The sequence below is a fragment of the Pseudorca crassidens genome, chromosome 6 (assembly GCF_039906515.1).
Source record: "Pseudorca crassidens isolate mPseCra1 chromosome 6, mPseCra1.hap1, whole genome shotgun sequence".
Taxonomy (NCBI): Eukaryota; Metazoa; Chordata; class Mammalia; order Artiodactyla; family Delphinidae; genus Pseudorca; species Pseudorca crassidens.
In genome coordinates this window covers 33,050,443-33,311,980 of record NC_090301.1, presented here as the reverse complement: position 1 = coordinate 33,311,980, position 261,538 = coordinate 33,050,443, and the positions used below count along the sequence as shown (strand labels likewise).

At 38.0% G+C, this 261,538-nt stretch overlaps 1 protein-coding gene across 1 annotated transcript; it reads left to right on the top strand.

The window, feature by feature from the left end:
- The first annotated feature begins 46,553 nt into the window (after window positions 1–46,553).
- BMPR2 (bone morphogenetic protein receptor type 2) lies at window positions 46,554–247,974 on the top strand. Its single transcript, XM_067740963.1, has 13 exons — window positions 46,554–47,834; window positions 144,839–145,009; window positions 146,053–146,223; window positions 202,687–202,797; window positions 203,562–203,653; window positions 206,157–206,387; window positions 207,180–207,294; window positions 212,349–212,509; window positions 213,518–213,665; window positions 218,038–218,174; window positions 234,225–234,397; window positions 237,844–239,123; window positions 240,426–247,974. Exons 1-13 carry the CDS (start codon window positions 47,759–47,761, stop codon window positions 240,674–240,676), a joined length of 3,117 nt encoding a protein of 1,038 aa, XP_067597064.1. The 5' UTR covers window positions 46,554–47,758; the 3' UTR covers window positions 240,677–247,974.
- The last annotated feature ends 13,564 nt before the right edge of the window (window positions 247,975–261,538 follow it).

Sequence of the window (261,538 nt, the reverse complement as noted above, 5' to 3'; positions counted from 1 at the left end):
TTTATATCTGAAAAAAGATAGACCTTGAGAATACTAATTAACAAGCTTCTACTCGTTGAGTGGTCTCCTGTAGGCCTGGAGGAAACCTAGATGAATCACAGACCTATCCACTTTCTTAAGTGCTAAAGTCCTAACTATTTAAAACACTAACCAAGGGAATTCCCTGGCAGTCCAGTGGTTGGGACTCAGCGCTTTCACTGCCCAGGCTGCGTTCAGTCCCTGGTCGGGGAATGAAGATCCTGCAAGCCTCTCCGTGCGTCCAAAAGAAAAAGAAAAAAACACTAAGCGAAAGGTAGGTTGTGGTTCTTTGTGCTAAAACAAAACACTTGTCCTATTGAAAAGCCTTGGGAACTTAGGCTGAAATGGGAAGCTCAAGTGAATTGTATGTAGCTAATTTTGATTAGCAAATTTGAAGAATTTCTGTGACAAGGCCACATAAAATAATCCGTGCTTAAAAAGTTACTGATTGTCCTCCATCCCCTTCCCTTCAGAAATGCAAATTTATATTTTCTGGTTTAAACTACTGTATCTCTCCAGGGTCTGCTGGGTCCTCAGTATGCTTACTTATCAAGACCTTGGCTGAGCTCTGTCCTCTCTCCAGAACTCCAGCCTCAGAACACTTTCTCCAGTTCTCTGTCCTTGAATTCTCTTCAACCCATTTGTTGCCTTTCTAAGGCAACAAATTAAAACTTGGCTCTGGGGACTTCCCTGGTGGTCCAGTGGTTAAGAATCCACCTTCTAATGCTAGGGGACTTGGGTTCGATCCCTGGTTGGGTAACTAAGCTCCCACATGCCATGAGGCAACTAAGCCTGCATACCACAACTAGAGAGAAGCCCGTGCACTGCAACGAAGACCCAGTGCAGCCAAATGGCTGCCTATTTCTCAGTCTTAGCTTTGGTTGACTATCAATTTAACATGCTAAATCAGTGTTCATACCAGCCTCACCATTTTTTCATATCAAAGTGTTTACTATTTAGTACTTTTCTTTCGAGTATTAGGAGTTTTTGTTTTTGCTGGTTTCTTTTGCTGTTTTGCTGCAAAGCTGCAGTGAATGTTTTTGTACATTTATCTTCATGTACTTGTGTTCCTGTAGGATAAATTTCTATATGTAAAATTTCTGCATCAAAGGGATCAAGTGTAAAATAGTGTCAGTTTGCCTCCAAAATATTGTAATTTATATGCCAACTAATAGTGGTAAGAGAAAGCTCCTGTTTCAGGAACTGTCATACTTGTCTTTTTATTAGCATCTACCCCAGCCTCTTACTTGTTAACACAGTTTTGCACATGGTAGTTAAGTTTTTTAAAATACTAACTTGAATTAATTGGTTTTAAATTCGATAATTTTCCCTTTCTATTTTTTAAAATTCTGTAGTCAAGATGTACAAGAGGATTCCAGTTTATCAGTACAGAACTGAATCATATTCAAGATTATACACTCCCACCCAACCCTGTGCTACTTCTCCAAAGAGGGAATTTGAGTAGAAAAAGATAACTTTTCTTCAACACACTATACCACTAGGTGCCGGAAAATACAGATCAATGACTCCTACCCCAGGTTTGTGCACAGAACAACTTGCACGGTTGTAAGCATGGCGCTGCACCTCTGTGTTTCTTAATTATGGTCTACTATCATTTATTGGAAAATATGAAGTAGTAAGCCTAAAATGATAATTAACATTTATTGAGCACTTATTATGTGTCAGGTGCTGTTAACTTTTAGTCAAACAGCCCTTTCTAACAAATACTATTATGCCCACTTTATATGTGAAATGCACGGAGAGGTTAAAGAACTTAGTGCCATTCCAATCATTAGGAATGCCTCTAATGCTAATGCTCTATGATTCTGAAAAGTGCAAGCTACTCTATGTTGAAATATTTTCTTAATAGCGAAACATTTTCTTAATAGCCTGAAGATAATTCAAATCTTATTGAAATATGTGGTGGTGGATATATGGATGTTCATTGTATTTTTTTCTGTATGCTTGAAAATAATCGTAATTAAAAGGTTTATTTTTTTTAAAGCAATAGCATGTATTTATTTTGCTTTAATTGTGTTCTTTATCTCTGAAAACTTCTAAGATCGTTACAACATTGTTGATCAACAAGTATTTGGGGAAACCCACTATGGGCACTTGTTAGATGACCAGGAGAACTCAAGGGAACAGAAGATTCAGCAGCAGCTGCCCTCAGGAAGGTTACAAAGTGAACTTCAAACCTCACACCCTCCTGGGATGAAGGTCTTTTTTAAATCTGTTTTGAGGAAGGGGAAATTCAGGGAAGCGCTAGTAGAGATCCAATAGAAGATGAGAATATGGAAATGATGAAGACAAAAGCTGCAAAGTGGAATTTGAATTATGGAAGAGAAATCATCCCCCTCCCTTCTTCTGAAGGAAGCAGAGAACAGCAGAAATAACAGCAGCAGAGACCTACCCCTTGGCAGGTAATAGAGTTGTTAGTACATCTGCATCCCGTTGTACCCTGTATCCTCATCCTAAAACTGCTCTCCAACAGCTTTTGAAGCTTGGCAATTTTTTTTTCTTTTTAATAGCAGTTATTACCATCTGTTGATCACAGCAGCATTTAGATTTTTTGTTTGTTTTTGTTTTGGCTGCGTTAGGTCTTTGTTGCTGCGCATGGGCTTTCTCTAGTTGTGGCGATCGGGGGCTACTCTTCATTGCAGTTCGCGGGCTTCTCATTGCAGTGGCTTCTCTTGTTGCGGAGCACGGGCTCTAGGCGCACAGGCTTCAGTAGTTGTGGCTCACGGGCTCTAGAGCACAGGCTCAGTAGTTGTGGCACATGGGCTTAGTTGCTCCGCGGCATGTGGGATCTTCCTGGACCAGGGATTGAACCCATGTCCCCTGCATTGGCAGCCGGATTCTCGGCCACTGGGGAAGCCCTGAGCCTTGGCAATTTGATACTCACTTGGAGCCATGCTGTGTAATAGAAGTGTGGGGAAGCCATCTTGTGAGTTCTTGGGGCCTCAAACCTCCTGCCTTCTTAACCTGAGCCGAGAAGCAGAGAAGGCCTTGGTTTCATAGCAAGAGTGAATGTTAAATGTGCCCGACTCCAGGGAAAAAAAAAATTGGTCAGACAACAAATGCATCTATTTATATCCTATAATCTGCTGGGCCAGCAACATGCTAATAACCAGCTGGGCATGACGGAGAGGCCACAAGCCGACTGTCAGAATGGGAAGATCCCTACACTAGTGGTCAATGAAAATAATCCACATGAAAGTGCTGCATAAGCCAAAACTGTATAAAGTATCCTTCCTGTTAGTATGAGCTGGTTTCACCACTTACTAGTTCATGTCCCTGGAGAAGTAAACCTGTGCCCTCTTAGAGCCTCAGTTTCTGCCTATAAAATGGAAATAATAGTTCTCTGTTTATCTTAGGGCTCTTGGAAACTTAGGTGAGATCATTTATGCAAAAATTCCTTGTAAACTGGACAAATCTAAGGTATTATTACTCAAGATCTGTTCTAGTTAAAAACAGTAAGACTCGAGAATTATGTATGCCAGGGGAGAAGTCAGTGGGAGGGATTGGGGAACCTTGTGTGGCAGCCGCTAGCAAGCCATTTACCATCTATCCCTTTCTGGGCACACGGCTTGACCATATTCCTCAGCTTTGCTTGCAGTTAGATGTGACCATGTAACTGAGTTCTAGCCAATGGAATGGTAGTGATATACACCACTTGGAGGCCTGGTCCATAAAATCCCCCACTGCACTCCTCAGTGCCCCATCACCCTGCTGTTGGCTTGATGCAGACAAACACAGTAACCTTAGAAGCCAGTGTTAAGGTAGAAAAGCTACAAGGTAAAAGACACCTGGGGCTCTGAATCACCACCAGTGGCTTGGAGAAGAGCTACCCACTGATCTAGAACTTCCATTTTGGATTTTATAGAGGAAGAAATAAACTTTTGCTACACTTGGGCCATTATATTAGCTTGAACCATATGAAACTGCCAATATTTGACTTTTCTACCTATATAAATGATCATTTCATATGATTCAACCTATTAGATATTCTTGTTTGTTTCAGCAACTAGTGCACCCTTAATAACACCATCTTAGATAAGGTCAGTCTTTTTATTTTATTTTAAGTAATTATTATTTTAAAAAATATTTATTTATTTGGCTGCACCAGGTCTTAGTTGCGGCATGCGGGATCTTTGTTGTGGAGTGTGGGATCTTCGTTGCAGCATTCGAACTCTTAGTTGTGGCACGTGGGATCTAGTTCCCTGACCAGGGATCGGACCTGGGCCCTCTGCATTGGGAGCACGGATTTTTAGCCACTGGACCACCAGAGAATCCTTTAACCTTTTTTAAAAATTGAACTATAGTCAATTACAATGTTGTGTTAGTTTCAGGTGTACAGTAAAGTGATACATTTATATATGTATTCTTTATGTTCTTTTTCAGGTTCTTTTCCTTTTTTTTTTTTTTTTTTTTTGCGGTACGCGGGCCTCTCACTGCTGTGGCCTCTCCCGTTGCGGAGCACAGGCTCAGCGGCCATGGCTCACGGCCCCAGCCGCTCCGCGGCATGTGGGATCTTCCCGGAACAGGGCACAAACCTGTGTCCCCTGCATCAGCAGGCGGACTCTCAACCACTGCGCCACCAGGGAAGCCCTCTTTTCCATTTTAAGTTATTACAAGAGACTGAATGTAGTTTCCTGTGCTCTAAAGTTGGTCCTTTTGTTTGAGGGTCTTTTAAAAACCATGTTCTCAGAGGTGGGACGGAAATTGGGATTGTTGAGCCCGTGGACAGTAAACTGCCTGCTTTTGGTTCAGATTCTGATGTAAAGATATTTGATTTGCTCCACAGAATGCTGGCCCACATAGTTTTAATTCACTGTCAAATCGAAAAAGTTGAATTCATTGCCGAATCAAAAATAACTGATTGTCATGCAGTCAAAATATTTTTTTTCATTTGTTTTTTTACCTTTTAAGAATCAACATAGCAAAGAAAAAACCCTAAAACCAAACTAAACAAGGCCAAAAGAACAGAACCTCTTTAATAGATAAATAATTAAGCTGTTTAGGTCTTAAAAGAGACAGAGAAATTTATAATTATGCAGGGAGGAGTTCTTTCTAAAATATAGGAAATTCAGAAAATGGGAAAAGGTTGATAAAATTGACCACATAAAAACTTGTATGGCAAAAATAGTGTAAAATAGTCAAACTATGACAAGGAAATGGTTTAATATGTAAAGAGGTTAAATTAATAATAAAAAGATAAATACAAATAACAGGTAATCCTAGAAAGAGTATACAAATGATCGATAAACGTAAGAGGAGTTATACCCTATCAAATTACCCTTATATAATAATAATACCCAGTGTTGACCAGATTGTCGGAAAACAGACATACATTATAGGTAAGAGTATAAACTGGTAGAAGCTTTTTGGAGGGCATTTGCTAACATCTATTAAAAGGGCTAATCAAGCAATGATATTGCTAGTTTAATGTACAAATATAGTCATAAACATCACTAAGATGTAGGTACTAGGATATATATTATAGCATTGTTCATATAGTAAAACAAACCAGAAACAACCCCAATAACCTATAAATAAGGGCCAGTAAATAATCATATGTCCAAAAACTGCAACCATTAAAATGCAGAAAAATCTCCAGGTACCTATTTAGTGGAAAAAGCAAAGTGCAGAACAGTGTGAAACCATTTGTGTAAAATCTTTGAAAGGATATATATGTAACTCTTTTCTTTTTTTCCACTGGACCCATCTACAAGAAAACTATTAACAGTTGCCACCTTTGGAGAGAGCAGTTGGAGATTTGGGGATCAGAGAATAGGGAGACAGATTTTTGCTTTCCATTCCTTTCTGTATCATTTCATTTTATGAAAACCATGTGCTTATGTTATTTTTCACATGTATTATTTTTATTTTTTTAATATAAAATAAACAAAGCCATAGTCCAAAGCTACCACAATGTACGTTTTATCTAAAGCTATGATACCGGCTATTTGTTTTGTTGTTTATTGGTTTAATTTTTTCCTGCAGAGGGCAGGAGGGCTATATATTTTCTGTTAGCTTTGTGATCTCACCAGTGTAATCACCAAGGCTTTGCAAATAAAGAACAAAGTGGGGAGTGTAAAGTAGGAATGAACAAATTATTTGAGATTCATCAGTTCTCCACATATTCCCTCCCTTAGTCCCCAGTTACTAGTCTTTATACTTTAGGCTGAGAAATCGCCCTATGGTTTTTAAGGTATTAAGGTCTCATCCCCATTTTATTATTGTTATTTTTTTATTTACTTATATTTTGGCCACACTGTGGGGCACGCGAGGGATTGAACCCACACCCCCTGCAATGGAAGCAGAGCCTTCATCACTGGACTGCCAGGGAAGTCCCTCACCCCCATTTTATAGCAGAAGAACTAGAATCACAGAACAGAAGAGTTATGGTCACAGAATTTTAACTCCAGCTTCCACCTGTTTAATATAATGGGAGAAACCTAATGTTTATGAAATGCTAGACTGGGGACCTAAGGGTTGTAGTTAAGTGTAAATTAAGGAAGATGATCTGATTTGATCTTAAATGATCTGTAATAATTTGAAAGAAAGCATAAATAGATATTAAGATTTTGTTATTCATTCTTGTTCTAGATGTGCTTTTCTTTCTCATGGTCTTACTTAGAGCTTTCCTCCATCTCTCGTCAATTCTTAGAATTGGGTTTTCGGGCTTCCCTGGTGGGGCAGTGGTTGAGAGTCCACCTGCCGATGCAGGGGACACGGGTTCGTGCCCCGGTCCGGGAAGATCCCACATGCCACGGAGCGGCTGGGCCCGTGAGCCATGGCCGCTGGAACCTGTGCTCCGCAACGGGAGAGGCCACAACAGTGAGAGCCCCGCGTACAGAACAAAAAAAAAAAAAAAAAAGAATTGCGTTTTCTTTCCTCTTCCCAAATCACAGATGTTTTCCCACCCTGTGAAATGTAGTGACTAGCTGGCCAGAGCTTACCATAATTGTGTTCTTCTGAAGGAAACCCTTTTTTTAACTGCCGGGAATTTCAGGCTCCAAACTGGGAGGTGAAAGGAGCATGCGGGGCGGGGGGGGGGGGTGGATTTTTGGCATACTGCCAGGTAATTGCCTTCTTTTCCCTTCAGCCATCTGGAGGTGTCTGGCTGGAGGCCAAGGATAAAACCACAGCCTCCCAGGGCTGGAAGGGACAGACTCAGGAATCCTGGGAGGTTGAGACCAGTCATTTCCCTCCCTACAGACAGGACCTCTTTAAACCACGGCCTAGCCTAACTTTAATGCTTTCCAAAAGGAGAAATCATATAAACTCCATTGATCACATATCCCAGTGTTAAAAGCAGTATCATAAAACCTTTTCTTTCGTCTAAACCAGAGTTTGGCAAACTTTTTCTGCAAAGGATCAGTAAATATTTTAGGCTTCACAGACCATGTGATCTCTTGCAACCATTTAACTCTGCCCGTATTATGCAAAACCAGCTATAGATAATATCTAAACAAATGAGCTTGGCTGTGTTCTAATAAAACTTTATGGACATTGAAATTTGAATTTCATCTAATTTTACACGGCACATAAAATAATCCGTTTTTTCCCCAGCCATTTAAGACTGGAAAAACCATTCCTAGCTCATGGTCCATTCAAAAACAGGCAGCCGGGTAAAGTTTGTTGACTCCTGACCTAAACCACTGGTTTTCAGACTGCTTTGGCAAGTCCTCTGAGGGGTGAAAGAGCTGTTTGTACTAAGCTGTCCCCACTCAGGCTTCCATTATCCATTCCCCTTTTCTCTGTTTTATATATTGAACTCCCAGGTTCCGTTTTATTTAAAGAAGGTGTTCCATTGCCAAAAGTTTAAAAGTTACTGATCTAACCGGCATCTCCCTTTTGCAACTTAAGCATATTTTCTTTTGCTCTTCCTCAGTGGAGATGAATAGTTTGTTATGTAACTCATTTTAAGGGCCTCTCAAGAAATAATTAACCATTCAATCTTAAATAAGCCTTGTCTTTTCATCTACTTCATAGGTATGTCATATTTTGCCAATCCTTTATTTTGCATTTTTGATCTTTCTCCCCAAGTTCTCAAAGTCCTACAGAATTCTACAAAGTGAAATAATACTTCACAAGGAAGAGTACCTTGCTGCATATTCCAGCATCTTTTCTCTATTATTCAGGATGGCCAGCAGCACCATGGCCTGAGGGAGAGTCCAAATTGTGCTAGAAGAAAGAAACAAGTGGCAAGGCCAAGGAGACAGTGCTTGGAGTCCAGTCTGAGGACAGAGAGAGTCCCTACATGGGGAAAAAAGAAGTCCTGAAGGTCAGAATCTAGGAAAATCTTGAATGGACAAGAAACAAAGTGGTAAGTAGGTAGGAGAAAGCAATTCAGGATAGGTGCCACGGGGAACAAGGGATGCCTCAAGATCATCTCCTACGCCTCCCTGATACACAAATAATACATCATACATAATACATCATAGCATGTATATACTAAAAAGAATTAAAATCACCCATAATCCTACCACTCAGAAATAATAACTTAAAACTTTGGTGTGTGTCCTTCCAGAACTTTTTCTATGAACATGCATATGTATACATTTTATACATTCAGTACTGCTACTTAGATGTCTCATGGGCAACTCAGATTCACCATGTGCCAAAAAAAATTTCTTCATCTCCTCTAAACCTGCTTTACTCCTATCCACTGCCCATTTCAAAACCTAGGAAGGAGTTCCTGACCTTGCATCTCCCTCACCACCATACCATGTCTCACCAACTCTCCTTGTTAGCTTTTCTCTTCCAGAAGTCAGAATAGTCACACTCTGACCCATTCTTCCTAAAACCTACATCTGATTCTTAAGCAAATATAAAACACATTTATTTCAAAGAGAGTTATTTACATTTGAATAACTAAAAACCAGGCTTCCCAGTGTAGATTGGGCAGTGTCACTGCCAGGTAATATTCTGCTACCTGCTGGACATCTGAAAGTTGTCCTTATCAGGGAAACAGATAAAGGCTGGTGCAAAGCCTTTTTCGAACTAAGACCTCAAACAGACAGACATCCACAATAGAATGAGCCAGTCTGGGCTGTTAAAGAGACTCTGGGTGGGGAGTTAGCTGCCCTGGACGTTAAGGCCAGAAATCTGCCAGGTATCCAATTTCCTGTGTCCACTGCTGTGCAAATTCATCACGTGCTGCTCATCTCCTAATTTAACAACCCATATGCAGAGTTACCAGAAACCTTTGGGATTCCAAAAACACTGTCCTCCCAAATAGCACTCACTTCAATAATACATAGCCCTTGCAAGCCACCAAAATGCCTGAAGATCAGTTACGCATTCATTCAGCAACTATGTACCGAGTACTGTGTTTCAGGCACTGTGTCAGATGCTGAGTACATAGTGAACAGGAAAACTAAAATCTCTGTTTTCTTGGAGCATAGGAGAGAAAACAGTTGATAAGGGGTAAATTACAACAAGGTGTGAGGAATGATGTGATGGGAAAGTACACGACTCTAGGAAAACACAGAAAAGAGACTTTCCAACTTGGAGGTCAGTGGAAGTCTCCTTGAGGAAGTAACTTTTAAGTTGAGCTCTGAAGAAATAGACCTTAGCCACATGGAAGAGGAGGTAATAGGGGTCTTCCCTGGTGGTCCAGCGGTTAAGACTCCACGCTTCCAATGCAGGGGATGTGGGTTCGATCCCTGGTCAGGGAACTAAGATCCCACATGCCATACGGTGTGGCCAAATAATAATAATAAAGAAGAAAGAGGAGGTAATAGAAGGCGAGCGATCTAGGTGGAGGAAGGGTAGCCTGGTGGCAAGGATGTGGAGAAGTTGCCAGAGGAGAAAGAGAGTGAGGTCAGCAGTTGGAAGGGAAAGGGAGGTCCAGGGAAAGGTTTTTGTTTTTATTTTTAATTTTATTTATTTATTTTTTGGATGCATTACGTCTTTGTTGCTGTGCACGGGCTTTCTCTAGTTGCGGCGAGCAGGGGCTACTCTTCGTTGCGGTGCACAGGCTTCTCATTGCGGTGGCTTCTCGTTGCAGAGCACGGGCTCTAGGCGCGCGGGCTTCAGTAGTTGCAGTGTGCCGGCTCAGTAGTTGTGGCTCGCGGGCTCTAGAGCGCAGGCTCAGTAGTTGTGGTGCACAGGCTTAGTTGCTCCATGGCATGTGGGATCTTCCCAGACCAGGGCTCAAACACGTGTCCCCTGCCCTGGCAGGTGGATTCTTAACCACTGCGCCACCAGGGAAGCCCTGTAAGAATTTTTTAAATAAAAGTTTTAATTTGGGAATCATTTTAGATTTACAGAAAAGTTGCAACAATAATAACAGTGCCCATAGACCCCTTATCCAGTTTCTCCTGTTGTTAACATCTTATGTTACTATAGGATGTTTGTCACAACTAAGGAACCAACGTTGGTCCACTACTATTAAGTAAACTCCACACTTTATTTAGATTTCACTGGTTTTTCCCTAATGTCCTTTTTCTATTCCAGATTTCATCCAGGGCACCACACTACATTTAATCATCTTGTCTCTTTAGGCTCCCCTGGGCTGTGACAGTTTCTCAGATATTCCTTGTTTTTTGATGACCTCGACAGTTTTGAGGAGTATATTTTGTAGAATGTCTCTCAAGGTAGGATTTTTTTTTTTAAATCACAAATATGGGAGTTATGGGTTTTTGAAAAAAACACCTCAGAGTTGAGGTGCCCTTCTTATTATCGGGGTAGATGACATTACATGACATCACTGGTGAAGTTAGCCTTCATCACTAGGTTAAGGCAGAATTTGCCAGGTTTCTCCATTATAAAGATATTTTGGGGAACTACCCTGAAGGTTCAGTGGTTAAGACTCCACGCTTCCACTGCAGAGGGCGTGCGTTCGATCCCTGGTTAGGGAACTAAGATCCCCCATGCCACGCGGTGCAGCCAAAAAAAAAAACAACAGTTACTTTTTTCTCCCTTTCTGTAATCTATTCTTTGGAAGCAAATCACTAAATCTAGCCTACTCTCATGAAGGTGGAAGCGGAATGGAATGGGGGAGGGTAGAGATTAAGTTAAGGGCCAATCTACATATATTAAATGGAATTCTGTCAGTAAGATTTGTTTCTTCTCCATTTATTTGTTTATTCATTAATTCATTCATATCTGTGTGGACTCATATATGCCAAATTTTACTCTGAGTTATAATCCAACACTATGTTATTAATTTTGTTACTAAAATTGTTCCAGCTTTGCCTATCTGGAGTTCTTTCAGTTGGTCCCTTGTGTCCCTTTGACATGCTCCATTTCTGGGTGTTGCAGAGCTGGTGCTGGCCCACTAGTGAGTGGGGCTAGATCCCGGGTCTCTGGCTGCAGGGCCCTGTGGGTCCTGGAGCTAGTGCTGGTGTACTGGTGTGGGGGGCAGGGTCCTAGGCCATCTGGTAGACAGGGTCGTGCCCCATGGTGGGGTGTGGGCCTAGAGGGACTTAAGGCCTACTGGTGGGTGGGGCTGTGTCTCCATCAGACTAGTAGCTTGGTCGAAGGTCCTGGTACAGGTGCAGCAAGGCTGGTGAGCAGGGCCAGGTCTTGGTGCTAATAAGCTAGAGGGAGGAGTCCAAAATGGAACTTGCCATCACCAGCTTCCACGTGGTAGAACGAGCTCCCAGAAATGACTGCCACCAGTGTCATGTCCCCAGGGTGAGCTCCAGTTGCCTCCTGCCTCTCCAAGAGGCTCTCCAAGATCAGCAGGTGGGTCTGATCCAGGCTTCTTTCAAATTACTGCTTCTGCCCTGGGCTCTGGAGCCTGTGAGATTTTGTGAGCTCCCTTTAAGAGTGGAGTCTCCATTTCCCACAGCCCTCTGGCTCTCCCGAAAGTAAGTCTTGCTGGCCTTCAAAGCCAAACATTCTGGGGGTTTATCTTCCTGGTGTGGAATCTTAAAAAAAAACAGAACAAATGAACAAACATAACAAAACAGAAACAGAGTTATAGATACAGAGAACAAACAGGTGGTTGTCAGAGGGGGGAGGTTTGTGGGGAGGAAAGAAATAGGTGAGTGAGGGAGATGAAGAGGTACAAACTTCCAGTTGCAAAATAAATGAGTCACAGGTAAAAAATATACAGTGTAGGGAATATAGTCAATAACTATGTAATATCTTTACAAGGTGACATATCATAACTAAACTGATCATGGTGATCATTTTGAAATGTGCATAAACACCAAATGACTATGTTGTATAACGGGAACTAATATAGTGTTGTAAGTCAATTATACTTCAAAAAGAAACAAACTCATAGAAACAGAGATCAGATTTTTGGTTATCAGAGGTGGGGGAAAGGGGAGGGGGAATTGAATGAAGGCAGTCAAAAGGTACAAACTTCTAGTTATAAATAAGTACTAGGGATGTGATGTACAACATGATAAATATAATTAACACTGCTGTGTGTTATCTATGAAAGAGATGAAGAGATGTCGAGAGTAAATTCTGAGCTCTTGTCACATGAAAAAAATTTTCTCTATTTCTTTAATTTTGTATCTGTATGAGATGATGGGTGTTCACTAAATTTATTCTGATAATTGCATAATGTATGTAAGTCAAATCATTGTGCTGTACACCTTCAACTAATGTAGTGCTGTATCTCAATTTTTTTAAAAAATTTGTTTTTGGCTGCATTGGGTCTTTGTTGCTGTGCACGGGCTTTCTCTAGTTGCAGCGAGCAGGGGCTACTCTTCATTGCGGTGTGCAGGCTTCTTGTTGTGGTGGCTTCTATTGTTGCTGAGCATGGGCTCTAGGCACGTGGCTTCAGTAGTTGTGGCGTGCAGGCTCAGTAGTTGTGGCTCATGGGCTCTAGAGCACAGGCTCAGTAGTTGTAATGCATGGGTTTAGTTGCTCCGCGGTATATGGGATCTTCCCGGACCAGGGCTTGAACCCGTATCCCCTGTATGTTGATTATATCTCAATAAAACCGGAAGAAAAAATGTATATATTATATATAGTTTAATCATTAATTTGTACCATAGCAACTAAACCAGTTATTTTTGATTTGCAAATTCTAGCTTCTTAGATCTTTACTGAAATCATTCAGCATGAGTTTTAAATTTATTTATGCTGTCTGTTGTATGGCTTGCACTATAAATATCAAAGCGCTTGAAGCAGGACCCCTGCTTATGATATAAAAATGGAGGCAGGAGACATAACTCTAAGGAAATATATAATTAAATGTTACAACAAAACATGATATAGTGGATATATAAATGCTGAAGGAATTCCAAAGAAAGAAAAATAATTTCTGACTTAGCTAATGTTGGTGTCACATGGTTGCTTACATGTGGCAGAGGCTTGGTGCTCACCCATAATTGTGTTCTTTTCTTCCTGGCCCACAGCTAGAATCCATTCCGGCTTGCACTACACTTAGGTGTGGCCATGTGACTGTGTTCTGGCCAATGGAACGTGAGCAGACATGGCAGAAACCACTTCTGGGTCCATAAAAACCTCCCAAGCACAATCCTCACTCTTTCACCACCCATTCTCTTGCTGAATGGAGACGACTTTAAGGACAAAGAAATAGGTGGAGCCATAAGATGGAAAAAACCCTGTCCAAAATGTGGAAGTGCCAGAGATAACTCTGCTTTCCTCCAACAAGATCTGGCTTAAAGCTCAGAAAATGTCTGGTACTTGATCATGTACTTGGTACATGATAAGATGTTGATACTAATCTGAAGAGCAAATAAAGGGTGCTAAGTAATCAAGACTGGTTTAACAACCGTGATTTCAAATCAAAAGAATAACAATAGTATTTTACCTTTACAAGAGTATCTGAGAATGTTCAAAGCATCTGTGCGTCCATTAATTTATTCAAACCTGACTGAGGTAGTGAGGAATAAGGACACTGAGCTTCAGAAAGAGTGTTTCTGTCACTAGCTCAAGGACCACTCTCCTAACTGGCAGAGCTGGAGTAGACTCCAGGCATCTTTACTAGGGCTAGTGTTTTTTCATTTCACTTCTGGAACAAATCTGATCCTCAGAGTGACATGATGAGAGACTTTCAAAAGAATCCACAGGAAGAAAGTTATAACAGAATAACTGAAACAGAAAGTTCTGTTATTCCAATAACAGAAAGTTCAGAAAGTTCAAAACAGAAAGTTCAAAGCAAAGATTGTGAAAAATTATAGTGTTCTGAAAAACAGAGCCCCAAACCATGTAATGTTGGATGATTGTTTTTGAATTCCCTTGATTCCCCATCAAGTTAGGTCCTGCATAGACATTCAGGTTCACTCTTTGTTTATTACTTGGCTTGAGTCACTAAAGTCAGTTGATCACACAGTTACAGTGTGCAACCCAAACACATGAGGGCTGATTTCTTCCCTCCTCTAATTCGTGATGAAAATTTCTCAAGTGAGTAGGTGTTATTTGCCAAGAGGAAACTTCACTGAAAAATGCTTAACAGGGGCTTCCCTGGTGGCGCAGTGGTTGAGAGTCCGCCTGCCGATGCAGGGGACACGGGTTCGTGCCCCGGTCCGGGAAGATCCCACATGCCGCGGAGCGGCTAGGCCCGTGAGCCATGGCCGCTGAGCCTGCGCATCCGGAGCCTATGCTCCGCAACAGGAGAGGCCACAACAGTGAGGGGCCCGCGTACCGCAAAAAAAAAAAAAAAATGCTTAACAGAAGTGATGAGTCCTAGTTTCTTTTTCTCAGGAAACTTTTGAATAAATAAGTAGGGCAATTTAGTTGAGATTTTTAAAAATTACAACTCATGGGGGTTAAACTCTATTATTTGATAAGCTTACTTCCTTTTATAATGGCTTTTCTTATTCAGGAGAGTTCTTTAAGTTAAATCATTTGGAGGTCACTTAGAGTAGTACTTCTCTGAGTAATACCGTTCTACAAAATGTACATGGATGGTGTATTTTCTGGGTCCTTGAAAGAATGAAGAATGTGTGAGAATGCTTTCTGTTGTACAGCATATGAAGAACAACTTAGCTGGATATAGGAGTGTTGGATCACAATCATTTTCCCTCAGATTTTGTGGGTATTACTTCACTGTATTCTGCTACTTGGTGTTAAAGAGGAGGAACGTGATTATATTTGATTCATTTTCTTTGAGGTAGCTTTTTTTAATTAATTAATTTAGTTTTGGCTGTGTTGGGTCTTCATTGCTGCACGTGGGCTTTCTCTAGTTGCGGCGAGTGGGGACTACTCTTCATTGTGGTGCGCGGGCTTCTCATTGCAGTGGCTTCTCTTCTTGTGGAGCACGGGTTCTAGGCGTGTGGGCTTCAGTAGTTGTGGCACGGGCTCAATAGTTATGGCTCGAGGGATCTAGAGCACAGGCTCAGTAGTTGCGGCGCATGGGCTTAGTTGCTCCCCGGCATGTGGGATCTTCCTGGACCAGGGCTCAAACCTGTGTCCCCTGCATTGGCAGGCGGATTCTTAACCACTGCGCCACCAGGGAAGTCCCGAGGTAGCTTTTTAAATAAAATATCTCAATATTTGTCAGATTTCTTTTTTCTATTCTTAAATTTAAAAAAAATTCTGATTATGAAAGTGACATTGGAGATTACAGAAAATTTGGAAAGTACAGAAAATTTAAAGAAGAAAATTAAAAATAACCAATGAACCTAGTACCTCAAGATAACTATTGTTAATATTTTTGTGTGTGTTCCCTTCTAGTCTTTATTTTTAGTGTATTTTTTGTCTTTTTTTTTTTTTTCGGTACGCGGGCCTCTCACTGTTGTGGCCTCTCCCATCGCAGAGCACAGGCTCCAGACGCGCAGGCTCAGCAGCCATGGCTCACGGGCCCAGCCGCTCTGCGGCATGTGGGATCTTCCCGGACTGAGGCACGAACCCATGTCCCCTGCATCGGCAGGCGGACTCTCAACCACTGCACCACCAGGGAAGCCCTAATATGGTTCCCGGACTCGGGCACGAACCCGTGTCGCCTGCATTGGCAGGCGGACTCTCAACTACTGCGCCACCAGGGAAGCCCTAATGTGGTTAACTCTTGAACACAGGTTTGAACTGATGGGTCCACTTATATGCAAATTTTTTTCAATAAATATATTGGAAAAATTTTTGGAGATTTGCGACAATTTGAAAAAACACAGAAAAACTGCACACTCCAGAAAAAATTAGAAAAAGTTAGCTAAGTCATGAATGCATAAAATATATGCAGATACTGGTATATCCTTACATATGCATAAGGTGAGAAATATTTAATATAAAATTAGTAATGTGTTAGCTTTCTTACTGTTTTATAATTTTGCTTTCCAAGAATTTCATTACCATACAGTATGCCTCTCTCTCTCTCTCTCTCTCTCTCTCTCTCTCTCTCTTTCTCTCCAGTAATTGGGGAACTGTGTATTGGCCTATCATCACAGGTAAGTGTTTTTTTAAAAAAGTAATAATGGGGCTTCCCTGGTGGCACAGTGGTTGAGAGTCCGCCTGCTGATGCAGGGGATACGGGTTTGTGCCCCGGTCTGGGAAGATCCCACATGCCGCGGAGTGGCTGAGCCCGTGAGCCATGGCCGCTGAGCCTGCGCATCCAGAGCCTGTGCTCTGCAACGGGAGAGGCCACAACAGTGAGAGGCCCGCGTACGGCAAAAAAATAAAATAAAAAAGTAATGTTTCCAGTACTGTATTATGAATATGACTGTAATACTGTATGCCATAAAAATTTTATAACAACTCATTCATTATTGTATAGGCTGGCTACCATGAAGCAATTGTATTGATTACACTAGGCTACCATAAAGCAATCATATTGCTACTTCTTCATTATCGATGTATGAATTGTTATACCTATATATAAATATGAATTTATTTTTCACATTATATTTTCATTTTTGATGCTTAGTGTTAGTAATTTGTATAACATCCACAATGTTTTGTATCATATAAGGCAATATTGATGTAGGTACTGACGATTCATCTTATAAATAGACAACATAAATTTACAGTACTGATAAACACAGTACAGCACTGTAAGTGTATTTTCTCTTCCTTCTGATTTTCTTATTTGTTGTTGTTGTCAGCTTTTGTTTTTTTTTTTAATTTAACTTTTTTTGGCCACACCACACAGCATGTGGGATCTTAGTTGCCCAATCAGGGATGGAACCTGTGCTCCCTGCAGTGGAAGTGCAGAATCCTAACCACTGCACCACCAGGGAAATCCCTAGAGCCTACAGTCTTAATCTTTAATCTATGTTGCCTCAACTGAGTTTTTGTGAAGGTGCAGTTGAAACAACTTTTAACCTCAGTTGAGAAAGTTCCACATCATGTTGCTACATGTAGGCTGACCAAGAAACCAGCTATAATAGTGACCACCACAGTTCGGAGATCATTCTTCTGAACTGTACCATTAATAGAGGGGTAAAAAAAATAGCTTCAAGTCTGCTGGGTACATAGAGAAACCAAATGTTGGTGATTATAAAACAGCACCCAACTTTTTGGAAACTCCTCCCATTCATTGGTGAAGTCTGTGTCTTTCTCGCCTTGAAACCGGAGCAATGGACTTAAAGGACAGAACATGAGAATGGAAGGCAATTAACTTTAAGCACTGGATCATTGTACTGCTTGGTTGGTAAGTCTCTGTCTTATTCATTCACTCTCATTACAGCCTTATGCCCAATTCTGTCAAGTTACTGTTAGATCTATTTCTAAATTTGTTTTTTTTTTTTTTTTTTTTGCGGTATGCAGGCCTCTCACTGCTGTGGCCTCTCCCGCTGCGGAGCACAGGCTCTGGACGCGCAGGCTGAGTGGCCATGGCTCACGGGCCCAGCCGCTCTGCGGCATGTGAGATCTTCCCAGACCGGGGCATGAACCCGTGTCCCCTGCATCGGCAGGCAGACTCTCAACCACTGTGCCACCAGGGAAGCTCTGTTTCTAAAGTTTGGAAATGTTCATTCATGTTGATTTTCTGGCTGGTGAAAAGGTTTTTGACTTGGAAGACAAAGTCCAATGAAAAACTTTTTTTTTTGTTTGTTTTGTTTTGTTTTGTTTTGTTGTTTTGTGACAGTGTCACACAGCTTGTGGGATCCTAGTTCTCCGACCAGGGATTGAACCCAGGCCTTCGGCAGTGAAATCACTGGACCGTCAGGGAATTCCCGATTGACTTCTATTTTTAACTTACTGGTTAGAAAGATACATCACTAATGGTAACTGGGAAGACTTGTACTAATGAAGCCAATAAATATACACAGTAGAGCAGTTTGCAAAGAAAGAAAAATGCTTGCCACAAGAAGGTGCTGTCAGCTAACCCCATCAAAGGAGAATCCAAATGTTAATTTTGACTAGGACCCAAAGGTAATACTTATATAACATGTCACATGGTGTTTAACCCAAGTATCCTAAAATGAATGCTACATGCATGATCTGCATTTGGAATTAGATGATATAATAGGGAGTAACTCTCAGAATTAAAATTTTGGCCAGGGCAGTTAAAGTCAAATCAATCATAAATTCATTTTTATATTACATTAAGAACTGTTTTATAAAATAAGATATAGAATTTTCTTATTAACTAAAATGTCTTGCTTTGTGACTTTACCATACTACCAGGCATGAATGAGCAGGAATGAGCAGGGTACTGATAGACATGAATTAAGGTCTCAGTCATTTGGCACATGGACATAAAATGGGAGGAAACTTTTCAAGGTAGCAATAGAAAACCAAGTAGTGCAATATATGATTCATAATCTTGTTTCTGGATATGGACACAGCACTAAGATACATTTATATTTGAAATTAATGTTATTCTATAGATAGTAATCAAATATTATGGTGTTTGGGGTCTCTTATGCCTAATTGGACGGAGAAGGCAAGTATTCAGAGAGCCTGAAAATTCTGTATGTTTTCACAGCCTGCTTCTAGATTGCAAGACTGAAGTCAGTAAAGTGGATTTGAGAGGGATTTGTTGATAATATTGGCATAGAAAAAGTCCTAAAAGAAATCGTGAGTAAATCTATTAATAAAATTTGAATGAGAGCAATTCAAGCTGCTTCGTTTATGCAGAAATTGACAAGCTGATTCTAAATTTCATATGGAAATGGAAGGGGCCCAGTAAAGCCAAAACAATCCTGAAGAAGAACAAAGTGGTAAGATTCACACTTCTTGATCTCAAAACTTACTACAAAGTGACAGTGAATCAAGACTGTGTGGTACTGACATAAGCAGAAACATTAACATTAATGGAATAAAATTGAGAATTCAGAAATAAACCCATACATGTAGGATCAATTAATTTTTTAAGAATTATTTATTTGGCTGCTCCGCTTGTGGGATCTCAGTTCCCCACCCAGGGATGAACCCGCATCCCCTACAGTGGAAGTGAGGAGTCTTTTGTTTTTGGAATTTTTCTTGCTTTTATTGGTTTTTTTAAATATCTTTATTGGAGTATAATTGCTTTACAATGTTGTGTTAGTTTCTGTTGTACAACAAAGTGAATCAGCTATATGTAAACGTAGATCCCCATGTCCCCTCCCTGTTGAGCCTGCCTCCCACCCTCCCTATCCCACCCCTTTAGGTGGTCACAGAGCATCGAGCTGATCTCCCTGTGCTATGCGGCTGCTTCCCATGAGCTATCTGTTTTACATTTGGTAGTGTATATATGTCAATGCTACTCTCTCACTTCGTCCCAGCTTCCCCATCCCCCTCTCCGTGTCCTCAAGTCCGTTCTCTACATCTGCGTCTTTATTCCTGCCCTGCCGCTAGGTTCATCAGTACTGTTTTTTTACATTCCATATATGTGCATTAGCATACAGTATTTGCTTTACTCTTTCTGACTTACTTCACTGTGTATGACAGACTCTAGGTCCATCCACCTCATTAAAAATAACTCAACTGGGACTTCCCTGGTGGTGCAGTGGTTAAGAATCCACCTGCCAATGCAAGGGACACAGTTTCAAGCCCTAGTCCGGGAAGATTCCCACATGCCACAGAGCAACTAAGCCTGTGTGCCACAGTTAGAGAGCCTGCACTCTAGAACCCACAAGCCACAACTACTGAGCCTGCATGCCACAGCTACTGAAGCCCACACACCTAGAGCCTGTGCTCCGCAACAAGAGAAGCCATGCAATGAGAAGCCCACACACCACAGCAAAGAGTAGCCCCCCACTCACTGCAAGTGGAGAAAGCATTGGTGCGGCAGCAAAGACCCAACACAGTCATAAATAAATAAATTTATAAAATAAAAAAGAAAACTTAATTTTGTTCCTTTTTATGGCTGAATAATATTCCATTGTATATATGTGCCACGTCTTCTTTATCCATTCATCTGTTGATGGACCTTTAAGTTGGGAAGTGAGGAGTCTTAACCACTGGACTGCCAGGGACTTTCTAGGATCAACTAATTTTTTTATAATGATGCCAAAACAGCTCAAAGGGAAAAGAATTGTCTTTTCTGGGGACTTCCCTGGCGGTCCAGTGGTTAAGACTCCGTACTTCCACTGCAGAGGGCATGGGTTCCATCCCCGGTCGGGGAACTAAGATCCTGCATGCTTCGTGGTCAAAAAATTTTAAAAAAGAATCATCTTTTCAACCAGTGGTGCTGGGACCAATGGGTACTCACATGCAAAAGAATGAAGTTGGACCTCTACCTCACACAATACACAAAAATTAACGCAAAACGGGCCAAAGACTTAAAACTAAGAGCTAAAACTGTACAACTCGTAGGAGAAAACATAGGAATAAATATTTATGATCTTGGATGAGATAATAGTTTCATAGATATGACACCAAAAGCACAAGCAAAAAAAAAACATAGATAAATTGGATTTTATCAAAATTCAAAAACATTATACTTCAAACAACACTACCAAGAAAGAGAAAGACAGCCCACATAATGGGAAAAAAAAACTTGCAAAATTATGTATCTAATTAGGCTCTGGTATCCAGGATATATAAAGAACGCAATCCAGCAACAACTCCAATTAACAAATGAACAAAGGATCTCACTAGACATTTCTCCAAAGAAACTAAACAAATGAGCACATGAAAAGATACTCAACATTATTATCCTTGCGGAAATGTAAATCATAACCACAATGAGAGACGACTTCACACCTACTAGAATGACTAAAATACAAATAGCAGATAATAACAAGTATTGACGGGAGTTCCCTGGCAGTCCAGTGCTTAGGACTCAGTGCTCTCACTGCTGTGGCCCAGGTTCACTCTCTGGTCGGGGAACTAAGATTCCCCAAGCCGCGCAACCAAAAAAGGAAAAAAAAAAGTATTGACAAGAGTGTAGAGAAATTGGAAACATTACTGGTGGGATCGTTAAATGCTACAGTTGCTTAGGAAGACTGAAAGTTCCTCAAAACCTCAAACATAGAGTTACCAGATAACCCAGCAATTCTACTTCCAGGTATCTACTCAAAATCACTGAAAACAGGTGTTCAAACAAAAAATGTGTACACTAATGTTTGGGGGTTTTTTTGGCTGCTTTGGGTCTTCGTTGCTGCGCATGGGCTTTTTCTAGTTGCAGCGAGCTGGGGCTACTCTTTCTTGCAGTGCGTGGGCTTCTCACTGCGGTGGCTTCTCTTGTTGCGGAGCACGGGCTCTAGGCACGCAGACTTCAGTAGATGTGGCGCGCGGACTCAGTAGTTGTGGCTCTGGGGCTCTAGAGTGCAGGCTCAGTAGTTCTGGCCCATACGGGCTTAGGTGCTCCGTGGCATGTGGGATCTTCCCTGACCAGGGATTGAACCCGTGTCCCCTGCATTGGCAGGCAGATTCTTAACCACTGCACCACCAGGTAAGTCCCTACACTAATGTTTATAGCAGATTTTTGGTTTTAGCCATGGAGCTTATGGGATCTCAGTTCCCTGACCAGAGATCAAACCTGGGCCCTCCTTAGGGGACTTCACTGTTGATGCAGTGGTTAAGAATCAGCCTGCTAATGCAGGGAACATGGGTTCAAGCCCTGGTTTGGGAAGATCCTACATGCCACGGAACAACTAAGCCTGTGCACCACAACTACTGATCTGGAGTGCTGCAACTACTGAAGCTTGTGTGCCTAGAGCCTGTGCTCTGCAATAAGAGAAGCCACTGCAATAAGCCCAGCGCACCGCAATAGAGTAGCCCCCACTCACTGCAACTAGAGAAAGCCCTCGTAGAGCAACAAAGACCCAATGCAGCCAAAAATAAATAAAAAACCAAAACAAACCTGGGCCCTCCGCAGTGAGAGTGTGGAGTCCTAACCACTGGACTGCCAGGGAATTCTCACAGCATTATTCATAATAGCCAAAAAGTGGAAACAACTCAAATGTTCATCAATTGTATATCTGTAAACAATATTATTCAGCCACGTAAAGGAATTAAAAACAGATACATGCCACAATGTGAATGAAACTTGAAAACGTTATGCTAAGTGAAGTAAGCCAAGCACAGAAGGCCACGTATTGTATGATTCTGTTTATTTGAAATGTCCAGAAAAGGGCAAACTATAGAAGCAGAACTAGGTTAGTCATTGTTAGAGAATGGAAGGAGTGGGCAATGGAGAGTGATTGCTAAGGGGTATGGGTTTCTTTTTGCAGTAATGAAATGTTCTAAATTAGATAGTGGGAATGGTTGCACAACTCAGGATTATACTAAAAACCACTGAACTGTGTACTTTAACAGCATGAATTTTATGGTATATGAATTATATCTCAAGCTGTTACAAAAATTGTTTTGAATGAGAAAGGGCTCTCTGAACATGTAATGCAACCCAGAAGCCATAAAAGAAAAGACTAATGTGTGGACTCCATAAAAATAATAGAACTCCAAAAAAATAAGACAAAACAAACCAAAACAAAAAATGAAATAAAAAAAATAAAGACAATGATTGAGGGCTTCCCTGGTGGCACAGTGGTTAAGAATCCACCTGCCAATGCAGGGGACATGTGTTCAAGCCCTGGTCCGGGAAGATCCCACGTGCCGCAGAGCAACTAAGCCTGTGCGCCACAACTACTGAAGCCTGCATGCCTAGAGGGTGCTCTGCGACAAGAGAAGCCACCGCAATGAGAAGCCCGCGCACCGCAACTAGAGAAAGCCTGCACTCAGCAACAAAGACCAAACACAGCCAAAAATAAATAAAATAAATAAATTAAGAAAAAAATAAAAACAATGAACAACATCAAAAGACAAAAATGACACAAGACAATCTGTGGAAAAGTATTTTCAAAATATATTTAGAAAAAAGCCTAAGATCCCTAATATACAAAGATGTCATAAAATTTCGGGAAAAAACAATTTGGGAAAATGCCAAAGAGCAAGAAGAGGCAATTCTCCAAAGAAGTCATACAGAGGGGTGGGATAGGGAGGATGGGAGGGAGACGCAAGAGGGAGGAGATATGGGGATATATGTATATGTATAGCTGATTCACTTTGTTATAAGCAGAAACTAACACACCATTGTAACGCAATTATACTCCAATAAAGATATTAAATAATAATAATAATAAAATAAAATAAAACCAAAAAAAGAAGAAATCATACAAATGGTTAATAAAGAGGAAGAAATGCCCAACATCATTTAAAGAAATACAAGCTGAAATCAAAACAAAGTATTACTTTTATCTATCCAACAGCCAAAGCTTTAAAAAATTCATAGTGTCCAGTGTTAGTTAGGGAACAGGCATATTTGATAAGAGTGTAAATTAGAAACAAATGTCCTTCAAAATGTGATTGGATAAATGAGTTACAATCTATTTATAAACGTAAGATTATTCAACCACTGAAAGGACTTTTTTTTTTTAGTATTTATTTATTTGGTTGCACCAGGTCTTACTTGCAGCTCGCCAGCTCCTTAGTTGTGGCTCACCAGCTCCTTAGTTGTGGCATGAGAACTCTTAGTTGTGGCATGCAGGCTCTAGTTCCCTGACCGAGTCCCTGAAAGGAGTTCTAAGAAAGAAAGATATTCAAGATAACATAAGAAAGGAGTTCTAAGAAAGAAAGATATTCAAGATACCATAAGCGTGAAAAATAAAAAGCAAGATGGAGGAGGGACTGCGACTAGTTGAGGCAAGACCTAGGCCTGGGCACAATACCTAAGGAGGCACTCACTGTTAGCACAACAGGAGTGCAGGGTTGGTCCCTGAGTCATGCCTCCTTGAATTCTACATTTAAGTCTCTCTCGCTCGCTCTCTCTCTCTCTCTCTCTCTCTCTCTCTCTCTCGCCTCATTTCAGCCTCAGCCCTGCAGTATAGTACACATAATATAATCCTGTATCGTTAAATAATAATGATATATACATATGTATATGTCTGTGTAAATTGGTACAAGCTTTTCCTAGGATATACATACACACACACACACACGCACACAGTTGACTATCGAACAACTGGGAAGGGGTGGTTAGTGGCGCCAACTCCCTGTGCAGTTGAAAAATCCAAGTACTGTTATCTTTCCTCAAAAACAAAGGAATTGGTAAATGACTCACTCAAGGGCAGGAAGTTGAAACAGTTTGGATAGAATCAGGACTCAAACCCTAGTTGTTTTCATTCCACGTATTGTGATCTCTAATCAAACACAGACTTTTCCCCCACACTTAGTTAATTTAAAGATCTGTAAAACAAAAACACAGGTACCATATTTATTGAAAAAAAAATCCACATGTAAGTGGACTTGTGCAGTTCAAACACGTGTTGTTCAAGGGTTAACTGTATATGCAATATATACACATATACCCATTAGTTATATAATGTATATTAGTTATTATGTTTGTGGTTTGTGTGTGTGTGTTAGTTAAAGGAAAAAAAAAAGGAGGAATATATACCAAACTACTAGCAGTGGCTTTCTGGGGCATGGGATTATGAGGGATTTTATCAGTCATATACTTCTTTTTTTTATTAATTTATTTATTTTATTGAAGTATAGTCGATTTACAAAGTTGTGTTAATTTCTACTGTACAGCAAAGTGATTCAGTTATACATATATATACATGTTCTTTTTTCATATTCTTTTCCACTGTGGTTTATCACAGGATATTGAATATAATTCCCTGTGCTATACAGTAGGACCTCTTGTTTATCCATTATATATACGTAATAGCTTGCATCTACCAATCCCAAACTCCCAATCCATCCCTCCCCTCCCCTCCCCTAGGCAACCACAAGTTTGTTCTCTCTCTCTCTCCTTTTTTTTTTGGACGTGCTGTGTGGCATGCAGGATCTTAGTTCCCAGACCAGGGATCGAACCCGTGTCCCCTGCAATGGAAGCGCAGTGTCTTAACCACTGGACTGCCAGGAAAGTCCCCAGAGGTCTGTTTCTGTGTCTGTCGGTCTGCTTCTTTTTTGTAGATAGGTTCATTTGTGGCATACTTTAGATTCCACATATAAGTGATATCATATGGTATTTGTCTTTCTCTTTCTGACTTACTTCACTTAGTATGATAATCTCTAGGTCCATCCATGTTGCTGCAAATGACATTATTTCATTCTTTTTATGGTTGAGTAGTATTCCATTGTGTATATGTACCACACCTTCTTTATCCAGTCATCTGTCGATGGATATGTAGATTGTTTTCATGTCTTGGCTATTGTAAATAGTGCTGCAATGGACATTGGGGTGCATGTATCTTTTCAAATTATAGTTTTCTCTGGATATATGCCCAAGAGTGGGATTGCTGGATCACATGGCAACTCTATTTTTAGTTTTTTGAGGAACCTCCAAACTGTTTTCCATAGTGGCTGCACCAATTTTCATTCCCACCAACCGTGTAGGTGGGTTCCCTTTTCTCCACACCCTCTCCAGCATTTGTTGTTTGTAGAGTTTTTAATGATGGCCATTCTGACTAGTATGAGGTGATACCTTATTGTAGTTTTGATTTGCATTTCTCTAATAATTAGTGATGTTGAGCATCTTTTCATGTGCCTGTTGGCCATCTGCATGTCTTCTTTGGAGAAATGTCTGTTTAGTTCTTCTGCCCATTTTTTGATTGGGTTGTTTGTTTTTTAGATATTGAGTTGTATGAGCTATCTGTATTGAATATATTTTGGAAAGTAAGCCCTTGTCTCACTTGCTTAGTCATATGTTTCTGAAATCTGTGTTAGAAAACAACAGTTGCATATTTTTGGTTATAGAAAAGGCAAGAAAGATTTTTAAAAATAATAGTATAACCACACAAAAGAGTTCTATGTGCTATATATGTCTGAATTGTGAATTGAGCATTTTGTGTATCTGTGGTTGATTATCATATAGCTACTATGTGAATAATGAAAAAATGAATGAGTATTATATACTTTTGAGACAGGCATTAAAAAAGTTATATGACAGGGCTTCCCTGGTGTCGCAGTGGTTGAGAGTCCGCCTGCCGATGCAGGGGACACGGGTTCGTGCCCCGGTCCAGGAAGATCCCACATGCCGCGGAGCAGCTAGGCCCGTGAGCCATGGCCGCTGAGCCTGCGCGTCCGGAGTCTGTGCTCCGCAACGGGAGAGGCCACAACAGTGAGAGGCCCGCGTACCAGAGAAAAAAATATATATATATGACAGCATCCCTCTGCTAAACTACATTATTTTTTTTTAATTTATTAATTAATTTATTTATTTTTGGCTGCGTTGGATCTTCATTGCTGCGCGCGGGCTTTCTTTAATTGTGGTGAGTGGGGACTACTCTTTGTTGTGGTGCACAGGCTTCTCATTGTGGTGGCTTCTCTTGTTGCAGAGCATGGGCTCTAGGCGCACAGGCTTCAGTAATTGTGGCTCGTGGGCTCTAGAGTGCAGGCTCAGTAGTTGTGGCACACAGGCTTAGTCACTCCGTGGCATGTGGGATATTCCTGGACCAGGGCTTGAACCTGTGTCCCCTGCATTGGGATTCTTAACCACTGTGCCACCAGGGAAGCCCTAAATTACATTCTTGCCAAGTAGAAATTCAAGTTATACAAGTAAGAGCCAATTTTATCTTCTACATGAATAGTGTCTTCCCATATAGGTCTTATACATCTCTCTTAGATAAAGATCAGATTAGATGTGTTTCATATGGAAATTTCAAAGCAGTTTAAAGACATTAATTAGTTCTCACGACAACTCTGAAGTGGGTGTATTTTATCCTGTCTATTTTCCATATGAGAAGACTGACAGGCTGAATGATTTCCTAGTATTCCATACCTCACTACTGTTAGTGAAAATAAGAATGCCATTACTTCATTGGCCAATTATTTTTTCTTGAAAAGAGACAAAGCAATTTGGGGTGGATAAGGCAAACTAAAATAAATATTTATGCATCATTTTTTAAAAAACACAGGTATTTTTATTATTTTGTACTTTCCTAACAATCTGGAGTGTTGGTGTAGTTTACTCTACACCCCAGTGGTTGGTTGGGAAAGTGTTTTCAAAATTAAAATTTCTGTTTTAAGATCTATATAGATAGATAGAGGTAAAGCTCTGTCGTAGCTTCATCAGAGATCTGCTTTGGGTATTTTGTCAAGTACAAGAAATGTACTTACAGATGAAGTAATGTAGTTTAGTAACAAGGAGTCCTATTTTTACAGATCCTGGCCTGGCACACTGAAAGGATACAATAAATTCTTAGAAAAGGCAGGGTTAAAATACCCTTTCTTGTGCCACTACTATACTAACCATTTTATATGCATTATTTCATTTAATCCATAACATGATGAGGTAGTTCCTATCATTGTGCTTCATATTTTACAGATAAAGCGATAGTGAGACTTATTTAACATTGCATAGTCATGTTACAGAAGGTAAGAAGGCAAGGCAGTGTTCTAAAAGCCAATAATGCCGAATTTGATCTTGCCACTTTCTCCTCCTTGTTTTTTTTATCCCTGCCACTTGAATCAGGTGCATGATTTTAATCCGCCATTTTGAACCCTGTTTTTATGAATATATCCATTTAAACTATAATTATAACCAATTTAATTCTTGATCAGATTCCTGTGCAGTAACAGTGAAACTATTTCCAACTTCTTTCTATTCTCATTTTTATTATACCGAAATGATTATGCTCAGGATCAACTTCTTCCATGTATATTTTACAGTGAGATTTGTTTCCGTCATCTGGTTTTTATCCTTGTCAAACTCTGTTAATTTTAACTACTTCAATGGTAAACTTTCTTTTGTAGCTATTATTCTATTACTTCCTTGAAATTTTATTTTTCCCTATGACCCAGTCAAAACATTCATTGGGTTAACGTGGTGGGGTCAAAATATCCCATTTGCCCATGTTAGAAGAACTCAATATAGGTCATTTCTTACGCTAGTGGATGATGAGACAAGTAATACCTGCTCTAGCTACCTCTCCGGAGAGAGGCTCAAATGCAGAAATAGATGTGAAAGTGCTTTGTAATCTGTAAAAGTTAAGTAAATGTCACTTTACTAATCATTAAAACAAATCATATAAATCCATCCTCCTGGAACCATTCTAGAAGGCAAGCACCCTCCTCCTCCTGTTGTGATGTTATTTGCAAAAATGATTACAGACTTCATCTGATTCTAAGTATTTCTTAGAGAGCTAGTGACTTCACTCGCTGTTCTCTTGTCATTTGTTTTCCATTCTGACCTCACTAACTTTTTTTTCCTCTGGTGCTAGTAGTGAAATCCTCTGTGATGTAGGGACCAGCATTGGCACTATAATGGATTCATACTATTGGTTATCAGTTTCATCATCTTGGTTGCTGTAATTGTTGCATGGGATTGAATGAGAGTATTACTGGTTGGCTGTTCTTTGAGAAAACTTAAAACAAATCTCACCAAATAGATAATATCTCATCAGGGGTGCAGGTGCACTGTTATTATAAGAAATTCTCCTCTTATCACAGCTCTGTTTCTTAATATAACATTTACTTATATAAGAGTTTTGAAGGAAGTAGAAAGGCCACTAGTAACTTAAACAAAGCTTACAAATTCTGATGTTTACTCTAAGGACTAAAGTTTACAGGTTAAGGATTTCTCTCCCCTTTGTATATCCAAAAACAGCTTTAAGATTTCAGGTATTGTTTTCAACAAATCAAATTGTTTATAAATATGCTGATAATATCAGGTAAAGGCCCATGGGGAAGAAGTGATCCAATTTCGTCACCCTGATTTTATCCTGCTCCTAAGGTTTGTATAAAGAATAAGAGATTTTTCCTTTAAGAATCTGCTGCATTTCTCAAGTATCTTTGTGTTATTTAAAAATACCCTGCAAAAGAAATGAAAGTTTGAGGATTAGCAATGTAATTGTTACTGGCAAAATGCCTTTCAGTTCCCTTTTTCTTTTAAACAGCTTTATTGAGATACAATTCACATAGAATACAATCACCCATTTAAAGTGGACAATTCAATAGTTTTTATTGTATTCATAAAGCTGTGCAACCGTCACCGCAATCAATTTTAGAACATTTCATCATCCTAAAAAGAAACTCCTTACCCAGTACCAGTCACTCCCCATTTATTCCCAACTCCCCTCTCCTTCTAACCCTGGGCAAGCATTAATCTACTTTCTGTTTCTAGATTTGCCTATTCTGGACATTTCATATAATTGGAATCATATACTTTGTGGTCATTTGTGACTGGCTTCTTCAACATATTGTTGAAGAATGTATCTGTACTTCATTCCTTTTTATAGTTAAATAGCATTCCATTGAATGAATATAACACATGGACATTTGAGTTATTATATTTCTTCTTTATGGTTACTATGAATAGTGCTGCTATGAACATTTGTGTAGACATGTTCTCATTGAGTATATACCTAGGAATGAAATTGCTGTGTTGTATGGTATCTCTGCTTAGTTTTTGAAGAATTGTCAAACTGCTTTCCAAAGCAGCTATACCATTTTACATTCCCACCCATAATGTGTCAGGATACCATTTTCTCCACATCCTTGCTAACACTTTTATCTGTCTTTTTAATTTTAGCCACCTTAGTGAGTGTGAAGTGGTGTCTCTGGTGTTGATTTGCATTTCCCTAATGCTAATGATGTTGACATCTTTTCATGGTTTTTTTTTTTTTTTTTTTTTTTTTTGGCGTGGAATCTTAGTTCCTGGACCAGGGATCAAACCCAGGCCCCCAGCAGTGGGAGTGTGGAGTCCTAACCACTGGACTGCCAGGGAATTCCTGATCTTTTCATGTTTTTAATGGTCATTTGTATATCTTCTTTGGAGAAATGTCTATATAGATCCTTTGCCCATTTTAAAATTGGCTCACTTTTAGTTCAGGAAATTCATTTTATATCTTAAACTAATTTGAAAATTTCTCCTGATGCTTCTCTGCTTCTTAAAATGTATGCTTTATGTTTGTTCATTTATTTATTCAAAATAAGTGTTGCATTTTTGAGGACCTAATAGTGTCAGATTTATGCTAAATCCTGAGGCTAAAATCCCATTCCTTAAGGAATTCATAACTCCTGGCTTCCTAAGGAGATAATTTGCAATACAATACTGTAGATGCTATTGTGGACCTCATGGTGGGAAATTAAAATGGCTCTACAGTAAAATCCTTGCAGGGGTGTCGACATGGATGTTTGAAATAATGTTACAAAAAAATATAATGGAGCCAACATTTTTGCTCAAGGTGGAAAAAGTCAAAATATACAAATCATACCTCTCCTCAGTCAATACAGTTACAGAAAACACTGGTCACATCAAGCATGGAAACAGCTGAGTGAGACCCTGGCATAAAGCAGAGTTTTCTGGGCAGAGCACTGGCCTAGCCTCCTGGCCAATACAATTCATAGAGTCCCTATGGTCGGGGAACTAAGATCCTGCATGCCGCATAGCATGGCCAAAAAAAAGAGAGTCTGGAGAGAGTCTCTGAAGTGATCATTCAGCAATTACAGGTTAATTGCAAATAATAAAGTCATTGATCTCAGAAGCCATCTTGCATCCCAGCCAGACCTGCATGGTGCAAAAACAGAACGCATAGAAGAAAATCAGCATTGGACTACACAAGAAAACAAATTCAAACAGAAAACACGACTCAGCCATTTGCAATGAAGGGTTTTTACCGGTTCTATAATGAAGAGGAGATGGAAATAACCATCAGAATCATCTACATATCATTTATGGCTTGTTGCATATAGACATGCTTATGTTGACTGTGTACGGGAGCACTTTTTTTAAAAAATAAATTTATTTATTTTTATTTATTTATTTTTGGCTGTGTTGGGTCTTCGTTCCTGCGTGCGGGCTTTCTCTAGTTGTGGAGAGCGGAGGCTACTCTTCGCTGCGGTGTGCAGGCTTCTCATCGTGGTGGCTCCTCTTGTTGGGGAGCACGGGCTCTAGGCACTTGGGCTTCAGCAGTTGTGGCATTCGGGCTCCATATTTGTGGCTCGTGGGCTCTAGAGCTCAGCCTCTGTAGTTGTGGCGCTCAGGCTTAGTTGCTCCGTGGCATGTGGGATCTTCCCAGACCAGGGATTGAACCCATGTCCCCTGCTTTGGCAGGCAGATTCCCAACCACTGCACCACCAGGGAAGCCTGGGAGCCCTTTTAAACTATGGATTTTAGCCACGTGTTTAGCTGTTTTGCTGTCTTCATGATGCCTTGTTCTGCAGAAGCATTCCCATTCCACCTAAATATGTGGATCTGGTGGAACCTGCCAGCAACAGTTAAAATTCTAGGTCCCGAATGACTTATTTACACCCTTTCTATTCCACCACGGACTTGAGGAATGACACAATATAATACATGAACGGTATAATACAATAAAATAGAAAAAATTTAAAAAGTCACACCTGTAACAGGTAATAAACCAGAGTACTAAACAGAATGTTAACATATCCAGAAGATTTAAATATATATTAGGACATGGTACCGATGATAAAAGTGTCATCTGTGAGGTAATTTGTTTTTTGATAAAATGCAGAGAGTTTGCTTAACTTTTTTGCATTTCCTTACCTTGAGTATAATTTTTGTTCTGGATACCAAAAGTTACTTGCTTTTTATTTTCTTTGTCCTGAACTACTATTTTGAGATAATATTTATATTTTTCTAATTAAAAAATATAATATATTGTAGGAAGTCAAAAAAGTATAGAAAAGTATAAAGAAGAAAATAAAATTACCCATAGTCCCCTCCCTTCCCAAATCAAAATCAGGAGCAATAAAAATAGAATAGGAATGTTACACTGCTCCAGAGGGTGGACAAAGCTTTTTGGGAACACAGAAGACAAGGCAGGTAATGCTGACCTGGGAGGTAACAATTAGGGCTGGGTTTTAAAAGAGAATAGAAGATTGCCTGGAGAAGGGGCAGCAAACAGCTTTGCAGGTGAAAGAAATAATCTTTAGAAAATTATAGAACTCCCCCGGCCTTTTTAAATTAAAAAAATTTTTTTTGTAAGTTATAAAGAAAGTAAAATTTGGGAAAGGGCCTGGATTGTTTAGCAAACTGTAAGAGGTTCTGTGTGTCTAGACTTCTGGACTCTAGGGGATAAAAAAGGGGGATAAAAGTGGAAATATTGTGAGGACCTTTGTTCATAAAGCTACAGAATTGTCCTTAGTTATACTGAGATAAGTGTGGTAATGGACACCCGGAAATGTGATGTTCATCATTAGTCTTTTAACTAGAAAATTGTTACTTAGCTTAATCACCCCATCAGATTTCCCCCTCCTTTCCCATTTTTCTATTACTGAAGCTTTGTGACCAAGAGAAAAAAAAGTCCTTATAGGGAGATGTAGGAAGGCAAGACAATGGCAAATAAGATTTCTTACAGATGTTCTACATAAAAACTTGGCAAACAGAATGCATATGAGTAATCCTTAGCTTTGAAACCATTCTAGTAATAGTTTGTGTTTAGTGAATTTTCCTAAAGTCGTTTATTTTTGGTATATGGGAAGACAATTCTGTAATATTTAGAAGAGAAAAATAATCCCCAAGTCTGGTGGTTCCATTTTTTAATTCTGTGCTTTAAGAAGAATAAACGTTTAGAGCCCATTTCTGTATGGTAGCAGATATATTCTGAAAAAATTGATTAATTTGAGAACTATACATGGGCAAACAATCACCCCAAGAGCAGAGTTAGCCAGTAGAAGGCAATGATGGTTTTGAAGCAAAAGTATATTAAAGATGCCAGAGATACTGTAAGCCTCATGCTGAGTGAAATGGGGTTGTGCCTTGAGAGCAGCCCATGATCAGCCTGCTTTTAAATTGCTATTTTTATAACTGAAAATTGGATTTCTCTCCATAAAAAAGAGTAGGTAGTCACCTTGCTTTTTGAACATTTTTGAGACCAAATTTAAACAAAGATTTTATCCTAAATTTGTTGTAGGACTTGATTTCCTACTGCAAAGGAGGTTTTAAAAATGGTCTTTTACATATCTGTAACATATAATGTAGTACATCAGCTATACATTAATAAAATAATAAACTCCACTGAATTGTACAGTTAAAAAAAATAGTCTTTTAGTTGAAGGGAAAAGGAACACATTCAAGTGGAAGAGGTTCAAATTTTAAAGTGTGATTTGTTTTATGTTTGGAAAATAAAAACATCACATTTTAGCTCTAAATATCTAATCAATTTTAACTAGGGAAATTCAAGATTAAGAAAGGAAAAAGTAAGTTTTGATGTAGATATTTCTGTGTTTCAGGGGCATCTAAAAAGGATGAATATGTACTTGTTTGGCACAGGGTGAAGGTCGTGAAGATGAGTATTACAGTAGCTTCAGCTGCTCTTGAAATTATTTGCGTAATTTCTGCAAGCAGATAATCCAGTGCAGTTTTTTGGAGGTCATTATGAAAGGCCAGATAAATATTTATCAAAAGCCAGAAAAACTAGAGTGTAAGGCCATAAAACAGTCTTGTTTTCTAACTTCAGTGCATTTCAAAAGCTTATGCAACAGCCTCAGCATCTAAGTGAGAAACTGTTGACATGCTTACTAACTGGAAAAAGTATAGAAAAAGTATTAAACATTGGAAAATGTGCATTAAGAAATAAATGTTAATTATGATTTTTTTCTAATCCTCAAGATACAAATAAGCCTATTCAGGATCAAATATTTTTGCCTTGTTTTGTGTCCTCAATTGGCTTTTCACTTCAGTTACTATTTATTGAACATTTTCTGGGTATGTAGTGGCATATGATTTAGCCACTACTCTCCAATATTATGTCTTTCTGGGGAAATAAGATTTTCACACATCAAATAATTGTACATGAAATAATTAGAAATATGCTTTTAATGCTTCTTTGACAACATTAACTGTGTTATGCTCATCATACTGAAATAGAGAGCTTTTAAAATTTAGTTGTACTAAAAATAAATAAATAAATAAATAAAATAAAATAAAATTTAGTTATAGCATTTGTGTAAAGTTATACACCCAAAAGGGATTCAACAAATGCTTACTGATAAATTTATTTATTTATTTATTTTGGCCATGCCGTTTGCGGGGTCTTAGTTCCCCGACCAGGGATTGAACCTGTGCCCACTGCAATGGTAGTGCAGAGCCCTAACCATTGGACTGCCAGGGAATTCCCTAGTCATAGTATTTCTGAATAAGTTGTAAGGTATGATTCAGACCTTTCTGGGCATCATGAAGGGCAAATTATATACTCTGATCACATATTAGTATGTAAGTGGGCAAATCTCTTGCTTCTAAATTTTGGCTATGAACAGCAGGAATCACGATTTCTTAAGAAGAAAAATGTGAAAACAATGATTTCTTTTCTGTAAAATCATATAACTCAGGACTCAACATTATACAAATAGGTCTAACTAGTTCATGAAATAATTTTTAAAAAAGAATCACTACATTTTTCACTAATATAAAGTAATTACTGTAGAAAAGCTTTTGCTCAAATATTTCTGTTTTCAGCTTAGGGTAAAAATGTAACCTGTCATGTATAATTTTTTTAATATAGGAAAGTCAGTGATGTAAATAAATAATAAGTTTAAAGTTGAAGGGAAACAGGGATAGATACTCCAAACTTATTTTACAGCTGAGGAATTGAAGCCTAGAGAAGTGAAATGATTTGCTCAAGGTCACAGAATCAATAGAGCTGTTCCTAAAGCTTTGGTTTAATGTTTTTTCCCCACTACATCTAATTGTTTCCTTTAATTACAAATGGGAGAGATTTAGATAGTTTCCTGACGTAAGGAGGTACTCTATGGATGCTGAATTTTGCCATTCTGCTTGGTAAAAAAAAAAAAAAAAAAGGTACTGCTTGAATTGATCCAGTAACTTGATAACTTGATATGGTTCTTTTTTTTTTTTTTTTTTTTTTTGCGTTACGCGGGCCTGTCGCTGTTGTGTCCTCTCCCGTTGCGGAGCACAGGCCCCGGACGCGCAGGCTCAGCGGCCATGGCTCACGGGCCTAGCCGCTCCGCGGCATGTGGGATCTTCCCGGACCGGGGCACGAACCCGCATCCCCTGCATCGGCAGGCGGACTCTCAACCACTGCGCCACCAGGGAAGCCCTATTATTTTTTTTTTAATCTTTGTATTTTTTAATGAGATATCCAGTAGTTTGTTTCAGTAATTTTAAAAGATATTAGCTATTCTCCTTCATAATTCTCATTTGTGAATCACAGCCCAGTTTTGTAAAAATGTGCTGACTTAATAATAGTCTTACACTGATGTTACCTCTCATTTGGTTACTTTATCTGTCGAAGGTAACACATGTTATACTAGAATATGCTCAATAACTATTCTGTAATCTCTGTACCTTAATATAAAAGTATATTTTTCACTCAAGATAAGTGTCCAGTGTAGGTTAATGTGGGGTTCCACTCAGTTATCAGGGACCCAAGCTAATGGAGTCTGCACCATCTTGTAGTTGTACTAGCTGGAGTACTTGGCCTTCTTGACTGTTGTGAGAAGGAAATAGCTGGAGTGTAACACCAGCTCTTCTGTGCTTTGGTCAGAAATGACACACATTACTTCTACTACAGTTTCATGAAGGAGCTGGAAAAATTTGGGAGCAGATGATATGTTTATGGAGCACCAGTGTCTCTGCCACTCATGCCAAAGTAGCCACACTTCCTGTAGGACAGCTGCCTGTTGCCCAGACTCTGCATCGTTCTCCCCACAGTTTACCTGAATTCCAGCTACAAGCCTCATCTCACCTTTTCCCGTGATCACAGACGGGAAGAGATTCTGCAATGATAGTTCTGGGGCTTAGGATTTTAAACTTTGGGTTAAAACTCACCCCGGTTTTAAGTTTCTGTCTCTTTCTGAAAGTATAGCAGCCCACCTTGTGCCCTGTTTCATCCCTATTTTATTCCTTGTACCTGAGTTCCTATTTTTTTTTTAAAGGAAGTAATTTTTTTTAATTGAAGTATAGATGATTTACAATGTTGTGTTAGCTTCTGTTGTACAGCAAAGTGATTCAGTTATACATATATATATATTCCTGGGGCTTCCCTGGTGGCGCAGTGGTTGAGAGTCCGCCTGCCAATGCAGGGGATGCGGGTTCGTGCCCCGGTCTGGGAAGATCCCACATGCCGCGGAGCGGCTGGGCCCGTGAGCCATGGCCGCTGAGCCTGCGCGTCCAGAGCCTGTGCTCCGCAACAGGAGAGGCCACAACGGTGAGAGGCCCGCGTACTGCAAAAAAATTAAAAAAAAAACAAGAAAACACATATATATATTCCTTTTCATATTCTTTTTCATTATATGTTATTACAAGATATTGAATATAGTTCCCTGTGCTATACAGTAGTACTTTGTCATTTATTTATTTTATTTTATTATTTATTTATTTATTCATTTATTTTGGCTGTGCCGGGTCTTAGTTGCGGCACATGAGATCTTTAGTTGCAGCATGCATGTGGGGTCTAGTTCCCTGACCAGGGATTGAACCTAGGTCCCCTGCATTGGGAGCGTGGAGTCTTACCCACTGGACCACCAGGGAATTCCCCTGAGTTCCTATTTTAACTGGTAATTTTGAGATTTGGTAACTTTGAGATTGAACTAGTCTAAAGTAGAGTTGAAGTATCTCTGAAAATGTGGCTGGTTTTTAATAATTAGCTACAACAATGAACTATTAGTTCTATTATTAACTTCGGGTTACATAGCCCTTTTGGTATAAAGGATTCTTAACATAAAGGTCTTCTCTCCTGCTGAGCTAGGTAGCCTTCTAAATGAACTCTTGATTCGCTCATTCTAAACCAGTCTCGATCTAGCAGTCTGAATGATTTGTGCAAGATGCATATTTGATCATGCCACTCCTCTGTTTAACACTTCAATGGTTGCCCAGCACTGGTAGGATAAAGACCAAATGCTTAACACAGTCCATCACCTATCTCTTTTGCCAGTGTCCTCTAAGCTTTCAAGAACTGGTCACACAGGTTGTTTAGATCTTCCAAAAAAGCCAGTGTCTTCCCATCTTTGCTCAAATTTTACTTTCTCAACAAATCTTACCCTATCATATTTTATACTATTACCTGATTGACCTCCCTACTCCAAATTCAATCACTCTTAACTTGTCTTCATTTTCTTTTTCCACAGTACTTGGCACCTTCTACATACTAGATACTTTACTTATTTTTCATGTCTTTTATTTACTGCCTGCCTCCCTCTGCTAGAATGAAGTGTCAAGAAGACAGAGATCTTTGTGTTTTATTCACTGATGGGCACATAATAGGTGCTTAATACATATTAGTTGAATGAATGAGTAGATAACACTTTTAGTACAGATTTGCAAGTAACAGACCTGTAATTTTGACAATCAGGAGTTGATTAATATGGGACTTCCCTGGTGGTCCAGTGGTTAAGACTCTGTGCTTCCAATGCAGGGGGCATGGGTTAGATCCCTGGTCCGGGAACAAAGATCCCACATGCCTCGCACTGCAGCCAAAAAAAAAAAAAAAAAAGTTGATTAATAATAAAGTTGAATAAAAGGAGATAACAAGATTGAGGGTATGGGGACTTCCATGGTGGTCCTGTGGTTGGGACTCCTCGCTCCCAAGGCAGGGCACCCGGGGTCCATCCCTGGTCAGGGAACTGGATCCTGCATGCCTGCTGCAACTAAAGATCCCTCATACCGCAACAAAGATCCTACGTGCCACCACTAAGACACAGCTCAGCCAAATAAATAAATAATTTTTTAAAACTAAAGAAAAAAAAACAAGATTAAGGGTATGAACCCTGGACTGAGTTGGGAGATATGAGTTCAGTGTTTGCTCCTCTTTTGTATATACATTTGAGTAATTGCTTTTTTGGAAGTGTGTGTGAAAATAAAATAAGGATCATGTATAATACCTTCCATAGACATGGCCAACCCAGACAAATTTACGTAGTAATCGTGTCTCTAAGCTTCCTTCCTCTTTCTTTTCAATATCTGGTTTCCTTTTGGACAACTCGCAAACCCAAACGATCAATATCCTCATATTCTTTTTCCTCCGAAAGATGTTTTCTAGATTAACTGTTAGAAGGAAATTATGTTATCAACTAACTCATACCAAAGGTATACATGATTATGAGATTAATATGGGGTAGGTGGAGGTACCTAAAATTTAATAAAGGAAAATGCCTCTATTGAAAAAACAAAAATTTTGGAATTCAGGCACCGTATAGACATCGTTCATAACTGTATTTTTTAATTTTTATTTATTTATTTGGCTGCACCAGGTCTTAGTTTCTTAGTTTCTGCACGTGGGTCTTCATTGCAGAGTGCAGGATCTTCACTGTGGTATGTGGACTCTTAGTGCAGCATGCATGTGGAATCTAGTTCCCTGACCAGGGATTGAACTTGGGCCTGCTGCATTGGGAGCGTGGAGTCTTAACCACTGGACCACCAGCAAAGTCCCCAAAACAGTTGTTTTAAATATAGCAAACCATTTTTCTGATTTTAAAGGCCTTGCATGTTTATTATTTTTTAATATTTATTTTTATTTATTTATTTGGCTGTGCCCGGTCTTAGTTGCAGCACTCGGGATATTTGTTGTGGCATGCATGTGGGATCTAGTTCCCTGACCAGGGATCAAACCTGGGACCCCTGCATTGGGAGCGCAGAGTCTTAACCACTGGACCACAAGGGAAGTCCGTTGCATGTTTATTATTGAAAATATTTAAAGTTATAAAAAAGGAAAAAAATTATTCATACAGAGACAACAATTTTGTTTTGATGTCTATTCTTCAATAGATAATATGTATTTTTTTAAATAGCTCTTCTGTGTGTGTGTATTATTTTTTAAATTAATTAAGTTTTGGCTGTGCTGGGTCTTCGTTGCTGCGCGCGGGGCTTTCTCTAGTTGCGGGGAACAGGGGCTACTCTTCCTTGCGGTGTGCGGGCTTCTCATTGCAGTGGCTTCTCTTACTGCGGAGCACGGGCTCTAGGAGCGCGGGCTTCAGTAGTTGTGGCACGCAGGCTCAGTAGTTGTGGCTCGTGGGCTTTAGAGCACAGGCTCAGTAGTTGTGGTACATGGGCTTAGTTGCTCTGTGGCATGTGGGATCTTCCCGGACCAGGGCTCGAACCCGTGTCCCCTGAATTGACAGGCAGATTCTTAACCACTGCGCCACCAGGGAAGTCCCAATAGTATGTATTTATACAGAGAATTATACAGAGAATCTTATATACATACAGTTGAGATAATATATTATTTACATTTAACATTCTGATTTCCCAATTTAACACTGTATCATGGTCATGTCCTCATGCCATTAATTATTTTTTGTAAGTACCATTTTAATAGCTCTATAGTATTCCATTCTTTTTATGTCATAATTTACCCAACTGTTCCTTTATTGTTGGATATTTGAATTATTTTCCACTTGTTACTACTATAAATAACATGACAGGGAGTTCCCTGGCCGTCCAGTGGTTAGGACTCCGTGCTCACACTGCCGAGGACCAGTGTTCCATCCCTGGTCAGGGAACTAAAATCCCACAAGCCATGTAGTATAGCCAAAAAAAAAAAAAAAAATGTGATAGATGTCTTTGTTTGCCTTTCTGACTATATCCTTAGGGAAGAATCCTAGAATTTCATAGCTGTTCTTTTTTTTCCAACGATCTTCTTTTTTCTTTTTGTTTGTTTTTTTCAACAATCTTTATTGAGAACCTATTCTGTGCTAGTTACTGTACTTGTTGCTGGGGATAGAGTGATAAATAAGAGATCATCCCTCTTTTTATGCTGCTTACAATCTAGTAGGGGAGAAAATGAAAGCAAGTAATCAGAACGCAGCCTGACAAGTGCAACATTAGAAGCTTATAAAAGATATAGAGGTAACACAAAGAGGGAATAATTATTTCTGTTTGGGATTTGGGGTCAGGGGAATCCTCTTAGAGGTAGTACTGTCTGACCTGGATGTTGTATGGTGGGCAAAAATTAATTAGACAATCGGGGGGAAAGGGCATTCTTGGCAGATATAAGTTCAAGTGTAAAGGCATAAAGGTGTGTTTGAGGAACTGTAAATTCTTTGGTAGCATAGAGCTCCTGAGAGCAGAGGCTTTGACCGCTTTGCTTAATGTATCCAAAGTAGCACAGTACAGAGCCTGGAGCACAGTAGACAATAAATACTTGCTGAACAAAGGAATGAATGAGAGGAGCTTGGACTTAGTTTTGTACTTCCCATTGGCTGAACCTAACTGGAAGCCAGTAGGCAAGGGAGTCTTGGAAATTTCGTTTGTAGGAGTCAGTCTCTGAACAAAGAAGAGAAGGGAAGGGAGTGGAACTGAGAACAAATAGGCAAATTATCTACACCTTTACTATGGCCTATTAACCTTGTATGATGTGGGGCATGCCTACCTCTCTAACTATGTCTCCTATGCTCCAATAAACAGTCCCCCTTTTCATTCATCAGACATACCAAGATTGTCTTAACTAGTTCAGGGCTTTTGCTTGTTTCCTAAGCCAAAAAGGCTCTTCTACCAGATCTCTGCCTAGCAGAGATCATTCTGATAGAATCCTTTTCATCATTCAAATCCCAGGTCAAGTGATACTTCCTCAAACAAGCCTTCCCTGGTAAGTTCTTTTAAGGTAGAATAGCTCTCCCTCTCATATTGTCTCTCCTTGCTAAAAGGTAATGTGGTAAACGTAATCTAAGGTGACCCCCCAATCATTCACATCCTTGTAAAATCCCTTCCCTTGGAGAATGATGGAAACTATGACTTGCTTCTAATCAAGAGAATAAGGCAAAGGTGATGGGATGCCACCCCCCATGATTATGTTATGTTATATACAACTCAGTCTTAGCCGATTGGAGCAAGAGAGACTCTCCCTGTTGGCTCAAATGAATACGCCACTATGTTGTGAGAACAGTTATGGAGAAGGCCACGTGGCGAGAAACTGTAGAGGCCTCTAGGAGCTGAGAGCAACCCTTGGCAGACAGTCAACATCTGAATGAGCCTAAAAGGAGATTCTTCCCCAGAGAAGCCTTTGGATGAGAACACAGCTTGGCTGACACCTTGATTGCAACCTCGAGAGATTCTGAGCAGAGGACCCAGCTAAGTCGTGCCTGGACTCTTGATCCATGGAAACTGTGAGATAACAAATATGTGTGATTTTGAATTGCTAGGTTTGTGTTAACTTTTTAAACAGCAATAGAAAACAAACACAGGTAAGTGCCATGAGAGCATGAGAGGAAGGAACTTGGCTCCCTTGTTCCTTTCTATATCATTATATCTAGACTAGTGAATGGCACATAGTTCAATAAACAATAAACATTTATTGATTATATAAATGAAAGAATGAAAGGATGGATGGGGGGATGAGTGGATGAACTTCAGCTGGATGCAGGGAGAGGACAGGACTGGATCCTAGAAACATGGCTAGTGGCTATAGGCTAAGGAATACTCCTTTCAAAGGGAGAAGTGAATCCACTGGGCAGGTATTGATGTGGTTCAAGGACTACAGGGAGCCAGGAGATCTGATATCCTGTTTTAAGATTTCTTTTATTATGTGAAACTTATTTTTTAAAGAAATTCTAAGCCTTAGCAAAAATTTTAACCATATTTTAGTGTAGCTTAGAGAATAAAGGAGGGGTCCTGTTGCTACTCTTTGGAGGAAAGCAGAGCTCAGCGTCTTGCATTTGCAAGGAAAAGCTCTTACAAGGTGTCAGTAGAGAAGTCCAGACCAAATCAGGTAAATCTGTGGAAAATGTAAGTCCTCCTCCTCTAGGATTGGGATCTTTCACATGCTTAGGGAAAGGCTGTGTTCTCCTGCTGTGAGTCATTCAGGATGGGAGGTTCAGATGATTCTATTTTGTTCTTAAAGGGAAGGGTTACCCCAGAAGCTAGGCTAACTAAAATTTCAAAAGTTATATAAAAAGAGAAGGAAGGAGATGGGACAAAGATCTAGGTTCCAAAAGCAAAGGTTTTTGTTTGTTTATTTTGTTTTGTTTTAGAAACTTTGCTTATTTCAGAAAGAGAGAGACTTAAGTTTGCTTTTAGGTCCAGAGGATGAGGGGGGTGGTGTCAGTCTCCAATTTAACTTTCCTTATACTTCACATCAGGGTTTTCCCCTCTCCCTACAACTACAACTTAATCTTACAAAAGGAGGTAATGCCATGTCCCATAACTCAGTTAAATCCTAAAGGTTAAATCCTAAAGTTTCTAAGCAGATTTTTTTTTTTTTTTTTTTTTGCGGTACGCGGGCCTCTCACTGTTGTGGCCTCTCCCGTTGCAGAGCACAGGCTCCAGACGCGCAGGCTCAGCGGCCATGGCTCACGGGCCCAGCCGCTCCATGGCATGTGAGATCTTCCTGGACCGGGGCACGAACCTGTGTCCCCTGCATCGGCAGGCGGACTCTCAACCACGGTGCCACCAGTGAAGCCCCTAAGCAGCTTTAAGTTGCCTTCTGTTACTGGACCCTGAAGGGTGTTCCAGTGCTAACTTCTGGGCATCTGTATTGTTTTTATTCTAGAGTTAAGAATTTTTCTTCGACACCACCGCTTTATGATGATAGGCTTTGTTCTTAAATGTATTCATTATCTCTGAGCCCAGGCAACTCCTATTAGTCCTCAGAGGACATAATAGGGTTTTTGACTTGGTCCTTATTCCAATCCTCGTTCTAATAATCTACTGCCAGTTCCCTCCTAAAATCAGGGCCTTACTTTGCTTTTGCAAGTCTTCCACCTCAGAGGAAAGATATAATCCATGAGGAGCCATACCACCTAGTGAAGATCCATCAGTCTTCGAGATGCTCTTGGTCTGTTCACCTGGATTTCTGTGTTGCTCCCCCCATTTCCCAGTTTCTTACACCAAAGTTTTTCTCGTATGTTAGAAAACCCTCCTATACTACTTGTTGGGCTTTTGGTGATTAGAGTACTGGGGATTGACTTTCCTTTGGGCACCATGTAGTTATTAAAGTTGTTCACAAATTTTCATGTCCTCCTACTTCTAGTCACGTGGGATAGAATTACATTTCCCTTTTCTCTTGAGGTCAGGTTTAGCCATGTCACTTCTTTGGCCAATAAAGTGTGGGTGGAAGCATTTTAATGGCTAGAGCAAGACACTGTAGACTAGCAATTAAAATTTATGATCCCTATTGTGGCAATCTTGAAAGCATGTATCTCAGTGAAGCCTCCAACAGTCTGGGGACTTCAGTGACTACAATGAGCAGAGTCCATGTAGTGGATGTTGTACTGAGTTCCAAGATCCACTCTTTAGGACTGAAACACCACGTCTCCCAACTGCTGGAAATATTGGTGGCTGACAGCTCTCAACTGGGTCCCTTTCTGGAGGGGTTGCTCTTGGCTAAAGAGAGCCCTCTCACCCAAGGAGCACCTCCCTTCCCTGGATGCAGCCCTCGTCCAATGATGGGTTGACGTAAGGGTATAAAGACCTAGCCCCTGACTCAATTTAAGACAATGTTGAATGGCCATCCTAATGCCAGAGCTCCCTGCAGAACTGGCTGAAGCCTCAATTTTGTAACTGTGCTGCAGTTCAACTTCTCCCTCTGCTCAATCTTGTGACCCACAGTCTCCAGAGATTGTTCTTGAGAACACTACCCCAAAACCTCCTAGATGCAAATCTGTTTCAGGGTCTGTTTTCCAGTGAACCCCATTTGTGATGGGCTTCCTAATGACTTGTATCAAACATACAACGTGAGAACTAAACCTTTGTTGCAATAAGCTGCTGAGAAGTTTGTTACAACCCAGTTTATCCTAACTAGTACAGATAACAAACTTGCCTGCCCTGCCAATCCTTTGTTCTCACCAGAGTTTGACTTTTATTGTCTGTCTTGTCTTATTGGACAGATTGATTGCCAAGTTCTAGTTTTTCTCTGATGTTCTTTCTCATAGTGAGTGAACAGCCATGTCCCAGATGAGCTATTACAAGTGTCAACTACAAACTGGCACTCGCCATTGGCACTTGCCATCTACCGCTACAAGGATTAAATCAGGTGCTTCTGCAGCTGCTGATTTTCAACACCCCCTGAAAGGAGTTCAGGGTGGAGAGCAGAAATGAGGTTCTCTGTGCTCTGGGAAAAACTGGCAGAATGGGTCTTCAGATTGTTATTTTCAGGAGACGATTTTATGAGCCCAATTCTTATATCTAGTCATATCTAGAAAAACACTAAAATCCTTCATGGTGACGACTGCTCCTTGTGAATAGCAGAAACCTTCTGTAAAAAAAATATGGGCTTAAAAAAAAAAATTATGGGCTTGATTACATGTATGCCCCCTTCACCAAAATCACATATATACTGACCTTTCTCCCTGCCTCTTTGGAGCAGTTTCTCAGAGCTATCTGGGATGCTATCTCCCGGGCTGCAGTTCTCATTTTGCCCCAAATAAAACTTAACTGGCAACTCTCACGTTGTGCATTTTTTTAAGTTGACACAAGGAACAACAGAAGAGGGAAGAGGGTTGTATATCTAGTTGTCTACTAATTATTCATACTAAGTTGGTGGCATAATTTTTTTCATATGAATTTCCTAGGACCCTTTCTTCTTTTCTATATAACTTATACATTTATATGTATAAGGGTACTTCTTAGGAAAATTTTTATGCAAATAAAAAATGAGTAATCAAGTACTTAATCCCAATTTGAGAAAGAAAAACAGTATACTACCAATTAATAAACTTTCTACACCTCTAACATACTTAAATCCTATTGCTCTGAGTGCTAGCTCTTATTTCTTGAAAGTCAAATGGTAAAACAATACCAGTTCCTTATTTTGGGCCTTTTGGGCAAAAAAATAAAAATAAAATAAAATTAAAAAATATATATACATATAGTAATAAAGCTAGTGAATCAAAGTATATGCTTTTTTTTTTTCTTTTTAAGGGATTTTACTACAAAGAAAAACTTCTCTCTGCCTGAAGGGTAAACACTATAAAAATATTTCCACTAAAAAGAGTCTGAGAATTCTGAGCTGGTATTACCACAACCCCTATAAGATATTTAGTATGATAACAGCAACTAGTGTAAGGAATGTGAAGATTTATTTACATCAAGTTCAGATAAAGAGATAAAAGGGGACTTGAATAAGCAAGCAAAGAGTATGACTTCAGGACTGTATATTTGAAGGTATCTTTGAACTGCCCTTAGCCACAATGAAAGACCAGCGAAACCAGTCTTCAGAATAACCCTTCTGCTTAGAAGGAGAAGGGAAGGCTAGACTTCACCTCTAAGATCGCCCTCCCACGCAGATTTTCCACCTCGCAGCTAAGAATTAAACCCAGACTTCCAATGATCATGGCGCCAAGCACGTCACCTTCTCCCTCTTCCCCCAGCAAAATCCCACCCAAGTCGACCAGATCCCTCAGGAGTGTGTAAGAGCTTCAGGGCGGGGGTGGGGGAGGTGGGAAGGATTCCCTTCCCCAATCGTGGTTGCTTGGGGTTTTGCAATTCAAAAAAACCCCTACTAAACAGATCCTCTCCAGATTCAAAGGAAGCTTCTGTACCAGCAAGACCTGCTCTTTTCCTCGGATGCGTAGACCCAACCCCACTCTTTACCTTGACGCGGCGACTCCTCACCGCAAATTTCCTTTCAAATGCCCTAAAAAGCCCCTAAGGCCCCCAGCCTTTGTGAATAAAGGCCCACCCTCGAAGTGGAAACAGCGCTGCTTAGACAGATATGCACAGACAGCGGGACAGCGAATACAATTGTAAAAGAATGAGTTCTTTCTGGCTTTGCATCCTTTCAAATGTTCAGTACTCCTTTAGCTAAGGAGGGTTACGGTAATGGGTGCTTGAGGGAAGCAGGACACCGATTAGAGCAAAAATATCAATATAGGGGGGTGGTCTTTCCAAATTCCGGCTTTTGTTTGAGTCAGTGAGGGTAGCCCAAGGAGGCCAAGGTCTCCGGTTCTGCGAAAGGTGGGTCCTTCCCAATTCTTTGGGCTACGGACAGGCAGGCGCGGGCCCCAAGAAACAAAGGGGGTTGTTCTGTCCTTCGAGGCTTTACTCGAGTCCCAGAGGAGTCAGAGGCTAAATCACCGAGCTCGGAAGAGTTTGCCAAAGGCTGGACAATACATGCGGCCGCCCTCTCTCAAGCACGCAAATCCCAAGCGTGGACGTCTGGTAGGTGTGTGTGAGTGTGAAGAAGAAAGGCCAGTGCTGTCCATTGCGGGCTGCCGGCCCCGCCGTGCTCTGCCCTCAGCGGCTGCGCTAGGGCCGCGGAGTCCGCCTCAGTTAGCCCTGGAGTGAGGGGCGGGGCCGGGCGGGGCCGCGAGCGCGCAGGCGCAGTGCGGCTTCGTCGCGCCGCTGCAGCCGCCGCCGCCGCCGCTGCGGCCGACGCCCGCGCTGCACCACGGGCCCGAGACAGACTGGGCCGGGAAGAGCCGGAGACTGAGGAGGAGGCGGGGGCGGCGGCGGAGGCGGGGCGACTCCGGTGACCGGGAGCGCCGCAGACTGGCAGCTGCGGCGACTCCCCCCTTTGTGTCTGGTCTGCCCGGAGCCGCTGGAAGTGCTTCCCGGAGGGGCGCGGGGTGTCTGCCGCCTTGCTGCCCACCCCCTCCCCAGCCACCTACATCCGCCCTCCCGCCGCCCCCCACCCTCGGCCCGCGACGCCCGAGCTCCGCCCGGAGCCTAGAGCTGCGGGAAAGCTAGGAGGCGGCGGCGGCGGCGGCTTCCTCGGGAGGGGGGGGTTGTGATTCGCTCAGAGGAGGCTTTGAAGGGAGAAGACAAGGCTTTCACAGTGGAATTTACCTCAGGCAAGATGGAGCGGCAGCAATAAAAAAGAGAGAGAGGAGCGCACCCGGGAGGGCTAGAAAGGGCAGCCTCCCGGCACCTCCCCTCCGCCCGCTGTCTCGGGGAGCTCGGGGCCCAGCCTGAGGACCCCTCCCCTCCCCCGCTTCCCACCGCCCCTCAGCCCTCCCGCCGGGACCTGCCGGACCCTCGTAGGATTGTTCCGCGAAGGCGTGAAGGCCGTGGGTTTGTCCATGGAGGCCAGCACCTTTTTCGATCCAGTTGAGGAAGAGGATTTGCTTTGCTCGAAATCGGAGTAAGGGAAGCACCGAAGCGAAACTTAAAAGGAATCTTGCCCTGCCGGAGCACAGGCGATGCGCCTCGGGCCGCCGGGCGCCGCCGCCCCCCGCCCGGTTTCGCCCTTCCCGGCAGTCGGGAACTTGTGCTGATCCTCGGCGCCCCTCGAATCCCCGCTCCCCACCCCTCGGCACCCTGGATATGTTTTCTCCCAGACCTGGATATTTTTTTGATATCGTGAAACTACGAGGGAAATAACTGCGGGGCTTTCTTCTTGTCTCCCTGCTTCTCCCCACAGACATGCCTTCACTTTGGGGGGCCGAGGCACCCTGTCCTGGGCGAATGAACACCCGCTGCCGCAAGGGAGAGAAATGAAGGAAATTTCGGCAGCGGAATGAAAGCTCTGCAGCTCGGTCCTCTCATCTGCCATTTGTCCTTTCAAACTGCATTGTAATACGGGCCGGATAAGACCGACGAGAGCGAGGACTAGCCTCCCGGCCGCGTTTCTCCGCCCTCGTTCACTTTCCGTATTTCTTTTCTCTGCTCCCCTGCTTCTTGGCTGGCCCAGGGATGACTTCGTCGCTGCGGCGGCCCCGGCGGGTGCCCTCGCTGCTGTGGACCGTCCTGCTGGTCAGCGCTGCGGCCGGTGAGTAGCCCCGGGTGGCGCGTCCGGGCCACTTCTCCTGTGGTTGGCGGGGGAGGGAGCCTGCAGAGGCCGAGGCCTGCGCTCGCCTGTCGCAACGCGGCCGCCGATCGCCCGGTACCTGCGCGCCTTTCCCAGTCCTTCCAGGGAACTAACCTTTCACGTTGACGTGTAGTTTCGAATCCCCGCACCTCGTATTCCCCACCACTTCATCCCACCGGCGCCGGGGGGGGGGGGGGGGAAGACACATTGGGTGTGGTATCTTAACATTTTTAGCTGTGAGGTAATGCAAGGATTAAAAATAACATTTTAATCACCAGTGAACACTGTCTATTATGAGATCTTTGGAAACAGACCTGTAGATTTTTTTTCTAATATAAAGAAGCGGATTTGGCTTACAGTAAAAAGAACATCAACTGTAGAACGTATACTTGAACCTTATTTTTAGATGTAGATCACTCTTTGAGAATCCATATTACTTTCATTATTCCAAAATGTTCCCGAATGAATTGAATAAATAAATGTTGAGGAAGGCAGAACTGTGAGATGCTTAGTATGCTGTACAATATTGTTAATTGTTATTATCGTTAGTATTATTTTGTTCCGAAGTATGTTAGTAATAATATTTTAATCTTTTCAATCTGGACAGTCGTATTTTATATGCTTTTGGAATTACTGCTGGGCTTAGAAGTATTTTTGGTAGCTTTTCACTTAGTCATCTGGCATCTATTGACTTTCCTGTCATTGAGACAACTTTGACCTCACATCAGACTTCTAGGAGATTTGAGTCCTGAAAGTTCTTTTGACATTTTACTGAAGCTTAAAGGGAAATGGTAGTCATCCTTTGCTTAGAATATTTTGATTTTAGTTCTCAGACACCTTAGGAAAAACCTCGTTTCATTTGCAGTTGCTTTTCAAGCAGTCTTTTGGTGATTTGCTTTTAGAAATTTTGGGGAGTGAATCATACATATAATTCTTAAATTTGGTTTAGGATGGCCAAATAGATTATACATCGAAAAATGAATAAAGGGCAACATAACACCTTTCCAGTTATTTTTTCTTCATAAGTGTAATATTCACTTTCAGTAAATTTTTCATTGCAATGTTAGACACGCACAGTGTTTATTTCCATTTAAAAAGTCTGCATTGGGAAGATACTGAAACAGTTTTTGAACTTTCTTTTGTGCTTTAGATATTGTTGATTAATGTCTATTATGTTTGTGATAGTTGTGTTAACATAATTTGAACTTCTGAATTGAATGTATTTTGACACTTATATTTTAATATTCTTAATCATCACAATTCATTTTGGGGTAAAAGTGAATGATTTTTCTCTGGAGTTCTTTATATTCTGTTAGCTATCTAAGTTCTCTAGTAGTAAGCCATGTGGTCCCTGTAAAATATGAAGAGAGTAAAAGGCGTTAAGTTCAAGCAGTCATTCTAAGAGGAGAAATCTCAGAGTTAGACTTGTTAGTGTTCTTTGTTATTCTTGACCTTTTTAGAACATAGATTCTCATTTATTGTTGACAGGCTTATCATTTTGTGATCAGAACTGATAAAATAAGAGAAAGAACAATTGACTTAAAAATAAACTTGATATCTATTTGGTAAATAAAATATTAGAATAATGGCCCTTAAAAGGGATGGATTAAAGTAATCACTGTTTAAAAGTGATTTTAGCCATCTTTTTCTTTACTGTTACATAGCACCAGATGCCAAAATTTGTGAAATTGGATTTCAGAGCTGTAACAATAATAATAATAGTATTTATTGAGTATTTGCTCTGCACCAGCAACTGTCCTAATAGCTTTACATGTATTTTCTCATTTGATTCTCATGACAGTTCTTTACTCCAGGTTCAGTTATGCTCCTTTTATAGAGTGAGTGAAGTATAGAGAGTTTAGATAACTCACCACACAGTCAGTAAATTGTGGAGCTAGAATTACAGTCTGTTCCCTTACCTATCACATTAATGATGACAGCAACTTCTCACTCTAATTGGGAACATGAGAGAGTTAGTGTCTTCACCAGATTAGCCTTCGAAAAGAAGCAAGGACCCTTGACAGGATCTTGGTACAGCACTGGTCGCGCAAATGTCATGGTTCTAAATGTGTAAGACTTTGCCTAATATTGGAGTGGCTAGAGCAGTTTCATTAAGTGCAAGGTGGCTAGAGAGGGCTTGTGTGAATTTGGGTTATATAGATGCAGTGATATAACTAGACATGTGCAAATGGTACAGCTGAACGGGAAAATAATACTGGAAGACTGATATCACATCTCTCTATGGGGTCGTGGATAATCCTCTATATCTTTTGAGTCCCTCTTTCCCACTTACTCTATTTAGTTCTTGGATTCCTTAATTCTAAGAACAGTATGCAAAAATTAGAATTTATAAAAAATATGTGCTTGTTTGGTTTATAAATGATTTCTTTTTTTTTTATGGTCTGGAACAGGGGCATGAAGCTGAACTTGTTCTTTTTTTTTTTTTAAATATTTATTTATTTATTTAGGCTGCGCTGGGTCTTAGTTGCAGCACGTGAGATCTTCATTGTGGCATGCGGGATCTAGTTCCCAGACCAGGCATCGAACCTGGGCCCCCTGCATTGGGAGCAGGGAGTCTTACCCACTGGACCACCAGGGAAGTCCCATGAATTCTTAATTTTAATAAAAGGATACAATATAATGTAATACTTAATTTAAAGGTCAGCTTCTGTTTAAAAAAATTTTTTTTTGAAAAAAAAAGGTTGCCAAGCTTTTTATTTAGGTTGTAGTGGTTACAGATAACATATCTAATCCTATATCCTGCCCCACCATGTGCTGCCCAATGAGCAGACTTAGCTACTCTTTTCCCTCCAGTCTTAGTTCTTGTGTTCATCCTTCTTGTCCTTCTTGGCATCCTTCTTGGCCTGGGAGGCCAGGGAGCCCATGGTATTTCGAATGGTCTCATTGGGATCCCTACCTGGAAGCTTCTCCAGGACACTGCAGGAATTCAGCGTCCTGCATCATGTCATAAACGTTTTTCTCCTTGGCTGGCTCACATGTGTCCATGGCTCAGTTGTCACCCATGTCAGCTGATTCTACCTAGTCAATGTCAGTTGATTCTTCCTGCATTTGAAATAATTCACTTGACTGGATTTCAGTTTTACATACATCTCTTCAGGAACACACACATTGTCTACAAAAGCTATCGTGACGTGGGTTGCTGTAGTGGTGGTATTGGTATTAGTGTGTGTGTGAAATGTGGGGAGAGATGTTTATTCTAGCTTTCCTTCATTAAAGGCCAACTTTCTTTAACAGTGAAGGAGAAGAAGTTGAATATTGGTCTCTGGTCGGTAAATTCTAACTATAAAAGGTACAGAGTGAAGTCAGTATAAATCAGTTAATTTTATAACTGGCCATATCACTTTTTTTTTAACTGAAGTATAGTTAATTTACAATGTTGTGTTAGTTTTTGTTGTACAGCAAAGTGATTCAGTTATACATATATGCATTCTTTTTCATATTCTTTTCCATTATGGTTTATTACAGAATATTGAATATAGTTCCTGTGCTATACAGTAGGACCTTGTTGTTTATCTATTTTATATATAGTAATTTGTGTCTGCTAATCCCAAACTCCTAATTTATCCCTCCCCCACTGCCTTTCCTCTTGGTAACCATAAGTTTTCTATGAGTCTGTTTCTGTTTTGTAACAAAGTTCATTTGCATCCTATTTCATATTCCACGTGTAAGTGTTATCATATATTTGTCTTTCTCTTTCTGACTTACTTCAGTTAGTATGATAACCTCTAGGTCTATCCAAGTTGCTGCAAGTGGTGTTATTTCATTCTTTTTTTAAAAAATAAATTTATTTATTTATTTTTGGCTGCGTTGGGTCTTTGTTGCTGCATGTGGGTTTTCTCTCTAGCTGCGGCGAGCGGGGGGGGGGGGCTACTCTTCGTTGCAGTGTGCGGGCTTCTCATTGCGGTGGCTTTTCTTTGTTGCGAAGCACAGGCTCTAGATGCATGGGCTTCAGTAGTTGTGGCACGTGGGCTCAGTAGTTGTGGCTCGCAGGTTCTAGAGCACAGGCTCAGTAGTTGTGGTGCACGGGCTTAGTTGCTCCACGGCATGTGGGATCTTCCTGGACCAGGGTTCAAACCCATGTCCTCTGCATTGGCAGGCGGATCTTAACCACTGCGCCACCAGGGAAGTCCCCTCAAATAGATTCTCTTTAAAGAAATTCTTTGTAAGGAACTGGTAGATGTAAGGTACAAGTTTTCTACTATGGCGTGCCTTTAAGAGTCTGTATGATATGTCAAGTTACATAGCAATAAGATGTTAGGGGAATTATTACCAGAAGAGCTAATATAAAAGTTTACATACATACCTAGAGTCCCAGTGTCCAACACTGTCCATCAACCTTGCCTTGAGCTTATTAAGTAACACTTAAACTTCATTACACATATTATCAAGCTATAGTACAAAATTAGTGTAATCATTCTCACCTTAAAAGTGTTGACTGTGAAAAAAAAAAGTGTTGACTGTGGACTTGATGGAAGAATTATGGAACATGATAAAGTATTGTGCCAGAGGTATTGGCCATAATAGTTTTAGATGGAGCTGGATGTTTGGGGGAATAGAAGGATCGTATGCACACATATCTCTTTCTGGCAATTCCTCATCTGTATCTGGAAGGCTAGATGCAGATGGCAATGAGAAATTTCAATTTGTTAACGCCAGAAGGTCTTCTCGTTTATCTTTCAAGACAGTTTTCCCTTTAAAATTTCAGTGTCAAAAATATACTTAATAATATACTTTCATTCTGTCCCAGCAATTTAAGTGCAAAATAGCGTGATTTAGAGCAAAACATGACTGAACAAAGGACACAGTGTGTCATTTGCATATATGTATATATGTGTATGTATCCAATAATCCAAACCCCTAGTTCTTTCATTTAAATGAGGAAATAGTTGACTTTTCCCAACATTATTGATCTTTCTTCAGTCTTTGCCTTTGTAGACAAGAACAGTCTATGAACCAAGCTATATAATTGTAATAGACACTCTAGGCCAACCTTTTAGGGAAAGCTTTGTTTTTGTATTTTTGTTTTTCTTTGAAAAGTAAAGAGAAAATACTGTTAATCCCATAACTCCAACACTGTATTTTATTTTGGTGTATTTACTTTTAACTTTTAAATAAAGTTGTGTATATTTTTGTGTTGGTGTGATTGTATAATTTATTAATTATATTTCAGACTGTTTTTTGGACCATGCCATGTGGCATGTGGGGTCTTAGTTCCCCAACCAGGGATCGAATCCGTGCCCCCTGCATTGGGAGTATGGAGTCTTAACCATTGGACCACCAGGGAAGTCTCTACATTTCAAACTTTTAAACATGGAATAATATGTCACAAACAGTAACTGTGTAATATTCCATTGAGTGTATTTGTTAGTATTTACTTGATTCCTGTTAGGAGATGTTTAGCTTGTCTTGGTTTTCTTCTCTTGATAAAGAGTACCATATTGAATATTTTGTGCATATGTCCTTCTTGTGTTTTGGTTTATTTCTGTATTCTCATCTTGATCTATCAGCAGCATGACTCAGTTTGATCATTTTTTTTTCCTCCTTGAAACACTTGCTTCATTTGTGTTCTAAGATACCACACTCTTGGTTTTCCTTCTGCCTCTCTATCTCCTTTGATAGTTCTTCCTTATGTCCCTCACCTCTAAATGGTTTGTTGTGCCAGGACTCAGTCCTTGGTCCTTTTCTCTGTCTACACTTACTCCTTTGGTGATCTCATCCAGTTTCATGGCTTTAAAAATAACATCTAGAGGCTGAAAAGTTTCAAATTTATTTCCATCCTAAACTTCTTTCCTTGAAATAAAGTTGCGTGTAGCCAGCTGAGTGAGTATTCTGCATCTCTACTTAGATGTCTGATAGTCATCTCAAACTTAGCGTATCCAAAACTGAACTCCTGAGCTTCTTCTGTAGGCCTGTTCCTCCTGTAGTCTTACCGAACTCAGCAAATGGCAGTTCTGTCATTCTAGTTGTTGAGGCCCAAAATTGAATATATCCTGTCTCTTCATTTTTTTTTTTTTACACACTCACATCCAGTCTGATAGAAAAAATTCTTGACTCTACCTTCAAAATATATCTAGTCTGACTACTTACCACCTCCACTGCTACCATGTTAATCTAAAAGCCATCTTCTCTCACTTGTAGCTTTTCAGTAACTTTTGTTTTCTCTAACACTTTTGCTTTATTACATTAACTTTTCAGTATAGTATCCTTAGTCACCCTTCTCAGACTTAAGTCAGATCATCACTTTTTTCTGTTTAAAACTCTCTGATGCCTCTCCATGTCACTCAGAATCACAATCAGAATCTCAGAAACTCACTCAGTCACAAATCATTTAAAATATCCTACACAATCTGGCCCCTACTACTTATGGCTGTATCTGCTGACCTCTGTCTTGTTCAACTTATATTTGCTTTTAACTTTACAAAGAAGTAAAAATTCAGAAAATCAAATATTTTAAAAGAGGTTAGATTTAAGATACTTTATATAATTTGATAGTGGCTACAGTTAGTGAGTAAATCTGTATTGGGGGAGTAAGGGAGGAGACATGAATATTTCTTAAGCCTTTACTATATCCACTAAATGCCTTACGTATTTACTGTGTTATCTCATTATCCTCTAAATAGACTGATCACTACTATTATTTTTTCCTTATTTTACAGATGAGTAAATGAAGTCTATTATACCTTCAAAGCAAAGCATTAATGTAATATATATAGTGTTAGCCTGCACGTATAAAATACTTGGAATACTTCAAGCATCTGAAAATCTGGCATTTTAATCATTCAGGAATAATTGCCTAGACTGAACTACTTCTTAGTTATGATTTCTTATTTTGCTATAAATGACAACAGATTATTTTCAGTTTTGGTTTCGAGTATAGCATTCAAATGTTGGTGGATAGTAAAAATTTTCATAGAAGATTCAAAGCTTAAGTTTTGGAAAGGAACACCAGTTAGATCAGAAGAGAGATGATGACATACTTAGTGGAGGATAAATTTTGTGTTTCCATCTGTTGTTAGTGATTAGAACCCCTAGGGGCCAGTCTAGTGTGAAGAGTAACTTTTTATATTTAGTTACTACCCAAAGGGCCATATCATGGTGACAAGAAAGGCAAGATTAAGAACAGTCAAATAATGTCAGAAAATGAATTTATTCATGTTACTTATGGAAACAGAGTTTTTTTTGTGGGAGATAACTTTTCTGGGATATTTAATTATTTTTTCCTTTTGCTAAACCAGTGTGTTAGCTTGATGAAATGTTATCAAGAATGTTAAACTAAATTCACTTTAGCCTTTATCACCAACTTTTTCCATTTATCCAGCACTTCTCTAGGAATCATTATTTTGTCCATTTACTTAGGTTTATGAGAAATTGTTTTGTTTTGTTTTGTTTTGCTTTTGCGGTTCACAGGACTCTCACTGCTGTGTGTGGCCTCTCCCGTTGTGGAGCACAGGCTCCAGACCCGCAGGCTCAGCGGCCATGGCTCACGGGCCTAGCCGCTCCACGGCATGTGGGATCTTCCCGGACTGGGGCACGAACCCATGTCCCCTGCATCGGCAGGCAGACTCTCAACCACTGCGCCACCAGGGAAGCCCGAGAAATTCAGTTTTACTGATTCTTGCTAAGTCCTTTTAAGAGCAAGACAGTACTCTTGGATTTGTACTAAGTCAGATTTGTACACTAAGCGGCTAATAGGCTGCTTCTACTTCTACTTATACTACTAATAAGTAGTATAAGTAGAAGACTCACTATTTAGTCTCATGGTCTCTCCCAACCTCTAGGAAATGTGATCTTTCCAAGTATCTGCAAAAGGAATTTGGGAAACAGCACCAATAGTGACTGTAGGAAGTAGTAAGATAAACTTGTATTGACTTTGCTTTGTATTTTAAGACTTGTTTTTGCTTCTAGACTTTATTTCTTTACAAGAATCTTTGTTTTTTAGAATCCTAAAGTTGTAACACAGAATCATTAAAAAAAATTTTAGGTGATAATGAAGTATAGAAAATAAAAAGACCCATTCCCTCTTTACTTTTTCTATAATCCCATTCCCTAGATGTAACCATTGTTAGTAGTTTGGTGTTTAATCTTTCATACTTTCTTTTTGTATGTACGATAAATAAACATCTGGGTATAACTAGAGTTTGTTTTTTTAGACAAGGTAGAATCATTACGTACTATGTAATACACAGATTTTTGTGATTATTCATGCAGGATAGTTCTGGAAGTAAAATCATTTGTTGAAAGTTTGCACATTTTAAAATTTTGATATGAATTTTCAAATTTCCCCACAAAAGATGGTACTAGTTTTCATTTCCACCAGTAGTATATCAGAATTTCCATTTTCTTATACCTTTTCCAAATATTGTATAATATCAATGTTTTCAATTTTTGCCAAAGCAAAAGCATTGTATTTTGTTTCAGTTTGCAGTGCTTTAATTATTAGTGAAGCCAAGCTTCTTTTTGTATGCTTACTGGCCACTTGCATTTCTCTCAATTACCTGTTCAGGTATCAGATTAATTTTCCTAATGATTTGTTTCTTCTTTTTTTTTTTTTTGCGGTACGCGGGCCTCTCACTGTTGTGGTCTCTCCCGTTGCGGAGCACAGGCTCCGGACGCGCAGGCTCAGCGGCCATGGCTCACGGGCCTAGCCGCTCCGCGGTATGTGGGATCTTCCCGGACCGGGGCACGAACCTGTGTCCCCTGCATCGGCACGCGGACTCTCAACCACTGAACCACTAGGGAAGCCCTGTGATTTGTTTCTTTTTCTTATTGGTTTGAAGGTGATATTAATATAAAAAAATGATTTTATGCAATTAGAATTGTTTATCTTTTCCTTTTTGACGTCTGGGTTTTGTGTTACCTTAGAAAAGCCTTTATTCTGTCTTACAGTAGATGAGTCTATAGGTTTTTTTTTTTTTAACGTATAGATAATTTAAACCACCTGGAACTATTCTTTGTGTTGTACATATATTAACTCAATAATAATAAGAAGGTAGATTCTCTTATGTATTATCCCCATTTACAGATGAGGAGTTTTAGGCACAGAAAAATTAAGAAACTTGCCCATGGCAACATAGCTAATAAGTGATAGAGGGGGAATATAGACACAGGCAGCTCATGCTCTAAACTGCTGCACTCTACTGCTTCTTATATAGGCAAATTGTCTTTTAATCACTAAATTCCAAGTAGAGAAAGTGTCCTGTTTGGGTAGTGAAAAGCATCATTTAGGGGCAGTTAATTTGGAATATATAAAATGTACTTCTGCTAACTTGTCATAATAGATTTTTTGCTTGTTATGGTAAATAGGTGACTAATATCAATTGCTTAAAATGCCTGAGCATTGGGACCCAGACATTTTAGCTCTCATTTAGAGTCTTACCTATTATTTTAATTTAAAAGTTTCTAAGAACCCTGGTTGTTTGGGTTTCTAACTTATAAAAGTTGAGGGAGCATCAAATAAGTAAATAATATGACTAATATCAATGGCTTAAAATGCCTGAGCATTTATATTCATTTAATGTATTCAGAACAAGTTTGAGTTAGAACCTGTTCTTTTCTTTGCAGCTGGTGTGTGGAAATACATAGCACTAAGTGAAATACTTTTGTCATCCTAGTTTTCCATTCTAGTGGTCATATTTCATAGGAGTAGTACAGATGTAGGAAAGAATAGTGGTAGCAAAAGGTAAAGGGACAGAGTTGGGGGTAGTCTGAGGGAGAAGGGAGAAAAAGTAATTTACTTAATTTCCTCTTTTATTGTCTGTGTTCTCTACCCAAACCGCTGCAGCTTGGTCTGGCCTTATTGCCCTTGCCTTTTATCTCTGTATTGGTGTATGCTAGAAAGCAGCATACTATTCTTTGTGTAAGCTCTTCTAGGTTTGTGAATTCAGACATTTTTAAACAGTAGCTTTGATACTGGAAAGTTTGGGAGCTATTACTTAAAGCAAAGAATTATATGTGAAAAGAAAACTCTGAACAATTAAATGACAATATCAGAAGGAAGTTAATACAGTCAGAAGTACTAAAATTACTGTGGGTTGCATTTATCATCCTGTCACTTAAGTGAACTGAGTCCTGAAATCTTTTCAGCCCATTTTACTTATTTAGGTCACTTATTATAGAATTTGTTGTTTAAAAGATAACATCTAGTTAAGGTGTTTGGAGAGAGATTCCTGTGAGATTCAACTGAGTCACGTCCTCAGTAATTATCTTGAGAATTGTGTTGGAGAAGAAGTGAACTTCTGTAGCTAATGAATATTTCATTATTGTTTAAAAGAACCTGTTGTATAAAAGATTTACCAAAAAAAATGTGACATTAATAAAGTAATACTTGGGACCTCCCTGGTGGTCCAGTGGTTGGGACTCTGTGCACCCACTGCAGGGGGCGCTGGTTCAAACCCTGTTTGGGGAACTAACATGCCACGAGGCACGGCCAAAAAGGAAAAAAAAAGTAATACTTAGATACAAAGAATTATAGTAGATGCTACTGAGAGTAACAACGTAAAATAGCTATTGTTTAATAACCATATTGTCCCTCTTTATGAGTGCCAATTGTGTGTCAAGTACAATGCAGAGTGTTTTTAACATGTTTTTCTCTATCAAAATAGGTAGATATTTTTCCTACTTTAGGATTAAGGAAGCAGATAAACAGAGATTAAGTGCTTTGTTTGATGGTATATACTCCTAATAATAACTTATTACTTTTTTTAAAATAAATTTATTTATTTATTTATTTATGGCTGTGTTGGGTCTTTGTTGCTGTGTACGGTCTTTCTCTAGTTGTGGCGAGCGGGGGCTACTCTTCATTGCGGTGCACGAGCTTCTCATTGCGGTGGCTTCTCCCGTTGCAGAGCACGGGCTCTAGGTGCGCAGGCTTCAGTAGTTGTGGCTCGCGGGGTCTAGAGCAAAGTCTCAGTAGTTGCTCCGCGGCATATGGGATCTTCCTGGACCAGAGCCCGAACCCGTGTCCCCTGCATTGGCAGGCGGATTCCCAACTGCTGCGCCACCAGGGAAGCCCACTTATTACTTATTGAGTTATTTACTGAATACCTCTATATGACAGGCATGCTAAGTTTTTAACTTTATTTCACAGAATCCTTATCCTTTATTTCATAGAATCCTTGTATCAGCTTTGCTGAAATAGATATTTTTTTCATAGATAAGGAAACAGTTGCACAGAGGTTAAATATATCACCCAAAGCCTTCCACTTAGAAAATGGCAGAACTGGAATTCAAGCCAAGGTTTTCATGATTTCTGAAAGTCTCTGCTCTTAACCATATTTCCTCTCAAGACTTTTTCATTTTTAAGAGAGAATTGATCACACTGAGCTGCCTTTCAACTTTGAAATTCTGTGGATTGTTCTCCGTAAAATAATAAAATTAGGATAGATTATCTTCACACTAGTTGTGTAATAAAAGGTATTCATTGATTATGAATACGCCAACTGTGTTAGGGTATGGAAGAAGTATGGATCACTGTCCCAGTATTGACAGACTTACCCTATTATAGGAGAAGAGCATAAATACAATGGTGTATGCTCAACTACTGGCTGGGTTAAAAAAATCCATATTTGAAGTAAGGTATACAGAATGCATGTAGGCAGTAACAAGAAGGATAGTAATAATTTGGGCAGTGGATAAGTCATTGTGGCTGGAAAGGCATGGCATAGAGCTCACAGTTCCTTTGTGGTTGGGCTAAGGGAATTCGTCTTATAATGGTGGTACTCTTTAGAAGAGCAGCCAGGTGGCCAAGGCACAGTGACCAAATGTGTGGTAAACATAGGTGTGAGCCAACTGTAAGGAGCAGGGACAGAGGCTGAGAGGCCCAGTCAAGTGGGCTACACTGTACAAAAAAGAGGAGGGGAAGATTCAGCAGCCTGAGTAGTCCTCTCTCATTCCTGTGGCCACTGAATTTTATATTTGGTTGATGGTCATCCTACTGAGCCCATGGTGGTGGGGTGGAGATGAAGGCTGAGGTTATTTGGGGCATATATATTCTGTCTTATTTAAGATTGGCTTAAGTGCTGTACTGAGCTCTGAAGACTTGAGATCTGGCTAATAATGGTTTATAATCCTTTGTGGGGAAAGTGTTGTGAGGGGAGTATAGATGATTAAGGAGGTAGCGATCAAAGTAGCAATCCAGAAGAGAGAGACACATGTAAGAGCTCACTGATACTGTTTAGGGTTGCATTTCCCAGCCACATTACTCCTACTACTTTCATTCTTTTAAAAAATTAATTAATTAATTAATTTTTGGCTGTGTTGGGTCTTTGTTGCTGCATGCAGGCTTCCTCTAGTTGCGGCGAGTGGGGGCTACCCTTCATTGTGGTGCGTGGGCTTCTCATTGCAGTGGCTCCTCTTGTTGCGGAGCACAGGCTCTAGGTGTGCGGGCTTCAGTAGTTGCAGCGCACAGGCTTAGTTGCTCCGTGGCATGTGGGATCTTCCCGGGCCAGGGCTCGAACCCATGTCCCCTGCATTGGCAGGCAGATTCTTAACCGCTGTGTCACCAGGGAAGCCCTACTTTCATTCTTGACAGTTGGAGTTTTTGGGGTGTCTAGCTACGTTTGCTTTGTTTGACGACGAAATTTAAATCAGGTAGGAGGAAACATTTAAAATGAAAAGCAAGTAGTAAAAGAAAGCAGAGGCTGTCATAAAGAGATATAGGGGGCTTCCCTGGTGGCACAGTGCTTGAGGGTCCACCTCCCAGTGCAGGGGACACGGGTTTGAGCCCTGGTCTGGGAAGATCCCACATGCCACGGAGTAACTAAACTCGTGTGCCACAATTACTGAGCCTGCGCTCTAGAGCCCACGAGCCAGAACTACTGAAGCCCGTGCGCCTAGAGCCTGTGCTCCGCAACAAGAGAAGCCACCGCAATGAGAAGCCCGCGCACTGCAACGAAGAGTAGCCTACGCTCACTGCAACTAGAGAAAGCCCGTGCGCAGCAACTAAGACCCAGTGCAGCCAAAAATAAATAAAATAAATAAATTTATTAAAAAAAAAGATATAGGAAAAGAAGCCCCATTTTAACCCTTAGGTAATGTATTATATGATATATATTCAATGATTCATCAGAGGTATTGTATGCTTGATTTTGTTTTGCTTTTTAATAGATTCAATATATTTCCTTGATAGGAGTGCCTTATAGTTTTCTTGAGCAAGAAAGTTTTATTGATACTTTAAATCTTTAGTATACTAAGGGTGGGAGTGTTAATGAGTAACATGTCCCCTAAAAAATACCATGTTTCACTAAACCTAAGAACATTTGATCTATAATTTTGTTTAAGCAGATTACAGTAGTAAAGAGAAAATGATTCTCTGGTTTTAATGTTTTATGATGACATTTCTAGAGAGAAAAGTATCGATAATTTAAATTCAAAATTCATATTGCATCTTTAGAGATTTTCTTTACATTGTTTTGGGGGAAATGATTCATTCAGCTCTTTTCTAATTACGTGTGAAAAAAACCTGGCTACTAAAATAAAAGGGCTATATGTGAAGCAAATTATATGCTGTAATGCCTCTTATGTTGCCAAGTACACTTAATGAATGAGGCAGGGAGGCCATTTAGCCATCCAGGGAGGCAACCCAGCCTAGTGCTTTTCTATAGGGCAACTGTTAAAATAAGTTTAAAGACATCATAAGTTTAAGGAGAAGGCACGTTTGTAACACTCCTGAAATGAGCCAAGATAAAATATTCACCTGCTGATTTTGGAATATTCTTATGGTTTTCTCATGTCTTCTGGCATTTGAACACTGTTTAGTAGTGTTGAAAGGAGATGTTGAGCAAAATATGCAGGAGACCTTGCATTCTGTAATCTAGCTTATACATGTTGTATTTATGAAGATTAGGTTAGGTTAAGAGAATATAGTATCTTGTAACCATGAACAAGGCATCTGGATTTCTGCCTCTAATGGCACTTACTTGTTGAGAAGACAGATCATAAATAAGAAGTAAATACATAAATGCACAAGATAGAGATTATGATAAATGTCACGGGGTTAAGGTGTTAGAGGGTTAAGGTGGTCAGTGGAGCCTTCCTTACAAGGTGACATCTGAAGAATTAAAATGAGGCAGATTTGTGAATAATTGCAGGAAGAGGAACAGAAAGCACAAAGGCTGGAGGGTGGGAAAGAGCTTGGTATTTTACAGGATCAAAAAGGAGACTGGTGTGGCCTATAGTAACTTAGGGAGAGAGATGCATGATGGGGTTAGATAGGCAAGCAGGAGCCAAATCTTGTGGGGCCTTTTAGGCCATGGTAGAAAGATGAAGAGTTTAAATTTTAGTTTAGGAAAATGGGGAATGCTGTTGAAAGATTTTAAACAGAGTAAATTCATTATCTAATTTTCATTTTTCAGTGGTGACTTTGGCTTGTATGTGGAGAAGGATTAGAGAGGAGCCAAGGAGAAATAGGAAGCCTGGTTAGGCAGCTGTGGTAGTCAAGATGGACAAGGGAGGTGGCAGGTTGGATTTTTCTCCCTGGTAATGTCAAATAACATTTTGGTATCATTACACACCTCCTTCTGTGATATACTGTTTTTTAAATAGCAAGGACTATTTCTTGGGTTTAGAATGTACAGTTGAATTAGTTTTAAAAATCTGTTTCCTTCAAATGTTTATTTTAGAGATCTGTTACTTAATATTTTCAGTAAGCGCTACAAATATGTATTAGTATTATCTGTATTTTTCATTTATTGGAAAAAAATGTAAACATGGGAAGTATTTTGCCTCAAAATAATTCAAAGAATAGGGCTAGAGTCCATCTCCCTGGACTCCCTTCATGATGCAGAGAATACAGACTATAAGAATAATTCCTGGTCATACGGCCCTTGTAGATCAGAACTTTCCTGTTTGTCCTGTTCTTAAAAAGGTTATTGCAATGTTTGAAGACTTGGGTCATATCTCATTTGTATTCTCATTTAAAGTACATGTAATCTTTCTTTTCCCACATAGGCACATATTCAGTATTTCACTTTGAGATTTTTGTTGTTTTTTGTTGATATTCTTCTTTCCCCCCCATTATCACAAGGAAGTGCTTATTCATATATCCCGAATAGTTTTTGGCCAGGGTAACTGTTTTTCATTCTTGGTTACTTTCAAATAATATTAGAGGCTGCTAGTTTTCATACTTGGACTCCAGAATAAAGTTGGCATGACTGCAGTCTCTAATGTCTCATCAGTTTTTTCCTAAACTGACCTTAAATTATGAGCAATAACAGAGTTTGACCAATGATTTTTTTTTTTTTTTGTAGTAGAGTGAAAACTCCATAAGGCAACATAATAATGGGGGGCAGAATTAGGGTAGAATTTAAATGGGGTAAAGATTTTACAGCTAACTGCCAGAAGACCTGATATAACTGGCAGAGTCTATTTTCCTAATCTGATACTTCAGCAGCAGAAGTTTTACAGTTAACTATTTTAATTTGTAGATATTAAAATACAATATCTGGGAAGTATTTCATTGTATATATGTACTATATCTTCTTTATCCATTTATCTGTTGATGGACACTTAGGTTGCTTCTGTGTCTTGGCAATTGTAAATAATGCTATGATATTGGGGTTCATGTGTCTTTTTGAATTAGTGTTTTTGTTTTTTTCAGATATATACTGAGGAATGGAATTGCTGGATCATGTGACAGTTCTATTTTTAGTGTTTTGAGAAACCTCCATACTGTTTTCCACAGCGGCTGTACCAATTTACATTCCCAACAGCAGTGTACGAGGGTTCCCTTTTCTCCACATCCTCCCTAACATTTGTTGTTTGTGTTCATTCTGACAGGTGTGAGGTGATACCTCATTGTAGTCTTGATTTGCATTTCCCCGATGATTAGCGATTTTGAGCATCTTTTCATGTACCTTTTGGCCATCTCTGTTTCCTTCTGGGAAACATGTCTGTTCACATTTTCTGCCCTTTTTCTTTTTCTTTTTTGGCTGTGTTGGGTCTTTGTTGTTGTGCGTGGGCTTTCTCTAGTTGCGGCGAGCGGGGGCTACTCTTTGTTGCGGTGCGTGGGCTTTTCATTGTGGTGGCTTCTCTTGTTGTGGAGCACGGGCTCTAGGCATGCGGGCTTCAGTAGTTGTTGCTTGCGGTCTCTAGAGCACAAGCTCAGTAGTTGTGGCGCACGGGCTTAGTTACTCCGCGGCATGTGGGATCTTCCTGGGCCAGGGCTCGAACCCGTGTCCCCTGCATTGGCAGGAGGATTCTCAACCACTGCACCACCAGGGAAGCCCTCTGCCCATTTTTTAATGACAGAGGGTCTTTTTTTTTTTTTGGTACTGAGTTGTATGAGCTGTTTATATATTTTGGATATTAACCTCATATTGGTCATATTATTTGCAAATATTTTCTCCCATTCAGTAGGTTCTTTTTGTTTTGTCAGTGGTTTCCTTTGCTGTGAAAAAGCTTTTAAGTTTAATTAGGTACGATTTGTTGAATTTTGCTTTTATTTTCTTTGCTTTAGGAGACAGATCTAAAACAGTATTGTTATGATTTACATCAAACAGTGTTTTGCCAATTTTTTTCCTCAGAGTTTTATGGTTTCCTGTCTTACATTTAGGTCTTTAATCCATTTTGAGTTTATTTTTGTAAATGGTGTTAAAGACTGTTCTAATTTCATTCTTTTACATGTAGATGTCCATTTTTCCCAGCACCATTTATTGAAGAGACTGTCTTTTTCCCATTGTGTATATATATATATATTTTTTAGCGGTACGCGGGCCTCTCACCGTTGTGGCCTCTCCCGTTGTGGAGCACATGCTCCGGACGTGCAGGCTTAGCGGCCATGGCTCACAGGCCCAGCTGCTTCGCGGCATGTGGGATCTTCCCGGACCGGGGCACGAACCTGTGTGCCCTGCATCGGCAGGCGGACTCTCAACCACTGCGCCACCAGGGAAGCCCCCCATTGTACATTTTTACCTCCTTTGTTGTAGATTAATTGGCCATAAGTGCATGGGTTTATTTCTGGACTCTCTATCCTGTTCCATTGATCTCTGTGTCTGTTTGTGTCAGTATCATACTGTTTTGATTATTGTAGCTTTGTAGTATAGTCTGAAATCAGGGATCATGATTCCCTCAGCTCTGTTCTTCTTTCTCAAGATGGTTTTGGCTTGTCCAGTCTCTATGAACTTTTCTCTTTTGAACCTATTTGTATTACAATAATAGTATTTATGTTAAAGATGGGATTTTTATTTTTTATTTATTTTTTTGGCTGTGTTGTGTCTTTGTTGCTGCATGTGGGCTTTCTCTAGTTGCGTTGAGTGGGGGCTACTCTTCGTTGCAGTGTGCGGGTTTCTCACTGTGGTGGCTTCTCTTGTTGAGGAACACAGGCTCTAGGCACGCAGGCTTCAGTAGTTGTGGCGCGCAGGCTCAGTACTTGTGGCTCGCTGGCTCTAGAGTGCAGGCTCAGTAGTTGTGGTGCACAGGCTCAGTTGCTCCACGGCAGTTTTTTTTTTTTTTGGCTGTGTTAGATCTTTATTGGTGTGTGCGGGATTTCTCTAGTTGTGATGAGTAGGGGCTACTCTTCGTTGTGATGTGCAGGCGTCTCATTGCGGTGGCTTCTCTTATTGTGGAGCAGAGGCTCTAGGCGCACAGGCTTCAGTAGTTGTGGCGTGCGGGCTCAGTAGTTGTGGCTCACGGGCTCTGGAGCGCAGGCTCAGTAGTTGTGGTGCATGGGCTTAGCTGCTCTGTGTCATGTGGGATTTTCCCAGACTGGGGATCGAACCCATGTCCCCTGCATTGGCAGGTGGATTCTTAACCACTGCGCCACTGGGGAAGCCCTGGGCAGGCAGATTCTTAACCATTGAGCCACCAGGGAAGTCCTAAAAGATAGGATTTAATTTCAGTTATCTGCAAAAGTATATTCTTATACATAACCTTAATATATAATATTTACAACTAAGATGGGGAAGACAGTTAAAGTGATATAAAGTTAATCTTTATCAGGGTTGATCTTGAATATTTAAAATTTATTTTCACCAGAGTAATATTAGAGGAAATAGCCATCACTTAAAACACTTAAAATTAAAAGATTTTTGATGAGTAGTAGGTGTGTATCATTTAAAATAACACGAACCTATGTATTTTGGAATTTTTTTTTTTTTTTTGGCTCCACCATGCGGCATGTGGGATCTTAGTTCCCTGACCAGGGATCGAACCTGCACCCCCTGCTTTGGAAGCATGGAGTCTTAACCACTGGACCACTAGGGAAGTCCTATGTATCTTTGAATTTTAAGTTATTTATTTATTTTTAACATCTTTATTGGGGTATAATTGCTTTACAATGGTATGTTAGTTTCTGCTTTATAACAAGTGAATCAGTTATACATATACATATGTTCCCATATCTCTTCCCTCTTGCGTCTCCCTCCCTCCCACCTTCCCTATCCCACCCCTCCAGGCAGTCACAAAGCACCGAGCTGATCTCCCTGTGCTATGCGGCTGCTTCTCACTAGCTATCTACCTTACGTTTGGTAGTGTATATATGTCCATGCCTCTCTCTCGTTTTGTCACAGCTCACCCTTCCCCCTCCCCATATCCGCAAGTCCGTTCTCTAGTAGGCCTGTGTCTTTATTCCTGTCTTACCCCTAGGTTCTTCATGACATTTTTTTTCCCTTAAATTCCATATATATGTGTTAGCATACGGTATTTGTCTTTCTCTTTCTGACTTACTTCACTCTGTATGACAGACTCTAGGTCTATCCATCTCATTACAAATAGCTCAATTTTGTTTCTTTTTATGGCTGAGTAATATTCCATTGTATATATGTGCCACATCTTCTTTATCCATTCATCCGATGATGGGCACTTAGGTTGTTTCCATCTCCAGGCTATTGTAAATAGAGCTGCAATGAACATTTTGGTACATGACTCTTTGAATTATGGTTTTCTCAGGGTATATGCCCAGTAGTGGGATTGCTGGGTCATATGGTAGTTCTATTAGTAGTTTTTTAAGGAACTTCCATACTGTTCTCCATAGTGGCTGTACCAGTTCACGTTCCCACCAGCAGTGAAGTTATTTTTGTAATAGATGTGGATTTTAAATTCAGTAACCAACTGAATTTGATAAACCATCTTTGCCGGATTAGTGTAAGAAGTTTGCAGTACTGTGCCATGCCATCAGTTTTCACTTTCTCCTTTTCTTCTCTAGATTTTTCTACTCGCTTTAATTAAAATTAACCATCCAAAAGGGAAAAAGCTTTTTTCTGCTACATATGTTATAAATTAGAATTAAATATTAGATTCTAGAAAATAACATATTAGCTATCATTTTTTGAGTACTTAATGTGTGTGAGGCATTGTGCCAATTTTATGTTTTTAAATCTTTTCAACCCCTATGAAGTACAGAGTTTGTTGACCTGTTTGTTTGTTTATTTATTTATTTATACATACATACATACATACCACAGGCTTAGAAAAGTTAAGTAAATCTCCATGGTAATTTAGCTAGTGGTAGTACTGGGATTTGAATTCAGGTAGTCTGTAATTCCTGAGCTCATCCTGTCATTGACAGCATGTAACTCTTCTTGTTTCTTTGGTTGCTCTTATCAAAGGTCTAAGAACCTTAAGTTGAAGGAACCAGTACTTGGTTCTGATGGCTCAATAGTACTGTCTTATGCTCAAGACCTGGCAATAATAATTTTGCCTTTCTTGCAGGAAAATACCTGTCAAAGAAAGGAAATAAATGAATTGGGTCTGTTTTCTGGAGAATAGCAGGGTCACATACAGATTTTTTTAAAAATGCATTTATAATGCCCAGGATAATTTAAAAATGAAAAGTTGGTATCCAAACTGCCAAGAATTAATAAAGTATATGAAATAACTCAGAGAAACACATCCTTGCTTCTTTGAAAGGAAATGTAACTAATTTTTTTTTTTAATTTATTTTATTTTTGGCTGCATTGGGTCTTCATTGCTGCGGGCGGGCTTTCTCTAGTTGTTGCGGTGTGCGGGCTTCTCACTGTGATGGCTTCTCTTGTTGTGGAGCACAGGCTCTAGGTGTGTGGGCTGCAGTAGTTGTGGCTCGCAGGCTCTAGAGCACAGGCTCAGTAGTTGTGGCACACAGGCTTAGTTGCTCCGTGGCATGTGGGATCTTCCCGGACCAGGGTTCAAACCCTGGTCCGCTGCATTTGCAGGCGGATTCTTAACCACTGTGCCACCAGGGAAGCCTGTAACTAATTTTTTTACTGAAACATTCACTTCATAAATGAGACTCAGGCTTGGATTGTAGTGGTTTTAATTTTTAAAGTTTCTTTTTTGAAAAGGGTGTAAAGATTGTTTCATTTTCAGATATTAAAATTGCCTAAATATGGACTTATAAGAAATACTTCAAGGCGCTTTCTCTAAAGTGACTCTACTTCTGTATGTTTTCAAAATTATATAGTTAAAAATTTAGGGGGCTTCCCTGGTGGCGCAGTGGTTGAGAGTCCGCCTGCTGATGCAGGGGACACGGGTTCATGTCCCGGTCCGGGAATATCCCACATGCCGCGGAGCAGCTGGGCCCGTGAGCCATGGCCGCTGAGCCTGTGCGTCCGGAACCTGTGCTCTGCAGCGGGAGAGGCCACAACAGTGAGAGGCCCGTGTACTGCAAAAAAAAAAAAAAAAAAAATTCAGCAATTTAAAAATTACTGAGGATGATTTATGGGATATGCTTAATTTACATATTTTTTTCTCATAGTGTTTTTCTCTCTGTTGGTTGATTGTTCCAGTTCTTTGGTTAAAAAGGAAATAAGTGATTTAGAATGCCTAGGTTTTCCTACAATATCTTTGAAAGTCTATAATGATATTGCTTATCATAGAAAAAATGGAATAGTTGAGTAAAAAACATTTATCCCAGCTTGTAAAATTTTTAGATTTTCTAGGCCACAGGCCATATTTTTGTTAGTACACAATATTTTAGCTGCTGAATATGTAGTAAGACTCAGATTTGAGGAGTTTATCTTAATTATTGTCTTCTATAATAGCAAAAACTGAAAGTCATTACTAGATTTGATATACTCATTTTTAGGATTAGTTGATATTAAGCATTGATATATTAAGAAAGATTGATATTTGAAGGAAAATTACTCACACAATGATAATACAAAAGATGTGTTTCGCAGATTTCATGATTTTCTTTGGCATGTCAGATAAATTGGGTATCTAATTTGTTTGCTTCCGCAGTAGTGCATCTGAAACTTAAAAGGTATTTTAGTTCAAGTATTATTTTATTTGTTTGATACAAAGTGAGTCTTATGTAAGAGTTAGTTAACTGTTTCAGAGATAATAAATAGAAAGAATGATTTGTTTATTCTCTTTAGTTTTTATGTTAATTTCCTACAAAATTAGTACTATGTCAGATCTTTTTCTTTTTAAAATTATTATTAATTTATTTATTTATGGCTGCATTGGTTCTTCGTTGCTGTGCGTGGGCTTTCTCTAGTTGCGGCGAGCGGGGGCTCCTCTTCCCTGCGGTGCGTGGGCTTCTCACTGCAATGGCTTCTCTTGTTGTGGAGCATGGGCTCTAGGCACGCAGGCTCAGTAGTTGTGGCTCACAGGCTCTAGAGCACAGGCTCAGTAGTTGTGGCGCATGGGCTTAGCTGCTCCGCGGCATGTGGGATCTTCCCAGACCAGGGCTCGAACCTGTGTCCCCTGCATTGGCAGGCGGATTCTTAACCAGTGCACCACCAGGGAAGTCCCTATGTCAGATCTTTAGTAAGCATTAACTTTCTTCTTTTCTTTTGATACTTTCTAAATGAAACAGTAATCTTTCCTGGAGTTAGGCTATTAGCATTACAGTATTTAAAAAGAAAATGTTCAGAAAAAAGTACTTGGAAAAAGAAAAATCTCTTTCTTAGTTTATTTCTGACAGATATGGATACCCGAATAGACAGCTTCTACAATTAACATGAGGTATTGTTAGGACAGTTTGATTAGACATAAGCTAATTGGTCTCTGAGATAATTTCTTTTTTTTAAATATTGTTTTGCATATTTAAAAAATATTTATTTATTTGGCTGTGTCGGGTCTTTGTTGCGGCATGTGGGCTTTTCGTTGCGGCACGCGGGCTTCTCTGTAGTTGTGGTGTGCCGGTTTTCTCTTCTGTAGTTGTGGCGCGGGTTCCAGAGCGCGTAGGCTCTGTAGTTTGCACGTGCAGGCTCTCTAGTTGAGGCGCCCGAGGTCAGTAGTTGGGGTGCGCCGGCTTAGTTGCCCCACGACGTGTGGGATCTTAGTTCCCCGACCAGGTATCAGACTCGCGTCTCCTGCATTGGAAGATGGATTCTTTATCGCTGGATCACCAGAGAAGTCCCTCTGAGATAATTTCTATCCTTTAGATTTGAAATGGTCTCTCAAAAAAAAAAAAAAAAAAAGCCACACAAACACACACATTTTATTATTATTATTTTAAACACACATTTTAAAGTCAAAATCAAATTTAAGAGGACCAAAATGAATTGTTTATTTATTTATATTTTTGGCCATGCTGCGCAGCTTGTGGGAATCCCAATTCCCCAATCAGGGATCGAACCCATGTTCCTTGCATTGGCAGGCGGATTCTTAACCACTGCATCACCAGGGAAGCCCACCAATTCTTTTTATTGTGGTAAAATACACATAACATAAAATTTACCATCTTAACCATTTTAAAGTGTACAGTTCAGGTGTATTAAATATATTCAGAATGTTGTGCAGCTATCACCACCATTCATCTCCATAACTCCTTTCATCCAGTAAAACTGAAACCAGCTGTACTCTATGCCCATTAAACAGTAACTCCCCTCTCCCTAGTCTCTGGCAACCACCATTTCACTCTCTCTCTATGATTTTGACTACTCTAAGTCCCGTATACAAGTGGAATCATACAGTATGTGTCTTTTTGTGACTGGTTTATTTCACTTAGCCTAATATTCTCAAGGATCATCCATGTTGTAGCATATATTAGAATTTTCTTCCTTTTTAAGGTGTTTAGTAATTTTTTTGATACTGAAAGTAATATATAAACCTCAGAATTCTTAGTCTTATTTGCCATCTGCCTTCCACATATTCCAGAAGAGTAGTAGATTATTTGTGTCTTCCTTCAGTGGGGCACAGACGCTCCATTTAGGGACTTGGCCTGATGCCTATTTGGTTCAGTAATTACTAGTGGTGAGATGTTCCCACGGTTTGATAAGTTTGACTTTTTTTTTTGTGGTACGCGGGCCTCTCACTGTTGTGGCCTCTCCCGTTAAGGAGCACAGGCTGCTGCACAGGCTCAGTGGCCATGGCTCACGGGCCCAGCCGCTCCGCGGCATGTGGGATCTTCCTGGAACGGGGCACGAACCCGTGTCCCCTGCATCGGCAGGCGGACTCTCAACCACTGCGCCGTCAGGGAAGCCTGATAAGTTTGACTTTTGACTTGACTTCAAGTTTGAAGACAATATCATACACCATGCTCACTGTATGCTCAGTACCTAGATGAAGAGAGCTGCAGAGTTCAATAGCAGATAGCAGACTCCTTCGAAGTTCTAAACAAAAAGGATTTCAGCTATAATCATTTGCCATATCATTGCTATTTTGAACTGTCTTTTGCAACTTGCTGTTTGTCCAGCTAAACTTCTGTGTTCAGTGAAAGCTATTGCATTTTCAGTTGCCATCAAGCCAGTCCTTTTTATTTTGCTCATAGTTCCCAGAATCAGTTAACTACTGCAGTTTGAAGTGTTGCTTGAAAGTATCCATAGGTATCCTGGTCTCGTAATAGTAATACTCTCTGATATGCATTTTTTCTTTACCCTACCGTGCACTGATTCCTTGGATATTCTGCTGACATGAAGCGTTTCGGGACTAATGAGCCTCACTGCACTAGTGGAGGGAACTGCTCTTTTAGGTCTAGCTATTAGTGACGTTGGCAATAACTTTTTTTTTTTTTTTGCGGTACGCGAGCCTCTCACTGCTGTGGCCTCTCCCGCCGCGGAGCACAGGCTCCGGACGCACAGGCCCAGTGGCCACAGCTCATGGGCCCAGCCGCTCCGCGGCACGCGGGATCCTCCCAGACCGGGGTACGAACCCGTGCCCCCTGCATTGACAGGCGAACTCCCAACCACTGCGCCACCAGGGAAGCCCAATAACAATTTTTTTAAGCTTTTTATTTTGAAATTATTTAAGACTTATAAAAAGTTGTAGGAATGGTACAAAGAATTCCTGTATGTATGGGGAAGAATTCCTAGCTTCCCCAAATGTTAATATTTTACTACATTTGCTTTATTGTTTTCTCTATATGTTCGTATTGTCTTGTTCTGAAACACTTGAGAGTAAATTGTAGACATGATGATCATTTACCCCAAAATATGTCAGTGTATTTCCTAAAAAATGAAGATATTTTCTTGTATAACCACAACACAGTTATCAAAATCCGGAAATTAACATTGGTACAATACCTCTTCCTAATCCAGAGGCCTTAAAATATCATTAATTGTTTTAATAATGTCCATTATTGCCAAAGAGAAAATTTTTCTGGTCCAGGAGACAAATCCAGGATCATGCATTACATTTAGTTGTTTTGTGTATTTTATACTCCTTTAATCTCTGACAGTTCCTCAGTCTTTGTCTTTTATGACCTTGAGATTTTTCAAGAGTACAGGTCAGTTATTTTGTAGAATATTCCTCATTTTGAATTTATCTGGTGTTTTCTTCATGACTAGAGTTGGGTAATCATTTTTTAGCAGAAATGCTACAGAAGTAATTTGGGTTGTGCTATCCTAGCCCATCCTATTGGGGACACATGATGTCAATTTGCCTCATTACTGTTTTTTTTCCTTTTTAAATAAATTTTATTTATTTATTTATTTATGGCTGCATTGGGTCTTAGTTGCTGGGCACGGGCTTTCTCTAGTTGCGACGAGCGGGGGCTACTCTTTCTTGTGGTGCGTGGGCTTCTCATTGCAGTGGCTTCTTTTGTGGAGCACGGGCTCTAGGCGCACAGCTTAGTTGCTCTGCGGCATGTGGGATCTTCCCAGACCAGAGCTCGAACCCGTGTCCCCTGCATTGTCAGGCGAATTCTTAACCACTTCGCCACCAGGGAAGTCCCTGCCTCATTACTGTTATGTTAAATTTTATCACTTGGTTAAGGTGATATCTGCCAGAGAAAGTTACTGTTTTCCCTTTCGTAATCCCCTTCGTAATTAAAAAGCAACTTGTGAAGAGACATTTGAGACTATGTGAATAGCCTTTTTCCTCAACAGACTAGTTTCAGCATTTATTGATGATTCTTGAGAAAGTGATTTTTTTCTAAACCTAGTACTTCTTCTACATTTATTGTCATTCTACCATAAGGAAGAACTTTCCTTTCTCCTTATTTATTTTATTCATTTGTTTATGTCAATGTGGACTGGTGGGTTTTCATTTTAGTCAGTGGATTTAGTTATGCATTTCTGGAGTGATGAAGGAGACCTGCTTTTTAGGTTCTTATTAAATGTGTGTGATGTTCTCTTAACTGTGTTAAGCCTCAGTTCCTAAGGTGTTATAATTTAATTCAGTTAAAGATGTGAAAATGCTAGTTGAATGTTAGTTATTATAGGTTTACAATCTTGTATGAAATTTTGAAAATAAAAACTGAGTATCAAAACTTTCGTTAGCTTGCAGCATACTCATTTGGTGGCAAAACAAATTTGACTAGCTATAAAAATATTTACAATTTTATCTAAGTGTAAATTTTCATACTTTTTGCTGAAGAAATACTGATAGATTTAATTACTGGGAGCTTCCACAGACTCTGCAGGGAATGTTGTGTAAAACATGGCATAGGGCTTCCCTGGTGGTGCAGTGGTTGAGAATCCGCCTGCCAGTGCAGGGGACATGGGTTCGAACCCTGGTCTGGGAAGAGCCCACATTCCGTGGAGCAACTAAGCCTGTGCGCCACAGCTACGCAGCCTGCACTCTAGAGCCTGCGAGTCACAACTACTGAGCCTGCACTCTAGAGCCCGCGAGCCACAACTACTGAAGCCCGCGCACCTAGAGCCCATGCTTAACAAGAAGAGAAGCCACCGCAATGAGAAGCCCGCACACCAAAACAAAGAGTAGCTCACGCTCGCCGCAACTAGAGAGAGCCCAGGCGCAGCAACGAAGACCCAACGCAGGCAAAATTAAATAAACATATTTATTTAAAAAAACCCCAGGGCTTCCCTGGTGGCGCAGTGGTTGAGAGTCCGCCTGCTGATGCAGGGGACACGGGTTCGTGCCCCAGTCTGGGAAGATCCCACGTGCCGCGGAGCGGCTGGGCCTGTGAGCCATGGCCGTTGGACCTGCGCGTCCAGAGCCTGTGCTCCGCAACGGGAGAGGCTCCAACAGTGAGAGGCCCTCATACCGCAAAAAAAACCCCAACAACCCCCCCCCCCAAAAAAAAACATGGCATATGCACATGGTACTTTGTAAAACCTGGAAAAATTCAGAATTTAAAGCACATTTGGCTTTAAATATTTCATACAAAGGCTTGAGGACCTATATATAATACTATAGAGGTTCTATTTATTTGTGAGTATACTTTGAAATTACCAACTAATTTAGTTGGAAAAATTGATGCTGATAGTTACAATAGTGTTTAGTAACCATGACTATCACACAGTTAGAATAGTCCTATCAGCATTTGCATAAAGAGCAAAGAATAAGGAGAAAACCCAGCACTTTCTTTGCTATCAGGTATTTTCTCGTGCTATTTTATATACAGTTAGGGAGATCAGATTCCCTTGTGAGTTTTTTTCATTCTTAACTGCTGAGCTGGCTGCTTTTCCTAAGGTATTCCTAATGTTCTTTCTACTCTCTCCCTACCTGGGCAGGTTGAAACGATACTTCATGCAGCTATAGAATATAGAATATCCTGCCGTTCCTCAACTGCCCAGTGACTTTAGCTAATGTTTAATGTAGTGTTCTATGACTGCAGAATTAGATTCCTATTAAATGATATACTGTTCCTTGACTGAAAAGTGAGTTCTTTTTAGAGTACTAACAGGAAGTGGTCTTACATTTTAGTAGAATATAATAATAATAACATACTTTGCTGTCTTTCCATGGTTTATGAACATAATGGTTATACTGTATGTAACGAGAATTTTAAAGTTTGTTTTTATAACAAACGGTGCTTATGTTCAGGTCTCAAATTAGCTGAATAGTGCATAGTTTTAAAAGTCTTTAGCTTTATCACTAGAAATTCTCTTAATTATTAATTTAGCTACTATTCGTGAAACTTATTTTTGATTAGTTTTTTGTGTTCTATTATTCATGTAAATCAATTCAAACTTTTTAATTTAAATTAATTCGACTTCTATAATCTCTAATTCTAATACTGAATTTTCAACTCTCCTAAATTATGCTTGATTTAGATAAAATAGTTTTTTTTTTTTGATAAAATAGTTTTAAACTAGTAACTTAAAAAAGTAAAACTAGTTCAAAATAATACATGCCATAACCAAAAAATTGGAAGTTATATGAAAGGGCATACAATGAAATGAACATTTTATAACATTCTTATTATCTAAGCCAGGCAAAGGTTGGTAGCTTTCTTTCAGTTACATGTCACTCAGCCTGTCGAGTATGCAGATGTCTTTTGTTCGCTTGCCACCCACTCGAAGTAGTGAGTGAAGGGGAACTAGTGAAGACTGCCAACAGTACCTCACATCTCATCTCCCCCGTTAGGTAATCATAAAGTTGGATGGCATGTGGTGGCATTCAACTTTATGATTGGAACATGGTTCTAAAAGTGAATTAGAGAGTTTTGTTTTTATCAGTTGTAGATGTTTTTTTTTACTATAGTGGGTACAAATTTTCCTGGTAGCTGATTCAGTTACAGTGTACTAAGAATTTTGTAGAAGCATTTCAAGGGAAAGTTATTCTGAAATGAGAGTAGATAGAAGTGATTTTGTTTTGTTAATGAATTTTAGAGATATCTTTCAGTAAGACCACTTCAAGTTTTTACTTCAAGTGTTGCATGCCAGCGAAAATGGCTTCATCTTCTATATAGGTTGCTAATCCTTAAAATATATATGTATTTAGTCAGTGTTTTCATTGGTGTAAGTCAATAAGATGATAAATCTTCATTATGTAACATTTTAAGTTGATGAGCAGTATTTTAAGAGTTTTATTTTTAAAGCAAAAAGGTAAGCCAAATGTTAATCTTTAACACATATAGTGGTACAAAAATTTGTTGAAGTGCCAGATTAAGGAATCATGTAGCAGCAACCAGCGAGTCTCAACATATTAATTAACCCAGCTTCTTAACGAATAAATATAATTTAGTTTTTGTTGCTGAATGATTTCAAGAGTACATTTTTCTTTTAGGATTGTTAGTAATTACGATGCAGTAAAATGTTAGAAATTAGAGTGGTTGCTTAAAATGAACATACAGCAGAAAGGATTCAACAGTGCTTTTTTATAAAGAGCTCTGTTGTTAGCACAATTTTGCCTGTGGTTCCTCTCTTTTAGGGCAAGTCTGTAATGCCTAAAAGTTGCCAGGACTTCATTAAGCTAGTGTTGGATTACAGCCAGACATTTAGTTGGTTGAGACCCCAGCCTTCTCTGAGACTCAAGAGGAGCGAGTGGGAAAGGGAATGAGGTGGGAATGGGAGGTAGAAGAGACTTTTACACAGTAATTTATGTATTTATTGTGTCAGATGGGTTTAGCAGACTTTTAGAATTAATTTAAGTCTTTAAAACCTCAAATAAGGACCCCTGGAGAGTCCTTAAGACCCTTTCAGAGGATCTGCAAGGTCAAACATATTTTCTTCGTAATTCTAGGATGTTATTTGCTTTTTTCACTATGTTGATATTTGCACTGATTGTGTAAAAGCAATTCTGGGTAAAAGTGCTGGCTCCTTAGCACAACTCAAGGTGGTGGCACCAAACCGTACTAGTTATCATTGTAATCTTCACTGAGAACTTGCAGTTAAAAAATCCCAAAACAAACAAAAAAACCTACTCAGTTTCACGTAATATCTCTTAGTTGAAGCAATAAAAATTAATTTTATTAAATCTAGTCCTTTGAATAAAGGAATTTTAATTTGTTTTTCTAATTGTCTTTTTAATATTTTGTGTGGCAAAATGGGAAGCACAAGTATTTCTGCTGCTTACCAAAGTGTGATGATATGTACTTGGATCCAGTTCTTCTAAAAGGTAATGAATGCTCTTATCTCACCAGTTAAAGATGATGGGAGTCCTAGAACATTATAAACCCTCAATCCAATGATCTTTCGCTTAGGCCAATGATTCTTTCCTTTGCATTGAAAGTCATGTATTCCTGTAAGAATCTGATGAAATCTGTGTACTCTGTCTGAACACACCATGACCCACACATATGTACTCACACACTCACAGGGTCACATAAGCACACGCTCACTCAAAGTTGTAAACAATTTAAGAGTTCTTGATTGGTCTCCTGGAGCATATTCATGGATTTCTAGTTAAAACTCTGTTATGGGTTAAATTTTGTCCCACACAAATTTATACGTTGAAGTCCTAACCCCCTTTATCTAAGAATGTGACCTTTTTTGGAAATACGGTTAATGCAGGTGTAATTAGTTAAGATGAGGTCATATTAGGGTAAGGCCAAGCTGTAATCCGATATCACTACTGTCCTTATAAAAAGGGGAAATTTGGACACAGACATGCACATGGGGGAGCACCATGTGAAGATGAAGGTAGAGATCTGTAAGTCAAGGAATACTAAAGATTGCCAGGAAATTACCAGAAGCTAAGAGAGGTGTGGAGCAGATTTTCCCAAATAGTCCTCAGAAGGAACCAACTCTGCTGACATCTTGATTTCAGAATTCTAACTTCCAGAACTGAGAGATAATACATTTCTGTTGTTTAAGCCACCCAGTTTGTGGTACTTTTGTTTCAGTAGCCCTAGCAAATTAATACAGACTTCCTGGCCTGGGTTGTAGTTTCATAGCACCTTTTGAATACTGGCCAGAGTAGTTTCCATAGGGAACCATGCTCTAGCTTTAGGATATCTTATATTGTACTTTATCGATACATTTTCAATATCAGAAAATTTAAAATTTCTTTCTGCTTATGGAAAATTAAAGGTGGAATATAAAGTAGTGATTCAGTTTAGTTTAGCAAACTGTTTTCAGTTAATTCACTATGGTGTATTGGGCAGAGAAGGACACTGGAGCCAAAAGGTCTAGATTTGAATTCTTACTATATGAACTTTGTAAGTCATTTAACTTTTCTAGACCTCAATTTTATTCTTTTAAAAAGAGAAGTTGAACTTGAACTTGAGCCCTTTCTAACTCTAAACGATACTGACTCCTATCTGACTTGATGAATTTGGATAGTATTTTTGTTTTTAATAAATTTATTATTATTTTTTTGGCTGCGTTGGGTCTTTGTTGCTGCGCGTAGGCTTTCTCTAGTTGCGGTGAGCGGCGGCTACTCTTCAGTGTGGTGCGTGGGCTTCTCATTGTGGTGGCTTCTTGTTTCAGAGCAAGGGCTCTAGGCGCATGGGCTTCAGTAGTTGTGGCACATGGGCTCAGTAGTTGTGGCTTGCGGGCTCTAGAGCGCAGGCTCAGTAGTTGTGGTGCACGGGCTTAGTTGCTCTGCAACATGTGGGATCTTCTCGGACAAGGCTTCAACCCATGTCCCCTGCGTTGGCAAGCGGGTTCTTAACCACTGCGCCACCAGGGAAGTCCTGGATAGTATTTTAACTTTAAATTGACCTGATGTGTTTTAGTGTTTCTGTTATTGTATAGTTAGGCATATATTTCATAGAGTTGCTTGTAGGAATATATTTTGTAGAACTTGACTTCTGGTTAAAATTTTTACTTTAAACAGTACTAATAGAATAGAAGGAGACTATTATGATTCAAGGGCTGTTACCTGCCCTCCCTCTCTACCTTTTATCATGTCAGACTATATCTATCCATTTAGAGCATTGGTTCCCAGCTTTTTCTTGTTGTACCATAAATTGGACACTACTGAAGTCTTGTGTTCCTGAAGCCTGAAGAGAAAATCAGATAGAGTAGTTAGTACTGTTTAACTGTTCTGTCGTTTCCTCTGCTATCACGTTTTTATTCATTCATTAGAAGTCCAGACATGGAAAGGTTGAGTGTTTGCAGGGTACTACACAATTTGTGGGACCTAGGGCAAAATGAAAATGTGGACCCCTTTGTTCAAAAAGCATGAAAAGATAGTAAAATATATACCTTTTTCTTTTCTTCCATGTCTCACTGACTTACAGGGTTTTAAAATTTGTCATTTAATGTCATTTTAAGTAAATAAGAATTAAAAACTTAAATCATTATCATGTATTTTAGCATTCATTTTTATATTGTGATGCTCATTTAAAATGCAAATATAAGAATATTTAACTGATTTGTGGGATCACTGAAATTAAAGTTATATTTTATAACTTGTACTTGCGTGTGTAGTTTTTATCAGAACAGTAGAAACACTTACGAAACTAACTCAGCTGTTTTTATTTTACTTCTCAATACATGAGTATTCTACCAACATTGTACGTTTGGCTTACTGATGAATAAGGAAGGCCTGAGAGAAAAAAGGAATTATGGCTTGCCCTGTCTTTACCTTTCCTTCTATGTCATCATATGCTGCATAAGTGGTTGCCTAAAACTGGCAAGTAATAGGAGTAAGAAAGGATATGATAGGGTTCCTTGGTTGTTCATGTTTCATAGAACACCATTGCCTTTTGTGTTCTAAGCAAATTGTGGCCTCTTGGAGCTGTGAGCACTCTCTTCTCCAGATTAGAGTTGATATAATATTATTTGTACTCTGTGGCTGCGGAAGAAACTGTTATTTTTCTGAGGATCCTTGCTAGTCCTTTTGCAGATCATCGTCAGAAGGACCCTAGGATGTAACCAATGAGATAAGGAAATTGATATTAACCATTTGCATAGAATTAAATTGTTTAATAGGAATCCAAGAACCACAACAGGAGTCTTACTGTTCTGTTTTCTGGGACATGAACATAGTTTCATGAATGAGGAATATTTTTAGCAAATTAAAATTGCTCTCTAAGGTACAGTTAATTGCTCTCTAAGGTACATTATGGTTTGACCCCGGTTTTCGGTTTTTTGGTTTTTTTTTTAATGATTTTTTTAAAAAATAAATTCATTCATTTATTTATTTTTGGCTGTGTTGGGTCTTCGTTTCTGTGCAAGGGCTTTCTCTAGTTGTGGCAAGCGGGGGCCACTCTTCATCGCGGTGCGCGGGCCTCTCACTGTCACGGCCTCTCTTGCTGCGGAGCACAGGCTCCAGACGCACAGGCTCAGTAGTTGTGGCTCACGGGCCCAGTTGCTCCGCGGCATGTGGGATCTTCCCGGACCAGGGCTCGAACCAGTGTCCGCTGCATTGGCAGGCAGACTCTCAACTGCTGCGCCACCAGGGAAGCCCTGACCCCGGTTTTAAGGGAAACCATACGAAGTTGAGCATTAATGAGTAAATAAATCTCTGAGCCAGAGATTGGGAGACATTTTGGGTCATGGTGTCCTATAAGCTTGGAGTTAGGCACATGTTAGAGGTTGTGACTTGGTAATTCAACTGTTTTACTTTATCACCAGTGTACCCTGACTGCTACGCAGGGACAGCAAGAATGTTCTAATAAACTTAAAGCTGTGGTGATGCTGTAACTGATATTAGTAGTGGCTTAGGTCTGGGGTAGTATAGCTGAGCAGTCCTGTTCAGGCATCATTCTCCATGCTTATATTTGTTCTGTCCATCTGTGGCACCTTGTTATTGTAAATATTGGTGTGATCCATCTAGTTCAGGTACTTCTTGATAATACTGTATTCACATTATATTCTGCATAAATATTATACCCGGGAGTTATACCACTAATGGTTTTTTTTTTTTGGAGAGTTTGTTTTTGTTTTTGTTTTTGGACACGCTGCACGGCGTGTGGGATCTTACCCGAGCCCCCTGCATTGGGAGCGTGGAATCTTAACCACTGGACCACCAGGTAAATCCAAGAGTTATACATTATTTTTATAAAATAGATTTAGTTTTTCTCAGTGAATCCTCTGTTTTCTTTACGAAATACCATGTTTAAAAAATCTCTTCAAGGGAGTTCCCTGGTGGCCTACTGGTTAGGATTCAGGCTTTTACTGCCATGCCCCGGGTTCAGTCCCTGGTAAGGGAACTGAGATCCTGCAAGCTGTGCTGTGTGGCCAAAAAAAAAAAAGTGTAACTCTTGACTATAATTTTCTGGAATGATGAGTAAAGTGCTAAAAGATGTAATGGCCAGGTCTTGGTATCCAAAAGTTTGTGTATTGTCTTATATAAAATACTTTCTATAAAGTGTTTTTGTTTTCGTTTTTGTTTTTTTGTGGTATGCGGTCCTCTCACTGTTGTGACCTCTCCCATTGCGGAGCACAGGTTCTGGACGTGCAGGCTCAGCGGCCATGGCTCACGGGCCCAGCCACTCCGCGGCATGTGGGATCCTCCCAGACCGGGACACAAACCCGTGTCCCCTGCCTCGGCAGGCGGACTCTCAACCGCTGTGCCACCAGGGAAGCCCTATAAAGTGTTTTTTAAAAGCTTTGTAAAATTAGGTGGCAAAATAATTCCATATGTTCATTTTCTCATAGAAACCATATATATCTGTGGTTGCTTCTTAGGTCTAAATATCAATATCCACCCATCTGCACTGGTAGGTTAAATTGCTTCTCATAAAAGATTGGTCTTAACAAATTTTTGTTGTTAGCTATTTTTTTTTTTTTTAAAGAAGATGTTGGGGGTAGGAGTTTATTAATTTATTTATTTTTGCTGTGTTGCATCTTCGTTTCTGTGCGAGGGCTTTCTCTAGTTGTGGCGAGCAGGGGCTACTCTTCATCACGGTGCGCGGGCCTCTCACTATCGCAGCCTCTCTTGTTGTGGAGCACAGGCTCCAGACACGCAGGCTCAGTAGTTGTGGCGCACAGGCTTAGTCGCTCCGCGACATGTGGGATTCTCCCAGACCAGGGCTCGAACCCGTGTCCCCTGCATTAGCAGGCAGATTCTCAACCACTGTGCCACCAGGGAAGCCTTGTTGTTAGCTTTTCATTAGCACTAGATGTTAATTGTACTGGCACAATAGTATATGAAATCTAGGGAAGAAACTAATCTGTGTGAATCATAGGAGAGTTAATGGGTCTTCCCCAGAGCTCTCATTTAGTTAGATAAATGTATGTAAAGCACTTAGCACTGTGCCTGGCACAGAGGATGTGAGCAACAAGTGTTTTTAAAATAAATAAAAATTTAGGTTCTTGTAAGCATTAGTATTAATTATATTAGGAACTGTAATCAGTCTTCTATCTTTGAGATTTGAATGAAGCAGGAAATAGGGCGTAGGACCTACAAGGAAACAGGAAGTCTACCCATGTTTTTATTTCACATTCCACTTGAACTATCTTGGAAACACAGGGTAAAGCATCAAACAATGGTTATATATGGGTTTTTGTTTTTTCTTTTTAACTATCTCTTTATCTACTTTGTATTATATTTTTATTTTAGGATACTAGGGATGGAGTGTCCTGTGTCTGGACATGCCTGGAATGTCTTTAATTGATTCATTAATATCAGGAACATTGTGTTTCTTTGTCAAGGAGATAAGTTTTCTTTCATTTCCCATTAGTCAAAGAAACAAAGTATTCTTCTTATATGTTCATTAAAACTGGTATGTGACTCAAAAACCAAATTATTCAGATCAAACAGGATGTGGAAGGAACTCAAAAAGATATGTAAATAATAACCTAATTGTATTATAAATGAGTAATATATAATCACACTGAGGGAGGTGGAGAGGAAAAGAACTAGCCTAAGTTACTTTGAAAAATGATAAAGCTAAAGACAAAAAAAAATGTTATACCCAAATATTATACTCTAGATGTTTTTCTCATAGAGGTATGGATTAGCATTTCTAAATTGCTATTAGCAATTCTACTTTAAATGTATACTTGTATTGAACAAATAAGTAAAAATATTATGGATATTGAGAGTTAGGTTCTTAACTCTCTCCACTGAGAAGACCTAGAAGTTATGACACCACTGTAGCAGTGAAATACACTGCTGTCCAGATCTTGGTTTCTAAATAACATTCTCCAGTAAAAGGAACCCTGGAGAAAAATGATTGATTCCAGGGCTGGGACAGGGAAATCAAGATGAACTGGAACATTTAATGGTACCAGAAAGTAAGGAAATGCTCAAAAAATGATGAGGCTATGTTGGAAGGATACAGCTAGTTTGAAGGTACTTCCACTGGCCAAACCTGGGACGAAATAAGCAATGATAGTATTGGATCACAATCCCTAGAGTAAAATAAATATCTGTGAGTCTATACTAACATTAACAAAGGGGAAGGGACAGCTCTTTTTTATATTTTATTTTTTTAATTAATGAACTTTATATTTTAGAGAAGTTTTAGTTCACAGCAACATTGAGGGACAGCTCTTTTTTACAGAATTCCAGTTGATAAATGGAGAATGAACAATGGAAATAAAAAAATCATCATTAGGCAGATACTGCATAGGTTCTTGTTTCAGGCAAGAATCAGTCAGTGGATACTAACATTAATGAGTGAAAGCATAGTGAGAAACAGGATGTTTGTATAGTCTCAAAGTATCTTTCCAACAAGATATTTTTTAATTACAAAGGGAACCTTATTTACAGTGGAAGAATCCTGGAGACACCACCTAACCAAGTGACACATTAACATTTCAGGCTTCCTTGATAAGATGCACTGAGGACACAGCATCACCTCTGTGGTATTCTTGCCAGAGAAGCTTAATCTCAATGTAATCATGAGAAAACAACAAACCCAAATTGAGGAACATTCTATAAAATGACTTATCATTTCTTAAAAAAAGTCTCAGGGTCATGATAAACAAAAAACTGAGGAACTATCACATATTAGAGGAGACTAAGGAAACATGACAGTTTGTGGGATTCTGGATAAATCCTGGACCAGAAAAAGAATATTAGTGGGAAAATTGATGAAACCTGAAAAAGGTCAGTAGCTTAGTTAATTGTGTTTTATCAGTGTTAATATCCTGGTTTCCATAATTGTACTGTGGTTGTGTAAGATGGTAATATTAAGGAAAGCTAGGGTAAGGTTATATAAAGACTGTACTATTTTTTGCAGATTTTCTGTAAATTTAAAATATTTTCTAACTGTTGAAAAGGTAGGTGTGTGTCTTATAATTCTAAAAATATTTAAGGTGATAAAAGGAGTTCTTGAGGTAATAAAATGATGAAGTCACCAAAACTTGTGACTAAATTTCAGTTAATTCTTTAGGCAGATTCATTCATCCTTGACGATTTTTACTTTAAAATTATCATGAAGGACTTCCCTGGTGGTCCAGTGGCTAAGACTCTGCACTCCCAATGCAGGGGGCCCGGGTTCAATATCTGGTCAGGGAACTAGATCCCACATGCTGCAACTAAGAGTTCGCATGCTGCAGCTAAAGACCCCACATGCTGCAGCAAAGATCCTGTGTGCCAGAACTAAGACCCGACACAGACAAATAACTAACTAACTAAATAAATAAATAGTTTTAAAAAGTCACAAAAGGTGTCCTTTCCTCTGCCTAAGTATTTTGTTCATATAATCATGATCTTAAAAATGTCTGCCCCATAAGAATTAGGAAATAAAATCTTTGAATGTAAAACAAGAAACTCCCTGACCTGAGAAAAGTCTCAGACATAAGAAAACAAAGCTAAATCCAGCGTTAGATTGAGCACTTACACGAGTCAAAAACCAAAACCAAAGCCTCTGTCCAAAATCATTGAGGATGAGGGTATTTTCAAGTTGGAGAGGAGTGGTGCTGTATTTGAGTACAGATCACAAATGGTTGAGAAGAATGTCTGGATGTTTGAGCCCTGTAAGCGAAAGGGATGAGATTACTGAGCGGGCTCTATAGGTATTGGGTTGGCCAAAAAGTTCGTTCGGGTTTTCCGTAACATTGTGCAGAAAAACCCAAATGAACTTTTTGGCTAATCCTATAGAATGACTTTGTGGGGAAAAATTGGGAGTCTAACTTATTGGTGTAGATTGCAAGATGGTTAGACAGTCAGTTTAAGCTGTTAGGAAAGTTTTAAAATAAGAGAAAGAGGAGAGAGCAAGCTAGAGGGAACTTCTGGGGGATGTGTTGATCAAGATAGAAAGGTTCAGCTTAGAGAAGCTGAATATACATTTCTGTATTTTCTGAATATCACAGAGGTTAGTCAAGAAATTTCTAGGGGAATTGTTGGTGTCAGAGTTTTGAAATGGAAGTTTTGACTTTTAAGCTTGAATAGACTCTGTTCTAGTGAATCCTGAAATCCTTTTTCAGCCCTCAAGTTTAATCGGAAAACATAAAAAGAATTAAATCAGTAAATTAGACATAATAAAACTCTACCTGGGTGAACATGTCATACTTTATAGATGGCTTCTGTTGTATCTGTACTTGAAGACGATTATAGGTGTTTTTCTTTTTAAAATTTTATTTATTTATTTTTGGCTGCGTCGGGTCTTCGTGCAAGGGCTTTCTCTACTTGTGGCGCGCGGGGGCTACTCTTCGTTGCGATGTGCAGGCTTCTCATTGTGGTGGCTTCTCTTGTTGTGGAGCACAGGTTCTAGGCATGCAGGCTTCAGCAGTTGTGGCACGTGAGCTCAGTTGTTGTGGCTCGCAAGCTCTAGAGCGCAGGCTCAGTAGTTGTGGCGCACAGGCTTAGTTGTTCCGTGGCATGTGGGATCATCCTGGATCAGGGCTCAAACCCTTGTCCCCTGCATTCGCAGGAGGATTCTTAACCACTGTACCACCAAGGAATCCTGATTATAGGTGGTTCTGTGCTACTTCTGTATCATTTTAGGATAGCTAAAATTAAAGCTTTAGAAAAACTTTGTGCTTTGGTATGGTATCTGCACAGCAGGAGAGTAATCTTCTCAATATAAAGTCAGAAAGAAAAAGACAAATACTGTATGCTAACACATATATATGGAATTTAAGAAAAAAGAAATGTCATGAAGAACCTAGGGGTAAGACAGGAATAAAGACACAGACCTACTGGAGAACGGACTTGAGGATATGGGAAGGGGGAAGGGTGAGCTGTGACAGGGCGAGAGAGAGTCATGGACATATACACACTAACAAACATAAGGTAGATAACTAGTGAGAAGCAGCCGCATGACCGCCTGGAGGGGTGGGATAGGGAGGGTGGGAGGGAGGGAGATGCAAGAGGGAAGAGATATGGGAACATATGTATATGTATAACTGATTCACTTTGTTATAAAGCAGAAACTAACACACCATTGTAAAGCAATTATACCCCAATAAAGATGTTAAAAAAAAAGATATTAAAAGATGCCTTTTGGTGCTGATTCTCATAAATCTTGGTGTCCCTCCAATATGTTATTGATTTAACAGTTTCTAACACTGTTTGGTGTAAGAATCGTTATAGATATTGAATTCTCAGTTTACTTCATTTTCCATTTTTATCCTTGTTTACATAGGCTTGTTTTCAGTTTGACTTGAAGTCTTAGATTGAGGCTCAGACTGTCACATGTTGCAAACAGAATAATATTGTAGGGAAGAAAAAGTCTTTTCCGCTACCCTTCTGTGTTCTCGACGGGCTCTGTAACAAAAAAACAGATTACAAACAAAAGCATACAAATTTATTTGATATGTTTTAAATGATATAGGAACCTTCATAAGGAAATGAAGACCCAAAGAAGCAGATAAGCCTGAACATTTTTATACTAGGTTTGATGAAGAGTGGAAAATTGTGAGAAAATGTGATAGAACAAAAGTATATGAGCTAAAGGTAGTAAACTGGGGGAAACATAGCAAGACCTGTTCCTTTGGATTCCTCTTGGTGTCCCTCTGTCTTTGAAGATAAGGATGCTTTTTTTCTCCAGGTATAGGGATGGCATCTCTCACATAGAGGTTTTATGATCTGCTTCATGGGTGACGGAGGAGGTCAGAAAGTCCTTCCTGCACCTGCTGTGTCTCAGATTCCTTCAGCTTAATATAGTCAATATGCAAAGGTGCTATATTTTAGAATGGGGTTTTTTTTTGTAATTCTTTCTTTTTTTTAAGAGTGGTGTGTTTTGAACCCCACCAATATTACAAATACTATTTATGGTCAAGAACTTAGAACTCTACTCTTCACATTAGAGTACATGTCCAAAGATAGGTCATTAGAGTATAGCTATTATTCTGTAATTTATGTATTACTAATTTAATGTTATATGTACTGAAATTGTCCTATGTTGGTACCTTTCTGTCTAATATCTTTGGCTTCAGCTTTAAAGAGATGAATTTTGTTGGAGCCTGCCCAGATATACAAGTGATAGTTTTCTGAATATTCTCCATAGTGGGCCAACATATTTTACTTGCTAAAATGTTATTTAAGTGTCTGTGGAAATGAACTACAGCATACTTCAGGCTCACCCATTACTTACTAACCTCATTTTGAAATGGCTAATTTGTAACAGTGCTACTATCCTATTGGCTTTGTGACAGATGGAATGAGTTTTCTGCCCTTTAGCCTGGAAAGTATGTCTTGAGTTTTTACTATTTTATTTGAAGTCATATAAAGAAAATATCCACTACGTCCTGGGGAACTTTGCTAAGATCAAAGATTATCACTTTGAATTTTAGTAGTAGTTTATAGTATTCAAAGTGTTCTCATGTATATTTCCTCATTTGCTAGAGGTAATATCAGTACTTTTTCTATGGTGGGAATAGTAGTCCAATCTGTCATCACTTATTAAGGTATGTTTTGTCATAATTTTAAGATATAACTTATATTTGGCATCAATAATTCTCAATAAAAAATACAGGCAAGAAGTGTTAGTTTTGTAAATTTTATAATCAGGAGATAATAAATCTTGTAGGAAAACTAGAGTTTATATAATCACTAACCACACTATTTAAAAAAAATTTTTTTTCCTCAAACTTATTTTTCTATGTTTATACCTGTGCTGGGTCCAGTGTCTTCAGTAATTACTATTTCATTGGTGGTTCTAAGATTATGTAATTGAAGCAGGAAGAGGAAAACTATTTTTTTTTCAGTTTCATTTTATTATTTTTATTTTAAATTATTTATTTATTTTTGGCTGCGTTGGGTCTTTGTTGCTGTGTGTGGGCTTTCTCTAGTTGCTGTGAGCAGGGGCTACTCTTCGTTGCATGGGCTTCTCATTGCAGTGGCTTCTCTTGTTGCGGAATATGGGCTCTAGGCACGCAGGCTTTAGTAATTGTGGCTCGTGGGCTCAGTAGTTGTGGCACGTAGGCTGTAGAGTGCAGGCTCAGTAGTTGTGGCACATGGGTGTGGTTGCTCTGTGGCATGTGGGATCTTCCCAGACCAAGGCTTGAACCCATGTCCCCTGCATTGGCAGGTGGGTTCTTAACCACTGGGCCACCACAGAAGCTGGGAAAACTATTTTTTACATGTGTATTGTATACCATTTGCCTACATGTGTAAGTATACATACAGTTGATCCTCATTATTTGTAGATGCTTTATTTGCAAATTCACCTACTCACTAAAATTTGTAACCCCAAAATCAATACTTCTGGCACTTTTGTGATCACTTGTGGACATATGCGGAGCTGTGAAAAATTTGAGTCATCTGATATGAATGTTCCCAGTGAGGTCAAACAACGCAGTGCACTGCCTTCCTGTTTCAGTTCTTATACTATAAACAAGTGTCCTTTCCATGGTCTATTTAGTGCCGCATTTTCTCTTTTTTTTTTTTTTGCGGTACGCGGGCCTCTCACTGTTGTGGCCTCACCCATTGCAGAGCACAGGTTCTGGACACGCAGGCTCAGCGGCCATGGCTCACGGGCCCAGCCGCTCTGCAGAATGTGGGATCTTCCCGGACCAGGGCACGAACCCGTGTTCCCTGCATCAGCAGGCGAACTCCCAACCACTGTGCCACCAGAGAAACCCACATTTTTTATGCTTTTCTTGGTGATTTCACTGCTTAAAATAGCCCACAAATGTAGAACTGAGGTGTTGACTTGACTGGTGTTCCTGAATACAAGAAGGCTTTTGTGGAGAAAATACTTATATTAGATAAGCTTCATTCAGGCATCAGTTGTAGTGCTGTTGGCCATGAGTTCAGTGTTAACGTATCAACAATATATATTAAATTAGGTTTCTTTAAGCAGAGACACACACATAAAACAATGTTATATATTGTTTGGTTGATGAAAATGTTGTGACCAGAGGCTGTAGGAATCTAACCCTGTACTTCTCCTAGATGTTCATTATTTGTTAATTCAGTGTTTGCAGCAACTTTATAGAACATACAAGAATCAGCTGTGTGTGTATGTATGTATGTAAATATGTATATGATACCTATCTATGTTCCGTATTATATATTAAACATATTATTAATGATACTACATATATTGTATATTATTAATTATGTATGTGTTATATATATCCCATTCTCATCTAATCCTACAAAAGCATCCATACTCTTATGAATGACGAAAATAAGGTAGACACAATTAATATAGTAGCCAAAATTCATGGTCAGGCTCCAAAGTCTATTCTTTTTAGATTACACTATCTGCTTTGCCTAAGAAATACCATATAAAACATGTAAGTATATCTTGGCATTCAGTTAGATTGCAGGAATAGTAAGTTTTCCCCTCACATCCATCTTTCTATTTGAAAATTCAATTGCCTTGATTTTAGGGTAAAATTCGGCATCATGTACTTTTTTGCTTTAAAAATTTAAATACCTTTTTCTTCAGTGACTGGTTTATTTAAAATGACATGTGCTAAGTAGGATAACTTTTTCTAGTTAGTTTTTATTGATTTTTTTGTGTGTGTTTTATGTTTAAAGTACAGCCGTGACTGGGAAATGTGAAACTGCAGAGTTTCAGTTTCCCTAAGTAAGGTCTCATATGTTTAGTATATCTAATGTCTCCAGAAGAAGACAGTATCTTGTTGATTCTTAAGCTTTTCACTACTATTTGTCTTCCAAAAAGCACAGTGAGAAATTAGAAAAAAAATTTACTATATAAATAAAAGAAGGGAATGATGCACATTTCCTCCAAAAGGAATCAGAAGATTTCTATTAACAGTGCTTACTTATCCCTTCCGGTTTTCTCCTAGAGGTAGAATTGGTTAATTAATTGCCTACTGCTGCTTATTGCTTACCATAAACAGAGGAATTAGAATGTATGTAACAAAAAATAAAAATAAGACACTAAGAAAAAATAAAAGACTAACCCTTGACAATAATTGAAAGGTCTAACATCCATTTAAAATACACATATCCAGGGCTTCCCTGGTGGCGTGGTGGTTGAGAGTCCGCCTGCCGATGCAGGGGACACGGGTTTGTGACCCGGCCCGGGAAGATCCCACATGCTGCGGAGCGTCTGGGCCCGTGAGCCATGGCCGCTGAGCCTGCGCGTCCGGAGCCTATGCTCCACAACGGGAGAGGCCACAACAGTGAGAGGCCCGCGTACCGCAAAAAAAAAATAAAAAATAAAATAAAATAAAGTACACATATCCAAAGAAATATTGAGCAATTGCAAAATTAAGCTTACAGGGTTTGTTTTTACTAAATAGTATAGCACAATTAATGAAATTAATTTATACACAGAAACTTAGTGAATTTTATTGATTAGGCTTACATATCCAGGCTCCTTTCAAATACTGCTTCCAATTAAGTCTTCTGGGTTTAAGTTGGAGGATGGGGCCTGCTGGCATTACTGAATATGCATTTGTAACCGTACATCCTGCCTGGAATATGAAAACATTTGTAGAAGGGTGAAGAGTTTTAAAGGCAATGTTTAGCAATTGTCTTTTTGTATGTGAGATCCAGTTTAGAAGAAAAAAAATATTACCAAGTTTCATTTAAAAAAAAAAAAAAGAAAGAAAGAAAAGCTGTGTTTTTCTTTTAAAACCAGGCAGTGATATATTTGCAGGTGTAGTTACCTATCACTGAAGGATTTTTCTCCCAGAATCTTAAGTCTGTATAATTATTACTCTTAGCGCTTTCGATCGTATTTGGTAGTAAAGCTATCCCCTTTAAACAAGTTTTTAAATGTTTTTAATACTGAGAGTTGCTTAGAGGAGGGGAATTTTAGAAATTTAGAGGCAAGGAGGTGAGTAGTACTAGAGTTCAGCCACAGATAAGAAACTTCCCCTTTTTGCCACTCTCCCCAAGAAAAAAGACGATTCCACTAAGATTCATAGATGTTGGGAAAGCAGCAATGGGAGAAACTGTTGATTTTTTGCATGTGGAGTGGGATGAGGAAGGGAACTCAAGAATTGAAAAGTGAGTGTACAGTAAATAACATGTACTGTCATTTTAAAGTTCATTAAATGTTTCTTTTAAGCTCACTTAAAAAAGCAGAAAATGCTTTCAAAGAAACTTGTGAATGACAGCTGCTTTTTATCTTATCCTGTAGCTAATTTGAAGTATCCTATACAGAGTTCTTCAAGTTGCCATTTCTAGTATCTGATCATCAATGAAGTTTATATATTGTTATAAAGTAATAAATATAAGGAGCTAGATATTAGCAGGAAAGTAGCAACAAAGATATGAAGACCAGATGACGACTCAAGGACTTTTAGTGAAAATGTATCTAACTTCATGGTTTGACACGTGACTTCTATTCCAATAACAGCATTGAGAGGTATAATATTAAATAAGCTCAAAAACAATTTTAACATCTCCTTGGAGTAGAAGAGCAAAGTCTTGTGCCTAGCCAAGTTCTGGGACTGGAAGTTGGCAATGATGAGTACGATCTAGGTTCCTATAGGGTCCAAAAGTGACCATGTGACAAGATCGGAACCAGGCTTCCTGCCTTGAACCCAGGTGTTCTTTCTCCTTGAAACGAGGCCAAAAATCCCCCCAAAAAACAACAACAACAGCTTCTTCCTTCTTGGTGGTAAAAAAATTAAAAAATTAAAAATTTGTTCATTAACTATGGACCTAATGAGTATGAGAATGAAGACGCTTACCCTTATGACCAGAACTTAGCCAAGGTCCCTCCGATCTGTGATGGCATCTGCAGCATCCCCAGTATCTTTGCAGGGTTGGAGTTTCAAGATGATATTATAGGAACCAAGTTTTGGACTACAAGCAGGAGAGATATCCGGGCAAAATACCTGAAAGTATCCTGGGGAGGAAATGGTGAGTGGGAGTTGGGAGAGAGAGAGAGACAGAGAACAAACAAAAAGTCTGAGACTGCAAACTCAAGTTTCAAAACATATGCAGAAAAAAATCTAATACTGAGGAAGGTCATTAGAAATGATCCAAAGGTGACACTTAATATGTGGGAAAAAAATCTATATGTGAAAAACTTGAAGAAAATATATATCTTTTTGACCTTGGTCTAGAAAAGGGTTTCTTTAAAAAGGTACAAAAAACAAGTAATAAAAGGAAATTAATAAATGTAATTACATTAAATTAAAAAATTCTGTACAACAGGAGATATCACAAAGTGAAAAAAGTAGCTCCAGGTTGAGAAAGATATTTGTAACATATGTAATCAAATAAGGATTATTATCTTAAATAGGAAAAACACCTTAAACAAACAATTCAAAGGGAAAATGAGAAAGGATTTGAATTCACAGAATAGGGAACCTGGATGGTTAATAAGCTTCTGAAAAGATGCATGATTAATCAAGGAAATGCCAGAAAGAAGATAAAAAAAATTCTGGAGAGCCTGACATTAGCAATTCAGTGCTGTGGTTGGAAGTAATATATCACTTAGGCCCTGAGTTAGGACATGGAGCAAGACCAAGAAATGAACCTTTGTTGTTTAAGGCAACGGAGATTTTGGGATTATTACTGCACATAATCTAGTTTATTTTGACTGATAAAAGAGGAAGTAAATGGCTTCAGGACTAAGATAAAGGGGAGACTTTTAAGTATATGTCCTGGTATACCTTTAAATTACTATGTGCAGGTATTATATTAAAAAGTAAAATTACTTTGGTTACCACATAGAGACCAGATTATGAGAGGATGTGGAGGAACCAGTAAGGAGGCTATCAAAGTTGGTTAGGCAAGAGATGATGACAGTCAAAACTAGAATGGTGCATTGGATACAGATTAATACAGATAGAAGGAATCTAGAGATATTTTGAGGTAAAGTTCATTGCACTTTGTGATTAATTGGATGTTATATATTTCTGCAGTGGAAATTTTTATAGTGAGGATTAATACATTTGTGGGTGTAAAATAAAGTGATTAAATAAAAAATAAAGAAGTAGGCCTTTAACAAGGTTTCATTATCAAAATAAAGTTATGTTGACTGAAATAAAAACACACAACATGAGAGCTGAGAGTTTCAGTTTTATTTGGGGACTTACTGAGGGCTATAGCCTGGAAGACGGCCTCTCAGATAGCTCTGAGGGACTATTCCAAAGAGGAAGGGGGGAGGTCAGCATATATGTGATTTTGGAGAAAAGGATACATGCAGTCAGGCATACATCTTGGTAGAAGGTTGCTACTAGTCACGAGGAACACATATCTCAGTTAATGATTTTAGTGCTTTTCTAAGTATGGGAAGATGCAACAACTGGGTTCATAAAATTTTCTCCTGAAAATAATCTGGAGGCCTGTTCTGCTAGTTTTCCCAGAGCACAGAGTGCCTCATTCCTGATCTCCTTCATAGCTCCTTTTAGGGTGTGTTCACTGAAGGTCAGTGACTGCAGTGGCTAGTGACTTAATTCCTGTAGAACCAGACGACAAGTGACATTCTTTAGTTGGCAGTTGTTATGTAAAAAAGAAGTAGGCCTATAAAAAGATTTCATTATCTTCTGAGCCTTAAAACTTTTTCATTTCTATATTATCATTTCTCTGAGGTAGTTTGATTTCTTCACTAACAGCCACCCACCTCCCTCCCTCTCCCTCTCTCTCCCCTTTCTCTTTCTTGCATACACTCACTCTCTGTAGTTCACAGTTCATCAGAACTTAACGATTTATAGTTTCTGTTTCTTTGGTTCTGTTCATATTGTTCTTTTATTTATTTATTTATGGTTGTGTTGGGTCTTCGTTGCTGTGCGTGGGCTTTTCTCTAGTTGTGGTGAGTGGGGGCTACTCTTCGTTGCAGTGCACGGGCTTCTCATTATGGTGGCTTCTCTTGTTGCAGAGCATGGGCTCTAGGCACACGGGCTCAGTAGTTGTGGCACGCAGGCTCAGTAGTTGCGGCTCATGGGCTCTAGAGTGCAGACTCAGTAGTTGTGGCTCACGGACGGTCTTAGTTGCTCTGTGGTATGTGGGATCTTCCCGGACCAGGGTTTGAACCTGTGTCTCCTGCATTGGCATGCAGATTCTTAACTACTGTGCCACCAGGGAAACCCCTCATATTGTTCTTGAATGCCATTGTACCTCTTGATATCTTACTTGACTTTTTTTGGGTCCATCAGGAATCCTTCATCTTTCCTCATGCCTCTAGCTAGAAGTTTTCACATGTGCCCATAGCTTTCTGTTTACTTCTGTCACAACATTTTTCCTTCCAAAACTGTTCTTCCTTTATTTCCTGGCTAAGTTATTGACACCACTATTTACCCTATTGCCTAGGCCACAAATACAGGTTTTATCTTTGGTTCTTGATTATTCTCTCAATTTCCATGCCTATTTCCACCAGAGCATCCTACTAGACACCAAAGTAATCCTGTCATTTCTAAGGAAATTAACTAAAATCATCTAGAAATGGCTATAGCATATACAGCATACAGAAATTATTTTCTTACCTCTTAATATAACCCTTGAGGGATTTTTTCTTATTTCCACTATACAGGTGAGAGAAGTAGGTTCAGAGAGGCTAGGATTAAATGTTAACATTTTTATGTGATTTCAAGGCCTATGCTAGGTTTGTTTGGTCCTATAAATATTTCTATAATCCATTCTCTTTATTTCTCTCAGTTCCTGCCTTTATCATGTTTCTCTCTGGATTATTGCAATAGCTTTTTTTTAATATTCTTTTCCATTATGGTTTATTATAGGATATTGAATATACGCAATAGCTTTCTAACTGGTACAATGCCTCTCTGCTCTCCCTCCCCCAATCTCTTTTTCATACTCTGCCAGAGTGCTTCTTTAAAATACAAATCTGTTCATTTTATTCCCCTGCTTAAAATTCTTCAGTTGTTCCCTGTGGCCCACAGAATGAAGTTCAAACTCCTTATCATGGCACATCCATCATCTGGTTCCTGCTTACATTTTCAGCATCATTTCCTACTACTCTCCCTTCCCCAGTCTGCATTCCAGCAACACTGAACTGTTTATGGTTACTGGAACTTAACATGTTCTCTTCAAGATTTTGCTTTTGGAATTTTCCCCTTGCATGGAATTTCCTTCTTTCCTGGTCTGCCTTGTGAATCCTTACTTTTCTATCACAGTTCAGTTCAAGCTATAGTTCTGTGATGTGGACATTTAAAAATATTCCTTGACTTTCCCCAGAGGGATGAGGCAGTGTTTGGATTGTCTGCATCCTCTTTTTTTGCTTCCAGTAGAGCATTTTACCTCATCGTACTCTGCTTCTCTCACCTATTAGACAGTGGCATCCTTGAGGATAGAATTGTTTTCTTGAATTTTAGATTATCTTTTTAACTCTAGTCCCTAGTATATATGAGTCTGGCACAGTAGATATTTGTATTAATCTGCTTGGGCTGCCATAACAAAATACCATAGACTGGGTGGCTTAAACAACAGAAATTTATTTCCTTGCAGTTATGGAGGATATAAGTCCAAGAGAGTGTACTGGCATGGCTGGATTCTGGTGAGGGCTCTCTCTCTGACTTACAGACAGCCACCTTCTTGCTCTGTGCCCCCATGGCCTTTCCTTGTATGTGTATGTTGGGGGAGAGAGAGAAATCTCTTTTTCTTCCTCTTCTTATAAGGCCACCAAGGCTATTGGATTAGGACCCCACGCTTATGACCTGATTTAACATTTTTTTTTTGTGGCTGTGTTTGGTCTTTGTTGCTGTGTGGGCTTTCTCTAGTTGTGGCAAGCGGGAGCTATTCTCCGTTGCGGTGCGCAGGCTTCTCATTGTGATAGCTTCTCTTGTTGAGGAGCACGGGCTCTAGGCACATGGGCTTCAGTAACTGTGGCACGTGGGCTCAGTAGCTGTGGCTTATGGGCTTAGTTGCTCCTCGGCATGTGGGATCTTCCTGGACCAGGGCTTGAACCTGTGTCCCCTGCATTGGCAGGTGGATTCTTAACCACGGCGCCACCAGGGAAGCCCAACCTCATTTAACATTAATTACCGCCTAAAAGCCCTATCTCCAAATATAGTCACATTGGGGGTTACACTGAATTTGGAGGATACAATGAATTTTGTGGGGGATACACTTAAGTCTATAGCAGGATTCAGTATTTGTTGAAAGAATTATTTTTATTTTATGATTCACTGTTTACATGATTGTCTTTGCTATTAGATTATACATTTCTTGAGACTTGGGGTGGTTTCCTATTTTTTGTATTTCTTGGACTGTGAATATATGGATTTTCAAGAGTTGTTGAATGAACTAATTTAATTGCATTATAGAATGAGATTGATGTGTTATTTAAGTCAGATAGATGCCTAAGTAGGGCTTCTGAACTACTAATTTTGACTTTCTTCTAGATCTCTTATTCTTTGTCATCATATTTCAAGGCAACCATTGTTACTAGTTTCAGAAGTATTTATATATAAGTATTATATATATTTATCACTGCAGGGTTTTTGTCATTAGAGATAATAAATTATATGAAATAACGAGTATGATGTAATAAATCTAGTAGATTTATTACTGCTCATGCAGTCAGAAAATTCCTTTAGGATTTGTTTTCATTTTATAGTTTAAAATACTCTTTGTTAATTATCAGATCACGAAGGTTCCCCATATTCATGTGTAAGTAGAAAGTAGAAAAGTGATATCTAATATCAGATAATGAATTATATCTTACCAGTTATTTGAGGTTATTCAATATCATGATGTTTCATTCCATTAGCACAGTGGTACTAAACCAGAGGTGATTTTGCATCTGGGATATTTGGCAATGTCTGGAGACATTTTGGGTTGTAAAAACTAGGGAATGCTACTAGCATTTACTAGATAGAAGCCAGGGATGCTGCCAAACAGTCTAAAGTGTAAAGGACATCCCACATAACAAAGAACCATCTGGCCCAAAATGCTAGTAGTACTGAAATTTAAAAACCCTGTATTAGCATAAAACATAATGAATTGAGTATAAGCCATGGCCTCTCGTTCTTTCTATAATTATAGTCTATGTTGTCTCTTCATTTCATGATTTTATAATTTTAAATCTAAAGCGATCCTAGATTAGGTGTTATCTGATCTGCAGCAGATGTGTACATCTGTCCTATTTCTCAGATTCTGATCTTAAAGTCATTTTATCATATGGTGTTGACATTTGTTTTTGAAAGTTTTCACTTTAATTAAAAACGTACCAAAGGCAGCAGAAGATACGTGTTTCTTAAACTAAAATGATAAAGTGATTCTTTTTTTTTTTTTTTTAAGATAAAGTGATTCTTAACTGTTCAGTACTTTGCTGCTTTTGAGTTTGATCTGACCCTACTTCATAACCCACTGAGGCTAAAATTATATAGCCATCTGCCAGCTGGTAAAATAGTAGCAGTCTAGGATGTTCAAGAGTGTGTTGGTTTGCCTTATTGGAGGCAGGTAAGGCCTACATCTAAATTTTATCTTCATGGGACCTCCAAGGTATTTAGGGCTATTAATAATGTAATTTTTCTCTGGAATTTGGCAGTTAGATGGTGAAGGTGATTCCTGGTGGATGTGAAGTTATGAGAAGTAGGTAATGTGAACCGATGTAATAACTGGTGTCCTTTTAAGAAGAGGTGAAGGCAGAGGCACTCGGAGGAATGCAGTGTGATGATGGAGACAGTGATTAGAGTAATGCCATCTAAAAGCCAAGGAACACCCAAAGATTGCTGGTTAGAAGTTATAAGAGCCAAGGCAGGCTCCTCCCATACAGGTTTCAGAAGGAGCACAGTCCTGCTGACTTCTAGCCTCCAGAACTGTGAGACAATAAATATTTGTTGTTTTATGTCACTCAGTTTGTAGTACTTTGTTACACTAGCCCTAGAAAACTAATAGAGTATCCACATTATTATCTTTAATGATGTTGAAGAAATTCAGTAGGATTGAAGGTAACTCTGAATTATTCAAAAATTTAGTCTTTTAAATAGAGTTGCCTGAAGGTCTTGCTGAAATACAGTAGTGTCTCTTGGCTGTCCTGAATTCCCAACAAGGGAGAATCCGGTCTCTTCATAACTGTGGCATCATAAGTCACAAATTGACAAATTGCCTGTCAGCTGATATATCAAGTAGTGGTTTGGATCATAAACAATATTTTCATATTTAGATTAACTTTCTGTAGCCTGAATTGATGCTGTTTTCTTTGTTTCATAGTGAATTTTGTTGGTATTATATGCGCTACCTAATAAATATTCTTTGGGGAAGTTGCAGTGGTTTTAACTGGATTAAAGCCCTAGTTCTTTTCCTTGAAGAAATGATGTAGTTGCTGGACAGTAGACAGCTCTGCTAGATGATCAAGAGATATTCAGGTTTCTTTGTTTATAGTGACTGCCATCCCTCCAGATTTTCTCCTTTAAGATGAAAGCTATGGGCATTTCCCATTAAAAACATGGGAAATTCTTTCACCTCTACAAAATTCCCAAGCCTTTAGATTTAGGACCCCTGGAACAGAGGTTGAGACTAAAGCTCAGTTCATAAGAGGCAGTGTCTAATTATAGTGGCTGTGGTAGAGCAGAGGATGGTAAGCAACTCCTGAAGGGAAGAACAGAGATGCTCTTTGTGATAACATTCTCCTGATTGGGACCATGGCTTAGGTCATAAGGTTTTCTATTCTAGGGCCCGGGCCTACCTTAAATTAATGTCTTGACATTTTCAGTTGTTGATGTTTAATTAATATATATATTTTTTCCTGTTAGAACTGCATATTGAATTTTTAACAAAGGCTGAAATTTGTTATTTTCTGAGGAGGAGTAGCATGTTACTAGAGATAACATGTTACGAATAGAGAGAAAAAAATATAACTTAAGCGAAATTATTTACAAGTGAACTTATGTTTCCCAAATTGATAACTGGTTTCATTTTTCTCAGGAACATTTGTAAATGTGGTTACAGAGAGTTTATAACTATGATCATATACAGCAGATACATACAAATTAATTGAAAGAAGTATCAATTCTAGGAAAAATCCATTCATCTATCCTCTATGAATGGGCATATGTGTCATTATTGTATGTGTATAGGGAATGGAAGATCACTCACCACACCCTCACCTGCCCTACCAAGTTCTTTAATTTAAAAATGAGAATAGGGATGGAAGTCAACTTTAATTTGATAAAAAATAACAGCCACCTGGCAAAAGAGGATAAGTGCAAAATCAGTTGCACTTAACTCAGCCAGTGGGTTGGTAGCAATAAGAATCCATGTTTTATTAACATGTTTGCATTCAAAAGGATATAGTTTATTCTGAGCTGTACCTCTATTGTGGTTTAGAGAGTTTTGTCTTCTGAGCTTTTGAGTTGATCTGTGGGCTGTGACTAGCATTAAAAGATATTAATATATTGCCCATAGTAAGAAAAGTATTGTTTCATGAATTTTTTGTTTAACTTATATGTGTATGTATGTGTGTACTAGGTCATATGACTCAAAAAAAAACATTGCTTACACTTTTGTAAATTAACTATAAAATGGCACATCATTTTTAATAGTGTTAATAAATTGGCCATTTTCATGAAAACTTTATCTTGATATAGAAATTTCATTTGGTTCTTGGCTTTGTAATTTGCAACAGTGCATGGCCTATCTTTTGAATTAGCAAACTCTGAAAACATGCAAGTAGATCATCTATCAGAGATCTTACATATAGGATGAAATTCTGCCTTTTTATGGAAAATTTGACTTCTTTGATTCTTTCCAAGTAATGTTTTGTGATTCTAACTTATTTATGGTCCTACTCCTAAAAAATGATATATTCTTTTTGTGCAGTTTTTCCAGTTGTACTGAAAATAACCTCAGCCCAAATTGGTTTTGCCAAATTTGGCAGTTTTGCAAGAAACATGACTACACAGTTCTTTACTAAGTCTTTGCAAAATATTTTGTCGTGCTGTAGGAATTGTGCTTTACTCAGCTTGCTTTTTCTTATTTTCATGCCTTCCCATATTACCCAAATGGAAAATTATTCTTTTTAGTAAATTAACATCTCTCTGGGGGCTTCCCTCAAAATACTTAAATTTACCTCTCTCAGAAATTTCAACTGATTGTTTGTATCTTTGCTTCTTCTGTTTTCAGTTGTTACAAATAAATTTTCACTTGTTGTATAATGTTTTACAGATGTGGTTTTTATTCACATGTAATATTTTCTATAACAGCTTTATGATAAGTAATTTACATATCTATAATTCACTCATTTAAAGGACAAAATTCAGTGATTTTTAGCATATTCACAGTTGTTCAACTGTCATCTTAATCAATTTTAGAGCATTTTTACCACCACCACCCCCAAAAAAAAGTCCTGTACCCGTTAACAGTAATTCTTCATTCACTCCTTCCCCCAGCCCTTGGCAACCTCTAATCTATTTTCTGTCTCTTAAGAATTTGCCTATTCTGGACATTTCATATAAATGGTATGATAAAATATGTGACCTTTTCTGTCTGGTTTCTTTCAGTTAGCATTCTGTTTGCAAGGTACATCCATGTTGTAGCATGTATTAGTAATTCATTTGTTTTTGTTGCCTAACATTCTATTATGGATATACCATATTTTGTTTATCCATTTATCAATTGACACTTAGGGTGTTTACATTTTTTGACTATTGTGAATAATGTGGTTATGAATATTTTTGTACAAGTCTGTGTGAACATGTTTTTATATCTTTTGGGTATATGGTTAGGAGTGGAATTGCTGGGTCATATTGGTTGAGTTGTAAGCATTTCTTTTATGTTCTGGATACCAGACTTTTATGAAATACATAATTTGCAATTTTTTTTCTCATTCTGTAATTGTTTTTCCACTTTCTGCATGATGTACTTTGAAGCATTAAAGGTTTAAATTTTGATGTTCAAATTACCTGTTTTTCCTTTTGCTAGTGTGCTTTTTTGGTGTCATAGCTAAGAAACTATTGCTTAATCCAAGGTCACAAAGAAATATGCTTATGTTTTCTTCTGAGAGTTTTATAGTTTCAGCTTTTACATTTGGAGTCTGTGGTTTGAGTTAATTTTTGTATATGGTGTGTGGGGGGATCCCACTTCATTGTTTTGAATGTAGATATGCAGTTGTGCATGGACATACGGTTCATTGTTGGAAAAGCTAACTTTACCCCCACTGAGTTGTCTTGGCACCCCTGTTAAAAATCAATTGACAATACACGTAAGGATTTATTTCTGAACTCTCAATTCTATTTCCTCGATATATATGTCTCTCTTTATGCCAGTAACACACTGTCTTGATTAATGTCACTTTGGTAGTGAGTTTTGAAACCAGGAAATGTGAGTCCTCCAACTTTGCTCTTTTTCAAGATTGTTTTTGCTATTCTGAGTCCTTTGCATTTCCGTATGAATTTTAGAAGCAGCTTGTCAATTCTGCAGAAAGGAAACTGTTATTTGATAGGGATTACATTGAATATGTAGATCAATTTGGGGAGTATTGACATTTTAACAGTATTAAGCCTTACAGTCCATGCGTGGGTTATCAGTGACTTTCGATGACTTTTTGTAATAGTTTTCAGTGTACAGATCATGTATTCTTTTGTTAAATTTATTCTTAATATTTTAATTGACTTTGATGCTATCATAAATGGAATCGTATTCTTAATTTCACTTTTGGATTGTTCACTGCTAGTATATAGAAATACAATTGCTTTTTGTATATTGGTCTTGTGTTCTGCAACCTTGCTGCACTTATTTATTAGTTCTAATAGTATTTTGTGATCACTTAGGATTTTCCATATATATGACTGTGGCATCTGCAAATAGAGATAGCTTTACTTTTTCCTTTCTAATCTGAATGCCTTTTATTATTTTTTTATTTGTCTTTTTTGCCTAGAATCTCCCGTACAGTGTTGAAGTTGGGGAGCCAACTTCTTTGTCTTATTCCTGATCTTAGAGGAAAACTTAATTTTCAGTTTTTCACCATGAAGTATGACATTAGCTGTGGGTTTTTCATAGATGCCCTTTATCAGGTTAAGAAAGTTCCCCTCTATTTCTGGTTTGTTGAGTGTTTTAATCATGAAAGGGTGTCGTATATTTCTTAGGATGCTAAATAAGCATTGGGTAATATTTATGTATTTTTCCACATGATAAAATAATCATAATACTAGTCTTTCAAAACTTTTCTCTCTTCATTTTTTCTGTTTTGTGTTGAAGGGAAAGCAGAGATGACAGCAGGAGAGTTATTTACAATAAGTATCTTTCTGAATTTAAAAACGCTATTTGATGATTATAGAATAGTCATTAATTTAGTTCATTTAAAAATTACAAAATATATTGAAAGTAGGATAATGGAAATGTTTTCTTGAGGAAGTCAAATAATTTATCTGGGTTAACTTCTCATAAATAAAGGGAATTACCCTAAGTGAACCTTAACATTATTATCCTCTTCAAATTTCAATGATTCTGGGACTTCCTTGGTGGCTCAGTGGTTAAGAATCCACCTGCCAATTCAGGGGACACGGGTTCGAGCCCTGGTCCGGGAAGATCCCACATGCTGTGGAGCAGCTAAGCACATGTGCCACAACTACAGAGCCTGCGCCCTAAAGCCCGTGAGCCACAACTACTTAGCCTGCATGCCTAAAGCCCGTGCTCCGCAACAAGAGAAGCCACTGCAGTGAGAAGCCCGTGCACCACAACAAAGAGTAGCCCCTGCTCGCCGCAACTAGAGAAAGCCTGCGCTGGGCAACGAAGACCCAGTGCAGCCATAAATAAATAAAAATTTTTTAAAAATTCAACGATTCATGGTTTTACAGCTCAAATGTATTATAGGTTCCCCTCAACCTGAAACCCTGTACCTGTTAGCAGTTAAATCTCTTTTTACCTTCTACACACACCTCCCTATCCCAGCTGTAGGCAACTACCAATTTATTTTCTGTGTCTGTCTTCACCTGTTCTGGACATTTTATATAAATGGAACTATATAATTTGTGTTTTTTTGTGGCTGACCTCATGGTTCATTCATTTTATAGCATGTATCAATACTTCTTTCTTCCTTTCCTTTCCCTTTCTTTCTTCCTTTTCTTTCTCCCTCCCTCCTTCCTTTCCCCTCCTTCCTTCCTTTCCTTTTTATTGTGGCAAAAATCATAACATAAAAGTCACCCTCACACCAGTTTTGCAAGTGTGCAACCAAATGCACATTGTTTTGCAACAGGTCTCCAGAACCGCTCTATCCTGCATAACTGAAACTCTAAACCCACAGTACACCTCCCCTTCTCTCCTCCTAACCCCTGACAACCACTATTCTACTTTCCATTTCTGTGAGTTTGACTGCTTTAGATAACTCATTTGAGTGTAATTATACATTTGTCTTTTTGTGTCTGCTCTATTCCTCTTAGCATAATGTCCTCAAGGCTCATCCATGTGATAGTATATGACAGTATTTCCTTCTTTTTTTTAAGGATGAATAATATTCCATTGTATGTATATACCACATTTTCTTTATCCATTCATCTATCAATTAACATTTAGGTTGCTTCTACCTCTTGACAATTATGAATTAGGCTGTTATGAACATGCGTGGTATAGGCTGAATTGTCCGTCTCCCCCCTCCCCCCATTCATATGTTGAAGCCCTAACTCCCAGTATGACTGTATTTGGAGATAGGGCTGGTGAGGAGGTGATAAAAGTTAGGTCCTAATCTTATAGTCCAACAGGGTGGTGCCCTTATATGAAGAGGAGGAGACACCAGAGCTTGCCCTCCCTATCACTGCCCCCGCCCCCACTCCTCCTCCTCCTTATACCCACCCCACTCTCTCTGCCATGTGCAGACATAGTACTGAGAAGATTGCTGTCTCAAGCCAGGAAGAGACACTTCACTAGAGAACCAAATCACCTGGCACTTTCAGCTTGTACTTCCAGCCTTCAAAACTATGAGAAAGAGGTTTCTGTTGTTTAAGCTACCCAGTCTGTAATATTTTGTTACTGCAGCTGTAGCTGATTAATATAATTGGTGTGCAGATATCTCTGAGATTCTGTTTTCAATTCTTTTGGATATATATCCAGATGTGGGGTTGGTGGATCATATGTGGTAGTTCTATTTTTAATTTGTTGAGGAATCTCCATACCGTTTTCCATAGTGGCTGCACCATTTTACATTACCATTAACCGTACCCAAGAGTTCCAATTTCTCCAAATACTTGGTAACACTTGTTATTTTCTTTGCTTTTAAAAAATATTTATTTATTTGGCTGTGCTGGGTCCTAGCTACGGCATGCGGGACCTTCATTGCTGGTGTGGGATCTTCGTTGCGGCATGTGGGACATTTGGTTGCAGCACTTGGGACCTTTAGTTGTGGCATGCAAACTCTTAGTTAAGGCCTGTGGGATCTAGTTCCCTGACCAGGGGTGGAACCTGGGCCCCCTGCATTGGGAGTGCAGAGTCTTAGCCTCTGGACCACCGGGGAAATACCAACACTTATTATTTTCTTTCTTTTTTCTTAAGTGGGCATTCTAATGGGTATGAGGTGATATCTTGTTGGTTTAATTTGCATTTCTCTGATGATTAGTGATGTTGAGCATCTTTTAAAGTTCTTCTTAGCCATTTATATATCTTCTTTGGAGAAATTTCTATTCAGATTTTTCCCATTTTTAAATTGGGTTATTTGACTTGTTGTTATTGAGTTGTTGGAGTTCTTCACATATTCTGGATAATAATCCCTCATCAGATATATGATTTGCAAATATTTTCTCCCATACCATAGGTTGCCTTTTCACTCTTCATGGTTTCCTTTACTGGGCAGAAGTTTTAAAGTTTGACAGAATCCCATTTGTCTATATTTGCTTTTGTTGCCTATTCTTTTTGTGTCATATCCATAAAATCACTGACAAATTAAATGTCATGGAGTTTTTCCTCCTATGTTTTCTTCTAGGACTTGGATAGTTTCAGGTTTTAGGATTAGGTCTTTAATCCATTTTGAGTTACTTTTTGTACGTGATGTAAGATAAGGAAGGGTCCAACTTCTTTCTTTTGCATTTGGCAATTCAGTTTTCCCAGCACCATTTGTTAAAGAGGCTGTTCTTCTCCCCTTTGTGTAGTCTTGGAAGGGTTTATTTCTGGGTGCCGTCTTCTGTACTATTGGTCTATATGTCTGTCTTTATGCCGGTATCCTACTGTTTTGATTACTGTAGCTTTGTAGTTTTTTGAAATCAGGAGGCATTAGGCTTCCAAGCGTTGTTTTTCTTTCTCAGGATTGTTTTGGGTATTCAGGATACTTTGAGATTGCATATGATTGCTTCATTTTTTAAAAAGTATCCAAAACTCCATTGTATGGCTATATCACATTTTATTTATCCATTCATCAATTGATAAAGATATGGGTTGTTTCCAAGTTTTCTTCCTATGGCTAATGCTGCTATGAATATTTGTGTACAAGTTTTTTTTTTTTTGCGGTACACGGGCCTCTCACTGTTGTGGCCTCTCCCATTGCGGAGCACAGGCTCCGGACGTGCAGGCCCAGCGGCCATGGCTCACGGGCCCAGCCGCTCCACGGCATGTGGGATCCTCCCAGACCGGGGCACGAACCCGCGTCCCCAGCATCGGCAGGCGGACTCCCAACCACTGCGCCACCAGGGAAGCCCTGTGTACAAGTTTTTATGTGGATATATGTTTTCTTTTTAAAAATATCTTTTGAAAATTAATTTATTTTATGTTTTTTGGGGGGGGGCTGTGTTGGGTCTTCGTTGCTGCGCACAGGCTTTCTCTAGTTGAGGTGAGCGGGGGCTACTCTGCATTGCGGTGTGCGGGCTTCTCACTGCACTGGCTTCTCTTGTTGCAGAGCACGGGCTCTAGGAGCACGGACTTCAGTAGTTGTGGCATGCGGGCTCAGTAATTGTGGCTCGCAGGCTCAGTAGTTGTGGCACACGAGCTTAGTTGCTCCGCAGCATGTGCAATCTTCTTGGACCAGGGCTCGAACCTGTGTCCCCTGCATTGGCAGGTGGATTCTTAACCGCTGTACCACCAGGGAAGCCCCTGGATATATATTTTCAGTTCTCTTGGGTACATATCTAGGAGAGTAATTCCTTGGTCATACGGCAACTCTATGATTAACCTTTTGAGGCTCTGCCAGATTGTTTCTCAAAGCAGCTGCAGCATTTTATAGTCCCATCAGCAATATATGAGGGTTCCAATTTATATGCATCCTTGCCAACACTTCTTATTGTTTGTTGTTTTCATTATAGCCATCCTAGTGGATGCTATTGTAATTCCCTGAATGTGTCACATAAAAAGATTTTTTAAGATTGGTGCAAGAAAGAATATGCCTTTGTGTTTACTTGTATTTCCAAATAGGGGATAATTCTATTATTGATATATCTCTGCCCACTATCTCAGAAGATATATTGCATTGTAATATCCTTAGAGCAGGGCTTTTCTGCCTTGGCACTATTGACATCTTGTGCTGGATGATTTCTTTTGCGTGGGGAAGTACATGTGCATTGTAAAATTTTTAGCAGGACCCCTGTCCTCTACTGCAGATGTCAGTGGCACCATCACCTGCAGTTGTGACAACTAAAATTGCCTCCCAACATTGCCAAAAGTCCCCTGGGGAGTAAAATTGCCCTTGATTGAGAACTGTACTGCCTTAAAAAAGAAATAAAATATTCTTCTTTGTTCATATCCTTTGTCAATCTAGATTTTGCTGTTTTTGTCATTCAGAATATTTAACTTTGCTCAGCAAAATTTTAATCTTTCAAATAAGAAAAATGGATTATTGCCTAAAATCTTGCTAATTAATTCTCAGGGGAGTTTTTCCTCAGTGAATTTGAATTTGAAGGATAGGGATAAAGTGTCGTCTTTTTTTTTTCTTAGAAAGTTTATTTATTTATTTATTTATTTATTTGCAGTATGTGGGCCTCTCACTGTTGTGGTCTCTTCCGTTGCGGAGCACAGGCTCTGGACACGCAGGCTCAGTGGCCATGGCTCACGGGCCCAGCCGCTCCGCGGCATGTGGGATCTTCCCGGACCGGGGCACGAACCTGTGTCCCCTGCATCGGCAGGTGGACTGCCAACCACTGCGTCACCAGGGAAGCCCGGAAAGTTTATTTTTGAAATAAAGATTTTAGGCACATAGGCTTGTGAAGAAATTTTTAGAATTATATAACCCTAGATGTTGACTTAGATGGGACCTTAAGAAAGGCTTAATTTAACATATTTTTTGATTTTTAGAATGCAGCCTAGAGAAATTATGTAATTTGTTTCAAGTAACATTGTAACCTGACTGGTGACAGAAATAAGATAGAAAGACCTGCGATGTTGCTTTGGGGTTAGAGGGTGAAGGTTTGCCTGTTTGTGTTTTGTTTTGTTTTTTATTGGTGAAGATAAATGTATTTAATATATGGGGTTGGAAGGATTAGTTTGCCTTTGGGTAAAAGTTAATTCATAGTCTTACTTCATATCATACGTACAAATAAATGACAGATGGATTGTAGTGATAAACAGTACAAAAATAATTTTGTAAGAAAAGTGAGGCAATGAGAAAATAGAATAAAATAGAAGTCAACATTTTAGGGCAGTAGAAACACTCTATATGATACTATAATGATGGATTCATGTCATTATGCATCTGTCCAAACTCATAGAATATATAGCACCAAGAGTGAACCTTAAGGTAACGGGTGATTATGATGTGTCATTGTAGGTTCATCAGTTGTGACAAATGCACCAGTCTGCTTGAGGATGTTGATAATGGGGGGGCTATGCATGTGTGGGGGCAGAGGACATATGGGAAATCTCTATACCTTCCTCTCAAATTTGCTGTCAACCTCTAAAGCTGCCCTAAAAATAAAGTCTTTAAAAGAAAAAAAAAACGAACTTAAGCAAATTAAAAAAAAAAGAAGTTGAACACTTATCTCTGGAAGGAAAAGGCTTTTTCTGTATTTAGTTGATGGAAAATTAAAGTGAAAAGAAAATCTTGATAGATTGACAATGTAAAAGTTGTGCCTCTTTGCCTTTTTTTTTTTTTTTTTTTTTTTGCGGTATGCGGGGCTCTCACTGCTGTGGCCTCTCCCGCTGCGGAGCACAGGCTCCGAATGTGCAGGCCCAGCAGCCATGGCTCAGGGGCCCAGCCGCTCCGCGGCATGTGGGATCCTCCCAGACCGGGGCACGAACCCGCGTCCCCTGCATCGACAGGCGGACTCTCAACCACCGTGCCACGAGGGAAGCCCTCTTTGCCTTTTTAAAAAAATATTTATTTATTTGTTTGTTTAGTTATTTATTTAGTTAGTTGTACCGGGTCTTAGTTGCAGCAGGTGGGCTCGTTAGTTGTGGCATGCATGTGGGATCTAGTTCCCCGATCAGGGATCGAACCCGTGCCCCCTGCATTGGGAGCGCAGAGTCTTGTCCACTGCGCCACCAGGGAAGTCCCTCTCTTTGCCTTTTTGACAAAATAAAACTTCTGTGTTCCATTATATCATTAGGAAAACCTGTTCTTTTGGTTCCCATTTCAGTGCTTTCTTCATAACACCATGTTTTATAGAACTAATAAACTCTCTCTGCCCTATTTAGTTTGTTCTATTCTTTCTGGAATAGATCATATTATGAAAAATATATTGAATATATTTCATATTTATTGAATATATATGAACGAAGAGCTGGTTACAATAAAAGCTTAGGGCTTGCTTTTAAGAATTTATATCCTTAGATACCTGGGAGCATGGATATACGTATACTTACATATCCATGTGGCTATTGTAGATATACTTATTATAATGACATTTGACCCCAGTAGCATGTATATTTTACTTAAAACTTTGGAGATGTTTTTAGTGGGGTTTGTTTTGGCAAGTAGTGGATAATAAGTTATGTCTGAGTTGTCAGTTTGTGTGTGTGTGTGTGTAGTATTGTTGAAGTTTAATTTACATAAAATAAAATTCCCTCTTTTAAGTACCCAGCTTGATAAGTTTTGGAAAGTGAATATGGTTGTGTGACCATCACCACAATCAGTAACATGTCAACATCCTCAAAATTTTCCCTCTTAACTGTTTACCATTGCTTCCTGCTCTCAGCTCTTGCTACAGGTTACTGTTGATGTGTTTTCTGTCTCTTTGATTTTATCTTTAGTATTTAATATATGTGAAATGAATTTATTAATTAGTGTACTAAATTAATGTAGAATTAACTGTTCATTTAGAAGTATGTCTTACGCTTTTTCATCTTTAAAAATGAATGACTTTAATAGTGATTAGACATTTTTGTATTTGTAGTATTTCATATATATATGTTTTTTATATTTACTGATGTTGTTACATGTGTATGTAGTTCATTCCTTTTTATTGTTGAGTAGTATTCTTTAAGCTGTTGTGAATAATGCTGATATGAATGAACATCTTGAATACTGGTACGTTTTCTTTTCATGGAGTACCTAGGAGGGAAATTGCTGTGTAGCACTGTAAACTGCTCAACTTTTCCAAAGTGGCTGCACTGTTTTGCATTTCACCAGTAATGTATTAGAGTTCCACTTGCTCTGCATTCTTTCCTGTGTTATTTTTTTGTGTGTTTATGTTTATATATGTCATGATTTTGAAGACCTTGGTTTGTTCATATGTGAAACCCTTTTGCGTAGAAATGGTTTTATGGAGGTTGCCAGTGTTTTGTTTTGTGTGTGTGTGTGTGTGTGTGTGTGTGTTTTAAAGAGCAGTAGAAATTTGATCAATATAACTTTGGAACAAACAGTTCTCTTTTATTTACCCATATTTACCCCTATAATTAACTCTCCATTTAGAAGTATATCTTAGGCTTTTTAATTTTTAAAAACCAAAAATAACGTTTTTAGTGAATTAGACATTTTTAAAAGAGTAGTAGATAAGTGACATCCTTGGTGCATTCCATCACCATATACTTTAAGGTACTATCTCTGTTTTTTTTTTTTCTCCTTTAATTTATTTTTTGACTGCATTGGGTCCTCTTTGCTGCGCAAGGTCTTTCTCTACTTGTGGCGAGTGGGGCTACTCTTCATTGCAGTGTGTGGGCTTCTCATTGCAGTGTCTTCTCTTGTTGCGGAGCACAGTTTCTAGGTGCGCGGGCTTCAGCAGTTATGGCATGTGGGCTCAGTAGTTGTGGCTCGCGGGCTCTAAAGTGCAGGCTCAGTAGTTGTGGCGCACAGGCTTAATTGCTCCATGGCATGTGGGATCTTCCCGGACCAGGGATGGAAACCATGTCCCCTGTGTTGGCAGGCAGATTCGTAACCACTGAGCCACCAGGGAAGCCCCTCTCTGTCCTTTTTTTATAGGTATTCTTTAAAATATACAAACATAATTTTTATAAAGAATTTTAAATTTGAAAATTAATATACTGGTGAGAAAATTCATAATTAAATATGCACAATAATTTTTACATTAAAATTTTTTTTAAACTTTTACATTTGTTTCTATTTTAGCTAATTGATAGTCTCCCTATAAACCGTAATAATGGGCCTTTTAGGTCTTCAGTTTTGATATCCTGTTAGTTTAATGTAATAAAGAGTATGTTACCAATACTAAGTCATAATCCCACCATATTTTGGAATATATCCTTCCAGAAGTTTTTTACATACATGCACACGTACACGTGCACGCACACACACACACACACACACACAAACAGAGTCTCTCTCTCTTCCTCTCACACACACACAAATTTACAAAAATGGAATTATGTTTACTGTTTTTTTGTTTTTTTTGTTTTTTTTTGCGGTACGCGGGCCTCTCACTGTTGTGGCCTCTCCCGTTGCGGAGCACAGGCTCTGGAAGCGCAGGCTCAGCGGCCATGGTTCAGGGGCCCAGCTGCTCCGCGCCATGTGGGATCTTCCCGGGCCGGGGCACGAACCCGTGTCCCCTGCATCGCAAGACGGACTCTCAACCACTGCACCACCAGGGAAGCCCGCTGTTTTTTTTAAAGGACACAGTTTACTGGTAAAATCATAATCCTTGTTTATTTATTTATTTATTTATTTATTTATTTATTTATTTATTTATTTATTTATTTTTTGTGGTACGCGGGCCTCTCACTGTTGTGGCCTCTCCCATTGCGGAGCACAGGCTCCGGACGCGCAGGCTCGGCGGCCATGGCTCATGGGCTCAGCTGCTCCGCGGCATGTGGGATCCTCCCGGACCGGGGCACGAACCCGTGTCCCCTGCATCGGCAGGCGGACTCTCAACCACTGCGCCCCCAGGGAAGCCCCCTTGTTTATTTATTTTGAATTTTTATTTTATTTTTTATAGTCACCATGTTTAATATGGTCTTTTCCATTAAAAAATATATTATCATCCTCCACCACGTAAGCAGATGAAGTCTAAACGATTTTTTATGGCTGCGTAGTATTTTATCATTTATTTATTTTTTAATTTATTTTGTTATTTTTGTATATACTCTGATTTTGATAACCTAAATGTTTATCAGTAGAGAACTGATTGTTTCCAATTTTTACTATTATAAACAATGCTCCAGGAAGTTCACTTATACATATTTACATATTGGTTCTTTATTTCCTTAGCATAAAAATTGAAAGGGATTTTGGGGGCTTAAGAGCATCCACATTAAAAATATTTATGTAAAACATCAAGCTGCTCTTGTGGAAAGCTGTGGCAAAGTATGTAGTTGAAGAATATTTTTAGGATACTCTAAAATTTACTCTTAAAAGAGTAGCTACTGAGAATGACCACTATATGCACCATAGGAGGAAAAACTGAGTGATTCAAAGCCATCCTATAAAATTCTTATATATTTATTTGTTTTGCAGTTTTATGACTTTTATATTTCCATCAGTAGAATATACACACCTTGAGGGTAAAGTCACTGTCTATTCCTTTTGTAGTATACTGTATCTTATTCCTACCATATCTCCAGTGCCTGGCATATAACAGGTGGTTAATAAGTATTTGACTGACTCTTTAATGACTGATTGCTAGTCAGTCAGTGGTTTACTGTTGCTGTGAATTCGGGGAGAACAATGTATCTCACTGCTGTTTGGGAGAACTTGGACTACCTGAGACATTTTGTTCAGCCCACAGTTGTTGTTGTTGAGTATGTGTGTATTTGTATGTGGTGGTTTTTGGGTTTTTTTTTCTTCCCCTCAGTCAATTGGACACCCTTTGTGGATGGAGAAACTTTACTTGGGTGTTTTTTTTTTTCCTTTGGCCACCACCACTGCTACAACATTGAAACATTAATAAATGATGCTAATTAAAGTAATAATTGCAATAATGATAAAGCTATTATTTCTTGCATGTTTTTTGATTGGCAGAGAGAGAGAGAGAGAGAGAGAGAGAGAGAATCTGAGATAGTCTATGATTTACCTTTAAAGTTATATAATAGTTCACCTCAGCCATGTTTAAGCAAGACATCATTTGAACTAGTGACCTGGCAACCCAGGCCCAAGTCCAGTCGGACAGCTGGTCGACCTGGCAACACGGTGTCCAAGGCCCTGGTCTGTTCAGACAGCTGGTCAGCCTTGCAACCCAGTGCTCAAAGTGTTTGTGTGTATTTTAATCAGCCTTTGGTTGTCATTCTCCTTTGGCATCTATGCAGAAAAGGAGTTAACAAAACAATGTTGCTATCCTTAGAAAAATCTGCTTATAAGATTGGCCTTTGGCTGGCATCTGAGAAAAATTGGATTCTGGGAGTGTTCCCACGATTTCATAACTGATAAGAGTGGTTTACTATGCTTAAACTATACAAACAATTTGGTTTATGTCGACCACCTCCTTTTCTTCTAGGAGTCTGGAATTTTTGTGTGTGCTAGAAAGAGGCTGCCTACGTGACCCCAACAAAAACTTTGGATACTGAATCTCTAACAAGCTTCCTTGGTTAGGCATTTCACACGTGTTCTCACAATTCAGTGCTGGAGGAATTAAGAGCATGCTCTGACATGGGGAGAAAACCCTTGGAAGCTTGTACCTGGTTTCCTCTGGACATCACCTCATATCGCTTTTCCCTTTGCTGATTTTGGTTCTGTACTATTTTGCTGTAGTAAATTATAGCCATGAGTACGATGATGTGCTGACTCCTGTGAGTCCTAGGGTATTTACAGGGACTCCCAACATAGCATCAAATTCAGGAACATCCTAAAGAGGCACTTTATGAAGACTGTAATCTTCTTCCCACTTTGCTCTCTCTTTGACATATGGGAATGCTCCCCAGAATGACAGTTTAATCTGTTGTAATCTGGATAAAGAAATATATAAATTAAGAGATAATTATTTAATTTTTGAAAGAATTGGAAAAATAAGAAACTTTCTTACTTGATTTTTTATAATTGAATTTAGAAATCTGAGTTTACACCAAATTTTTTAGGGACATTTCTGTTAGGTTAAGACATTCTCTCTTTGTAGCGATACTCTGAAATCCCAGTTATGTTTGTCCCGAGAAATTTGTGTTCTAAGAACAGGATACTGTTGTTGCAGTTATTCAGTTATTTGCCCCATTACTGCAAGGTTCCTGTGTTGTTTATTTTAGATAGTTCATTTTGACACTTAGATAAACAGAAGCCAAACACACAAGCATACCCAGAACTAGTCCCTGAACTTTGTTCCAGGGTAAAGATAAGGCGTTTAGACTTTTCCAGTACAGATAAATATATTACAGCTACTGAAAAATGGATGTTATGTGACTCTTGGATTGTTTAGATATAGGCAGTGAAGGTCTTAAAAAAATTCTTGCCAACAAAACTAAGGGCAAATTTATATTCATTCATAGAACCAGCTTTTAAGAGCTTCTGTGGTGCAAGCTTTTTTTTTTTTTTTTTTTTTTTTGTGGTACGCGGGTCTCTCACTGTTGTGGCCTCTTCCATAGCGGCGCACAGGCTCCGGACGCGCAGGCTCAGCGGCCATGGCTCACGGGCCCAGCCGCTCCGCGGCATGTGGGATCCTCCCGGACCGGGGCACGAACCCGTGTCCCCTGCATCGGCAGGCAGACTCTCAACCACTGCGCCACCAGGGAAGCTCGGTGCAAGCTTTTTTGTAGGGTCATATTTCTTCAGAGCCAAACCCTGGGATCCACATGTTCCACTGGCGTTCTAGATGCAGCTGGACATCTTTCACCTCCACGGTGCTGGACTTGCGATGCCGAGATTAGGCATAAGATCCTGTGACTCAGGAAATCATTTGTATATACCATTTCACAACATGCATAAAAAATTGTTCTGAACTATGTTGTCCTGTTCCTGCTCAGTTTTATACTATGTACCTGTCTTTTTGAAAATGGACCTAGTTGAGGTATAAACTGTATAATTTGATGAATTTTTATAATTGTATATACTTATGAAAGCCCTCCACCACAATCAGCAGCACACAGAACATTTTCATCTCCCAGAGATTCCTTGTTCTCTTTTGTAGTCTTTTTTTTTTCTTCTGCCCCTAGCACCAGGCAACCACTAATCTACTTTAGATTTCTTTTATTTTCTAGGATTTCATATAACTGGAATCATATGGTATGTTCTCATGTGTAGTGTCTATCACTCAACACAAGATATTGAGATTTATCCACATTATTGCATGTGTCAGTAGCTTATTCCTTTTACTGCTCATTAATATTTATGTGGACATACTACATTTTGTTGACCCATCCACCAATTTATGGACACTTGGATAGTTTCCATTTGGGGGCTATTATAAATAAAGCTGTTATTATACTTGCTTTTGCATGGACATAGGGTTTCATTTTGCTGGTGTGCCCTACTTTTATTCAGTTTTTTTTTTTTTTTTTTTTTGCGGTACGCGGGCCTCTCACCGCTGTGGCCTCTCCCGTCGCGGAGCACAGGCTCCGGACGCGCAGGCTCAGCGGCCATGGCTCACAGGCGCAGCCGCTCCGCGGCATGTGGGATCTTCCCGGACCGGGGCACGAACCCGCGTCCCCCGCACTGGCAGGCGGACTCTGAACCACTGCGCCACCAGGGAAGCCCCTTTTATTCAGTTTTTAAAAATTTGTTGTAGTAATACTTCTTGTCCTTGGCAAAAAATAGGGGAAGGAAACACATTAATCATTCACATATTCAATAAACATATATATCGAATGCTCGATATAATGCCATGTGCTGAAGACACAGTGGTGAACAAGAACTCAGCCCCTGCTCTTATTTAGAGCTTCTAATTTGATGAGTAAGTCGGGTACATACAAGTAATAGGAAGTTGTGGAGATTGTGTAAAGTATAGCATGCTGTGGAGCATATGATAGGAGTTCCCTGCCTTACCAGTCTGGGGTGAATAGGGAGAGATTCTTTGAAGAAGAAATGTTAAGATGAATAGAGGTTGAGTAAATGCGGTATTCTGTCTAGGTAAAGGGAATAGAATGCATGAATATTCTAAGGTGAGAAGGAGAATGGTACTCTATGGTTGCTGTCTGGATGAAGCTGGAAAGATTTGCAATTAGTAGATCATACGGGTCCTTATACATCATCTTAAGGATTTTGGAAATGAAAATCAAACAAGGAAGTGATAAGGTCAAATTTTGTATATCAGCTCAGTATATACTATGGTCAAGTTTTTTGAGTTAAGTACTTTATGATCTCCTTATTTCCAGAAATTCTGCCTGCCATCTTTCATTCTGTTGATTCCTTTTTTTCTTATTTATTTATTTATTATTATTTTTAAAATTCCTTTTTAAAAAAATTTATTTATTTTTGGCTGCAGTGGGTCTTCGTTGCTGCGCACAGGCTTTCTCTAGTTGCGGTCAGCGGGGGCTACTCTGTTGCGGTGCGCAGGCTTCTTATTGCAGTGGCTTCTCTTGTTGTGGAGCACGGGCTCTAGGTGCACGGGCTTCAGTAGTTGCAGCATGCAGGCTCATTAGTTGTGGCTCCCAGGCTCTAGAGCGCAGGCTCAGTAGTTGTGGCACACAGGCTTAGTTGCTCCAGCACATGTGGGATCTTCCTGGACCAGGGCTCAAACCCGTGTCCCCTGCATTGGCAGGCTGATTTTTAACCACTGCACCACCAGGGAAGCCCTGTTGATTACTTTTTTTTTTTTTTTTTTTTTTTTTTTTTTTTTTTTTTTTTGCGGTACGTGGGCCTCTCACTGTTGTGGCCTCTCCCATTGTGGAGCACAGGCTCCGGACGTGCAGGCTCAGCGACCGTGGCTCACGGACCTAGCTGCTCTGCGGCATGTGGGATCTTCCCGGACCGGGGCACAAACCCGTGTCCCCTGCATCAGCAGGTGGACTCTCAACCACTGGGCCCCCAGGGAAGCCCCTCTGTTGATTACTTTTAACCATAAGTTTTAGTAAGGAATACTGTTAATCAAATGTTTTGGTAAGGAATGCTATTAGGAAGTTGTGCAGAATATTGGAGTAAGATTGAGACGACTACTCATTTAATTTTCTTATTTATTTCTGATTAAGTAGAATTTATCAAGAGATGACTGGAATACTAATGTTGAAAACTTTCATATATATATATAAGAAAAGTTTATTTGCAGGAAAACAGTTTGGCAAGAGTCCTGATATATAATGCTTGTCGACAGTCTGATGACCTTTTGTAACCTAGTACCTTGTTAAGATACTGAACACTCTTTTATAGTACTTGCTCTGAGGCTAGGAAGAGGAAGTCTTATTTTGGAGGAGCAGGGTTGTCATAACAGTTTACAATTGTGCTTTAAAGAATAAAAGCAAAAAGTGAGCATAATCTCAAACTAGTTTTGTTTATATCTAGTGCCTGGTATATTTATATAAACTACTAGAGCTGCACTATCTAATTATGTCACTATCCACATAGTTAGCTTTATTAGTCAACTCGAACTGCCATATAAAATACCATAGATTGAGTGACTTAAATCAAAAGAATTTATTTCTCAGAATTCTGGAGGCTAGGAAGTCCAAATTCAAGGTGCTGTTTGGTTTGCACACAGCCACCTTCCTCACATGGCAGGGGTGAGTGGCAGAGAGAGGAAGTAGGCTGTCTGGTTTCTCTTCTTAATAAAGGCACTAATCCCACCATGACGGTTCCTCCCTCATGACCTCAACCAAACCTAATTACTTCTCAAAGGCCCCCTCTCTAAATACAACTACTTTGGAGGTTAGGGCTTTAACATATGAATTTTGAGGGGACACAATTCAGTCCATAGCAGTGGCTATTTAAATTTACGTTTAATTAAAGTTAAAACAAAATAAAAATCAGTTCATTTTTTTGTCACATTAGCCATATTTCAGGTGCTTAATAGTGGCTACTGTATTGGACAGTATAGATTATAGAATATTTCCATCATTGCGGAAAATTATATTGGATAGTACAGATACAGGCAGCATTTGGAAGCCTTTCAATAGCCTATGTATCATATAAACGAGGTTAGTCCTATTTTGAGTAAGAGGCAAGGCTGTGATTGCTTCCAATTTGGTTTGCTTTCTTCAATAAATATCCATTATAATGAACCCTTTTAAAAAGTAGAGAGTTTTGTTTGGAAGCAATGGTTAGTTTCATTTTAAAGTTGATTTTTTTAAGCTGCTATTTGCTATATTATTATCATGGTGTGTTATTTTGTATAATTTTTACTTTAAAGTAGTATTGCTAATTACTTGTTTCAGATCTCATCAGAAAGGTCATTTCTATATGTATAATACTTTTCAAAGCCCTTTCATATATCTCTGCAAACCATGGTGAACCTCAGTTTGGAGATTGCATGAACTATACAATATACATAATTTCACATGTGGGTATCTCTTAAAAGGCTCAGAGTAGTGTAAATGCTCCTTTCTAATAACAATAAATATATAAATTGACCTATATTCTTCTGTCCCTCCCTCACTTCCTTCCTTTTTTTAAAGTGTCAAATATCAATTTTAATTTTTAGAGGGAGAATATACCTTTCCAGTACACTGTACTGTGTGTCTGTACTGTAGTGTCTGCCAAATTGCTCCTATTATCAAAACAGATTTATCATCTGTCTATCTATCTATGGACACTAGTAGTATTAGCATCTGATCCAAAATAATGAATGAGATTAAGCTTCATGTTGTGAGATTCTGAGCTAGAATAATAGCCTTAATACGTTTGGGTTTTGTATATCATGATGGGCACATCCTGTTTCAGTTATTTATTGCTTCAGATGATGGTTTTTTTTTTCATTGTTTCATCCCCAGTATCTGACACAATTTTTGTTCACAATGAAGGTGCTCTATAATTATTTGTTGAACAAACTTTCAGACCATGACAATTGTCTTATAAATACTTTAAAATCTCATATGACATCTAGCCTACTGTGTATTAATACATATTGCCTCCAAATCAGTACTTGTTTATTAATGTGTATTCCCTATATGTACAATACTGAGACATGCACTTCAATATATATCATAAGTGGAGATCTGACTTTATAGTAACAGATAATATGTGAAAATTTTTAACCATTTCTTATATAAAACCATCAACATAATAAAATTTTATAATAAAGTCCCTCTTAATAGAACTTGATCTTAGCTCTATTATAGTGAATTTCTATTAGTATAACTCATTTACATGCCTATGAGATAACTGTTTCTCATGACAATCCTGTTTTTGGTGATTTCTTCAGCAATGTATATCTTTTTTTTTTAACAGCAATGTATATCTTTAATAATTGTTTTAGAAGACAAGAAAATAATACAAATAAAAAGATACATCATTTTATTTTTAGCAAGCTTTGGTTTTATATATTTTTTAAGTTTAGGTAAGCCATTGAGGTATTTGGAAGCATATGCTCATTCTTCTTTGTCAAAATTTCTTTTTTTATCTTTTTCCTTCTAGTGTCAAACAATAAAATGGGAACATTTCTACTCCAAGGACAAAACATAGGTTACAAAATTTCACTTTTTTTAAGTAAATAATTGGACACCTTCTACTTAAATGGTATGATAACACATGGCCAATTCTGTGTAATGATACTTTCTGCTGAAAGCGTTAATTTGCCACATCTATAAAATTGATTTTTAAAAAAATCTGAATGCTTAATACTCTTGTTTTCTGTCTTTGTTAATACCCTTTGTTAGAATTTGGCCTCTGCTCTGTTCTTTCAAACTCTTCTTTTTATTCTTTCTGTATCTCTGAGTTTAACAGATATTCAAAGTAGATGCCAACCAAATGGTAAAGATTTCTTTCATGTCACATTTTCCTTCATTTTATTTTTAAAAGTTGCCTTCCTTTTGATTTGAGATGTGAATTTTTTACATTCTTTAAACTAATTTTCTTATTTATTTTGTTCTCCAGTATATATCTACCTGTATGTAAGCTATTATAACTATAATTTTCATGTCTGTCAAATCTCCTCAGGGTATAAATTGGTTATCAGTAGGTTCAAAAACGCTATTGTGGAGTTAATTTGAAAAAAACTGTTCTCTATATTGGTGTACAATTTCTAGAGTTTTACATTTATAGACCTAGCTTGCATGCTGTATCGTAAAGATAGAAAAAGTGTAGGCTGTTCTCAAAATGTTGGACTGAGAAAGTAAGATGTCCTGCTGCCAAATATACTGTTGTTTTCATGTCTCTGCTAGAATTCTTTTTTTCTTTAAGCCTTCCCCTTTAAGCGATCTCTTTTCCTTTGCTTTCCTAAAGGTCTGGTTTTTTTGATACTTGTTTATGAAACTTTTGTTGGCTACCACCTGGCTACTCACTTCAGAATCCTCATACTCCTTCTTTTACCCACTTTTAGTTATTTGGTAAACATGATTTATCAGTAGAGCTCTACTCAGTTTTGTTGAATAAAATGAAAAAAACTCGTACTATGAAAAATAGAAGATTATTTAGAATTCTTAGAGGTTGATTCTACTTCTGAAAATTAGATGGAATTAAAACCCCCAAATGTTTAAATTGTTTGGCATTTGGCATTAGAGTAACTGTTATTAAGAAAAAGAAAGTCATAAGAATATTTGAAAGTAGGGAGGAAGAACATCCTTGTACTTATATTTTAAGGGATGTAACTAAAAATTCAGTAAATTTTGATGAATCTCAAAAGCATAATGTTTTAAATTAAAAAAAGCAAGTTTCATGATCCTAGGCACTACCTTTTATGCAAATTTATAAACACCCTCAAAGATTGCCAAACATTGTGGATCCGTTGTGGATCCATATATTCATATATATGTAGTAAAAATATAAAAAGATACATTTAAGGGTTAAACACAAATTTCATGAATGTTGTTACTCCTCAGGAATTAGGATCAGGGAAGAGTCAAATAAGTTTCCAAGAGTAGATATATCATTTAAAATAGATCAAAGCTAATATGGGAAAGTATTAACATTTGTTAAATCTGGATGGTGAGTACTATGGTTTATGTTATACTTTTCTGTGATTTGAAATTTTTATAATAAAACAATTTAATAGGAAAAATTAAATCAGTATTAAAGGAAGTAAAGAATAGATGTGGTACCACAAAACTGAGTAAGAGGCCTGGAAGGATACCATGAGAAGCTCTCATAGAAGCAGAGCAAAAGATGGAAATGCTGAAATAGAATGTACTGATTTTGGACACCATGGATTCATAATATAGCTGTCATTTTCAAAACAAGGAAAAGAAATTAAAACAATTATCAAAACATAATTAGTATTATTTTTCTGACCTGAAAAAAGACAATTTTTTTTTTTTTTTTTTGTGGTACGCAGGCCTCTCACTGTTGTGGCCTCTCCCGTTGCGGAGCACAGGCTCCGGAAGTGCAGGCTCAGCGGCCATGGCTCACGGGCCCAGCCGCTTCGCGGCATGTGGGATTTTCCCGGACCGGGGCACGAAACCGTGTCCCCTGCATCGGCAGGCAAACCCCCAACCACTGCGCCACCAGGGAAGCCCCAAAAAGACAATTTTTTATATTGAAAGGCTTATCTGAGTATCAATAAATGTATAATTAAAAAGAGAACAATACTTTGAATTAAAAAGAAAGAAGAAGCATTTATAATTAGTCCACCAACTTCCTAGTGTGGTGAAAAGGAACTAAAATCAAGCTTCACCTCTGAAAATCTAATGTTCACTATGAGCTGTGTTACAGTTTTGACATAAAAATGATGATTCCAGGATTCAGGGGAAGCAAGAAAATATGAGAGTTTTAAATCAGAAGCAACCATTCATTTGACGGAGAATAAGAATTGACTGCAGTTGACTACTTAATGGTAAAGAAAAGAAGAAGTCAGATTCCTTTTACATACTCTCTGTTATTTGGCAAACATATTCACATAATTTGGATTAATTATGTGTATTATATTTTCTTATCTTCCTAAATGTCAGGAATCATACCATAAATTTCCTTTGAACCTCCCTATTATGACGGTGGGGTTGCATTTTGGAAGGGATGACTTTTTTACCTGCGGAGCTGCTTTGCATATTGCAGAATATTTAGTACCCCTGGCCACTGGCATTAAAGCCAGTGAAAACCCCTCAGCCATTTTGACACCCGAAACAAAACAAACAAAAAAATACCTCTTTCACACGTCTCCAAGTCACTACCCTCCCACCACAGGCCATCCTGCCCAATTTAGGAACTGCTGTTCATGTATTGATTTGTACTCGGAGTGTTAACCAACACCTACCAATCAAAATGCATTTAGTGGCTATCTAAATCTTTTAAAAAATGTAGCTATTACAGTAATTCTATCTTTTACCCAATTTTTCATCATGCCTCTCCATTCCCCCGTCCCATACTTTTTAAAAATTAATTAATTAATTAATATTTATTTATTTGGCTGCGTTGGGTCTTCGTTGCTGCACGCAGACTTACTCTAGTTTTGGTGAGTGGGGGCTACTCTTCGTTGCGGTGCGCGGGCTTCTCATTGCGGTGGCTTCTCTTGTTGCTGCGCACAGGCTCTAGGCACGCAAGCTTCAGTAGTTGCAGCATGCGGGCTCAGTAGTTGCGTCACACAGGCTCTAGAGCGCAGGTTCAGTAGTTGTGGCACACTGGCTTAGTTGCTCCACAGCATGTGGGATCTTCCCAGACCAGGGAAGAGACTTTCTTATTTTATTTTATTTATTTTTAACATCTTTATTGGAGTATAATTGCTTGACCATTTTCTGCTTTATAACAAAGTGAATCAGTTATACATATACATATGTTCCCCTATCTCTTCCCTCTTGCATCTCCCTCCCTCCCATCCTCCCTATCCCACCCCTCTAGGTGGTCACAAAGCACCGAGCTGATCTCCCTGTGCTATGAGGCTGCTTCTCACTAGCTATCTATTTTATGTTTGGTAGTGTATATATGTCCATGCCACTCTCTCACTTTGTCACAGCTTACCCTTCCCCTCCCCATATCCTCAAGTCCATTCTCTAGTAGGTCTGTGTCTTTATTCCCATCTTAACCCCTAGGTTCTTCATGACCTTTTTATTTTTTTTTTTCCTTTTCTTAGATTCCATATATATGTGTTTGCATACGGTATTTGTTTTTCTCTTTCTGACTTACTTCACTCTGTATGACAGACTCTAGGTCCATCCACCTCACTACAAATAACTCAATTTCGTTTCTTTTTATGGCTGAGTAATATTCCATTGTATATATGTGCCACATCTTCTTTATCCATTTATCTGCTGAAGAACACTTAGGTTGCTTCCATGTTCTGGCTTATTGTAAATAGAGCTGCAATAAACATATTGGTACATGACTCTTTGAATTATGGTTTGCTCAGGGTATATGCCCAGTAGTGGAATTGCTGGGTGGTATGGTAGTTATATTTGTAGTTTTTTAAGGAACCTCCATACTGTTCTCCATAGTGGCCACATCAATTTACATTCACACCAACAGTGCAAGAGGGTTCCCTTTTCTCCACACCCTCTCCAGCATTTATTGTTTCTAGATTTTTTGATGATGGCCATTCTGACTGGTGTGAAATGATATCTCATTGTAGTTTTGATTTGCATTTCTCTAATGATTAATGATGTTGAGCATTCTTTCATGTGTTTGTTGGCAGTCTGTATATCTTCTTTGGAGAAGTGTCTATTTAGATCTTCTGCCCATTTTTGGATTGGGTTGTTTGTTTTTCTGTTATTGAGCTGAATGAGCTGCTTGTAAATTTTGGAGATTAATCCTTTGTCAGTTGCTTCATTTGCAAATATTTTTTCCCATTCTAAGGGTTGTCTTTTTGTCTTGTTTATGGTTTCCTTTGTTGTGCAAAAGCTTTGAAGTTTCATTAGGTCCCATTTGTTTATTTTTGATTTTATTTCCACTTCTCTAGGAGATGGGTCAAAAAGGATCTTGCTGTGATTTATGTCATAGAGTGTTCTGCCTATGTTTTCCTCTAAGAGTTTGATAGTTTCTGGGCTTACATTTAGGTCTTTAATCCAGTTTGGGCTTATTTTTGTGTATGGTGTTACAGAGTGATCTAATCTCATACTTTAACATGTACCTGTCCAGTTTTCCCAGCACCACTTATTGAAGAGGCTATCTTTTCTCCACTGTATATTCTTGCCTCCTTTATCAAAGATAAGGTGACCATATGTGCATGGGTTTATCTCTGGGCTTTCTATCCTGTTCCATTGATCTATCTTTCTGTTTTTGTGCCAGTACCATACTGTCTTGTCCTCCAGCTCCATTTTTCTTTCTCAAGATTGCTTTGGTTATTCGGGGTCTTTTGTGTTTCCATACAAATTGTGAAATTTTTTTTTCTAGTTCTGTGAAAAATGCCAGTGGTAGTTTGATAGGGATTGCATTGAATCTGTAGATTGCTTTGGGTAGTAGAGTCATTTTCACAATGTTGTTTCTTGCAATCCAAGAACATGGTATATCTCTCCATCTATTTGTATCATCTTTAATTTCTTTCATCAGTGTCTTATAATTTTCTGCATGCAGGTCTTTTGTCTCCTTAGGTAGGTTTATTCCTAGATATTGTATTCTTTTTGTTGCAATGGTAAATGGGAGTGTTTTCTTGTTTTCACTTTCAGATTTTTCATCATTAGTATGTAGGAATGCCAGAGATTTCTGTGCATTAATTTTGCATCCTGCTACTTTACCAAATTCATTAATTAGCTCTAGTAGTTTTCTGGTAGCATCTTTAGGATTCTCTATGTATAGTATCATGTCATTTGCAAACAGTGACAGCTTTACTTCTTCTTTTCCAATTTGGATTCCTTTTATTTCCTTTTCTTCTCTGATTACTGTGGCTAAAACTTCCAAAACTATGTTGAATAAGAGTGGTGTGAGTGGGCAACCTTGTCTTCTTCCTGATCTTAGTGGGAATGTTTTCAGTTTTTCACCATTGAGGACGATGTTGGCTGTGGGTTTGTCATACATGGCCTTAATTATGTTGAGGAAAGTTCCCTGTATGCCTACTTTCTGCAGGGTTTTTATTATAAATGGGTGTTGAATTTTGTCGAAAGCTTTCTCTGCATCTATTGAGATGATCATATGGTTTTTCTCCTTCAGTTTGTTAATATGGTGTATCACGTTGATTGATTTGCATATATTGAAGCCTTGCATTCCTGGAATAAACCCCACTTGATCATGGTGTATGATCCTTTTAATGTGCTGTTGGATTCTGTTTGCTAGTATTTTGTTGAGGATTTTTGCATCTATGTTTACCAGGCGTATTGGCCTGTAGTTTTCTTTCTTTGTAACATCTTTGTCTGGTTTTGGTATCAGGGTGATGGTGGCTTCATCGAATGAGTTTGGGAGTGTTCCTCCCTCTGCTATATTTTGGAAGAGGTTGAGAAGGATAGGTGTTAGCTCTTCTCTAAATGTTTGATAGAATTCGCCTGTGAAGCCATCTGGTCCTGGGCTTTTGTTTGTTGGAAGATTTTTAATGACAGTTTCAATTTCAGTGCTTGTGATTGGTCTGGTCATATTTTTTTTCCTCCTGGTTCAGCTCGGCACATTGTGCGTTTCTAAGAATTTGTCCGTTTCTTCCAGGTTGTCCATTTTATTGGCATATAGTTGCTTGTAGTAATCTCTCATGATTCTTTGTATTTCTGCAGTGTCAGTTGTTACTTCTCCTTTTTCATTTCTAATTCTATCGATTTGAGTCTTCTCCCTTTTTTTCTTTATGAGTCTGGCTTATGGTTTATCAATTTTGTTTTTCTTCTCAAAGAACCAGCTTTTAGTTTTATTGATCTTTGCTGTTGACTTAATGGATATTTATAGGACATTCCATCCAAAAACAACAGAATACACATTTTTCTCAAGTGCTTATGGAACATTCTCCAGGATAGATCATATCTTGGGTTACAAATGAAGCCTTGGTAAAATTGAAATCGTATCAAGTATCTTTTCCAGCCACAACGCTATGAGACTAGATATCAAGTACAGGAAAAGATCTGTAAAAAATACAAACACATGGAGGCTAAACAATACACTACTTAATAACGAAGTGATCACTGAAGAAATCAAAGAGGAAATCAAAAAATACCTAGAAACAAATGACAATGGAGACACGACGACCCAAAAGCTGTGGGATGCAGCAAAAGCAGTTCTAAGAGGGAAGTTTATAGCAATACAGTCTTACCTTAAGAAAAGGAAACGTCTCAAATAAACAACCTAATCTTGCACCTAAAGCAATTAGAGAAGGAAGAACAAAACAAACCCCAAGTTAGCAGAAGGAAAGAAATCATAAAGATCAGATCAGGAATAAATGAAAAAGAAATGAGACTAGTTTTTAGAGTGCTTTCAGGTTTGCAGCAAAATTGCCTGGTAAGTATAGAGTTCCCATATACCCACCTACTCAGACTCCTCCACTGTCAAAATCAAGATGAAGAAGTTCCCCTGTATTTTTATTATGAATGGGTGTTGATTTTTTTTTTAAATTTATTTATTTTTGGCTGTGTTGGGTCTTCATTGCTGTGCACAGGCTTCGTTGTTGTGGTGCACAGGTTTAGTTGCTCTGCGGCATGTGGGATCTTCCCGGACCAGGGCTTGAACTCGTGTCCCCTGAATTAGTAGGTGGATCCTTAACCACTGTGCCACCAGGGAAGCCCCTGGGTGTTGATTTTGTTAAACACTTTTCCTTCATCTGTTGATATGGTCATGTGAGTTTTCTTCTTTCGTCTGTTGATGTGATAGAGTATACCAGTCAGTTTTTGAATTTTAAACCAGCCTTGCATACCTGGGATATATCCCCCCAATAAAAATTTTTTCCCCAGATGTTCAACTATAGATAGGCCTTGTGATTTTTTAGTCTTAGCCATTCTATGTTCAAAACTCTGTCAAGGTGTTCTATTTTTTTTTTTTTTTTTTTTGCCGTACGCGGGCCTCTCACTGCTGTGGCCTCTCCCGTTGAGGAGCACAGGCTCCGGACGCGCAGGTTCAGCGGCCATGGCTCACGGGCCCATTCGCTCCGCGGCATGTGGGATCCTCCCAGACCAGGGCACGAACCCGTGTCCCCTGCATTGGCAGGCGGACCCTCAACCACTGTGCCACGAGGGAAGCCCAAGGTATTCTATTTTTATGCATTGTTGTAGCTTACCACAGTTTCTTCATTTATAAAATGAAGAGATTGAACTATTAACAGTGAAGTTCTTCTTAGTGCTCTAGTTCTGTGAATCATGTCTAGAGTGTTTAAGCTGTCATTGCCCAAAAGCCCAGCATTTAAAATTAAAAACTAAATTTTGTTGTGAAATATTTCAAACACACTAACACTCAGAGACAAATACCAAAGACCAAGATTTAATAAGTGTTACATTTTGTCATTATTCCACTATATTTGTTTTAAAAATGTATGTGTGCATGGATCAGATTAGTTGAAACTCCACTCTCTAATTTCATTCCCTTTCCAACTTTCCAAAACTAATGCTTTCCTGGGTTGCAATGAATCCATGTACCTATAGTTTTTATACGTAATGTATGCATCCATAAACAACCAAGAGTATTACCTTCGGTTATTTAACGTTATATACAGGCGAACTTTGGAGACATTGTGAGTTTGGTTCTAGACCACCACAATAAAGCAAATACCACCAAAAAAGTGACTTATGTGAATTTTTTGGTTTCCCAGTGCATATAAAAGTTATGTCTAAAAAAACAATGTACATACCTTAATTTAAAAATACCTTATTGCACAAAATGGTATCCATCATCTGAGCTTCTAGCGAGTCAGTCTTTTTGCTGTTGTAGGGTCTTTCCTCCCTGTTGGTGACTGCTGACTGATCAGGGTAGTGATTACTGAAGTAGGTGGCTGGGGTAATTTTTAAAGAAAGACAGTAATGGGGATTTCCCTGGTGGCTCAGTGGTTAAGAATTCGCCTGCCAATGCAGGGGACAGGGTTTCGAGCCCTGGTCCGGGAAGATCCCACATGCCATGGAACAACTAAGCCCACGCGCCACAACTACTGAGCCTGTGCTCCAGAGCCTGTGAGCCACAACTACTGAAGCCCACGCGCCTAGAGCTCGTGCTCCGCAACAAGAGAAGCCACCACAACGAGAAGCCTGCGCACCATAATGAAGAATAGGCCCTGCTTGCCGCAACTAGAGAAAGCCCGCGCGCAGCAAAAAAGGCCTGCCAGTGCAGCCAAAAATAAATTAAAAAAGAAAAAAACGCAGTAATGAAGTTTGCTGCATCAAGTGACTCTTCCTTTCATAAATAACTTCCCAGGTGCATGTTGTGCTCTTTGTTTTTTTGTTTTTTTGTTTTGCGGTACATGGGCCTCTCACTGCGGCGGCTTCTCCTGCCGCGGAGCAGAGGCTCCGGACGCTTAGGCCCAGCGGCCATGCCTCACGGACCCAGCCGCTCCGCGGCACGCGGGATCCTCCCAGACCGGGGTACGAACCCGCGTCCCCTGCATCGGCAGGCGGACCCTCAACCACTGCGCCACCAGGGAAGCGTTTTACCCACAATAGAACTTCTTTCAAAAGTGGAGCCAATCCCTTGAAACCCTGCTGCTGGTTTATCCACTAAGTTTATGTAATATTCTGAACCCTTTTTTCCAAACTCCTGTTAAGGTTGACATTTTGACCTCTTTCCGTGAATCACAAATGTTCTTAATGGCATCCAGAATGGTTTCCAGAAGGTTTTCAACTGACTTTGCCCATATCCATCAGAGGAATCACTGTCTATGCCAGCTATAGCATTACAAACTGTATTTCTTAAATAAGACTTGAAAGTCGAAATGACGCTTTGATCTTTGGGCTGCAGAATGGCAGGCATGAAAACAGCATTAATCTTTTTGTACATCCCCATAAGAGCTCTTGGGTGACCAGGTGCACTGTCATTGAATAGTAATATTTTGAAAGGAATCTTTTTTCTGAGCAGTAGGTCCAAACAGTGGGCTTAAGATATTCAGTAAGCCATGCTGTAAACAGATGTACTGTCATTCAGGCTTTGTTGTTCCATTTATAGAGCACAGGCAACGTAGATTTGGCATAATTCTTAAGAGCCCCAGGATTTTTGGAATGGTAAGTGAGCATCAGCCGCAAGTTCAAGTCACCAGCTGCATTAGCCCCTAACAAGAGAGTCAGCCTGTCCTTCGAAGCTTTGAAGCCAGGCATTGACTTCTCTCTAGCCCTGAAAGTTCTAGATGGCATCTTCCTTCAACACAAGGCTGTTTCTTCTACACTGAAACTATCTGTTATTTAGTGTAGTCACCTTCGTCATTTATCTTAGCTAGATCTCCTGGATAACTTGCTGCAGCTCCTACATCAGTACTTGTGGCTTCACTTTGCACTTCTGTGTTATGACAATGGTTTCTTTCCTTAAATCTCAGTGAACCAACTTCTGCTCACTTCAGACTCTTCTTCTGCAGGTTCCTCACCTCTCTTGGCCTTCATAGAATTGAAAAGAGTTTGGGTTTAATTTACCTTTCTTTTTGTAGTTTCCTAAGGTGGTGATGTCCCTTTTTAAAATTCAAATACATATAGAAGGAATTGATATACTAATCTACTAATACATATTCAAAAATTATCTCTACCAAATTATTTTTAAGGTTAGTTTTAAATTTACACAAGTGAAATTTTCTCTTTTTGGTATACAGTTCTTTGAGTTTTGAGAAATACAGTCATGTAACTGCCATCCCAATTAAGGTACAGAACATTTCTACCCCTCAGAAATTCTCTTTTGGTACCACTTTATAATCAACTACTCCATCCTACCACACCCCCCGCCCCCACCCCCGCTGCCCCAAATCAGGTCTCTGGCAACCAGTGATCTATTCTCCATTCCTGTAGTTTTATCTTTTAGAATGTCATGTAATGAATCATATAGTATATAGCTTTTTGAGTCTGGGTTCTTTCATTTGGCATAATATATTTGAAATTCATTCATGTTTCTTATGTCAATAGTCCTTTTCTTTTAAAAAAATTTATTTATTTATGGCTGCATTAGGTCTTCGTTGCTACACGTGGGTTTTCTCTTGGTGTGTCAAGCGGGGGCTACTCTTCGTTGCAGTGTGCAGGCTTCTCTTGTTGTGGAGCACTGGCTCTAGGCATGCGGGCTTCAGTAGTTGCAGCACATGGGCTCAGTTGTTGTGGCTCACGGGCTCTAGAGCACAGGCTCAGTGGTTGTGGCGCACAGGCTTAGTTGCTCCGCGGCATGTGGGATCTTCCCATACCAGGGCTCGAACCCGTGTCCCCTGCATTGGCAGCACATTCTTACCCACTGTGCAGCCAGGGAAGTCCAGTCCATTCCTTTTTATTGCTGAGTAATACGTGTTTATCCATTGTTCAGTTGAGGGACATTTGGGTTATAAACAGTTTTGTGCGACTGTAAATAAAGCCACTATAAGCATATAGTGACTGTAAGGTTTTTTTGTGAACATAAATTTTCATTACATTTAGGTCAATACCCGTAAGTATTAGGGAATGGGATTACTAAGTTAAATGGTGTGTATATATTTAACTTATAAGAGACTACCAAACTATTTCTCACAGTAGTTGTACCAGTTTGCATTTTCATCAGCAGTTATATTCCCCTGTGTCAGCATCCTGATCAGTACTTGATGTTGTCAAGAATTTTTTGTTTTGTTTTTAAATTGTAATCATTCTAATAGGTGTGTAGTAATATCTCATTGTAGTTAAAAATTTTTTTCATTCATTTCATTTTTTAAAAAATATTGAATTATAATTGACATACAATATAATATTAGTTTCAGGTGTACAACATAGTGATTCAAGTATTTTTATACATTGTAAAATGATCACCATGATAAATCTAGTTACCATCTGTCACCATACAAAGTTATTACAATATTATTAGGTATAATCCCTATACTGTATGTTACAGCTCCATGACTTATTTATTTTAAAACTGGAAGTTTGCACCTCTTAATCTCCTTTACCTATTTTTCCCATCCCCTCACCCTCCTTCTTTCTGGAAACCACCAGTTTGTTCTCTTTATCCATGAGTCCGTTTCTGCTTTGTTCTGTTTGTTCATCTCTTTTGCTTTTTAGATTCCACATGTGAAAAGTGGAGTCACATGGTATTTGTCTTTCTCTGTCTGACTTACTCCACTTAGTGTGATACCCTCTAAATCCATGCATGTTATAGCAAATGGCAAAATTTCATTCTTTTTTATGTCTGAGTAATATTCCATTGTGTGTGTGTGCGTGTGTGTATGTGCATACACACACACACACCACATCTTATTTATCCGTTCATCTAGTGATGGGTACTTAGATTGCTTCCATATATTAGCTATTGTAAATAATGCCACAATGAACATAAAGGTACATATATCTTTTCAAATTAGTGTTTTCATTTTCTTCAGGTAAATAGAAATGGAAATGGAATTGCTGGGTTGTATGGTAGTTCTGTTTTTAATTTTGAGAAACCTCCATACTGTTTTCTGTAATGGCTGCACGAATTTACATTCCCACCATCAGTATACAAGGGTTCCCTCCCTTTTCTCCACATCTTCGCCAACACTTGTTATTTGTTGCTTTTTTGAGGATAGCCATTCTGACAGGTATGAGGTGGTATCTCATTGTGGTTTTGATTTGCATTTTTCTGATGATTACTGATGTTGAGCATCTTTTCATGTGCCTGTTTGCCATCTGTATGTCTTTGAAAAAATATCTATTCAGGTCTAATGCCCATTTTTTATTTGGGTTGTTTGGGTTTATTTTTTGATATTGAGTTGTATGAGTTCATTATATATTTTGAACATCAACTCCTTATAGGGATTGCAAATATCTTGTCCCGTTAAGTAGGTTGACTTTTTATTTTGTTGATGGTTTCCTTCACTATGCAAAAACTTTTTAGTTTGATATCACCTCATTTGATTATTTCTGCTTTTGTTTCCCTTGCCTGCGGAGACATAGCCAAAAAATATTGTTAAGATTGATGTCAAAGAGGTTACTACCTACGATTTCTTCTGGAAGTTTTATAGTTTTAGTCTTATATTTAAGTCTATAATCCATTTTGAGTTTATTTTTGTATATGATGTAAGAAAGTGGTCCAGTTTCATTCTTTTGCATCTAATTGTCCAGTTTTCCCAGCACCATTTATTGAAGTGACTCTTTTCATCCATTGAATATTCTTGCCTCCTATGTTGTAGATTAATTGATCATATAAGCGTAGGTTTATTTCTGGGCTCACAGAATATTCTGTTCCATTGATCAGTGTGTCTGTTTTTGTGCCAGTATCATACTGTTTAGATTATTATAGCTTTGTAGTATCGTGTGAAATCAGGGCATGTGTCACCTCCAGCTTTGTTCTTTCTCAAGATTGCTTTGGCTATTGGGGCATTTTGTGTTTTTATAGAGATTTTAGAATTATTTGTTCTAGTTCTGTGAAAAATGCCATTGGTGTTTTGATAGGAATTGCATTGAATCTGTAGGTTGCTTGGTAGTACAGTCATTTTGATAATATTAATTCTTCTAATCCATGAGCACTGATAAATGGATATTTTTCCATTTATTTGCATCATCTTCAATTTCTTTCTTCAGTGTCCTACAGTTTTCTGAGTACAAGTCTTTCACTTCCTTGGTTAAATTTATTCCTAGGTATTTTATTCTTTTTGATGCAATTGTAAATGGGATTGTTTTCTTCATTTTTCTTTTTGATTGTTTGTTCTCAGTGTATAAAAGTGCTGCAGATGTCTACATATTAATTTCATATTCTGCAACTTTACTGAATTCATTTATTATAATAGTTTTTTTTGGAGGGGGTAGAATCTTTAGGGATTTCTATATATAATATGTCATCCTCAAATAGTGACAATTTTACTTCTTTCTTTACATTTTCGATACCTTCTATTTCATTTTCTTGCCTAATTGGTGTGATTAGGACTGTGAATACTGTGTTGAATAAAAGTGTCAAGTAGGCATCCTTGTCTTAGTTCCTGATCTTAGAGGAAAAGTTTTCAGCTTTTCACCAGTGAGTATGATGTTAGATGTGGTTTGTCATACATGGACTTTATTATGTTGAGGTATGTTCCCTCTATATCAACTTTGTTGAGAATTTGTATCATAAATGGATGTTGAATTTTGTCACATTCATTGTATTTTTAATTTGTATTTTCATGTGAAATTCACATTTTAAAAATTATTTATTTTTGTCTGTGTTGGGTCTTCGTTGCTGCACATGGGCCTTCTCTAGTTGTGGCTTGTGGGCTCTAGAGCGCAGGCTCAGCAGCTGTGGCACACGGGCCTAGTTGCTCCGCGGCATGTGGGATCCTCCCAGACCATGGCTCGAACCCGTGTCCCCTGCATTGGCAGGCGGACTGCCAACCACTGCACCATCAGGGAAGTCCCTGAAATTCACATTTATAATGTGAAATTTTATTTGCCATGTGTCTATTTTCAATGTAGGGAAAAGAAAGATGGATGGATCAATCTTGTTCTTGTTATGCTTCTAGGAAAAGCCAGCCAGCAGAGGTTTCCACGGTAAAGTGCTCTGGGTATCCAGGCATCAGAAGGGAAAGAGTGCCGCTTTGCCTGTTGGACCTTGTTACAAAGGACTAGTCTTTGTTTAAACAACAGACATCCCCAAACTGGAATCTCTTATCTCAGATATTTAGTGCCATAATTAGCTTGTATTTTGTAACATTTTACTTTTTTTATATGTAAAGGATACTACATGAATGGTTCTTTAAACCATGATCCCATAGCACAATCCAGTTTCTCCCCATACTAGAACTACTTGGTTAGAGGAATTAAGAGAGTTCAAATACTTTTCAATAAACTTTTTTTTTTGTTTTGTTTTTTGTTTTTTGCGGTACGCGGGCCTCTCACCGTTGTGGCCTCTCCCGTTGCGGAGCACAGGCTCCGGACGCACAGGCTCAGCGGCCAAGGCTCACAGGCCCAGACGCTCCGCGGCATGTGGGATCTTCCCGGACCGGGGCACGAACCCGTGTCCCCTGCATTGGCAGGCGGACTCTTAACCACTGCGCCACCAGGGAAGCCCTCAATAAACTTTTAATGGACAGATGTATATGATGCGGCACAATGTATTTTGTTGGTAGAGCACATGGTCTTAGTGTCAGGTTTCTTTTTACTGACATCGTACTTTATTTTTCTAGGATATTATTCTTATTTTACTTTTCTTAATAATAAGTAAGTCTTCCTAATAAAATTAGGAAGACTTACTTAATAATAAGTAAGTCTTCCTAATAAAATTCTTATTTTATTAGGAATTTTAAATAAAATTCCTAATAAAATTGAACATATACACAAATGTTCACAGTTTTATTTCTAACACCCAAAAACTGAAAACTACCCCAATGAGCTTCAAAAGGTGAAAAGTTAAACAGATTGTGTATTTCATCCATACCATGGAATACTACTCCATAAAAAGTAATGAACTATTGATACATGCAACAAATTGGGTGAACCTCAAGGAATTTTTGCTAAGTGAAAAAAGTCAATCTCTAAAGGATATGTACTACATGATTCCATTTATATAGTAATTGTGAAATATAATCATTGAGTTGGAGAACAGATTACTGGTAGCTGTTGGTTAGGAATGGGGACAAAGGGATCGTAATTATAAAGGGTTAACATGAGGGTATCTTGTGATAGTACAGTTAAATATTTTGATTGTGATGGTATATGACTGAATTGCATAAATTCGTACTCACACAGTTGAGTGCATGTATAACTGGTAATATCTGATTAAGCTCTATGGATTGTGCTAATGTAGATTTCTTGTCTTTGATACTGCACAGTGATTGTCTGGGATGTTTGCATTGGAGAGAGAGGTACTGCACTTGTCCCTATATCCCTTCCTTCCTTCCTCCCTCCCTCCCTCCCTCCCTCTTTGAGACTGGGACAGCACAAGCTTTATTCAGTGGCCAAAGAATGGAGAAGCAGGAACCTAGTTCACAAATCACCTTCTCCTTATATTTCTTTCCAGCTACCTGTGAATATATAATCATTACAAAATTAAAAAAAAATGTAAAAATAATTCAAGTACAAAAAACTTTTATTTTTGAAATATGTAATACGTGAATATATTTTCATGAAAATTCAAATAGTATAAAAGTATTTGGTAAAAAAGGGAAAAGGGCAAATAGTTAATACTTTTAGTATAGCCATTTTTTCCTTTCTTTCCTCCCCCATAAAAACAAATAGATAGTATTTTTCAGTGTATGCATAATGATGCTGATTTATGTCTGTAATGACAGTTAACTGATGCAGACATGATAAAACTATGCCATACCTTTATACTCTACATTCTTGATAGTGTTATATTGCAGAGTCGGAAATGTAAGACAGCTGAGTATTCCAGACATGCCACATATGTTCCTGGGAATTAAATGCTGCACATGATTAGCAAATGCTGATCCAGAAAGCATATGTAAACAGAAAATGATTAGTTTGTTCTCAGTAACTTGGAGATATGTATGTGTGTGTGTGTGTGTGTATGTATATATATATATATGAAAATAATATAATATTGCATGTATACGGATACTATTTTCACAGCTTCGTGTATAGTAGAGTGGTCAAAGGACTAGATGATTATTGCCTAGATTTTATAACCTTTGAATGGGAATATGATATTGAGTACAATATATGTAGATATGAAAGCTGTCTGCCTGTAACACTGTTGGGTATTCGTGGTATACAAAATGAGTTATATACACCTAGTTTTCCTCTAGGAACAAGTGAAGTCAGCCTCCTACTTGGTGCCGGAGATATGCATGTAAACAGATAAAATATAACGCCATGCAATGCTAAAACAGAGTTAAGAGATTTGAGAGTGTAGAACATATCATTTAACTGCAGAGCAAACTGAAGAGCACGAAAAATGGCATTCTAGATACTGGGTACATTATGTATAAAGGTCAGGAAAGATCTTGGCATATTAGTGTGGTGGAAACTGAGGAATGGAGGAGTGGGGTGAATGGCAAGAGGTAACTTGAGTCCTGGGGCTGACTTACCCATTAGGTACAGGGCCCACAGTATTTCTGGAGGTCCAAGAAAATGTTTTAATTTGTTTTAAAAGCAGAAGGAAAAAAGGAACTTTTCATGTTGAAGAAAATGTTCTAATACCTAGGGTTAACATATTGTTTTTATCCCAATGCAATAGTAAAGTATAATTTTTTTAAAAAAAAAATTCTTTCTTTATTTTATTTTTGGCCATGTTGGGTCTTTGTTGCTGCACCTGGGCTTTCTCTAGTTGTGGTGAGTGTGGGCTACTCTTTGTTGCAGTGCATGGACTTCTCACTGCAGTGGCTTCTCTTGTTATGGAGCACGGGCTCTAGGCGCACGGGCTTCAGTAGTTGTGGCACGCAGGCTCTAGAGCGCAGGCTCAGTAGTTGTGGAACATGGGCTGAGTTGCTCCATGGCATGTGGGATCTTCCCGGACCAGGGCTGGAACCCATGTCCCCTGCATTGGTAGGTGGATTCTTAACCACTGCGCCACCAGGGAATTCCAAAGTATAATTTTTAATATTTTTTATTGGAGGAAAGGGCCCATGAAATCAAAAGTTCCTAGGGCCCACCAAAGTGATCATGGTTCTTTTGGGTCGGCTTATGAAGGACATTAAATGCCAACTGAAGAGCTTGAATTTAATTCTAGGAACTTCAGGGAGCTAACAGATTTTAAGCATGATCAACTCTTTTATGAAGGTACCTCTGTCAGCAGTTTGGATGAGACTATTTGCAGTTTAATGTAGTTATGTTAATCAAAATTGCTTTAGTGCTTATTACAACCAAATATCACCTGTTTAAAAAGAGGAGAGAGAGGACACACAGCAGAAGCAAGGAGAACTACAATCCTGCAGCCAGTGGAACAAAAACCACATTTACAGAAAGATAGACAAGATGAAAAGGCAGAGGGCTATGTACCACATGAAGGAACAAGATAAAACCCCAGAAAAACAACTAAATGAAGTGGAGATAGGCAACCTTCCAGAAAAAGAATTCAGAATAATGATAGTGAAGATGATCCAGGACCTCAGAAAAACAATGGAGGCAAAGATCGAGAAGATGCAAGAAATGTTTAACGAACACCTAGAAGAATTAAGAACAAACAGAGTTGAACAACACAATAACTGAAATGAAAACTACACTAGAAAGAATCAATAGCAGAATAATGGAGGCAGAAGAACGGATAAGTGACCTGGAAGACAGAATGGTGGAATTTATTGCTGCAGAAAAGGATAAAGAAAAAAGAATGAAAAGAAAGGAAGACAGCCTAAGAGACCTCTGGGACAACATTAACCGCAACAACATTCACATCATAGGGGCCCCAGAAGGAGAAGAGAGAGAGAAAGGACCCAAGAAAATATTTGAAGAGATTATAGTCAAAAGCTTCCCTAACATGGGAGAGGAAATAGCCACCCAAGTCCAGGAAGCACAGCAAGTCCCATACAGGATAAACCCAAGGAGAAACATGCCAAGACACATAGTAATCAAATTGGGAAAAATTAAAGACAAAGAAAAATTATTGAAAGCAGCAAGGGGAAAATGACAAATAACATACAAGGCAACTCCCATAAGGTTAGCAGCTGATTTCTCAGCAGAAACTCTACAGGCCAGAAGGGAGTGGCATGATATGCTTACAGTGTTGAAAGGGAAGAACCTACAACCAAGATTACTCTGCACGGCAAGGATCTCATTCAGATTTGATGGAGAAATCAAAAGCTTTACAGACAAGCAAAAGCTAAGAGAATTCAGCACCACCAAAGCAGCTCTACAACAAATGCTAAAGGAACTTCTCTAAGTGGGAAACACAAGAGAAGAAAAGGACCTACATAAACAAACGCAAAGCAATTAAGAAAATGGTCATAGGAATGTACCTATGGATAATTGCCTTAAACATGAATGGATTAAATGCTCCAACCAAAAGACACAGGGTTGCTGAATGGATACAAAAACAAGGCCCATACATATGCTGTCTCCAAGAGACCCACCTCAGACCTTGGGACATATTCAGACTGAAAGTGAGGGGATGAAAAAAGATATTCCGTGCAAATGGAAATCAAAAGAAAGCTGGAGTAGCAATACTCATATCAGATAAAATAGACTTTAAAGTAAAGAATGTTACAAGAGACAAGGAAGGACACTACATAATAATTAAGGGATTAATCCAAGAAGAAGATATAACGATTATAAATGTATATGCACCCAGCATAGGAGCACCTCAATACATAAGGCAAATGCTAACAGCTATAAAAGAGGAAATCGACAGTAACACAATAATAGTGGGGGACTTTAACACCTCACTTACACCAATGGACAGATCATCTAAAATGAAAATAAATAAGGAAACAGAAGCTTTAAATAACACAAGAGACCAGATCGATTTAATTGATAATTATAGGACATTCCATCCAAAAACAGCAGATTACACTTTCTTCTCAAGTGCACACAGAACGTTCTCCAGGATAGATCACATCTTGGGTCACAAATCAAGCCTCAGTAAATTTAAGAAAACTGAAATCATATGAAGCATCTTTTCTGACCACAACGCTATGAGATCAAAACTGAATTACAGGGAAAAAAACATAAAAAACACAAACACATGGAGGCTAAACAATATGATACTAAATAACCAGGAGATCACTGAAGAAATCACAGAGGAAATCAAAAAATACCTAGAGACAAATGACAATGAAAACACGACCATCCAAAACCTATGGGATGCAGCAAAAGCAGTTCTAAGAGGGAAGTTTATAGCTATACAAGCCTACCTCAAGAAATAAGAAAAATCTCAAATAAACAATCTAACCTTACACCTAAAGGAACTAGAGAAAGAAGAACAAACAAAACCCAAAGTTAGCAGAAGGAAAGAAATCATAAAGATCAGAGCAGAAATAAATGAAATAGAAACAAAGAAAACAGTAGCAAAGATCAATAAAACTAAAAGCTGGTTCTTTGAGAAGAAAAACAAAATTTGTATATAATTAGCCAGACTCATCAAGAAAAAGAGTTAGAGGACTCAAATCAATAAAATTAGAAATGAAAAAGGAGAAGTTACAACAGACACCGCAAAAATACAAAGCATCCTAAGAGACTACTACAAACAACTCTATGCCAATAAAATGGAAACCTGGAAGAAATGGACAAATTTTTAGAAAGGTATAACCTTCCAAGACTGAACCTGGAAGAAATAGAAAATATGAACAGACCAATCACAATCACTGAAATTGAAACTGTCATTAAAAATCTTCCAACAAACAAAGGTCCAGGACCAGATGGCTTCACAGGTGAATTCTATCAAACATTTAGAGAAGAGCTAACACCTGTGGTTCTCAAACTCTTCCAAAAAATTGCAGAGGAAAGAACACTCCCAAACTCATTCTATGAGGCCACCATCACCCTGATACCAAAACCAGACAAAGCTACTACAAAAAAAGAAAACTACAAACCAATATCACTGATGATATAGATGCAAAAGTCCTCAACAAAATACTAGCAAACAAAATCCAACAGCACATTAAAAGTATCATACACCATGATCAAGTGGGGTTTATTCCAGAAATGCAAGGATGCTTCAGTGTACCCAAATCAATCAATGTGACACACCATATTAACAAATAGAAGGAGAAAAACCATATGATCATCTCAACAGATGCAGAGAAAGCTTTCAACAAAATTCAACACCCATTTATGATAAAACCTCTCCAGAAAGTGGGCATAGAGTGAACCTACCTCAACATAATAAAGGCCATATAGGACAAACCCACAGCAAACATCATACTCAATGGTGAAAAACTGAAAGCATTTCCTCTAAGATCAGGAACAAGACAAGAATGTACACTCTCACTGCTATTATTCAACACAGTTTTGGAAATCCTAGCCACGGCAATCAGAGAAGAAAAAGAAATAAAAGGAATCCAAATTGGAAATGAAGAATTAAAACTCACTGTTTGCAGATGACATGATACTATACATAGAGAATCCTAAAGATGCCACCAGAAAACTACTAGAGCTAATCAATGAATTTGATAAAGTTGCAGGATACAAAATTAATGCACAGAAATCTCTTGCATTCCTATACACTAACGATGAAATATCTGAAAGAGAAATTAAGGCAGCACTCCCATTTACCATTGTAACAAAAGAATAAAATACCTAGAAATAAACCTACCTAAGGAGACAAAAGACCTATATGCAGAAAACTATAAGACACTGATGAAAGAAATTAAAGATGATATCAACAGATGGAGGGATATACCATGTTCTTGGATTGGAAGAATCAATATTGTGCAAATGACTACTACCCAAAGCAATCTACAGATTCAGTGCAATCCCCATCAAATTACCAATGGCATTTTTTACAGAACTAGAACAAAAAATCTTAAAATTTGTATGGAGACACAAAAGACCCTGAATAGCCAAAGCCGTCTTGAGGGAAAAAAATGGAGCTGGAGGAATCAGACTCCCTGACTTCAGACTATACTACAAAGCTACAGTAATCAAGACAATACGGTACTGGCACAAAAACAGAAACAGAGATCAGTGGAACAAGGTACAAAGCCCAGAGGTAAACCCACGCACCTATGGTCAACTAATCTATGACAAAGGAGACAAGGATATACAATGGAAAAAAGGCAGTCTCTTCAATAAGTGGTGCTGGGAAAACTGAACAGCTACATGTAAACGAATGAAATTAGAACACTCCCTAACACCATACCCAAAAACAAACTCAAAATGGATTGGAGACCTAAATGTAAGACTGGACAGTATAAAACTCTTAGAGGAAAACAAAGGAAGAACACTCTTTGACGTAAATCACAGCAAGATCTTTTTTGATCCACCTCCTAGAGTAATGGAAATAAAAACAAAGAGAAACAAATGGGACCTAATGAAACTTAAAAGCTTTTGCACAGCAAAGGAAACCATAAAGAAGACGAAAAGACAACTCTCAGAATGGGAGAAAATATTTGCAAATGAATCAGCGGACAAAGGATTAATCTCCAAAATATATAAACAGCTCATGCAGCTCGATATTAAAAAAACAAACAACCCAATCCAAACATGGGCAGAAGACCTAAATAGACATTTCTCTAACGAAGGCATACAGATGGCCATGAAGCACATGAAAAGCTGCTCAACAGCACTAATTATTAGAGAAATGCAAATCAAAAGTACAATGAGGTATCACCTTACACCAGTTAGAATGGGCTTCATCAGAAAATCTACAAACAACAAATGCTGGAGGGGGTGTGGAGTAAAGGGAACCCTCTTGCACTGTTTGTGGGAATGTAAACTGATACAGGCACTATGGGGAACAGTATGGAGGTTCCTTAAAAAACTAAAAATAGAATTACCATATGATCCAGCAATCCCACTACTGGGTGTATACCCAGAGAAAACCACAATTCAAAAAGACACATGCACCCCAATGTTCATTGCAGCGCTATTTACGATAGCCAGGTTGTGGAAGCAACCTAAATGCCCAACGACAGACGAATGGATAAAGAAGATGTGGTACATATATACAATGGAATGTTACTCTGCCATAAAATGGAACAGAATTGGGTCATTGGTAGAGACGTGGCTGGATCTAAAAACTGTCATACAGAGTGAAGTCAGAAAGAGAAAAACAAATATTTTATATTAACGCATATATGTCGAACCTAGAAAAATGGTACAGATGAACTGGTTTTCAGGGCAGAAATTGAGACAACAGATGTAGAGAACAAACGTATGGATACGAAGGGGGGAATCCGCGAGGGGTGGTGGTGGTGGTGTGATGAATTGGGAGATTGGGATTGACATGTGTACACTGATGTGTATAAAATTGATGACTAATAAGAACCTGCTGTATAAAAAAAATGTGGGGCTTCCCTGGTGGCGCAGTGGTTGAGAGTCCGCCTGCCGATGCAGGGGACACGGGTTCGTGCCCTGGTCTGGGAATATCCCACGTGCTGCAGAGTGGCTGGGCGCGTGAGCCATGGCCTGTGCGTGAGTCCAGAGCCTGTGCTCCGCAACGGGAGAGGCCACAACAGTGAGAGGCCCGCGTACCGCAAAAAATAAAAAAAATAAAAAAAATTGTGTTCTGTTAGAAAGAGGCAAGAAAAAACAAATACTGCATTATATGTTTGAAAGTCCCTAAGAGAATAGATTTAAATAGTTTCACCATACACATACATACACAAAATGGTAATTATGTGAGGTGCTGGAGCTGTTAACTAACCCTATTGTGGTAATCAGTTTGCAATATATATATGTATCAAATCATGTTGTACACCTTAAACTTACACAGTAATATATGCCAATTATATCCCAATAAATCTGGAAAAAAATTTTTTAAAAATAAATAAAATGAGGAGAGCAGTTTTTGAAAGACTCCTATCTAATCACTGTATTTGATTATGGATGTCCCTTGAAAGAACTAATTGACCATACTTGATTGATCAAGATTTGTTTATTAGCTGTTGACAAATTCAGAAAACCACATGTAAATGATCAGGTCTCTTTTTGTGAGAATATAATACTAGGCTATACTGTTTCTCATAGTAGTCTTTATTTCATGCCTACTTTTCCTGCATTATTTATGAAGAATCCAAAACTTTATACAGAGATATTGCTGAGACATTATAACAAATAGCATTTAAAAACATGCAAGCACTGTTTTACGAAATGGAGTTTTTCTTTCTTTTGACCAAAGGACGGTTTAGTTAGAATTCTTGCTTAAACACCTTTATTTTATATAGAAATTTGCTGAATCATAATTTGAAAGAGTTACTCTCAAAATAGCCAAGTATAATTTTCCTATACTAATGACACTGTCATAAAATAATTCCTATGAAGTAGGCTGAAGTAATTTTAAGAAAAAGTTATTTAGTGAAAACTGAGGGATATTAAAGGTATGATTCAGTGTCCTACAGTTGTACCTTTATTGCCTTGATCTTGGGATGAAGCAACAGGGAGACATAGAGGAGATTGGATTTGTTTGTTTGTTGTCTTTTTATATAAGGAGAATTTTAGGTTTCAGTCAGCAAATTATTTAATAATGGAACTAAAAATTTTATGCATGTTCATTCCTTTAGCTACTTTTTTTTTTTTTTTTTTTCCCGGTACGCGGTCCTCTGTTTGTGGCCTCTCCCGTTGCGGAGCATAGGCTTCGGACGCGCAGGCTTAGCAGCCATGGCTCACGGGCTCAGCTGCTCCGCGGCATGTGGGATCTTCCCAGACCGGGGCACGAACCCGTGTCCCCTGCATCAGCAGGCAGACTCTCAACCACTGCGCCACCAAGATAGCCCCCTTTAGCTACTTTTCAGTTGTAAAAGAAATCCAGGCAGAGGAAAAATTTTCACTTTGTATTTATTCTTTCACAAGGATATATTTTTATTTTTAAATTAAATGAGGCACTTATTTATTTATGATCCATCTACCTCCAGGTACGGTTAGATCCCTATTCATTAACTCAGTACTCAATACAAAATTCTAGTCAAAATGGATAACAACAGAAGAGGAGGGGAAAAAATAGAATATCTTGGTTGTGGAAAAGTAGAGATAATGAGTTCATAAATTCATTCTGATCTTTCTAACGATCAAAACAAAAAGGGAAACAGAGTGGGTTACATAATTTCAGCAAGTGGTAGTAGCACTTAACCTGAGTCAAGAAATGGGGATAAGGAATTATGTCTCATAAATAGGCATGCTTTTTTAGATCTACATTACAGAGTTTTGTTTTTAGTTTGAGTCTTTTAAGTATCAATCTTTGTGCTGTGTGTACTTTATATGTAGAGATATATTTGATTTTAATCTTTATAATAATTTTGTAAAGTTTGCAAATTAGGGTATATCTAAGGAAATACTGTTAAATGTGCAAGATAATATAAATATTTGTCATTAAAGGATTTTGAATATGTGACTACATGTGGTAAAAATGTGATATACTTATAATCTGGCTAATGCCCTGGAAGTAGTTTTTATAAAAAGCTAGGGACTTCCCTGGTGGTCCAGTGGTTAAGAATCTGCCTTTCAATGCAGAGGACTTGGGTTTGATCCCTGGTCAGGGAACTAAGATCCCACATGCTGGGGGGCTACTAAGCCTGCAGGCTGCAACTACGGAGCCTGTATGCTCTGGATCCCGTGCACTGCAACTAGAGAGAAGCCTGCACACCGCAATGAAAGATCTTGCGTGCCACAACTAAGACCTGACGCAGCCAAAATAAATAAGTAAATAAAAAATCTTTTTTTTAAAAAAGGCTATACTACATTTTCTGGCCATTTATATGATATTAGTAAATACCTTCTAGAAGACTGCCTGAAGTTCTAAATTGTGGAAATGTGGAAGTCACGTTTATTTTTTTGAGTAATTACTGTCTCTCTCCAAGCAGACTATAAGATGCTTGACGGGTAGAACTCTATATTATCTGTTTGTGAATCCCCTATTTATTTAGCTCAGTACTTTGAAGGTGCTTTCTGTTGTAACAAATATGGCAGGTCTGTGTTTCTAAATAGACTTGGGCACGCAGTTGTTGGTGCTTTCATTTCTTCTCCAGGGTTTTGTCCTTAGTTTTGTAGTTTCAGAAACATTATTTTAATAAATCATTTCCAGTGCTAAGGTGCTAATGAATTAAGCCATACTAAATAAGATACACAGCAAAATCAAGAAATAAATCAGAAGCCCATGAGGAATATAGTGGCAAAGTGTGTTAGATTGTTATTCTGGCAAGTCAAACACAGTAGGAAAGTCTGCTTTAAGAAACCAAAGATCAGCTGTTGCTTTTGATAACCATTTACTTCTTTGGTATTCTCAGCAGTGTTGGTAAATGTTTGTTAGCTGATAAATTATGTGGCAAATGTTCTACTGAGATTAGTTAAATCAGATTATGTACATGGAGAAAGACTGACTGGCATTGAAAATACATTGGGTTGACCTTTGGTATGAGGGATTGTTGAGCATTTCTTCTATTATATTGATATTTTTAATGATGGAAAATCATTTTCTTTTTGAGCACTAATAGCCTTAATTTTTAAAAACAGGTTTATTAAGGTATAATTTACATAGCATGAAATTCACGCATTTTTAGTGAACAATTATTTTTTTGTACATTTACAAAGCTGTGCAAACATTGCCACAATCTAATTTTGGAACATTTCTATCTCCCCAGATAGAAACCATGTACTATCCACTTGTAGTCTCTCCTCATCCTTAGTTTAACATGCCTAATGTTATGTTTAACATTTTACAACTGAGTATAAAATATGGTAGAAGTGAGTACTGTAGAATTTCCAAAAATTATTCAGCCCTCTAGGTTTGTTAATTTGTTTTGAATTTTTAATAATTTAGAGCATGGACATTTTTGTGATGATATTTCTTTATTCAGACACCAATATTATTTAATAGGAGAAAGAGTGGTGAGAATAATTTATGTAAGAGGGTATTCCTTTTGGGAAATGAGTTTTTAAGTTTGCTTCTTGTTTGGAAGTTACAAATTAATTAATGAAAAGAAAGAAGTTATTGAATAAATACAAAATTGCACATTTATTCAAGCCTTGTTAGGGATTTAGTAGGGAAATTTACAGTGCCTTTCAAAAAGGCTCTAAGATTTTATATAATAATGTTTTGCAAAGATTATCATAAAGTGAATTTGTCTTTTTTTCCTTTATTTTAGCTTCTCAGAATCAAGAACGTCTTTGTGCATTTAAAGATCCATATCAACAAGACCTTGGGATAGGTGAGAGTCGAATCTCTCATGAAAACGGAACAATATTATGCTCAAAAGGTAGCACCTGCTACGGCCTTTGGGAGAAATCAAAAGGGGACATAAATCTGGTAAAACAAGGCAAGTAATACTTTTTTTACCTGAAATAACTCTTCAATTGAAGTTTATCTAAGAAGGGCATGGAAGTAGATTGTAAAACCCTCTGCAGGAGAACAGTAAGTTTAAAAGTGTGTATTCATGTCTGTATTCACACACAAGCTCCACATTTGCAAAGGGTAATTGTTTTTAGCTTATTTTAATAATATCTTATTACAATTTTAATAATATAATGCCATTTTATGAAGTTTAGAAAATAAAGAAAACTATAAGAGAAACAAATGTCTACAATTCCATACTTTAAAAAGTTTTTTTAAAAAACTATATTGGTTTATTCCCTTCAGGCGTGTTTTCTTTGTACTTCTATGTTTATATGTGTGTGTACTATTTTTTTTCAAAATTATGGTAATACTATATAAATAATTTCATATACAGTTTTTCCCATTTAAATTATATCATGAATATTTTCCTATGTCTTTAAATATACTTTGAAAACACTTTCAAAATCTATACAATTTTTCATTGTATACATGTATCTCAGTTTACTTACACATTACTCTGCTGTTGGACATTATATTGTTTTCTGGTTTTCATTGTAATACCTAATGCTTCAGTGAACATCTTTGAACATAGTTCTTTGATTGTATCTCATAATTTTCCTGGAATAGACTTCTGGAAGTAAAATTTTTAGATTATAAAACATGAAAAGGCTCTTCATAAAAATTGCCATGTGACTTTCTAGAAATGTTATATACATTTACATTTCCTCCAGCACTGTGTGTTACTAAATCCTTGTTATTGTTATATATAATTATTTTAAAACCCAGAAGAATTCAATAGATATAGACAAAAATGTAATCTTATTGATGTTTTAATAATAATTCTTAGATTAACTGTGAAGTCAAACATTTTATTAGTGGCTTTTTCCTTCTATGAAATGCTTGTTTATACTTTGCCATTATCTGTTATTAAAAAAATGTGGTTTCCTATTGGTTTGCAAGAGTTATAACTTATTTACATTATGACATATGTAAACCTAACTTGTTTACATTAACATCAATTTGTAGGATGTTGGTCTCACATTGGAGATCCCCAGGAGTGTCACTACGAAGAATGTGTAGTAACTACCACTCCACCCTCAATTCAGAATGGAACATACCGTTTCTGCTGTTGTAGCACAGACTTGTGTAATGTCAACTTTACTGAGAATTTTCCACTTCCAGACACAACACCACTCAGTAAGTAGTTAAAGTAACGTACGTTTCCTTGTAATTCCTTTCTCCAAAGATTTTCAGAATTTAAAAATATATGAAAATATTCAGGTTGGGCCAGAGTGAGAGGGAGAGTTCCAGCATCATGAGACTACATCTAGCTAACACCTAAAATCGAGAAGAGATACACCAGGATTTCCAAGCTATTGGTATATTATCAAATAAGTTTGAATCAAAATATAGTACTTTCCAACTCACATGAAGAGGAGTTTGGTAATATTAAGAACACAACATATGTCCTTACTCTTTCACCCAGCACTCCCATTTGTAGGAGTTTATCTTTGAAGACATACCTCCGAAAGTATGAAAATACATATGCATAAAGTTACCTATTGTAGTATTGTCTGTAACTGTATAGTATTGGAAACTACCTAAATGCCTAAGAATAGGAGATTGATTCAAATCCACTATGGTACATACATGTGTAATGGAGTACCAAATATACAGCTATAAGAAAAAAATGGGTAAGATCTCTGTGAACTGATATGGAGTGATTTCTAGAGGTAACATTAGGTGAATAAAAAGCTTATATAGTATGCTGTCTTTTGTGTAAAATAGAAAGCTTATCTTTACAAAAAGAAGCAAAGAAAGGATAAACCAGAAAATAATGAAGTTGGTTACTTACAAGGGTTGGAGGGAATGGAACAGAAAGGATACAAGAAGGAGGAAAAGTCCTCTGAATATAGCTTTATGCATGTAGTTTTGACTTTTGGAATTATGTTACTAATCTGTGTGTGCAAAAAGTATAATTAAATCATTAAGGACGGGAAGGGGGCAAAATCCCAAACTGAAAGCAAATGAGCCTAGTTGTATTTTACATAAACATCATAATCACACTTAAGGGAAAAAGAAAGAACTAATCTAAGCATTTTACAAAAACAGTATTTGACTGTATATACTCTTTTAGGCAATATATAAGAGATTGGGGGGAGAATTGCAAACAAATAACTGAACTCTTTTTAGAAGGTTTCATTTTTAGTAGTGTGTACAAAGCAATTCTGAAACAATTGTAGATATATTTGTATTATAGGATTAAGAAAATGAGTATTAGTGTTGATATTCTTGGGAACCAGTGTTCTCACTGAAGGAATAAGGAAACAGTTATAGATGGGGGAAGAAAAGAGAATCCTATGTGAATAGATTGTAGTTCAAGGTATTATTATGGACTTATGACTTAAAAAATATCCATATGTATGTGTTACATGCATGTATATGCAGCCATGTATATATGTAATTGTATGAGTATGTATTTATATGTGTGTGTGTATACATACATGCCTACATATATTTCTTATCTCTGTTGAAAAAAATAAGAAGCAAAAGCACCCCTATAGCTATGAGTGTACATAATGCCCAGGTTTAGTTTCTACTACGACTCCACAGTCAGTGGAACTTGGGGTCCTTGGAAAAATGACTTATTCTAGAACTAAAGCAGGATAGGTGCAAGATAAACGTGCAACATCTTATAACACTAGAAGATAAGGAAAGAAGTACCCCCCAAAAGGATGGAGACTTGTCACAGTAGCCAGTTTGAAGGAACCTCCCACGAGCTACATTTAAGATCATTTTAGTGATCTTAAGATCATTTAAGATCATTTAGTAATAAGTTATAAATCATTGGAGGGAAAATGAATTGAGTCTATGCTGATAGCAGAGAAGGGAGAAGAGAGGGCACTTGTGTATAGTAGAATGCCAAGTGCCAAGTTGTAACTGTAGGTGTTGGAAAATTATCATTATGCAGCCATCATGGCAAGGATTAGATCAGGCAAGAATCATCCTAAGATCCTAAATCTAGGGGGCAGGTTCAATAAGGACTGAGGATATTTGCATTCTTTTAGAGTTTGTCCAACATATTGCGAGGGAAAAATTAGTAATTATAAAGTGAGGAAATCAGACAATAGCTTAACCAGGTAATATCATTAATGAAGGGCAGATGGACGTCCGTGATACTCTGAGGACACAGTGTAACTAATTTAGTACTGTATTTCAATCAAGAATGAATCTAATCACAAAGGAACATCAGGCAAATCATAAATTAAGAATGTTCTGTTACAAAAAGGGAGTTTGTTTTCCTCAAAGATGTCAATATCATGTAAGAAAAAGAGACTGTGAGAAAGATTCTATATTAAAGGAGGCTAAGAAAGTTGACAACTAAGCGATACCTAACTCTCCTATACTGGATGTGCAAAATGTGATAAAGGATGTTGTTAATCCAATTGACAAAATAGATAATTAAAGATTTTTTTCAATGTTAAATTTACTGAAGCTGATAAGAATAGTGTGGTTATATAAGAGAATATCCATATTCTTAGGAAATACTGAGAAGTGTTTAGAAGTAAAGGGCCATGATGCGTGTATCTAACCTTCCTTGAATGATGAAGCAAATGGGGTATAATGGTAAGAAAAGTGAATTTGGATAAAGGCATATGGGTATTCTTTGTACTATTGTTATTCTTGCAACTGTTATAATTATTTCCAAATAAAAAGTTTTAATTTTTTTAAATAATTTTTAAAAATTGAAATGTAGCACTTTTCAAGAATTCTTTTCTCTGTCAAGAAATTTTATCAGCCCATACTCTAAGATCTTCAGTTTTGGATTATTTCCTTTGATTATTTATTTATTTATTTTATTTTTTAAAGTGTTTTTAAAATTTATTATTTTATTTTAATTAATTTATTTGCCTGTATCAGGTCTTAGTTGTGGCCCACGGAATCTTTGTTGCAGCATGTGGGATCTTTCGCTGTGGCGTGCAGGCTTCTCTAGTTGCAGCACGTGGGCTTCTCTCTAGTTGTGGCGCATAGGCTCCAGAGTATGCGGGCGCAGTAGTTGGGGTGTGCGGGCTTAGTTGTCCTGCGGCATGTGGGATCATAGTTCCCCAACCAGAGATGGAACCCACGTCCCCTGCATTGGAAGGTGGATTCTTAACCACTGAACCACAAGGGAGGTCCCTATTTCCTTTGATTTATTGATGAACCACTAAACTGAAAGCAATAAGGAGTTTTTTCATGTAGTTTCTATCTACTCAAGGCAATTAGCTTTTATTGTGAAATTATACTGAATTGGCTATATTTATTTTCCACAAAAAAACAAACAAAGCAAGGTCTCTAATTTTCACATCTAGCTAGATGAAAGAAAAGTGAATTTGTCCATAAATTCACCTCAAAGATCTTTACAACTACATTTCAGATTGTTACCTAGAACTTGGTCTACTGTAATCTCTTGAATCAAAAGCAGGGAATGATTGCCACTATAAATCAGTAATGTTATCCTGATAAAAAGGGAAAGTGTTTTAAGTGTTCTAATTTGAGAGTGTTAACCCAATTAATGTATTTTGTTCTTCAAACAAAACAATCAAGTAAATTCATTGTTAGTAAACAAAATGAATATTTACTTTTATATTAATTTCAAGAAAACTAGTGCTTCCCTGGTGGCGCAGTGGTAGAGAGTCCTACTGCCGATGCAGGGGACACGGGTTCGTGCCCCGGTCCGGGAAGATCCCACATGCCGCGGAGCGGCTGGGCCCGTGAGCCACGGCTGCTGAGCCTGCGTGTCCGGAGCCTGTGCTCCACAATGGGAGAGGCCACAGCAGTGAGAGGCCCGCGTACCAAAAAAAAAAAAAAGAAAGAAAAATAACCACTACTATATAGAATGTCAGACATTTAGTCTGTAAATGCTTAGGTGCTTGACCAAAATAAAAATAGTTTTAAGTGTTGAAGTTTAAAGGAATTAATTAAAATATAAAATTAAGAAGCAGAACTTTTTGTTCCTTGACGTATATTGAATATTACATCAGTAGAAAGTTTGGTGGTAGTGATTTTTTTTCTGTAATTTTTCATTATAAAAATGCCATTTATTGACTATTTAACATAGACATTGGCCAAATAAAGACATGTATTTAAAAATTACTAGAAATATGGTACAAACTCATCAAAGGTAGAGAAGGAGGGATAGTTCAGGGTGACTCTTTATGGGAGGTTGCCTATTATTATTATACTTATGTATTGTTTGAATCTTTAACATAAGAATATATTTGTATATTACTTATTTAAGGAAGTATTAAAGGAATACATGCCTATTTATTCAGAAAAATAGAAAAATGAGATAAATGGAGAGGAGAATAATAATCTTTAAAAATCCCTACACCTATATACAACCATTGTTAATATTTTGAATATTTCTTTCTAGTCTTTTCTCTTTAATTTTTGTATAGTTGTATTAGTGATATAAATTTTAGATCCTGCTTTTTAAACATAATATAATATTTTCCAGGTATTACATGTTTCATAATCATCAGTTTTAATGGTTGTATAATATTTTACCAACTAGATATTTTTCTTATCCATTCCTCTGGTTTTGGACATTTAGGCTGTTTCTAGTTTTTTGCTACAATGCACATGTTTGTATATATACCATTATATTAAATTATAATTCCCAGAATTGTAATTCCTGTATCCACTAGTAACAGTATTAAAGTTCCTCATACATTGTCAAATTGCTTTTCCAATGGTTGAAACAGTTCACATTCCCATCAGTGATATACTAAAGTGCATATCTCATCATATGTTAATGAGCACTAGTATTAAAATAAAACTTTAATGAGGTCATTTTGAAAATGGATTTACATTGTTTTTACTAATGAGGTTCACTTGTTTTTTGTTTTTTGAATATTTTTATATTCATTGTCCATTTTTAATATTATTTCTCAATAATGAAGCTGACTAGTTTTGAGAAAAATGATTGTTAAAAATCTTTGAACCTTGGCTCTTCCTAAGGAAATACCCTTAATATCTTTCAATAAAAGTTCAGTGCTCATTTTATAGTGTGTAAATTAGACCTTAATAAAGGTATTAAAATGCTTATTACTCATTCTTCTGAGAACAGTGTTCACAGAAACAGTATCTCCATCCCTCACATGATGTTTTCGTGATGGCATTAAAGCCTTCTATTTGCATAGTATTTTATACTTTCGAAGTGCTCTCACATCTATAAACTCCTTAAAGATGTCTCCTTAATGTGTAGGTAGTTCAGTCAAAAATAAACCCTGTATTTTAATGAGTAACCATGCTACTCAGGAGGAGTGGATTGAAGTGGTAGTCTTTCTCTAGCAGATTTGACTTATAGCTTATCTTCCTTTAACTTTTTGTCTATTGTATTGGTACACAATAAAAGTCAATGTTAATATTTTGGGCCCCCAACCAAAAAAATTCTTTTCAACTTTTGAAATTATTTCAAACTTACAAAAACTGCCATGTACCCTTACTCAGATTCACTAATTGTCAACATTTTGCTGTATTTGCCTTATCATTCTCCCTCTCTCTATATATGTAGATCACTATTTTTTTTAACCTTTTGCAAATAAGTTGCAGGCATCATACCTAAATTTTTATGTATTTTGCTGTTGTCGCTCTGTCTCTTCTAGATTCTAAAGTCTTTGGTGATAGGGACTTTGTTTTAATGCCCCTTTGTCTCCACAGTGACTGGTGCAGTATCAGGTACATAGTGGGAGTACAGTAAATGTTTGTTGAATGAATAATTTAATAAACGAATATGTGCTAATGTGTAAATTTTGAAATATTGTTAAATCCTTGGAAGGAATAGGATTTGCCTTTTTTTAATCTGGCAAAAAAATGAATTTAATGGATTCACTAACTAATGGACAGGTGTTTATTTTTAAAATTTATTTTTAAATGTATTTATTTATGGCTGCATTAGGTCTTTGTTGCTGCGCGCGGGCCTTCTTTCTCTAGCTGCAGTGAGCAGGGGCTGCTCTTCGTTACAGTGAGTGGGCTTCTCATTGCAGTGGCTTCTCTTGTTGCCGGAGCATGGGCTCTAGGTGCATGCGGGCTTCAGTCATTGTGGCATGTGGGCTCAGTTGTTGTGGCTCGCGGGCTCTAGAGCGCAGGCTTAGTAGTTGTGGCACATGGGCTTAGTTGCTCTGCGGCATGTGGGATCTTTCTGGACCAGGACTCGAACCCATGTCCCCTGCATTGGCAGGCAGATTCTTAACCACTGCGCCACCAGGGAAGTCCCTGGACTGGTGTTTATTGAAAGCTGGTTGCTACTTTCAGTTAAAAGGACAAATGTAGTGAAATAGTTAAGTGGGATAGCAAACGCAGACAAAACAAATTAACTCTCCTGTTTGAGATTCACCATGGTATAAGTACAGAAAAGCCACGATCATTCCCCTCTCCTTTCCCTTTCCAAAAAGTGAAACATCAGCCTTTAATTTTTAAGGTAATAGAAGAATATAAAAAACTTTTCCTAAGATTCTGTTATACGATCTCATTTTCAGAGATTACTCTCAAAGTACAATTGTAGTGTATTTTAATACTGGGAAAGAAAACAATGCACAAGTATCAATAGATTATGGCTGTTTAAAAGACCACATGGTGAGGTTAAGCTCCAGGGAACAACAGAGGGTACTTAATGTTCTCTGAATCCTACTCATTTTCTTTCTAGATTGTTTTCAACTGAACAGTTTGCTTCTTGACATCAAACCATTCATTGCTGTTACTGTAATTATATCTTTCTCATCAAGTATGCTTCTGTACAACATCCACAACCACATTTACTTGCCTTCTTACTTGCTATCCCTTGTACATTGAGTAGGGTTAGATCCAGCAGCAGTAAAGGAATGTACGGATGATTGAGAATAACAAGGTGTAGCTCTCTTTCAAAAGAAGCTTGGTTTTTTTCCCCAATCTTCGTTGAAGCTCAAGACAATGAGGTACTGAGTGATAGAAGCTAAAGCATATGATAGTAGTGGATCTTTAAGAATAATGTGGGGGGAGTTGTTAGGGGAAAAGGTGATGGACTAACCACAGGACCATAAGCAACTATCTGTAATTCTGCCGAGCCACATTATAATAATTCAAGGATTACTTTGATAGTTATAGGATTGGAGGAAGGTATTCTACTTACCTGTAGTTCTTAAATTTGTTTTAATTACAGATTTTGTGTAGTCTTATAAAACTGCCCTACATAGTTTTTTAGAGGCAACAAGATAGGGCACAAATAAATGAAACCTCTGCAACCTGTTCACTCAGGTGAATCTGGGTAACATACATATGGGAGTTTTTATAAGTTTGAAATAATCTCAAGTTTAAAAGTTAAAAAAATTTTTGTTGGGGGCCCAAAATATTAACATAAGGCATTTATTGTCTACCAGTATAATTATAGGCAAAAAGTTAAAGGAAGATAAGCTATAATTCAAGTGTGACTGGTTCCTGAAAATTGTAGCAGAATGGGAAGTCCACTGATGCTTTTATTGAGACATAAGTGAAATGTCTGCTTTAAAATAATTAAACACCAGCAGTTAATTATTAATGTTGGAAAAAGTTATGTGAACATTGTTATGTGCCATAAAAATTAGGTTCTATTTGGACTGTAGATCACCGATGATTTCTGGCTAGTTAGGACACTAACTCTCTGTTCTCAAAACCTTTTTCCTCCAGTCATAGCATCTGAAGTATAGTTTACATGTTGTGTTTCTCCATTAAGAAGAATTATTACCATTAAAAAAGAAAGAAAAAGAAAGGAAAAAGAGGTTCTGATATTTAGAAATGTGTGTCAATTATTTTGCTGTAATCCCTGATCTGAGGTTGTTGGCAACAGAGGCTTATAGCATGTGTTCAAACAGAAACACATTGTGAGATAATTCTCCAAAACAAAACTGGCTAGTGGTGAGGAGATTTATGGATTAATAACTCATATTCTAGGTCTTTGTACTACAATCATTACTTTTTCAAAGATTTTTCTGTTCTACTAGTGAGTCTGTTTCAGTTGTTTATCTCTTTTTAAGGGGATAGGTACCATATTTGACTGTTTGAACTTTAAAAATGAGAAAATATGAGAACCTTAATAAATACTAGCCAGTAGTTCTGTACCTGTTTAGTACTTAATTATACGTAGACCTGGCTCTAGACACAGTTATGGAATTAAGGAAGATTAGATACTTTTCTTCCCTTGAGATCTTATTTTCTGAGGCCCTTTCCTTTCTGTTAGGAAACCCTCCCTCTGTTGTGCTCAGTATGATATGTTAACATTTTTAGGCACTTTCCTTCCATCCCCCTTCAGCATATGCTGTTCTTAATCTTGTTTTCCTCTGGCCTTAAGACATTAGTGTTAGATATTTATTTAATGAGTGTTGCTTCTTAAAATACTTGGCAGTAAACTTAAGATTCTTAGAGAATGTTTTTCCAGATGGGATAAATCTTGTAGAGAAATTTCAATTCACTTTATCAGGATTATAGAGTTGTTAGAGCAGTCTCTTTTCAGTAAACATATAAAGGGCATTCAGGCATTTAGTATATAGAGAAATTGAAACTAGCTAAATAACATTTTTGAGTACTCACTAAGGCCTCTATACGCACTAAACCTTTACATTTAACCCTTACAGAAACATATGAAATGGTTACTGTTATATTCTTATTTTCCATGGAGAACACTGAGACACAGATATGCAGTGTACCAGGTCACACAACCAATGAATGGTAGAGCCAAAATTCAAACCTAGGTGTTTTGGCTCCAGAGTATGTGTTACCAAACATTACTTTCTATTAGTTTTAACCGTTACTCTATATATTCAATTGTCATTAACCATTACTCTACACTCAAACAGGGGACCTGTTAATATTTGTTTGTTCATTCATTTGGGAGAGAGATTGAAAAGATTTTTTTGAAAATGTTTATCACATTTCCTAAAATTCAAGGACCACTTCTATTTTTCTTCATATAACCTCATTTAAAAAAAACACAACTTATATGTATTTTAAAGGGAAATTTCCCATCACTATTATAAATGGAAAGCCAGTATTGTAAGTAGAAGGTAACTTTAAAAATTATTTATTTAATTGTAAATAAGGTGAAAGTAAAATCATATTAATTAGCTAGATATTGTTGCTTATCAAATTGTCTGAAACTTGAAGCTTGCTTTCTCTGTGTTAAAAGAGGAGACTAGCAAATGTTTGTTAGGAAATAGAATTACATTGTCACCAAGTTGAGATTTTCTTCTTTAGTAATTAGACAAAAGAAAGAAAACTAACTTTCAGTAATAACATGTCAATGTACTCCTAAAACCAGAAGTCTGACACTTTAGGAAAGTGAACTATATTATTCTGAGTCTCTTTCAACCATGAGAGACTTTGTGGCACTTAATCTGTTTAAAAAGAAAGCCATTCTTGGAACTTCCCTGGGGGGTCCAGTGGTTAAGAATCCACCTTCCAATGCAGGGCATGCGGGTTTGATCCCTGGTCAGGGAACTAAGATCCCATGTGCTGCAGGGCAACTAAGCCTTCGCTCTCTGGAGCCTGTGCACCACAACTAGAGAGAAGCCCGCACACCGCAATTAGAGAAGCCCGCGCACCGCAACGAAGAGCCCGTGCACTGCAAGGAAAGATCCCACATGCCTCAATGAAGATCCCACATGCCACAACAAAGACTCAACGCAGCCAAATAATAAAAAAATTAAATTAAAAAAATAAAAGAAAGCCATTCTTTAAATAAGTGAATTTATACCTACAGTATATTCTTTTACTTTCTTATACCCTTAATTCATCCTTAATGTGCTTGTAAATTCCAAGAGTTTGAAAGAAGTATATAATTATTGCAAGGTTCACAGTTATTTTAGAAAATTTTCTTGATAAGACTTCTGGAATTGGTATAATTAACCTCCCTAACTATAAACAAGATAATCAAGTTGGTAGAAAAGCCAGCAAAAATTTGTCATTTAAAAAAAATTAAATAAACCTAACTCATTTAGTGGGAAGTTCTTAGATGAAAGTCAGTATAAAAATGTAGAATCCTTTTCTTTTATGTACATTATTCATTAAGTTGATGGTTGGATCGAGTTGATGAGAAATAAAGATCAAACTGCATCTAAAGCTAGGTATAAGAAATTCTAATTTATGCTGTGCTGTTAAGATTAGAAATTCTAATTTCAGAGTCTGGCAGCAAATGTCTTTATCTCACACTAAGCTAGAAAAGAAAGCCTACATTCAGAGAAGCTGACATTGGCATAGGGCCACAGGTAGGTTTTTAGCTATTGTGAATTTATACTAATTTTTTTCAGTTTTTACTGCTTCTGTGACAGCATTAAAGTGATTGAGTAGACAGAAAATGGGAAATAAGAATGTTTTAAAAGTCTTTGCTTAATACTTCATGAAGCATTTTAGCAAGAAGCAAAACAAAATATGTCATTCCTTTTTATACTTATTAAAAATATTAGTGGAGAAAGAGTGGCACAAGAGAAATAGAGGAGTGTATCCTTTAGAAAATATTAATTCTTTAATGTGGTAGTAATAAGATTCTATTTACACATGTTATGTGTTGTTGATCAGACAGTTTTCATTCTGAAGTTTTGTTAGCTCTGTCCTATTGAAAGTCTATCCCATTCCATACCTATCTACTTTGCTCCTATTCTCTCAAAAAAAAATCACTCTTCCTTTTGGTGTTTTTAAACTTTATATTACTTGATTGTCTTGAAGAACAAAGCAAAACCTGTTGGATAATCTGGCTTTACTGATAAACTCAGTGGAAGTTTTGGGTCTGTAAAATCCAAGTCCCAAGTGTATATGGTAGAATTGACTGGCATTTAAAAATAAATGTCTCCTGAGATACAAATGTGTATATTGATCAAGAAATAATTTCCATGTCTTTATTTCAGTATATATAATTTTTCTTGTCTTTTATGATTTCCGGTTCCATTTGTGTTCCTCTCTGTCTGTCTGCCTGCCTTAACTGTGCTTCATTTCCATGTAGTATCTCTCTGATTACTGAGAATTTTCTGCATCTTTTCATATGGAAAAACTGGTTATTCTTAAATCCATAAATATTTAGTGGTTTCAGATGCCAACATATCATAAGAAGTAAAGTCATAGATACATGAAAACACTTCAAATACATTCAAAACCAAGATGAAACTGTTACTAACCAGGGTTCTTGGACTCCTTAATCAATAGAAATTGATAAGAGACCAGGCAAGAAATTCAGGCAAGGCTTTGTTGGGACTCCTGCTGCAGCAGAAGGGAGTGAAAACAAGTAACAGATTCCCTTGCCTGCTCCCTGGGGTTGGGGGTGGTGAGAGCTGGTCCCTTATATGGGGTAGGGTAGGGGCCGGTCCTGGCTTTGAGCCAGAGGGGTGACTTGGGTGGTTTGCCCACCCCCTTGGTGGAGCTATGTGCAGGGGGCATGTGTAGTACCCTGCTTTCCCTCCTGACTCCTCGAGAAGTGGCAGTTGGGTTTTTGTCTTTTTGTGTCTTGTTCATAATTTGCCCCAACTGTGAATGCACGCAGTTATTTTTAGTCCCTTATCATTTCTTTGTATTTTGTTGCTCCAGGTCCAGGTGCAAGCATTGCAGTAAAAGGTCCCAGGTCCCAGGTTCTAGCCTGTCTCAAAACTAGCTGTGGTTTGAATAGCAGCTGTCTTTAAAATAATATGTTGGTTTTTTAAATTGAGGTGTAATTGACATATGAATATATTTAGTTTCAGATGTTCAACATAATCTGTATAATAATCTCCTCATACTCTGTATCTATAACCTAAGTTTTTTTTTTAATATTCCACATGAAAGTATTTGTATAAATATTCCACATATGGTATTTGTCTTTCTCTGTCTGATTTATTTTACTTAGCACAGTTCCTTCAGGGTTCATCCATGTTGTTGCAAATAGAAAGATTTCCTTCCTTTTATGGCTGAATGATATTCCATTGTGTGAATGCATGTGTATATGTATATATATGTACTTATATACATATACCATATTTTCTTTATCCATTCATTTATCAATAGACACTTAGGTTGTTTCCATATCATGGTTATTATAAATAATGCTGCAGTTAACACGGGGTGAATATACCTTTTTGAGTTGGTGTTTTCATTTTCTTCAGATAAGTACCCAGAAGTGGAATTGTTGTATCATATGTTAGTTCTATTTTAATTTTTTGAGGAAACTCCATACTGTTTTCCGCAGTGGCTGCACCAATTTTCATTCCCACAAACAGTGTGCAAGGGGTTTCTTTTCTCCACACTTCACCAGCACTTGTTATTTCTTGTCTTTTTGATAAATAATGTTTAATAGTAGGTGAACAGACACATCGTTGGCTGGGAATGCACTGATGGCTTCAAAACACTGTTTTAAGTACTTCTCAAAGTGTCTCTTTAAAAAAGTACATTTTATTCTAGCCAAATATGAAGTTAGCCTAATCATCTGCTAAAAAAATAAAAAGGATCATCTGAGGGAAGGAAAATACTAGATTTCCAAAATAATCACTTGATTCTTTGGGTGGTTGTATAGCATAATGATGAAGAGCATTGGCTCTCAATCTCAGTGCCTGGGTTAAACCTTGCTGTTTTACTTGCTAAACATAACCTTGAGCAGGTTACTTAGCCTCTCTATGTATCAGTTATCTCATATGCAAAATAATAGTATCTAATTTATATGGTTGTTGTATAGATTAAACAAGATAATGCATGTAAAGTGCCTAGCATGTAGTAAGCATTCAATAAATAATGGCTATGAGTAGGAGGGAACTGTCTAAGCCACCTATTACAAACATCCTCCCTTATTTAATTCTTTTTTTTTTTTTTTTTACTATGAAGGATACTTTTCTGCTAGTTTTACTTTATTATATGAGGCCTATATTCTGTGATCTCTTTTAAAATTAATTTTTATTGGTGTATAGTTGGTTTTCTGTGATCTTTTTTTATTTGCAGGAAAGATTGTTACTGGGTTTCTCATTAAATGTATTCAGGTTCCTATGTCCTTCTAGGTGAGAAATAGAAGATAGTATTTCCTGCATCTTTCATCCCCCCACAACAAAAACTATAAGAAGTTATTCCTGTGCGAGTTTGGGATTAGCAGAGGCAAACTGTCATATACAGGATGGATAAACAACAGGGTCCTACTATATAGCATAGGGAACTATATTCAGTATTCTGTGACAAATCATAATGGAAAAGAATATGAAAAAGAATATATATATATAACTGAGTCACTTTACTGTACAGAAGACATTAACACAACATTGTAAATCAACTATACTTCAATAAAATTTAAAAAATTATTTTTGAAAAAATGGATATTTTGCTTAATTTTTCCCAAGTGTAAACTTCTCAAGGTTTTGAAAAATGAATAAAACACAGTTGATCTTCAGGATTCCATATTTGTGACTCCTTACTTGCTAAAATGTATTTTTAACCCCAGAATCAATACTCACAGTGCTTTCTCAGTCATTCACAGACATGAGCAGAATAATAAAAAATTTGAGTCATCTAATGTGCGTGTTAGCAGCTAAGGTCAATCAAGGCAATACGCTGCCTTCTTCCTTGAGCTCTCATACTGTAAACAGGTGTCCTCTTCGTAGTCTATTTTGTGCCATGCGTTTTGCATTTTTGTTGGTGATTGTTTTGGTTTAAAATGACCCTCAGTTGTAGTGCTGAAGTGCTGTTTAGTGTTCCTAAGTGCAAGAAGTCTTGATGTGCCTTACAGAGAAAATACATGTGTTAGGTAAACTTCTTTCAGGCATGTTATAGTTCTGTTGGTCATGAGTTCAATTCTAATGACACAATAATATACAGTATATTAAATGACTTTTTTCTTTTTTAAAATTAATTTTTATTTGAGTATATTTTACAGTGTTGCATTAAAGTTTCTGCTGTACAGCAAAGCGAATCAGCTATGCATATACATATATCCCCTCTTTTTTGTATTTCCTTCCCATTTATTTAGGTCACCACAGAGCATTGAGTAGAGTTCCCTGTGCTATACAGTAAATGACTTTGAACAGAAACACATACAAAAGTAGGTTATATATTGGTGGATTGACAAAAATGTTTTGACTAGAGGCTCACCTGACCCTGTATTTCCCATAGGAACAATGATTCAGTATTTGCTAATAAAGTGTTTGCAATAATTTTATAGAACATGACTACTAGAGTTAACGAGAATCAAATGTACAGATGCTCCTCAACTTACGATGGGGTTACAGCCTGATAAATCCATCGTAATATTGTAAGCAGAAAATTCATTTAATACTCCCAATCTAACAAACATCATAACTTAGCCTAATCTACTTACACATTCTCAAAACACTTAGCCTATAGTTGGGCAGAATCATCTAACACAAAGCCTACTTTATAATAAAATGTTGACTAGCTCAGATAATCTGTCTAATACTGAAAGTTAAACACAACTGGTGTGGGTACAGAATGGTTATAAGTGTATTGGTTGTTTACTCTCGTTTTCTTGTGGCTTACTGGGAGCTGGAGCTCACTGCTGCTGCCCAGCATCACAAGAGAGTATGGTACCTCATGGCTAGCCCAGGAAAAGCTCAAAACTCAAAATTTGAAATACGGTTTCTACAGAACACATATCATTTTCATACTATCATAAATTTTAAAAATCCTAAATCAAATCATCATAAAGCGGGGGCCATCTGTATATATACTGTGGTAGGCAACCTCTGACATGGCTCTCAGTGATCCCTGTCTCCTGGTATTCTCACCTCTGGGTAATCCTGGCTCTCTGAATGTGGGTGGGACCTGGTGACTTGATTCTAACAAATAGAATATGGCAAAAGTGATAGGATATGACTTTTGTAGTTAGGTTTTGCAAAGACTGTGACTTCTGTCTTGCTGGTATACTCTCTCTGGCTCTTCTGTGCCAGTTCTGATGAAGAGGGCTGCCTGGCAAAGAACTGAGGTTAGCCTCCTGCCAACAGCCAGCAAGGAACTGCCAACAGCCCATAAGGAACTGAATCCTACCAACAACCACTTAGTAAGTTCAGAAGCAGTTACTTCACCACTTAAACCTTGAGATAACTATGGCAGTGCCCTAAACCTTAATTGCAGCCTTGTGAAAGGTCCTGAAGCAGAGCACTCAGTTAAGCAGTACCTGGATTCTGACAAACAGAAAATGAAAAAATAAAGGTGTATTGTTTTTAAGTCATTAAATTTTAGGGTAATTTGTTATGCAACAATAAGTAATCAATGTGTGTATAGTTAAATCCATATAGTTACATATTAAGACCTCTAAACACAATAGTTGAGATGGAGCAGGCAATAAAAAGCTGTGCTGTGTTTTGACTTTCGGTGGCTTTTATTCTTTCTACCCAATGTTCAATTATTATTTTCAGTTCTAATTTTTTGGTAATAGTGACCATGATTCCTTCTTTTTTATTCCTTTTTCATATGAAGATTGCTTTATATAGGGGAAAAAGTTTGAGTATTACAATTAATATCCTATATTTCTGTGTAGATTCAGTAATTATTAACATATTCAAAATTTGCTTTCTTGCCCACCTCCTTTCTTTATAGATGGATGGACAGATAGATACCTGTTTTCTTATTGTTGCTGTTGTTGAACTATTTGAAAGTAAGCTACAAATATCACATACATCTCTTAGAAATACAAGACATCATTCTCAAATCCAAGAAAATTAACAATAAATTCCATAATATCATGCAGTATCTTAGTCCAACCACAGACTTCCCCATAATGACTTTTATAACTTTTTCTCAAAACAGAATCCAGTTAAGGTTGATGATACATTGCATTTGATTGTTTTGTCTCTTTAGTTTCTGTTAATCTAATACAGTCTTCCCCTACCCCTATAGTTTTACTATACATGAAATAGACTAGTTCTAGAGAGTTTAGGCTAGTTGTCCCTACATTCTGGGTTTGTTAAATTGTTATTGTATTTTTAATCCCTTGAAATTTCTAAATTGGAAGTTAAGTCTAGAAGGTTGATTTCATTGGAGTTAAACATTTTGGCAAGAATACTTCATGGGTGATATTGTATACTTCTTATTGTATCATATCAAGCACAGTATCATTTAAAATGATGACTCTCCATTGGAAACATACATTTTTTCCTTTGCAGTTAGTAAGTAATCTGCAGGTAGTTACTGTGGCACCGTGCAAACAATTTTGTTATTCAACAACCTTTTCACTTCATGCATTGGTAATCCTTTCCCAAACTTGTTATTATTTTAGGGTTATAAAATGGTGATTTTCTTATTATATTATTTATTCTATTAATAATAGCTGGCATTCTTGTGTTAAAAAAAGAAAAAAAAAGAACTGAACAAAAAGTTCGTTTTTGTTTTTGAGTATTACTATGAACTTGTGGGGTTTTTTTTAATGCTAAAATAACCATGAATTTGGCTAGAAGAGTGCTTTTAAGCTGGTTCTCTGTCCTTTTTAAAAAAGTAACACCTTTATTGAGATACAGTTAACATCATAATATTCACCCCTTTTTTTTTTGGCGGTACGCGGGCCTCTCACTGTTGTGACTTCTCCAGTTGTGGAGCACAGGCTCCGGATGCGCAGGCTCAGCGGCCATGGCTCTCGGGCCGAGCCGCTCTGCGGCATGTGGGATCTTCCCGGACCAGGGCACGAACCTGTGTCCCCTGCATCGGCAGGCGCACTCTCAACCACTGCTGCCAGGGAAGCCCCACATTCATCCTTTTAATGTATATATTTAATGTGTAAAAGTTGGTGTTTTTTAGTATATTCACAGTACTGTACAACCATCACCACTAATTGCAGATCATTTTCATTACCTCAACATAGAAACCCTAAACCCATTAGCAGTCACTCTCCATTACCCCTCTCCCTCCAGGTCTTGGCAACCCTAATCTACTTACTGTCTCAGTGGATTTGCCTATTTTGGACATTTCATATAAATGGAATCATAGAATATGTGGTCTTTTGTGTCTGACTTTTTTCACTTAGGATAATATTTTCAAGATTCATCCATGTTGTAGCATGTATTAGTAATTCATTCCTTTTTAGCAATAAATAACATAGTTGGTCCCCCATTCCATGGATATGGAGGGCCAACTGTACTCTGCCATTTTTATAATTGTCTTAAGCATCTGTGGACTTGGTTATCCATGGGGTTCCTGGAACCGATTCCCCTCAGATACCGAGAGACGACTATATTCCACTGTAGGAATATATCGCATTTTGTTTATTCATTCATCAGTTGATGGACAGTTGGGTTGTTTCCAGTGTTGGCTATCAGTAATACTGCTATGAACATTAATGTACAAGTTTTTTTGTGGACGTATGTTTTCAGTTCTGTGTATACCTAAGAGTGGAATTATTGGGTTTTATCGGTAAATCTATATACTTAACTTTTGATGAACTGCCAAACTGTTCTCCAAAGTGGATGAACCATTTTACATCACCAACAACAATGTTGTCCATGTCTACAGAAAAAGGCAACAGGGATTTTGATAGGTACTGTATTGAATCTGTAGGTAAATTTGAGGAATATTACCATCTTAATAATATTAAGTTCTTTAACCCATAAGCATGAGATGTCTTTCCGTTCATGTAGGACTTTTTTGTTTTGGCCACACCACGTGGCTTGCAGGATCTCAGTTCCCCGACCAGGGATTGAACCCAGGCCATGGCAGTGAAAGCACTGAATCCTAACCACTAGACCACAAGGGAACTCCTCCCATTTAGGACTTCTTTAATTTCTTTCAACGATGTTTTGTAGTTTTAGTGTACAAGTCTTAACACTTCCTTTTGCTAAATTTGTTCCTAATTATTTTTGTCTTTACTGTAGCTTATTGTCTTTAACCAAGATAGCTACACATTGAGTATATACCATTTATAAGAAATACATTTTTAAAAATTTAGTTTTGGTAAAATACATATAACAGAATTTGCCATCTTAACTGTTTATAAGTGTACAGTTCAGTAGTGTTAAATGTTGGTGGAAGGAGAAAATCGGAGACTTTGGTGTTAATAGATGAATGTAGGAAGTGGGGGCAAAAGGGGGAGGAGAGAACTATTTTCCAGATATTCTTGTTAGCTTTACAGTTCTACTCCCAATTCATTTCCCTATCCTCAAGTCTACTATGGCATTTATTAAAGTAGCAGGGAGATGTAGCCACCCTAGTATGTCTGTCATTGGACCATTTTTTGGCTGTCGATTTCACTTTCCCTTTATTCCCGCAATCATTTACTAAGTACTATAATGTCTTAAGTACTTTTTTAAAACTAAAAATTTTTTTTCATAGTCTTGCCAGTTACTTTGATTACCTTTCAATCCTAGGATACATCCACAAGACCTCAGCCTATTCCATTACATATCCCTATATTTTCTACTCATTTCCTCTGCATTTCCAAGATGTTCAGTAATTTGTTAAATTAATTAAAGATTAATTGATAGAATGACTGACATAGCTTCGTGAAAATGGCTTACCCAACAAGATCTATTGGTTTAATGTTATGAGAAAGCAATGTTTGAAGGGTTATGTATTAAGAAGAGAAACTCCTATTGACTTCAATTCTGTTTTAAAATGAAAAAAAGAAATGGCATTCTTTTTTTTCTTTTAATTGAACTAGAGTTGATTTACAATTCTGTGTTAGTTTCAGGTGTATAGCCAAGTTATTCAATTATATGTTTATATTCGGTCATATTTATATACTCTATCAGATTCTTTTCCATTATAGGTTATTACAAGATATTGAATATAGTTCCCTGTGCCGTACAGTAAATCCTTGTTGTTTATCTGTTTTATATATAGCAGTGTGTATCTGTTAATCACATACTCCTAATTTATTACCCCCCTTTCCCTTTGGTAACCATAAATTTGTTTTCTACGTCTGAGTCTGTTTCTGTTTTGTAAATAAGTTCATTTGTATTATTTTTTAGATTCCACATATAAGTGATATAATATTTGTCTTTGTGACTTAGTTCACTTAGTATGATCATCGCTAGCTCCTTCCATGTTGCTGCAAATGGCATTCTTTTTTTTTTTTTTTAGAAATGGCATTCTTTAATTTCAGTTTCTATTAATATTGGCACAGAGATTAAAAGCCTGATGTTTAATTCAGGCTTTCTATTTTAGAATTTATGGAGTATGTTTTTCTGCCTTTGTTTTTTTGTTATTGTTTTTTGGGTTTTTGTTGTTGTTGCCATGAAATAGAATTTTCCCTACTCATTTTTATATGCGATTTTATTTTTATATTTTATAAATTTTTTTATTTTACTTTTGGCTGCGTTGGGTCTTCATTGCTGCGCATGGGCTTTCTCTAGTGGCGGCAAGCGGGGGCTACTCTTCGTTGCGATACACGGGCTTCTCATTGCAGTGGCTTCTCTTGTTGCGGAGCACGGGCTCTAGTTGCATGGGCTTCCGTAGTTGTGGCCCGCGAGCTCAGTAGTTGTGACTTGCAGGCTCTAGAGCACAGACTCAGTAGTTGTGGCGCACGGGCTTATTTGCTCCATGGCATGTGGGATCTTCCCGGACCAGGGCTCGAACCCATGTCCCCTGCATTGGCAGGCAGATTCTTAACTACTGTGCCACCAGGGAAGTCCCTTATATGCGATTTTAAAAGAGGTTTTTACAGAATTCTTTTCCCAATAGAAATTTATGCTTATATTTAAAACAGTAGTTTACAATTATTTCACTACAGAGACTGCTTTTTTTCTACCTGTCCTGAGTCTCTCCGTGCCATTTTGGGGATGATTTTGTCTACCACAGTGTATTTTATTTAGTAAAAGATCACTTCTTTTCCCTTTAAAAAATTCAGTCAGACACATCTCAGTGCCAAGCCACCTAGCAAGTCAACATGGTATTTCTAGTTGCCAAAGCTGCTGACCAGAGGTCGGTGTTTCGAAGTGAAGGAAAAGGTTATTTCCTTTATCAAAGACTAAAAATACACTGAAATAAGTGCTAATAGTATCTGTAAATCATTTTATAAATACTGGAAATTGTTACTGAGTTCTGGTCTTTATGTGTATGTATATATCCTTGATATCTTAAAAATAAAAAGTTATCTTTGAAAAAGGTGAGAACCATTCTTAGAGTTTTTTTAATTGTGGTAAAATACGCATAACATAAAATTTACCATCTTAACCATTTTTAAGTGTACAGTTCAGTAGTGTTAAGTACATTCACATTGTTATGCAACAAGTCTCTAGTCTCCAGTCTCATCTTGCAAATCTGAAGCTCACAAAAGTTAAATATAATGTTCATCTTTGGGGAGTATTACATTTCTTACCCCACAATACAACCAAAGCGCTTTGTTTTAAATAAACAAATATCATTTATTTTTCCAATGTTAAAAGTTCATTCTGTAGTTAGTAGCGGGGTTATAGGCATTTCTTATATAGACTTTTTTGTTTGGACGTTAATATGTCTATAATTGTGAGAAAAACATGGGTAAAACTAGAAAAAATTTTTATTCTAAACTATTCCTAAATGTCTGATTTTTAGATAATTTGAAAGTTGTATATATTTGCACACATCTCTGTAAGATGTTACGTGAGCAGTAGGAGGTATACTCATTTATTTGTTACCTATTGCCAATAATACTCATCAGTAAGCCACCTCTAAGTTCAGTGGCTTTAACAACAACCATTTATTCTCATAATCAGTGGTCTTGCAGATCTGCTGGAGTTTTCCTGATACAGGCTGGACTGAGCTCCAGGCTGCAGGGTCATTTCAGGTCTTCTCTGGGGCTCAGGATAAAGGGGCAGCATTCTACTCAGAATAGTTCTTCTCATAGTGGATTAGTTGATCACAGAGAGTTCGAACAAAACCACCCAAGCATATTTTAGATCTCTGTTAGTTTTATATTTGCCAACTTCCTGTTGGCTGAGTAAGTCACATGGCTAAATTTATTGGCAAGGGGTGGGGAGCTACAGTCCATCTACCTCCATAGGAGGCCATAGCAAGAATGTGGATCTATTTCTGTTACAGAAAAGTGAGAATTTTAGGAAGTAAACAGAATTGATTTCTAAACTTAAAAGGCAGATTTCTTTTAGCACCTATATATTTAGTAGCAACTCTTTTCTGTATGTTATAAATTCCTCACTCCGTTTAAAATAAAATTTGTTGTATATAAGATTGGACATCTAAAATGTACACACAAATGGTATAAATCAAAATTATTTTTACTCTGCTAGCTTTTAATACAGATGTTTTAGTTAGGTAATTTTCTCCGTTCTTTTAAATAGCCTGTCAGTTACTGTAAAGATCAATACTTTTTCTTTTTTATTAGGTTGGTATTTTTTTATATGGTAGATATTAATCCAGCTATATCAATAATCACTTTAAACATCGATGTCTTATTTTTTAGTTTTATTTAATTAATTTATTTATTTATTTTTGTGGTATGCGGGTCTCTCACTGCCGCGGCCTCCCCCGTTGCAGAGCACAGGCTCCGGATGTGCAGGCTCAGCGACCATGGGTCACGGGCCCAGCCCCTCCGCGGCATGTGGGATCCTCCCAGACCGGGGTACGAACCCGTGTCCCCTGCATCGGCAGGCGGACTCTCAGCCACTGCGCCACCAGGGAAGCCCTTAATTTTTAATTTTTAAAATAAATTTACTTATTTATTTTTGGCTGCATTGGGTCTTCATTGCTGCGCGTGGGCTTTCTCTAGTTGCGGCAAGTGGGGGCCACTCTTCGTTATGGTGTGTGGGCTTCTCATTGCAGTGGCTTCTCATTGCAGAACACAGGCTCTAGACGTGCGGGCTTCAGTAGTTGTGGCACACAGGCTCAGTAGTTGTGGCTCGTGGGCTCTAGAGTGCAGGTTCAGTAGTTGTGGTACATGGGCTTAGTTGCTCTGCGGCATGTGGGATCTTTCCAGACCAGAGCTTGAACCTGTGTCCCTTGCATTGGCAGGCAGATTCTTAACGACTGTGCCACCAGGGAAGTCCAGTTGGTATTTTTAGTTGATGATTTTTGAAGTGTTGGATCCATCAAATCATTGGAGCTACTGAACAATCACTCAATTAGAAAGATTAATGTGTTTTGTTTTGCAATTTGATGTAATACTATGCTATTTTTTAAAAACATAAATTGCTTTTATCTCATAGATCATATGATAACTATTTGTTTGTTTGTTTGTTTTTGTTTGAAAACCAAGATGGAGTTGTACTAAAACTGTAACTTCTTACACTGCCTAGCATTTTATTAGTGCTTCTAAGCAGGACATGTAGGTGCCTCTAAGACAAGTTTGTAGACAAAAATATGTACAAGGAGGGGCTTCCCTGGTGCCGCAGTGGTTGAGAGTCCGCCTGCCGATGCAGGGGACGTGGGTTCGTGCCCCAGTCCAGGAAGATCCCACATGCCGTGGAGCGGCTGGGCCCGTGAGCCATGGCCACTGAGCCTGCGTGTCCGGAGCCTGTTCGCCGCAACGGGAGAGGCCACAACAGTGAGAGGCCCGCGTACCACAAAAAAAAAAAAAAAAAAATGTACAAGGAGAAAGAAAGGAACATAAAAGAGAAGGAAAGGTAAAAAGAAGAATTGGAAAAAAGAAGAGGTGAGGAGGTGAGAAAGAGAAGTGTCTGTGTTGGAGAATGATTCAGTAGCAGCAACAGTTATTCTAAACTCCCCTTGGCTTCATCAATGCCCTAGATATTGTGTCACTTTACCACCGTTCTCTCACTGTCTGAGGAGTGGGGTTTGTAGGAACTGAGGAAATATTTATGAACAGTTTTGAGTGAGAATAATCAATGATGGATGATCTGATGATCTTTTCATGGAAGACCAGATGTGCATGTTTGAAGGTCTGTTTTAAAGAATTGTCAAGGCAATTGGCAAACTGTGTGGAAGGAGTGGGATCTGTGGAGCTCAGCAGCGGCGAGGTACAAAACAAAGAACCGCTTTGCACAAAGCCAGAAGGGATACACTGAAAGAATGATCAGAAAAGAATAATACATAGGAAATGTTTGTGCTCGTGTGCAAGGAAACTTTGTGGGGTATCTGTGGCTGCCAAAGTGACATCTGGCAGGATTAACTGGATCACCAGACCCAACAATGAGGACTGGGAAGGCAGCAATAACTGTGAGGCCTGGGCCCATGTGGGGGCAAGATTTTGAGAATGAGCACTTAGGTGACAAAATGGGATTCCCATGAACCGCAGCTCTGGTTAGTTTCTGGTCTGGAGCCAGATCCTCTCTCTGATGCAGACGTGGGAGGACGGAGCGGCAAGAGCTGCCCAGCTGCTCATCTGGGAACTCATCCTCCAAGGGACTTTGACCCTTGTTCTCCTCCCGTACCTGGAGGCGGCAGTCAGCGGGCAGCACCTCTCACAGCACCCCTGCGTACACCTGCTCAGACCACCTGCTCAGAGCTACTTTTCTGCCCAGCCCAGCATACCTGTTCCACCTGTCTGAAGACCCACCGCACGTTTCCTCAAAGCACACCCCAGAGCTCTTCCTCACTCCAGCCACGCCCCAGCAACTCCTCTGTCAGTACCAGGTGTATGGACACGTCCTCCAGCCCCTGTAGGAACCTGTGTGGCCACCAGCCAGCCAGCTATTGGGCCTCAGACCTGTTCCCTGGTCCTGAGTCAGAACCAAAGCCGTATGTATCCAGCGTCCACTGAACCGCAGCCCTGGTCAGATATGGAAAATGGAGATTTGGAGAGAGTGAATGATTCACTCCTGCTCTTCATCCTTCAGAGGAAGTCCCCAAAAGTGCCCCGACTATTCATCAAAAGTCATTGAATTCTATTGTTAAGATCTATGCCTTTCACTGAATGCAATTTTTGCCTGCATTTATAAAGAGAAGAAAAGCTTTTTAAGAACTGGGTTGACCCCCCTGCATGCACAGACCCAACTGCAGGCAGAGAAGATGGTCAACCCAGCGCAGACCTTGCTAAGAGTCTGCTCAGAGGCCCTGGGTCTGCTGGCACTGGATGGGCGCAGATGCTGGGCAGATGAGCTCTGTGTGGTGTTTTAGACAAATATGATGACCTAGAGTAGGGCCAAACAGACAGGAGACCCCAGGAAGCAGACCCTGGGAGAGGGGAGATACCATTTGGGCCAGCACACCTGAGGCTATGGTCAAGGCCATGAGGACCACAGTGTGGTGGGCACGGTGGCTCTGAAAGCCCCACTGCTGCCCAGCCAGCCCGAGACAAGCCACGGGGAAGCACCCACGGGCCAGCCCCGTCATCATCTCTGCCAATCCCGATGAACTTGCATCCAATGACTGCCCTGATGTGGTCGAAGTGATCTGAAGGATGGAAAGTCAGCAGTGTGGGGCTTCCAGGGTAGGGATGGGAGTGATGACTGGCCTCTGTTGATTCCCCATTTTGCAACCTGTAGGCCAAACAGGCCAGTTCCTTCATGGCCTGGCACCGAGAGTACCAACTAGAGAGCCCTGAGGTTGATCTGAAGTGATCCCAGCTGGCTCTAGACTGGACTTCAGATTTGGAGTGGACCCCAGAGCACCCCGTTTGGGTCATTTCCCACCCAAGATTCACCCTGCCTCCCAGTCTCCTTGAGAACCTGTGGGGGCTCCTTTCCCCAGGTGTGGAGGATGAGAGAGGAACAAGAGTACAACTGATGAAGACCCCAGAGACCTAAGGAGCTGTCCATTCCCTTGGCCAGAGGGATGGACCGGTGGACAGTCAGCTTGGCCCCCAGCACAGCCACCTGCCTGTTCACTCTCTTGGCCCCTGTGAGGAAGGTGTTCAGCCCTGGCTTTGAGGTCAGAGTCGTCTCCTCTCTGGGTTTGTGTGAATGGAGGAGCCGCAGCCCTGATCTGGGTGGTGTCTTGGCCCTGGGTTTCCAGGTTTGGAGGAGTATCTTACCACCTAGACCCCCACCTAGGGCTCAAGAGTTCAGGGGCTGTGGACTGTGGGTTTTGGAGGCAGAAGATATTTAACCTGGGGTTTGAGGAAATTGAGGGAGAAGAGGCTCAGGTTCAAGGGTTCCTGGTTTTAACCTTTTGCTTTAGGTATGAGGGCCAGGGCAGTCTCTCACCAGAAGCTGCAGGATATCATCAGGAACATTTCGAGTGTTCTTGCACACCCGCCGGGCAGCTGAGTGGGAGAAGATGGCAGGTGCCTGTGACACTTCTAGGGCTCGCCGTGCCACAGCATCCGAGACATGGGACAAGTCCACCATCATGCCCAGGCAGTTCATTTCTGCCACCACCTTCTGCAGGGACAGGATGGGGAGAGGGCATCAGGGCTGCATTTATCTTGTGTGCATTTATCTGTAGGGAACAGGCGGGGCTGTACATTTATGTGGGGCAGGGTATGGAACCTGGGTGCTTACCTCGCCAAAGCCGGTCAGCCGACTGACATTGCTGTAGAATGGGTGGATACCCTTTGCTGAGCTCTGTGCCCTGCAGGATGGCCAGGAGGCAGTCTGACTGGTGGCCATGGCTTGGCTACAAGAGCCTAGAAAGAGGTTCTGTCGAACCGTCTACACCTGCAACTCCCCGGTGCAAGAGGAGGGACCCAAACTGGGCTGTGCCTGGCAGTAGAAGGGCCCTTCTGGGGATTCAGTCTTGTTCTGCAAACCTCCATTCCCCTCCCCACCCCAGGTTCAGGGTCGGATCACAGGGGTAAACTTGCTTTGGGCCCCAGCGTGATCTTGGGCAGATCCCTGCCTCACTGGGTCCTTACCATCTGCACTGTGCTAACCAGGGCGTGTTGCAGGTGTGGGTGAGTGTCACGTAGCGCACACCCAGCGCATAGAAGGTATGCAAGATGGAGAGGCTACTCTCCAGTGAGTGGCCGCCCTCCACACCAGTGAGGCTAGCCAACTTCCGGGTATTGTTGAGAGCTGGGGGCAGGTAGGTCAGATGATCATTTTCAGAGGCAGGGGTAGCTTACTGAAGTCCCTAACACCTACCAAAAAAAAAAAAAAAAAGAATTGTCAAGTACGATAAGGTAGGTGCTTTGAGGGTAGGGGATGAGGAAATAGTCTGAGAACTATGGAATAGGTAAGTTAAGGATTTCAGTGGTTTATTAAGGATGGTTTTCTGAATGGTGCTAATTACATAAAGCCCTGTCCAGTAAGACATGTTTTCCTCTATCCTATCTCTTAATCTCCAAGCTTTTTTTTCTGCTCTGTTCTTCCCTAGTGTATCTTTTATTAATTCTGGCCTTTGTGGTTGCTACTACTGCCTCTGCTGCCAAAACATTAGAAACGGTGAGAGAATATGCAGCCCTTTCATTTGTCTGCTTTGTTTAATATTTTTCTCTTGCCAACAAAATTGGATACTTTAAAAGTACTAGGGCTTCCCTGGTGGCGCAGTGGTTGAGTCCACCTGCCAATGCAGGGGACATGGGTTCGAGCCCTGGCCCAGGAGGATCCCACATGCTGCGGAGCAACTAAGCCCGTGCACCACAACTACTGAGCCTGCGCTCTAGAGCCCGCGAGCCACAACTACTGAACCCACGTGCCACAACTACTGAAGCCCACGTGCCTAGAGCCTGTGCTCTGCAACAAGAGAAGCCACCACAATGAGAAGCCTGCACACCTCAACAAAGAGTAGCCCCTGCTCGTTGCAACTAGAGAAAGCCTGCGCGCAGCAACGAAGACCCAACGCAGCCAAAAATAAGTAAATGAAATAAATAAATAAATGAAATTCCAAAAAACAGCCCAGCTCTTTAAAAAAAAAGTACTAAATAAAACTGGAAGACTAAATGTATATAGATGTGAAATGTTTCTTTTCTTTGTTTTTCTTCTTTGTTTTTTTGGCTGCATCGGATCTTCATTGCGGTGCATGGGCTCTGTAGTTGTGGCATGCGGGCTCCAGAGAGTGTGTGTGCTCAGTAGTTGTGGCACGCAGCCTTAGTTTTCCCTCAGCATGTGAGATCTTAGTTCCCCAACAAGGGGTCGAACCCAGCCACCCTGCATTGGGAGGCAGATTCTTAACCGCTGGACCACCAGGGAAGTCCCAGGATGTGTAATGTTTCTATGGTGCTTAATAGGGATTACCTGCAGTGGTCTTTTAATTATTATTATAATAAGTTCCACACTCATTACAAAGAAAAATAACTTGTTATATAGAACAGCAGCCCTGAATGAATTTTATCTGCTCATAATGGCACGGTTAAATCTTGAAAACATTATTGAATAACAGATCCAAGGCACAAAAATTCTATTTATATAAAATTCAGAAATGGGCAAAACCAATCAGGTAGAGAATGTAATACTATTAAGAAAAACAAGGAAATGATTACCACAAAAGTTAGGATACTGTCTTTTTTTGATGAAAAGAAAGGCGGTTATTACCCAGAAGGAGCAGGTAGGGGTTTGGGGAACCTAGATGTTCTGTTTCTTGGCCTAGGTGGTAGCTACATGAGTGTTTACTTCATAATAATTTACGAAACACTGCATTTGTATTATAAACACTTTTGTGTATTGGGTTATGTTTTGTAAAAAAAAGTGGTTTAAAATAAGACAATTATGGGAAAAACTAGAAAACAGGCAAACAAATTTAATAGAAAAAAGATAATTTTTCTCTACCTGTTTATCTTGCTTTCCTAATTCGAGTGGGCACAAGTTACTATCATAATGAAGAGAACATCAGAGGGGGCGGGATTTATCCGTACAATGCAATTTATATTTTGCTGTCTAGTCGGCAAAGACTGGAAGATGTAACTTCCACTTTTATAGTTAAATTATTTCACGGTCATTTTCTGAGGGGTCTTTAGTATGAATTCTGGATTTAGAAGTATCATTTATATACCAGTTAGAAGAATTGACTAAGTATATTTTAGTCAATCTGACTCTTTTGTATGATTCTGTATTGTGAGAGTTTTAATTTGTTTTGTTTTACGTAATGAATATTGCAGTGATTAGATTTCTGTTTTCCTAATGTTAACTTAGGCTCAAATTGACTTTTCTTAGTTAGGTTATTGTTGATTTGTAAGGAGTATGAAATAATTATTTTCAAAAGCTGTTGCATGCAGTAACAACACTTTTGTTTTATCATATCTATATATAAAGGTAAAAAATAAAATCTCAGCAAAATAGCGACAATTAAGGCCTGGTAGAATTATACCAAAAATATTTTGAGAACATATCTAATGATGTTTTCTTTATACTTTTATGTTATTTTTTAAAGGTAGCATAGTCTGCAGATTAATCTTTATCTTGTATTTTCTTCTATTTACTAAAAATTCTTAACCTATTTACTTACATTCTATTTTTAAGCTTCTTATTTAATGACTTTATTCCAGTGAAATATAACTATTTTTAATTCATTCTTTGATAAGAGAAACAAAATGCTGAACTTCAGTCTTCTTAATCACAAAGCAGCTGTTTTAAAGACATTAAAAATTTAAATACATAGAAGTTAAGATTGATAGGCACTGATTATCTTTCCTGTGTTTTCTTCTCAAACTTATTTTGGGGAAGGGGGTTTAACGCAGTTTGTTTCTCTTTCTCTCTTTCTTTCCCTTTAGTTTTCTGCTATTCCTTTTATAATTCAGTCATAAAAGGGCTGGACTCAGCAGAATATGAAATATTTTTGTTTATTGTTGTTATTTGTTGTGTTTGTTTCTTACAGGCTAGGTCTGTTTACAGTGATTAACAAGGAAAGTTAAATTTAAAATAGTCTTAAATGTTCAGTATTAAATACCATCTTGGAGGGAAAAAAACAAACTGCCTCCTACTGCCTCCTCTCAATTTGTTTTTGGGACATTAAACATAAACATTAATCTGATTATGATTACTGTATAGTTACCATTCCAAACATAATAATTAAAATAAGTCAACATTGTTTACTCTTTGTAAAAATATTTGTTCAAAACACTATGCTGCATAATATATCATCATTACTGAAATCGTATTTAGCAATCTGAATTATTTTGCTATGGAATTCATTTAACTCCGACTACATTAATTGTTTGATTTAAGTGTTTTTCTCTGCTTTTATGAAAAGCAAACTCTTAAAAAAATTTTTTTTAACTTAATCCCTAATTTGCCTTTTCACACAGAGTTTTAAAAGATTAAGGAGCCAATATAACCAGTGTGTGTTATGTTTAAGATTTCCTTTGTTGTTTGCAGCACATGCAACAATGTTGTTCTTTCTCTGACACAGACCCAGACAAAGGCCGAGTGTAGCAAGGAAGCAGACAGCTCGCCTCCAGTAGTGGCCCCTGCCTGGCTCCAGGATTTGTAAACAGAAACATCCCAGGCTCCAATGAGGCAGACAGCGCTTCCCTGTCAGTTCTGCATTCAGGAAGTGCTTGCTTGTACAAGCCCAGACATTGCACACAGGCATACATAGCAGTGTTTACATTTGGCTGAGTATTTAACTGAGAAAGCTGATAGGGAGGAAGAGGAGGGTTTATTAGAACTAGCAGAATACAACAATTTCAGGGATAGCCTATATATAGCATATATGTTTTTTAAAAAAAGATACAAAAAACAAAAGTTTGGAGTTTTTTGGTTAAAGTCCTCTTTTATTGCACACATATGTGAATATACATACTGAAATATTTTTCTTGGCAGTTTTTCAGAGATTTCATATTTTTAGACCATGTGACATATACTGAAAACTTTTTCACTTAAAATATTTAACCATTAGCATGATTTTTAATGATTAAAAATATTTTAACACTTTTTTTCTTCCCTATTATATGAATTAATAATTTCTATTTCAGATTTTGGGTTAATGTATACTTTTATGTAAACTTTATGTTGAATTTTCTTTTGTGAATTTGAGAATAAAAGCAAAGAGAATGCTGAGCCTTCAGGAAACACTAGAAGAGTTCAATAGAATTTTGGAATTAGAAGGACTTTAGAAGTTACCTAGTATAACCACTTTTTTTCTAATAGTTTAATTTTAATAGCAAACATATAGGAACAGCACAGCAGACAGACAACATTAAAAACATGTTACTGTATGTGTGACAACTCGGAAAAGTATAGTGAATGGGTGGAATCTACTGTATAATAAAAATGTTACAAACACCATTTAGTTGCTGTCAGTAAGAAATTTACTTGTTTTTGAAAAAGTCCAAATGCTGGCATTGTTCAGAAACATTTAACAGGTTTATTTATAGTTGTTATGAAGTTGAACTGCTGAAACTTGTTCACTGAAACACTTAGACTTGCATTTATACTTTCTGTGTCCTTGTTTATATTAAAAATTGACATACAAATGAAAATAGAAAAATTGCCAATACCTAATTTCTGTCCCCTGTTTTTCCACTCCAAATCATACCTTTTGACCCCGTGGTGGGTTGGGGGGAGGAGGTCTAACATTCAGAACTATTAACAGGAAGGAAAGAAAAAAATTATTTTTTGAGAATGAAATGTTTCCTGTCATACTGGATTCTTAAGTACATTCTCCACACATGTAGCATGCTAGTTGACTGTCTCTTGGCATAACAGTTACACATTTGGCATGGATAGCACACAGGTTGCTGTCTTCAATAAAGGCCAACCAGGACTCCCCTGGTGGCACAGTGGTTAATAACCCACCAGTCATTACAGGGGACGCGGGTTCGATCCCGGGTCTGGGAAGAACCCATATGCCGTGGAGCAGCTAAGCCCGTGTGCCACAACTACTGAGCCTGCGCTCTAGAGCCCACGAGCCACAACCACTGAAGCCCGTGTGCCTAGAGTCCGTGCTCTGCAACAAGAGAAGCCACTGCAATGAGAAGCCTGTGCACCACAATGAAGAGAAGCCCCCGCTCACTGCAACTAGAGAAAGCCCGTGTGCAGAAACGAAGACGGAACTCAGCCAAAAATAAATAAACAAAAAATTAAAATTAAAAGAAAAAGGCCAGCCAGACAGGATTCATTCCCCTCCTGCACTATGGAAGTGCAGATTTGTTTTGACTTCCTGAGCAATTTCTCACACCAAATACTGACAGGGAAGTTTGGGAATTAGAATTTTAGTCAACTCGTAATAACGTCTAATTTTATGGACTGCTGCAGTACCGGCTCTGTAATGATGAAGTGTCTTCACTATAAGCAGCTGAGATAGATGCTACAAAATTTTCCTATTAAAATTTTTCTATTTTTATAGAAGTCCCTTAGTCTTCTTTTAAAAGTTTGTTTTCTTAAAATTTACATTGATTTATAACAAGTTAGGCTGTCTGTTTTTAAAACCCAAACTAGATTATAAAAACGTTAAGGCAAGCACATTGAAAACATAAAGAAGAGATTGCAAAGGATGAGATGGAAAGATTGGAAATCAGTTGCAATAATGTAGAAAAACTCAATGGTCTGAGAAACCTTAATAGCCCCGGAGAATATCACCATAGGCTAATTGATATCCAAAATTATGACCCCAGTCATGTAGATACTTGCTCCAGTATATTTAGGTTAAGAAGGCAGAAAAAATACACATTGTACTTTAAACAGCATTTTATATAAAATGCTTTAAGTTAAAAAAGTATTTAATTGTGATACTCATTAGCTTTTATCCAGCATCTTTTGCTCTTCTTTACTATCATTTCTCAGTTGCACTAATAGGCAAGGGAAATAGCCCCTTTTTTGCAATAGGTGGTAATAAGGAGCTTAGTTTTGAATATGTTGTTTAGATATCTCTAAAATATTCAATTAGGAATATAAAGTATATTTAAGAAACTATAGGTACATAAATGTTTTTGCAATGATATTTATTTTAAATACCTTTGTTGGACTATAATTGCTTTACAATGGTGTGTTAGTTTCTGCTGTATAACAAAGTGAATCAGCTATACATATACATACATCCCCATATCTCCTCCCTCTTGTGTCTCCCTCCCACCCTCCCTATCCCACCCCTCTAGGTGGACACAAAGCACCAAGCTGATCTCCCTGTGCTATGCAGCTGCTTCCCACTAGCTATCTATTTTACATTTGGTAGTGTGTATATGTCCATGCCATTCTCTCACTTTGTCCCAGCTTACCCTTCCCCCTCCCCGTGTCCTCAAGTCCATTGTCTATGTCTACGTCTTTATTCCTGTCCTGCCCCTAGGTTCTTCAGAACCTTTTTTTTTCTTTTTCACATTCCATATATGTGTGTTAGCATACGGTATTGGTTTTTCTCTTTCTGACTTACTTCACTCTGTATGACAGATTCTAGGTCCATCCACCTCACTACAAATAACTGAATTTCGTTTCTTTTTATGGCTGAGTAATATTCCATTGTATATATGTGCCACATTTCTTTATCCATTCATCTGTCGATGGACACTTAGGTTGCCTCCATGTCCTGGCTATTGTAAATAGAGCTGCAGTGAACATATTGGTACATGACTCTTTTTGAATTCTGCTTTTCTCAGAGTATATGCCCAGTAGTGGAATTGCTGGGTCGTATGATAGTCATATTTTTAGTTTCTTGAGGAACCTCCATATTGTTCTCACCAACAGTGCAAGAGGGTTCCCTTCTCTTCACACCCTCTCCAACAGTTATTGTTTGTAGATTTTTTGATGTTGGCCATTATGACCAGTGTGAGGTGCTACCTTGTTGTAGTTTTGATTTGCATTTCTCTAATGATTACTGATGTTGAGCATCCTTTCATGTGTTTCTTGGCAATCTGTATGTCTTCTTTGGAGAAATGTCTGTTTAGGTCTTCTGCCCATTTTTGGATTGGGTTGCTTGTTTTTCTGATATTGAGCTGCATGAGCTGCTTGTATATTTTGCAGATTAATCCTTTGTTAGTTGCTCCATTTGCAAATATTTTCTCCCCTTCTGAGGGTTGTCTTTTTTTTTTTGCGGTATACGGGCCTCTCACTGTTGTGGCCTCTCCCGTTACGGAGCACAGGCTCCAGACGCGCAGGCTCAGTGGCCATGGCTCACGGGCCCAGCCGCTCTGCGGCATGTGGGATCTTCCCGGACCGGGGCACGAACCCATGTCCCCTGCATCGGCAGGTGGACTCTCAACCACTGCGCCATCAGGGAAGCCCCTGAGGGTTATCTTTTCGTCTTGGTTTTATGTTTCCCTTTGCTGTGCAAAAGCTTTTAAGTTTCATTAGGTCCCATTTGTTTATTTTTGTTTTTATTTCCATTTCTCTAGGAGGTGGGTCAAAAAGGATCTTGCTGTGATTTATGTCATGGAGTGTTCTGCCTATGTTTTCCTCTAAGAGTTTTATAGTATCTCCCCTTACATTTAGGTCCTTAATCCATTTTGAGTTTATTTTTGTGTATGGTGTTAGGGATTGTTCTAATTTCATTCTTATACATGTAGCTGTCCAGTTTTCCCAGCACCACTTATTGAAGAGGCTGTCTTTTCTCCATTGTGTATTCTTGCCTGCTTATCAAACATAAGGTGACCATAAGTGCATGGGTTTATCTCTGAGCTTTCTGTCCTGTTCCATTGATCTATATTTCTGTTTTTGTGCCAGTACCATGCTGTCTTGATTACTGTAGCTTTGTAATATAGTCTGAAGTCAGGAAGCCTGATTCCTTCAGCTCCATTTTTCTTTCTCAAGGTTGCTTTGGCTATTCACGGTCTTTTGTGCTTCCATACAAATTGTGAAATTTTTTGTTCTAGTTCTGTGAAAAATGCCAGTGGTAGTTTGATAGGGATTGCACTGAATTTGTAGATTGCTTTGGGTAGTATAGTCATTTTCACAATGTTGATTCTTCCAATCCAAGAACATGGTATATCTCTCCATCTGTTTGTATCATCTTTAAATTTCTCTCCTCAGTGTCTTATAGTTGTCTGCATACAGGTCTTTTGTCCCCTTAGGTTGGTTTATTCCTAGGTGTTTTTTTGTTGTTATTGCAGTGGTATATGGGAGTGTTTCCTTAATTTGTCTTTCAGATTTTTCAGCATTAGTGTATAGGAATGCAAGAGATTTCTTTGCATTAATTTTGTATCCTGCTACTCTATCAAATTCAGTGATTAGCTCTAGTAGTTTTCTGGTGGCATCTTTAGGATTCTCTATGTATAGTATCATGTCATCTGCAAACAGTGACAGTTTTACTTTTTCTTCTCTGTTTTGGATTCCTTTTATTTCTTTTTCCTCTCTGATTGCTGTGGCTGAAACTTCCAAAACTTTGTTGAATAATAGTAGTGAGAGTGGACAACCTTGTCTTGTTCCTGATCTTAGAGAAAATGGTCTCAGTTTTTCGCCATTGAGAGCAATATTGGCTGTGGGTTTGTCATATATGCCCTTTATTATGTTGAGGTAAGTTCCCCCTATGCCTACTTTCTGGAGGGTTTTTATCAAAAATGGGTGTTGAATTTTGTTGAAAGCTTTTTCTGCATCTATTGAAATGATCATATGGTTTTTCTCCTTCAATTTGTTAATATGGTTTATCACATTGATTGATTTGTGTGTCTTGAAGAATCCTTGCATTACTTGGATAAACCCAACTTTATCATGGGGTATGATCCTTTTAGTGTGCTTTTGGATTCTACTTGCTAGTATTTTGTTGAGGATTTTTGCATCTATGTTCATCAGTGATATTGGCCTGTAGTTTTCTTTTTTTGTGACATTTTTGTCTGGTTTTGGTGTCAGCATGATGGTGTACTCATAGAATGAGTTGGGGAGTATTCCTCCCTCTGCTATATTTTGGAAGAGTTTGAGAAGGATAGGTGTTAGCTCTTCTCTAAATGTTTGATAGAATTCGCCTATGAAGCTATCTGGTCCTGGGCTTTTGTTTGTTGTAAGATTTTTAATCACAGTCTCAATTTCAGTGCTTGTGCTTGGTCTGCTTATATTTTCTATTTCTTCCTGGTTCACTCTCAGAAGGTTGTGCTTTTCTAAGAGTTTGTCCATTTCTTCCAGGTTGTCCATTTTATTGGCATATAGTTGTTTGTAGTAATCTCTCATGATCCTTTGTATTTCTGCAGTGTCAGTTGTTACTTCTCCTTTTTCATTTCTAATTCTATTGATTTGAGTCTTTTCTTTTTTTTCTTGATGCGTCTGGCTAATGGTTTATCAGTTTTGTTTATCTTCTCAAAGATCCAGCTTTTAGTTTTATTTATTTTTGCTGTCATTTCCTTCATTTATTTTTCATTTATTTCTGATCTGGTCTTTATGATTTCTTTCCTTCTGCTTCCTTTGGGGGATTTTTTGTTCTTCTTTCTCTAATTGCTATAGGTGTGATGTTAGGTTCTTTATTTGAGATATTTCTTGTTTTTTGAGGTAGTGTTGTATTACTATAAACTTCCCTCTTAGAACTGCTTTTGCTGCATCCCATAGGTTTTGGGTCATCGTGTTTCATTGTCATTTGTTTCTAGATATTTTTTGATTTCCTCTTTGATTTCTTCAGTGATCTCTTGGTTATTGAGTAGTGTATTGTTTAGCCTCCATGTGTTGTAGTTTTTACAGATATTTTCCCGTAATTGATATCTAGTAATAGCGTTGTGGTCGGAAAAGATACTTGATACGATCTCAATTTTCTTAAATTTACCAAGGCTTAATTTGTGACCCAAGATATGATCGATCCTGGAGAATGTTTCATGAGCACTTCAGAAGAAAGTGTAATCTGCTGTTCTTGTATGGAATGTCCTATAAAAATCAATTAAGTCCATGTTGTTCAATGCATCATTTACAGCTTCTGTTTCCTTATTTATTTTCCTTTTGGATGATCTGTCCATTGGTAAAAGTGAGGTGTTAAAGTCCCCTACTATGATTGTCAATTTCTCTTTTTATAGCTGTTAGCATTCACGTTATGTATTGAGCTGCTCCTGTGTTGGGTGCATAAATATTTTCAATTGTTATATCTTCTTCCTGGATTGATCCCTTGATCATTATGTAGTGTCCTTCTTTGTCTCTTGCAGTAGTCTTTATTTAACGTCTGTTTGTTTGATATGAGAATTGCTACTCCAGCTTTATTTTGATTTCCATTTGCATGGAATAACTTTTTCCATCCCCTCACTTTCAGTCTGTGTGTGTCCGTAGGTCTGAAGTTGGTCTCTTGTAGACAGCATATATATGGGTCTTGTTTTTGTATCCATTCAGCCAGTCTGTGTCTTTTGTTTGGAGCATTTAATCCATTTACATTTAAGACAGTTATCGATATGTATGTTCCTATTACCATTTTCTTACTTGTTTTGGGTTTGTTACTGTAGGTCTTTTCCTTCTCCTGTGTCTTCTGCCTAGAAAAGTTCCTTTAGCATTTGTTGTAGAGGTGGATTGGTGGTGCTGAATTCTGTTAGGTTTTGCTTGTCTGTAAAGGTTTTAATTTCTCTGTCAAATTGGAATGAGATCCTTCCTGGTGTAGTAATCTTGGTTTTATGTTTTTCCCTTTCATCACTTTAAATATGTCCTGCCACTCCCTTTTGGCTTGCAGAGTTTCTGCTGAAACATCAGCTGTTAACCTTATGGGGATTCCCTTCTATGTTGTTTGTTGTTTTTCCCTTGCTGCTTTTGATATTTTTTCCTTGTATTTAATTTTTGACAGTTTGATTAATATGAGTCTTGGCTTGTTTCTCCTTAGGTTTATCCTACCTGGGACTTTGTGCTTCCTGGCCTTGATTGATTATTTCTTTATACATATTAGGGAAGTTTTCAACTGTAATCTCGTCAAATATTTTCTCTCTCCGTTTCTTTTCCTCTTCTTCTTCTGGGACCCCTATTATTTGAATGTTGGTGTGTTTAATGTTGTCCCAGAAGTCTCTGAGATTGTACTCAATTCTTTTCATTCTTTTTTCTTTATTCTGCTCTGCGGTAATTATTTCCACTATTCTATCTTCCAGGTCACTTACCCGTTCTTCTGCCTCAGTTATTCTGCTATTGATTCCTTCTAGAGAATTTTTAATTTCATTTATTGTGTTGTTCATCATTGTTTGTTTGCTCTTTAGTCTTCTGTGTCCTTGTTAAACATTTCTTGTATTTTGTCCATTTTAGTTCCAAGATTTTGGATCATCTTTACTATCATTACTCTGAATTCTCTTTCAGGTAGACTGCCTATTTCCTCTTCATTTGTTTGGTCTGGTGGGTTTTTACCTTCCTCCTTCATCTGCTGTGTATTTCTCTGTTTTCTCATTTTGCTTAAGTTACTGTGTTTCAGGTCTCCATTTCGCAGGCTGCACGTTCGTAGTTCCTGTTGCTTTTGGTGTCTGCTTCCAGTGGGTAAGGTTGTTTCAGTGGGTTGTGTATGCTTCCTGGTAGAGAGGACTGGTGCCTGTGTTTTGGTGGATCAGGCTGGATCTTGTCTTTCTTGTGGGCAGGACCTCGTCCGTTGGTGTGTTTTGGGGTGTCTGTGGACTTATTATGATTTTAGGCAGCCTCTCTGCTAATGGTGGGGTTTCTGTTCCTGTCTTGTTAGTTGTTTGGCATAGGGTGTCCAGCACTGTAGCTTGCTGGTCGTTGAGTGGAGCTGGGTTTTAGTGTTGAGATGGAGATCTCTGGAAGAGGTTTTGCCATTTGATATAATGTGGGCCCAGGAGGTCTCTGGTGGACCAACGTCCTGAACTTGGCTCACCCACCTCAGAGGCTCAGGCCTGACACCCGGATAGAGCACCAAGATCCTGTCAGCCACACAGCTCAGAAGAAAAGGCAGAAAAAGGAGGACGGAAAGAAAGAAAAATAAATAAATAAAATAAAGTTGTTGAAATAGAAAACAATTGTTAAGAATAAAAAATGTGGGCTTCCCTGGTGGCGCAGTGGTTGAGAGTCTGCCTGCCGATGCAGGGGACACGGGTTCATGCCCCGGTCTGGGAAGAGCCCACATGCCACAGAGCGGCTGCTGGGCCCGTGAGCCATGGCCGCTGAGCCTGTGCTTCCGGAGCCTGTGCTCTGCAACGGGAGAGGCCGCAACAGTGAGAGGCCCATGTACCGCAAAAAAAAAAAAAAAAAAAAAAAGAATGAAAAACTTAAAAAGTATTAAGGGCTTCCCTGGTCGCACAGTGGTTGAGGGTTCCACCTGACGATGCAGGGGACACGGGTTCGTACCCCTGTCTGGGAAGATCCCACGTGCCGCAGAGCGGCTGGGCCTGTGAGCCATGGCCGCTGAGCCAGCACGTCCGGACCCTCTACTCTGCAGCGGGAGGGACCACAACAGTGAGAGGCCCGTGTACTGAAAAGAAAAAAAAAAAAGTAATAAAAAAAAATGAGAAAGAAAGAAGGAAGCAACCAAACCAAAAACTAAATCCACCAATGATAACAAGTGCTAAAAACTATACTAAAAAAAAAAAGGACAGTCAGAACCCTAGGAGAAATGGCAAAAGCAAAGCTATACAGGCAAAATCACACAAAGCAGCATACACTTACACACTCACAAAATGAGAAAAAGGAAAATAATATATACAACTATAATTTAAAACAAAAGGAAGAGAGAAACCAAATCAATAAACAAATCTACCAATGATAATAATCTCTGAACACTAAACTAAGTTAAACATAAAACCAGAAACAAATTAGATGCAGACAGCAAACCCCAAGTCTACAGTTGCTCCCAAAGTCCACCCCCTCAATTTTGGGATGATTCATTGTCTATTCAGGTATTCCGAAGATGCATTCTACATCAAGTTGATTGTTGAGATTTAATCCACTGCTCCTGAGGCTCTGGGAGAGATTTTCCTTTCTTTTCCTTGTTCACACAGCTCCTGGGTTTCAGCTTTGGGTTTGGCCTCGCCTCTGCGTGTAGGTTGCCTGTGGGCATCTCTTCTTCACTCAGACAAGACAGGCTTAAAGTAGCAGCTGATTAGGGGGCTCTGGCTCACTCAGGTCCGGGGTGGGGAGGGAGGGAGGGGTACGGAATGTGGGGCGAGCCTGCGGCGGCAGAGACCAACATGACATTGCAACAGCCTGAGGCGCGCCATGTGTTCTCCCAGGGGAGTTGTCCCTGGATCACGGCACTCTGGCAGTGGTTGGCTGCACAGACTCCCGGGAGGGGAGGTATGGATAGTGACCTGTGCTTGCATACAGGCTTCTTGGTGGCTGCAGTAGCAGCCTTAGCGTTTCATGCCCGTCTCTGGGGTCCGTGCTGATAGCCGTGCCTCATGCCCATCTCTGGAGTTCGTTTAGGCAGTGCTCTGAATCCCCTCTCCTCGCGCACCCGGAAACAATGGTCTCTTGCCTCTTAGGCAGTTCCAGAGTTTTTCCCGGACTCCCTCCCGGCTAGCTGTGCCGCACTAGCCCCCTTCAAGCAGTGTTCACGCGGCCAACCCCAGTCCTCTCCCTGGGATCCGACCTCCGAAGCCCAAGCCTCAGCTCCCAGCTCCCATCCGCCCCGGCAGGTGATTGGCAGCGATTCTCTGTGCGGAAATCTCCCCGCTTTGCCCTCTGCACCCCTGTCGTTGGGCGCTCCTCTGTGGTCCTGAAGCTTCCCACCACCAACCCCCACACAGCCCCTGGCTCAACCAGTGAAGGAGCTTCCTAGTGTGTGGAAACCTTTCCTCCTTCACGCCTCCCTCCCGAGGTGGAGGTCCTCTCCCTATTCTTTTGTGTCTGTTTTTCGTTTTTTCTTTTGCCCTACCCAGGTACGTGGGGAGTTTCTTGCCTCTCAGGAAGTCTGAGATCTTCTGCCAGCATTTAGTAGGTGTTCTGTAGTTGTTGTTCCACATGTAGATATAGTTTTGATGTATTTGTTGGGAGGAAGGTGATCTCCACGTCTTACTCCTCTGCCATCTTGAAGGCCCCCCCCCCCACATTAGTTGATTGATGCAGTTATTCCACATATTCCAGAAACCAGCTGCTGTATTTCCTAATCAAGGAGATTTTCCTGGCACATACACATGATTATTCCTACACAGCTAAATAGTTGCGACAGGTCAAGGGCAGAGACCTCTTTCCTTATGTTACATCTTAAAGATTATTCAAAGCTTGTAAGTTCTAGCTCCTCAACATACGTTTAGAGAATCCAAATTTGACCCTGCCTGGCACGAGTTTCCTATTTAAGAATGTCTTCATTTAGGCCAAATATGAAATGTAGTACCTCATATTACTATCCTTGTAGTTTTTCTCATGGTATTTCTATATCTGGCATGCACAGAAGATATCAGTTGCCCTTTATTACAGGTAAAACCAGCACTTATGTTCTTTTGAAGCATGTTTAAATTACACCCCCTACAACTTCTGTCAATGGCTCAACTACCTTTTTTTTGTTTTTTTTTTTTTAATTTATTTTTGGTTGTGTTGGGTCTTCATTGCTGCCTGCAGGCTTTCTCTAGTTGCGGGGAGCAGGGACTACTCTTCATTGCGGTACGTGGGCTTCTCATTGCAGTGGCTTCTCTTGTTGCAGAGCACAGTCTCTAGGTGCGCGGGCTTCAGCAGTTGCGGCATGTAGGCTCAGTAGTTTTGGCCTATGGGCTGTAGAGCGTAGGCTCAGTAGTGTGGCACACGGGCTTAGTTGCTCCACGGCATGTGGGATCCTCCCAGTCCAGGGCTCGAACTTGTGTCCCCTGCATGGCAGGCAGATACTTAACCAGTGCGCTGCCAGGAAGCCCATCAACTACCATTTTTAAGACTGGGTATAGCTCTTCTCATCTTCTCAGCTATTTCAGGTTTTCTTTTGGTAGTAAAAGAACATATAATGACTACAAAATCTGTTGAATTCCACTGCAGAATAAGATGGTTTTTTATTTAGCTTGTTGGTTCCTCTGTTTTTATCAGTGCCATCCATAAAGCATTTGATTCCATTATTTATTATAAAGATACTGCCATGTTTATTAATTTTGCTAAATAAAATGTGGATCTTTTGCAGAAGAAAACCTACCTGATTGTATGTTTTTGATGCTAGCTATTGCTTTGTAATCTGGAAATGTCATTTACTTATAGATAATGCTGCACAGGGTGCTGTTTGAACAGACATACAGTTGTGAGGAACATTCTTTGATTTACAACTGCATTTATTCCTTATCGAATCTGTTTTTTGCAGTATTCTTGGCTTCATAATGAATGCCAAGCTTCTCCTCGTGAACATCATCCCAGAACTTTTGGTTTCATATCAGGCTGATCTGTCTGCCTCAATGATCCTTCAACACCTCACAGTTACGCAGAACCGTTTAACTGTACTTAAGAACATCTTTTAAATGGTTTTGTTCCCCTCCCTTTATTCTATAGTTCATTGTAAAGACATCCTTTGACTATCCTATGTTGATGATTCTTCTAAGATGTAGATAGCCCCGTGTATTTGATTTATTATGTGCCTATTTTATTAATCTTATCTTTTAATATTTGGGAATAAGGAGAGCAGAGGATAATAGCTGTTTTTGGGTTTTTTTTGGTAAACCTACTGGCCGTTTCATATAAAGTAGGATTTAACGGTGACAGTGTGAAATTGGTAAGATGCCTGTGGTTTGTTTATATTTTGTAGACAAAGGAAAATAAGTTGAAAACTATCATTTTATTATATAGTTTGGCACTATACAATCATGGCAGTTAATAATGGTGGTTAATAGTAGGGGTTAAGGAGAATTTTTGTTTGTGCAGTAAATCTTAAGTATCAGATACTAGCATTTCTAAACTCAGACATTCAGAGAAACTGGGATACCAAAAGTCAGATGTTAGAGGATAATTCCTTATGATAGTAAAGCAGGAACATTTTGTACACAGCCAATAAAGAGGGAAGCTCATACATGAAAACTGGTACTACATTGTGAACTCCTAGAGAACAAGCAGTGAGTTCTTTTAAAATGATGGTTGTTGGGTTTTCTGCTGCTTAAAATAGAAAATAATCCATATTTATTGTAGAATATTTAGAAAATACATATATAAAAATTGCTCAAAATTTTTGCTAACATTTCAGTGCATTTCCTTCTAGTCTTTTTTTCTGGGCTTAAGTATTTTATAGTAGAACATATGATATAAAATATATACAGTTCAACATAAAGCATCATCAAACCCAAATCCAGAAAAACATCCCAGATGACCCCTGTGTTTTGTCTCTTCCTAATCACAACTCATTTTTCCCCCTTTTCAGGATAGCTGTTATTATGACTCTTATGATAATCATTTCCTTGATTTCCATAATTTTTTCTGTAATCTTTCTTTAGTTTGTCTATCTTTTGATATATGCCCAAGAGTTTAATATAGTTAAATTTTTCCAGTTTTTAAACTTTATATTAATTAACTCAGAGCCTTTTCTTTTGTGTCTTGCTTCCTTCACCCAACAAGATGTTTTCAGATTTGTTTGTGTTACTGACAAAGCTGTAATTCTTCTGGCATATTTGTTCGTTTGTTTTTAATATAATGAATGCAAGTCATTTCCACACTGCTGCATAGTATTCCATTGTATAGATATACAACAATTACTTGTCCATTCTCTTGATGATAGACATTTGGGTTGTTTCTAATTTTTGTATATTGAGAATAATTCAACTGTGAACATTCATGAATGTATGTCCTGGTACACATGTGCATGTGTTTCTCCAAAGTCTATACCTAAGAGTAGAATTGCTTAATCATAGGAGATAGAGCTAAACTGTTGCCAAAGAAGTTGTACCAGAGGGCAGACAGCAAAAGCAAGAAGAACTACAATCCTGCACCCTGTGGGGGAAAAAAAAAATTCACAGAAAGATAGACAAGATGAAAAGGCAGAGGGCTATGTGCCAGATGAAGGAACAAGATAAAACCCCAGAAAAACAACTAAATGAAGTGGAGATAGGCAACCTTCCAGAAAAAGAATTCAAAATAATGACAGTGAAGATGATCCAGGACCTCGGAAAAAGAATGGAGGCAAAGAACGAAAAGATGCAAGAAATGTATAAAAAACACCTAGACGAATTAAAGAACAAACAAACAGAGATGAACAATACAATAACTGAAATGAAAACTACACTAGAAGGAATCAACAGCAGAAAAACTGAGGCAGAAGAACGGATAAGGGACCTGGAAGTCAGAATGGTGGAATTCACTGCTGTGGAACAGAATGAAGAAAAAACAATGAAAAGAAATGAAGACAGCCTAAGAAACCTCTGGGACAACATTAAACACACGAACATTTGCATTATAGGGGTGCCAGAAGGAGAAAAGAGAGAGAAAGGACCAGAGAAAATATTTGAAGAGATTATAGTCAAAAACTTCCCTAACATGGGAAAGGAAATAACCACCCAAGTCCAGGAAGTGCACAGAGTCCCATACAGGATAAACCCAAGAAGAAACACGCCAAGAAACATAGTAATCAAATTGGGAAAAATTAAAGACAAAGAAAAATTATTGAAAGCAGCAAGGGGAAAAGGACAAATAACATACAGGGGAACTCCCATAAGGTTAACAGCTGATTTCTCAGCAGAAACTCTACAGGCCAGAAGAGAGTGGCATGATATGCTTACAGTGTTGAAAGGGAAGACCCTACAACCAAGATTACTCTGCACGGCAAGGATCTCATTCAGATTCGATGGAGAAATCAGAAGCATTACAGACAAGCAGAAGCTAAGAGAATTCAGCACCACCAAACCAGCTCTACAACAAATGCTAAAGGAATTTCTCTAAGTGGGAAACACAAGAGAAGAAAAGGACCTACTAAAACAAACCCAAAACAATCAAGAAAATGGTCATAGGAACATACATATTGATAATTACCTTAAACGTGAATGCATTAAATGCTCCATCCAAAAGACACAGCCTTGCTGAATGGATACAAAAACAAGACCCATCTATATATGCTGTCTCCAGGAGACCAACTTCAGACCTAGGGACGCATTCAGACTGAAAGTGAGGGGATCAAAAAAGATATTCCATGCAAATGGAAATCAAAAGAAAGCTGGAGTAGCAATACTCATATCAGATAAAATAGACGTTAAAGAACGTTACAAGAGACAAGGAAGGACACTATATAATGATCACGGGATCAATCCAAGAAGAAGATATAAAAATTATAAATATATATGCACCCAACATAGAGCACCTCAATACATAAGGGAACTGCTAACAGCTATAAAAGAGGAAAATGACAGTAACACAATAATAGTGGAGGACTTGAACACCTCACTTACACCAATGGACAGATCATCCAAAATGAAAATAAGTAAGGGAACAGAAGCTTTAAATGACACAATATACCAGATAGATTTATTGATGTTTATAGCACATCCATCCAAAAACAGCAGATTACACTTTCTTCTCAAGTGCGCTCGGAACATTCTCCTGGATAGATCACATCTTGGGTCACAAATCAAGCCTCAGTAAATTTAAGAAAATTGAAATCATATCAAGCATCTTCTGACCATAACGCTATGAGGTTAGAAATGAATTACAGGGGAAAAAACATAAAAAACACTAACACACGGAGGCTAAACAATACGTTACTAAATAACCACGAGATCACTGAAGAAATCAAAGAGGAAATCCAACAATACCTGGAGAGAAATGACAATGAAAACATGACGATCCAAAACCTATGGGATGCAGCAAAAGCACTTCTAAGAGGGAAGTTTATAGCTATACAAGCCTACCTCAAGAAACAAGAAAAATCTCAAATAAACAATGTAACCTTACACCTAAAGGAACTAGAGAAAGAAGAACAAACAAAACCCAAAGTTAGCAGAAGGAAAGAAATCATAAAAATCAGAGCAGAAATAAAGAAAACAACAGGAAAGATCAATAAAACTAACAGCTGGTTCTTTGATAAGATAAACAAAATTGATAAGTCATTAGCCAGACTCCTCAAGAAAAGGAGGGAGAGGACTCAAATCAATAAAATTAGAAATGAAAACAGAGAAGTTACAACAGATACCGCAGAAATACAAAGCATCCCAAGAGACTACTACAAGCAACTCTATGCCAATAAAATGGACAACCTGGAAGAATTGGACAAATTCTTAGAAAGGTATAACCTTCCAAGACTGAACCTGGAAGAAATAGAAAATATGAACAGACCAATCACAAGCACTGAAATTGAAACTGTCATTAAAAATCTTCCAAAAACAAAAGTCCAGGACCAGATGGCTTCACAGGTGAATTCTATCAAACATTTAGAGAAGAACTAACACCCATTCTTCTCAAACTCTTTCAAAAAATTACAAGGAAGGAACACTCCCATCTCATTCTATGAGGCCACCATCACCCCGATACCAAAACCAGACAAAGGTACTACAGAAAAAGAAAATTACACACCAGTATCATTGATTAATATAAATGCAGAAATCCTCAACAAAATACTAGCAAACAGAATCCAACAGTACATTAAAAGGATCATACACCATGATCAAGTGGGATTTATCCAAGGGATACAAGGATTCTTCAATATATGCAAGTCAGTCAATGTGATACACCATATTAACAAATTGAAGAATAAAAAGCATATGATCATCTCAATAGATGCAGAAAAAGCTTTTGACAAAATTCAACACCATTTATGATAAAAACTCTCCAGAAAGTGGGCATAGAGGGAACCTACCTCAACATAATAAAGGCCATGTACGACAAACCCACAGCAAACATCATTCTCAATGGTGAAAAACTGAAAGCATTTCCTCTAAGATCAGGAAGAAGACAAGGATGTGCGCTCTCACCACTGTTATTCAACACAGTTTTGGAAGTCCTAGCCATGGCAATCAGAGAAGAAAAAGAAATAAAAGGAATCCAAATTGGAAAAGAAGAAGTAAAACTGTCACTGTTTGCAGATGACATGATACTATACATAGAGAATCCTAAGAATGCCACCAGAGAACTACTAGAGCTAATCAATGAATTTGGTAACATTCCAGGATACAAAATTAATGCACAGAAATCTCTTGCATTCCTATCCACTAATGATGAAAAATCTGAAAGAGAAATTAAGGAAATACTCCCATTTCAATTTTAACAAAAAGAATAAAATACCTAGGACTAAACTTACCTAGAGAGACAAAAGACCTGTATGCAGAAAAATACAAGACACTGATGAAAGAAATTAAAGATGATACCAATAGATGGAGAGATATACCATGTTCTTGGACTGGAAGAATCAATATTATGCAAATGACTATACTACCTAAAGCAATGTACAGATGCAATGTACTCCTTATCAAATTACCAATGACATTTTTTACGGAACTAGAACAAAAAAATCTTAAAATTTGTATGGATACACAAAAGACCCCGAATAGCCAAAGGAGTCTTGAGGGAAAAAAACAGAGCTGGAGGAATCAGGCTCCCTGACTTCAGACTATAGTAGAAAGCTACAGTAATCAAGACAATATGGTACTGGCACAAAAACAGAAACATAGACCATGGAACAAGATAGAAAGCCCAGAGAAAAACCCATGCACCTATGGTCAACTAATCTATGACAAAGGAGGTAAGGATATACAATGGAGAAAAGACAGTCTCTTCAATAAGTGGTGGTGGGTAAACTGGACAGCTACTTGTAAAAAGAATGAAATTAGAACACTCCCTAACACCATACACAAAAATAAACTCAAAACGGATTCAAGATCTAAATGTAAGACTGGACACTATAAAACTCTTAGAGGAAAACATAGGAAGAACACTCTTTGACGTAAATCACAGCAAGATCTTTTTTGATCCACCTCCTAGAGTAATGGAAATAAAAACAAAAATAAACAAATGGGACCTAATGAAACTTAAAAGCTTTTTCACAGCAAAGGAAACCATAACCAAAACCAAAAGGCAACCCTCAGAAGGGGAGAAAATATTTGCAAACAAATCAGCGGACAAAGGATTAATCTCCAAAATATATAAATAGCTCATGCATCTCAATATTCAAAAAACCAACAACCAAATCCAAAAATGGGCAAAAGACCTAAATAGACATATCTCCAAAGAATACATACAGATGGCCAAGAAGCACATGAAAAGCTGCTCAACATCGCTAATTATTAGAGAAATGCAAATGGAAACTACGAGGTATCACCTCACACCGGTTAGAATGGGCATCATGAGAAAATCTACAAACAACAAATATCGGAGAGGGTGTGGAGAAAAGGGAACCCTCTTGCACTGTTGGTGGGATTGTAAACTGATACAGCCACTATGGAGAACAGTATGGCGGTTCCTTTAAAAATTAAAAATAGAATTACCATATGATCCAGCAATCCCACTACTGGGTATATACCCACAGAAAACCATAATTCAAAAAGACACATGCACCCCAATGTTCATTGCAGCACTATTTACAATAGCCAGGTCATGGAAGCAACCTAAATGCCCATCGACAGGTGAATGGGTAAAGAAGATGTGGTACATATATAAAATGGAATATTACTCAACCATAAAAATGAACTAAATTGAGTCATTTGTTGAGACGTGGCTGGATCTAGAGACTGTCATACAGAGTTAAGGAAGTCGGAAAGAGAAAAACAAATATCGTATATTAACACATGTAAGTGGAACCTAGAAAAATGGTACAGATGAACCGGTTTGCAGGGCAGAAACTGAGACACAGATGTAGAGAACAAAAGTATGGACACCAAGGGGGGAAAACCGTGGTGGGGTGGGGATGGTCGTGTGCTGAATTGGGTGAATGGGATTGACATGTATACACTGATGTGTATAAAATTGATGACTAATAAGAACCTGCTGTATAAAAAAATAAATAAAATTCAAAAATTAAAAAAGCTGTACCTATTTGCACTACAAGCAAGAAGCATATGAAAGTTCTCATTGTAGCACTTTTGCTCATAATAATTGTTCATGGAGTTTTAAAAAAGGGACGAAAATATGACATCAGTAATTAATCATGGAGAGTGTAATAACTGTTACCATATTCTAAGGTCTTTCTACTGCCTGGAAAACTAGTTGGCATGGTCCAATAGTCTAAAATAAAATAGTAGATATAAACACAAATGTGTCACTAAGTATCTTAAATGTAAATAGATTAAATATTCCAGTTAAGAGACAAAGATTGTTTGGACTGAGTTAAAAACACTCTAGCATCCATATGCAAAAGAATGAAGTTGACCCCCTACTTCACACCATATACAAAAATTAACTCAAAATGGTTCAACAACCTCAATATAAAAGCTAAAACCATAGAACTTTTAGAGGAAAATATAGGAGTACATCTTCATGACCTAGGCTTTAGCAGTGAATTCTTACATATGACACCAAACCATAGGCAACAAAGGAAAAAGTAGATAAATTAGACTTCATCAAAATTTAAAATTTTTGTACTTCAGTGGACATATTAAGAAGGGGAAAAGATAACCTATCTACTGCAACATGGAGGAACCTTGAAAACATTATGCTAAGTGAAATAAGCCAGACAGAAAAGAGCAAATATTGTATGATTCCATTTACATGAAATATCAATCGTAGGCATATTCATAGAGAAAGAAAGTAGACTGGAGTTTACCAGATTGTTGGAGAAGGGGAGAATAAGGAGTTAATGGTTAATGGTTACAGAGTTTATCTTCGGGGTGATAAAGTTGCTTTTTTGTTTTTTGTTTAAATTGAAGTATAGTTGATTTACAGTGTTTTAGGTGTATAGCAAAATATATATGTATATGTGTGTGTGTGTGTGTGTGTGTGTGTATATTGTTTTTCAGATTCTTTTTCATTATAGGTCATTACAAGATATGGAATATAGTTACAGTGTCCTGTGCTATACAGTAGGTCCTTGTTGTTTATTTTTTTATGGTAGTTTGTACCTGTTAATCCCAAATTCCTAATTTATTTCTCCTGCTCCTCCTTTCCTCTTTGGTAACCGTAAGTTTGTTTTCTATGTTTGTGAGTCGGTTTCTCTTCGGTAAATAAGTTCATTTGTACCAATTTTTTCTTTAGATTCCACATATAAGTGATATATTTGTCTTTGTCTGTCTGACTTACTTTATTTAGTATGATAATCTCTAGGTCCATCCATGTTTCTTCAAATGACATTATTTCATTCTTTTTTTTTTATGGCTGAGTAATATCATATTTTATCTATATATCTATATCTGTATACCACATCTGCCTTATCCATTCATCTGTCACTGGGCATTTAGGTTTCTTCCATGTCTTGTTGTTTTAACATAGTGCTGCTATGAATATAGGGGAGCATGTATCTTTTTAAATTAGAGTTTTTGTTTTTTCCGTATATATGGCCTGGAATGGAATTGCTGGATCATATGGTAACTATATTTTGAAGTTTTTAAGGAATCTCCGTACTGTTTTCATAATGGCTGTACCAGTTTACTTTCCTACCAACAGTGTATGAGGGTTCCCTTTTCAAGATGATAGTGAATAGCACTCTTTTAAGAAATGCTATGTTACTTTCTCAATGATGATTTAATGGCACATAGGAGAGAAATGTATGTTGAATCATTATGTTTTACACCTGAAAATAATATTGTTGTACATCAGTTATATCTAGATTTTTTTAAAAAGAGATGTATGAAAAAACAGAACATAGATGTCCAATTCAAAAAATAAAAATCTAGGTGACAAGTCATAGCTTGAGTCATGCTTTAAGCAGTGTAATTTTTATCTCATTTTTTCCTCTGAAATAAAAAAAATGTAAGTACCATATAGTTGGCATTTGTAATGTTTTCAAGACATTACTTTATTAATTCATATGTGTTTGAATTACATAAGGAAATAAATATCCATTTAAATAATTAGCCTTTCTAATTTGGAAATAGCAAACCTTTGTTTCACACTAGATTTGTGAATTTGTATTAATGCAGTTAAAGAACAACTTCATTCTATGAAAAATAAATTTTGTCTGTCACATTTGATACTGAAAATCAGCCTCTGTACACCAGCCCCAGTTTGAATTTCAGAGAAAGAGTTTGGATGAAGTAGAAAAGAATAGCTTTATTGCTTTGCCAGGCAAAGGGGGCCAGAGCAGGCTAATGCCCTCAAAACTGTGTCCCAGGGACTTCCCTAGTGGCGCAGTGGTTAAGAATCTGCCTGCCAATGCAGGGGACAAGGGTTCAAACCCTGGTCCGGTAAGATCCCACATGCCATGGAGCAACTAAGCCCGTGCGCCACAACTACTGAGCCTGCGCTCTAGAGCCCACAAGCCACAACAACTGAGCCTGCGTGCTGCAGCTACTGAAGCCCGGATGCCTGGATCCTGTGCTCTGCAACAAGAGAAGCCACCACAGCAAGAAGCCTGCACACCACAACGAAGAGTAGCCCCTGCTCGCCGCAACTAGAGAAAACCCCGCACACAGCAACGAAGACCCAAAGCACCCATAAATAAATAAATACATACATACATACATACATACAGACAGACATACAGACATACATACATACAGTAAACTATTAAAAAAAAAAACAAAAACTGTGTCTCAGTGTGGGGGGGGGCGGTTTGTGAGGAGTCTTATACTCAAGGGGAGGGGTTGCTTATAAGGATCTGGGTGCCTGCAGGACCTGCATTCCTTCAGTCTAGAGATCATCTGGTGTCAGGTGGTCTCATGATAGGATTCTGTGGTTCTCGAGGTTATCGAACTGTGACCTCTCTGGAATGAAGAATGCTTCATCAAGCAGTTAACATCTTCCATTTGGTGGTGGTTTTCGTACTTCAGAGGAGCTCAAAAATACTGATATGTATATCCCTTGAGGAGGAACCAGTACCCTGCTCCAAAGCTGCACTGTTGTTTTTGTACTACTCCTCCCTGTCTCTGCATCCCCTCCCTTCCTCGATTAGGAACTGTTTGAACCTGCCCTTTGGAACTCAGGGAAGGTCATGGAGGCTGAATGAAGCTTATTTCCTACAAACAAGAAACGAGGGACACAGAAAGGGTTTTGTGCCCAGGAGTCCCACAGGGCCTGTTTGGTTTCACATGGGTGCTAAAATTGGGGCAGATATTTTATTTTAATGTTAACTAGATGAATTGGATTTAATTTTGTATGCCCTTTTTTTTTCCTTCAATAATAAATTCTAGTGATTTCCTAAGTTTTTACCTTAGGAAACTAGAAAAAGAGGAGCAAATTAAATCCAAAATAAGCAGAAAGAAAGAAGGAGTAAAAGTTAGATCGGAGATCAGTTGAATTGAAAACAGGAAATTAATAGAGAAAAGGCAACAAAACCAAAAGCTGGTTCTTTAAAAAGATCAATAAAATTGATACACCTCTAGCCAGGCTTCCAAGAACAAAATGAAAAAAGAAATAAATTTCTAATAATCATAAATGAAAGAAATGTCATGACTACAGATCCCATGGATAGTAAAGGAATATTATGAACAACTCTATGTTAACAGATTTGATAACTTAGATGTATTGGACCAATTCCTTGAAAGACACAATCTACCAAAACTCACACAGGGAGAAATATATAATCTGAACAGGTGTTTATCTATTAAAGAAATTGAATCAATAATTAATACTTTCTAATACCAAAAGCATCAAGCTGAGATGGTTTTATTGTTGAATTCTAGAGAACATTTAAAGAAGAAAGGATACAAGTTCTCTATAATTTCTTCCAGAAAATAGGAGCTTAGAGAACACTTCCTATTTCATTCTGTGAGGCCAGCATTACCGTGATACCTTGACAGTGAAAGGACAATCCACACTAAGATAAAATATTTGCAAAACACATATCTGATAGAGGATTTGTATCTGAAATATGCAAAGAACTGTTAAAACCTAACAATAAGAAAACAAACAGCCCAATTAAAAAGTAGAGAGAAGATCTAAATGGACAGCTCACCATAGAAGATAGACAGATGGCAAATAAGCATATGCTCAACATCCTATGTCATGAGGGAATTGCAAGTCAAGACAACAATGAGATACCAGTTTGAAAAAATCTATTAGAATGGCTAAAATCCAAAACACTGACTACACCTAATGCTGACAAGGATGTAGAACAACAGGAACTATTCATTGCTGGTAGGAATGCAAAAGAGGACAGCCACTTTGAAGAGAGTTTGACAGTTTTTTTACAAAGCTAAACAAAGGCTTACCATACCATGTAACAGTCATGCTACTCAATATCCAGGTGAGCTGAAAGCTTCTGTCCACACAGAAACCTGTACATAAATGTTTATAGCAACTTTATTCAAAGCTGTCAAAAACCAGAAGGATCCAAGATGTCTTTCAATAGGTGAATGGATAAACTGGGGTACCATGGAATATTATTCACTGTTAAAAATAAACTGTGTAGCCACAAAAAGACATGGAGGAATCTTGTATGCATATTGCTAAGTGAAAGAAGCCAGTCTGAAAAGGCTACATACTGTATTCCAACTATATGACATTATGGAAAAGGTAAAAATCAATGAGTGCCAGAGTGGGAGTTGGAGTGAAATATGAGTAGGTGGAGCACAGGGAACTTTTAGGATAGCAAAGCTATTCTGTATGATACTGTCATGATGGATACATGACATTATGTATCTGTTAAAACCTGTAGAACTATACAACACAAATCTTGAAACTTAATGAAACTATGGCCTTTAATAATAATGTATCAATATTGGTTCATAATTTGTAATAAATGTTTCCATACTGTCTTCGTCTGCTCCAGCAGCTGTAGGGGAGAAAAAATCATTTTCCCTCCACCCTTCTAGGTTCTTGGCTGAGACCAAGACAGAATGACAGGAGAAAAACAAACATGTATATACCTCCTACATACATGGGAGATACCCAGGAGAAAAATGAGTGACTCTCCAAAATTGCCCAAGCTATCATCTTTTATATGCCATCCCCAGCTAAAGAGCAAAGAAGATTGGGGTAGAGGTGAGATGGAGACCACTTATGGGAATTTACGAGGCAAAGCAAAATAAACAAGGGTATAGTTGTTATGCAGATTTAAGTATAAGCTTTCTATAGTAAGTTTTATTCTTCCTCTTCCTGGTACAGAGAGAGAGAGATACCTTTACAAATGGATATTTCCCTTAGAAATGTAAATATCCCTTATAAAAGGATAACTTCTATTAGGTTTTCAGAGCTTCTCCAGTGTCTGCTGTTTCTTAAAAATAACCAGCTCAAGAAAATCTTTATGCCAAAGGGGCATATTTTGGGGTGCCATATTCTGTTCCCCTTCCCAGCCATAATAAAATAACATAACAAGTGGCTTGAACAACACAAATTTATTTTCTTACCGTCCTGAAGGCTAGAAGTTGGAGGTTAGGGTTCCAGCGTGATTGGGTTCTACTGAGGACTCTTCTGGGATTGCAGATGGCCTTCTTCTCACTGGTTCTTCACAGGGCAGAGAAAGAGAAAGCAAACACTCTCTTGTTTCTTCTTATAAGCACACTAATCCCACCCACTGTGAGCCCATTCTCATGGCCTCATCTAAACCTGTCTTCAAAAGAACCCATGTCCAAAAGTCATCACATTGGTAGTTAATGCTTCATCATATGACTTTTAAGGGAACACAGTTCAGTGCATAGCATACACTAATGGAAGCTATTAATAAGAGAAATCGTGTGTTGGGGGGTGGTATATGAGAAGTGTCAGAACTTTCTGCATAGTTTTTCTGTAAACCTAAACATCTCTAAATAATAAAGTCTATTAAAAATAATAACAAGGCTAAAGATTATGAATTTCAATTTCAGAGAGATTTAAAAATAGATGACATTTCCTTTGATATTCACTGCCCAATAGAATGCTAAATATGACAAGAACAAGCCATGTCAAGTCAGCATTCACCATGTTCCACCTTTTGGTCTTTCTTTTCCTTTTTCTGCCTTCCTTGAAACTCTCTACCTTACTTTAAATGTCACTATTTTCCACCATATCCTTGTTCCTTGTTTGGTCCTCCACTTTTCACCTCCTACCTTTTCTCTCTCTTTGACTTCAGTGGACCATAAAAATAAAATGTGAGCTTCCATAATAATGAATCTGTAATCTGATTGTCTTATACTATAGTTTAAAGCTTCAGTTACCTTAAAAAAATACAAAGTATCTGAAAGTCAGTAATGATCTGACAGTCAATAAAGGGAAGATCAATAAGCACATAAAATAATTTGTGTATATCTTATTGTAAAAAATCTATAGATTATTAGTTTGTGTGTGCCTGTATCTGTTTTTTGTGTGTTGAAAATAGTATTTCTTTTGGGTTGGGCATATTCTAAAGTCAGGGTTTTTTTAAAGGTAAAATTCATATAACGTAGAAATAACCATGTTAAAGTGTGCCATTTAGTGTATTTACAGTGTTGTGCAACCTCTATCTAGTTCCAAAACATTTTCATCAATCCAAAACGGAATTCTGTACCTGATGAGTCACTGCAGATTTCCCCCTCACCTGAGTCACTGGAAACTACTAATCTGCTTTCTGTTTCTGTGGATTTGTCTATTCTGGGTATTTCATTTAAATGGAATCTTAGGGCTTCCCTGGTGGCGCAGTGGTTGAGAGTCCGCCTGCCGATGCAGGGGATACGGGTTCGTGCCCCGGTCCGGGAAGATCCCACATACCGCGGAGCAGCTGGACCCGTGAGCCATGGCCGCTGAGCCTGCGCGTCCGGAGCCTGTGCTCCGCAACGGGAGAGGCGACAACAGTGAGAGGCCCGTGTACCGCAAAATAAATAAATAATAAATAAATGGAATCATAGAATATGTGACCTTTTGTATGTATCCATTATATGGATAGACCACATTTTGTTTATTCAATCATTAGTTTATGAACATTTGTGTTGTTTCTACTTTTGGCTATTGTGATTAGTGATGCCATGAACATTTCTGTAGAAGTTTTTGAACAGTTAATTTTTTTTTTTTTTTTTGCGGTACGCGGGCCTCTCACTGTTGTGGCCTCTCCCGCTGCGGAGCACAGGCTCCGGACGCGCAGGCCGAGCGGCCACGGCTCACGGACCCAGCCGCTCCGCGGCACGTGGGATCCCCCTGGACCGGGGCACGAACCCGTGTCCCCTGAATCGGCAGGCAGACTCTCAACCACTGCGCCACCAGGGAAGCCCTGAACAGTTAATTTTAATTCTTTTTGGTATATGACTAGGAGTCGGATTGCTGGATTTTATGGTAATGCTAGGTTTAACTTTTTGAGGGACTTCCAAAATATTTTCTACTGTAGCTGCACCATTTACATTCCAACAATAATGTACAAGAGTTCTAATTTCTCTCCCCATTCTTGCCAACACTTTTGTCTTTTTTTAAATTATAGCCATCCTAGTGTATGTATGAAGTGATGTCTCACGGTAAAATGAGGTTTCCTCCTATAACTTACTCTATATGTTAAATTTATGTGCAATTATTAATATGTTAGTCTATTAAAATACAATAAATGTCCTGCAGATTAAGAGAGTACTATAGTGCTTCAACAGATCCTTCTATAGAAATATTGTTTTGACATTTTAATATTTAATTGTGCTTAATTTGAGACAGATACATTCATTTAGAACAGGAATGCCCATCAGAGGAACTCTTTGCCATGCTGGCTTTTGAGTTTGCCATAGAGCCTTCTAGTTTGATAGAATACATAATGTCCAAAGTGAAAAAGATTTAAAACACAATATGCTTGATTTTGACAGAGTGCAAAGAATGATTAAATAAAGATATTAGCAGTCGTTAAGCCGAGTATCTGGTCATTATTATCAAATACTGCGTGAATACCTCCAGTTAAATGAATATGAACAGCTATCTCATAAGATAATTCATTCCTTTCTTTTTCTTTTTTAATTTTATTTTTGGCTGCGTTGGGTCTTCGTTGCTGCGCAGGCTTTCTTTGGTTGCGGATATGGGGGCTACTCTTTGTTTTGGTCCGCGGGCTTCTCGTGACAGTGGTTTCTGTTTGTTGTGGAGCACGGGCTGTAGGCGTGCCAGCTTCAGTAGTTGTGGTACGCGGGCTCAGTAGTTGTGGCTTGCGGGCTGTATAGCGCAGGCTCAGTAGTTGTGGCGCACGGGCTTAGTTGCTCCGTGGCATGTGGGATCTTCCTGGACCAGGGTTCGAACCTGTGTCCCCTGCATTGGCAGATGGATTCTTAACCACTGCGCCACCAGGGAAGTCCCATTCATTTCATTTTAGACAGCTCTGTTTATAAACTTAAGTTCTTCTGTATGCTAGGTTAATAACTGCTGTCCTTGAACAGATACTAATTGGATCTTGTTATTCTCTCTAGCTACAGGTCCATTTTTTCACATGAAGACAGCTACCATATCCCCTCAAGTTTTCTCCTCTTCTATATCTGACACTTCTAATTCTTTCTACCCATCACATTTCACAGTTCTTATACCTTCACTGTTCTACTTGCTCTCTTCTGGATGTGCTCTAGTTTGTAGTCATCCATTCTAAAGGGTATTTCTCTAGATATTATCTGATCCAAAGAATGGAACTAACACATAAGATGGTTTGCATGCTCATGATAGGCCTGTGATTTAGATATGTGTGTTCCCTTTCTGCAAGTGAATAAGCTTAGGCGCAGACAGGTAAAGATATATTCCCAAGGTCATAGAATATGTGGAAGAAGTCCAGTTCAGGTTTAACTGTCTGCAAAGCTATACTCTTTTCCTTAATAATCATAATACCAATATTGATAAACATAATAACATTTATTGCACAGGTAGAATATACTCAACACTGTACTAAGTACTTAGACTCCCACTTAAGCCTCACAGAAGACTTGTGAGGTAGAGATTACTATTTTTACAAATGAGAGAATTGAAGATCAGAAAATTCTAATAATTTTCTAAAGGCCACTGAGAGACTAGTGTAGTCAAGATTGAAAACCAAATGTGATTCCAAAGATTGTTCTTTTAAATATTATACTGTTCTGTCTATGCTGTTCCATGATATAGTTGATATTTCAGTAATTAAGAGCACAACTACCAGGTGTTTCAGTGTTCTAGGTCTATATAAAATAATACATATGATTAAAAATATACAATTTACAGTTATTACAAATTTATTATTAATTTTTCTTTCATTTCATTTGATGCAAAAACACTGCTGATTTGACTATATATTGATATAGCCTTTCTGTCAGTATTTAGCAAAATACCAAAAAGAAAGGGTGACTATATTTAAAACTTTGTTTTCTTTTAGGTCCACCTCACTCATTTAACCGAGATGAGACAATAATCATTGCTTTGGCATCAGTCTCTGTATTAGCTGTTTTGATAGTTGCCTTATGCTTTGGATACAGGATGCTGACAGGTAAAAATATAATTTTTTGTTTTGTTATTTATTAAACATGTCATTTAATCAGAATTGATTTTATTTTATAAAAATTCATCATGGTAAAAAACATCTCTGTGCTGTGTTAACCCCAGAGTCATCCTTCTCTCTTAAACTTTTTGTCCTAGTTTTTATGAAAGGTTTCAAACATATACAAAATACCTATTACCCAGCTTCAATGAGTATCACATCTATATATCATCTATAGCCCCACTCACCACATGCTTCCATTCCACTGGATTATTTTGAAATAAATTGAAGGTATACTTATCTGTAAATATTTTAGTATTATCTCTGAAATATAAAGACTTAAAATATATATAACCACAATACCATTTTTATATCTAAAAATAACAGTAATTCCTAAATATCATCAACTGTCTAGTTGGTTCTCATAAACTTTAGATTTGACAAGCTTTTTAGGAAATCAGCACCCATTCATTCATTCAAATAACTTTAATAAAACCTTCTTTAATGTTTCTGCATATTTCTTAGGGTTTTATACTGAGTGTGTTACTAGAACAATCTCCCAGAATTCAGCTTTTGTGTTATTCATTTTTCATCTTCATTTATGGATGATTCCTAGTTTAGTAAATAGTTTTATTCCCATTGACGTTAGGCATAAGTCTTGCTGTCTGTCCTTCTGTAGGTCTTTTTTTAACTGTCATATATTAAAAAGTGTAATAAAGATTTTCTTTTTAAGAGGACCACACATTAGCAGGTTCTTTTTCCTATTCCTCTAGGAGACCGTAAACAAGGTCTTCACAGTATGAACATGATGGAGGCAGCAGCATCAGAGCCCTCTCTTGACCTAGATAATCTGAAACTGTTGGAGGTAAGATTGCTTTCAGATTACGGACTGTTTTTTCTGCTCTCATAGTATATCTGAGACGGGGCTTCCCTGGTGGCGCAGTGGTTGAGAGTCCACCTGCTGTTGCAGGGGACACGGGCTCGTGCCCCGGTCCGGGAAGATCCCACATGCCGCGGAGCGGCTGGGCCCGTGAGCCATGGCCGCTGAGCCTGCGCATCCAGAGCCTGTGCTCCACAACGGGAGAGGCCACAACAGTGAGAGGCCCGCATACTGCAAAAAAAATTAAAAATAAAAAATAATAGTATATCTGAGACAGTGATTTCATTAACTCATTCATTTATTCAACAAGCATTATCAATTTTGTGCCAAGGCCTATTCTAGGCACTGAGAATGTTGGTGAACAATACAGATACATGAGGCTTATATTCTAGTGAGAGAGAGGCTACAAGAGGTTAAATAAATGAAAGTACAGTTGACCCTTGAACAACATGGTTTTGAACCGAATGGGTCCACTCATACACAGATTTTTTTCAATAGTAGATACTATAGTACTACACCATCCACAGTTGGTTGAATCTATGGATGTAGAACCATGGACACAGAGGAACCATGTATATATGAAGGGTCAACTATAAGCTATATGTGGATTTTGGACTATGTGGAGGGGTTGGTGTCCCTAACCCTCACATTGTTCAGAGGTCAACTGTATATTTCAAGTAGTAGTAAGTGCTATGGAGAAAAAAAAAGCAAATGAGATAAGAAAGTTATGGAAAAGGAGTTATTAAAGAAAATATATTTAGAAAGGAGATGATCATTGAATACAGACTTGAACAAGAGTATGGGAATAAAGACATCAGATTCTGAGAAAAATGTGCTAGACAAGCAATTCACAGTAGATGATGAATAAATATTCCTTGTCTGTGTATATATTGTATATTGTATAGGTATATATGAATATTATGTTTTGTATAGAATTAAATTTTCATTTGGTAATATCTCAGAACCTGTGTTAAAAGTCTTACCATGATGAATGTTTTTATGATCTTTATTAGGATAAATTAACTAAACCAGAGACTGCTAAATAATAGATCTGATAGATTTGGTTATATAAAACATTTTAAGAACCTTCCATTTGGGAGAAAAATATAATAAAAGTTAAAAGCAAAATTTGAAAAAGGTATTTCAACACATAAACAATTGATAAAGAGATGGTAGAAATCAACATTAAATAAACAGTCCATCAAAAATAGACAAAAGAGATGAATTATCAATTCACAGGAGAAGTAAGTATGCCTAGTAAATGTATAATAAGATGTCCAATTTACTAAACTGGAAAAAATACTAATTAAAACCATTAGGATTTTATCCTGGACTGAGTAAAAGAAACACTCCCAAACATTGCTGATTTAACTTTATATTGATACAGCCTTTCTAAAGGGCAGTCTGTTTGTTAAAATTTAAATTAGAAATAGTGAATGAAATATAACAAATATCCTTAAATGGTAAATCCCTAACCTTTTTTTCAGTAAAAAGTCAGAGAAATCTCAGAAGCCAAAAATGAGGAGAACAGTTGCATCTTGCTGGGGGGTTTTTGAGTTATTTTTTATTGTACTGTATTGTACTAGATATTGTGAATGTCATATTGTGGAGACCCTGTATTCTGTTAGGTTCTTCTAAAGTGTGTTCATTTCGTTGTTTATTTTAGTAGGTGATTAACTTGGTTGGACATATTGCAAACTCATCTCCTGAGCTGAAGTTTAGTTACTTTTTATCTTTAGCTGGAGTCTGTCCCATGCATTAATTGGGTTTCCAACTCTCTGACTCTCCTTTTTGGGATTCTCCCTTAATTTTCCATGCTGTGGTTGCCCCAAATTCTGTCCCCTGCTTCCTGAGGCCAGAAAGATTTTCTATCACAGTTTCTGCTCCACTATGCAGTGCAGATTTCAGCCTGCTCACAGGCTTAAAGCTATAAAAATAAGTAGCTCACCCTATGCCATTCCTTTCTTCCAAGTGTTGACTCCCCTCAGAACCTATCTACTTTTGTTCATTCTCCAGCATTTTTAGATTTCTTTTTAAAAATATTGTTCAGGGGCTTCCCTGGTGGCGCAGTGGTTGAGAGTCCGCCTGCCGATGCAGGGGACACGGGATCGTGCCCGGGTCTGGGAATATCCCACATGCCACAGAGCGGCTGGGCCCGTGAGCCATGGCCGCTGAGCCTGCGCGTCCGGAGCCTGTGCTCCGCAACGGGAGGGGCCACAGCAGTGAGAGGCCCGCGTACCGCAAAAAAAAAAAAAAAAAAAAATATTGTTCAGAGTTTATAGTTGTCATCTGAGGGAGGGCTGGGTCTGGTAGGAGTTTCTGAGCCATATAAGATGCCAAATTTATTATTTTCTTGACAATGGAGTTACTCAAACTAAGCAATAGAGATCTGGTTGCATACATATGGATTTATACTTTATTATTTAGTAAATTTGATTGTTAAGTTGTGATGAAATAATATCTTGCTTTCTTCAAAACAAATTTACAGCTGATTGGCCGGGGTCGATATGGAGCCGTATATAAAGGTTCCTTAGATGAACGTCCAGTTGCTGTAAAAGTGTTTTCCTTTGCAAACCGTCAGAATTTTATCAATGAGAAGAACATTTACAGAGTGCCTTTGATGGAACATGACAACATTGCTCGCTTTATAGTTGGAGATGAGAGAGTCACTGCAGATGGACGCATGGAGTATTTGCTTGTGATGGAGTATTATCCCAATGTAAGTTCTTCATAAAAAATATACTGACATTTATGTCAGTCAGATTTGTAGGAGGACCCCTGTTATGTAGAGTGTTGCTGGTTTGCAAACTGGTTATTAATGGTCTACAATGACATAACAATTTTACTCCAGAATGTGAATGAAACTGTTTAGTCCCTACGCACTTACATCACACTGTCTCTGTCTCTGTCTGTCTCTCTCTCTCTCAGCAAGACTTTCTTGATGAAGGAAGCAGTGAAAGAGTTGAAAATACTTTTTTTTCTGCCTTAAGTTGATAAATAAAAGATGCATTTGGGGCTTCCCTGATGGCGCAGTGGTTGAGAGTCCGCCTGCTGATGCAGGGGACATGGGTTCGTGCCCCGGTCCGGGAAGATCCCACATGCTGCGGAGCAGCTGGGCCCATAAGCCATGGCAGCTGGGCCCATAAGCCATGGCCGCTGAGCCTGTGCGTCCGGAGCCTGTGCTCTGCAACGGGAGAGGCCACAACAGTGAGAGGCCCACGTACCACAAAAAAAAAAAAAAAAAAGCATTTAAAATGAAATAACCATTCATAATGTTTAATATTTGAGAAATAAAAATTGATAATGTCTAAATTCTCTTTTCCATCCTCTCCTCCTCTCTCTACCTATAGAAATGTCTTTTCTTACTTCGAGATTCTGAAGTGTTATAATTCATTAGATCTCCTTTGAATCCTAACATGCAAATCCTTTTTACAGCTGCTAACTTAACCTCCTCATGTTCAAGTAAAGTAATTCTACTTTTTTCCCCTTTTTACTTTTTCCCTCCATACAGGGATCTCTATGCAAGTATTTAAGTCTCCATACAAGTGACTGGGTAAGCTCTTGCCGTCTGGCTCATTCTGTGACTAGAGGACTGGCTTATCTTCATACAGAATTACCACGAGGAGGTAAGACAATGAATAGAAGATGCATCACAACCATGTGGGGCCAGAATTCACAAAGGGAAATTTTATTCATATCTTTAAAGTAAAAGTATATTTTATATTATAGCAGATGTATTATGAGCCAGCTGTTTACAAGATCTAACGTGAGGAAATATATTTGAAATTTAACAAGAAGAATAAGAAAAAGAATTTCAATTCTCTAGAGGGGTCATGGATTCCATTGCGATTTTGATTAAAGCTCTGAACACTCCCCCTGTAAGGATAGACGTATAGGCATACTTTAAAAAGTACTGTTTTGATTGTAGGGGTTCTCAGATCCTTTGAAGTTCATCTATGGACCTAGGTTAAGAACCTCTTAGCTAGACGGTGTTGTATTTTCCTTGTATTTATTTTGCTTATTTAAATGAACTACAAATGCGTTATCACTTCTTTACACATGAATTCCATAGGTTGGTTGGTCTTTAGTGTAAAACCCAAATGTATCTTTTGATAAATCAGTGCTTCTCTTAGCTAGAATTAGGCTTGTTCACATTTATCAGGGAGAAAAAAGTAACAGGTTTCAATGAAGATGACATTTTTTTTTCTTTCTCATGTAAGAATCTGAAGAGAGACAGTCTAAAGTTTTTTGGCAGCACCGTAATATTATCAGGGCCCCAGGCTCCTCTATTTCTTCTCCATTAGTCTTTATATGTGGCTTGTTTTCAAGGTCACCTCATTGTCCATCATGCTATATGCTAATCAGCAGAGAAAAGGAAAGTAGAAGGAATTGCCTCCTTTTGCCTCGAGAAGTCCCACTCTTGTGCTTATGTTTTGTTTCCCAGAACTTAGTCCATGCTTTCCTACCACACTTAGCTGCAAGGGATGCTTTTGAATATAGCTTGTTTTTGTTTAGCTGGGTGCATTGCTGCCTCAAATAACACTCGGTTCTGTTCCTAAATAGGAAGAGGAGAACTCATGGTGAGGAGTAAGGCTTCACCAGTGTGTCAGTACCGTGTGGTTATGTTCCTTGCCATAACTACAGTTTATATTCAGCCTTTATGTACATTTTTGCTAGTTTTTCAAAGCATCTTTTTAATATATTTGCTTCTTCACTTTGTTTCAATATACATCTCACATCACAGGCACCTCTAAATTAGCTTTGCTGTGAAAATCCGTCTTTGCATTTTCATTCTTTACAGCAATTTTCTTGTCATGCATTGTTTTTTCAGTTTCTCTGACTGCTATAATGAAGAGAATATTTAATGTAACAATTTCTTAGATCTTTGTTCCATTGTATGATAGCATGGATCATCTTTTCTATCTGCTGCTTCATATATAAATAATTTCTCCTGAATAATTTATCAGTTCATTTATCTTGACATCTTGCTTTTCCTGAATACAGAATTGACCAATGTTATTGCCTGTGTCAGCAACTTGATGCACTTACTTTAGTGCTTTAGCTCATTAACCATTTGTACTGTGTTTCCTTATTCTTAAATATCATAACTCCTTTAAAGAGCTGACTTAGCACAGAACTTAAAATACCATCCTAATCCCCATTTTCAAGGCTTGCATGATTCAATAAGGTTTCTCGTCAAACATTGGCTGAAAAGAGTGATTGCCATCAAATATGAGTTTTATTTAAACACAGATTTTATTCTAAAACATTACCTAATATTATCACTAAATAGTTACCATTTTAAAAAATGTGTATCTATTTGTGAAAAAACATAATATAATAGCTATTTGAATTTTTGGTTTTACCTAATTATTTAAAAAATATTCCATACCTCACAGCAGTCAGAATGGCCCTCATCAAAAAGTCTGCAAGTAATAAATGCTGGAGAGGGTGTGAAGAAAAAGGAACCCTCCTACACTGCTGGTAGGAATGTAAATTGGTATAGCCAGTATGGAGAACAGTATGTAGGTTCCTTAAAAGACTAAAAATAGAGGTACCATATGATCCAGCAATCTCACTCCTGGGCACATACCCGGAGAAAATATAATTTGAAAAGATACATGCATCCCAATGTTCATTGCAGCACTATTTACAATAGCCAAGCAACATATGTCCATTGACAGATCAATGGATAAAGATGTGGTATATATATATAAAGGGAATATTACTCAACCATAATATAATGCCATTTACAGCAACATGGATGGAGTTAGAGATTATCATACTAAGTGAAGTAAGCCAGAGAAAGACAAATATCATATATCACTTATATATAGAATTTGCAAAAAAAAAAAAAAAGATACAAATGAACTTATTTACAAAACAGAAATAGACCCACAGACATAGAAAACAAACATATAGTTACCAAAGGGGAAGGGGGAGAGGGATAAATCTGGAGGATGGAATTAACATATACACACTACTATATGTAAAATAGATAACCAACAAGGACGTACTGTATAGCACAGGGAGCTATACTCAATATTTCATAATAACCTATAAGGGAAAATTATCTGAAAAAGAATATGTGTGTGTGTGTGTGTGTGTGTATGTGTGTGTGTATGCATGTATATGTATAACTAAATCACTGCTGTACACGTGAAACTAACATGACATTGTAAATGACTATATTTCAATAATAAATAAATATTCCAACTATACTGTACTATTTCAAAACATTTAAAGTGACATTTCACTTTTTTTCAGAGAACTTTATTCTTCCCGGTATCTTCAGATATAACTTTGCTATTTGGCGTACAATTTTGTAGTAAGGAATAATACTATTATTATTTATTCAGCTATTTTTTGCTTCAGGAGAAGTAGTAGTTGAACCTGTTTATTTGTAATTGGTTCTCCCTATGAATTTTTTTCCTAATGGTAATGTCAGTGTAACATTATCATGGAAAAAAGTCTAGCAAAGAAGGAACATATATAGATCACTTAAATCTATAACCAGAAAATTACTATTAACTAGTTTATGTACATCTTTCCAGATCCTTTGCTCTGTGTGTGTGTGTGTGTTTATGTTTATGTAAATATCCACAAAGAGACTATTTTGTGTTCAGGTTTTATTTTTTAACATAATTAAAATAATATTGTGTCCCACTTTGCTTTAAGAAATTTGCCAAGTGTGCTACTGCCCAGGGCAAAACCATTACATGCTCGGCTCCCCCTTTCTACAAACCACAGCCCCTTCCCCAATAAAAAAAGGTTAAAATGAATATTGAGGGGAACTTTAAGGGGAAAAGAAGTCTCAAAAAGGTGGTCTATAGTTCCACCCTCAGCATTGGTCATGAATCCTCTCTTGTTTCTTCCTTTTTTTCTTTTTCCTTATTTCCTCCCTCACTTCCTTCCTCCTTTGCTTCCTCCCTCTCCTCTTTTCTTTTCATTTCTTTTGTTTCCTTTTTTAATAGTAGCAGAAAGTATTACCTTGTTTTCCCCTCTGGCTGGCTGACTGACTGACTCATTGCACATTCACATTATTAACCTGGTTTCCCTTATGTGTGAGATATTTTAGTTTAAGTATTGCTTTGGTGTTAGTGTACAAACATTTTCCAGTGTCTCTATAAATTTTATTATATAAATATCAGCTCGAGATTATACCACATATACTTATGTTGTGGTTTTATCCAGAGTAAGAAATGTAGCTCTGTTAGGGGTTGAATGAGCCATGTTAGTACATACTTTGGAAGGCTGGACTGGGAAGAGGAGCAAATGAGAAAGAAGTCAATTTTTAGAATAAGAAACCTGGTAACTACTATTTTTCTTCTAGTTGTGCTATTGCCTCCCCCCACCCCCTTCCCCCAATATCAAAGGAATCATTATCTTCTGTCTTTAGTTTCATTTTTGGTGAAATTGAAGTCTAATACATGTTAATGAGAGTAATAAATATAAATACTGAGTCTTTTTGTGCCTAAATATAACACTGGTTGACTTTGTTCTGATTGCTGTATTTCTTTCTATACCTGAGGAGTTATTTTAAATTTTGGGAATGGTACTTTAGAATTTTTTTCTTTTCAAGAGCTACGGTTTTATTTCAATATAAGATTTGTATAAGGTTTTCTTTTTCAAAAATTTTATTGGAGTATAGTTGATTTACAATGTTGTGTTAACTTTTCCTGTACAACAAAGTGACTCAGCTATACATATATATATTCTTTTTCATATTCTTTTCCATTATGGTTTATCACAGATATTGAATATAGTTCCTTGTGCTGTACAGTAGGACTGTGTTGTTTTTCCATCCTATATATAATAGTTTACATCTGCTAATCCCAAACTCTCAATCCGTTCCTTCCCCTCCCCCCCTTCCCCCAAGGTTTTCTTATAAAGAGGAAAATAATTATGATTTTACTTAGGGACTTAGGTTGGATATATTCTTTCACTCAGCAAGCATTTACTATGTGCCATGCCTTTTGAATTCAGGCAAAACATGTTCTCTCTCTGCCTACATGGAATATATAGTCTTCTGATTAACAAGTAATAGAATGAGTATAATAGTGTTTTGTTTCTTTGTAAAATCAGAAGACAGCTACCAGTCCATTGCAAAACTGTTTCTAGTTTAATTTGAAGAACTGTGGTGGGCTTAGATACATGGCTAAGCCTCAGGACAAAACTGGAATTTTCTGTCATAGGTTTGATTTGTTAATCTGTAAGATAATACTATAAAATACACATACCAATTTTGGAGCCATGTCAGTTTTTCAGTGATAATTGTTTTAGATCAGTTGACTTTTTATCGTTTTTTATGCAAGATATTCCTTTCTCTTTTGCCTCCTTTTGCTACTCTAGAAATGAAAAGGAAAGAAAAAGGTACATGTTAAAATTAGAAGCAACAGCCTCTTGGCTATTAATTGCAGCTGAATGTTTATGCAGCTGAATGTTCAGAGATTAATTACTCATAGTTCCAACAGGAGTTATCTTGTGAAATATATCGAAAATGGTGGGGATTGTGAGTTGAAATTTTGATTTCTTATGTCCTTTTTTGCTATTGGAAAATTAATGGGCAGAAAAATAACACTATCTTCTATATTTATATAGCCCCTATTACCTTCATGCTTATTTCATGTCCAGTAGTGCTATTTAAGCATTAATAAATGTTTGAAAATTATTCAAACAGATCACTATAAACCTGCAATTTCCCATCGAGATTTAAATAGCAGAAATGTTCTGGTGAAAAATGATGGAACCTGTGTTATTAGTGACTTTGGGTTGTCCATGAAGCTGACTGGAAATAGACTGGTGCGCCCAGGGGAGGAAGATAATGCAGCCATAAGTGAGGTGAGTGTATACAAAAGGTATCACACTGACATATTTTCAAAACATAATAAATTGCATTTAAAAATCCACTAACTACTCAGGACAGTTATCCTTATCCAAGTGTAGCATATTAGGAATTACAAAATTAAGATATACAGAAGACATTGCATGAAGTTCATCAATTCATTGTGGAAATCACTGCCATTCCAACTCATTTTTGTCAATATTAGTAGGAATGCTATTGAATAGGATGAATATATCACAGTTTAATTATTTAAAAAGGTTATTTTTTTTTGAAAGAAAAAATTGCTAAGTTGAATTTTATTAAAATTAAAAACTTCTGCTCTGCAAAAGACAGTGTTAAGAGAATGAAAAAAACAAGCCATAGACTGGGAGAAAATATTTGAAAAACACATATCTGACAAAGGACTTGTATCCAGAATATGAAAGATCTCTTAAAACTCAACAGTAAAGAAGACAAACAAGCCAATTAAAAAATAGAAGATCTGAACAGACACCTTACTGGAGAAGATATACAGATGGCAAATAAGCATATAAAAGTTACTCAACATCATTCCTCATTAGAGAACTGCAAATCCAAACAAGATTCCATTACATTCAAATGGTTAAAAAAAAACAAAACAATAATATCAAATGCTGGTGAAGATGTGGAGCAACAGCAACTCATTCATTGTTGGTGGGAATGCAAAAGGGTATAGCCACTTTGGAAGACATAGTCTTCCAGCAATTTACCCAATTGAGCTGACAACTTATAGTCACACAGAAACCTGTATGTAAACGTTTTAGCAGCTTTATCCATAATAGCCAAAAACTGAGAGCAACCAAGATGTCCTAAAATGGGTATTTTATTTATTAAAAATTTGGTATAGAAAGGCTCAGTGACATGCTTAGGTTCAAATAACATTGACATATTATTGACCTGAAATTTATGTATTACTTCTGGTCTAATGTATGCCCTTCAGAATATGCTACATTCTTTTTCTGAAATACATCACTCTAATTTATCAGGTTGGCACAATCAGATATATGGCACCAGAAGTTCTAGAAGGAGCCGTGAACCTGAGGGACTGTGAATCAGCTTTGAAACAAGTAGATATGTATGCACTTGGACTAATTTATTGGGAGATATTTATGAGATGTACAGACCTCTTCCCAGGTAAGAGAAATGCTGTCAAAAATTGGTGTATGTTTTGAAGTGAAGCAGTTATATTTTTTTCTACCTATATTAAATAAGTCAACTTTGATGTGTTTGTACTTTCATTTAAACCTTTAGCTCATTGCCATCTAGTGTTCAGAAACATTACTAGCAGAAGGATGTGAATCAGGGAAAACTTTTTAGAAAGGACTCCAGGTTTGCATCTGAGTATAATTTAATTAATTGCTCATAATAGCTTATCTGTGTTCAGGTTGGTTTCTCATTACTTTAGCAGTCATTGTTTTCCTTACACAACCTCTGAGCATTTGAGAATCTGCACTTAACAATGTTTCCTGAATTGACCCAGTAAGGAATTAGAAGTAATGAATTATCCATTGGAACACTTTTTTCTTCCTGTCTTTTTTTCATTCTCCTTTTCTTTCTTTTCGTTTTTTTTTCTTTTTTTTTTTCTTTTTTTTTTTTTTGCAGTACATGGGCCTCTCACTGTTGTGGCCTCTCCCGTTGTGGAGCGCAGGCTCAGCGGCCATGGCTCACAGGCCCAGCCGCTCCGTGGCACGTGGGATCTTCCCAGACAGGGGTACAAACCCCTGTCCCCTGCATCCGCAGGCGGACTCTCAACCACTGCGCCACCAGGGAAGCCCCTCCTTTTCTTCCTTTTTAAAAAACTTCTCCCTTGTCATCATGCCTTCCTGCCTACCTTCCTTCCTTTCATGAAAGAACACTCATTTAATGTGAATGCTTATTTGAGGCTTACTTGAAATAGCCAAATAATTGTATATTTTTTCTCCTTTTATTAAGATTACATCACTGTCATTGTGATATAAAAATTTAAAGTAATTACCAATATGGGCACTGCAAAATCATTTGACATAAATGGTCTTTATCTTATAGGAATAACCACATTAAAAGCATAAGAAAAGCATATAAAGTCAGTTAAACCAGCATTGGACAAATTTATGAAATGGAACTATTTAATAAAAACAGATTAGTAGTGGGGTTGAATTTTTTTGCTTTAAAAACAGTAAGCATTTAAAAATAGTTTAATTTTAAAATATAATGAAATAAATTAATAATTATTTAGATTACCTACACATCAATTAGTTATTACTTAGAAGTATATTTTCCAGTTAATTGGAAGTACGGAGTACTCAAAGTGTTTTTCTGGAAATAGCAGTGATTGCAGTAGTATCACATATTATTGGAACCATGGAACTTTTAATTTCTATTATTGGAACTTTGGCCACATTTTTAAAAAATCCTAATCCAGAATTTCTGGATTTTCGAAGCATGTCTGACTAAAATGATTTTTGTATCAGCTTTAGTTAGTACGTTGCTATCAGCAACATTTTTTGAACAGTTACTGATTCAAAGAATATCTGTTGCTTTTGGACTGATAAATAATAAAATGCAGTATCAGATGTTTGAAAAATAAGACAATTAAATCTTGTTTGAAGAATATTATTATAATAGAAATATAGGATGAATTGAAATAGTACTAGAAAGAATTTAAAAAGGAAAAAGAAATTGGGGGTTACTTTTAAATGTATACAGAATTTCAGTTTAGGAAGATGGAAAAAGTTCTGGAGATGGATGCACAACATTGTGAATGCACCTAGTGCCACAGAACTGTACACTCAGAAATGGTTAAAATGGTAAATTTTATGTTATGTACATTTAACCAAAATTTAAAATAAAAATAAAGGAAAAAGAAGAGAGTTGCAATAAGATACCCTGTAATCTTCGGTATGGAAATGGGGAGGAAGAGGCATGTGTGAGAGAAAATGTAGAAAAGGAAGCTGTGGTTCTGGTTAGCCATTGGAAGACAGTCTAGGGAGTTGAGAAATACTGAGAGGTCTGAGAAATAGGGTGGCAGCCAGGAGCTTAGGAAAGAGTACTGGTTTACATTGGAAAGATGAGTTAATTGTGGGGACTTTTGGTTGGGGTATTGATAGACAACTAAAAAAAATTTAATTGAAGAGCTTAAAAGAATGAAGAATTTAAGATTAAAATGATATTTGGGAATTAGCTACATAGAGATGGTAATTGAGAATTTATAAGTGGATGCAGTCCCCTAAAAGAATAAATGAAGAGAGAGAAACATTGGTGAGTAAATACTGAATATTAGGTGACCTCCCCCTCTCCCATCATAGGAAAACAAATGGACATAGAAGACAAATGGACAGAAAAATAGTGAGGAAACTGAGAAATCTTACTATCTTGGGAGTCAGTGTTAGAAAGTATTAAGAACCAATATTAGTAGAAACATGGAATTGAAAGGTCAAAAGGAAGTGGAACTGAGGAATGATCTTGGAATTTGAATAGGAGGAGGTCATTGGTATTCTTAGAGGAGTTTCTGTGGAATAGGGAAGACAGAAATATTACAGGGTGTAGGAGGAAAAGAGTGCTAAAAAAGCACAGGCAGAGGATACAGGGTACTTCTAAAATTTTTAACAGTGAAATGGGGTGTAAGTTGAAAAAAAGTTTTCCACAAACATAAGAATAAGCCTAAAGAATAGCATATATTAGTGGAAAAATTCTTATAAAATATTTTTTAAACTTCTATGATAGAACTCCAAATGCAAGACATGCTTTTATTATTATTACATTTTATTGAATGGAAGCAGTTTGTTATAAAGGCTGCCTCTCTCTGTAAAATATTAACAATATAAATGAATTAGGATCTATATTACAAAGGAAGAGCAGGAAAGAAGGAAGAAAAACAGAAGGCAAGAGAAAGAAAAAGGAGGAAGAGAACAAGCATAATTTAAGAAGGGGATTAAAATGTTCCTAACTGCTTAGAGACATAATTAACAAGAAACAGATGAGAACCATGAAGATTTAGTAGAAATTTATAATTCTTAATGTCATTCCATTTCCAAAACAAGATTGTGCATCAGTTTTATTTAGCAAGTTTTCTAATTATAATTTACACCCGATTAAAACAGATAAGTAAAATTGTATTAAATATTTATTTATTCTATTGAAGAGCATTTGAGGAAAAAATAACACTTGGAAGGTATGTATGTGTGTTGTGTATATGTCTCAGAAAGACAAAAGAGATATATTAGTAAGTATCTTACAGTTCACAGATGGTATGGGTTGAGGGTTTATCATATGAGATTTCATGAAAGAAAGTGATACACTAACTGGCAGGATGAAATACTTTAGTTTTGTCTTTCAAGTTCAGTGTTGATAGTTATTGATCAGAAATAAGTATCTGCTTAAATCTTTGTAGAATATGTGAAAATACCATTTGTATTTATAGATAGTTCAATATTCCAAAAACTTTGGGCTATGCTACATAAATTATAGAATTACTCTTTGTAAATCTTTTTTAATATTGGTGGAGGGCAAGTGTATAGATTTTTTTTAAAATATTCAAATTGAAGCATAAAACTTCAATTACATGCGTTGTAATGTACTTTCTATCTGGGTCGTTACAAATTTTGTATTGTCTCCACGTGAGTGAGATAAGGAAGGCAGACATTTCCATTTTGCTGACAGGAAAACTGAAACACAGAATAGATAAACGGCTTTTCCTAGGTAGAGATGAAGCCAAGATTAGAACCTAAATGCCTTACCTCCTTCCTGGTATTCTTTCTTCTAATTTATCTTGTCATTTTAATGGTATTGGGGGAGGGACAAGGAGACAGGAAGAGTCTATTTCTCTTGTGTTCTTTGCCAAGATTTTGACTAAACGATTGGTTTTCTAAATGTTGGTCCCAGAGGTCTTCTTTGTGGCTCAATATGTTAATTAAGTTTAATTTGACAACATTTTGTAAAAATCATGTCTTTTATCACAAGCTGCTGATTGTGCATATTGGTGATGAATAGGGTTATTAAACAGTGGTAGAATAGTTAGTGATATTTTAAAATCCTTGATCTAGGTACTACTTATTAAGGGGAAAAATCAGTTTATTGACTTTTTGTCAAATGGTCATTATCATAAAAATTTTTTTGACATATGAAAAATCTGGCTAGACTATAATAGAGTCAATGATGTAATGAGACATGACTGTACCACCCACTCATTTATATTTAGTTCTGCAGACATGTTTGTTGTACTAGATCTTGGACTTTCTCCTCATATTCACCACCCTCAATCCCAGTATGGGATAAGAATTCAGTTTTAAGTGTTAAACCTCATGTATATAATAATGTCTACCCCCACCCCCAAATTCACTAATACTAGAAACCATTTAAAAATAGCTGCCCATTATTGTAACTACCATCTAATTTATAACAAACATTTAATTTATCAAACAAAGACTATTCTAAATAGAGCTTTTACTAATAGTGCATAAAACCCACAACAGGGTCTCTTTATAATTATAAATTTTACTCTTATCTTTTTTTAAAAAAAAATACACAGGTGAATCTGTACCAGAATACCAGATGGCTTTTCAGACAGAGGTTGGAAACCATCCCACTTTTGAAGATATGCAGGTTCTGGTATCTAGGGAAAAACAGAGACCCAAGTTCCCAGAAGCTTGGAAAGAAAATAGCCTGGTAAGGAAAAACTAAATTATTGAAAAAGAGGACTTATGATGAAGATGTTCAAATGTTGCTTGAAGAAAAAATAGATTGCTAATAATGGTAATGGCTTTTAGAGTTGTCTACTGCCAGAAATACAACTTACTTGATTTGTATGCTATTATATATTTTCAAAGAGGCACTAACTGTTGTGTCTGAAGTTTGCTACATTGGGTAACAGCTAGAATAATTAACATGATAATATTTTAAATATTATTGAAATTCCATTCCATTTATCCTCTTGATAGTGGTACCAAAAATGTTAATTAGTGCAGACTTACATATTCAAGGACTAATAGAAATTTAAACTGCACCAAAAAGAAAGCAAGGTACCACATATAAATTCTGCTTATTAAAAATGCAGTTCACAACGCTGAAATATTTTCAGAGGCTCCTGCCATTTCAGTAAATTGTTGCTACAACACTAAAAACATCTTACAGACATTTGCATACAAGACATACATCCACACACTCTCACACTTTCTCATTTTTTTTAACATGAGTAGGATCATCCACTATCATTTCTGAAGCTTATTTTTTCACTTAGTTTTTCATGCCAGTACATATATAGATGTATCGCTTTCTGTCCATTTGATCAGCATTCCATTATATGTCATAATTATTGAATTGCCCTCTTATTAATGACAGTACCCTGTATTTCTTATTTTAAACAACTATTTTTTTAATTTAATTTTATTTATTTTTGTATACAACAGGTTCTTATTAGTTATCCATTTTATACATATTAGTGTATACATGTCAATCCCAATCTCCCAATTCATCACACCACCCCACTACCACCACCACCACCACTTTCCCCCCTTGATGTCCATACGTTTGTTCTCTACATCCGTCACTCAATTTCTGCCCTGCAAACCGGTTCATCCGTACCATTTTTCTAGTTTCCATATACATGCGTTAATATATGATATTTGTTTTTCTCTTTCTGACTTACTTCACTCTGTATGACAGTGTCTAGATCTATCCATGTCTCTACAAATGACCCAGTTGCGTTCCTATTTATGGCTAAGTAATATTTCATTGTATATATGTACCACATCTTCTTTATCCATTCGTCTGTCAATGGGCATTTAGGTTGCTTCCACGACCTGGCTATTGTAAATAGTGCAGCAATAAACATTGGGGTGCATGCGTCTTTTTTAATTATGGTTTTCTCTAGGTATATGCCCAGTAGTGGGATTGCTGGGTCATATGGTAATTCTATTTTTAGTTTTTTAAGGAACCTCCATACTGTTCTCCATATTGGCTGTTATCAATTTACATTCCCACCAACAGTGCAAGAGGGTTCCCTTTTCTCCACACCCTCTCCAACATTTGTTTGTAGATTTTCTGATGATGCCCATTCTAACTGGTATGAGGTGATACATCACTGTAGTTTTGATTTGCACTTCTCTAATAATTAGTGATGTTGAGCAGCTTTTCATGTGCTTCTTGGCCATCTGTATGTCTTCTTTGGAGAAATGTCTATATAGGTCTTCTGCCCATTTTTGGATTGGGTTGTTTGTTGTTTTAATATTGAGCTGCATGAGCTGTTTATATATTTGGGAGATTAATCCTTTGTCTGTTGATTCGTTTGCAAATATTTTCTCCCATTCTAAGGGTTGCCTTTTTGTCTTGTTTATGGTTTCCCTTGCTGTGCAAAAGCTTTTAAGTTTCATCAGGTCCCATTTGTTTAGTTTTGTTTTTATTTCCATTATTCTAGGAGGTGGATCAAAAAAGATCTTCCTGTGATTTATGTCAAAGAGTGTTCTTCCTATGTTTTCCTCTAAGAGTTTTATAGTGTCCGGTCTTACATTTAGGTCTTGAATCCATTTTGAATTTATTTTTGTGTATGATGTTAGGGAGTGTTCTAATTTCATTCTTCTACATGTATCTGTCCAGTTTTCCCAGCACCACTTATTGAAGAGACTGTCTTTTCTCCATTGTATATCCTTGCCTCCTTTGTCATAGATTAGTTGATCATAGGTACGTGGGTTTATCTCTGGGCTTTCTATCCTGTTTCATTGCTCTATATTTCTGTTTTTCTGCCAGTACCATATTGTCTTGATTACTGTAGCTTTGTAGTATATTCTGAAGTTAGGGAGTCTAATTCCTCCAGCTCCATTTTTTTCTCCTCAAGACTGTTTTGGCTGTTTGGGGTCTTTTGTGTCTCCATGCAAATTTTAAGATTTTTTGTTCTAGTTCTGTTAAAAATGCCATTGGTAATTTGATGGCTCTTTCATTGAATCTGTAGATTCCTTTGGGTAGTATAGTCATTTTCACAATAGAGATTCTTCCAATCCAAGAGGATGGTATATCTCGCCATTTGTTGTTATCATCTTTAATTTCTTTCAACAGTGTCTTTTTTTTTTTTTTTTTTTTTTTTTGCTGTACGTGGGCCTCTCACTGTTGTGGCCTCTCCTGTTGTGGAGCACAGGCTCCGGACTCGCAGCCTCAGCGGCCATGGCTCACGGGCCCAGCCGCTCCGCGGCATGTGGGATCATCCCAGACCAGGGCACGAACCCATGTCCCCTGCATCGGCAGGCAGACTCTCAACCACTGCGCCACCAGGGAAGCCCTCAACAATGTCTTATAGTTTTCTGCATACAGGTCTTTTGTCTCCCTGGGTAGGTTTATTCCTAGGTATTTTATTCTTTTTGTTGCAGTGGTAAATGGGAGTGTTTCCTTAATTTCTCTTTCACATTTTTCATCATTAGTGTATAAGAATGCAAGAGATTTCTGTTCATTAATTTTGTATCCTACAACTTTACCAAATTCATTGATTAGCTCTAGTAGTTTTCTGGTGGCATCTTTAGGATTCTCTATGTACAGTATCATGTCATCTGCAAACAGTGACAGTTTTACTTCTTCTTTTCCAATTTGTTTTCCTTTCATTTCTTTTTCTTCTCTGATTCCCGTGGCTAGGACTTCCATAACTATGTTGAATAATAGTGGTGAGAGGGGACATCCTTGTCTTCTTCCTGATGTCAGAGGAAATACTTTCAGTTTTTCACCATTGAGAATGATGTTTGCTGTGGGTTTGTCATATATGGCTTTTATTATGTTGAGGTAGGTTCCCTCTATGCCCACTTTCTGGAGAGTTTTTATCATAAATGATGTTGAATTTTGTCAAAAGATTTTTCTGCATCTATTGAGATGATTATACGGTTTTTATTCTTCAATTTGTTAATATGGTGTATCACATCGACTGATGTATCAATTTGTTAATATGGTGTATCACAGTGTATCACATTGACTGATTTGCATATATTGAACAATCCTCGCATCCCTGGGATAAATCCCACTTGATCATGGTGTATGATCCTTTTAATGTGGTGTTGGATTCTGTTTGCTAGTATTTTGTTGAGGATTTTTGCATTTATATTCATCAGTGATATTGCTCTATAATTTTCTTTTTTGTAGTATTTTGTCTGGTTTTGGTATCAGGGTGATGGTGGCCTCATAGATTGAGTTTGGGAGTGTTCCTTCCTGTGCAGATTTTTGGAAGAGTTTATGAAGGATGGGTGTTAGCTCTTCTCTAAATGTTTGATAGAATTCACCTGTGAAGCCATCTTGTCCTGGGCTTTTGTTTGTTGGAAGATTTTAAATCACAGTTTCAATTTCATTACTTGTGATTGGTCTGTTTATATTTTCTATTTCTTCCTCATTCAGTATTGGAAGGTTATACCTTTCTAAGGATTTGTCCATTTCTTCCAGGTTGTCCATTTTATTGGCATAGAGTTGCTTATAGTAGTCTCCTCGGATGCTTTGTATTTCTGCGGTGTCTGTTGTAACTTTTCCTTTTTCATTTCTAGTTTTAAGTCCTCTCCCTCTTTTTCTTGATGAGTCTGGCTAATGGTTTATCAATTTTGTTTATCTTCTCAAAGAACTAGCCTTTAGTTTTATTGATCTTTGCTATTGTTTTCTTTGTTTCTATTTCATTTATTTCTGCTCAGATCATTATGATTTCTTTCCTTCTTCTAACTTTGGGTTTTGTTTGTTCTTTCTCTAGTTCCTTTAGATGTAAGGTTAGATTGTTTATTTGAGATTTTTCTTGTTTCTTGAGGTAGGCTTGTATAGCTATAAACTTCCCTCTTAGAACTGCTTTCGCTGCATCCCATAGGTTTTGGATCATCATGTTTTCATTGTCATTTGTCCCCAGGTATTTTTTAATTCCTCTTTGATTTCTTCAGTGATCTCGTGGTTATTTAGTATCATATTGTTTAGCCTCCATGTGTTTGTGTTTTTACGTTTTTTTTCAGTTGAATTCATTTCTAATCTCATAGCATTGTGGTCAGAAAAGATGCTTGATATGATTTCAATTTTCTTAAACTTACTGAGGCTTGATTTGTGACCCAAGATGTGATCTATCCTGGAGAATGTTCCATGCGCACTTGAGAAGAGAGTGTAATCTACTGTTTTTGGATGGAATGTCCTATAATTATCAATTAAATCGACCTGGTCTATTGTGTCATTTAAAGCTTCTGTTCCCTTATTTATTTTCGTTTTGGATGATCTGTCCATTGGTATAAGTGAGGTATTAAAGTCCCCCACTATTATTGTGTTACCGTCGATTTCCTCTTTTATAGCTGTTGACATTTGCCTTATGTGTTAAGGTGCTCATATGTTGGGTGCATATATATTTATATTTGTTATATCTTCTTCCTGGATTGATCCCTTGATCATTATGTAGTGTCTTTCCTTGTCTCTTGTAACATTCTTTATTCTAAAGTCTATTTTATCTGATATTAGTATTGCTACTCCAGCTTTCTTTTGATTTCCATTTGCATGGATTATCTTTTTTGATCCCCTCACTTTCAGTCTGAATGTGTCCCTAAGTGTGAAGTGGGTCTCTTGTAGACAGCATATATATGGGTCTTGTTTTTGTATCCATTCAGCAAGCCTGTGTCTTTTGGTTGGAGCATTTAATCCATTCACGTTTAAGGTAATTATCGATATGTATGTTCCTATTACCATTTTCTTAATTGTTTTGGGTTTGTTTTTGGAGGTCCTTTTCTTCTCTTGTGCGTCCCACTTAGAGAAGGTCTTTTAGCATTTGTTCTGGAGCTGGTTTGGTGGTGCTGCTTTCTCTTAGCTTTTGCTTGTGTATAAAGCTTTTGATTTCTCCATCGTATCTGAATGAGATCCTTGCTGGGTAGAGTAATCTTGGTTGTAGGGTCTTCCCTTTCATCACTTTAAGTATATCATGCCACTCCCTTCTGGCTTGTAGAATTTCTGCTGAGAAATTAGCTGTTAACCTTATGGGAGCTCCCTTGTATATTATTTGTCATTTTTCCCTTGCTGCTTTCAATAATTTTTCTTTGTATTTAATTTTTGCCAATTTTATTACTATGTGTCTCAGCATGTTTTTCCTTGGGTTTATCCTGTATGGGACTCTCCTGGACTTGGGTGGCTATTTCCTTTCCCATGTTGGGGAAGTTTTCAACTCTAATCTCTTCAGATACTCTCTCGGGTGCTTTCTCTCTCTCTTCTCCTTCTGGGACCCATATAATGCGAATGTTGGTGCATTTAATGTTGTCCCAGAGGTCTCTTAGGCTGTCTTCATTTCTTTTCATTCTTTTTCTTTATTCTGTTCCACAGCAGTTTATTCCACCATTCTGTCTTTCAGGTCACTTATCCGTTCTTCTGCCTCAGTTATTCTGCTCTTGATTCCTTCTAGTGTATTTTTCATTTTAGTTATTGTATTGTTCATCTCTGTTTGTTTGTTCTTTAATTTTTCTATGGCTTTATTAAACCTTTCTTGCATCTTCTCTGTTTTTGCCTCCATTGTTTTTCCGAGGTCCTGGATCAACTTTACTATCATTATTCTGAATTCTTTTTCTGGAACGTTGCCTATCTGCACTTCATTTAGGTTTTTTTCTGGGGTTTTATGTTGTTCCTTCATCTGGTACATAGCCCTCTGCCTTTTCATCTTGTCTGTCTTTCTGTGAATGTGGTTTTTGTTCCACAGGCTGCAGGATTGTAGTTCTTCTGGCTTGTGCTGTCTACCCTCTGGTGGATGAGGCTACTTAAGAGGCTTATGCAAGTTTCCTGATGGGAGGGACTGGTGGTGGGTAGAGATGGCTGTTGCTCTGGTGGGCAGAGCTCAGTATAACTTTAATCTGCTTGACTGCTGATGGGTGGGGCTGGGTTCCCTCTCTGTTGGTTGTTTGGCCTGAGGCAACGCAACACTGGAGCCTACCCGGGCTCTTTGGTGGGGCTAATGGCGGACTCTGGGAGGGCTTACACCAAGCAGTACTTCACACAACTTCTGCTGCCAGTTTCCTTGTCTGCACAGTGAACCACAGCCACCCCCCACCTCTGCAGGAGACCCTCCAACACTAGCAGGTAGGTGTGGTTCAGTCGCCCCTGGGGTCACTGCTCCTTCCCCTGAGTCCCGATGCGCACACTACTTTGTGTGTGCCCTCCAAGAGTGGAGTCTCTGTTTCCTGCAGTTCTGTCGAAGTCCTGCAATCAAATCCCTGTAGCCTTCAAAGTCTGATTCTCTAGGAATTCCTCCTTCTGTTGCCGGAACCCCAGGTTGGAAAGCCTGACAGGGGGCTCAGGACTTTCACTCCAGTGGGTGGACTTCTGTGGTATAAGTGTTCTCCCGTCTGTGAGTCAGCCACCCATCAGCTATGGGATTTGATTTTACTGTGATTGCACCCCTCATACTGTCTCATTGTGGCTTCTCCTTTGTCTTTGGCTGTGGGGTATCTTTTGTGGTGAGTTCCAGTGTCTTCCTGTCAATGATGTCCAGCAGCTAGTTGTGATTCTGGTGTTCTCGCAAGAGGGAGTGAGAGCACGTCCTTCTACTCCACCATCTTGGTTCCAATCTCTACAAGTAATTTCTTGATTATAGTTAAAGAACAAAAATGAGAAAGTTTTCATTAAGCAATATACATCATTTTACTACATATTTTCACATTTTAATTGTAGGTTGTCTTGATAGGATTAGTATATTTTCATTCTGGATCCAGGGGTCGTGGCATGTTGGACAAAAGCTAGAGAGATTTTATATGTTTCCAGGTAGATTTAGATTGAGTATTTTTTCCATTGGTCATCTTTGTTAGTAGATTACCTACAAGGTAGGCTTCTGCTTCAAATGAGATTGAAATCTTCAGGTATGAGACAGTTGAAGACCTATTCCCAAGCTCATATGCTCAAGATTGCCACCAATCTGTAGTCCCTGCTGTGGGAACTGGGACAGATTTTTAAGAGGTCCCTGACGTTAGGTGAGAGGCTGAATCCTTTATCAGGATTCATTAGATGTGCCAGCCTCATAGTACAGTACACTTCAAAGAAAAGTCTCATTGTGAAATTTTATCTAGTAAAATACAACTTCATCTGCCTTAAATTGTTTTATTTCATCAGTGAAATTGGACTCCTTTTTCTGAAGTATCTCTTAGCAATCCTACCGTTGCGGGATATGCATATTTTTCTGAAAACTTTTTACTTTCAATTTAGATGAGGTTGCTGAGTAAGAAATAAGTAGTATTTGGTTCACTTCCAATTAATCCATTTAAAACCTAATGTGCTACAGTCAATAGAACTGTTGCTTCTATGCAATGAGAATCCAGTACTAGAGTTAGATAGCAAATACATAGTTTTATAAAATGAGAAATACACCCCTCCCTTTTTTTTTTTTTTTTTTGCGGTACACGGGCCTCTCACTGTTGTGGCCTCTCCCATTGCGGAGCACAGGCTCCGGTCGTGCAGGCTCAGCGGCCTTGGCTCATAGGCCTAGCCACTGTGTGGTATGTGGGATCTTCACAGGCCGGGGCACAAACCTGTGTCCCCTGCATCAGCAGGCAGACTCTCAACCACTGCGCCACCAGGGAAGCCCTGTAGTTACTTAAAAAAAATTTTTTTTTATTAATTGATTTGTTTTATTTATTTATTTATTTTGGCTGCGCTGCGTCTTCATTGCTGTGCATGGGCTTTTCTCTAGTTGCGGCGAGCAGGGGCTACTCTTCATTGTGGTGCTCGTGCTTCTCATTGTGGTGACTTCTCTTGTTGTTGAGTGTGGGCTCTAGATGCGTGGGCTTCAGTAGTTCTGGCACGTGGGCTTAAGTAGTTTTGGCTCATGGGCTCTAGAGCGCAGGCTCAGTAGTTGTGGTGCCTGGACTTCGTTGCTCCATGGCATGTGGGATCTTCCCTGACCAGGGATTGAGCCCGTGTCCCCTCCATTGGCAGGTGGATTCTTAACCACTGCGCCACCAGGGAAGTCCCCTATATAGTTACTTTACCAGTGTTCTTTAGTTCTTTATATGGCTTCAAGTTATTGTCTAGTGTCCTTTCACTTGAGCCTGAATGACTCCCTTTAGCATTTCTTTCTTTCTTTTTTAAAAAATTTATTTATTTTTGGCTGCATTGTGTGTTCATTGCTGTGTGCAGGCTTTCTCTAGTTTCAGCGAGCAGGGGCTACTCTTCCTTGCACAGGCTTCTCATCACAGTGGCTTCTCTTGTTGCGGAGCACAGGCTGTAGGTGAGTTGGCTTCAGTAGTTGTAGCATGCAGGCTCAGTAGTTGTGGCACCCGGGCTTAGTTGCTACATGGCATGTGGGATCTTCCCAGACCAGGGCTCAAACCCTTGTCCCCTGCATTGGCAGGCGGATTCTAATTTCTCTTTCACTATTGAAGGATAGTTTTCCCTGATATAGAATTCTTGGGAATTCTACAGAAAACACTTGTTTTCTTTCAGCACTTTAAACAATGTCATACCATTGCCTTCTGACTTCCACGGTTTCTAACGAGAGATTAACTGTTACCTTTTTTGAGGATCCCTTATACATTTCAAGTTGCTTCTCTTGCTGCTTCATGAGTCTCTCTTTATTTTTGGCTTTTTATAATTTGATTATAATGTGTCTCAGTATGGAACTCCGCTTTGAGTTCCTTGAGTTTCTTGGATGTGTAGACTCATTTCTTTTATTAAATTTGGGAAGTTATTGACGATTATTTCTTCAAATATTCTTTCTCCAATTTCTCTTCTTCTGGGGCTCTCATAATGTGTATTTTGGTGCGATTAACGGTGCCTCACAAGTTTTATAGGCTGTGTTCATTTTCTTCATTGTTTTTCTGTTTCTGCTTCTCAGATTGCATAATTTTTGTATCCTATCTTGAAGTTTAGTAATTCTTTTTTCTCTCTGCTCAGATCTGCTGTAAACCACTCTGGTGAATTTTTCATTTCCGTTTTTGTACTTTTGAGCTCACAAGTGTCTTTTTAATTCCTTTTTATAATTTCTATCTCTTTATTGCTCTTCTCCATTTGTTGAGACATTGTTTTCCTGGTTTCCTATAATTCTTTGTCCACGGTTTCCTTAGTTCTTTGAGCATATTTAAAGTCTTTGCTAGTAACTCCAATGTCTGTATTTCCTGAGGACAGTTTCTGTTCATTTCTTCTGTCCTGTGAATGGGGCATACTTTCTTGTTTCTTCCCATGCTTTGTAATTTTTTGTTTAAAATTGTATGTTTTGGATATCATTATGGTCAAAAAGGAAACAAAAGAAAAATATTCTCCAAGTCTTTGGAGATTAGCTTTGTGTTAGGGCCCTCTGTTAACACTTATCCAGGCCTTTTACAATTCTGCCTTAGCCTTCACTTCCTGCTAGAGCCTAAATACTTCCTACTGGCTGAGCCAGCCAGTTATGAAACCTTATAGTCTTCTCTGAGCATGCATCCTGCCCTGGACCTGTGTGTGGTTTTCTAGATTCCCCAGTATATTTGGAAGCTTTTCAATGCCCTTATTCCCCAAAGTTTCTCCACCCAGCTTTTACTCCCTGACCTTCAGCATTTTTGTTGTGTGCCTCAACTATTATATTTTGCCCCAGGCTATAGTACTTGTTCATTTGGCTTTCAGTGTTTTCAGGGAATGTTCTCCACTTAGTCATAGCTACTTCCCTGTCCTGAGAGAATTCTGAGTTAGGCAGAACAAAGATAGACCTCTTGAATCAGTCCTTCAGGGAACTCATAGACATGTCAAAACATCATAATTCCTTTGAAACAAGATCACTCTTCTCCCTCTGGGACCAGGTACCCACCTTGGGAACATGCACAGCCGTGTTCATATCTGCCAGCACTCCAGGGCAGGGGAGAGTTCTCCTCACCACAGAGTTCTCCTACCGTTTCAGTGGCCTTTCTTTTTCCAGTTATATTTTTAGTTGGTTGCTGTAATATTTGACTAACTTCCAGAGTTTCAGTAAAGTTGAGTTTGATAATATTTGCCAAGTTATTGGTGCTTCTTGGGAGGAAAGCCCCCCAAAGTTCCTTCGTCTGCCATTTTGACTGAGGTCCTCATAGAATGAACTAGGTAATATCCTCCCCTATTTGATTTTCTGGAAGACTTGTGTAGACTTGGCATTAATTTTTTCTTACATGTTTAGTAGAATTCATTCAGAAAGCCATCCAGGCCTGGTGTTTCTTGGTAGGAAAGTTTTAAAATACAAATTTACCTTCCTTAATAGATATAGGAAATATTCAGGTAATCTATCCCTTCTTGAGTAAGCTTTGGCAGTCTTATTTTTTCTTCTTTTAATTTTTTATTGGAGTATAGTTGATGGCAGTTTGTGTCTTGGAAGGAATTTCTCTGTTTCATCTAAATTTCATCTAAATTGTCAAGTCTGTTCTCAGTATTTGTTTGAAGACCTAACTTCCCATTGGTGACTTAATACTGTTTATTTCATTAGTCTTCTCTCAATGACTTTTCCCCTTATTCTGGCATATTCAATATTGCTTTACTCTATTTCTGGAAGTTTTATCCAACCAAATTATTGTTTTTTAGACCCTCAAAGTCCTCCTTATAGTCACCCTCTTTGAATTCTCAGTTATTTTTCTAATTTTTCCTTTTCCCAATTTCTTATTAGTAACTTCTAAGTCTTTACTTGTGTTAATGACTTACCAACTATGATTTTAACGTTGTTTGGAACTTGTAATAGATTTTCTTCAAAAAAATCAACTTGCAAATTTTGTAGCCAAACCCATTTATCCACTGGGAACTTTCCTGTACCAGCATAGGTTAGAGTCAGTCAGCATAGGATAATGTATAAATTGTGGAGCTATGCTGCCTGGCCTTTGATCTTAACTTTGCCATGTGTCCTAATTTCTCCTCTGGGCCTCTTTTCTTGCACCTGAAAAATGGAGGTGATAATAGTATTTACTTCATATAAAAATTATATGAGTTAAAACAATCTAGTACAAAGTTAGAACTCATCAATTATTTACTACTATTATTTATCAACAATGACTCTGTGTTAAAAATGGAAACTTCTGGGCTTCCTGGTGGCGCAGTGGTTGAGAGTCCACCTGCTGATGCAGGGGACACGGGTTCGTGCCCCGGTCTGGGAGGATCCCACATGCCGCGGAGCGGCTGGGCCCGTGAGCCACGGCCACTGAGCCTGCGCGTCCGGAGCCTGTGCTCCGCAACGGGAGAGGCCACAACAGTGAGAGGCCCGCGTACCGCAAAAAAAAAAAAAAAAAAAAAAAGGAAACTCCTTAGAGGTAGGGAGCAGTGCTTCTGTTTACCTGATCTTATTCATCATCCAACACAATGCCTTGATGACTGTCCTTTTTTGGTCTCATTTTTTTAAAAAGAATTTTATCAAATTATTTCCCAACTGTATAATGAAAAATAACAAATTTTATCCATCTTCAATGTCTCTGTTTCCTCAAGGTATAGAAAACTCAGTGTATAATTTCTAACTACTTGGATATCGGTGTTTCTGAGCTTTTCTGGGCCAGCAAGCAGTTGGTGAATGGGGCTCTGTGAAATAGATAGTGCTTTATTTTTGAAAAGGAAAGGGTCACTTTTAGTTTTGTGTGTAAAGGTGTCCAGATCTTTGCTTTAGAAAGATTTCATTGTGTATGCTTCAGTGTTGCACTTTATGTTTAGTAATTAAGAACATGGATGAAGCTATAAATTTGTATGTGTGGGTGTGTGGTGTATATGTGCTTGAAAAAAAACAAGAGTTTCTCTGGAAGAATACTCAAGAAATGGGTGATATTTGTTGCCTGTAAAGAGGGAAAATGTGTGGTTGGTGGATAGGGATGGGAGGGAGATTGTATTCCCTTTTTGACCTTTTGAATTTAGTGACATATTATCAATACATACATTACCCATTTAAAAAAAGTCATTTAGGGGCTTCCCTGGTGGCGCAGTGGTTGAGAGTCTGCCTTCCGATGCAGGGGACACGGGTTCGTGCCCCGGCCTGGGAAGATCCCACATGCCACGGAGCGGCTAGGCCCGTGAGCCATGACCACTGGGCCTGCACATCCGGAGCCTGTGCTCCGCAACAGGAGAGGCCACAACAGTGAGAGGCCCACGTAGGGACTTCCCTTGTGGCCTAGCAGTTAAGACTCCACGCTCCCAGTGCAGGGGGCCCAGGTTCAATCCCTGGTCAGGAAACTAGATCCCACATGCTGCAACTAAGAGCCCACATGCCAGAACTAAAGATGCCTCATGCCACAACTGAAAAAGATCCCACATGCTGCAACTAAAGATCCCGCATGCCACAACGAAGATCCCGAACGAGGCAACAAAGATGCCATCCCGTGTGCTGCAACTAAGACCAGCCACGGTCAAATAAATAAATATATATTTTTTAAAAAGTTATTTTTAGCAATACAAAAAATATGCAGTGAAAACTCTTACACTCACCTCAGACATCCAAAAACCCCTCCGGAGAAGCAACCACTGTTAAATTCCTTCTGTAGACTTCCAGAAATGTCTGTTTATTACAAGACTATATGTTTTTATATCCTTTTCTAACATACTAATGGGAATTACTATACCCACTTAACCTATTTTCCTTAGCAATTGGGAACATATACATCTTCCTAATTCTTTTAATGCTGCATAGTATCCATTATACCATAAATTTTTAGCAGATTGCTGTTAGAGGACATGTAGGTAGTTTCCAGCTTTTGCAGTTATAAATGACAACTGCAGTGAACATCTTATACATGGATTTTTCTGCAAATGTAAAAGTGTAGTTGAGGAATAAATTCCTGGAAGTAGTATTGCTGGATCAAAGGATAAATACATTTGAAGTTTGTTATTGCCAGATTACCCTCCAAACTGATGGCACTCCCAATAATAATATATATTGGGAGCCTGTTTTCCCATCACTAACACTTTGTGTTACAAAATTTTATTTATCGTTGTTAATGTGGTAGGTAAAAATGGATCTTGTTTTGATTTGTAACTAGTAAATAGTAGAGCCACAATTTGAAGCCAGCATCTTAATTGAGCTGGTACTGATACTACAAAGCTGGAACTAATAACTAATATTCTTAACCACTACATTGTATGTACTACCTCAACGTGGTGAATAATTGAGCATGTTGAGCATTTTAGTGTATATATATATATATATATATATATATATATTTTTTTTTTTTTTTTTTTTTTTTTTGAGGTACGTGGGCCTCTCACTGTTGTGGCCTCTCCTGTTGCGGAGCACAGGCTCCGGACGCGCAGGCTCAGCGGCCATGGCTCACGGGCCCAGCCGCTCCGTGACCTGTGGGATCTTCCCAGACCGGGGCGCGAACCCGTGTCCCCTGCATCGGCAGGCAGACTCTCAACCACTGCGCCACCAGGGAAGCCCTAGCGTATATATTTTTTAAATTAATTAATTAATTTTATTTTTGACCATGTTGGGTCTTCGCTGCTGCACGCGGGCCCCCTTTAGTTGCGGCGAGCGGGGGCCACTCTTCGTTGCGGTGTGCGGGCCCCCCACTGCGGCGGCCTCTCCCGCCGTAGAGCACGGGCTCCAGGTACGAGGGCTTCAGGAGTTGTGGCTCCCGGGCTCCAGAGTGCAGGCCCAGTAGCTGCGGCGCACGGGCCCAGCTGCTCCGCGGCACGCAGGATCCTCTCAGACCAGGGCTCGAACCTGCGTCCCCTGCATTGGCAGGTGGACTCCCAACCACTGCACCACCAGGGAAGCCCTAGCATATTTTTAAGGTATTTGCACTTCTTGTTTATGTGCACTTTGTCTATATTCCTATTATGGATTTACTATCATTTTTTTAAGTGTCTTCTTACTGGCAAGCATCATAGAAATAATTGATTCAGCCAGGAAACATCAAAAGATGATAAAACTAGTGGGTGAAAAGTTTAATGCAGGGCAGGATATTTACAGTGCTTTGAGTACTTCCCCCCCAAACGGTGATTGATTATTAAAGGGAAAATGGAACTTTACAGTGAAGAAACCTGGCAGACACCAACTCAGTCATGTGATCAAGCTTAACTTCTCTAGTAATGGGACAAATCAAAAATGTGTACCACGTGATAGGATTCAATGAGAAGAACACAGCATCTCTTCTGTGATTTTCTGCCAAAGATGCAAACTTTGATCATGAGGAAACATCAGATAAGTTGAGGAACATTTTAAAAAGTAACTGGCCTATAATCTTCAAAAATGCCAAGATCATGAAGGACAAGAAAAGTAAGTTTGAAATTATTTCAAAATAAAAAGAAAAATTCCTCTTTTCATAACTTGGGACCAGTTCGTTTTTTCAAACCAATATTAAAATCCACTAAGGTAAATGTATAACTAGTTTTTAGAGGTATATTTGTCACAAAAAGTTAGTTATAATTGATTCTTGAGTTTCTTTTATTATCTTCAAATCCAAGTCCATTTTAAATCCATTATATACAGTCTTTCCTCATTATTCATGAATTTCATATTTGGAATTCAACTACTTGCTAAAGTGTATTTGTAGTCCTGAAATCAATACTCAGAACACTGTCCCAGTCATTTGTAGATATGTGTAGAGCAGTGAAAAACTTGAGTTCAGATGTAATGTTCCCAGCTGAAGGTCTAACAAGGCCTTCTTGCTTCATCTCTTGTACTGTAAACATGTGTCCTTTTTGCTATGTATTTAGTGCCTTATTTTTCACATTTTTGTGCATTTTGTTGGTGATTTCACAGTTTAAAATGGCCCTTAAGTGTAATGCTGAACTACTGTCTAGTGTTCCTATGCACAAGAAGGCTGTGATATTCCTTATGAAGAAGGAAAAACATCTGGTAGATGAGCTTCATTAGGGCATGAGGTATAGTGCTGTTGACCATGAGTGCAATGTTAATAAAGTGATAATATATATTTTAAAAGGTATCTTTAAGTACATAAAATCTGGTTTTTTTGGCTGCGTCGGGTCTTAGTTGCAGTATACAGGGTCTTAGTTGTGGTGTGCAGGCTTCTCTCTAGTTGTGGCGTGTGGGTTTTTTCTCTCTAGTTGTGCCACACAGGCTCCACGCCACGTGGGTTCTGTAGTTTGTGGCACTTGGGCTTTCTCATTGAGGGGTGCGAGCTCAGTAGCTGTGGCAGGTGGGCTTAGTTGCCCCGCGCCATATGGGATCTTAGTTCCCTGACCAGGGATCGAACCCGAGTGCCCTGCATTGGAAGGTGGATTCTTTACCACTGGAGCACCAGGGAAGTCCCTAAAATCTGTTTTTTAAAAGGGAGTTTATACCAACTTTCCCCAAATGGGACACTATTGTTCATTGCTTATATATATGAATGCTACAGAATGGACTGCTTTTGATACTACTAATGAAACTAGTTTTTAAATACAAAGAAAATGCCAGGCCTTTAATATTTACAGTTTGAATGAAGCACTCTTACTAGGAGAAAAGGAGAAAAAGTTCACCTAGAGATTGAAGACAGACTAGTGCCAAAATTTCATAAAACTCAGAACTCATTTTTGAAGTGGAATTAGTGGCTATCGATTGAAATAACAGTGCTGTGGATCAACAATGACATAAATGTGTGGCCTTGAAGAAACATGTAACTTACTACAACTGCTTACTATTGTGGATAATTCTTCAATGAATCCAGTTAAAGTTTGCTTACATACTTGCTCCTCACCTTTTGAGAAATATGCCCCTTTACAAATCTCTGAAGTCTAAGATATTTTATTATAGTTATATAAAGTATTGGTTAAATAAAACTGATTTCTTTCACTTCATGTCACTAAAAATCTCAGTATTTTTTGATAAGGTACACTGTTTGACCACGTACTTTATTACAGGCAGTGAGGTCACTCAAGGAGACAATCGAAGACTGTTGGGACCAGGATGCAGAGGCTCGGCTTACCGCACAGTGTGCTGAGGAGAGGATGGCTGAACTTATGATGATATGGGAAAGAAACAAATCTGTGAGCCCAACAGTCAATCCAATGTCTACTGCTATGCAGAATGAGCGGTAAGACCCTGAAGGTTTGGAATCCCTCTGTCAGTATTTAAAACTGATACCAAACAGAGAACAGGAAATAAATACTATTAAACCAGACTAAAAGTGCAGTGATTAACTTGTACAATCTAATGTCATAATTTTTCTTTCAGTATTCCTGTTCTTTTACTGAAGTTTTTGTTTGGTATAAGTGCAAGGTGAAATCTGTGTTTTTGTATATCTGACGATATAGTAAAAGATCAGTCTTTCTCTGTTAATGCTGCAAGTTCCCTACAGTAATGAAGGAAAAACATTTTCATAGTTCCAAAAGTTTATAAGCACTTCTACATACTATATTGTCTTGATTATACTTTGTTGGTATTATTTCTCTTTCCCCTGCATTTTGTTTGTTTGTTTGTTTACCTCTATGAATTTGCCTATGTATCTAACCACTGCTTCACTGGAAACTAAAGTTTCCAGCCTTCCTATCCAATGTTCTTTCTTTATAGAATGCTACTACATTTACAAGAAAGCAATTTGTAAGGTCTTTTCATCCCATTATGAGCATTATTTCATGAGATATTTCTTAGAACTATTAGAACTGTGATTTTTGGTTCTAAATAAAAGGGCTTAAAAAAATTCCTAAAACTTGGAACTTTCAGACTGTGTAATCTGTGTTTCTTTGTTCCATGTTTAGGGGATAAAGTCTTCCCCAAAATTTGTCATTTTATCTAAAATGTTATGTTAAAAGTTTTCAGAAGGGCATCCAGGAAAGAGTAACCAGAGAAAATTGAGATAAAAACAACTCAATTCTTGAATCATTTTCTTTGCTATTTTCTGTTGTTCTAATTTCTGAGAACGGTTTGTGTTATGAATTATAGGCCCAAAATTGGGTTTACACTACTTACATTTAGACTGAATTACCTTCAGCATATAAACCTTTATTCCCATTATATCAGGAAGTCAAGGAAGGTAGAGACTAGCAATTCTAAATATAAATTTCTTCATTTTACACACACCTGAAGATAGTCTTACTCTTCCATCTCCCTTTATCTCTGTATTTTCTACGTGCTTTAGTATGCTATTTGCATCTCTCTTAAGAGTCAGCTAGTTTTACTTTAAGTGTTTCTGAACTTTTCTTGACTGGTAAGAAGAAACTTTGATGCTCCTCCTTTCTTTGGCTATTTTTGCCTCCTGTGTTATTCAGCTCTACCCTTTACATGCTTCTTTTCATGTCTTCTAAATAGTTTCCTCCAAATCATGGTTCATCCCACACTCATTCCACTCTAGGTTTCATTGTATTGAATCTTACCCTACATCCCTCCGTAACTTCCTTGTCTTGTGCAGTACAAAAGCTTTTTTCTTCCTCCCCTTCCTGTCATTCCCCTCATAATAACTTCATCAGTCTTTCTTCATAGCACTTCTCCTTTAGTTGCTGCTTTTCTGCTATAACACTTGTATCTATTAATGTTCCCAATGTTTATACTTGATTGTTTTAGTTAAAACTCTCCCTCACTTTTATTTTATTTTATTTCATTTCATTTCGTTTCATTTCGTTTTTCCTTCCAGTTTTATTGAGGTATAATTGATATATAGCATCATATAAGTTTAACATAAATAGCGTAATGATTTGACTCACATACATCATTAAATGATTATCACAATAAATTTAGTGAATATTCATCATCTCATATAAATACAAAATTAAGGAAATAGGGAAAAAAACAATTTTTTCCCTTTGTGATGAGATCTCTTCGGATTTACTCTCTTAACAACTTTCATACATAACATACAGCAGTGCTAATTATATTTATCATGTACATTACATCCCTAGTACTTATTTATCTTATAACTGGAAGTTTGGACCTTTTGACTGCCTTCATCCAGTTCCGCCTACCCCCACCCTTTGCCTCTAGTAGCCACAAGTCTGATCTCTTTTTCTATGAGTTTGTTTTTGAAATATAATCAACCTACAACACTATGTTAGTTCCTGTTACACAACATAGTGATTTGGTATTTCTGTATATTTCAAAATGATCACCAAGATACGTCCAGTTACAGTATATCACCATACAAAGTTATTACATAGTTATTTACTATATTCCCCCACAGTGTGCATTTCATACCCATGACTCATTTATAATGCAACTAGAATTTTATACCTCTTCATCTCCCTCACCTATTTCTTTCCTCCCTCCAACCCCCTCTTCTCTGGCAACTACCTGTTTCTTCTCTGTATCGGTACCTCTGTTTCTGTTTAGTTTTGTTTGTTCATTTGTTTTGTTTTTTAGATTCAGTGTAAAAGTGAAATCATATAGTATATCTGTTCACCTATCAATAGGCACTTGGGTTGCTTCCATATCTTGGCCTGGCTTTTATTTTTAAAACATAAATATATTATAGTGTGATGCTCAAGAACCATCACTCCCAAGGTGTGATAGTGACAGTGAAAAACCCTTGGTAACTGGAGAGCAGTTCTGAATCTTTGATTATTTATTTATTTATTTATTTATATTTGGGTCTTCGTTGCTGCGTGCTGGCTTTCTCTAGTTGCGGCCAGCAGGGGCTACTCTTTGTGGTACGTGGGCTTCTCATTGCAGTGGCTTCTCTTGTTGTGGAGCATGGGCTCTAGGTGCGCAGGCTTCAGTCGTTGTGGCATACGGGCTCAGTTGTGGCTCGTGGGCTCTAGAGCGCAGGCTCAGTAGTTGCGACGCGCGGGCTTAGTTGCTCCACGGCATGTGGGATCTTCCTGGACCAGGGCTCAAACCCGTGTCCCCTGCATTGGCAGGCAGATTCTTAACCACTGCGCCACCAGGGAAGTCCTGAATCTTTGATTTTTTTTTTTTTTTTTTAATATGAGTGTCACATTCTGTCTTGTACTCTAGGCTCTAAGACCCATATCTAAGACCTTCATTGATATGGCTCAGTCTACCTAGGAAGATATGTTTCTTTGCTAGACTATGCCATTTAATGGAACACTTTGGAATAACCTAAAAGCTTGTGTTCTTTTTACTATTTGGAACTTATTTGGTAATATATTTGTTGAGTAGCCACTGTGTATCTAGAATGGTGGAAACGCAAAAGACACATGCCTTGGTTCCTCCTCTCACAGAACTTCATGTCTCGTGCAAATATACAATTTATAAAGATATATTTGCTAATATTACAAAACTATAGGGGAGATCTTTAAAAATAATAACTCTTATAAACCAAAATAATGAACATCTATAAAAATCATATCTAGATTGACATAGGTTTTTTGGTAGGGTTAAGTAGTATAAAACTAGCCTTTAGCAAGTTATTAGTTGATACTTGATTAATATTTGATTATAATTTTTTTTCTTAAATAATCTCTAGAATACTGTGGGTTAGAAATAAAATAAAAAGCAGTTCATACTTTAAAATCAGAGGTGTTAAACTTGGAGAGTCAGTTTGTCATAAATGTATTCTCAACATGGCACTTTTTTTCTTTCTTTAAGCAACCTGTCACACAATAGGCGTGTGCCAAAGATTGGCCCTTATCCAGATTATTCTTCTTCCTCATACATTGAAGACTCTATCCATCACACTGACAGCATTGTGAAGAATATTTCCTCTGAGCATTCGATGTCCAGCACTCCTTTGACTATAGGGGAGAAGAACCGAAACTCGATTAACTATGAAAGGCAGCAAGCACAAGCTCGAATCCCCAGCCCTGAAACAAGCGTCACCAGCCTGTCTACCAACACTACAACCACAAACACCACTGGCCTCACTCCAAGCACCGGCATGACCACTATATCTGAGATGCCATACCCAGATGAAACAAATCTGCATGCTACAAATGTTTCACAGACAATCGGGCCAACCCCTGTCTGCTTACAACTGACAGAAGAAGACTTGGAGACCAACAAGCTGGACCCAAAAGAAGTTGATAAAAACCTCAAGGAAAGTTCTGATGAGAATCTCATGGAGCATTCTCTTAAACAGTTCAGTGCGCCAGACCCCCTGAGCAGTACCAGTTCTAGCTTGCTTTACCCCCTCATAAAGCTTGCGGTGGAAGTGACTGGGCAGCAGGACTTCACACAGGCTGCAAATGGCCAAGCATGTTTAATTCCTGATGTCCCACCTGCTCAGATCTATCCTCTCCCCAAGCAACAGAACCTTCCTAAGAGACCTACTAGTTTGCCTTTAAACACCAAAAATTCAACAAAGGAGCCCCGGCTGAAATTTGGCAGCAAGCACAAATCAAACTTGAAACAAGTAGAAACTGGAGTTGCCAAGATGAATACAATCAATGCTGCAGAACCTCATGTGGTGACAGTCACCATGAATGGTGTGGCAGGTAGAAACCACAACGTTAACTCCCATGCTGCCACTACCCAGTATGCCAATGGGGTAGTACCATCTGGCCAGATAGCCAACACAGTGGCACATAGAGCCCAAGAAATGCTGCAGAATCAGTTCATTGGTGAGGACACCCGGCTGAATATTAATTCCAGTCCTGATGAGCATGAACCTTTACTGAGACGAGAGCAACAGGCTGGCCACGATGAAGGTGTTCTGGATCGTCTTGTGGACAGGAGGGAACGGCCACTGGAAGGCGGCCGAACTAATTCCAATAACAACAACAGCAATCCATGTTCAGAGCAAGATGTTCTTACACAGGGTGTTCCAAGCACAATAGCAGACCCTGGACCATCAAAGCCTAGAAGAGCACAGAGGCCTAATTCTCTGGATCTTTCAGCCACAAATGTCCTTGATGACAGCAGTTTGCAGTGTAAGTGGAGGGATTGTATAATCTCTCCTTGTCTTTTGGGACCATTTAAGTAACTACTTAGATAGAAACAGATTGTGTTTCAACAGCAGTATTTACTTTTCCGCATTTGATTGGACTTCAAAAGTAATTAGACTATTGTAAAGAAAAAAGTAATTTTTTGTTGATAATTAAAAAGTCAGTGTCACAATAATCAGAATAATTACCAATTTAGTACGTGCCTTATGTAGCTGCTGGTTTATAATGCAACTCACATACTTTCTGTGAATAGTTGAGATAAAGTATTCACCAGTTTAAAAGATCCAAGTAAAATGATACCAGTATAACTTTTGAAACAGTTTGTTGAGCATATTATACCTATTATATACACATTTAGATTTTATCTGACTAATCTTAATAAATCTTAAAAGTCCAGAGAAAATTCAGAAAAGTCACTATAAAGAAACTATAAAATTGTTCTTGGTTTTTAATGTCAGTTTTTTCAGGAGTTGTGTGTTGAGTCTCCCACATGCCTGTAGCATTGTACTATGGGACCTCTAGCAACTTAAACAAATAACTTGATACTTGGTTTATGGTCCTAGAGGGACTGTAACACAAGACAGGAGAGCTCACCAAAATCTTTAACAGTCATCATTGTACAAAATGATTTCTCTTTTAGACCGATAGCACTTATAAAAAAAAAAACAACTAAGTCATGTTTTATGGTTGTTGTCAAGGACTAAGAAATGGGCTAAAGGGATTCAGCTGTCCAAAATCAGTAGAATCTAGCCCCTTGCTTGAGTGGCTTGTATTATAGAAAAGTTGACATACCTTATGGCAAGGTTCCATATCAGTAAAATGTCTTGTCAGGTTTGAGATGGGAAATTACTAGAAAATTTGTACTGTAGTGTTTATGTCACTCTTCTGAAAAGTATTATATTCCAGGTGCCTACTTTGATCATGAAGTAGAATGATTAAATGCATTTTGCCAAGTTAGGCTTGCTACCAATAACCAAAGGATTTGAGAATACAATTGAGAACTTGGAATTTTCTCCTGTTTTTGCTTTTTGTGGTTTTTCTATATTTTCTTCCTTGCCCTGTGGAATAATTCAACCAGTTATAAAAACGTTGGGCTTACAGAGTATCAAAAATAAGTTGGTTAAGGTTTGCCTAGAAAAATATTGTTTAGCATCATAAATTTCAAGAAATGTCCATTAGCTCCTCCTGTAGACATTAGTTTGATCTCTTTTCCAGTTACAACCCTAACTTATTACTTTTTAATAGTTTCTTTATATATAGTTCATTTTTCTGCACTTTTATTTTCAGTAGGTGAGTCAACACAAGATGGCAAATCAGGATCTGGTGAAAAAATCAAGAAACGTGTGAAAACTCCCTATTCTCTTAAACGGTGGCGCCCATCCACCTGGGTCATCTCCACTGAACCACTGGACTGTGAGGTCAACAACAATGGCAAAGACAGGGCAGTTCATTCCAAATCCAGCACCGCTGTTTACCTTGCAGAAGGAGGCACTGCCACAACCATGGTGTCAAAAGATATAGGAATGAACTGTCTGTGAAATGTTTCCAAGCCTATGGAGTGAAATTATTTTTTGCATCATTTAAACATGCAGAAGACATTTAAAAAAAAACTGCTTTATTCTCCTGTCAGTACCCCCTCCCACCCCTGCAACAAGGACTTGCTTTAAATAGATTTCAGCTATGCAGAAAAATTTAGCTTATGCTTCCATATTTTTTAATTTTGTTTTTTTTAAGTTTTGCACTTTTGTTTAGTCTCGCTAAAGTTATATTTGTCTGTTATGACCACAGAATTATATGTGTGTGTATCAAAAGTGGTCTCAAAATATTTTTTTAAGAAAAAAAAGCAAAAACAATGTATTGCTGATAATCAGTTTGGACCAGTTTCTAAAGGTCATTAAATCAGAAACAAATTAATACAGGTTTGACTGCAGTGGTGTCTAGTATCCATGTTTTATTTCTGGGCACAAGCTAGTTTATATGTTGATATGTTCCTGAACACATTATCTGTTGGACTTTCTTTTCTCTTGTGTTTTGTTTGAATGTGCAATAGTCTATAGGCCACAAGTAGCTTTCTCATAAGTTCTCTTCCTAACAGAATACGTATTCTTCCAAGATACGAACATTTTCCTCCCCCATCCTCCATACTTTCAGCAGGTCAGTTCTTTGACAGTGAATTTTTGCACAAGAGAAAGCAGCTACCTGATTTCTTGCTTTCTCTCTCCTTATGGAGAATGCAAAAACATTGTCTCAAAGGGCTCTAAAGAAGGAACTACCAAAACCTAATTTGAAATGCCATTTCTTTTATCCTTCCAAATCCTAAACATTTCCTTCCAGGCATTTTAATAAACATATTTGGTTCTGGTTTTGGAAGTTCGTAAGAGCGTAGAACAATGAGCAAGTCAAATATTAGCTGTTTTCCATTTTATTTTATTTTTTATATGTATGTTCATGTTCCATATTCATTTAAGTAGCACATTTTTATCAGAAAACTTATAGAGCTATACCTATATGGAATTTTTAAGTAGATAGATGGTTAACACAATATAGTATTATAGCCTTCATTCTCTGAATAGGCCATGTTTGACTCAAATAAAATTACATCCTGTTTAAAATAACTTCAAAAGTAATTCATAGTTTTGAACCTGTAGTATCTTTTTTTTTTCTTTTCCCAAGCAAAGCCTGGTAACTTTATCTGAAAATGATTCCTCTTCCCATGACCTAAAACACTGTGTGGAAAAATCATTCAACTGGCATGCCAAATCCCTGTGGAAGGAAGGATTGCTGCCAAACCTATCATTTTTGAGCAGCCTGAGACTTAACCTCTCTCTTTTCAAAACTGTTTCTTCACTAATCCTATTTTCATAATTTTTCCATTTGCCAGTTTTTCATATCATCTTTGATATGTGAGCATTTATTATTTACATTATATTAGAATGTACCTTTTAGTGATAACATTATGTATATTCAAATCATGTTGCTTTTTTAAGCTTCCTTTGCTTCTTTCATTACTGATAATCATCTCTAAAACAATCTCTGCATGTTTTTTTAAATAAAGCACTTTATGTCAAATAAGGGACTTTTTTTATGAGCACAAATCGTTTTCTATCAATTTGCAAACAGTGAAGATCTCACTTTTTTTTTTTCCAGATTCTCAAGTACTTAATAGACATTAATTAAGTTCTAAGATTTCTCTGGGAGATAAAAAAGCTGAGAGGAAAACACAAATCCCAAATTCCTGATTGAGGTTTTTATCTCTTGAACAAAATTTTCTCACTCATATTCCTCTATCCACATCATTTAGCTAAAGACAGCCTAAATTTCCCAATTTGCTATCCAAAATATTTATGACTTGTGCATATAAGCCTTCTTTTGTTTGCCATCTACTGTGATCTTATGAAGTGAGATGTTTAGCTAGATTGCTGAATGTGGTTTTGAATTTAGAATTAACATTATTTTGCTAGTACCCAGGATTTCCACCCTTTGTATTTTATTGGCCTTTCTCTTGATTCAGATCCTTAACATATTTTTCAGTCATCTAGCATAAAAATTTTTCATTTTCTTATTTTTTTATCTATGTAATGAATTATTTATATTTTTTCCAATGAATTTTCACTTGGTTCTCTTGATTTTCAACGGCTTTCAACTGCATTCCAGGATATTACTTTTAAGTATTTCTAGAACATCTCTGAGTCCAAATAAATTATATTCCTTCTCCAATTGGAAGCATCGAAGGTAAATGACCATTTGAGGTCTAACTGATTTTTCCTGACAGAAGAGTTGTCTTACATTCTACTACACTGTGTTTTGGCCAGTTAATTGTAAGGTTTTCAGCATTTTTTGATGTTTAATAGTAAAATGCTTTCAAAAATTGGTATACCAAATTAAAGAACTCCTTATAGTTTCCCATTTTTATGCGAGCATGTTTAAAACAAATAATTTCCTTTCCCCATGTTTTTATTAGTAGGCTCTTGGAAAAGTAGGAGAAATAGTGTAGATCATTTTAATAAATTTTAAATTAAATTGTACATCAGACTCATTTTTTTTTAGAATCTGTTTGCTGTTACAAGCAAGCAAGATTATTTAAAATACTCATTTGCAACCTTTATTCATGTAATAATAATGTATATTAAATCTAATATTTAACTTCCATCACAGAATTTTGCATGTAGAAAAGCATTTGGGTCCCTTTGAATTAAAGGCTATTCATTTAATGAAAAAATACTAAAATTCAACCTTAAAAGTATTATAACCCTAAAAGCATCATAATAGGTAATCAAAGTCTAATATTAATTCCCTTAACTATCCTAATTGTATACCAGAACTAAGTCATTGAAAGAACTTGATTTGAATTCAGTTTAGACAAAATGATTTAATTATAATTCCTAAAACGTTCCCTCTTTTTTTTTTTTTTTCCGTTCCCTCTTTTTAAATGCATAATTGGAAAAAAATATTGGTGTAAAAAGTTATTGGAAGGCAAAGGAGTAGATACTAATACTAATTGGCCATTTATTATATACTGAATGCTGGGAGATATATATATATATATATATATATATATATATATATATATATATATACACATACACACACACACACACATAATCTCTTTTACTCCTCATAGCAACCGTATGAGGATTATAGTTAATATTCCCATTTTACAGATGGGGAAACTGAAGCTAAGAGAAGCTAAGTAATTTGCCCGAGGTCCACATCTAGTATTTGACAAATCTGTGATTTTTAACCTAGGCTTGCTCTCTTCATATCTCTTTCATTGACACCACACTGCCTATACACTGTATGACAGTATGCATAATGGACTGACATTTTGTAAGAAATTTAGTCATTATACCCCAACACAATTGTGGCTTGTATATAAACCAAACCAGATACCTTAATGACTTTAGAAATTAGGCAAACAAAAGGAGATGTACAGACATGTCTGTAGTGATTGTTGCTTGAGAAAAAATTACTAATTCAAGACAAAATTCAATCCCACATCTGCCATCATGAATCTTAAAATCATTTCATTTCTCTTCACTCCTGACATTCTTATATTGCAGAACTAAAGGTAAAGTAAATTTTAAGGGAAAAGCGAAGGCTTATGGGAACAAAGACCTTTTCCTAAATTGATTCCATATTTGATTTCACGGAATTAATTTAATGTTCACTTTGTCTCATCAATCCTTTCACTTCATTTTGAAAATTTCTGCTTTTAAAAGTGACTTTAGAAAATTTTACTAATCCAGAGAACTAATTGAAGAGGATGTAGGAAGGATAGAAGGATAATGTCCTTTTTATATAGCAACTTGTATAGCTTCCTTTCAGGTATCCACTTGTTCCGGAAAATGTGTGTTGGTTCTGAATGTGAAAATAATTAAAGAAAGGTAGGAACACTCAAGTAAGTATGTGTTTCAGTGGGAGTTATCGTAAAATTCGGCAAGTATTTTTATTTAAAATATTTTCTAATTTTGCTTCTAAAGCCAAATGAAACACCTGATAGGCTGCAGCTATTTACTGAATTTTTCATTCTATAAACCTCTCTCTTCAAAGTCATTTAAAATGGAAAAAACTTTCAACAAACTTTTTGGGGTTTTTTTTCTTACTTATAAAAATGAATATTTCATTGGAGGTAATTAGTTCCTAGAATGTGAGATTACATTCTATTTCTATACAACATTTTATATATTTATGTTAAACTTACTACCAGTTATATGCAGGTTATTACATAACTATTCACAGATTGCTTTATATATTACTCTATCTTCCAAGCTAACTTCTTAAACTTAAAATCTGGACACACATGTTAGTTGATTATCTAGACCAGTTATCCTAGAAATTGTATAACAGTTCCACAGACACCCCAGGAGTCTTTTTCAGACTAGGAAGTTTCTAAATATTCATACCTTTTACTGTCAGTTTGCTCTTCAGCAAATAAGAGTGCATTTTAACTTTTAGATTCTGAACTATGTAAACTTTAGCCAAAACTACCTTGAATGATCCATTCCTAAATATAATCCTTGATTAAGTAAATCTGGCAAATCACTGTTTAAACTAGTTTACACAAATATTATCAAAAGAAGGATTTTCTACAGGTTCCCAGATTAAACTAACATACAAGAAAAGAAAAAATCCCAGGGCACTCTGATGCACCTCCCTGTTACTTTCCTTCATTCACCTCTTAGTTTCTGTCTTCACTTACTCTGTCCCTTGGTTATCTGACTTGCAATCTTCTGTGTCAGGAAAGTTTTCTTCATATCTATTCTGCTTCCCTCCTGATTCATTTTATATCCGTTACTCTTCAGTGTACTTCAGGCTTCTCAACACCTAAGTCTCAGTTCTTCAGACAGAATTGCTTTGGTTCCTTTAGTATTTTCTCCTCAGTTTTATTTTAATACCTACTTATATTTAAGAACACCTAAAATTATATTTTGTTATATTCAAATTCATTACTCCAGTTAAGTAATAGTTAAATAGGATAGAATTGAGAATTAAGATGTTACCATTTGACAGTGGATCCAACCATCAGATTGTCAGCAAATCAGCACTTAAGTTTATATTATCTAACATTTTCTATTGTGGAGTTTTATGATTTTATACTCTCATTAGTTTATAAGTAAAAAGCCGTGCATACAAAATTGTATATCATTTTGCTATTCTTTTTTAACCTTTATTGCAGCACGCTTAGCATTCATTATGATTGAGCCACAACATTTTACATATTTCTTTGTATCAAATATTAAACACAAAATACAATATTAACTTTCAAAAGCAAACCCTACAATAATCAGGTATTATCTACGAACATTTTTGCAGACCACTTTTGAAATACTCATCATAGTTTTGCAACATAGACTGGACTCTAACAAGTTTCATTTAACTTTTAAGTGGCTGGTTAAAATTGAGTATTTGTGCATATAAGGAAAAATTTAGGATTTTATCTCATGGCTGATAACATTTGAAAAGTAAATACTTCAGAAGAATTTATGCTGTTTACTAAAATCATGCCTAAAATAAATATTATATCTTGAAAATTCTAATTCCTTTATTACTGTGATATTCATAGTGTTACTATTAAATGTTGTAACATTCATTTTTTAAACTTGATTTGAGACCCAGATTTTAAAATCTGGGTAAGAGACAAGGAATCTTATCACATCATTAGGGCGTCCAGTTTATGATTGAACTTTTAAGCAAATTACTGTATTTTAAACTGCAACTTGTTTTTGTTTTTAATGTTTTAAAAGACAACATGTGGGTTTTTTACATTTTATTTGTACCTTTAGATTTCAGAACCATCTTCCTGTTTTAGACTCGCTCTATAGACATAATATTACTTAAAAACTCAGGGCCCTTTTCATCCCTTTGCACACTGAAAAACTTCAATTGATAGCAAACAAGCAGTTAGATACAGTTGAATTTGTTGCACACACAGTTCATTTAATGTTTCATCTTATGATTTGACTTCATTTACATAAATATAATATCAGCTTTCATTAATCATAAAAACTTGCCCAGTTTTATAATTACTGGATAGAGGGAAATGACTCAACTAACTGTCTAGATGTTGCAGCATATTTAGGCCTTAGAGTTGAAGCACAGTCTTCAAACGATTTCTGTTCTTTGGTTAAATGGTTATACATGATGGGACAAACTGTTTCATTTTGTTTTTGTGTTGTTAATTGGAGAACTTGATAAAGTTCCTCTGAGATAAAATTTTTCAGAGGTAATTTAACATTATTAAACTGTCTTCTAAAAGTGAACTAGTGAGTTTATAGCTTTCGTAGTAGCTTGGATGGTTTCGAGAAGGTAATCTATGGTAACCTATTTATCACATTGTCAGATCCAAATAGAATGTTTCTTTCAGACAAGTTTAAGCTCCAAATTGGTAAGCTGTATATGTATACTTAAAATTCTTGCAGTGAAGTTATTTGTAACCGGTCTCTTGTCTCAGGCTCTCCACCTTATTACCAATCCTCTTAAGTGTGATAGGGAAAACATATTTTTAAAGAAGCTTAACAGTAAGAACACTGAATTAATAAAAGATGAGCTTCAAAGATAGGTCCTGGTTTAATATTGAATTGCTTGGCTTCTGTGGCTTTTCTTTTTCTGGTCACATTTATTTATTTAAACAGTTTTTGTATGCCTTGTCATGTTTCCATGGAGATTATATTGTATAAGTGTTTGTATAAGCTGGAATCATCCTTAATTTTCTGTTGATAATTTTTCAAATGAAGATAAGTGGATAATTGTAAAATACACTAACTCTTAGGGTGTTGTAGTAGCTGAAATATGGAAATGTGTAGCTGCCATGCTTTTTCTGAATGGACAGGAGAAACATAAGCTACAGAGTATTCATTTCTGAGGATGCTTTTCTGGTATAAGAAAGGCTGAAAAATATTGGCAATTCCTCAGAACCCTCTTTCTTGTTAACGGGTATCTTTTGTTGGTGTGTTTTGCTCTTACATTACCAATAGAATATCATATATGAATTTTATGAATAATTGCTTTCAGTTATTTTGCTTTTATATAAGCCGTCTGAGACCTTGCTATGCTGTATAAGTTGTGTTTGATGGATCGGTGTGAGTATGAAATAAAGCAAATCACTTTTCTTTTGTATTATCTATTGATGCCACTATGAAAGCTGACATTAAGCCACTAAAGAGTTTTCTATGAATAACTGTAAGTAAATGCTTTGATATATATAAACCTAAATAAAAAGATTGTATTGATACAGAGACATTGGAGAAGAAGATTTTAAGAAAGTTCTTTAGGTTTAAAAATGGCTTGCTGTAAAATGGTGCATTATTCCATTTATTAAAGATCATATTAATGACAACAGTGATTGTATCTTTTGATTTTATGAGGTCATCAGAAATTGATTGTTAGTGTGTTATTTTAGGTATTTTGCACCAGAAGAGTAAATGTTCCATCTAATATGACTTTCATTACTCAGTATGATACATCAAAAAAAAAAAAAATCAACTAACATTAGAATAATAGTTGCACACTCACTATATGCCAGGTATGGTGTTAGTTATTTTACATATGTTGATAATTCTGACAGCAGTTCTACAAAATGCATATTATTATTCCCATTTTATAAATTAAAAAACTGGGCTCAGAGAAGTCAGACACCTTGCCCAAAACCACAGAACTGGTAAAGATGAGATTCTAATGTATTTTCCATTTTGCTTTGAACTACAGTTTTCAGTTTCTAATTGTAGGAAGAGAAACTCAAAAATAAAAATGGAAATGACCCAGTGGCTAAATAGAGTAGCCAGGAACATACATGAAACAATTTGAGATTACTGAAAAGTTACCAGGTACCAAAACAACTATCTCTGTTGGCCTGACACTGCATTTGTGCTTCACATCATCAAATAATCTTTTCAGTTAGACCTTTGTATTTTTTTTTAATTTTTGAATTTTATTTTATTTTTTTATACAGCAGGTTCTTATTAGTCATCAGTTTTGTACACATCAATGTATACATGTCAATCCCAATTGCCCAATTCATCAAGACTTTTGTATTTTTAGAAGGCCTTGTTAAAATGAAATACGAGCTTGTGAAGGCAACATATTGTTTTTGACTCTAGATTAATTCAGTGTATTAAGTGCCCTGGAGCAGGATCCACAGGACAACCATGTATGCCAAGGGAACTTTTGCTTGAGGAAAAGCATGGTCTACTCCCATAGGCTCTGTTGTCACCTTACATAATATTGTAGGGATAATAGGTTTGGATTACCTTTTTCCTTTTGACTCACATTCCCAACCTTACTATATGTATGATGTTACAGAGTAACATTGCAGTCCTCTACAGAACCCACTGTGTAATGTTCAAGATGATAACTAAATGTCCTCAGAGAAAATATGATGACCTGGAGGAAATGTATAGTAATGACCTGCTGAACCTTTTAATAATGACTTACCACAAGTAAAATTCTCATTTACACCTACACCTATGTGATCCGTCTTCCCAGTTTATATACCTCTCAGCAAAGGACAAACTTAGATAGTAACTAATCTACCTCTTTATTCTTGGTGTTTTTCAAATTAAAGTCCAAATTCCATATTTGGGCAGCTTTCATTTTATTGGTATAATGTGTTATTATTCACTTTCTTGAAATTGAATCATTACTGCTGTACTGATTATGATACGATTCCTGCCCCCCAGGAACTTAAGCCATCTTGTGGAGGAGAGAAGGCCCACCCAGGAAGAGGTTACATCCAATCAAGATGACGTGTAAGTGCCCAAATAAGTGGTAAACTATATGTTCAATATGTGTTTGAAGAGCCAGGGAAGACTTCAATGAGGAAATGATTATTGAGCTGGGTCTTGAAAGGACAGCTGGGATTTCAGTAGGAAAAGTGAAGGCAGAATATCTGAAGTGACCAGAAATAAAGGAGAATAGAGACTGGAAATAAAGCAGAACATGTAGAACCAAACAGACATTAAGACTTTTGAAAACCAGGTTTTGGACTTGCTGTCATAGACAATAGGGAGGCCAAAGTTTCTTAGGAAGGAAAGACCTTGATAGAAGTAATTTGAAGAAGTTTGGACTGACAGATGGGCAGGATAGATTAAAAAGGAAAGTGACTCTACTGGGGGCAGGAGAGGAACTGCAAACAAAATGCAATTTCAGTTGTGACCAGTAAGTTCCTTTTTTGAAGGAGCATCAAAAAACTTTTTTGAACACCTATTGTGTAGCAAGCACTGTAGTGGGAGATAAAAGACACAGCCCACCCTCAAGGTGCTCACAGTAGATTTGGAGAAAATTTTAATTGGAGAAAATTACAGTACAGATTATAAGTATTGTGATCGAGTGAAAACTAGGGGTATTATGGATGTACATGGCAAGGATACCTAATCCAGTCTTACTGAGTCAGAGGCAATTTCTCCTTTTGAGATAACTTTCCTGACTGTCTTAAAATATAAGTAAGAATTAGTTTAGAAATGAGCAATGGCCCTCTAAGCAGAAACTGCAGCACCCACAAAGCCCTAGAGGCCGGAGAGGGTGGAGCTTTTACTGGGGGGTGGGAGGATGTTAGATGGGAGTAGAGTTTGGGGTTCTAAGTGATGGTATGGAGAAAGATGATCCAGAGGAACCCAGATGACACAGACAAGACTGTAACACAGAAGGGCTAGCATACTATGCTAGGAGTTTGGACCTGTCTGGAAGCCACTGGAAGAATTCAAGCAGGGAAGGTTCAAATTAGATAACTGTTTCGATAGGCTTTTAGTCTTCTTTTTTTTGTTGTTTTCTCCCTACTCCAGGCAATTTTATACTCTGCTGCCAATCATCTTGTCAATACCCTTATCAAGTTGCCAATGGTTCATGCTCCTCGACCTGAAATTCTAAGTTGTCTACCGTGCATCAGCCACTCCCTTTCTAGCATTACCTTCTGCCACTCGACTCTAGTTTACAGCTACTTGCTGTTTATCTCCTTACTGGATTGTCAGCTTTTTGCTTCAGGGAGGGAGTCTTATCAGTGTTTTCTGTCTCTGAAATACCAAACTTGATTGATATGCTGATACCAAAATAGTTTTTAAAATATTTTAGATTCTCACCTGACTTCTCTTAATCAGGCTTCTTAGTCCATCTGAGTTCTCTGGGTGCTTGAAAGTAATTTATCTTAAGGTCATTCAGTAAGTTATTTTGTGATATTCGTGGCACATCTTTAGGGTTAAAATTGACCAAAGTGATAAGCACTGAAGGAATGTGTGGGTGTGCTTTATATATATAAATGCAGAGAGCTTTAAATAAATGAATACCATTATTACCTATAAACTACATTCAGGAGGCATGGTTTTAGAAAAAGTGAGCTAGAGTAAGTGGGTTTGGGAAATAGGTCCTTCAGTTAAATGCTTTTATCTTTTTTGTTTTTTACTATAGTGTCTTTTTCTCTACTTTTTGGGTCATGTTAAAAAAAACAGTAAAATCACTGTTCCTCAGGTACCCAGCAGCAAGTCTGTGCACCACTTTGACCACCAGGAGGCTCTCTTATTTCATGTTCTAAGAACTGGAGGCCTCTCCATTCTTTTCAAAGACTAGATGTCTCAAATTTGGTTCATAATGTTTTCTTATTGATTATGAATAATAAGCAGGACAGGCTCTGTGAACACTATTTACATTAGAAGAGTCCAGTGCATTTCGTTGACTAAGAATGTTTGGGCTATTAGGCAGAAAGTCTACAGGTTCCCTTCTCTCCAGAAGAAACAAATACCAGAGCCAGGACTTGACAAACATGACCTTCTTATGACTTCACTGTAGTCCTGCAGTGAAACATAGTGTACAGTTCCTGAAACATTGGAAGAGGTGACTAATCCTTAGTTGTTCGAACGTTTTCATGGAACAATGGCATTTGCCAGAATTCGATCAAAGTTTAGCAGAGTTCTATAAAGGCATTTTATAAGCAAAGTTAGGTTTTAGTTTTTTTAAAACCATTTTTACTTTGGCTTTCTTGATATTTTTTTCAAGGACACAATTTCTGATTATTTTTCCTCCTTATATTTTCTCTTCTCTGATTATTATCTACCTTAAAATTTCAGTCATATCAATATTCAGAATTGTTGAGCAGCCTTCGGTATTACTCTGTATGGTATCATAAGAAGGGAAAACAGGTCCAGTTTTTTTTTTTACTTAAGATGCCTTCAGATGTGTAAACTGACAGGAAGTTCCCCAATTATAAGAACTTATTTGGGGGCTTCCCTGGTGGTGCAGTGGTTAAGAATCCACCTGCCCATGCAGGGGACGCGGGTTTGAGCCCTGGTCTGGGAATATCCCACATGCTGTGGAGCAACAAAGCCCATGCACCACAACTACTGAGCTTGCGCTCTAGAGTCCACGAACCACAACTACTGAAGCCCATGCACCTAGAACCCGTGCTCTGCACCAAGAGAAGCCACTGCAATGAGAAGCCTGTCTGCCGCAACGAAGAGTAGCCCCCACTCGCCGCAACTAGAGAAAGCCCGCGTGCAGCAACGAAGACCCAATGCAGCCAAAAATAAATATAAATAAAATAAACAAATTTTTTAAAAACTAACTTATTTCGAAATTTTAGGTGGTAAATGAAGCTACTGGTATCTCCTTTACTAAATGTGAAAATGAAATAGGGAAGAATGAGACATTACTACCTCTATCCTGATAAATGGAAATACCCCAAATGATCAGGGGGTGTTGAGCTAGAATAGATCATACCTGACTCAAATGTGAGTTCAGGTTACCTATTTCAGAAATGTTGGATAAATTTTAATATTATTTTGTCTTTTATCTAAATCTGAGGTACTATTTTCTCATGTTCTCAAAAGAGAAATTATTTTCCCAGTCTTCCAAATCTTTTTGGATTTGAGGGCTGTTTCTGTTGTGACACATTTCAATACTTCATGTGTTTTCAAACAAGACATCTTTCAACACGAACATTTTTAGCAACATCAAGACTGATAGATTCACAATGTAAGGTGGTGCAGCCACTATGGAAAACAGTATAGAGGTTCCTCAGAAAACTAAAAATAGCAATGCCAATCCTGAGCATATATCTGGATGAGACTATAATTCAAAAAGATACATGCAACCCTATGTTCCTAGCAGCACTATTCACAGTAGCCAAGACATGGAAACAACCTAAATGTCCATTGACAAATGAATAGACAAAGAAGATGTGGTATATATATACAATGCAGTACTACGCAGCAGTAAAAAAAGAATGAAATAATGCCATTTGCAGCAACATGGATGGACTTAGAGATTACCATACTAAGTGAAGTAAGTCAGAAATAGAAAGACAAATACCATATGATATCACTTATAGGTGGATTCTAAATTTGATACAAATGAACCTATCTACAAAACAGAGACTCACGAACATAGAGAACAGACTTGTGGTTACCAAAGGAGAGAAGGGGTTGTGTAGGGATGGATTGGGAGTTCGGGGTTAGCAGATGCAAACTACTGTATATAGAATGGATAAACAACAAGGTCCAACTGTATAGCACAGGGAACTATGTTCCATATCCTGCAATAAACCATAATGGACAAGAATATAAAATAGGATGTATACATATGTATAACTGAATCACTTTGCTATACACCAGAAACTAACAACATTGTAAATCAACTATACTTCAATTAAAAAATAAATTTAAGGGCTTCCCTGGTGGCGCAGTGGTTGAGAGTCCACCTGCCGATGCAGGGGACACAGGTTCGTGCCCCAGTCCAGGAGGATCCCACATGCCGTGGAGCAGCTGGGCCCGTGAGCCATGGCCGCTGAGCCTGCGCGTCCGGAGCCTGTGCTCCACAACGGGAGAGGCCACAACAGTGAGAGGCCCGCGTACCGCAAAAAAAATAATAATAAATAAATAAATTTTAAAAAGTAAAAGAATGATATCCTCACGTAGACTGTGTAGGCAAGAACCAAAAAGGGCAGTAATTGACTTTTGAGCAATTTGGGTAGAGGAGGGGAAGTTCCATCCTTTCAAAGAGATTTGAGGGCTGTTTCTGTTGTGACACAAAGAGATTTGCACAAAAATATTTTATATTGCCCAGCCCAAAGCTGATTTGAAGAATTAAAGTAAGAAACCAGAACTAGGATTGCTTTAAATTCAGTGTGACTAAAATTCTAGAAATAACCTCTCCTAGGGTATGCAGAAGTTCAATAAATTACACTCTATCTAGACCTTCCTCTTAATTAGTTTTGATTTTCTGTATCATTTCCATATCTGACATACAAGAGGAAATTACCTTAACCCTTATTCTCTAAGAAAGGAGTAAAAGCAGGATGAGTGAAGAGCTGAACTCAGCCAGCCAGCCAGCTCTGTTTCTTTGGCCTGCATAATATTCAAAATGTGTTTTCATTTAAATGCCTTTTAGGTGGGACCTGGACTCTTCCCCAAACCAGTAATTCCTAATTGTCTTCTACCTAATATTACCCATTTATGTCCCCTTCCTAATCTTTGTAACCTTGATTCCTGCTCCCTGTTCCAGGAATTTCCATCCCAGGCATAACATGGAAATAAGGACCTAGAGGAAATGCTTGGCATACTGGGATAAACTTGAGAGGAGAGGCAGCCCCAGCTAAAACTGTGAAGCAAGGCAGCTAGTGTGCTGTCTCCACTGGTGAGCACTCTTCTTCCATAGGAGGTCCACTGTTAATCTTATTTCTCCATTCTTCCTTCATCTCCCATTGAAACCTGAACAAGTGTCCAATCCTCACTCATGGCATAGAGGACTACTTTTAAAAAAATATTTTTTAAAGCTGTGTTATCCTAACCCAAACTCTCTTCCTTTAAATCCAAAACAAACATTCATCTCTGAGCAAAATGGGATAATCAGAAATCACTTGAACCCTGCTTGGTTGTTTTTATAATGGCTTCTCTTTCTTAATGCTTTTCTTTATTTTTTTGACTTGGTAGGAGAGATGGTCAGGAAAAGTAGACAAGAAATGCCACTCTTGAGAAAGAAAAGGTAAGACAAGTTTCACTTCATCCTTTTAGAATGAGAGGACCAGAGGGAAGCGGTGTTTAGAAATCATTTTCTCCAAGTCATCCCCTGCTTCACGGCAGACTGAACCAGAGAAGTACAGAGTGGTGTTACTGACCTCAGAAACTTGCCTCCGTATCCTTCACCTTCATAAGTCAAGACCTATTGGTACTGATTCTCACCTAAAGTTCTTCTGGTTTTAACTCTGGGATATTTATTCTTTCAGTTGCTCATGTCAAAGAAAACAATTGGTGATGTGCTTTTAAACAGATTTCAAAGTTAACATAAAATCTCCCCCATAGTTTTTTCTTCTAAAATCCCCTTCCACTTTCCTGTAAGTCTCTCTCTCATGTGTCTTATTTTGAAAGGCTCTCCTCATTTATTGATAACCTTTCTCTGATTTGTTTTCACCTAAATTGTGTGGCCCAAATCAGACCTTTAGTACCTTCAACTTTAACATTCAATGGATAACTTAAAATTTCATCTTGGGGAAGGTTATTGATGCTACTAATCCTGCTGAACTGGCTTTTCTAGACCAAAAGTTGAGTGAAGTTTAGGCTAGAATTCAAAAGGAGTATGTTTTATTATACAGCATACAGGTGTGCTTCTCTTTAAAAAGCAAATCTGCTACCTGAAAACCTGCCTTAGTAGAATAGAAAGTGATTCTTCAATTAAAAAGATTCAAGGATTCACCAATACTTTTTTTTTTTTAATAGGCTCTCCTCTGGTACAAATAGTCTTTTCAGTAACACATTTATCGTGTGAATTAACATGCACTTGTATAATTTGAGAGGGTGAGAAGAAAACTATCTGCAAACTGAAGCAATATAAGAGCTGTTAATTTTATAGAAAGTAACAGTATGTCTTTGTGTCATGTTATTCTATGCTGCTCTTTCCTACATCTTTCTTAATAAGTCTCTACCCAAAGCAAAACTTTTTTTTTTTTAATATTTATTTAGGCTGTGCTGGGTCTTAGTTGCAGCACGTGGGATCTTGGTTGTCACACGCGGACTCTTAGTTGCAGAATGCATGATCTAGTTCCCCAATCAGCGATCAAATCCGGGCCTCCTGCATTGGGAGCACGGAGTCTTACCCACTGGACCATCAGGAAAGTCCCCCAAAAGCGAAATTTAAAGGGCTTCATTTCTGCTATCCTCTAGCCTAAGTAAATAAGCTCCTCCCCAAATAGTGGGCAAATAGAAAGGAAATTAATTCCTCAATTAAAAAACGGAAGAAGTAAATATACTTTTTAATCTCTCTACCTTTATAAGTTTCAAAATAATTAAATTGGTTTCAACTCTTACTCTTTATTTTTTTAAGATTATATTTTAACTAAAACAAAGCAAGAACTTCCCTTTAATTCAAACAGTTCCTTGAAGTTTTCAGATAAGCTCTACCCTTGGCAGCACTGACATCTCAAAGGTGAGAGCCAACACCCAAAGCTCCTTTGTAGCTGGGATTAGAGAACGTTATTTCCTAATAACACACACGCGTGTGTGTCTGTGTGTGTGTGTGTGTCTGTGTGTGTTTCAGAGACACAGAGAGACAGACAAATTAAAACTGAGAAAACAGGATCAGTGACTGGAATTCATGAAGCTCAAAGCCCAGAACCCCTTTGATCCCTAGAGCAATTGAAAATCCATTTCCCTTACGTTGTTACCCAGAAGTTAGAAGTGGCAAAACATAGGGAACTTACTGTCCTAGAAACACAGCAGGGTACAAAAGGTAAAGGAAGTGGTGGTTTGAGTAGGCTGCCAACTCTTTTCTCCTGGGGGAAGTGGAGGGGACCCTCTTCCCACCTTTTCCCAGGGAACTTAACTGCAGGAGATTCAGTGCTCCTCTCTATACTCACCAATTATACACCTTTGTCAGGTGAACTCAGGAGTCTGCATTTCCAAAATGGGTGTCTTACTTCACAGAATTTATGGGTCATTTAAAAATTGTTGCTTTGTGACTATGGTCTAGGTCAAACCTTGACTTCATTGTCATATCTGGGTAGGTATGTTTTGACTTGTCTGATCTTGTATCTTCTGTAAGTAAATAGTTTTACCAGGTGGAAATAAAATTGTCAGTGTCTTTAGTAAAGTTAGGCTGGTTATTTTGGAAAGAGATTAAATCTTTTTACATATTAGTGACTTTTCAAATTGACTAATTCACACATTCTACAAATATTTTTTGATACCTACCATCATCATATCCAATATATTTGAAATGTGGAGCAGATCATTTTTTAGCTCCCCTCCTCTATACAACTAATTTATTTTAAATAAGAATCATGAAATGAAATGAACAACAACAGTGGCCAGAAAAGAAATCTGAGGGCAAAAATTTTGTTTCATTGAACTTTCTATCTACCTATCTATCTATCTATACACTCATGACAGGAATAAATAAGTGATGAAATACAGTACAAAAAAGGAAAGACGTAATTGATACTTTTTATTTACATTAATGTGTTTGTTGAAAAGTTGAAAAAAGCTTATGCCTATATATTAGTCGATTGATGAATAATGATATTTTAGCTTATTAAATAACAAAAATAACAATTTTAAAGAATTTCAATTTCAAAGGTATTATTCAAATTCAGTAGGTTATTTCATGTATGAACTAAACTATGCAGTAACCAGATAAAAGTGTTACATCTCGCAGTGTGCACTCTGTTTCACCATTTTAAATTATAAACAGAAACAAAACTTTAAATGATCACATAGAGTGAGAGAATAGAAATCATTCTGTATCTTAACCTCTACAATCACGTGCTATCATTTATTTTGAATCTACTGTTTAAATTCAAGAATATGTAGTACTACAGGGGTCTGAGATATGAACTGCTCCCAAAATGAGTAGAATAATTCTAAACCATTGTAAACTTACTCTTGAAATTCCTGTGTGTAGCTGAGTCAGCATGTCTAACTGGGATTTCTTCAAATTAACTTTTTTTTAAATTTAATTTTATTTATTTTCTTATGCAGCAGGTTCTTATTAGTCATCAGTTTTATACACATCAGTGTATATATGTCAATCCCAATCTCCCAATACGTCCTACCACCACCCCCACCCGCCACTGCTTTCCCCGCTTGGGGTCCATACGTTTGTTCTCTACATCTGTGTCTCAATTTCTACCCTGCAAACCGGTTCATCTGTACCATTTTTCTAGGTTCCACATATATGCATTAATATATGATATTTGTTTTTCTGACTTACTTCACTCTGTATGACAGTCTCTAGATCCATCCACATCTCTACAAATGACACACTTTTGTTCCTTTTTATGGCTGAGTAATATTCCATTGTATATATGTACCACATCTTCTTTATTCATTCGTCTGTCGATGGGCATTTAGGTTGTTCCATGTCCTGACTATTGTAAATAGCGCTGCAATGAACATTGGGGTACATGTGTCTTTTTGAATTATGGTTTTCTCTGGGTATATGCCCAGGAGTGGGATTGCTGGGTCGTATGGTAGTTCTATCTTTAGTTTTTTAAGGAACCTCCATACTGTTCTCCATAGTGACTATATCAATTTACTTTCCCACCAACAGTGCAAGAGGGTTCCCTTTTCGCCACGACCTCTCCAGCATTTGTTGTTTGTAGATTTTCTGATGATGCCCATTCTAACCAGTGTGAGGTGATACCTCGTAGTTTTGATTTGCATTTCTCTAATAATTAGTGATGTTGAGTAGCTTTTCATGTGCTTTTTGGCCATCTGTATGTCCTCTTTGGAGAAATGTCTACTTAGGTCTTCTGCTCATTTTTTGATTGGGTTGTTTGTTGTTTTAATATTGAGCTGCATGAGCTGTTTATATATTTGGGAGATTAATCCTTTCTCTGCTGATTCGTTTGCAAATATTTTCTCCCATTCTGAGGGTTGTCTTTTTGTCTTGTTTGTAGTTTCCTTTGCTTTCAAAAGCTTTTTTATTTATTTATTTATTTTTTATTTTTCTTTTTTTTTTTTGTGGTACGCGGGCCTCTCACTGTTGCGGCCTCTCCCATTGCGGAGCACAGGCTCCAGACGCGCAAGCCCAGCAGCCATGGCTCACAGGCCAAGCCACTCCACGGCATGCGGGATCCTCCTGGACCAGGGCACGAACCTGTGTCCCCTGCATTGGCAGGCGGACTCACAACCATTGCGCCACCAGGGAAGCCCCTCAAAAGCTTTTAAGTTTCATTAGGTCCCATTTGTTTATTTTTGTTTTTATTTCCATTACTCTAAGAGGTGGATCAAAAAAGATCTTACTGTGGTTTATGTCAAAGAGTGTTCTTCCTATGTTTTCCTCTAAGAGTTTCATAGTTTCCAGTCTTAATTTAGGTCTCTAATCCATTTTGAGTTTATTTTTGTGTATGGTGTCAGGGAGTGTTCTAATTTCATTCCTTTACATGTAGCTGTCCAGTTTTCCCAGCACCACTTATTGAAGAGACTTTCTTTTCTCCTTTGTGTATCCTGGCCTCCTTTGTCATACATTAGTTGACCATAGGTGCATGGGTTTATCTCTGGGCTTTCTATCCTGTTTCATTGATCTATATTTCTGTTTTTGTGCCAGTACCATATTGTCTTGATTATTGTACCTTCGTAGTGTAGTCTGAAGTTAGGGAGTCTGATTCCTCCAGCTCCGTTTTTTTCCCTCAAGACTGCTTTGGGTATTCGCGGTCTTTTGCGTCTCCATACAAATTTTAAGATTTTTTTTCTAGTTCCGTAAAAAATGCCATTGGTAATTTGATAGGGATTGCATTGAATCTGTAGATTGCTTTGTGTAGTAGAGTCATTTGCACAATATTGATTCTTCCAATCCAAGAACATGGTATATCTCTCCGTCTGTTGGTATCATCTTTAGTTTCTTTCAACAGTGTCTTACAGTTTTCTGCATACAGGTCTCTTGTCTCCCTAGGTAGTTTTATTCCTAGGTATTTTATTCTTTTTGTTGCAATGGTAAATGGAAGTGCTTCCTTAATTTCTCTTTCAGATTTTTCATCATTAGTGTATAGGAATGCAAGAGACTTCTGTGCATTAATTTTGTATTCTGCAACTTTACCAAATTCATTGATTAGCTCTAGTAGTTTTCTAGTGGCATCTTAGGATTCTCTATGTATAGTATGTCATCTACAAACAGTGACAGTTTTATTTCTTCTTTTCCAGTTTGTATTCCTTTTATTTCTTTTTCTTCTCTAATTGCCATGGCTAGGACTTCCAAAAGTATGCTGAATAACAGTGGTGAGAGTGGACATCCTTGTTTTGTTCCTGATCTTAGAGGAAATGTTTTCAGTTTTTCATCATTGAGAATGATGTTTGCTGTGGATTTGTCGTAGATGGCCTTTATTATGTTGAGGTAGGTTCCCTCTATGCCTACTTTCTAGAGAGTTTTTTTCATAAACGGGTGTTGTATGTTGTCAGAAGCTTTTTCTGCATCTGTTGAGATGATCATATGGTTTTTACTCTTCAATTTGTTAATATGGTGTATCACATTGATTGATTTGCGTATATTGAAGAATCCTTGCATCCCTGGGATAAATCCCACTTGATCATGTTGTATGATCCTTTTAATGCGTTGTTGGTTTCTGTTTGCTAGTATTTTGTTGAGGATTTCTGCATCTATGTTCATCCGTGATATTGGTCTGTAATTTTCTTTTTTCTTGTAGTATCTTTGTCTGGTTTTGGTATCAGGGTGATAGTGGCCTCATAGAATGAGTTTGGGTGTGTTCCTTCCTCTGCAATTTTTTGGAAGAGTTTGAGAAGGATGGGTGTTAGCTCTTCTCTAAATGTTTGATAGAATTCACCTGTGAAGCCATCTGGTCCTGGACTTTTGTCTGTTGGAAGATTTTTAATGACAGTTTCAATTTCATTACTTGTGATTCGTCTGTTCATATTTTCTATTTCTTCCTGGTTCAGTCTTGGAAGGTTATACCTTTCTAAGAATTTGTCCAATTCTTCCAGGTTGTCCATTTTATTGGCATAGAGTTGCTTGTAGTAGTCTCTTAGGATGCTTTGTATTTCTGTGGTGTCTGTTGTAACTTCTTTTTCATTTCTAATTTTATTGATTTGAGTCCTCTCCCTCTTTTTCTTGATGAGGCTAATGATACATCAATTTTGTTTACCTTCTCAAAGAACTAGCTTTTAGATTTATTGATCTTTGCTATCGTTTTTCTTTGTTTCTGTATCATTTATTTCTGCTCTGATCTTTACGATTTCTTTCCTTCTGTTAATTTTGGGTTTTGTTTGTTCTTCTTCCTCTAGTTCCTTTACCTGTAATGTTAGATTGTTTATTTGTGATTTTTCTTGTTTCTTGAGGTAGGCTTGTATAGCTATAAACTTCCCTCTTTGAACTATTTTTGCTGCATCCCATAGGTTTTGGATGATCGTGTCTTCATTGTCATTTGTCTCTAGGTATTTTTTTATTTCTCCTTTGATTTCTTCAGTGATCTCTTGGTTATTTAGTAACGTATTGTTTAGCCTCCATGTGTTTGTGTTTTTTACATTTTTTCCCCTGTAATTCATTTCTAATCTCATAGCGTTGTGGTCAGAAAAGATGCTTGATATGATTTCAATTTTATTAAGTTTACTGAGGCTTGATTTGTGACCCATGATGTGGTCTATCCTGGAGAATATTCTGTGCGCACTTGAGAAGAAAGTGTAATCTGCTGTTTTGGGATGGAATGTCCTATAAATATCAATTAAATCTATCTGGCCTATTGTGTCATTTAAAGCTTGTGTTTCCTCATTAATTTTCTGTCTGGATGATCTGTCCATTGGTTTAAGTGAGGTGTTAAAGTCCCCCACTATTATTGTGTTACTGTCAATTTCCTCTCTTATAACTGGTAGCAGTTGCCTTATGTATTGAGGTGCTCCTATGTTGGGTGCATATATATTTATATTTGTTATATCTTTTTCTTGGATTAATCCCTTGATCATTATGTAGTGTCCTTCCTT

Excerpts from the sequence above, each read along its gene's own strand:
- BMPR2 (XM_067740963.1), top strand. The coding sequence starts at position 47,759 with ATGACTTCGTCGCTGCGGCGGCCCCGGCGGGTGCCCTCGCTGCTGTGG. Across the intron at positions 207,295-212,348 it reads TACAGAATTACCACGAGGAG|ATCACTATAAACCTGCAATT; the intron begins GTAAGACAATGA and ends TTATTCAAACAG. Across the intron at positions 234,398-237,843 it reads ACTGCTATGCAGAATGAGCG|CAACCTGTCACACAATAGGC; the intron begins GTAAGACCCTGA and ends TCTTTCTTTAAG.